This window comes from Marmota monax, unplaced genomic scaffold, assembly GCF_021218885.2.
Source record: "Marmota monax isolate L192 unplaced genomic scaffold, Marmota_monax_Labrador192_F-V1.1 WCK01_AAM20220418_F8-fsc00056, whole genome shotgun sequence".
Lineage (NCBI taxonomy): Eukaryota > Metazoa > Chordata > Mammalia > Rodentia > Sciuridae > Marmota > Marmota monax.
The window spans coordinates 2,452,679-2,741,036 of NW_026695212.1; the positions used below are offsets into that span (position 1 = coordinate 2,452,679).

At 36.7% G+C, this 288,358-nt stretch overlaps 1 protein-coding gene, 1 non-coding gene and 1 pseudogene across 5 annotated transcripts; 1 reads left to right on the forward strand and 2 right to left on the reverse strand.

Annotated features, from left to right (window-relative positions):
* Nucleotides 1-1,835: 1,835 nt before the first annotated feature.
* LOC124083991 (U6 spliceosomal RNA) lies at nucleotides 1,836-1,943 on the reverse strand. The gene has a single exon (XR_006848973.1). It is a non-coding gene; the product is annotated as a U6 spliceosomal RNA (small nuclear RNA).
* A 22,676-nt stretch (nucleotides 1,944-24,619) lies between these two features.
* Msrb3 (methionine sulfoxide reductase B3) lies at nucleotides 24,620-189,633 on the forward strand. Of its 4 annotated transcripts, XM_046430724.2 has the most exons (8): nucleotides 24,670-24,809; nucleotides 32,603-32,680; nucleotides 53,671-53,797; nucleotides 72,036-72,144; nucleotides 73,723-73,800; nucleotides 105,445-105,473; nucleotides 178,366-178,463; nucleotides 186,436-189,633. In XM_046430724.2, exons 3-8 carry the CDS (start codon nucleotides 53,722-53,724, stop codon nucleotides 186,598-186,600), a joined length of 555 nt encoding a protein of 184 aa, XP_046286680.1. In that variant the 5' UTR covers nucleotides 24,670-24,809; nucleotides 32,603-32,680; nucleotides 53,671-53,721; the 3' UTR covers nucleotides 186,601-189,633. The 4 variants fall into 4 exon arrangements, with proteins under 4 accessions (XP_046286678.1, XP_046286680.1, XP_046286679.1 ...); XM_046430723.2 differs by lacking the exon at nucleotides 32,603-32,680; XM_046430725.2 differs by lacking the exons at nucleotides 24,670-24,809; nucleotides 32,603-32,680 and adding an exon at nucleotides 25,468-25,486.
* Nucleotides 189,634-285,934: 96,301 nt separating this feature from the next.
* On the reverse strand, nucleotides 285,935-286,772 carry LOC124083954 (small ribosomal subunit protein eS4-like; annotated as a pseudogene).
* Between the last annotated feature and the right edge of the window lie 1,586 nt (nucleotides 286,773-288,358).

The following is a 288,358-nucleotide window of genomic DNA, read 5'->3' on the forward strand; positions in this document are numbered from 1 at the left end:
TGGGAAAGATGATTATTAGTGGATATTCAGGGGTAAATTCATAACAGGTTTTCTAAAGTGGGAAATCTAAATTCCCAACATTTAAAGAATAGATGAGAAAGAATATATTGGATAGGAAAGATGATAAACTGGGTTTTTGGATATTTTGAGTTTGAGATACCTATAGAACATTCAGACATATTGCAGTTTTTTAGATCTACCTAACATCTCATTTGTCTACAACTCAGGAAAAATTGCTAATAAGTATTAAAGAGTCAGATAATGACAGAATATTAACAACAATTATGTTTTTTTTTGTACTGAAAAGATTCTCAAAAGATTAGCTTGCTATTCCTCTTATAATGTTCTATAATAGAAAACCAAATTAGAAATATTTGATCTATATTTAGATTTTATAAAACCCATAGTTGAAACAGTTCCCAATGTACTTGAAATAGTTCTAAAAATTTAAAGTAAGTCAAATTAGATTAAAACTGGTTATTCAGGTGTACTGGCCCAAATTTAAGTACTCAAGAGTCACATGCAGTTGGTGGCTGCCATGTTGACAGTATAGGTCTTGACCCACCTGTACCTTTCTAGCCAAATCTCAGTCCTTACCCAGCTACCTATACTCCAGCTTGAGTGCTTATCTTTTTCATGCATATCTTTACTAATATTTCTCCTATATTACCTCCTTCACTTAACTTTCTCCAGACATCTAGAGCATATGCCTTCCACATTAGGACCTTCATACTTTATCTCTCTATGATACTGTTCCTTTGGGTTTACATCTGCATGATCTGCTGTCCTTATTCGGGTTTCAGCTCATATCTATTTACAGAGTACTTCTCTGACTACTTCTCTTTTAAATTACTGTTTTATTTTCTTAATGTAGTTTGTTATTATCTGCAAGTTTCTTAGTGTTTGTATTTATTATCTGTACCCTTTGATGCAATATAAGAGTAGAGGGTCTTATTTGTATTATTTATTTTATTTTTAGGGCACAGAATAGAGCCTCCCTTAAGTTGTCACCATATATTTATTGAATTAACCCATAAAACACACATTTTTAAAATGTTTTTCTGGATCTAAAATAAGTTTGTGTTTTGGTTTTAGGGAGTTTAGTATAACTTCCAAAAATCTGATTTCTTATGTATTGCAGCAGCAGAATCCCACAATTTTTGGTATGTTGTATTTTCATTTGCATTCAGTTCAAAATATTTTATAGTTTCCCTTCTGGTTTCTTCTTTGTCCCATGGGTTATTGAGGAGTGTATTATTTAGTTTCCAAATTCTTTGAAGATTTCTAGATGAAGTTTTTGGTTTGGGCTTTTAATTTTATTCCATTATGTGCCCGTGTATTATTTGAATCTTTTTAAAGTTGAGACTTATATTATGGTCTATAACATGATCTTTCTTGGTAAAAATTCTGTGAGTACTTAGGAAAAAAGGAGATGAGGGTGGGTATTATCTGCTGTTAATTGGTGGACTGTTCGTGACTTGAATTAGACATAATTATTTGATAATGTTGTTCAAGTTTTCTTTATCATTACCAATTTTCTGTGTACTTGTTAATTATTGAGAAGAGTATTGAAATCTCTAATTGAGGATTTATCTATTTTTTGCTTCATGTATTTTGAAGCTGTGTTATTTGGTGGACATTTTGGGTTGTTACATTACCTTAATGTTTTGACCCCTTTATCATTATATAAATGGTCTTTATCTCTGATAATATGTTTTGGTCCAAAATCTACTTTATCTGATATTGATAAAACTCCAGCTTTTTCTTTGTGTGCATGTGTTTTCCCCAAATTTCTGTTTTTATTGTTTGTTATTATTTATTTAAATTTGGGGTTTAAGAATGTGGAAACGCTTCATGAATTTGCATGTCATTGTTGCGCAGGGGCCATGCTAATCTTCTCTGTATCATTCCAATTTTAACATATGTGCTGCTGAAATGAGCATTCCGGCTTTCTTTTGATTAGTGGTAGGATGATATGTCTTTTTTGCCCATCCCTTTATTTTTAACCTGTTGTGTCTTTATACTTAAAGTATGCTTTTAATAAGAGTATTTAGCTAGATTTTTGTTTGTTTATTTTTGCAATCTGAATCTCTCAATCTTTGCTTTTAATTGGGTATGTATTCCATTCACATATGATTATTGATTTGGTTAGGTTTCAGTCTACCATCTTGTTATTTGTTTTCTCTTTATTCTATCTGTTCTTTGTTCTTCTTTTCCTGTCTTTTTTGGATTGAGTATCTGTGGTTCCATTTTATCTCCTTTCTGCTTCTTTGTTATTTTTATACCTTTTTTATGTTATTTTTATGAGGTATATCATAAACCTTAATGGTATCATTATCATTATACTTAGCACCATCAGCCTTCAAGTCATATTTTACAACTTTATGTATAACAACTTTTTGGGTTTTTTTTTTTTTGGTACTGGGGATTGAACCCAGGGGAGCTTAACCACTAAGCCACATCCCTAGCCCTTTTTGAATATTTTATTTAGAGATAGGGTCTCGCTGCTAAATTGCTTAGGACCTCATGAAGTTGCTGAGACTGGCTTTAAACTTGCAATCCTCCTGCCTCCACCTCAGCCTCCCGATTTGCTGGGATTACAGGCATTCATCACCGTGCCCGGCTATGACCCATTTTTTTTGTTTGAACAATTTTAAAGATATTTAATAAGAAAAAATCTTATATTTACTCATACAGTGAACGGTTTCAGTACTTTTCATTCCCGTGTAGATTTATATTTTACCTTGTAAGAATTTTCCTTATGCCTACGGGGTTTAACTTTTTTTTGTAGAAAGGATCTGATAAGAGATGAATTCTTTCATCTGCTGCTAACAGGCACTACTCTTAAATATTCACTCCCTTTTTTAATAGAGCATATTAATTCTATAGAATAGTGGATTTTGTTGTGGCATATTCATATGTGCACTTAACATATTTTTATCATTTTTATTTCTCTGTAATCTCCTCAGATCCTCTTCCCACTCCCTTTGCTATTCACTAATAGTCTCTCACATACATTTATGTCTGTCTTTTTTTCCTAGATTCCACATACGAGAAAAAATATGTGAACCTTTGCTGACACCTTCTAGTGCAATTTTAACTTCATTGTATTTCTAGGCTTCAGAATTTTTTTTTTTAGAAATATGTATAAATTTGTTCTCCTTGTTGTTTTCCTGATTTCATTGAATTATTTCTGTATATTTTCTTGAAGCTCACAGAGCTGCCTTAAAATGATTATTTCAAGTCCTTTGTCAGTCAGTTTCTTTAGGGTCAGTTACTGCTTTATTTCTCTGGTGGTGTCATGTTTCCCTAATTGTTTGTGACCTTAATTGCTATGCATTGGTATCTGTTCACTTGAGAGAGCTGGGTCTTACTTCAGTCTTTTGATTAGTTCTGTCTCGGAAAGCCCTTCAGCAGGCAGCCCATCCATAGATTTTGGGCAGACCACATGGCATATTCTGAGGGTGGCTTGCTGCTGGAATTATCAGGATAGTTGGCTTTTTTCATGGGTCCTTGGACAGTGAATTGAATTCTGGGTTTAAAAGAGCATACCTGGTATTTGGATGGGCCTTGACGCTGAGTTTGAAAGGCCAGCCAGATACTTGGATAGGCTTGGTCCACTGGTGTGAGTCTGGAAAATGAAACTGACATGGCACTGGAGCAGGCATGGAGTCTGGGTCCACAGGGGGTCATACTTGAGCTTGAAACTATGGATGATACCTTGATTCTCGAGCTAGAGGGATTGGTCTGGAGCCTGGCCTGGAGGCTGGATATCAAAGTGCTGTTCTGGAGTCTTTCTTCAAGGACGGCTTATGTCTTGGAGCCAGGACAGGCTTGGAATCTGGGTTCACATGGATTGTCCTGGAGGCTTGGTCTCTGGAGACTCTTCTAGCACTCGATTTACTGATATGAACCTGGACCATGTTTCTGCTGAAGCATGCGGATAGGATCAGCCTGATTACTAAGACTGCATCGGCTACCCTGGTCTGAGGTATATTTTGAGCCTCAGTCTATGGGGACTGAATTTCGGCTGGGACAGGTGAAGGTCCCTCCTCATACTCAGCAGTGTATTCAGCATCATACTGAATTGTGAAAAGTTGGAAGCTTTTCCCCCAAGATCAGTAACAAGGATGTTCACTCTCACCACTTCTATTCAACATTATCTAAGAGGTCCTAGCAGAATAATTGGGCAAGAAAATGGTAGGTATTTAAATTTGAAAGAAAGAAATTAAATTGTTTGCAGATGACATGATCTTCTATATAGAGAAAATAAAATAAAAAAATATTTAAACTAATGAACAAATTCAATTAAGTTTCAGAATACAAAAATAAACATGAAAAATTAGTGGCATTTTTATGCACTAAACCATTTTAAAAAATTAAAACACTTTCATTTACAAGAACTACGAATACACACACACACACACAAAATACTTAGGAATTGGTTAATGGGGATGGTACTATGAAGCAGAGAATATACAAGGAAGCTCTGTGAAGAGCATTTTCTTAAGAATATTTTTATATTCTAATGATTCAACATCATAACTGAGATTATATGGTTAGTAAATACTTGAATTATGTGGACATTCTTGTAAGAATTCAGTATGTGATAAAAGTAGCTTATAAAATTGGTGGGAGGGCCTGGAGATATAGCCCATTGTTAGATCTCCTTCCTCTCATATGTGAGGCACTAGGTTCCATTAAATTAAAATAAATTGATTGATTATTTAAATTGGATAAGTGAATCTTTCAATGAAAGTCGAGACATTTTCAGAGAGATTAGAGCCCTAACGTTACTAGGACCTATAATCCTTGTAACTGTGTCTCCTTAGAAGAGGCCCAACTACAAATTGGCTTGTAGTAATTTCAAAGATGTTAATGACTTGAGTCTTCCACAGTATATGGGAGTCACTCAGCCGACAAAGGGTTTCATGCACGAAGATTTCATATATTTTGATAACACAACAAACAGTTACAGTCCTTATGTTCAGTATCCTCTCCTTAGGACAAAAGGGCAGAAGGATGTTTTCTTCATTCTTATTTTCTCCAGGGCTCTCTTTTTTTTCGTCACAGTCATAGGCTCTTCTACATTGCTACTAGTATCTGAGTTATATACTCCCAGGAACATCAAAAGAGCAGGGGTTCTGTCAGAGGAACACGTTAAGTAGCAGAGCTATTATGGAATAGAATCTTGCAGCTGATATATCATGATGTATCAGATGTGCCCAAATATTAGTTTTTAGAATAGTAGCAGTACTTGGGGTGGTGAAGTTCAAGGCCTACACACCTCCTGCCATCTGTAAACAGCTTCCTTCATTTAACCATGCATTTTACAATTATTATCCGTTCCTTTGAATGCCAGTTTTTTTTAAAGGTTGTTCTAAGTAATTAAATGGGAACAATGAAAATGTGAATAAAATCATGGAACACAAAGTCATTTGAGTTAGGAAGAAGAATAACAGAGTCTAGCAGGTAATGGGTGAGTGGGCAGATCAGATTTTTTTCTGACTTTGAATTTTCTCCAATTCTATTTTTTTTTTTGTTCTTTTTAGTTATACATGACTGTAGAATCCATTCTGACATAATTATAAAAGCATGGAATATATCTTGTTTTAATTCAGTTTCATATTAGACTTTATATGATTAATATGTCTATTTGTTTCAAATCTTATACAGCTTTTAGTTCTTAATCCTCTTATGCCCAGATAAGTTCCATGAGGAAAGAATAGTTGAAATGATCATAAAATAACTGAAAGAAAAATATGAGGAAAATGTTTAATATAAGGTTAAACACAGAAACAAACCATAAATAAAAAATATTACATTTTGAGTTGTATTAAAATAGTGATAACCAGTGTATCAAAAAATTCTGAGAACAAAGTTAAAAGACAAGGAAATGGGAAAATATTAGCATATGATTTGCAATGGTGTTCTAAAAACATGAAAACAGACATCCTAATAGAAAAATAATCAAGTGACATTAGGACTTGATTCACAAATGAAGAGCTGCAAATGGTCAATAAGCATATAAAGCATTCCGCCACAGAAGTAAATGCAAATCAGTGAACAGTTGGGAAATTTTTTTTTTGCATATGAAAATTATCAATTTGACTCAAATGCAGGGAAACAGAGCCCCTTACATACAGAGCCCCTTGTTGTGTCATATGATGAGCATCTCTGAATGCCAGTTTGCCAATTCATGATAAAAAATGTTTTAGTATTCAGACCATTCTGATGATTCTATTTTTAGGAATTTATTGTGAAGAAATTATCAGAGATGTTCATCCCAGCTATATTTATATTGTGATAAAAGTTAGAAGCAACCTAACTCTTATGAATATGGGAATACATAGTGAATTATATGAAATCTTGGGAAATAATTAAAATAATGTGAAGAATATTTAAGATGTGAAAAGCAGTGTGTGTGTGTAGTGCATAAATTGCATATACATCATCTCAACTCTGTTTCATGTTGAACACTTTACACTGGGAGATGCATCATATTTCCTCTGGCACCTAAGGGAAAAAAAAAAAATGACACTGAAGGTGTAGGTGTAGTAGATGTAGATTCTTTTTCTTTTCTTTCTTTATTTATATGTGACAGTGGAATGCATTACAATTCTTATTACACATATAGAGTACAATTTTTCATCTCTCTGGTTGTACACAAAGTATATTCACACCAATTCATGTCTTCATACATGTATTTTGGATAATGTCCATCACATTCCACCATCATTATAAATCCCCATTCCTTACCCTCCCACCCGTCTGTCCTATCTAGAGTTTGTCTATTCCTCCCATGCTCCCTTCCCTACCCTACTATTAATCAGCCTCCTTATATCAGATAAAACATTTGGCATTCAGGTTTTGGGACTGGCTAACTTCACTTAGCATTATCTTCTCTAATTCCATCCATTTACCTGCAAATGCCATGATTTTATTCTCTTTTATTACTGACATCAGGACATTGTATATATATGCCACATTTTTATATCCATTTATCTATTGAAGGGCATCTAGGTTGGTTCCACAGTTTAGCTATTGTGAATTGTGCTGCTATAAACATTGATGTGACTGTGTCCCTGTAGTATGCTGTTTAAGTCCTTTGGGTATGGACCAAGGAGAGGGATAGCTAGGTCAAATGTTGTTCCATTCCCAATTTTCCAAGAAATCTCCATACTGCTTTCCATATTGGCTGTACCCCTCATCCTTGCCAACACTTTATTGTTGTCTTCATAATAGCTACTATTCTGACTGGAGTGAGATGAAAGCTTAGAGTGGTTTTAATTTGCATTTCTCTAATTGCTAGTGATATGAACATTTTTTCATATATTTGTTGATTGATTATGTATTATATTCTGAGAAGTGTCTGTTCAGGTCCTTGGCCCTTTTATTGATTGGGTTATTTGTTGTTTTTGTGTTTAGCTTTTTGAGCTCTTTATATACCCTTGAGATTAGTGCTCTGATGTGTGAGGGGTAAAGATTTGCTCCCAAGATGTAGGCTCTCTATTCACCTCACAGATTGTTTCTATTGCTGAGGAGAAACTTTTTAGTTTGAGTCCATCCCATTTATTGATTCTTGACTTTAATTCTTCTCCATAGGAGTCTTATGAAGGAAGTTGGGGCCTAATCCCACATGATAGAGATTAGGGCCTACTTTTTCTTCTGTTAGACACAGGGTCTCTGGTTTTATTCCTAAGTCCTTAATCCATTTCGAGTTGAGTTTTGTGCATGGTGAAAGATAGGGGTTTAATTTCATTTTATTGCATATGGATTTCCAGTGTTGCCAGCATCATTTGTTGAAGAGGCTATCTTTTCTCCAATGCATGTTTTTTTTTTTTTTTGCACCTTTGTCTAATAAAAGATAATTGTAATTTTGTGGGTTAGTCTCTGTGTCCTCTATTCTGTACCATTGGTCTACCCATCTGTTTTGGTGCCAATATCATGCTGTTTTTATTACCATTGCTCTGTTGTATAGTTTAAGGTCTAGTATAGTTTAAGGTCTATGGCACCTGCTTCACCTTTCCTGCTGAGGATTGTTTTAGCTATTCTGGGTCTCTTATTTTTCCAGATGAATTTCATGACTGCTTTTTCTATTTCTATGATGAATGCCATTGGGATTTTGATTGGAATTGCATTAAATCTGTATAGTGCTTTTGGTGGTGTGGTCATTTTGATAATATTAATTATGACTATCCAAGAGCAAGGTAGATATTTCCATCTTCTAACGTCTTCTTTGACTTCTTTCTTTAGGGTTCTATAATTTTATTATATAGATTTTTCACCTCTTTTGTTTAGTTGATTCCCAAGTATTTTATTTTTTTAAGGCTATTATAAATGGGGTAGTTTTCCTCATTTCCCTTTCTGAGGATTTGTCACTGATATACAGAAATGCCTTTGATTTATGGGTGCTGATTTTATGTCCTGCTACTTTGCTGAATTCATTTACTAGTTCTAGGAGTTTTCTGGTGGAACTTTTAGGGTCTTCTAGATATAGAGTAATATCCAGCAAATAGTGCCAATTTGAGTTGTTCTTTTCCTATGTGTATCCCTTTAATTTCTTTCATCTAATTGCTCTGGCCAGTGTTTCAAGAACTGTGTTAAATAGAAGTGGTGAAAGAGGGCATCCCTGTCTTGTTCCAGTTTTTAGAGGGAATACCTTCAATTTTTCTCCATTTAGAATGATGTTGGCCTGGGGCTTAGCATAGATAGCCTTTATGATGTTGAGATATGTTCCTGTTATCCCTAGTTTTTCTAGTGTTCTGAGCATAAAGGGGTGCAGTATTTTGTCAAATGCTTTTTCTGCATCTTTTGAGATGATCATATGATTCTTATCTTTAAGTCTATTGATGTGGTGAATTACATTTATTGATTTCCGTATGTTGAACCAACCTTACATATCTGGGATGAATTCCACTTCATCGTGGTGCATGATCTTTTTGATATGTTTTGTATTCAATTTGCCAGAATTTTATTGAGAATTTTTGCATCTATGTTCATAAGAGATATTGGTCAGAAGTTTTTTTTTTTTTTAATATTTGTCTTTGCCTGGTTTTGGAATGATGGTGATATTGGCCTCATAGAATAAGTTTGGAAGTGCTCCCTCTTTTTCTATTTCCTGAAATAAATTGAAGAGTATTGGTACTAGTTCTTCTTTAAAGGTCTTGTAGAACTCGGCTGTGTATGCATCCAGTCTTGGGCTTTTGTTGGTTGGTAGACTTTTGATGGCATCTTCTATTTTGTCACTTGAAATTGATCTGTTTAAATTGTGTATATCATCCTGATTCAATTTGGGCAAATTATATGACTCTAGAAGTTTGTCAATGCCTTTGATATTTTCTATTTTATTGGAATAAAAGTTTTCAAAATAATTTCTAATTATCTTCTGTATTTCTGTAGTGTCTGTTGTGATATTTCCTTTTTCATCACGTGTGTTAGTGATTTGAGTTTTCTCTCTCCTTTTCTTCGTTAGCATGGCTAAGGATCTGTCAATTTAATTTATTTTTTCAAAGAACCAACTTTTTGTTCTGTCAATGTTTTCAATTGTTTGTTTCAATTTCATTGATTTCAGCTCTGATTTTAATTATTTCCTGTCTTCTACTACCTTTGGTGTTGATTTGTTCTTCTTTTTCTAGGGCTTTGAGATGTAGTGTTAAGTCATTTATTTGTTGGCTTTTTCTTCTTTTAAGGAATGAACTCCATGCAATGAACGTTCCTCTTAGAACCGCTTTCATAGTGTCCCAGAGATTTTGATATGTTGTGTCTGTGTTCTCATTCATCTCTAAAAATTTTTTCATCTCCTCCTTGATGTCTTCTGCAACCCATTGTTCACTGAGTAGCATATTATTTAGTCTTCAGGTGTTGGAGTGGCTTTTACTTATTATTTTATCATTGATTTCTAATTGCATTCCATTATGATCTGATAGAATGCAGGGTAGTATCTCTATTTTTTTATATTAAGAGTTGCTTTGTAGCATAGTATATATGGTCTGTTTTAGAGCAGGACCTATGTGCTGCTGAGAAGAAAGTGTTATTCTCTCAGTGAAGGATGGAATATTGTATATATGTCAGTTAAGTCTAAGTTATTGATTGTATTATTGAGTTCTATAGTTTCAGCTTTTGTTTGAAAGATCTATCTAGTGATGAAAGAGGTGTGTTAAAGTCACCCAAAATTATTGTGTTCTGGTCTATTTGACTCTTGAACTTGAGAAGAGTTTGTTTGATGAACATAGCTGCTCTGTTATTTGGGGCATATATATTTATAATTGTTAAGTCTTGTTGGTGTATGGTTCCCTTGAGCAGTATGTAGTGTCCTTCGTTGTCCTTTTTGATTGGTTTTAGCTTGAAGTCTACTTTATTTGATATGAGGATGGAAACCCCTGTTTGCTTCCACAGTTCATGTGAGTGGTATGATTTTTTTCCCAATCCTTCACCTTCAATCTGTGGATGTCTTTTTCTATGAGATGAATCTCTTGGAATCAGCATATTGGTTTTTTTTTTTTTAATCCAGTTTGCTAGTCTGTGTCTTTTAATTGGTGAGTTTAGGTCATTAACATTCAGGGTTATTGTTGAGACAAGATTTGAGTTTCCATCCATTTTTGTTTATTTTTAGCATTTAACATGGCTCAGATTCTCCTCTGATTAGTTTTTCCTTTAGTGTAATACTTCTCTCTGCTGATTTTCAACATTGTTTTTCATTTCATCTTCTTGGAATACTTTGCTGAGAAGGTTCTGTAGTTGTAAATTCTTTCTAGTTGTAAATTCTTTTTACCTTCTTTAATCATGGAAAGTTTTTATTTCATCATCATATCTAAAGCTTAGTTTTGCTGGATATAAGATTCTTGGTTGGTATCCATTTTCTTTCAGAGCTTGGTATATGTTGTTCCATGATCTCCTGGCTTTGAGGGTCTGGGTTGAAAAATCTGCTGCAATGCGAATTGGTCTCCCCCTATATGTGACCTGATTCCTCTCTTTTGCGGCTTTTAAGATTCAATCCTTATTCTGTAAGGCATTTTCATTATAATGTGCCTTGGTGTCGATCTGTTGTAATTTTGTTCATTTGGTGTCCTGTAAGCCTCTGGTATTTGGTTTTCCAATTCATTCTTCATGCTTAGGAAATTTTCTGATATTATCTCATTGAAGAGATTGTGCATTCCTTTGGTTTGAAACTCTGTGCCTTTTTCTATCCCAATAACTCTTGTTTTTGGTCTTTTAATGCTGCCCTATAAGTCTTGGATGTTCTGTTCGTGGTTTCTTACCATCTTCACTGTGTGGTCAACTTTAGTTTCCAGATTGTATACTTTGTCTTCATTATCTGAAGTTCTTTCTTCCAAGTGATCTAGTCTGTTGGTTATACTTTGTATTGAGTTTTTATTTGATTTATTGTATCCTCCATTTCAAGGATTTCTGACTTTTTTTTTCCAGAGTCTCTCTCTCTTGAAGTAATCTTTTGCTACTTGTATTTCCTCTCTTATCTCTTTGTTGGAGTGATCAATTTTTGCTTGTATTTGCTCATTTAGGTCATTCTTTAATTCACAGGTCATTTTAATTATGAACCTTGTGAACTCCTTCCCTGATATTTCATCAACTTTGCTGTCCATGGGTTCTGTTATTATAGTATCCTGGTTTGTTTGGGGCACTTTCCTCCCTTGTTTTTTCATATTGTCTATGTGTCTTCCTTTCTTGCAGTGTGGATCTGAGATATTCCAGTTTCTTCCCTATATTTTTATAGTACCCATGCAGATTTTCTTTACCTTACCTTGATGTTGGGCTTCCAGACCTCGCTGATGTCTCTCAATGTATGCTACTGCATCTAAAGGTGGTGGCGGCAATAGCTTAGGTAACTTGAGATAATAGTGAAGGTGCCCCAAGATGGAAGCAATGTCTTACAGAGATGGGGCTGAAAGGGTGGGCCTCACACTCCCTTTGGGATGCCTGCTCTGAGATGTAGGTGCTTCTAGGCCCTGTCATCAGAAAGTTAGGGGCTGCTGCGTGGGGAAGGCTATGGTTGGTGATGGCTGCAGTGTCCCAAGATGGAAGTGGGTTAGACTTAGGCTGCCAGGTAGGGGGGAGCAAACTTGGATCTACCCTGGACCTGGGTCCTGCGCAAGTAGGTGTGGACGGATTTGGGCCAGGCCTGGCCTCCCTGGGTAGTCTGCTGGTCGGCAGAGGCAGTCCTGTGCCAGAGGCTGGGCTCTGGTAGGTGTCTGCCCCATGGGTCAAGGGGTAGACCCAGGCCTACTGTGAGCCTGGGTCCTGCACAGACTGGTGTAGGTGGATCTATACCAGTAGGAATGCACAATCTCTTCAATGAGATAATCCTAGATGTAGATTCTAACAGAAGATTCTGGTATAAAGCTGGAATAATCTCAGAGCCAGGGTAAATGAGAATAGACCTTTTTCTAGAAGGGGACAGCAAAGAACTAAGCTAGTTCTCATTTAGATAATGGTTTAAATCTCCACTTCCATCATTGACCAAAAAGCTTCAAGCAAAAAGAAAATTTGATAAAACATGTGCATAGTTGCTAGTTCCTAGAGGAAGCAGAAAGCATCAATGCTATGGCAGAAGTGAACCTTAATAAAGATATATAGCAATTTATTTCTGTAATTTCTTGACAATGATTATAAGACACGGTTGATTCTGTTGTGTCACTTTTTTTTTTAAACAAAATTTCTCCCTGTACATTTATTGCATATTTAAATGTTTACCTTACTTAGGATTTAATTTGCCTTCACTCCATGTTTCAAATTTTATCTCCTCTGGTAATTTATTTTGAGTCACTGCCAATCTTTGTTAGTGAAGCTAAGACATTTAGCATTCTTGTAATTTCAGCACTTTGGAAAAGGACCATGTTTATTTTGGTTGCAGATCCATGAGATGTTACTGTTAGCAGGTGTGTAAAAAGGTCTTCCAGAACACCCTAGATTCCTGCTTTCAGAGAAGGGAGACAAAACAGAGACAAGTGGTTTAAGAGCATAGCCTCTGGAGCCAGAACACTGCTGAGTGTATTTCAGCTTTGAGGCATACTAATTCTGCAGCTCTTAGGCAAGTTATTTAAATTGTCTAGGACTATTTCTTCATTTTTAAAACAGTGTTCTATTGACAGAATTAAGTAAAATAATGTAAAATGCCTGTCATAACGTCACTGTTACTATTTCTAAACTGCTCTATGAGAGTACTTGATAATAATATCTATTTTTAACATTCCTTTGTTGCTTTTCATTGTGGTCCTTCTTAACAATGCTCACACATAACAGACATTTTTGAAAATGTATCAGCTGTTGAGTGCTTCCTTTTAAAATAATAAGTTCCCTATTGCAGAAAATAGAAAAAGGGGTGAACTCCTGATAAGCATAACCTTGCTGCAAATAGCAGACAGAAGGAAACATATACAGACCATTCTTACTGAATAGAGAAGCAAAAATCCCAAACAAACCAAATTGATCAACAAATACAGCAATATGTAATAAGAATTACACATAATGACCATTTGGATTGATTCCAGAATTACAGGATTGCTTTGACATTCCAAAATCAATATAACATTATATTAACAAAATAAATGAAATAAATAATATGGCCACCTCAAATAGATGCAGTAAAAGCATCTGATAAATTTTAATATACATAAATCTTTTTGCAAAAAGTAATTTCTTAGCAAACTGGGAGTAGTTGCTATATCTGATTTAAAAATTTTGCCAAAAAGCTACAGTTAACATCCTATTAATGGTTAATTTTCAGGTGTATCCCTATTGGGTATAGTTTTGAATGCCCCGAAGTTTTGAAATCTCCCTTAATTTCTAAATAGTTGTCACTATTAAGTATTTTTGTTCTTTTGGAACCAATGTATTCTCTTTTTATTTGGCTTTGAAACAGTAATACTTCATTAATATTTCTTACTCATTTTATTGTGAGTTTTGCCAAATAATAATTTATCAGGATACGTCTTTAATAATTATTTCAGATAAACAGGAATTTACTGTATGAATCTAATACCAGAGTATGATATACTTTATTATATCAAAATAGTTATAGAATAAAAATAAATGTATTTCTCTAAATATTTTAGTTACATATGAAGTTTTGTCAGAGTGGTGTCAGCCTGATTGGAATGGACCAGTTGTGCATTCCAGTGGAAAGCTAAACTATGAAAATGATTGTCTATAATCACTCTTTTTTAGGGGGCAGGGGAGTTACCAGGGATTGAACTCAGAGGCACTCAGCCACTAAGCCACATCCCCAGCCCTATTTTGTATTTTTTTAAATTTATGGACAGAGTCTAACTGGGTTGCTTAGCACATAGCTTTTTTTTTTTTTTTTTTTCCTTCTGAGACTGGCTTTGAATACATGATCCTCCTGCCTCAGGCTCCTGAGCCACTGGAATTACAGGAGTGTGCCACCACACCTGGCTACAATCATTAAAATTTATTAATTTTTTGCTATTAAAATTTTGTTTGATGTCCCTTTGAACATAGAGGATGGTATAATCTTTTAATTGTAGGAGTCTTAAAAATTAATTTCATGATGTATGCCTTCTATCAATGTGTCTCTGTTGTATGGTGGGCATCCCTAGAAGACAACAGGGAGTAAAGAGGTGCATGAGAAGTGGATAATGGATGAGAGTGACTGTTTTTATACAGTCATGTGAGTTTTGAGTCCTAATCAAATTCAAAGATCTATCCATGGGCCTTGTTGATGGGCTGCTCATTCTGTTATTTATTATTCATTGTGAATTTTATACTGTTTTACATTTAAATAAGCCATGTTTCAATATCACATTAAAAGCAAATTTAAAAATTACATTGTTTCATATCTAATAAAATTTAGTCGGCTTATGTAAAAATCTCCCATTTTCATTTTCTACTATGCTTTAATAATGTGAAAAAGTCAATGTTGCTTTTCTTGGTTTTCTCCAAGGAGAGTTCAGTATATTTAAAATACTACTTAGTTATAAAACAACCTTATTGTATATAGCTTTTGGTGGAAAAATATTACATATATAACTAAAACATTTAGAGAGAGAACACTTATTTTTATTATGTTCTATTTTAATATAATTAAGCATTTCATACTCTGGTACTAAAGAGGTTCATACAGTAAATTCCTGTTTACCTGGGATAATTATTAAAGATGTATCCTGACAAACTTAATATTTCCATTATCTAAGGTTTATCATAACCAGATTAAAACCCCCCTTTTCAAAGAGTACAGTAAAATATTTATAGCACTAAATCTATGAGGAGCTTAATTTAATCATCGATGACTCAAGAAACAACTTGGAATTTTGCAGTGCCTGAATTCATAACTAAATGCTTATTATAGGATAAAACTGAAAATTCTAGTTATTTGAATTACTTATTTGGATTATGAGTAAGCTATATAATTTGTAAAGGTCATGAAATCAGTGTCTTATATGCTCTTATTTTTTTTCCTTCAATCTCTCCCACACCTACTATGAAAATTATAGAAAAGAGAGGCCAAACCTTATCCCTTTCCTACCTCCAACTGGAAAGTAGATATTGAAAATTACTCCAGTTACTCTAGATCAGAGTTTATGAAAAATGATCTGTAAACCACTTGCTTTCAAATTATCAGGGATACTTGTTAGAAATACAGATTACTGAATCCTTCACCAAACTTACTGGATCACTGTATCTGGGAAAAATCCCAGGATTTTAACAAACTTTCCAGGTAATTCTGAATTAGAACCCACTTTCAAACAGCTTCTGGATCTGAGAAATATCAACATAGGGAGGATGATGGAAGCAACACCAAATAATTCTTCCCATGAATGTTGATACAGGAGAAAAGTGACAACAATTGAAATGGGTGTGTTACTTCCCACAGAGTACAAGAATAGGAAATTATATGTTGTTGGACCAAATTAGAGGCAAAATTGGAAATAGTTCAGAGCTATTTCATCCATGTTGATAATATCAACACTTAATATATAGATTTTTCCACTATATTCTTTATAGACATGAAATAACATGAATTTAGCTGAGCCCATTCATTCATTAACTTGTAACACTATCATAAGAGTCTTTTTAGGCTTTCTTTCACCTAAATACCTTGGGTTGCAGAGCTTTAGTTGTGATAGTTATATATTTTTGTTAATGTGCACCAATTTTACTTATAGTTTTTGTTGTAACTGTTAACACTGGGAGCAAAGCATAACATTTTTAGGAGGAACTATATTTTTGTCATTGTGAGAAAATAAGTGGTCAGTGGCTTTGCTTTCTCTGTGAGTTAAACATGTAAAATTTCTATCTTAATCACTCTTCCTCCAGTTAAAGGAGCACTGAGCAGCATTGTTTAGGCACCCTTTATACTTTTAGGAGTCAAAGGAGGAAAACTTTAGATTCATGTTCAGTTTTCTCTGTTGATAATTCAGTTAGTATCCACGTCCTGCCTAGTCTTCCCCAGTGTTTCAGAGCAGAATTATAAAGTAGAAGAGACAAAAGTTAAAAGTTCTGCAGCTCTAGTTTGGATTTTCCCTTGGAGGACCTAAAGGAAGTTCCCAAGGGTCTTAAGATTTTAAATGGCGTGCCACCCTCCTGAACACACCTGCTTGACCTGCCTGCAGGTTGCACTACCACTTCAAATGGATCTCCTCCATTGAAAGGGGCCTCATAGTCTGCCTTTCTCTCTCCACACATTCCATGCACTGTCCAATCAAGTACAGCCACGGGCTTAGGCTGCCTAGACTACTTCGGAGAACAATTTCCCTGCCCTCTCACATTCACGTGTGTGCTTGTGGTTGTGAACTGACTCTCGTTATTTCCTTTGCTGTTTCCTATTCATTATTTCTCCAGTGGGAACCCTGAGCTGGAGTTCTCCTTTGCTGATTAACGCATACACTAAATATGTGCACGCACAAACACATAGACATTCATGCAAATTGCACAGTACAATACCAAAACTGTATTAAGAATAGAATACAGCCACAATTTTAGGAAGGCTTATGCCCCAGATTGAAAACAAGTATGTCTGTAAAGAATATTTTGAAATCTTCACTGATCTCTTCAGGATCCACAAAAGTGTTAGACCAGCAAAGACTTTCTTTCATTTCACTGTGGTCACGTGGCACATTTTTGTTCATTTCAGAATCTGCCTGTGAGAAATATGGAAGTAGGGTAGAAGAGAGCTTACTAGTTTCTCCCTAGGGCTGCTAGATTGGGCAAATTAAAACAATACCCAGTTAAACTTGAATTTCAGATAAACCATGAATACTGTTTTAGTGTAAGTATGTACCATGCAATATTTAGGATATATTTAGGCTAGAAAATTATTTGGTGAGTATCTAAAATTCAAATTTATTTGGGTATCCTGCATTCTATCTGGCATCTGTATTCCTACATATCTCCTTGTTCATCTCTAGTCACACTGCTGTCATTTTAGGATAGGGATCTTCATTACCCGAGTCCAGGTTTTCCAACACTCCTCTTCCTATTTGCCCCACTCTGCTGCATGATCAAACGGTTTAGAATTTATTTTCATTAAGTTTCTCTTTCACCAGAAAGTTTATGATGACTCCTGTTACTTTCCAAAGTGATTTATAACCGTTATGTAGTGAATGTGTGTATGTGTAATCTTATGGGAGGTATTTACTTTTTATCAGAATTTCAATGAAACATCTTCAAGATAAATAATGTGGCTTATTTTTTTAAAAAGTAAGTGAATTTAGAAACATGCCAATTGCCTGAATCATGTCTTACTTTAGATATCAGTTTCAAATTCCCCTGGTTATGTAATTTGACTCTCACCAGCATCTTGCAGAATAGGTGGAACAGGTATTAATTTACTTCCATTTCAAGGATAAGGTAATGAAATCCCAGAGAAGTGAAGTGAATTATAAAGTCATGGATACATGACTGTTACATGGATAGTCAAAGTCTGAATAGAAATCTGCTACCTGTAAGTTTATTTCTCCACTTTTTATGAGTCAGCTTTAAAAAGTAATAGCCAATATTTGTATAATACTTCAAACAACAGGATTAGAACTGCTTTGTGTATATTCGAACCTCAAAAAAGTTGCTTTCCATCTCTGAAGAGACAAAGATCCATTTATTCCCACCTTTCAGGATTGCCACTTAGCTTATTTTTTACACATCACAAATATTAAGTGTTTGACTGTTTGACTTATAGAGACTGTGAGTGTAGTCACGATGGGGGGATATTGCTGTATTCCAGAGCCACTGTACCTCTATATTAGAGGCCATATTTTAGGGTAAAATTTAGAACTGATTTATACTCAAAATCATTCTTAATATTTTATGTTCACTTATTTAAAAAGAATAAAAAGGTTATTCATCTATTCTGGATTGATTTTACACACTTTTTTCCTTTTCCATAAATCAAATGTATTACTAAAAAAATATATATAGCTTTACTTGTCTCCCAGGCCTCCATATTTACCCAATTTTCTTCCTACCTCTTTAGCCACATCTTTGTAGGGCCCTTGCTGGCTCTGTTATTAATCCATGGGCTTCTTATAACTTAAATGCTATCTCTGTGCTATCCCCAACTGAAACATCCTCCCATTCTTGTGAATTTTGAAATAGTCTATTTCAACATTACCTTGGATATCTGAAAAGCCGTTTCAAACTTAAGTGTGTCAGACTTAAGTGTTTAAAACAGATCTGCTAATATAATACACCATCTCCTACTCCTAAATCTTCCCTATCTTAGGAGATGGCTATTTGATGGTAATGCTTAGGAAAAAAAAATACAGAGACATTTTTAACTTACTTTCTTTCACACCACATCTAGTCTGTCAGCAAATCCAGTGGGGCCCCTTTTCATAAATATATCTGCAATTTTATCATCTCCACTGCTTCCTCTCCACCCTACTCCTGATCACTATTCTCTTTCACCTGGATTATGAAGAGACTCCTTCTGTCTCTCCTGTCCACCCCTTATCAAATGAACAGCCAGTTATTGTTAAAATGTAAGCCAGATCATGTCACTGCTCTGCTTAAAACCCAGTGATAGCTTCCCATCTTTTTATAAAAGCCCAAGTTCTTATAAAGGCCCATAAGATCCTACATGTTTGCCTCTCAGGCCATATCTCCTAATCCTTTCCTGCCTCCACCTCTCTTTACCCTCTTCCTCCTACCCTGGCCTCCTAGATGGTCCTAGAGAAGAGGCTTCTTTCTACCTTGGGTGTGACCTTTTCACTTGCGGCTCTTTTCCCCCCTGGTTGGTTGCTTCCTTCTTTCAGGTCTTTAATGTCATTTCCCCAACCAACACTTTCAGCAACATTCCCTGCCTTATTTTTCTTAGTAATTATCACTCTTCATGCCAAACATGTTATTGATTTATCTTGTTTATGGTCTATCTAGCATATAGTAAGTCTTCAGTTAAGTATTTGATTGAATCAACAAATATGTGAATGCAAAGATTATTTTCTTTTGTTGGAAATATTTTTAAGATTACATTATGTATTTTGACAGCACTTTATAAATGGTTTCTGCAAAATAGTTTGAATAATCATTTAAATATGACTGAAGCCTTCTAATAATTACTTTGAGGAAGTTAAAACATTTTAAAAACAATTACTGTTGGTACTTTGAGTATAAATGTAAAAAGTAACTTTTAAAAATGTATTTTGAAAAGATCACTAAATCTGGACATATTTCCTTAAGAAGTGATTATGAATATAAATGTGGGACTATGAGCTGCAAAGAGAAACTGAGTCACGTCAGACAGGAAATCATATCAGATAAGGCTTAAAGGCAAAGAGTGACTTTGTAGTGATTGAAAGTTGGTAAAAAAATGATACTAGAACTATATTAATAGTTGTTTTGTACTTACCATGTGCTAGCATGGGACTAAGTACTAAGCTCCATGTGTACTAGCTACCTTTAGTTACCATTTTATAGATAAGAATATAAAGGCTTAGAGAACCTACTTGCCTGCTGTTCTGAAGATTTGATATTGGAAGCCACACTTTAATCTAGATCTGTCTGATGCCAAAGCCCAAGCCTTTGATGCCTGAGTAGAGCTTCATTTTATGTAGGGACTGGGCTCTGTCCACAGTTCACATGGATGAAAGTTAGGCCAAGGTAAAACTATGAAAATCCCTTTAAGGAGGCATTATTTTGGAAAACAACATACCATTTCCTAGGAAATGGCCAGAATTTCCATCTGTGGTTCAGAGTAGCCACTTTGGACGAATAACAGATGAAAGAGCTGATTTGCAGTAAGGGATTAGTTGTGTGGAAAACACACACTTTTAGACACTGGACACATACCATGTGGTATGATGCTCTTAAGAAGCACTTAAGAACAAGGCTGAGTGAAAAAATAGAATGAATAGCAGAATATTCCTGTACCACTTAAAAAGTTAATTCTTGCCCCCACCATTCCATGTTTGTATCCAGTTGATTTTGCATGTATCACTTTACATTAAAAAATCTTGCCCAAAGCCAAGCAGCTTTGCTGGTTTAGAGAGGATTACTTTATTCTTCACAATATTTAAAATCTTGTTAAATATATATTACTTGCTGTGGTATATCCAAGCCAAAGCTGGTAGAATCAGCAGCATATCAATCATTTCAAATTTCTTCAAAATTAATCAACACAAAGGCTTCAATTGTGTATCTGAAGAGGCCATCTGAGATGCAGACAAACCATTTTACCATTAAAATAAGAGAAATGCTCTCTTTAGTCTTCTTTGTTTAGAAGACCCACCTGATTTCCTGGTAGACAGCTCTTGGGATTTTAGAATATTTGGTGACTGATGGATGAAATTATGTCGTGGTGATGGACATGACATCATTTCAGAATCTGAGAGAAAAATACAAGTGTGTCCCTTGTGTTGTTGAAAATAGTTCTTTTCAGCCCTATTTCCACTGCAGCAAATTGAGGCAGGAGGCACAATTCCATCCATTTACAATAGTGTTCTCAGAAGAGCTGAGAGTGATAGCATTCTACATCCTGGGATAGAAACACAGAATTTTTGCAGTTTGAAATTGTGGTTTGAAAAATTTTCCTATAGAGAGTATATTTCATCCCCCTAAGAGTATTACCCTCACTTTCCAATTGATCATTAATTGTTTTAAAACAATGGCATTCGATATATGTCCAGTGAATTTAAGCACTAACTTAAGAGTTTTCTCTTTGGCTGGAGGCTTTGGAATGGTATTTAGTCCTAATGCATCCATTTTCCATTTGTAGTCATTGGTATCCATCCAGTTCCATGGAGGATGTGGGAAGAGGGCTGTCCCAAAGCTTTGTGCAGTGGCAGAGAGGATTTTATTTAAGAACTAGAAAAGCATATTAGATTACAGCTTGGGTACCTGTCATGCTTACACACTCCTTTTGAACAGGGCTGCCTTAAGCATGGCCCCATCATAGTCTGCTTCTTCAGCAAATAGCTGACCATGTTCTGTACCATGTGACTCTCACATTTTAGCCACAGCTGAAGAACTAGAAGAGGGCACCTGGCTCAAGGGTGGTCAGTCTACAGACTCATAAGAATGGTGAAAGAATAAGATTCTCTCCTGAAGGGCATTTGATTGTGAGAGGACTGTATGGGAGCAGAAGTGGAAAGATAGGTAGAGAGACAAAACTGTGGTTGGATGATTATTGTATTCTCAAGACATTTTATGAAGAGTTGGAGCAGTAGTATTCTAGAGCTGGCTCTAGTACTATGCTGAGTTAGCTTCCCAATTTTGCCTCAGAGACATTAAATTGGTAAGAATATTACCAATACATCCCATAAATTGGTTAATGCTACAAATTCGCACCTCCTCCATACCTCTGGGTCCAGATATGGTTGTTAAATGTTTACCAGCACACCACTGGGGAGGGGGAGGGATAGTATAGGCAGCAGGGGAAGTGATTATGTCTCCTGATCCTTTAAAATCAATGGTCAAAGTATTATGTTAAAATGATTGTTACTAAGGATACAATGAAAAAGACATTAGAGAAAGCATCGTGAAATATATGATTAAAATATTAATGGTTAAACTATAAAACTTGTAAGAGGATGATATAAAGGTGGCACCTTTCCTGTTTTCCCAGTTATTAAAGTCATAGGACCCATTCCCTAGATCCGAAAAGCATGATCTGACAAACCAGTTAAACTTCTGGTCATATTTCTACATTTTCTTTTCTTTTTCAGTCTTAATTTAGCATTTTATTTAATTGCTATTCTTTTCTTTTCTAGTACTTGAGGTAACCTGAGTAAATACTTAAAGTTACTTAAAACCAGAAGAGCCCAAGGAGTATACTTTTTAAATGTCCTCCCTCCTTTTTTTTTGGTAATGTTGGGGAAATAGAACAATTTAGTATAGTAAAAAATATGGCCTGTGATACCAGCAGCTGCGGAGGCTGAGGCAGAAGGATTACAAGCTCAAGGCCAGCCTCAGCAATTTAGCAAGGCCTAAACAACTTAAGGAGACCCTGTCTCAAAATTTAAAAAAAGGTTGGGAGTGCTGGAGATGTGCCACAGTGGTTAAGTACCCTGGGTTGGATCCCTGGTACTTAAAAAATAAACAAACAACTGTATATGCACTTTGGAACAGTTTAAATTTCAATACTACCTCACCCCTTCCTGGTAGCATACTACTTATCTTAGACTCTTTAGCTGTAAATAGGGATGAAGAAAATAAACTCACAGGATTTGTAAGGATTAAAATTAGACATCAGGTATAAAACATCTAACTTAGTGACGGTCATTAACTTATGAACTCATGAACTTTTGTTCTTTTCTCAACTTCATTTACGTACTTAATTTAAGCCTTTAGAATAGCAATTAAAATCTGCAAATTTGATCAATTAACTCTTCACTTATAAACACAATTCAAGGTGTAATGACATTGCATTCTTCATGATTTTACATTTTAGTAATTAAGGTCATCCAACAGAAATATTTTAAATGTAGCCATAATTATTATAATCCTTTGAAACATGCTTTTCTCTATTAGGAATTTCCTAGATTCTAGTCTACAAATGGCTGTGCTCATTTTTGTTTTAAACATTTAAACTATGGGCAAAGAATTGTGCCAGGTATTATGTAATACAAGATTAAATATAGAAAAAAAAAAGAATACTCAAGTTTCCTGGGTATTTCCTTGCAAATACCCGGTTCTAGGTACCTAATTGAATAGTAATGTTATGGGTCATTTGGATTATTTACTATATTACAATTTATTTACCATCAGTTTATCTAAGTCACCTGCCCTTCCTTAGATTCCTTATCACTGTTAGTAAGTTTAAAGGTGAAATCTGCCCATCTGCCAGGCATAATTCATGGGGTGTGGTGCTTTTTAATTCCAGATGTTTTAAGGGAATCACTTGCAAATAGACTGATTTTTGGCTTACAGGCCTAAGTAGTCTGCCAGAATTGAAGCTGTTTTGAAATAAGGTTTCTGATTTTCAAATAAAGCATTTTCAAACAAATAGTGTTATGTACAAATTATCACCACTTTAGTTCATATTAGAATAATCTACCCTCTAAATCTATTTGACATTTACCCCTTAAACGTTTTGCATCAATAAATCTTTTCTGTAGCATCTTAAAATGTTCATAAGTAATTATACTTCATCCTACATCTCCGGGTCCTGTCCCTTTTGTTAAAAAAATATAGTAATTAAGACATAATTACATTGTCTTGGAAGGCTAAAGGTCATTTGGACTTGATTACTTTAGGAATTAGTGCCAAAGAAAAGTCAGGCAACTACAGGCTCGGGCCTGTAATTAACCCTCTGGGACTGACATTCTGGTCATCAGAGGTAGCACTTTTTGAATAAATTTCAACATTACACTTTAGACAAGCTCCAATAAATACAAGATGAGTTGTGTGAAATAACTGTGTGTTTGGAGGGCGAGAGACGAATGGAGGTTGGAGGTGGAGAAAGGCTGGTGTAAACTTCAGCATCTAGCTCTTGTGAAAACCTATTGTTCAGTCAGCTTGTCTGATTCCATATATGGTGTTCAAAATACAAGTTTGGAGAAAGACCTTTCTGCGCACACACCCAACTGTGGCAGGGGCCCCCTCACCTGGGTGGTGTAATCTGTACTATAATGCTTGTTCTGTATGTATAGAATACTTATGAGGATATTTTAAATGGCAACACAGCTTCCTTTTTGTTCCTCCTAACTTTTAAAAATCCAGTTTCTCTTTTGTGGTGCTGGGCATTGAACCCAGGCCTTTACACATGCTAAGCAAGTGCTCTACCAACTAAGTGATATTCCCAACCTGGCCATGCCGCTCCTGCCTTACCTTCCCATACATAGTAATTGCCAGAATTTTTTTATCCCCTCACTACCAAGGTTGTCAAGCCCTGACAGGTCTTCCTCTAGGTCACTGTCTCACGGTCCACTCCCTACATAGTTTTCTCCTTTTCCCAGTCGTATAGGACTCTCAGAACCTTGAAAAGGGTCGGGTGGGGTGCTGGGCTCTGCTCTTGGGCCCCAAAGTTGGAAGAGATGTTCCCGGGCAGGGGGAATCCCACCTTCCGCTCGCGCACGGCGGCTGGATGCCTTGGAGGCGGGAGTTGGCGGCCGCCGAAGCCCGGGCAGCGGGCCCCGTCCGCGGCCGGCGCGCTCCCCGGTCCTCCCTCGCTCATCTCCTATGCTCATATTTGGACTCGGCTGCCCGTGCCCAGGAATTTCCCGTCATGCCTCCCGCCGCCCCGTCCGTCGCCCGGAGCCGGGGAGGGAGGAGCAGGCTCGGACAGCGGCGGCGGCTCCCTGGCCTTTCGATGAGCGCGCGGTGGACCCTCCCGCGCCCCCTCTCGCTCTGCCTCTGCCTTTGCCTGGCAGCGGTCGCGGAGCGGGCAACCGCGCAGTCTGGTAAGTTCAGTCTTCCTTCCCACCTCGCCTCACCCCTCCCACCCGACCCTACCAAGTTAGGGTGTGACCCGAAGGCGGGTCTCCTCCGAGCGCCGGTTGCGCCCCTCAGCCTCTGGCAGGGACACCCCCTTCCCGAGCCTAGGAGGGGCGAGGGAAGGTTGCGCCCCTCCCGGGCTGTGAGGGGCTGACTGGAAGGAGGTCAAGGCTGACCAGCGTTCCCCCGCCGACGGAAGGCGCCTGGCCGCCGAGCTGACACCTTACCCCATGCCCAGAGCGAACCTGAGCCTGCGGGAGGCTCTTTCCCGGCGCGGGCCCGAGGGAGGGGTCTGGCCCCACAGCGGCGAGTGGCGAGGGAGGGGCGCGGAGCCCGCGGCCGGGATAGGGGACTATCCCGGAGCCCCCTACTCTGCGCAAGTTGGCCCCGTGGGCGTCGCCGCCCAGATAACGGGCCCTGGGCGTGGGAACAAGCCGGCCAGGCCCAGGCCACCGCCGCGTATCACGCTGTGGAGTGGGGCGTCGGGCGGGCGGGGGCGGACGGGGAGCGGCGCGGAGGAGCGCCCCCGCGGGCTCCGCGCCGCTGCCCTCCCTCCGTGCCTCCTGCGCCGCTGGGCCAGTCTCCCGCGGGCCCGGCTGGCATCTCATAGGCCAAAAATCGCAGAGATCCCCGAGTTTGCCAGGTACCAGTTTTGTTTTGTTTTTAAACGGAAAAAAGCATTTAAGTCTTTTTTTTTTTTTTTAAGTTTTACACTGAACTGTTTCAAGTCAAACTATGAATGTAAAGTCCTCATTCTACCTTATTAGGTTTAAGGCTAGAAGCCATTAAGTCGTAACTGTAAGGGTTTTAAAAGATAATTTTCTTCAAAGCATGTACAAAATACTGAGGAGGAATTAAGGTAAATGTGAAATTGCGTGAATTCTTTCTTTTGTGATGAGTAAACTAGCCGTCAAAGCTTCTTGGTTCTCTATTTTGTCTGGAATGGGAAGAACAGAAATTTACAGTTCCTGAGAGCTGAGATTATTTAGGAGATTTCAGTTTGCTTTTGTTTTTGTCATCAATAGACTAAGCTGTCAAAATAAGATTTGGCTAAGTAGGACACATTAATTAGTTGAAAGCTGACTCTTCTAAACATAGATTATATTCTCTGGTTTAGTATCCTATTTTCATTTGCAGCATAGGCAGCAAAATAGATTTTATAAGATAATTTTATGTATAACAATCTTCACTGTTCCTAGAACATATAAAACTGTCAATTAGAATTAATGGCAGATATTTACAATATTTAACTATTAAATGTGCAGCTTATAAATACTAATATAAGCAATGATATCAGTTTCATGTTTGTTTTGGGATAGCACTTCTTGGCAAACAACAGGTTCTAATTTCTCATTTTATCAATGGCCTTCTAAAAAATACTGTGCTGGCTGATAAAAAGTGGATTGTGGGCTGGGGATGTGGCTCAAGCAGTAACATGCTCGCCTGGCATGCGCGGGGCGCTGGGTTCAATTCTCAGCACCACATAAAAATGAAATGAAAAGATGTGTCCACAGAAAACTGAAAAATAAATATTAAAAAAAATCTCTCTCTCTCTTAAAAAAAAAAGAGTGGATTGTGTTGTAGGAAATATATGTATGCTGTGTGTGTGCTCACGCGTGCACATGCGCGCACCTCAGTTTGTTGACTTACCTAATAATTTTGGTAAAATAGCCCTTGATGACCCAAATCCACTGCTATGTGCCCCCTTGCCAGTAATTTTTAACAAGTTTATATTTGGATCTTTTAAACATAGATTCTTTTAATTTTGGTCCCAACTGGTGTATCAGTCTAATTTTTGGTGACTTTTACTAGGGCCTTTTGTGAATGTCTGGAATTTTTTCTTATTTTAAAATAAGTAGCTTTTAGCCATCTAGATTTTAACTTTTTTACAGTGTCTATATTGCTCATCCCCAAGGTTGCAACATAAAACTTTTACATTTCAAATCAACTTATTATTTTTACTCTTTCAAGGTGCTTATTTCAATATTATAACTAAAATGTTAACCTCTTAAGTCAGAAATCCTTACTGTTTTACTCAAGTAATGATAATATGCAAAGATTATCTGCAAAGTAGGATTCATTAGTTTTCTAATACATGTTTATTCTAATATGTATTTATTAAGCACAAGGAGAGACTAAATTATTGAGCATAGATTCTAAATCATCCAAAAGCAACCTTAGGAAATAATACTTTTTAGTTCTATCATAAACTGGTCACAATCCCTTTGATTTTATTCTCAACTGTCTAATGTATTACAGTTAGAGATTTGGTTGATGAATTTAGTTCCAGAGTTTAGCTTCCTTCTCTGTAAAATGATGAAGCTGGGTATAGTGTCCGTGTCTCTTCTGACTCCAGGATCCTATAATATTGTTTTTGTTTATTTAACCCTGCAGAGCCACCCACCATATCTGGTTCAAACTTCTGATTGTCAGTTTCTGACTTGTTATACTTGTTAAGCTGGTCTAACTGTAGTTAGATCTGATGGGTGTGCATAGAGCTTTGGGGAGCTCAATTCTGCCTCAAGATTGTCTTCATACACACAGAGTCCTTAGTATTAAACTTCGATTACTTTCTTCTCTTCATCTACTAGTACAAAGTGCTAGTTATGTTATAGGATAAATTCCCGATTGCTCTTTGTGGATAGTAAAGTTCAGGCCCTAACATCATTTTGATATTCAATTTTGGTTTTGGGGTTCAGGTTAGGGACACCATCAGAGAGCTCCCAAACCTTCTGTGGTTGAGAAGGCTGTGGCTAGTTAGCTGGAAGCATTCCAAATGAAATGACCTATGTTGGGGTATCACCTTTTGATCCACAGAAGACTGAAGTGGATCAATCTACCTGTCTGATTTATTCAGAATTAAGTTACCTTTGCAGAGGAGGGTGATCAGCTAATTAATTGGCCATTTATTAGGTAACATTTCTTATTGTTGTACAGATAACTTAAGGTTTTTGTTTTTAATTTAAATGTTCTATTGTTTTCTGTTTCCTGGGAATAATGCATTTTCCTTTCGAAATGCTTAGCAAAGGCTCTGATCCCTGTTCACATATTCATTTGTATAGTATATCAAAGTCTACTTGTGGTTTTTAAGGAAGGAATAGAATTAAAGAAAAAAAGAAACTATAAAAAACATAGACCAGTAAAAATCAGTCAGTTGACTTTATGGAAAATTTTGGTTGTTGCCTCATTTAAGTTTCCCTTGCAAGTAACAGAAATGAACTTGAACAAGTTTTAGCAAAAAGAAGGAAGGAAGAAAGGAATTTGTTGGAAGACTACTGGAAGCCAAGTTCAGACAGACCTTATCAGGTGGGGCCTGGGACCAGGGATTTGAAAACATGGAACATTCCCTGTCTATAGTCTTATCTCTCCTTGCATCTTTATTTTCTCTTAGCTGACCTTTTTTATTTATGTCTTTTATGTTTGTTGTTTTTGATATTTGAATGTGGCTATTCAGCAGCTCCTTGACTCCAAGCACAAGGAGAGATTAAATTATTGAGCACTGATCTTAAATTTCTGAGAGGAAGAGAATGGTAGACACTTTGGGTCATATGGTTGATCTAGATTTTTCCTAACGTTTCTTCTAATTCTGGAGTTATCTACAGTATGTAGTACGTGTAGATGGTTTGCATATACCTTATTACATTTTACATCATGGAGGTATTAGTCCTTAAAATGAATCATTTGTTCTTGACTGAAATGTGTATGGAACTGTGTGACATTGTCAGTGAAATCCTAGGACCTTAGTGCACTTCACATTATTGTAGTAACACTGAAGAGGAAAGAAGCTTCTGGGGAGTAGACTGAGATTAGCACCACATTTAGGAATTATAAACTTGGCATGCAACTGAGGCAGGAAAATCCTGTCTGATAGCAACTAATCCATTCTGCAGATAATCATCTGCATATTTTCAGGAGTTTACTAGATAAAATGCCAAACTCAAATAGCTTTTTAGGATAAATTGATTTAAACTAATGTAATTAGAGATATTCTTAGAAATAGTTCAGGGACCAAGAATTCATCAGTTTAGGCTATTCCTGTGGCCTGCAACTATTCTATCAGATTGAAGTCCTTAAGACTTCTTTCAGATGGTGTTTTGTGAAGCCTTCCTCATCTTGTAGAATTTATAATTTCCTATACATTTTATACATTTTCTATAACAGTTTATACCTTGGTTGGCACAACTTTTACCACTGTGTTATAATTTAGTCTATATGTATTAATCTTCTTCATTAGACTAAATTCCTGTAGTCCAGTGAATCACTGACTTTGGATAAGGCTCAGGATCAGTTGTCTCAGGTTATATATTTTTAAAATATTTACTTTTTTGTTGTAGTTGGATGCAGTACCTTTATTTTATTTATTTTATGTGGTGCCGAGATTGAACTCAGAGCCTCGTACGTGCTAGGTTCTCTACCGCTTAGCCACAACCCCAGCCCTGATTCAGGTTGTATTGATTTTTACTTTTTCAGATATTCTGATACTTTTGTGACATCTTACTTGCTACTACCATTTTCCTTTGACATTGGAACTCAGTCACAGTGCTTTTCTTTTATAGTCTGTTTCTTAGATTTTACAGGCTTTCCCATGAACATTCTGATTTTCATTGTGAAGATCAAATATATAGAATGATGGGATGTTTTCCTGTCAATTAAAATGGTACAGGGAGGGAGCATGTAGCACACTTATATGAAAGGGAGTAAACTTTTGTAGAGCACCTGACATTTATTTACCAGATTAGACAGAGAGCAGGCATAGAAAAAAAATTTGAGCATATTTAAAAAGGAATAGCAAGAAGACAAAGTAAAAGAAACTTTGGTTTGACTTAGAACATGGAAACCTTTTAATGCTAGACCAAGGAATTTGGATTTATTTAGTAAGGAATGAAATTGAAGTTTCTTGATCCTTGAAAAGTCATAATTGGAGTTGAATTATAGGTTGTATTATCTAATAATTCAGAGAATGAATTGAATTGGAAAGAAACCAGGGGATGAATAAAAAAGTGTTGTAAATGTTTTGATCAAAGAACACCTGAACTAGAGCAGTAGGTATGGGGTTGGAGAAGTATTGCTGAAGCACATTAAACAAATAAACAATTAGTTGGATATTGGGAAACAAGGGATGAGTAAAGGATGATGATAAGATGTTAAGACTGGTTGATTGAAAGAGTGTGAACTCAGGTTTGTGGGTAGGGTAGAAATGTTTTGTTTTAGATCTCCTGTTTGAAGTGCTGGTAGGACATTTATATGGAAATGTGTAGTAGAATCAGATGGTGTGGGATTGGAACTTGGAGAGATTTTGGGCTAGAAATAAAACATGTATGAGTAAGGAGGTTTAAAAATAAAGATAGGAAGAGAGCATTAGTTGGCTGAAGTAAGAGGAAGGGTACAGGAAAAACATTACAAAGAAGATAGAATTTGATCTGGCTTTACGTTTTTCTTTTTTTTTTGTTTTGTTTTTTCTTTCTTTCCTTTCTTTCTTTTGGTTCTGGAACTTGAACCTAGGCAAGTGCTCTACCTATTAGCTACATCCTAGGCCCTTTGATCTGCCTTTACAAGATGTTCACTCAACTTCTGGCATTCTGTCCTTGAGCTTTCTTTGTTTAAGGAACATTGTTTTTTAATTCTACAAATAATATGTGGGAAAAATTGAATAAAGGATACTGTACCCAGAATGACCTTACCAAAGTACAAGATTGTTGCTGCTACTTTCTTGACTAACCCTCCTTCCATGGCATCTCAACTTTGTTAAGATAAAGAACGGATTCCTTAGTTGTTTTCATCATCACAAAACCTTGTTTCTTTCTATAATTTGGACTTCCTGCAAGTCATTCAGTTAGTGCTGAATACATATTCTGTCTCACACTCCTCCTCGTTCCTCCCTTTCTCTTCCCCAAGAATAGACAAAATGTGAAGATGTGATTTCCAGCAGATGGAGTACCCTGTGTACTTGAGAAGTCTTTTATGGGCACTTTTTGTTGTCAGGGTCAGGTTCTTAACCATAAGATAATTGTTGACAAGTTCCTAATCTTAAAAAACAAAAAATTATGATAAAAATTATTTCTCTCCCCCCCCCCTTTTTTTTGTTAAAATAAAACAGAACACGTTGCTTGTGTTATCTCTTTAAATGTCTCCTGTACAAGTATCCTGTACACTTGAGTTGGCCACACTGGCCATCATACGATAACCTCTGACACTTGGTAACCTCTGACACTTGGATGTGATAGTTTGGAACAGCATTGTTATCTGCATTTGTATAATTGAGTTACCCAAATATGTGCTGATTTGGAAACTTTAGGACCTGAAGGTAAGCTGGGGAAATTTATCTTATGAGAGCCTTCATTTAGACAGATTATAGATATTTATAAAACATGGAGATGACTACAGGTGAAACAGAATTAAGAATGGCATAAAGTGTTCTCAGAGTTCAGCTTCTAAACCAATCATATATCTTGATCCTCAGTTTCTAAAAATAGTACATTGTTCATAACATTTGTCTAAAGTGACACATTTATGTATGGCATAGAGTATTATGTATGGCATAGAGTAATTTCTGACTTGCTAAATTAAAAAAAATATATAAGAACTCTCTCAAATGCTAGTAGTTGTGCTTTTAGTAGCTCTTCACTGAGAAAGTACATAACAACTACTATAAAACTTTGACTTGCATTTTTAAAAAAATATGAAAGCATTTGTTTGGAAAGTGCACATATATAGAAATTATGACTTAGTCTACAGACAGCCATTGAATTCTTGTTTTATAGATACTCTCAGGGAAGTTCTGGCTTTGACTTCCAGTGGCTCATTATCATTTGCTTTAGAATGTGGGGGAGAGTTTTTGTTTGAAAATGTCAGCCATAACTGAAATTTTGGAATTACTGGAAGCTCCTAAATATACTCTTACAACACCTAATGCTTATTTTATAGCATGCAATATGTTTTATGCTGATTGGCCTACTGAACAGTCTCAGGGATTAGAAGTCAAATACAGTATACAAATACTTTAAAAATTGCATTTTGGGGCTGGAGTTGTAGCTCAGCTGTAGATCGCTTGGCCAGCATGTGTGAGGCACTGGGTTCGTTTCTCAGCACTGCATATAAATAAATAAATAAAATAAAGGTCTATCAACAACTAAAAATATATTTTAAAAAAATTTAAAAAATTGCATTTTCAAGTGTATGAGCATCATTCCTAGGACTGTAGAGAGATTTTTAAGGTGAAATTTAGAAGATTATTTGCATATACATACATACATACCTACAGCTGTTACTGCTATGACCATAACGTAACTGTCTTCTAGTACTATAAATTATATGATGAATCCTTGTAGTTTCTTCTTTTTATTTAAAGCAAAAAAAAAAATCCTTCAGTATACGTGTTAAACTTAAGCCATTATTGAAAATAGGACTATGGTGCATGGTAGAGTCTATTAAAAGAAAATCAGTACAGTCCTTGCATAAATCAAGAGTCCTACATTTTATGTTTATTCTTTCTTTTTTATTTTTATTTTGTTTGGTGGTCAGAGAATTTTGGTTTGGTAGGGCTTAGGGGGAAACTGTATAATGCCTATTATAGATGGATACTTAAATTAGTGGTGTGTAATTGAGAAAAAGTACAGACATATCTCTCTGGACATCATCCAGGGGATTAGACACGACAATGCGTGAGAGGCCATGAGTGGTCTTGGATTGCTAGTTTCACAGTAATTGAAAGCAAAAGATAAAAGTGCACCATAGTCCTTGTTTCTGATTTTTTTGGTAGATGAATATGCCTTCAACTCAGGCTGCCTTCCAGGAAGAGAATGGGTTGAGGACAGAGGATGTTTGTCTATAAATAGAGGTATGTGAGAAATTGCAAGTTCATTTGATTATTTGCATCCTGTGTTCATGATCAGGTTGCAAGGGAATCAGGCATAAGAAGAACACTGGGTGGTGAATTGGGAGATTGGGTTTTCCTAGACCTGTTCTTATCTTAAGTGTCTTGGTTTTAATATCTGCAAAATGAATGAATTAGACTAGGTAATACCTGGTGTTACTTTTTGTTTAAGATTCTGTCAGATCTGAATTGTCTAAAAGTCTCCAATAGCTTCCATAATTTTTAATGAAAATAATATGATTAGTTAATTATAAAATTCTCTTTTTCTTGTTATGTTTTGTTCAAGTTGCACAAGCTATTTTGTTGAACTAACTACAAATGCTCTCTAAGATCTGTTTGTACTTTATAGCCTAGTGTGTCCAGTAATTTGATCTACAGGCAGTTACATAACCCTCTTAAAAATTTAGTATTTATTTAAATGATAGATTATACTATACTACAGGTATCATATTGAATATCCCATCTGAAATAATGGCATTAAGCACCAGAAATCATGTCTGTTATTCTGTATACATAGCCAGTAATTACTTGTCTATGCTTGAAAATATATCTCAGATGAAAAAGTCCTCTTTTAACAAAGGTATACTACCAGTGGAATTTGCCTTTGACCATCTTAGAAATATATTTAACTCTTAGCACTGCTTAATCTTGATTTTAAAGATTTGAAAGTAAAGATTGAAAAAATAAATCTTCACTATGAGCTTTAAAGAAAAAATGTTTTATTGACAGGCAAAAAGTATGTTTTCTTGCCTTTAAAATTTATTGTTAAGTTTTTTGTCTTTTTTAATCATAAAATACTTCATTCAACAGATATAAAATGTACATATAAGGAATAAAAAATGATGTTTTAAAAAATTAGGCTGCTCTCACCAGCTTCAGAATAGAATGCTAAAGCTGCCTCTGTGATTTTTGTCAGTCACATTCTTCCTTCTGCTCAGAGGTACCCGCAGTCCTACATTTTGTGATTTTTATTTAATGATACCTGATAAACTCTTGCTCTATGCTTTTACTATGGATGAATCTCTGCATATTACATTGTTCAGTTTTGCATGCATTAGAACTTTAGAGAGATGGTATTACCTACTGTATATCTTCTGTAGCTTGCTTTTCCCATATAGTATTATTTTTGCCATCTGTATTGCTGTGTAGAATTCATTTTTCATTAAATCAGCATTTCTTTTATTATCCATGTTTTTCTACTTTTAATTTATTTATGCTTCTTGCACATTTGTTGAGTCGGATTCTTGTATTTTCCTATCAAGTCAAATCTTTGCATTTTCTTCTGTTGCTTTTAAGCTTTATCATCTCTATAGTAAGTAACAATAATAATAGTGATGATAATTGTGATAAAATCATAGCAAATACTCACGTTACTGTGTTTCAGATACTGTTTTAAGCATTTATATTTACATGTATCAACTCATTGAATGTTGGTGAAAATTTGCCAAGGAGGTACAGATTTTACTTTTCATCATGATAAAGCATAGGGAAAAAATATTAGGGACTAAAAGCACAGAGATGTTCAGTAATTTGTATGACCATGAGTTAAACTAGGCAGTCTGGCTACGAATGCCATGCTTTTATCATTTCACTATTTGACTCCGATGTAGTCTTTTCTTTTTTTCCCATTTAACTTTTTAAGGTATTAAAAACCTTGCTAGGACATTAAAAAGGAAATGGCTCTCACGCGATGTTCAATTGGGTTCTCCTGCACGAACAACACCTGTTGCTCGAAGTCATGCCACAGTTTAATTTGCTTCATGGTTAGAACATGATTTTCTTTTTTAAATTATAAAATTTTTATTAAATCAATCTTAATTATCAAATAATAATTATATATAATTATGGGGGTATGATGTGATGTCTTAATATATGGTATACATTGTAGAAAGATTTAGGCAAGCTGATTAATATTTCCATCACCTCACCAATTTATTTTTTATGGTGAAGACTTTAAAAATCTATTCTTTTAACATGTTTTAATTATACAATGATTATTATTAACTGTGACATTAACCATAAAACTTATTACTCCAGTCCAACTGAAATTTTGTATTCTTTCATCAACATCTCCCTTTTTCCATTCCTCCTCTTCTCCCCAGGTTTATTTGCAATCTTTCATTTTATACAAATTTGTTTGATTCTACAGGATTTATCATTGTGTTTTTTCCTAATTAAAAAGAAAAATATACCTTTTTCATAATTTGAAATTTTTTCTGTTTTTAATTTTTGGTCTGTGGTTTAGACTTGAGTTCCTTGATTTCTTTTGCTTGTTTGGGCCAGTTTCTTTATATTTTCGCAGCAGCATTCTATTTTTATAAACATTTGTATGGTCTTAGATGAATCAGTAATCATCTTGAACTTTGTAATACTTATTTTATTAATTGCTAATCACTTTCATTGTGAAATTACAAGGGGAGATTACAAAAGGAAAATGGTTAAATAAAAGAAAGTTCTTGATAGCGATTGGAAACTACCAGTTTGACCCAAGACCCTCAAATTTCAGAAGAAGAAACACATTGGCATTCAGAAATAAAATACGTTTGTATCATGACTTTCTTGAAAAGCTTTTATATTTCCTAAAGTAGCTAATTAATTATATTTTTCTCTTACATGCTGTTTTTTGATGTCTTTAAGTTTTTCCAAGCTCTTGCATACTTTCCTAATATCCCTTATTTAAATGTGCTCAAATTTCTCTCATCTTTAAAACAAACAAAAAGCTTGTTCAACCCAACATCCAATATGATCAAGCTATTCTATAAGTTGTTTATGTCCTTGCTATCTCTCTTTATCTGCCCTCCATCTAAAAATATGTATTTAGCCCTCTTCCATGTCAGGTACTGACTTGTCTAATCTCAGGGGACACAACATGAATCAGAGTGACACAGGCCTCATTCTCAGAGGCTTTTCTATCCACTTTAGAGCTGCTATGTCCTGTTGTAGAAAGAGCAAGAAGATCATTTTGTAGTAAGAGAAAGAGTATGATTGGAGTTGAGAGTCAAGAAGTGGGCCAGATCACATGGGACTTTAAGATCATATGAGGTGTATAGATAGTATGTTGTATGATAGAAGAAGCAGTTGGGGGTTTTAAGTAGGCAATGAGGAGATCTGATTTGCATTTTCAAATACACACTCTGCATGCTGTATGGAGAATGTAACATAGGGGTTGAGAATAGAATCAGACAAATGTTTAGGGTTGGGCTGGTGAGTTGATAATGGTTGGGCCAGGATGGTGGTGCCAGAACTGAAACCTTGCTGATTGATTGGGCATAGGATTTAAGGAAGATAGAAGAACCATTCATATTCTACTGAAATTGCTTTGGTTGAAGCCACTTATGGTGCTCATATCATTAAACTCAGTGGATTCAGTAGTTTCTAATAGCATTGGTATTGTTAGATGTGCAATCTTAGGCAAAAATTAATTAGATTGACTGTGACTCAGGTTCTTGTAGAATGGAAATAAGATCATACCTATCACACATAGGCTGTTGTAACCATTAAGTGAAAGAATAAATGTGGATTACTTAGCACATCATCTTCCACAGAGTTAATTCACAGTGTTAATATCATCATCATCATCATCTTTGTCATTCTGGGACAATACTTTCCCATCTCTGACCATTGTTTTTTCTTGGTCTTTTTCGCTAGTTCTTTTCAGCTTACCTCCATGTGTTCCTCAAGGCTCTGGCATTTTTTTTCTAATTTAATACATATTCTTATACAACATTATTTACTTTTGAGCTTCAGTTCTATCTGCATGTAATTACCCACCCGCTATGTCTATCTGTTAGTTCTCTACCCTAAACTATAGCCCATACATCCACATACTTCTCTATCATCTCTACCTGGAGGACTGTCTAAGGTGCCTTAAACATGTCAAAAATGGAACTTCTTTTTCAACCTGAACTTAAGCCTTTCCTCTTTGTTCTCTAGCTTAGTAAATGGTCCACCACTTGCCCAGTTTTCTGTAAGTCTCCTAATTAGAATCACTACCTTTGGTCTTATGCTATTCCTGTCCATTTTTATCATCTTCATTATTTAATTTGCAAATCTGATCATGTCACTGTCCTTTGGTTAGTTCCCTTTCTTCTTAGGGTGAAGTTCTAAATACTTATAATTTTTCAAGATTGTTGAGAGCCACAACCAAGTCAAGATGGCGCCTGGCATTTTGCCAGAAGGAGTGGTTGAGAAGTAACGCCAGCGAGCCATTAAGATGATGATAATTAAGTTAAGCTGTGTATAATTATTAAGATAATGACTGATTGCTGTAACTGGATGATGCTAAATTGAAACAAGCTGTGTATTCAGTTGTGTATATAAACCTCTGCTGTCCGGCAATAAGGCGGCTCCTGCTACCTCGGGTGCCCGCTACTTTTGAGTTCCCGTTGAGTTCTTGCGGAGTTCCTGTTGGTTCTCACAGAGTTTCGGTTGAGTTCCGGTGGTGTTCCCGTGGGGTTCTGGCAATAAAGTAGTTCCTGTTTGAACCTACAAGTGGCTCGTGACCTCCTGGTTATTTTGTGCCCAGCCAGACTGCGGCACAAGATTTGTTTCTGTCAGCACCATCATCTCCCCTTTCACTCCTTCCTTACATTTTTCAGCCACACTGCTCTTGTTGAGAAGAGGAGCTTCAATGAGCTATGATCTTAATTTGGGACCACTGTATATCTTTCTCTTTGTTTGGAATACTTCTCTCCTCCTTCTTAAACTGGGTGTAAGTCTTAACAGTTATTCTTAGTTTCAGTGTTATTTCTTCTAGAACACCTTTCTCATGCCCCCCTCTCTTCCTCTGTTATTTAGGATCTTTATTTATTCTCTACCTCTATGTAATCTTTATTGCATTTCCTAGTAATGTCTTTCATTTTCACTAACCATAACTTCCAGGGACCATGTTATCTTTTTTCACTTTGTCCCCTGCATCTGCTTGTTAAATAGAACAAGGAATGAGTACAACACAGGCTTGTCCAGTTTGGGGAATTGGAGACCTTCTGAGTTGGGTGTGCATTTGTCTTAGTCACTCAGAATTACAAAAGGGTAGAATAGAAAAGTTTAGAATTACCCTAGATTCACTCTCAGAGCTCCAGTGGCCTCTGAGTGGAGAGGAGGAAAGTAGCATGAGGGCTGCAGATGGTTCTGAAGATACTTTCTTGGTGTTGAAGTTTCTTATCTCTGATTGGAATGCCACCCAGAGTTTGCAGGGCAGTGACCCTAGTACTTAAGGATATGCTGTCTTTTTCATGTCCTTCCTACCTATGTGAGGTAGCATCCACTGTCGGAAGTCCTTGCCAGAGTTGAGCATTGCTGAGCTTTACCTTTGTAGCCACACACGTAGACATAGCTTAGCAATCATGTGCTGGTTGCTAAGCTTTCCAAACCTTGTAGATTATCTTGCTGGCTTTTCCTTCTCCTGTTTAGAATCCTGGTGGGAATTTGCTGGACTCTGTTCCTCTAACTTGCAGGGACAACGGTCATGAATTAGATGAGTTAGGGGTTGCCTTTTCTTCAGTATTTCTTTCTGCAGTTCAAAGTTTTTCAAAGTGAGTTTTATTCTTTTTTAGTTTCCAGGATGATATAGGTCTTATATGTTTTTTATAGTCTATTCACCGTTTTGAGAGGAACTGATAAAATCTGATTGAAGGAAAACATAAGTTCTCTTCTGGAAGGTATTTATTTATATTGCCCCTTTTGTCTTCATGGGTGTGCACATGTATGAGCAGTCTTTTTCTCTCTCTTTTTAAAAAATCCCTCTATACCATTCATTTTGTAACGCTTTATAAGAGTCATTATTTTTAATAGGCACATTTAAATTATTTATGTTTTATGGGATGAACATATTTGATGACATTCTTTGACCTGTTATTTTATGCTCTTTTGTGATATTTTTGCCTTGGTTTTCAGTCTTTTGTCATATGGTTTTTGTGTTTTATTTGTTTTTATCTTTTATAGGAATTTAGTTTCTGTGACCTTAAAAACGTTGCTGAGCTTTACTTAATCTGATTATTTCCCTAAAAAAATACAACAGCATTTGACCCTTTTCTACAGAAAAAACTTAAGATCCTTTTGTTTTTCTCTGCTCTCCTTTATTAATGAAAGTGACCTTAGTTCAAAATGATTATTGTTGATTATTGTTATTTTTATATTATACATTCTCCCTTTTTAAGGATTATTTTTGTCCTTTTCATTTTATCATGTAACATCTATGGTATGCAGTTATTACCGCCTACCTTTTTATCTTAATTTTTCCATCTGTAAGGATATTTTTAAAAATATTTTTTAGTTGTAAATGGATCTTTTATTTTATTTATTTATATGTGGTGCTAAGGATCGAACCCAGGGGCTAACATATGTCAGGCAAGTGCTCTACCACTGAGCCACAACTCCAGTCCCTGTAAGAATATTTTGGTACATACCTTGTTTAACAAGGGTACATCCTTGAGTTGATGTCTTTTTTTTTTTTTTTGGTAGGGAAGGATGTATGCATGTTTTATTTCCTGAGCTCCTCTGTTATCTTAGGTAATTTAATAAAGAATATTATATACCATGTTAACTTTCCCTTGCAAAACAACATTGAATTGATAAGAGAATTTTTAAAAGGCATAATTTGATAATTAGGAGGCTGGAAAGTTCTTCGAGAATAACCTGAATGTAAATAATATTGTAATTATGGAATATAAAAAAGTTGCTAGCATTCTATACAGAAGAAGAATCTGTAATGATAGAATGTACTGGCATTCAGTTAACAAATTAGTGCCACTCCCAGGGTTCTTTCTGGGTATTCAAATAGTATATATAATTATCAGGGTTATAATGTAAAATTATAAGTCCTTAAACAGGTTTTGTTTGCTTGTTTCTTTCTTTTCCATACTGGGAATTAAATCCAGGGTACACTCAGGCTAGGTAAGCACTGTACCACTGAGCTGCTCCATGCATCCCTTTCTTAAAAATAAGTTATTTTGAGACAGGATCTTGTTAAGTTGCCCAGGATGGCCTCAAACTTGCCATCCTCCTGCTTTGGCCTCCTGAGTAGTAGGAATTACAGGTATGTGCCTCCATGATGGGCAAGTCCTTGAACAGTTTATCTTTGAATGAAAGTGAGTAATTTTGCCAGTTTTAGTTGAATGGCAATGATAATTTATAACTCCTGTTGGACGGTTCAAATTGAAATTGACCCAAAGTTTATTTTGTCAAATTCCTCTTATTAGTGTACATGCCTCATGTATGTATAAAGTTAGGTCACCCTGATTAAAACAGTTGATGCAAAATTTGAAGTTTTTCCTTCTTCTCAAAGATAATGGTTTTTCTGAAATTCCTAAAACATAATTGCTTAAATGGAAAAAATATATACATATTTTTATTAATGGTACTGGGGATTGAACCCAGGGTTTTACACATGCTTGGTAAAGTGCTCTCCCACCATGTCACATCCTCAGCCCTGGAAAAACGTATCTCAATTGAGTTATCTGTTAGATACTCACCTTATTCTTACTCTGTCCAAAACGAAACTAAATTCTCCAACTCTCTCTTTCTTATACCTCCTCTTTTGTTATTCAGTGGGGGAAATAAAATCCACTGCTAGATAGCTTTTTAAAAAATATCTCATTTAATCTTTCTGAAGCTTAATGAAGTAAGTGTTATGATCTACATTGTGCAGGGAAGGAGACAGATCTTTAGGAAACCGAGGATTTTGTTTATTTATTTATTTATTTGTTGCAGTCCTGAGGATTGAACCCAGGGCTTCATGTTCACTAGGCAAGCACTCTGTCACTGAGCCACATCCTCAGGCCTAAAACTGAGGATTTTAGAGGGTAACTAATTTTTCAAGATTATTCAGCTGATTGAGTCAGAATTTGAATGCAGTTCCTGTATACCATGCTGTATAAACAGAAATATAGGACTAGTTCTATGGGCACTAGGACACTTTGTACAAATATAGGGAAAACATTTGAGTTCAGTTATATTAAAACATTTATTGAGCCTTTATTTTATGGAGATGAAATCCCACCAAATATTCTTTTTTTGGGGGTGGGGGGATACCAAGGATTGAACTCAGAGCACTCAAACACTGAGCCACATTCCCAGCCCGTTTTTGTATTTTATTTAGAGACAATGTCTCACTGAGTTGCTTAATGTCATACTTTTGCTGAGGCTGGCTTTGAACTTGCGAACCTCCTGCCTCAGACTCTTGAGTTGCTGGGATTATAGTCATGTGCCACCACACCCAGCCCACTGAATACTCTTAAGGAGCTTATAAGATAGGCAGATTTGTAAACCTAAAATTCTAGCTGCAGTAATACATTATAGTAATAGAAGTGCTGAAATATAAAGTAGTGCAGAGGAGAAATACATTCTTTTTCTAATAGAAGGAATGGCGAGAAGGAAATGGGAGATCCTTGTGAGGGAAATGATACCTAAATATAAACTTTATATAAATGATATGTACACAATTTCCTGCCTATAGGAATGATGTCTAAATTGGGCTTCAAAGTTAAATATGAATGCATTCTGTATATAATATAGAGGATATAAGTGGTATGGTGAGGTTATAAAAGATGTATGGGAAACTATAAAAAGTAGTTGGTTATTGTCAATATTTATTTGTTCAGTAAATACATATTGAATTTCTACTAGGGGCTAGGCTTTGTGTGAGGTACTAGAGAAAAAGTAAGGATAAGAGAGTGCATGGAACATAAGAGTATACTAGGTTGTATGGAGGATTAAAGTAGACATAGGAAAAGAAAGAAACCAAGTAGGTCTTAAATGGCAGGATAGATTGAATTTTTCCCTGTAGGTGTTAATGAGCCATGAAGTATGTTAGATTGGGTTATAGCACTGTTAGAGCCAGCATGCAGGGCTTTTGGTTACATGTGGAGGAAATCAGATTGTGGGCAGTAAGAGGCACATAATCTGACGAGAGATGAAAAGGTGTATTTGAGTACCCTCTTGGAAATAAAGATAGTACTTAGTGTTGTTTGGATATAATGGTCATTAGAAGAGAATCAAGGTGACTTTCAGCTTTGTGGTTTCATTTGGGTAAATGGGAGTCCTTTTTAAACATAATTAGGAATACAGAAAGAATAATAAATTAGTGAAGAAATAAAGAAATAATTGAATTGAGTTTGGGATAAGAAAAATAGTTTGGAGTATATGTGGAGTATTTAGGTTCATTTAAAAACATGATTTAATTAATAAAGAAAACCATAGTAGGACAAAGTAGAAAGAATATGCAAAATATTTTATTCTTTCACTTTATGAACTTCTTTTGGACTTACCCCTCTCAAGACCAATACTTGTCAAGTAGTTGATAGAGGTCACAAAGATTTACTTTTTGGTGAGGTTCATTTTGTAAAATTTCTCTGTTATATACTATATCAGATCAAATTTCTTATTTTCTGCAATAGAAAGTTAACTTGGAGGGATGGTTGCTAAAATTCTGATATAACAAACATTTATTTGCAATTTCCAGTGCTGAAACTTTCTATTCCTAGAATGGTGACAAAGTTCTGATTGTAATATTTTAAATATGATTTAAGGACATGTCTTAGGGCTTATATTTAACTCATTAAAATTATTTCTTAGTGAAAGAAGACCCAACTTAATAAAATTAGAGATGGAAAAAGAAGATATCACAACAGACATTATGGAAATCTAGAGGATCACTAGGGACTATTTTGAAAACTTATGTCCCAATAAAGTAGAAAATCTAGAAGAAAGGGATGCATACCAAGATATATACACCCTACCAAAATTGAACCAAGTTGAAACCTGATACTAAAACCGGATAAGAGCACATGTAGGAAATAAAACTATAGATCAGTATCCTTGATGAGCATAGATGCAAAAATCCTTAACAAGATACTAGGAAATAGAATTCAATAACACATTACAAAAAGTATACATCATGATCAAGTTGGTTTTGTTCCAGGGATGCAAGGAGGGTTTGATATATACAAATCAGTCAATGTAAATAGAACCAAAGACAGAAATCACCTGATTACCTCAATATATGCAGAAAAAGCTTTTGACAAAATTTAGCAGTCATTCATAATAACAACCCCAATAAAATTAGGGATAGAAGGAACTTAACCTCAACATTATAAAGGCTACACATGACAAACCCAAAGCCTTGAATGGGGAAAAACTGGAAGCATTCTTTCTAAAATCAGGAACAAGACAAAGATGTCTACTTTTATCATTCCTAATCAATATAGTGCTTTAAATTTTACACAGAGCAGTTAAACAAGAGAAGGGAATAAAAAGATACAAATAGGAAAGGAAGAAGTCAAATTATCACTGTAAAGAGGTGATCTTCTCACTGTAATGAGGTGATCCTACACGTAGAAGATCCTAAACATTCCAACAGAAGACTTCTAGAGCTGATAAACAAATCCAGCAAAATAGCCAAATACAAAATCAACATACAAAAATTGATAGCTTTTTTGAACACCAAGAATGAGTCCACTAAGAAAGAAATCAGGAAAACTGTTCCATTTGTAAAATCCTCAAAATAAATAAATAAATAAAGCAGAATAAGGCTAACTGAAGAGATAAAAGACCACTGCAGCAAAAGCTACAGAACAATGAAAAAAGAAATGAAAGAAGTTGCTAGAAAATAGAAAGGTCTCCCATGTTCATGGGTAGGCAGAATTAATACTGTTAAAATGGCCATGTTACCAAAAGTGATCCACAGATTCAATTGCAATCTCCATCAAAATATCAATAATATTCTTCACAGAAACAGTCCTAAAATTCATATGGGAGAGCAAAATATTCAGAATAGCCTAGGCAGTTCTGAGTGAAAAGAGTAATACTGTAGGCATTTCAGTATCTGATTTAAAATTATACTACTGAGATATGTTGACAAATACATCATGATACCGGCATGAAAACAGACACATAGACCAAAGGAACACCATAGAAGACACAAAGACAAACCCACACAGATACAGTCATGTGATCCTTAACAAAGATGCTAAAAACATACATTGAAGAAAAGACAACCTTTTAAACAAATGGTGCTTGGAAGACTGGATATTCATATATACAAGAATGAAACTAGATCCCTATCTCTCACCTTGTGCAAAAGTCAACTCAAAATGTGTCAAAAACCTAGTAATTAGACCAGAAACTTCGCAACTGCTAGTAGAAAACACAGGGGAAACACTCCAGTAGTAGGTACAGGCAATGACTTCTTTTTTTAAGATTTTTTTTTAAAAAGAGAGTGAGAATTTTTAATATTTATTTTTTTAGTTATCGGCAGACACAACATCTTTGTTTTGTATGTGGTGCTGAGGATTGAACCCGGGCCGCACGCATGCCAGGTGAGCGCGCTACCGCTTGAGCCACATCCCCAGCCCAGGCAATGACTTCTTGATAGCACTTCTAAAGCCCAGAAAGTAATAGCAAAAATTAAGAAATTGGATGACATCAAAGTAAAAAGCTTCTGCGTAGCAAAGAAACAATAAAAAAACATGAAGTGAGAGCCTACCAAATAGGAGAAAAATCTTACCTGCTACTCTTCTGACAGAGGATTAATATCCAGAATATATAAAGAACTCAAAAAACTCAACACCAAAAAAAGGGAAAGAAACCAACAAATAATCCATTCAATAAATTTTCAGATGAACTTATCAGACAATTACAATTACAATTACAAATTGAACAAATGCAAAAATGTTCAGTGTCTTTAGCTAATAGGGAAATGCAAATCAAAACTACACTGTGATTTCATTTTACTCCAGGATGGCAATCATCAAGAATTCAAATAACAATAAATTCTGGCGAGGATACAGAGAAATATAAACTCTTATACACTATTGGTGGAAATATAAATTATTATAATCACTATGGAAATCAGTATGGAGGTTCCTAAAAAAAACCCAAAAATCTAGGAATGAAATCCCCATATGACCCAGCTATACCACTCCTAAGTATTCATCCAAAAGAATCAAAGACAGCTTACTGTAGCTATACATGCATACCCATGTTCATAGTAATGAAATTGACAGTTGCCAACTTATGGAACCAGCCTAGGCAGCATATCAATGGATAAAGAATGAGGTATATATACACAATGGAGTTTTATTTGGCCATATAGAAGAACAAAATTATGTTATTTACAGGAAAATGGATGGAACTAGAGAGCATTATTTAGGCAAAATAAGCCAGACTCAGAAAGTTAAGGGCCACATGTTTTTAGAGAGAAGAAAGAAAAAAGGGGCTCTCCTGAAAGTAGAAGGGAGACCAATAGAGTAGAAGTAGGGAACCAAGAGGAGGGAGGAGGAGGGGACAAAAGGAGGTACCGGGAAATGAAAATGATCAAATTTTATTATGTCCAAGTACACATATACTGCAGTGAATCCAACAATTATGTATAATTATGCAACAATAAAAATAAAATTTAAAAATGTTTTGTAAGGTGGATGGGAAAGATAAGTTAAACAGCAAAAAATATCTTTTAAAATAGATTTAGATATCTGGTTTATAGTCCTAGGCATAGGATTACTTAGCCAGGATTAACAAGTTTTTCTTTAGACAAAACAGTCCATCTGATGCCTTGCATCTTTTATTTATTTTATTTCTTTAGTCTATAAGCTTTATTTATTTATTTGGTACTAGGGATGACCACTGAGCCATATCTCCAGCACATTTTTTTTTTTGTTTTGAGACAGGGTCTCACTGTGTTACTTAGAGACTTACTAAGCTGCTGAAACTGGCTTTGAACTCTCAATTCTTCTGCTTCAACCTCCTGAATCACTGGGATTACAAATGTGCACCACCATGCCTGGCTTAAGCTTTATTTTCATCAAAAATCTGCACATGGGGAACCTGAGATGGGAAGCAGCAGCCACCATCTTCACCCCTCCCTGTATATGTTTCACTCTTTGGAAGTTTATGAATCATTCTCCAGTAGTTACTTTTATAATTTTATTTAACAGATAATATCCAGTTATGAAAGAAGAAATTCTGAAAAAAGATGGCCTGTATATGTAATATAAAATATTAAATCATAATATGTTATAATAAATATAAACACTAAATTTATATTTAATAGTAAATGTAAAAGTTAAAATATTTTTTATTAGAAGTTGAGCTTTTGTCTACATTCTATTTTAGTTATACAATTGGTATACCTTTTCAATGGACATAGTGTCACTCTTGCATTGTCAGTATTAGATACACTTCTTTATGTTCATTTCTTACCTTTTTTCCATTTTTTTATTTGTAGATGGACACAATATCTTTAGTTTATTTATTTTTATGTGGTGCTGAGGATAGAACCCAGTGCCTCACATGTGGGAGGCAGGTGCTCTACCACAGAGCTATTTTTTATGTGAACCTAATAATAAAGAAAATGTAGATGCTGCAATATATAGACATTATATTTCTTCAAACTAGCTATCTGACTTTGCCTTTGGTAAGTCTCTTTATCTCTTTTCCTATTTAGAAAATGGAAAATTTGTTTCTCTCACTTTTTTACCCCTGTCATATACATGACAAATGGCAACATAGTCACATAGTCCTATGGAGATTTGATTATAGGTTGTGAAATAGATGGTATAGGCTGCACATGATATTCAGTGCCTAGTACTAGATCTAACTCTACTCTTTTCTCTCCCATTCAAGAAACTATTCCAGAAGATTAGTAAATGAAAGTGACATTAGAGGTAATTCTAAACCCATCTAGTTTTTTATTGTGTTCTCAAACTTTGGCACTTAAATACAATTTTCAGCAAGATACCTCATGACTAATATTTTACTATTGGTAGGTGGTGACTTCTAAGGTAGTAGATGTGTCTAAGACTTTGGCTAGTTATTAAACTTATTTAATGATGCAATTCTGTTATTCTCAAGCATTTCTGATTTTCTGGTTATTATACTAGTAGGTTTTCATTGGTAGGCATTACATGAATTAATAGTACCATATACATGATATGGATTCAGTAAATATTGAGTGGACTTATTAATGAAATAATTATCCCTGTCTGCAGATAACATAAATTCATAATTTTTTTTCTTATCCCTTAGCAGGACATGATTTTGTGGATTTCTTAAAGTGATACCGAGAAGACTGTTTTTCAGTATTCTGTTACTTTCAGAAATCTGCCATAACTAGTCTTCCTGAGCTTGATAAAATACTGCAAAATTTTTAATTTTTTCACTAATATGATGAAATAGGAAATATACTGATCGCTTCAGAAGTGGCAAGGGATCTAAAGTCTACTAGTAGATATTATTTTTCATTTGTTGTTTTCTAACTGTTATGGGAGAAATTGTAAATGTATTCCTCAATTTGTTATTCATTTATTCAACAAATACTTTTAAACATTTGTGCACTTACTATGTGACAGGCCACCTACCAGACCAGCAGTCAAAGCAGTTCTCCAAAGTGTGAACTGGATCTTTGGAGTCTTTGAGACCCTTTCAAGGATTTATGAAGCCAAAACTATTTTGATACTAATACTAACTGCTTTTTTCACTGTTGGATGTTTTCATTAATGTTGCAAAAGCAAGAGTGGGTAACCCTGCTGGTTCTTAGTATGAAACAAAGCAACAAATTTCACTGTCATTCTGTTTTTCAGCAACACTGCATAAGTCGGAAAAAAGGGTAATTTCACTTAAGATGATGCATTACAAACATTTATATTTTATTAAATTTTGTTGACCGAATACATATCTTTTTAATATTCTATGTGCAGAAATGGAAACTATATTTTTGTAAAGTGCTTCTGGGTACTAAAACACACTGGTTGTCTTCAGGAAAAGCACTTGTGCAATTGTTGGAGATACTATTTTACTTAAAAGAATGATAGACAAACCATGGTATTTGGGGGGCATTTTTCTCAAAAATGAGCAAATTGGTTCTTGGAAAACACTGGCACTATTTTTGTCAATTAGAAAAAGTGAGCTTTCAGGTTAAAAATTTTTGGAAAACATATCTACTATTGTAAGCATAATAGTTTCTCATTATTTAGAAACTTTTCCGATGAAATCAGTAGTGATATTAATGAATATGATTTTTTTAAAGAGAGAGAGAGAGAATTTTTTTAATATTTATTTTTTAGTTTTTGGCGGACACAACATCTTTATTTGTATGTGGTGCTGAGGATTGAACCCAGTGCCACGCGCATGCCAGGCGAGTGTGCTACCGCTTGAGCCACATCCCCAGCCTTGAATATCATTTTTTATTACCATGTGTTGAAGTGTGTCAACATATGAAAGATCTGTATAACCCAGTGAACCAGTACTTTCCAAATGAACTTTGTATGATGTCATAAAATTAGGCAAGCGTATGTCTATTCAAAATAGCTTAAATGTGTTACACCATTAGTCATATGATGAGTGTGAGAATTTCTTTGATATGGTTTTAGACTATCACTTGTTGATCTTTGGTGTGATGATAAAGAATGTCTACAATTATCTGAAACTATTATTAAAATACTCTTCCCTTTTCCAGCTACTAGATTTTCTTCACAAATGTATTTCAACCAAAACAATGTATCATCACATCAGATTGATTGTAGAAGTGATTATCCAATTATTTTATTAAGCTGTTAAACAGATTTGCAAATAGATTTTGTTAAGATATTAAAAAGATTTGCAAAATATAAAAATTCCCATTGTATATATATTTGTTGTTTGGGTAATATAGATATTTTTTACCAAATGTCATTTTTGTAAATGTATTTCAGCTTAAAAAATAAAATTTTACAGTTCCTTAAAAGTTATTTTCAAGCTATTTTTATTTACTGTTGTTATTTCTAATCCAACAGCAAATATTTAAAATTTTTCTGTTATAATTACAAATATAGTAAATATTGGTAGGTATAACTATATAAACAAAAGGTATTTGGAGTTCTTGACAATTTTTCTGGAGTCTAAAGGCTCCTGATATCAAAATGTTTGAGAAAGGGTAACCCTAGAAATACAAAAATAAAATAGAGGCTGGGATTGTGGCTCAGCAACATAAAAATAAAGGCATTGTGTTATGTCAATCTACACCTAAAAAATAAATATTAAAAAAAACTTTCATAGTATACATTTAGATTAGTGAGAACAATACTAAAAATGAAACTTCTCTTCCACAAAACTAAATATATTCTAAATAAATAAATTAAAAGAATGTTCTTGGGCTGGAGATATAGCTCATTGGTAGAGCCCTTGCCTATCATGTACCAAGCGCTGGGTTCAATCTGCAGCACAACAACAATTAAAAAATATATTTTTTCTCTCGATTGCTTAGTTCTTGATGGTGTTAATGTAATCTTTCTTATATGATGAATTTAAAGTTTTGCAGGTTTTTTTTTTAATGTCCTTACTTGACAAAATTCAAATTTGCCAACTCTCTGTTTGTTACTGCGGTTTTGGGGGAACATTTTACTAGCTTGTGGAAAACCACTGATATAGACATTCCTTTGGCATTTATTGGAAAGGTATTTGACCTTTAGGTTTGACACTTGAAGCCCACTGTTACAGTCAGCTCATGTATTCTGAAGCTAATTATCAACTTTGTGAGTTCTCTGGATTCCCTGTGTATACCGTTTCTCCTTGGTAGTTTATTATCCAACTACAGGGATAAAAGTAGAAAGAAAAAACAAACTTTAGTGTTACCAAACTAACTTTAGTTGAATTTTGGGGTATTGGAATTCTGGGGGAAGAAGATGGAGAAGTGAAAATTTTTGACCATAACAGAGAATTTGAATTATCTTTGGATTCAAGTCAGGTTGCATTTTTAACTTTCCACCTCTTCATAGAAACTGCTAGTAATTGTATAAATAACAGATTGAGCAGACAGACTCTAGCATTGGAAATGATGATCCCATTCCATAGAAACTGTCATTTACATGATGAGTCTTTCACTCTATAAAACGAATGGCTGTAATGTGCCAGGTCCTGGGGTATAAAGATGAAAAAGATACTGTCCCTGACCTTAAGAGGAAGTGATGAGAGCAAATCAGTGCCCTTAATGTTGCCAGGGAGGTACCTGGCACATTGGGTGTTCTTGGAGAAGCTGGGAGTGGTGGGAGCTGGGAGAGGTGGCAAAAGAGAGTAATGCTATGAAATGAAGATGTGGAGGTGGAATTAGGAAACTGTGAGCCTATTTGGGGAAATAAGGAGCATGTTGGTATGGTAGGAGTGCGGGGCGGGGTGAGATGTGGAGGTGCCATGAGAGATGCTGAAGAGTTAGGCGGCAGCTAGATGTACAACTTTAGATGCTCTGTTTAGGAATTTGAACTTTACCCAAAAGATTTACCAGAACGTGTTCTGTGGGATGGTTATAGGACAGAAAGGGGTTTTGAAGCATCACTCCAGACAGAGTTAATCATATATAGTTAAAAAGCATGACTCTTTTTGTACTAGAATTGTTTCTGGCTAGGATCTTCACTCAGGCGGTTCAAAAAGAATAATAGGAAGAAAGCTGCCAAATTGACACTTGGATTTTTTTTTGGGGGGTGGAGTAGAGGGTTGGGGAACTAGCCGTTGTTTTCCTATATCATGGACATATTTAAGTTTTAGTAGATTAAAGTGCAGTAAGTTTTATAATCCTTAGGATATATCCTGAAGGTATGTCCAAGATATTTAGAGAAAAATTTTGAAGGTGAAATAGAAGTTAAAGTTGTATCTGGTGGAAATGAAAAGAGGAAGTGCAGAAATCTGAGCATCTCAGACTTTTCACTTAATTCCCTACTTTTTCCTCTCAGTGAGAAGATTCTCAAATAATCTTGAATTATGTTTTCTTATTACTTGTTGATTGTCAGCCACACTATCTAGCAGAGAAACATAGAATCAGAGTATGCAGAATGGGTTGGTATTCCTAAAGCTTTTCCTTTTCAGTTGTGTAATGGTCAAGAGCACTGACCCTAGAACTGTATGGCCTAGGTTCAAATGTGCCAATTACATTACCCAGTTACTTAGGGTCTGTTTCCCTTCCTAACTTTAAGACCTTAAGCAAAGTACTGAACCTTCCTAAGCTTCAGTCTCTAAAGCTAAAATGGAAAAAAATGGCATTATCTCTAAGGCTGTGAACATTAAAAAAGCTGATGAATGTGAAGTGCTTAGAATACTACCTGGCACCTGTCAGTGCTTAGTTAACTGTTATTTTTAGGATTTCTTTATCCTGTGGTTTTATTTAGAATACTTTACTATGGAAGAATGAATAGTAACTTTTCTGGCCTAAATAGGATTCTTTGGAGAATGATCTGTTATCTCTCAATGTGGTTAGGTATATAAATGGACTGTTAGAATTTTTGAATTCATGTAATTTAAATTTAGCAAGTATCTAACATATTTAAATAATAATAGTAGCAACTAACATTTCCTGAGCATATACTATGTTCCAGGAGTTGTTCTAGGAATTTTTAACTGAATAATTTACTTAATGGTTATCTTAGAGTTGAAGAAACTGAGGCACTATGAGGGAAAGCTAACTTGTCCAAGGTCAATATTGAAACATTGACAGTCTGGCTCCATAGTTCACACAAACCCATCTTTCACACAATCATATTATGTATTTTAGATGTATTTTGACAAAAATATTTTATTTCTATAAACATAATCAGGTGGAAACATTAACTAAAAAATAATTTTGTTGAAATATTTCAGCATAAAAGTGTTAGTGTTACTTTTTCTATTCTGGAGAACATTTGCTCCTGATGTCACATGCTTGAGCCACATTTACTATGTTTTTTTTTTTTTTTTTTTTGTGTGTGTGTGTGTGTGTTTGTGTGTGCAAGTATAAGATTATGGGTTTGATGTAACCAAGGCATCCAGATGTGTGTACATATTCTTTAGAACTGATTTTCTCTTTACATCTCAGCTACATATTTTCAGGGTAGTGTGTGAGTAATACCACTTTATGTATTTTATAAACTTATCTGCTTCTTCTCCTATCCTGTGAACATTGAAACAATTAGGGTTGTATCAAATCCTAATTTATGAAATGCATTCATTGTAGGATTTAACAATGAAGAACACTGTGACAGATTGTGCTTTTTACATTCTTAAGTATAAAAAAAATCTAAGCTGCTCCGAAAGTAGTCACTTTAGTTGCTCCACTTTGTTGATGCTAATTTAACACTTTCTGCATCTATTAAAAAACTGGGCAAAACTAATTTGCCACTAGATGGAGCTCTGGCTATTTGGGTAGAAAAAAAAAGGCAGTGAAGTCAGAACATTAAATCACCCAGTTATATCATGGTGGAGGGTCCTGGGTATTTGCGGCCCTCAGCTTTTAATTGCAGAATGCATCTTTGTTCTTTGCCTGACCTGCAGAGTGACGTCACTGCCTTTCTTCCTGTGTGCTGGCTTTGACACAAGCCAGATGGCCACAGTGATCGGTAGGCACCCAGGCTGCCTGGTACAGCGAGCGGTTGATGAAACAGAATAGGAAGACGTTTTATGGTCAGCTGTGAGAGCACAATGAGGCTACAGCTTTGCTAAGTAATTACATTTACCGTGAACACTTTATTCCTTGCAGAGAAGGGTCTCATGGAAAAAAATACATTTTTATTTATAGTGTTGGGAGGTATAGACCTTTGATCTTTTATTAGTCAGTAGTCTGCTCCAAAGGCATGCTCTCTTTCCCCTGCTCTGCAGTCACTCGTGAAAATGACATGTTTATTTATGTTTAATGGTTCTTTCAGGCTGTGCATTGTGATACTTACCTTCCCTCTTCCTCTCCTTTGTCTCCAGTTGGTAACACAAAAATGTTTTAGTTTCGTAGTGAGTTTAGTTTTGAGAAGTCAGAGTTCAGGCATGTTAATACAAGCAGATTTCTGCCAGATATACTCCAGAGTGATTTGGTAAAATACATTACTGTTTATTATGTGTTTGTTCTTGAAGTAGGTCAGAAAAGTCCAGGAACAGGTTTTTATTTGCCGGTGGATTGGGGGTGGGTGGGTGGAAGGGGAATGGACATGGTGGTCAGGAAATGAACAAGACATTAATTTTATAACCATTTTTGGACATTTGGTAGTTAAAGCTAATTAAAATACTAATTTTAAATAACAATAAGAAGTTTATATTAATATAGCACTTTTCCATTTTCATTTGAAGTTAATCTTTACCAATTACAATATTGTTTAAAACTTTCACAAAAATCCTAAGAACTGAACTGTTCTTTGAAGCTTAATATTCATATGGTTTTGAGATTCTTCCACATGATTCATTTCCAAAGACTTTAGAAAAATATTTTTAGCCTTTTTAATACTAGGTTCTCAGTGTTTTTTCACAGAAATTTATTTAGAATTTATCATAAAATAGAATGAAAATTCTTGTTCATGTTTTATTCTAACTTAACTCGGTTTCTGCCGTGAATTCTCTTAGTTCCCCTTAGGTTTTTTTGATTCTATTTTTAAAAAATGAAACTCTAACAAAAGAAGTCTCTTAAATTCACAATATTTTTGAAATGCATTCTCCAGGAAGGAAGGCTTGCACAAATAATTGCTGGGAAAAGGCAGCATGGTATAAGGCAAGAATATGGCTTTGCAGTCAGATGTAATAAGGTTTTCTAATCCTTTTTCCCCTGGTTATTTGGTTTGTGCCCTTGGACCTTTGAGCCTAGGTTTCTCACATATGTACTAGGAGGATAAAACCTACTTCCTAGGTTTATTGTAAGAATTATATGATACAATGTGTATATTAGGCTCCAGACAGTTCCTGTCACATGTTATGAACTCACTAAACCTAATTCCTTTCAACTACTTTAAACTTCAACTTCTTGCAAAATGTGTTTGCAGATTACACTGCTATTATATGGTGTGTATTTTATTCATAAGATATAAGTAAGCCTGGGTGGAAAATAAGCTCACTGTCTGAAAAATAGACATTTGAAATTTATTAGCACTGTGTGTGTATGTATGTTCAGTTCCAGATAAAATCATAACTATAAATTGTTCAATGAATGTGTTTAACATTCGTGTTGTGTTAATTTGTTTTTTTTTTTTTTTTCTCTTACTCAGCTCTTGCCCCTGTTCTTTGCCTCTCGTTTTGTTGGTGAAGATATTACAGTGATGTCTGCATTCAACCTGCTGCATTTGGTGACAAAGAGCCAGCCAGTGGCCCTGCGAGCCTGTGGGCTTCCCTCAGGTTGCTGCTTGTTGTACTGTACATAGTGAGGGCACTGGTCTGTGTGGGTGTTTCTGCTGCAGGAAATGATGCACCACCTTGCTTTACTAAATTTCCTTTTCTTTTATTTGAGTCCTAATTTGAACACGGAAATTGGTTATAAATCACCACTGTACTTGAGTGGCATTCATTTCCATAATTCTTCAGCTCTTGGAAACACTGTCCAGTTTCTTTGTCCAGTGTACGATCATCACTAATATTTCACGATATCTTCCTGTTCCTTGCACACTACACATCTGCAAATCATAATGTTCATAAGAGGTGGAAGCTCAGTGAGAAACTGCCCCAAATCATTCAAAATAAGACATTCATCTTGTTAAAGGATAATGAAAACACTTTTCGTGCTACATGTGGGCATCCTTTAGGGAAAAAAAATTAAATGACCAACTTTGGCATAATGTACATTTATTGTAGTTTAAAATAAAATATACTCTACTTAACAATTACCAAATAAACAGAAGTAAAATAGCATGTGTCAGTTGATTCTTAAATTAGAACCACTGTACTTTTTAAAAATGTGATTTTGAGCATGTAAAACAATAAGGTATGAAAGTCCAAAATTTCCTATGTGCCTATAAGTTTAATACTTAAATTTTATTATGAAAACCAAATATTTTATTTTTAATATTATTATAATTTACATTAATGAGCATCTCTATTACTACATTGGATAGAGAATCTGATTCTAACTTGTTAAATATTTATTGAGTTTTAACTATGAGTGTCAGACATTGTGTTAAGCACTGAGGATACAAGGATATACAAGATAAAGCCAGTTTCTTTCAAAGAGTTCGAAGTAGTGATTGAAGTGTGTGAGGACTTTTGAAAGGTTTGATAATAGAAGTATTTATGCCTGGGGTATTGTGGGAATCCAGAGGTGGATGGGCCTAGCTATTTAGGGGAAGAAATTTTGGAAGGGAGGTAAGGTTTCTGAAGTTCAAGAAAGGTTCTAAGGAGGAGCTTGAGCTGAATCTCAGACTGTGAGTTAGCCCTAAGGACAGGGCTAACTGTCCTTAGCCCTATGGCCAGTGAGGGTTCAGGATATCTCTAACATACTGAGTAGCATGGGTAAAACATGAAGGCCTGAAAGAGCAATATGTGTTCAGAAAATATGGGTTATTTACTATAGGAAGTTTAGGAGGGGAAGGGGAAGTACAAAAGATGAGGAAGGACAGGAAGCCAAATCATGAAAAGCTATAGATGATGTTCTAAGGAATTTAAATTTTGGGGAATAGACAGAGAATAATATGACTTCCTTTTGTATTTAAAAAGACTGTTTTAGTGTGGGGAAAGGTCAGTGCTGGTTTTCCAGGTGTTTTTGAGAGGGGCTGAATGGCCGCTTAATTGGAAGGGGAAGATAAGGCATTTGTCTTGAGGTTATATCTGAATAGCAAGTAACTTGTTTAAAATAGTTTTTTTTTTTTTTTTTTTTTTGTCTATTTATGGTGACTAATGCAGCTTAAACCATGGAGGCCCCCACCACTCTTCTCAGTATTTGCATTGGCCCCATATTACCTGCACTCCCACCATACAGTATATTGGAGGATTTTGAGGCTGGATGGTGTCAGGAAGATCTGAGATTCTAAATTTAGTGGTCTTGGTAGTAGGTTTGAAAAGAAAGGTAATGCATTAGCTTTGTCTGTTGCATTGTATATGAGCTGGAAAGAGTACCTTAACCACTGTAGTACTTGTGCCGTATGGAACTTTTCCATTGCTCTATGTTATGTTCACTTTGGGGAAACAAGAAACCCATGGGTAAAAGCACCCAGGAAAGTTCCTGTAACATGGGATGTGCTGTACACAGAGGAGGGCAAATATTAACAGAAACAACTTACTAACAGTATATTCCTTGAGATGTGACAGTCATGGAATTAATGTATTTCATGGTGAAATTGTTTAATTGAAATATAAATATCTTTAAGTTTTGATAACAAAATAATTCAGAGTTAAATTCAACAAAGCTGACAATTTTTAAGAGCTAACCATTACAGTGCAGTGCCTAAGCATACACATTCTAGATTCAGACTGACAGGGCTTGAGATCTGGCTTTGCTCTCACTGGCTGTGTAGTTTAGCTCAGTTGTTTGTAAGACAAGGATAATAATACCCACCTGAAAGGATAGCTGTGGAGAATTAAAAAGTTTGGGTTGTAAAAAGTGCTTAGCACACTGGCTGGCATGAAATAGGCACCATCTATGTCTTTACTAGGTTCATTGTGGAAACCCATGCATCTGTATCCATACAGGTTTTTATTTTTCCAGCACAATATGCTTTTAAAAACATTTAAAATTACACCATATTTTATTTAACTACTTTTACTTAAATAGAAACCACAAATATACTTTGAAGAAATAACCACCTCAGTCTGTTGTTTTGAACTCTTTATTTTACTTATATATCCTGCTGAACCAGAATTCGAGTCCTATAAATATATAATAATACATTCTGTCATTCTTATTACCCAGTACTGATGAAAACCCAAAGAAACTCTGTTATCATTCTTATCTAGGCCTTATACACCCATTTTAAGATGGCAAATGAACTGGATAAAATAGTGTTTCATAATTACTTAATCATTTAAGTGCCACTTAATTTAATGTTTTCAAGTGTTAGGAAAGTTAGTCTTTTAGTGTCTACATATTAGAATCTTTATCGTTTATTTCTGTAATAAGATTTTACTTTTAGGTATATAGAAATGGTAAAGAAATTAAGTTCAACAGTAATAGAAACTATTTCAACCTTGAAATATAAAATGAAATGAGAATTCTAGTTTTTATTATTTTGTACAGGTAAAGAAGGAAGAGGACAACATTAGAGATATAGGAAATTAAGGTGAAAGTTTGAAGCCTTGCTTTAATTTACTGTTCCCTGGTTAAAACTGATTGCAACAGAAATCTCTGTAAATCAAAAAGATTTTTATTCCCTAGCCAGTATCCTACTAATTTTGAGTATTATTCAATATGAAATAATTCCAGAACTAAAAAATAATTGCAACAGGCTCTTAAAGTTGATTATAACTGGATTGACCTGCATGAAGGCCATATCCCAGAAGAGTGATCCATCATTTTTGAGCTTTGACTTCCTTTTCTATTTTTTATTAAAGTATAATTTTAATTTAGAGCTTATTAAATGCATCTGAGTTATGGTTCACTTATGTTTGTCATTAAAGGTAATTTTTTTCTCTCAGAATTTCTTAATTTCCTCTAACAGTTCCTTTAAGTATTAAAAAAGAGCACTGGAAGAGGAGTCAGAAAACTCTAACCATGGCTCTGTCATTAACTTGTGTGACCTTGAACAAATCAGTAAACCTCTAGATCTTTAAAATGAAGAATTAAAATTATATAGTATGCTCAGATCTGAAATTCTGTGGTTTTATTAGCTGCTATTTGTTTCAACTTTTGGTCATAGGTTAATTAAATGTTAAAACTCACTACTAATTAATGTTGCAAACTTATAGAAAAGTATTCTAGTTGGTGGTAGGAGGATAGAAATAGTTTCCATTTGAACATTAGAATTCCTGGCCACTAAATTAAGATTGAACCATTATCTGAGGAGGGATTAGGAAGCACAGTTTTATACATAGTTTTAATGCTAGATAAAAATTAAGAGTAATTGTAGGCTAGATATTATAGAATTTTTCAGCCAAGTGAGGGTGTTTGTCTAAATAGTACTAATTATAGTGATAAATTATACTTTTTCTCTAACATCAAGCACATAATATATGGTTGTGATTCTTCCTTGACTTCAGGGGCGTATTTAACTGTCTCCAGTGAATTGAAGAACCACATGGCTGTTATGTAGTTTATAAAGATATTATATCATGATCTTCTAATGGATAACTTAGACATCTTTAAGAGATATTTTGCAAATGGTGTTTGAAAGTCATATAATACCATCTGTATAAGTATAACTCTATGAATCACAAGCTTATGGCTTCAGAACTTAGCACAATGCCTGGCACTTAATAAATATTTGTTAAATGCATAAGTAAACATTTGGAAAGTTTACATATAGGTGAAGTCATAATTTTAACAGAGAGTACAAATTTATTTGAGATTCCTTTATAAGGAAAGATTAAAAGTAAAGTTCATAGTTTAGCTTGCTGTTAAATTTATTGTCAAAAATAATTTCTCTTTTCTCATTTTATTGTATTAATTCCACATAGGGGATGTTTTAGGTATAAACCACATTGTAGTAAAACATATAACAAAAAGATAGTAACACAAATACAGTGTATATTATCCAAAATTGCTTTTAGTTTTTCTCTCAAACAGTTTGAATTTTGGTGGTGTATCAAATGAGGAGATGAATAAGTGCATCTTATATTTACTCTGAGAATTAAGAACCCTGGTTTTTTTGATTACTTTTTTTGAGAAAATTAGTATTTTTTTTCTTTTAAAGTCTCCATTTTTAAAGAGGAAACACTATAGGTATGCATTAAAGCAGCATCCATGGTTAAAAAGTACTATTTCTTCACTCTGAGCTGGTGAGAGTTCATTCAAAGCAACTGATGTATTTATCCCTAAAAAGAAAAAAATCACCTCAGCAGCATGCTGTTCACTTCCTGGATAGATTAACTTTTTATATTAATTGTTAACAAACTTTTTGGGTCATGAAAATATTAACTACCCCCTTAGTTCTTGGTAAGAGCTAGGGTGAGGGGAGGAATAAACACACACACACACACACACACACACACACACACACACCTCTAAACATCCCTAAACCCAAATTTTCAAACAATTTGAAGTTTTTAAAAATTAGATCTTCTGAAACTCTTCAGAAAGTGTTCTTTGAATTGAGTTTAGAAATTCTATTTTTATTTTTTTAAATTTTTTATTCTAATTTGTTATGTGTGACAGCAGAATGCATTGCAATTCATATTACACATGTAGAGCACAATTTTTCATATCTCTGGTTGTATACAGAGTATATTCACACCATTCGTGTCTTCATACATGTACTTAGGGTACTGATGTCCATTCATTTACAGCCACAAACTGCATGTCATAGAAACCCTATTTTATCAGGTACATAAGAAATCAAAGGAAAATTCTGTTCAGAATGCATTATTTCTGATTTCTGTGTTGGTGTCACCAATAGAATTCACTCCCTGAATGCCCTCCGTTCTCCAATTTCATCAGTCCTCCAAATTCTTCTTACCTAACCTGTTTAACTACATTAAAAATGCTTTGTGGAGGACTTTTTAAAAAAGAGAAACAAATAATTAAAAAAAACATACAAATTCCAACTCATAATTCACAACATAATTTGCAATTAGTTGTTGGAATGATATCCACTCTTTCCAGTAGATGGCACTAGTTTTACATTATTTCCTAGCATAGATACTTAACTGATAGCATTAGGTACATTGTGAAAACTTAGAAAGTATGTAAAGAACATCCAATTAAGAACACATGGATTTACAAACTACAACTTTTTCTGCTTATTATGTTCAAACAATATTTGTGAAGTGAAAAGAAAACCTTTTTCCATTTTCAATAGGATTCTGATGCCCTTTGTTGCTTGGACCTCTCATTGAAATTGTCTTTCATGTGTAGACCTTCTATAAACTAAAACAAGTTTTAATAAATTAACTTATCTTGTATCCAAACAGCTGATTTAACAGTAATTTATAGTTTTTATATGCAGCTAAATTTTCTTCAGCAGACCACCCAAATATTAAAGAATATTTCACATTCTGTTTTGCTGTTTTAAATTTTTATAGAATTTAAAAAATGTTATTAGTTTAACATGTTGACTGTTAAGCATGAGTCATTTTTGCATGAATGAAAATATTTTTGACACTAAGAAAAATTATAAAAATTATATTTAAAATGTTCATTAATGAATATATTCTGATATAGCTATATTTTTTTCTAAAAAAATCTTTTACTAGCTTAATGATGTGGTAAAGTTTTAGTTAACATTGAAGAGTGCTGTGCAGCATCTAATTACCAAAAGAGTTTCAAAAACTATTTGTGGATAATGCATATTAGTCAAGGCTAAATTGTTCTAGAACAATACATCTGTATAAATAAGGTGTTGGGCATATGGTTTCTTAAATGTGAATTTTGTTAAATTTTTCAATATCAAATACATTTTTTGTATTATTCATTAGTAATCATAAAAGACAAACCAATATCTGTTAGCAACAGAGTTAAAATAGAATGAACAAAACAATTAAATCTTAGTTTTGTTTGAGAAATTCAGTAGTTAATTAACAATGACTGTAAAGAATATAACATATTGTTAGCTCTAAAACAATTCTATAGGATTAGAATATCTAGACAATTTGTACTCTGAAGAATTCACATAGGTAATTACATGTTTATCTAAACATATTCATAATAATGTTACCTAATAGATCATAGAAGAATTTATTAAAATGAAGTCTTTTGATCTCAACAAACGCAAGTTTAATGAAAGAATGAGCCATAAAGGACAGTTTACAAAGACTAATATTGATGGTGGATGCTTGATGAATTTTTATTATAAGTCTTTCATAGTTTATAGTTTCAAACTAAACATTTTATTTGGAGATTGAATTACTCATGATTGCTTTTGCTACATACATTTTCATTTAAAATTCTTCTAAATACATTTATTTAAATGCAATGGCAAATTATCTCTAATTACTTTTTGTGCCTTTGTATTTGAAATTAATTATTTATTTGAAAATTTAAAATACCAATTTTATTTAAGTTCCTTAAGTTGTTTTTCCCATTTAGCATGCTTGCACTGGTATTAGTTATTTAAAAATATATGTTATGTTATTAAAAAAACATGATGTGAGGAAAATATCAGTTATTTAGTTGATTAGTAAGAGCTATACATTTATACAGTTTAAATTTACTCAGTAACTTTTATGCCAGGCATTTCCCTCAAAAGTAAACATAATTATCATGTTCAACCACATAATTGCAAACAAAGAATGGGATATTAACTTAAATCATTAGATTATTTTAATTTTAAGCAAACAAAGAAAATCTAGAATAATTATAGTTTTCTAAGGGGTTTTAATTGTAGAAATGTATGTTGATTCAAAATGATAAAGCTATTCATATTACATCTCATTTGATTAATATTATATATGTTTGTTCTGGTGATTGAACCAAGGAGCTACATCTCCAGCCCTTTTTATTTTTTATTTTTGAGATAGGGTCTCACTAAGTTGTTTAGGGCTTTGCTAAATTGCTGAGACTATCCTGGAGCTTGGGATTCCCCTTCCCAAAGCCCCCTAAGTTGCTTGGATTAAAAGATGTGCCACCATGCCTAGCTTGTAATATTTCTTGTGCAATTTTAGATAACATTACAGCAAGTTTCACAGCTTTTACCATCTTATTATTGTATTGAAGAAACAGATTAGAAGTATATTCTGTAAATTTACTAATTTGTTTCTACTACCAACTTGCTTTCTGGCCCCAAGAGTTGTTTGTTTTTTTCACCTTTTTTCCCTATTCTTCATCTGTAAATGAAGAATTATATAACATGGTTAAGTCTTTTACAATTAGATATGATTCTCTGGTTACATTAGCTGGAATTTCCCCAAAATTTGTTATTTGGAATCTTAATTCCTTATTGTAAGGGAGAAGAAAATAGTGTGTGTGGGTGGGGGTGGGTGGGAAGGGACATCAAATAAGCCTGGGAAAGGGGATGGGTTGATTAGGCAAAAGCATTTTCTTTTACAGAAAATTCTTAGTTACTGCAAAATAAACTCAGAATGGCAGAAATTTTCATCTGTTTAGTTCACTGCTACATCTCAACAATTGGAATTATTTGTGTCACATAATAGGTGTTCAGTAAGTATGTGTTGGATTAATGAATTGCTGTGAATAAGTATCATTATCTTGAATAAGTATCAGTATCAAAATATTGCCACATTGCCAAGTAATATAATCTTTTCTTAAGGAATGCACATTCTGGTGAGAAACATGGCCATTTTAGATCCATATTTTATTATCTATTATTGGATAAAAGGAGTTACATACAATAGTTAATGAGTTTTTATAAACACTTTCTCTTTTATTTCACTGTGGAGACACTGTGCTTCTTTCTGCCTCAAATTAATGATACATTTCTTGGAATAGGATTTCACACAATGACAGGATATTGAAGGCATGCATAGATATACTTAGCAGGAAATGGGATGAGTGTAAGATAGGAGGATGAAGTGGGAATGGGCTACAGGCTGATGGGTTAGAAATAGAGGGTATATTAATATACAACAAAACATGGTTCAAGAAAGGAATGTAATGAATGAATAATCAATGGAGGAAAACTCCAGACAAGAGATCCTGGCTCACATTAATCAGGTATATGACCATGTCAGTCAACTTCTTTGGGTCTTAATTTCCTCTTGAGGGGTTTGGATTAGAAGTCTGTTATTTCCCAAATTGTAATCTGAGGAATATTAGTTCCACTAGTTACTCTGTAAAACAAATTTCTTCATCAAATTGAAAAACTGCATACTATCATATTTTATAAATTATAAGTTTTACCTTTTTATAGTCTACCATTTTGATAATCAGCCTAAAAATAATTGTGATAAGGATATATCATAGTTTGGCATTTTTTTTCCCTTTTATAATGGAGCATAAAGTTAATGGTGAGTCAAAATATCATGTATTTAGTGGTAGACATCAACATAATAAAGTCTCTGAGAAGGTCTGCATCAAGAAACCCATGTAATTTCCAGGCATGGTGGCACATGCATGTTATCACAATGACTGAGAGGCTGAGGTAGGAGGATTGCAAGTTTGAGGCCAACCGCAGCAACTTAGTGAAGCCCCAATCAATTTAGCAAGACCCTTGCTAAGGATTGGGGATGTAGCTCAGTGATTAAATATCCCTGGTACCAGGGGGCTGGGGAAAGAAAGAAAGTAAATAAAAGAAACCCATGTAACCTAGATTTTCCCAGTCCCCTTCTCACTCCCCAAGACAAACTGCCAGTTAGCATTGTTTTCAGAGCCAGTGTTTAACAAAATTCTTTTGGGGGAGTGATGGATCAGGTAATCTCATAGTCTTAAATCCAGAGAATTAGTGGATTATTAGGCAAAATTTTAAAAAATGTAAATGTGGAACTCTAGAAAGGCAATAAAGGATCAGAGTAGTAATAAAGGGAAAGTTTTTTTTAACCATATTGTTATTCATTCTTTTAAAAAACTTTACTGATTAATTAAGCAAATGTTATCATTGTAATTTTTTAACTAAGTTCTAAGAAACATAGCCAAACATACCATTTAGGAAATGTCTTTTAGGACGATTTAAATAAAAATAATTAAAATGGAGAGTTGAATAAGCAAATACAATACATATATAGTTTTTGTCCTTTCCCTTGCCCAAGCACATTGCTAAGTGCTGGGAATACAAGATGACTAAAATATATGAGTACTGTCCCTGAAGGAGATATTAAATAATTCAGGGGAAACCTGTACGTTTTCTTAACTTATCTGGGTGAAAAAGAAAAATATAAAATTTTTGAATTTTTTTTTCCTCCAGAATATCTCAGGTTTCTTTGGATTATATAGATTCAAATTTAGCTATTCATTGAGTGGCAATTGCAGACTTGTTTTTTGTTCATTATGCTTCATTTGGATTTGAAATTTGATGTGGGCCAGCATGAGGTTTTGGAAATATGTAAAACTGGGTTTTTAGATAATGCCAATTTTATTTTCTTTTCAATATTTAATGTTGTATTTAAATAAAATTCTGCATTATAATTTAAGAGAGGGCTTCTTTTCTTCCTTTTTGTGAGTGGTTACCTCTCATCTTCCTAGCAATCTATGCTCCCCAAGGGGAAGAAGGAGAATGGGAGAGAGAGCTTTTTTATTTGCAGATCTTTTTGATTGCATGTGAAATGTAGAATGGAAATGAGTCTGTCTGTTTTTAATTTTTTTTCCCTGTATGGGCTATGATGTTCTAGTGAAGACCCAAACTTAAAAAAAAAAAAAAATTAAAAACAGGGAATTCCAACTTTGTCAGACATTTCACATGCAATCAGATGGAATTGAAGTTAAATGACTCTCTCTTCCATTATTGTCACTTGATGATGGCAGTGCCTTTAAAATTTTTCTCTTTACTCATAGCTTTGCAAGTAAGAATATTCTTTTTTGGGTCAAACCCACGTCTAACATTTTTCTCTAAGCTTCATGGTCCACATTAACATGAAAATCATGCCCTCAGTATTTGCATTAAATTTTGAAGAATTGATAAAGTACTCTTTAATTCTTTTTGGTACTTAAACAATGTTGATAAAATGACTACTATACATGAGTTCAACAATTAAAAATTTGTAACATGCAAGGAAAATATAGAAATGTAAAATGTGGCCTCTATCTTACAGTCATTCAGGTGAATTATTAATGACTATTTTATCAGGATGAATGAAGTGGTAAACTGCTCATTGCTTCCTTTCAAGAAAATCATGCAACTTCATACATGAGATTTTACTATATTTAGTCTGGAAATTTAAGTCATACTAATAAGCTTCAGATACTGTGGAAAATATATTTACTCTGCTGACTCACAGAAAATATTTGCATATTTTCCCCCTGAATTTTAAAACTCCCTTATTTCTCAGAATCTCAATTTTTCCTCATTCGAAGATGAATCCACATTTTATTCTGTTTTTTTTTCCTTTAAATTAGCTGATAAAGCTTACATGAAAAAACTATTTGTATACCTTTCACTGGGATAGGATACTTACCACTTTGACTTGTACACATTTGATCACAGCCTATCCATCAGCTTCTCCTGATGAAGTTCTTTCTCTATTTGGATCTTCTCTGGCACTCTGGCACTGTAGATGCTGTTTCTACAAATTTGAATTTCTTTATTCTAGTTATAACTGGACATGGCCAATCTAGGTGGGCAAAGTTTAAGAGTATTAACGTCCTCTTTTTGTTAACTCTTTTTATGCAAAATCTGGCACATACCTTTACTACAGACTTCACATCAAGAGTAATTGTTTTTATCTTTCCTGCTAGTGTGTGTATGAGTTCCTCATCCAGGAACTTTATTTATTTTTAAATTTTACAATGCTCATCACACACTCTATCTCACTGTCAAGATGTTAATAAATAGTTGTAGGAAGTATGAATATTAATATTAAGCTGAACACTTTTTTTGTACCAGGGATTAAACCCAAGGGCACTCAACCACTGAGCCACGTCCTCAGCCCCCACCTTTTTTTTTTTTTTAATTTAGATGCAGGGTTTTGCTAAGTTGCTTAAGGCCTTGCTAAATTGCTGAGGCTGGCTTTGAACTTATGATCCACCTGTCTCAGCCTCCTTAGCTGCTGGGATCACAGGTGTGTGCCATTGTGCCCTGCCTGAACAGTTTTTATCTTCAAGGAATTTACAGTGTGTTTGGCAAAATGAAGTAGAAACAACTGAAGATGTTTCAGGATGATTGCACAGTACTGTATATTCTCATGAAAATAATGCCTTGCCTAGTAAATACACTAATGCTAAAGTTGGTGGTAGGGGCAAAGTTAACAGGGTACGTAGGGTAGGGTATGTAGGTTTGGAAGGAAAACTTTCTTGAAATGTCTTCTGAGTTGATCAATTCATGCCTTCAGTAAGGAAACCGGAAGACCAATTTTATCATTCAGCTATGCACCTTTAAGACATATGGTATTGTTTAATTCAAGAAATTTAAAATGGTATGTTGCCTTGGCATGGTTACCATATCCATTGATGTTAATTAGAACTCTGTGCATGCATAAGTAAAATATAACTAAAACTGATGTGTAGAATTATTTTATGTGAAGTAAAAGAAAAACAGTGAGAAGGTATGAAATGTGATTATTATTATGCAATCTAAGATATAATTTTTTCTCACATTCAGGAAAGGAAAAAGAAATCTTCCTTTAAAAGAAACAACTGTTTGCTATTTGACTCCTAAGATTTGTACTTTTATTTTCAGTATGTTTTATTTAGGGCTTGGAATACAGATGAAATTGATCTGATCCTAAATGTACAAATTAAGAATGTCTTTAAACAAACAGAAACTCAGTTGAGGTACTAATTTTATAGTTTTCTTAGTTATGGATGTTCTCTGCTGTTACCTAGAGGATTACTTGGAAGAGGTGACTTAATGTTTCAGAAGGGGAACAACACTGTTTGGCCAAAGTTTTTTATTTTCTGTGCTCATCCAGATTTCATCACCAAAAAATATCTGTTGAGTATCCTCTTACATGTAACTCCAGATTGGGAATGATGGTCTTTAGTCTAAATAGCATGGCATTAAGTAGACAATACAAATTAGCAGAGTCTGCACGATGATTATAGATTCAGGGTTCAGCCAGATATATACTGAGAGCTCTTTTGAGTATAGCACTTTGCTAAAAAGATGTTACTACGAATTCTCTTGGAACTTAAAAAAGTAATGTTAGATAAGGTCCATATTAAGATATGTATTTGTAAATTTTCTCATTTAAAAATACATTCTTTGCATGTTTGAATTGTTGCTTACCTACTGTGTTTATATTCAGGGTTTTGTACTTGCATTCAAGTGACCTGTCTCTTCCTCTGCCAATGGTGTTTAACATCTTAGTGTTTTCATCTCTTGGGTTGGCTACTTCCTCTGAATGTTTGAAAAGCTCTTTCCAGATATCAGCACAGCCAGCTTTCTCTTCTCCTTCAGGACTTTGTTCAAGTGTCACCTTTTTAGGAAGAACTACCTTTACCACTCTAACATTAGAATGCTTACTCCTAGCACTTTCCATTTTCCTTGCTCTGCTCCAGGTTTCCTTTTTTCCTTGCTGCATACTTACCACTATAGGTATAAGGTTTAAATTATGTAAGTCTACATAATTTACTTACGTATTTTCATTGTGTTTTGTCTGTCTTTCCTTACCACTCTCAGAATGGGAGCTCCATGAAAGCAGGATCTTTATTTTATTCTCTGGTGTATACTGATGCATCAGATTAATGTCAGCGTAGTAGGTACTCAATAAGTAATTAATGAATAAATGAATATGTTTTACTTAACATAGTACCTGGAACTCTATAAATACTCAACATTTTTATAACTTAGATAATAAAAAGTTCTGGATCAATGGGCTTCCAAGTAAGCTCTGCAGCCCTAATTTTGTGGAAACCAGAGGCCTGAAACAGTGTCTTGACATCATAAATGAATGTTTTTCCTATATGTCTATTCCAACAGAAGAATGAGAACAATTGGGTATATTTCTACAAAAAGGGAACCTTTATTCCCCCTAAGGTTTGCAGTAGTTTTCTTAAGGCCTCTATTGAATTACTAGAATGCAAATGTGCGCACGCATGTGCACACACACACACACAGACACACAGAATAATAGTTCGTGGTATATATTTTGTTTAATTTTGAAAGTGGATTAGATTTGTATTTTATAAATTCCTACCTTTTTAGCAATTCTAATACTATCAAGTCTAATACTATCAAGTTTGTTCAGTTTTCCAATATGACAGACTAATAACTAATTAAAAATTAAAATTTATAGTGAAAAGTAAAGTATAATTTTATACTACCTTTAAATACAGCAGTAAGCTGTATTTCAACTAATAGTAAACTATTTAAACTTGAACTTTACTGTTTTAACCTAGTAAATTCAAAGAAAAACAAGATATTTTTATTCTTACTCATTATTTTGGAAAAATATTTAATAATTTGATTCTTCTGATCCTTGTACCAAACTTAAAATTATAGGATCTTTAAGTTTTGTTTTCTTTTCACACTGAAATATAAAATTTATGACTTAAAAGTGCTCTAAGCATTTTTAGGTAGCAGTTCTGATTTACTTCTTAACAGGAAGTTGAAAAGCCTTTTAACATTTTATAGACTCTGTGAGAATCCTCTATGAACCTTGTCACTGACCCTGTGTTAAAGAGTGAATATAGGGAGAGCAGACATTGGCTAATGACAAATATATTTACTCCTCTGGATGTGATGCAGTGATTCTTACTTCCCTAACCCCTCATTATCTTCAGTTGTTAGTGATAGTTTTTTTTTTTTTTTAAACTGAAAGTTATTGTATAACTTGAGAAAAAAGAATGTTGTTACTTAATTTTTCCTGACAGAAAACACAATGACTTTGGGCTTTGCAGTCCAACAGCTCTGAGCTTCAGTTGAGTTGTCTGCTTAGTAAGTTAAGATCTATACTTTATGAGTATCAGTTTCTGTATCTGTAAAATGGGCATGGGAGCTATCTTCTATGTGCTTGGAAATGTGTTTGACACATAGTAGAACTCAAGTTTTAATTTTACTTTATTCCTTCACTTCCTATTTTTAGCATTTTCTTGAGGATACCTTCTGGGGAAAATACCCGTCTGTTGTAATTACATAAAAATTAATTACTCATAAAATATTGAAACACATGGAAATACCTCACTTAGCTACCTTGTAAAATTCAATTTTAACTTCAGAATTTTCTGCATTCAGAATGATAATGTGATATTGCATTTAGTCAGACTGAGTTTTGTGTGTATGGTTTGCTGTGGTCCTTAGAACAGGTATGAGGGTGATAGCATGTAGTCAGAGCAGTTGACTGGTCTAAGGTCTCATTGTTCAGAAGCAGCAGAAGCAGAAGTGAACTACTGCTTTAAGTTTATTTCTACTTATAGCAGGAGCTTAACATTAAAAACAGTTTTGCTTTAAGGCAACAACATTGAACAAAGTAAAAGAGACTTTGGGCATATTTCAGTGAATAAATACCTCTGGTTTGGGTTCCAGATAGATTTGCTCTGTGCCAAGTTTACTCTGTAAGGAAAGGGTTATTATTAGATACCGAAGGGACAATATTAACTCCTCAAATATTCCTATGTTGCTATGTATGCGCACTCACTCACTTGTGCCTTCAAAATATACTATTAAACATTTAAATAAAGGGAAACGTCTTTCCCTAACATACTTCTAAGCCAATTTAGAGGTCATTGAACAGATGTCGTATAATACTAATGTTAAATTACCCTGTGTAATAAGAAAATTACAGTACCTAAGTGAAGATAGTAAAGGGAAACCATCCAATGAATTACTCTAGAATTTCAAAATGAAATGATATCTTTAAAATTAACAGTGGCACCATATGACTTCAGGAACGTGAGTCTGATGGGGGAAGGAAAATCAGAGAGAGACAAAAGGGAAGTTTTTCTGTGTTTATGTATGCCAATTTTGGGTTTTGGGTTATGCTAGAAGAGCTAATGAAATAGTGTAGCTTTCAGTTGTTCAAGTGTTATATTATTATTATTAAACTACATGGCAAGACATTTATAAAATATGATAAACTTCTCAATGAGTTGTTTAATGTAAAATCATAATAATTATTTCTGAAGTATATATACTTCCTTTCACTATTAGGTATTCTTTAAAAGTCTAATTATTTTGAGAACATAGTATGACCAAAGAGTAGAAAAGGTATAAAGTTTGACAATTTTAAATAATCACTAGCATTTCTTAGAGAACAAACCTCACTTACAGTTAGGAAACAATATTTATATTTAAGGTTGAAAAGCCAGGATGTAGGAAAATTTTGCTAATTTGGAAGATGACCTTTAAGTGCACCAAAACCAAATAATTTGTAGGCTATGACATAGGGCACATTCCTACAAAATTTGTGTGAATACTGCTTTAGTGGTTCTTGAAAGACAAACAAAGAAAGCTGGAATGAAATCTTTATTCCCCTCCTAAATAAGACGGAGACTAACAAAGGAGTACAGCAGCACTCTTTCAAAGCTTGCCATTCAAACGAGGTCTCTGTAGCACAGTTAATGAGATGGTTCATAGTAGAAAACAATCTGTTTTTAAGAATGTTTAGATCAAAAGTAATTTCTAATCTATGAAATAAAGTCTCTTCAATACCCTTCATTCACCAGTAAAGCTTTTATGTTTGTATTATTTACTTCAATCAGATGTTTTCAATTTCACCTTTTTTTCCCCGTTATACAAATACTTGACATGGTTCATCAATACTGACCAACAGTTTTATTCTTTTTCTTCAGAAAAGTGAGATTTTTGAGAGAGGGGGGAATGAAAAAGAGAGAAACATCTTTGTCTAAACGATTTGCAAGCATCTGTGCTTTAAGCTACTTTTTATGAACACTCCTTAGTAAATGACTCAAGGTAAAAAAGCAGAAAAGCATCCAATGTTAGGAAATTGCAATCCAATACCATGTAATTTAAACCTGCAGTTGCTTCTCTTGTACTAAATGACATACAGATGGGTAGCTTAGTTCTCTCAACTTTGGGAACACAATTGGCCTTTTTGTATGAATGAACATATATTAACAAAAATATTTTGGACAGAATTGTTTAATTCTAGTGGTTTGGAGTTTAATTATCTATGCCATTGGAAAGTATGATTCGAACCAAGATATTTTGTCATGTTAAGTTTGTAATTAATGTTTTTTTTTTGACAGAATTAACAAAGATACAACCTTTCCAACAAACAAACAAAGTAACTTTTAAGAGATCTATGGTGATTGAGGGGAAACCCAGCTATCCATGGTCAACTGATTATTTAAGAAAGAGCTGTTCTTCATTCAGGCCATTGAGGGGCTTGTTCTGACAGAACAGACATTTCTGTTTACCCCTTAGACAATAGTAAAAATTCAAGTAGTAGGGTTTTGGACAAAGCCTAGTGTAAAATGAGGCCCAGTGAGATGAGACACCCAGCTGCCATTTGTGATGTGCCAGCTGTTCTGTGGCTCTTTCCAGGCTGGGAAGGGCCAGGGTACTTCATGGAAGGTCAGCAGAAGAGCTGTTGATAGCCGAAGGCCTACACTCACGCTTACCTTTCTATTCAGCTATTTGCTCTTTTCCTGCCTCTGCATTTTTTGATAGAGAATTAGCCACTGTGTCTTGGTGGCCTTGATTCTGGAAGCTGATACCCTTCTTCAATCCCACAATCAGGGTAACTGGTTAGTTAATTTTTTCAAGTTTAACTTCAATGCTCTCACATTCTATGACATTACGGACCTTGAGAGTAAAAGAAGTAGAAAGCATTTCCACTACTAACTCATATTTCTTTATATTTCAAAAGAAATTGAATTTAACATTGAGGAAACAAAGCAAACTTTCTTTTAGAACCTTCAAAACATTCTATGACATCTTTACCTTTAGGACAATTGGCAGCTTCTTTCCCACTGTGACGGAAGGCAAAGAAAAACAGCTTTCTTGCAGTGAGTAATGGCTGCTCTGTCCTGGAGCTGTATTTCTTTTCAGTCACTTGTGCAGGTAAAATAAAATACTACATGTAAACAGGTGTTTTCTGAACATTTTACTGCAGTCTATACAGAGTGAAATAAAAGCTGCTATTGTTAATAGGGTCACATTAATAAAAGTATTTCACTATCAAATACATATAGTGAAGTCTTCCTAGAGATACTTTGCAAAAATCGCATTCACTTTACCTTTGTCTTTCTCCGTCTCTGTTTTTCTCACTCTTTCTTTGGAACTTATTGAATCTGCATTAGTATAAACGCCTTCTGTTGTCTGTTGAAAGTTTCTTGTTGCCTGTTTAAATGTCTTTAAAGAAATGTTTATTTCTAAGGACTCTACAGAACCTAGAGAAGAATCTGATGGAATCATAGAGAAAAACAATTCCTGGTTGTATAAAAATAAATCTTCAGGGTTCACAGAAAAATAAGAAGGATGGTAGTTAAATCATACAGAATTGGAATTGAGGATGGTTTTAAGCTATTCTATCAAGCTGCAGAATTATTTAATGGAGGGTTATGGTTAACTTAATATGCCCATCATCTTAAACATACAGTGTGAATAATTGTAAATAGACTGTGTCTTGACTTTTTTTTTTCTTTTTATAGTGCTGAAGATTAAATTCAGGGCCTCCCATATGCTACCACTGAGTTACATCCCTAGCCCAGCTGAAATCCTTTTTTAAAAAGGAGTTTCAGGGTACTGGGAAACAAAGGATGTAGCACCATCTTGTGAATGTTCAATAAGTTTTAGTATCACATGCTAGAAGCTTTTGCTGTAGCACATTGTCACTACTCCAGTGGAATCACTTGGATCTTAAGAAACATTCTTTTTAAACTTAGAGAAATAATCAGCTGCAGTTCAGGTAAGATTTTCTAGTGCACCAGGGACTGGTCTGGTCATTGACAAGTGACTGTAGAAGCTGTGCTATGGCGTCCAGCCAAAGCAATTATTTAGGATTCAAGCTAAAAAGCCTCCTTCTCCCATATCCTCTCTCTTTCCAGGGTCATGTAGGGATAAAAAGAACTGTAAGGTGGTCTTTTCCCAGCAGGAGCTGAGGAAGCGGCTAACACCCCTGCAGTACCATGTCACTCAGGAGAAAGGGACTGAAAGGTAAGGTGAGCTGTAATAAAAAGTCATTAAACAAGAGCTAGTTTTCTTCATCTCCTCCTTTGAATCCTCTTCCTTGCCAATTAATTTAAAGAGTTCTCTACTTATCTGCTAAAGTCTGCATTTGAAAATGTCATTGTTTAGGTTAAGACTAAGTTTTATTTGTTCTTTCCTCTATTTAATGAGTACTGTATCTTATGTAAAGTCATGGGCTTTTGTTAAGGGCCTGTTTTTAGTTTACTACAAAATGTGTGGAAGTAATAGCGATTTAGGTATATTTTTTGGGAAGACATCACAGTAAGCAAAACCATGAGGATATGGAGCCATGCCAGGATGCCGAAATTTTGAAGGTGGCCATTGTAAGTATAGACGTTTTGGCTGCAAAAAGAAGGTAGCATAATTTAGTTCCTTTCTACCCCACTCCAATTTCTTTTTGAAGCACATGTGGAGAAAGTATTTATTGGCTCATTTGTGGTTGGAATGTCAAAAATTTTCAATAACTGCCCTCACATGGCTTTGGTCCTTGGAAGTTCGCCCTAAGTCCTGAAAAAAGAGTTTGTTCACTTCCAAGACTGTTTTTAGTGAATAAAGTCTCTCTCAGCTGATTCCAGCTCAAAAGTAACTTGCCAAGGTCCAATGATTTTGTTGTCTAATTTATACCATGGAGCCTGGCATAAGGCTGTAACTTACCTGTGATCCAGATTTATTAATGATGTAACTTCTTGTTTTCATTCATGAACTGAAAGAGCTCTTTACCACACATGGGATCCTTGTTAATAGGCAACACTCTCTTCCTGTCACAGTATCTACTGTTTACTGAATTTACCAAATGTTGAATCTGACAAAGTCCACCCTCACTGTACAATGATCTAGTGGTGGACTTGGGACTCAACTCTGGAGGACTTCTACCCGTCCTGTTGTGTGCATGACTAGTAAAATGATTTAATGCACACAAACAACCAGAGATTAGGTCATTCTTAAAAATTCTGTTTATAAAAAAAATTGGACCTCATAAAGAGGGTGAAAGGATAATAAAAACAAGCTGCAGAGCACATAGACTTTTTGTTGGGCTAGCACAGCTGATTTGTATTAGCTGAATGACCTCCTAGCCTTTAAGATTGTTAACTTAGAAAAATATTCCCTTAAAGCTGCAATATTCCTTTTCAAACCAAAAAATAAGGCTCCTTCCACTTGAAGTCTCAGACCTTTCTGCATTTTCTGGTATACTCTTGGACACTGTAGAGTAGCAAAAATCTTATGTAATAATTTTTTTTTTTTTTTTGTGAATCAAACTATAGGCCTTTTTTAATTGGAAAAAAATCTTCTAAGCATTACATAACTAGATGACTTGATTTTTTGATTTAACCTACACTAGTTTGGAGTAGTTATATGCACATTTTATTATATGGGTTTGAAATATATTAGTATTGTTCAGATTTCCATATGTTGGGTTTGTTCTCATTTTAGGACAAAAAGCCCTTGAAAGATTTATTAGAGAAATGTATTTTAAGCATACATGTTCTATAAGAAATAATGCTAGCTTTGCTTAATTTTTTTGATGATCTGTTTATTATTTATCAGTGCCTTTGAAGGAGAATACACACATCACAAAGATCCTGGAATATATAAATGTATTGTTTGTGGAACTCCATTATTCAAGTAAGTATATTAACAACCTGTAGGTATGGGCATGTCACAGATGACAACAAACTAGTTATTGCTTGTTCACCTTGGAATCTTTCCATTACTATTTTTTTTTTTTTACTTTTATCTTTTTCTATGTCTGTTTACCTCCCACAAAACAAAATATTGACTTTCATGGTAAATTACTAGTGTGATAGACAGATTTTTCACTATTTAGATTTTTAAAGTATCCAACATTAACTTATTCATCTCAGTAATTATTGTGTATAAGAGAGCTGTGAAAGAGATTTTGGTGAACATAGAAATGTATGTTTATTGATCAATTTTTTTTATATTTTCAAGTGATGTCCCTAAATTTATTTATTGGACTATATTGAAAGGTCTTCATGTACATCTTTCAGATATAATAATAACTACCAAGTAGACTATTTATACTTCTTCGATAAAGAGAATACCTGTACTGAAAGTAACCTGAGAAGTATTAAGGATACTTATACACAGATAAACAAATTATATAAATATGAGGTTAGCCATTTTTGCATTGATTTAAAAATCTTTAAAGATCCCAACAGTTTACCATAAAATGGAGATCACATAGACTCTTTGAACAAAATGGTTAATTCAGACAGTGCATTCTGGAGAGTATAGATCTTATTCAAGAAAAGAAAATCTTTACCAAAAATTTATTTATATAGGTGGAGAAAATCCTAGAAGCCCTAATTTCTCCATGGGGTGGCTAATTTTGGGAAATAAAAAGAAAGCTTACTTGAGAGTAAATGTCATGTATTTAAAACAGAATTGCAAAGTTTCTTAGGGGAAATGAATAAACAAGAATTTGATACTTGTAGCATGTAAAACACACTTTATATCTCTCCCATAAATGTTTCTCTTTTAAAACACTAGCATTTACAGATTTTCCAGAAATAACAGGAAATAGTAGTTTCCTTGAACTTTTCTTAAATTGTGAAAACCTCATTTCACGTTAGTGTTGGTTCAGAATCTGTTCTGAATTCGTACGTATTTATTATTCATGTAAAAAACTGGCCCTTCAAATTGTCACCCATTTCCTTTCAGAAAACACAGGTCCTTATATTTCAACACCTTTAGCTTGTGTTAAAATAACTGATATAACACTTAAGATAGTTGCTGAGCCATGTTAAACTTGTTAATACCTCAAATGGTAATAATTGGCTACGTCCCTTTTGCTTTTTATTTAAGATCCTCCATCTCTTTCACTATCATGTGATTCACTAACGTATTGTATCTAAGGAAAACTTACTTTTTAAAATAAGAAACAGAACCACTATAAGTGAAGGATTTAACCCATGTGAGACTTTTTTTTTTTAAAGAGAGAGAGAATTTTTAATATTTATTTTTTAGTTTTCGGCGGACACAACATCTTTGTTTGTATGTGGTGCTGAGGATTGAACCCCGGCTGCACGCATGCCAGGCGAGCGCGCTACTGCTTGAGCCACATCCCCAGCCCCCCATGTGAGATTTTGAATCACGAATCCTAAAAGCAGGACTCTTATCCATACATAGGTACTGGTAGGAATCAGGTTTCACATTCGGTGTGACAATGCCTTGATTTCCTTTAGCAATCTTGGAATGAAATCTTTTATTTTATAAATTTTTAAGCAATATGGTTTAATTATTTTTATCCTACATCTTTTCTATGAGGTTTGTTTGCTTCTCCCATCTTGGTTTCTTATCTATTTGGGGGAAGATTCCCTGCTGTTTCCTTTTCTGGAGATGGAGTAACTCATTGGTCTGGTGCATTAGTCTTCAGACTAGAGAATGTGTGCCCTAGGTACCCACAAGGCTCTCCAGGAGCCCTAGGGCATGGATAGTTTTGAGGGAATCTATTTTCTGATTCTCAACTTCTGTATGTGTGTTTCCTAAAACTGATGTATCTAAGAGCCTGTGGTCTGCTGCTTCTTCCTTCCTATGTCTTCTATCAAGATCATCTTTTTCCCTTTTCATGAAAGATGTCAGATATTATGTCTCAGATATTATGATGATTTATTGTCCTTGGGTATGATCTCTAATGCATTAAGTAAAATAATGCGTCAGGAAAGCATTACTTCTGAAGGAGAGATCCCAAAAAGCAAGATAAAAAGCATTGGTAAAAATATTGAAATAGTATTTTGTCTTGGCAAGGCTCCTGGCACAACTCAGTCTACCTCCCTGTCTGGTCCTCTATCTGTGACGTGTGGCCTGTCTATCCATTTTCTTTCTCTTTTGGGTACCAGGGATTGAATCCAGGTGTGCTTAACCACTGAGCCACAAATCCAGCCCTTTTATTTATTTTTATTTTATAAATAATTAAAAAAACTTTTTTAAAAATTTTGAGACTAAGATGCTTAGGGCTTTGCTAAATTGATGAGGCTTGCTTTGAACTTGTGATCCTCCTGCTCAGCCTCCTGAGCCACTGGGTTTACAGGTGGGTATCACCATGCCCATGGTACACATATTTTCAGGCTTATTTTCTACCCACTTTTGGACAGAAAACAAGTCTGATTTGATTAATTTGTCTTTGAGGACTGGTTTGCAAATTACTTCATAAATTGGACTTCTCTGTTCATTAAATAATCTATATATGTAGCTCTCAAGTGTTGGCAAAAATGAACATGCATATGATATGCAAAACAACAGAAAATTCATCTTTTGTAGTTATTTAAATTAATGATAAGACATTTAGCTGTTAACTTAAAATATATGAGAAAACATGTATTAGCAGGAATGGTAAACATGACTCCTGGTGCTGTGATAACCCAAGGAAAAACCTCCTTCTCCTTCCTGCCCCATATCCCCACTTTCATTTCCCAAGAACTGAAATCTGGATGAATCTATATTTACTAAATGTCAGAAAAGTCTTTAATGTGCCATGAGGCTGGAAGCCTCTGGAACTTTCTGGAAATCCACCTTCTGGAATTTGCTGGTTATCTGTTCTCTAGGGTTCCTGGGAAAGCTGTTGGCAGCAAGATGTCTCAGTGGAGGCAGTTCCTTACAAAACCTCAGCTGAGAGGAGAGCTAGGGGGAGCTAGGTGCTGCTGATTGCTGTGAATTGAAAAGAGCATCTGGCATGGCAGGATCCTGGCACTGTAGACGCTGCTTGTGCTGCAGCAGCTGGGCTCTTGGGAAGCCATGTATGCTAAAAAGGCCAGATGATGGAGAAGCTGTTTGCTGTGCAGGAATCAGGTGTTGGAGAAACTGGGTACCTTGAAGGAGTTGGATGTAGGAGACACTATAGGAGCCTATCATTGGAGAACCCAGCCACAGTGCAAGAGCTGCCTAGAAGTGGAGAAGCTCTATGTGCTTCAGGATTCAGATGTTCAAGAAGCTGCATGCACTGAAGGAGCCTGTTGAGCAAGCATACTCAAATCTGGAAGGAAAAATGTTTTCCTTCAGCAGCCTCTCTTCTGTGTCCTCTATGGGCGAAGCTTAGCATCATGCTAATTGACAAAGAAAAGATATTTTCAAGGGCCCAGCTCCATTTTAGCAGATCAAAAGGACGATAGATTTTTAGGTGAACAGTAACAAATTGATAACTGGCACAAAGTCTATATTTTTTTTTTCAGTTTTGTTTTAGGGATACATGTTCAGAAGTTTGAAAGCCACCCACTAGTCTAGTCAATTAGTGATCTTACTGTTAAGGTTCCTGTAGGTAGTTGGTTTCTTCATGCTTTGTATACAAGGTAAAGGAGACAGTTGGGATATGGGGTTATGGGTATGCGTGCACATTTGTTTGTCTGTGTGTGTGTGTGTAGTTAGAAAGAGTCGAGAGAAGAAAATTAAGCAAATGACTAAATAGAGGAACAGCATGAGAGATAGCAGTAGGAGGAAAATAGAAAAGAAGGAAGAAATACAAAGTTCGGAATTTGAAAATGTCTTGCTTTTAGCAGTATAACTCATATCTGTTATAGAATTCACACTTATAGTAGTGTGTGCATATATGTGCATAATCTTTTTCCTTTACTTAACTGATGTATATGTATTATATTTCCTTACAAAAAAGGTTATTCAATTATTCTTATTTCATTTTCAAATGTGTATGCTACTCAAAATACATTCCTTCTCTGAACAATATGCTGCTTTTTTACTGCTTACCAAGTACAAGAACCTCATTCACAGTCTTCTTATAAACCAAATATGTAATTTATTCCATGGTTCATGTTTTCTTCACATTCACAAATTTTACCAAGCTAGTTTATTTCTCATATAGTACTACTATTTTCACTCAGTAAATTAACTGACAGAAGCAAGATGTTCTCACCTCTGGTTATTTGAACTTTTAAAATTTCATAAAGTGAATTTATTACTCATCAGATAAACCAGAGAAAGCATTGGTAAAATAATTTAATTCAGAAAGTATTTTTGACCACTTATATCATGCTTTGGCTAACACTTTGCCAGGTGTTGGGAACAAATAAAATAAATTTATGAACTATTTTATTCTCAAGGTACTTATGGTTTTGTTCACATAATATGAAAAATAGCAGTTATAAAATATGGCAATATTAATATTCGCATCTATCTGAACATTCTTTTTCTTTTTGAAATTCTACAGTATGTGACTTATGGCAAATATGTTTGCCATTTCTTTTTTAATTTTATCATGTAAATTTTTTATTTATCTCTGACAGATGCAATACAAATCTTATTACATATATAGAGCACAATTTTTCATATCTCTGGTTTTATATTCATACCAATTCATGTTTTCATACATTTACTTTGGATAATAATGTCCATCACATTCTACCAGCATTAATTACCCCATATCCCTTCCTTTTCCCTCCCACCCCTCTGCCCTATCTAGAGTTCCTCTATTCCTCCCATGCTCCCGCTTCCTATCCCACTATGAATCAGCCTTCTTACATCAAAGAAAACATTTGGCATTTGTTTTTTTGGGATTGGCTAACTTCACTTAGTATTATCTTTTCTAACTCCATCCATTTACCTGCAAATGCCATGATTTTATTCTCTTTTATTGCTGACTAATATTCCATTGTGTATTTATGCCACACTTTTTTATCCGTTCATCTATTGAAGGGCATTTAGGTTGGTTCCACAGGTTAGCTATTATGAATTGTGCTGCTATAAACATTGATGTGGCTGTGTCCCTGTAGTATGCTGTTTTTAAGTCCTTATAGACCAAGGAGAGGGGACAACTGGGTCAAATGGTGATTCCATTCCCAATTTTCCAAGAAATCTCCATACTGCTTTCCATATTGGCTGCACCAATGTGCAGACGCACCAACAGTGTATGAGTGTACCTTTTCCCCCACATCCTCACCAACACTTATTGCTGTTTGTCTTCATAATAGCTGCCATTCTGACTGGAGTGAGATGAAATCTTAGTGGTTTTGATTTGCATTTCTCTAATTGCTAGTGATGATGAACATTTTTAATGTATTTTTTTATTGATTTTACATTATCTTCTGAGAAGTGTCTGTTCAGGTCCTTGGCCCATTTATTGATTGGGTTATTTATTTTTTTGGTGTTTAGCTTTTTGAGTTCTTTATATGCACTAGTGATTAGAGCTCTATCTGATGTGTGAGGGGTAAAGATCTGCTCCCAAGATGTAGGCTCTCTATTCACCTCAAAGATTCTTTCTTTTGCTGAGAACAAGCTTTGTAGTTTGAATCCATCCCATTTATTGATTCTTGATTTTAATTCTTGTGCCACAGGAGTCTTATTAAGGAAGTTGGGACCTAATCCCACATGATGGAGATTAGGGTCTCCTTTTTCTTCTATTAGACACAGGGTCTCTGGTTTTATTCCTAAGTCCTTGATCCATTTTGAGTTGAGTTTTGTGCATGGTAAGGGATAGGGGTTTAATTTCATTTTGTTGCATATGGATTTCTAGTTTTGCCAGCACCATTTGTTGAGGAGGCTATCTTTTCTCCAATGCATGTTCTTGACACCTTTGAATAATATAAGATAATTGTAGTTTTGTGGGTTAGTCTTTGTGTCCTCTGTTCTGTACCATTGGTCTACCCATCTGTTTTGGTGCCAATACCATGCTGTTTTTGTTACTATTGCTCTGAGTATAGTTTAAGTTCTGGTATAGTGATGGTACCTGCTTCACTCTTCCTGCTAAGGATTGCTTTAGCTATTCTGGGTCTCTTATTTTTCCAGATGAATTTCATGACTGCTTTTTCTGTTTCTATGAGGAATGCCATTGGAATTTTGATCAGAACTGCATTAAATCTGCTTTTATATGTAATAGGAAGGTATTTGACTACATTAAGTGGGGCAAGAATTCATGGAGGAAATGCATTTTTTAATTAGTTCTAATCAGTTGTGCATTACAGTAGAAAGCTCTTCGATTCATTGTACATAAATGGAGCAGAAATTTTCACTTATCTGGTTGTACGTGAAGTGGTGTTACACCATTCTTGCAATTATACATGCACCTAGGGTAATGATGTCTGTTTCATTTCACCATTTTTCCTACCTTCTTACCGGATCCTTCCTCCCACCCTGGCCCCATCCAGAGTTCCTCCACTCATCCTATGTCACCACCCCATTATGGATTAGCATCCACTTATCAGAAAAAACAGTCGGCCCCTGTTTTTGGGGGGATTGGCTTATTTCGCTTAGCATGATGTTCTCCAACTATGCATTTACCTGCAAATGCCATAATTTTATTCTCCTTTAATGCTGACTAATATCCCATTGTACCACAGTTTCTTTACCCATTCATCTATTGAAGCATATCTAGGTTGGTTCAAGACCACATTTTACTAGGCATGGAGATTTCAGTTTTTCCCAGGGGGCATATGCATGGTAGGGAATATCATGCGAGAAGAGAAATTAGAGATAAGATCAAAAGTGGAGTTTTCAACGAAATAGAAGACCAGTTGAATAGGAGTGGGGAGGAGGGCTATGCTCGTGTTGTAATGGTAGATATAGCTGGAGTTTATAAAGCAGTATTGGCTGGGCCGGTAAAGGTAAGTCCTTGGATACCAGAGAAGATGTTTAAATTCCTGCTTGAAATCTTTTAAGCTCTGGAATCTTTTCCTCCATGAAGCCCTTTGATCCTTTCAGGATGAACTTTATTGTCCCTACTTTCTGCTCTATAGCATGTTGTATGCACTTCCATAATTGCGGTTTCTAGTTTTTTATGAATTATCTGTTTATGTAATTTCCCAATAGCAAGGCCACTCCCTAGTCATTTTTTTATCTCTATCCCCTGACACATAATAATCCCTAAATATTTATTTGTTGATCACATGCAAGCTAAAATTTGTTAGATAAATTGTGGGACAATTTTGAATAAGGGAATAGCATGATGAAAAAACCACCATAGTAATGAATTGGACATTATTACCTTAGGTACATGTATGATTGCATGAATGGTGTGACTCTCCTTTGTGTACAACCAGAGAAGTGAAAAATTGTGCTCCATTTGTGTATGATGAATTGAAGAGCATTCTGCTGTCATGTATAATTGATTAGAACAACAAAAACAACAATAACAAAAAACCCACCATAGTGCTAAAAGATGGATTTCTGGGAGTAAAAAAGAAGGACATGGGATTGTAACAACTTCATTGGGAACTTTTCTGTTAGCCGATAAATCTCAACATTATCCATGTACAAACAGCTCCTGATAATTTTGTTCTAGACCTGAAGTACCACATAGGATAGTTAATATCCTGCATACATTTACTTTGGAAGACTCTGAATTGAGTAACTCATATTATACAGGTTCATTAATAATAAATAACAATTTTACTAAAATAAAGACTAACACTTAATAGTACTTACCACATTGGCAGGCAAGGTTTTATGTACTTTATGTATATTGACTCATTAAATCTTCACAACAACACATTTTATAGATGAAGAAACTGAGAAAGGATAAGCAACTTGTAAAGATTAGTCAGCCAGTATACAAGCAGATTTAGAATAGTCACATTCAAATTTTTAAAAAGAGCATAAAAAATTATAATAGAATGCTTTAATATTTTATTTTGGTCACTCTAGTCTGGTTATTTGGCTAGCATCAGAGCAAATAGAAAACATACTTCTATCTTGATTCTTTGATAAATCTGTCACAGTACTTAAGTTAAAAATCGAACATTGGGGCGAGGGCTATAGTTCAGTGGTAGAGCACTTGTCTAGTACAGATGAGGCACTGGGTTTGATTCTCAGCACCACATAAAAATAAAGTTATAAAAAAGTATGTATTAAAAAATTGAAAACCATCTCAATTTGGGAAGAATTGAATCAATAGTAACTAGATCCATTATGGCATGTCATCAAGAAGGACTGTTTCAATCTGGTGGTATCCTTAGAATCTTGATGATATCCAAGAAGTCCCTTGGAATCTTGACAGGATGATGCAGCCAAGGTTCAGAAGCCATGAGGCCATTTAGCATCTGGGAGGTCGGGCAGCAGATAGATTTATGGGGAGGACTTTAGTAACTGAAACTGGGAGATCATTTAATTTTCACTTAGTGATTTCCCATTACATTTTTCTCAAGTTACTGTATTACACATTTTCACCACTTTTCCCTCACCCCACCATCTTCTACATTTCTTAGAAGCCTGATGCCAACTGATATCAGTAATCCTAAATGGTTTTCTATCAGTCTGGAAATTCCTTCCCTTTCTTCATCTTCATCAAGTAATCAGAACAGGCACTGGCTAAAAGCAAGTGGTAGAACTTGTTGCATATCAGCCCAGATGATCTGACCTCAAACTCATTATCTATAAACTGGGGAAAATAAAACCAAACAAATATAAAAACTAAATGTAGAAAAATGCCTATTATATTTCAGTATTCAACAAATATTAAATGACCTGACCAAGTTTTGAGAACATATCATACTAATACTATAGCCTAAAAACTTCTTAAAGTGTGAGAAATTAGGGACTCTGATATTAGAGTCTGCTTACAAAAGATACTGGTGTGATGAGTCACTGTTCCAGATGTACTGCTACATTTCAAATGGAACTCTGCTGCAAAACTGTTCACACATGATGCTACATTTCACATGAGCCTCCTCTGCAGTTTTATCCTAGGCTACCAGAAAATTTAAGCCCCCTTTCAGCTCTTTAAGAACATAATCCCTTTTACCGAGAACATTCCAGCTCAATGCCACACACAGTTTACTCAGCTCTGCTACTCCATGTGCTATTCCATTCACCACTAAAACTGACTTTCAAGATGAATTTTTCCCCTCATCCAGTTTTGTGTGTGTGGCAGGGAGAATAGAACAGGGCAAGAAGATAAGAGTTCTTCATTTTTTCCCTCTCTCAGATCCAACCTTCTTAACTCTTTCAAATGCCATCCATAGGATATTTACTAATAAATATTTTCAGTCACTGAATTCTAGGGAAATCAACAAGAACTTCAAGATTTCTACCTAGAAATTGCTTATAATTCCAGCAAATGTTACCTAATTTTTAACAATGTACATTTAACTTCAATTTTAAAAAATTTGAATTGCCTTTCACCATAGTGTAATGAAATTGCTCTGAAATAGATTTCTGAGTGATGTTTTACTCAAGCTTTTGTTATATCTAAATCAGACCTATATGATTTTGAAGAGAATATAAAATTGAATCCTGTCATCTCATTGACCCTTCTCATCTTGTCCCCACATAGTGATTTACAGGAAAGGTATTTTTAATAGAGGGAGTTTCTTTTCTACCTTCATGTCATCTGAAAGTTCAGGATAAGATCACAGCTAGAGTGGAAGAAAAGGATTTTCTTGAGCTACTTAAAAAGATAGGGAACAAAAATCACTGCTAATGCCTGACCTATTAAACTGTGGAGTTGAGGAGAAAACACAAAAAGCATAGTATTGAAAAAAGAAAAGAATAATTGTGTTTTAGAAACTAGAAAAATATAGCAAAGCATGATTCAAAGCGTAAGCAGATACAAAAATAATTATAGCTGCATTTTTCTTTTTAAAAACTATACAAACAGTACAATAAAATTATGAGTGATATAAAAAATAAAACCTATACAAACATACAAAAATGTATTGAAGCAATACCTACACATAAAATTCCTAGATCCTGGAGGTACATGTATGCTTGTGTGTGTGTGTGTACATATGTGTATGTATTTTGGGGAGAGAAAGATGGGGGAAGAGCAGTTTTTCTCTATTACCAAAATCACAATATTAAGTCTTTAGTTAACTTTTAAAACATTGACAGAGATGAGTGTTTTCGTAGTGAATTAGAATGGATGGTTAGGATAAACTGGGAAACATAATGGATAAAAGTTTTAACTATAAGTCACAAAAATTTATCTTGGTTGAGTAAGCAAATTAGAAAATTAATGAGTAGTTTTATTCTAATTCACAGATTTTGAAATTACTTAAAGGCAGTTCAGAAAAATATGAATTTTATAAATACTTCAGAGGTTATCCACAAAGCTGCTGGTCTTTTAAATGAATCCTTTTCTTCAGAAAGTGGTTAGTGAGAATTGCATGAATTTTAATTCAGATAGACATCTTCACTATGTTGTATACATGGATAATTGACCCATCATGAAATATTGTCAAAGACGACATCCAGAGAACCAGTGGGAATATGGTGTTGTGTAGTTCCAGCACAGATTTGCTGCAAAACCATAAACAAGTTTTTTAAACATTCCATTTTGTCTTCCTCATTTGTAAAATGGTAAGAATAACAGTACCTTTTTCTAACTCATATCACTGTTGTATCAAATGAAAGAACAGAAATATGCTATGAAAGCTGTTTTAGCTTTTTTTTTTTTTTTTGTCACTGTGACCAAAAGTTCTGAAGAGAACAATTTTAAGGAGGAAAAGTTTTTTTGGGGACTCCTGGTTTCAGAGGTCTGAGTCCATAAATAGTTGACTCCATTCCTTGTGGCTGGAGATAAGGCAGAACATCATGGCAGAAGAGTGTGACAGAACATGGCCACCAGGAAGCAGAGAGGGAGAGACTCCACTGGCTAGGGACAAATATAAACCCCAAAGGCATGGCCCCTGTGACCTTACCTCCTCTGGTCATACCCTACCTACCTTCAGTTACCACCCAGTTAATTCCTTTTAGGCTCTGATAACCCAATCATTTCACCACTGAACAATTTATTTTTAAAAATTAAGAACATCATCTCTTGGGCTTGGGCTATAACTTAGTGATAGAGTGCTTGCTTAGCATGCACAAGGCTCTAGGTTCAGTCCCCAGCACCACCCCCCCATCACCTCTCTACACCCCAAATTAATTTTTTCACAATGATAATTTAAAGGAATGAAATGGAATGTCATTCCAAATTTATTTTTGTGGGCCCAAATTCATCATGCTCAATTACTCATATTCCAGGTAGACACTTTGCTCACCATCTTCTGAGTTGTTGCTGTTTTCTTTTCTCTGTTATAGGAATAAATGCTAATGGTGATGGCATCTGCTGTAGTTTGGATATGGTTTGAGTGTGTCTTTTAAGTGTTTGTATGATAGAAGCTTGGTTCTCAGTGTGGCAGTGTTCAGAAATGCTTGAACCTTCAGGTGGTGAAACCTAGTGTGGGGGTGATTAGATCATCAGGGGCAGTGCTTTTAAAAGGGATTAATGTCATTCTTGTGGGAATTTGGTTGTTTCCCCTGAGAGTGGATTGTTATAAAAAGAGTGAGACTGGTCTCTCTCTCCTGTCTGGCTTCCTGTCTTGCCATGTGATCTCTTTTATACTTACTTCATACTGTGAAACAGCCAAGGAAGTTATTACCAGATCCAAGTAGAAGCTGGCACCATGCTCTGGACCTGAGAGCTAAACAAACCTCTTATCTTTACAAACTACCCAGCCTCAAGTATTTTGTCATAGCAAAAAACAACCGATTAAGACAATTATACTGGAATGGTGACCACTGGGTGTTTGGACTGCTCAAATCTTCTACTTACTTATCTTCTCATGACCTCCACTTCAATCACCATTTCAAATTTTCTCCCTTTTCATGATTATCCTCCATCTTCCTATAGTATTCACATGATCATAGTCCCAGAAACTTTGAGGTAATTGATGAATGATGCCTCACCAAGGCCAGAAGATTGTATTTATTTCCAAATAGATGTATTTTATGAACTGTTTATCATGTTTGCATTTGGGGATATTTTAAAGCAGCCATTGATTGAGGACTTATCATATACCAGGGACTATGCTAATCAATTTCAAGAAAATTATCTCTTTGTTTTTTTTTAACTTAAATAGAATTATCAAAGCTGCTGTTATTTACTCAAGGGAATACTGGTAGTAAGAGATGGAAAGAGGGTCTGTCTGGCTCTCAGTCATTCCTTCCGTAGCTCTTATATCATAAGGTTTCCCTGTATTCTGGCTGATTAGTCCTTTTACTAAATAATTCACCATCTGGTAGCTATCACACTCTGGTGCTAATTGGTTCTAATATTCTGATGATGGCCGAGTAACTATACTTGGATTTTAAAGTGGAGAAAGCTATGATTAAGGTCTAATACAAGCAAGGTTAAAGTCACAACTTTCCCTACGTTACTGTGTGTGACTTTGAATAAGCTATTTAACCTCTAGGAGCCTTAATTTCCTCATTTGTTAAGATGAGTCTAATACCCATATCACAAGAACTTCTGAGAGGATCAAGTTAATAATCTTGACATGTTTTGTAAATGGAAAAAAAATCACTATAAATGTGAAGCATCAATACTAAAATAGTGTAAGGATTGGTATAAATAGCAGCTGTCAGAACTGAAGTTCATCAGTGAAAGGGAAGCACATTGCTTATTCAAAATAGAAACTAGCTAATCCCAAAAAAAAACAAATGCCAAATGTTTTCTCTGATATAAGGGGAGTGATTCAAAGTGGGGTAGGGAGGGAGAGTATGGGTGGAAAATTACCTCTAGATAGGGAATAGGGATGGGGGAGGGAAAGGGAGAGAGAAGGGAATAGCAAGGATGGTGGAAGGAGACGGTCATCATTATACAAAATACTTGTATGAAGATGTGAATTTGGTGTCAACATACCTTATATACAAACACAGATATGATAAAGTGTGGTATAAAGGTGTATTAAGAATTGAAATGCAAAAAAAGGGAGCTCATGTATAATGGCATAATTTGGGATGAACATACTTTATATACAGTTACAAAAAATTGTGCTGTGAATGGATAATTATGAATGTGATGCATTCCACTATTGTCATGTATGTAAGAAATAAACCCCAAAACAAAATAGAAACTAGATATAATTTAGTTAAGTGATGCTTTAGAATTCTGGGAAGTTTCTTCCTGTTTGCTGAGTGGTTGCATTCTGGTGGTAATTGCAAGATTGTTAGTGACAACTAGTAGTAATTTGCTACAAGGGATGGATCAGGGAGGAGAGTGATTGTGCTTGTCTAGCATAAAGAGAAATCTAGAAAAACGGAGGATACGATAGGTAATTGACAGTCTAGATCTCTCACAAATTGATTAGCCTATATCTACTCGATGGTTCAATATGAAGCCTTCAATTTAAAAGGTTAATGGACACAGTGAAGTACAGAGATAGAACAACTGACAGTTAGGAGACTCAGTACCATGTCACTTTGAACAGATGATAGAAGAGAACTGAAAATACTAGCTGAAATGGAAAAGTCTGGACTTGTCATGGTATGCTTCAGTAGTTCACAAATCTAGCTGTTCATTAGAACCACATATTCCAAGGTTTTGCGTAAAGTTCTGATTTAGCAAGATTGTAGTGGAGCCTAGAATCTATTTTTATTTGTCTGGTTTTTTGTTTTAAAGATCCTCTCCTACATTTCTTATGCTTGATTACCATTGGTCTAGATGAAGTTTAAGAAAGATTTGTCTTAGGATAATGTCAATATCAATATTAAACATACTACAAAAAACAGGCTGTGAGAGCTGAGAAGATGTATCAGTTGCCTGAATGTCAGATTGATGAGAAAACTGTTATTAAAAAGATTGATTTGAGGGGCTGGGGTTGTGGCTCAGCAGAGAGCCCTCACCTAGCACATTCGAGGACCCGAGTTTGATCCTCAGCACCACATAAAAATAAATAAAGGTATTGTGTCTAACTGCAACTAAAAAATACACATTTTTAAAAAAAATATTAACTTGATGTTTAAAATCTAAATTAGGAGAAAAGATGATGAATTTAATTTTGGAAGCCCGATCAATTTGGGGTTTTAACCTAAAATTTCAGGTATGTCAGTATTCCCTTAAGTGTGTGCTACTAAATATTTAACAGTTTCATTAGAATATTTACTCCTACATAAAGCTAGTTTCATAACATGTTAATATGTTTTATGTACAAAGAAAGAATACCATTGCTTGGAAAGAAAAAAAGGATTTCTTATTGGTAAATATTGAATTAAAATGAGTCAAAGGATTGCCATATCATAGAACTTAAAGCCTACAACACACTAAGGTTCATTGTAGAGTTCCAGGAGTGGAATAGAATAAGTAGCATTTTCAAAATTTTTTGACCACATAATTTTTCTTAATTGAAGAACATATTGTGAGACTAATATTCCTGACAATACACACTGGAAAATGCTAATGTAGACCAGGAGAGTATTTAAGTTGAGTACATATGGAAGGAATGCACAGGGCTATGAGATGCTGTATAGACTCAAAGAACCAGGCATTTGGTTTGGCAATATTAGAAAACAATTTCAGTAGAAGTAGTGAGAGATTGTGGAGATGTTGGGATATGATATATTTTCAAACCACAAACCTAAATGAAGAATTGGTAGTAAAATACACTTACTGTGATTAGGTAGATACAGTTAAACAAGGGAGAGGTGGGGCCAATCCCTCATAGTTGGAGGGAAGGCAGACTTTAGAAATAGAGTTTAATTTTTTTTATTAAACTGAAAAAAGTGTAATGAGAGATACATTTACAATGCTAGAAATGAGCAAAAGATTTAAAGAACAGGTAGAACAAACTTTAGTAAAAATGATTGATTTTTCTTCTTTTGGGAGATAGGCAATGGAACTTTTGTTTTGGGAAAATTTTTTGTTATTGTATATTTTTATTCCTTTGTTTATTTTTTTGTGTTGCTGAGGTTTGAACCCAGTGCCTCATACATGCTAGGCAAGTGCTCTACCACTAAACTACAACCACAGCCCCAATGGAACATTTTTTAAGATTAACAACTGTCCATCTCTGAGATGAGTTTTTGATTTTCAGTTTGGGAAATTAGCCAGTTTGTTTGCTTGTGTATGTGTGTCAAGGACTCTTGCCATAGTTGGCAGCTCTTATTAGTGTTGCTATTGTTTCAACAATTTGAACCTTTTACTGCTTGGTACCACAACCAGAGAGTAGACAAAGGAAAGAAAATTCCATTATCATCAAACTAGATAACTATGGTTTTTAGTCCTATATTTCATGATCATGAATTAGCTGGCTGTAGTCTGTGCTCCTTTCTGCTGTTTACATTTTATGTTTATTACCTTACATTGTACTTGGAACAAAATATGCTTTTGTGAATTCATGTCTTGATTTGTTTTTCAGTGGTCATTTCAGTTGCAGTTTTTCTACTGTAAGGAAAGTTGGCTTTATACTGCTGGAGATTTGCACATTTTACTTCTATGTACTCACTTAAGTATGTAGTGTTAATGGCAGTCGTATGACTCATAGTCTACACAAGCATAAATTAACTCTGGTACCTCTGTGGTGTGCCTTCTTTGAGATTGCTCTGGAAGACCACCCAGAAGGTGGAGTTTACACAGACTGCAAAGACTCATTCAGCTTCAGAAACGGAGCAGCACTGACTGACCAATCACACCTGCATCCTTCAGTATGAATCAGCTACCATTTGCTCTTGATCAAGATTCAAACTGTTGATCTTAAACTTAAAGGGCTTTATGGGCTGAATTATGGCTGTTTTAAAGACCCCCTTCCTTAAAGTAAAGTGCTTTGCACGTAGTGAGCACTCCATAAATGCTCTCCACTGACCCTGACAACATGTGTTTAGACCCTTTGGTGAACTTCTCTTCATGGTTTTCAGATTGAGGCAAGGCTTTTTGACCTTATGTTTTTGTCTTTCCAATGAGTTTTGCTGGAGAAATGGGGATGGGGACTAATGGAGTGTAATTTCGCTGAAAAAAAGATGAAATTTATCTTTTATTGATGAATCTTTTTAGGTTGTTTGCTGGCCCATCTCAGTAAGTCTTGCAAACTAAGTTTTATTGTTTATTTCAATACAGCTGTAAAATGAAACAATAGTTTTAATGAGTTCATCAAGAATGTGGTAAATCCATTATTTTTTACCCTGGGGCTGGGTCTTTTCTGATGGATTTTCACTTATTTGGTGTTTAGTTAAGGGCTTCCCACAAAAAATAATTTTATAACAGTGATTTGTAAAAACTTTTCAATGTGAAATTTTATTCAACATGAGGGAAAACTTTTTACTACTTCATTGGGTAAAAAATGACTTTGGAAATGACTAATATAAAGACGTTGGGATAATTAGAAAGATGGGATGCTTTCTTATTTTAAATGGAGAGGTTATCTTTGCTTTAAAGGAATGCCATCAAGGTTTGTGATTCTTAGGATTATCTGAAGAACTTAAAAGTATTACAAACCAAACTTTGAGTATCTTCATGAATAAAAAACAAAATAGAAGAAAAAAAAATTTTAAATCTGAGATCCTATGTGGGGCCAGTGTTAGGATTTGGACTGAGAGAGAAGGTAAGATTAGTATTAGGGTTAGGGTTAGAACATATGTATCCATAAATATGAATATATATAATATGAATGTTTATATGAATATACCTGTGAAAATATACATGAGACATTTGTAACATGTATCTGTATATAGAAATATTAGAGACAAATGCATAGATATTGCTTGGATAAAATATAGGGCATACATATGTAAAAGAGTATATATGAACATATATGTAAATTTTTGTGTGAATATATAAATATTATATGCCAATGCATGTATAAATATGCATTGAAATATGTGCATTTTGTACAAAAAGACTTTCATGGTAGAAGCTGTTTCAGGCCTAGGACTAAGTTTAGGGTTGGCATGAGGGTCAGGGTTAGAGTTAGAATATACATATCCACATATATGATTTTTTTTGTGTGTGAAAATATATGGTTTTTGTCCCAGGGTAGTATATTCTCCACATAGCAAGGTGAAGATTTAAATAATGTAAAATATCAGGGGCCTGGGGATACAGCTCAGTTGGTAGAGTGCTTGCCTTGTAAGCACAAGGCCCTAGGTACAATCCCCAGCACCACAAAAAAAGAAAAAAAGACCTGAAATTAGATTACAATAACAATATGTTCTTTTTTTTTCCGTCAGTGAAATGGGGTTCAAACCCAGTGCCACATGCATGCTAGGCAGGTGCTTCACCACTGAGCCACATCCCAGCCCAATTTGTTCTTTTTTATCTCTGATGATTTATCCTTATATCTGTAAAAACCACAATTTCTTACGGTGGCTTTTAGAGTTGTGTTCTGGCCCTTGTCTACTTCTGTGATTTCATCTCTTATCATTCTCTCTCATTCATTCCTTTCTAAACACCTTGACCTTTGTTTTCTCTTTCCTTCCCCACCCCTTTCCCTTTTTTCTTAATTTTTAATTTGTAATATGCCAAGCTTCAGCTTGTGCATTTTCCCTTTCATTTGAAATCTCTACCAAAGGTTCTGTTTTGCTCTACATTATTGCTCCTATGCTTCATGTGTCAGCAGACATGTCATCTCTGAAAGCATATCCATGAACATTTATTTAACAAAGCCTCCCTCACTTACCCACCCTAGGAACTTTCTGTCCCATTACCCCTATAGATTTTATTCACATCAGGCACTTTATTTCAGTCTCTGTCTGCGAGAATTTGACTTATGTGGTTGTTTACTATCTGACTCTCCTGAACAGAGTGTGAGATGCATGGGAGCAGGAACCTTGTCTGTCAGTCTCTACTGTATCCTAGAGTTAGAACAGTGTCTGTACAAGGTCCATATGCAAAATATGTTGAATAGAAGAAGAATGACTTTCTCATACATTTTGCTTTTAAAACTTTGCCATAGGCCACATTTTAATTGTTCCAACTAGAAATGCTAGATTTTAAAGTAATGAATGAAATCTCATGAAAATTAGTTCCTGTATTCAGTTTAATTATTGAATTATACAATGTGAAAAATTTCAGTGAAAATTCATTCCTATAATCTTTTCCTGTGCTTCAATTATGATTCATTTTGTTCTCAATATAGCTATATGGAATAACAGATATTGTTAATTTACTTTACAAATAAAAAGCACAACTGACTTTCAAGGCCTAAATACTTTTAGAATTTCATAAAAACAGAGCAAGCTTAAGACTGTAAATCAGATCTTTTCTCCATGTCTCTTTACTCTTCATTTATATCTTTCTCTTCTTAATTTTGTGTTACTACTTCTGTTTGTATATAGTGATATCCAGAAAACAAAGGGCTCTGAATAAATACATTCTCTAGGCAAACAAAAATTTCTATTTTAACCCTAAAATTATTAATGATTTTTGTATAATCTTATCTAAAAAATATACTTACCTGTCTTACTAAAAGGCATAATTTCCCTTAATTTACTGATTACTTTCATGACATAGTTGGTATTATGAATATTAATTTTTTAACTGTGTTATAAAACAATAGTGCAACTAAGCCCTAATAATTTATGTTAAGACTCTCCTTGGCCTCTAATTCCTACAGAGTTCTATACAGTGTAGCGCATGAGTTCCTTTGCTTTTCTCATATGCATTGACCTCCCTAGAAGCTGTCACCGAAAAATGCTCCAGCTCTGTGTTGCTTTTGAGTTTCTTTTGCTGTCTTTATAAATGTTGGAATTTGCCAGTAGTTGGCCCTAACCTTCTAGCTGTAACTTCTCTTGTTCTATTTCTGACTAAAATATAGGGTAGAGATATGTGTTAAAACTGATTTTTGGCTTTTATTAGAGGTGTGAGGTTGTGAAATATGTAACTATAGAAAAAATAAAATAATTGCGTTTGCTAGGACTACTATAACAAAGTGTCACAGACTGGGAAGTCTTAACAGAATTTTGCTGTCTTACAGTTTTTGAAGCTAGAAGTCCAAGATCAAAATGTCAACAGGTCTGATGTCTTCTGAGCTCTTCTCCTTGACTTAGATTCTCTGTTTTCCCTGTGTCTTCACATTGTGTGTCTTCTCTCTATATATACATCCTAATTTCCTCTTATAAGGGCAGCACCCATGTTGGATTAGGGTCAAATAAAAAAAATCTCACTTTAATTTAATTACCTTTTAAAAGCCCTGTTTCCAAATTCAGTCACATTTTGTGGTACTAGAGCTTAGAACGTCAACGTAGGAATTTGTGTGTGGTGGTGATGGTGGTGGGCAGAAATTCAACCTACAACATGAAGGTATGTTGTATTCTCTTTAAAGCTGTTTCTTTAGCATCTTTGAATTTATTCTCAATAGATAAAGAGTCTGGACTCTAAAAGCTTTATTCTCTCTGGAGTTGCACAAGGAAGCATTAAATTATTTTGAAGGAAACATAATTATGTAGGCAGGAAATGATACTGGAATTCAGAAAAGGTAGTATTAACTTGGTGTAGAGGAGAATTGTAGAAACTGGAAGGCAAAACTGGCTTAAGAATTATTTATTTTTTTCATCACAATACATCTATAGTTTCAAGTTTTATGCATCCAAATTTTTATCACCTCAACTCAACTTTTTTTTCCTTTTCACATCTGCATTTCTCCTGTTCTTCATTCCTGGGAACTGCAGAAAAGAAACCTACGTAGCTTATCTATCCTGAGTTAGTTTGAGGCAATATTGATTTACTTTAAATAACTGAGGAAAATGAAGCTCACACATTAAAAAATTTGGAGAATCAAGGTCTCCTGATTCTTATTCCCTTGTGCTTTCAAGTGCATTGTGCTACTGTTTTAGTTGAGAATGTTAATTTATGCTTTAAGAACAAATAAGAATTCTTTTCAATATTGTGTAATGGGGTTATTCTTATTATTTTCTATTTGCTTTTCCTTTTAAACATTTCCATTTTCTTTGTTTTTTAATTTTTATTGTTGGTTGTTCAAAACATTACATAGTTCTTGACATATCATATTTCATACTTTGATTCAAGTGGGTTATGAACTCCCATTTTTACCCTGTATACAGATTGCAGAATCACATCAGTTACACATCCACTGATTTTCATATTGCCGTACTAGTGTCTGTTGTATTCTGCTGCCTTTCCTATCCTCTGCTATCCCCCCTCCCCTCCCCTCCCCTCCCCTCCTTTTCTCTCTCTACCCCATCTACTGTAATTCATTTCTCCCCCATGTTTTTTTTCCTTACCCCTCACTTCCTCTTGTATGTAATTTTGTATAACCCTGAGGGTCTCCTTCCATTTCCATGCAATTTCCCTTCTCTCTCCCTTTCCCTCCCACCTCTCATCCCTGTTTAATGTTAATCTTCTTCTCCTGCTCTTCGTCCCTACTCTGTTCTTAGTTACTCTCCTTATATCAAAGAAGACATTTGGCATTTGTTTTTTAGGGATTGGCTAGCTTCACTTAGCATAATCTGCTCTAATGCCATCCATTTCCCTGCAAATTCTATGATTTTGTCATTTTTTAATGCAGAGTAATACTCCATTGTGTATGAATGCCACATTTTTTTTATCCATTCGTCTATTGAAGGGCATCTAGGTTGGTTCCACAGTCTTGCTATTGTGAATTGTGCTGCTATGAACATCGATGTAGCAGTATCCCTGTAGCATGCTCTTTTTAGGTCTTTAGGGAATAGACCGAGAAGGGGAATAGCTGGGTCAAATGGTGGCTCCATTCCCAGCTTTCCAAGAAATCTCCATACTGCTTTCCAAATTGGCTGCACCAATTTGCAGTCCCACCAGCAATGTACAAGCGTACCCTTTTCCCCACATCCTCGCCAGCACTTGTTGTTGTTTGACTTCATAATGGCTGCCAATCTTACTGGAGTGAGATGGTATCTTAGGGTGGTTTTGATTTGCATTTCTCTGACTGCTAGAGATGGTGAGCATTTTTTCATGTACTTGTTGATTGACTGTATGTCCTCCTCTGAGAAGTGTCTGTTCAGGTCCTTGGCCCATTTGTTGATTGGGTTATTTGTTCTCTTATTGTCTAATTTTTTGAGTTCTTTGTATACTCTGGATATTAGGGCTCTATCTGAAGTGTGAGGAGTAAAGATTTGTTCCCAGGATGTAGGCTCCCTATTTACCTCTCTTATTGTTTCTTTTGCTGAGAAAAAACTTTTTAGTTTGAGTAAGTCCCATTTGTTGATTCTAGTTATTAACTTTTGTGCTATGGGTGTCCTATTGAGGAATTTGGAGCCTGACCCCACAGTATGTAGATCGTAGCCAACTTTTTCTTCTATCAGACGCCGTGTCTCTGATTTGATATTAAGCTCCTTGATCCATTTTGAGTTAACTTTGGTACATGGCAAGAGAAAGGGATTTCATTTTGTTGCATATGGATTTCCAGTTTTCCCAGCACCATTTGTTGAAGATGCTATCCTTCCTCCATTGCATGCTTTTAGCCCCTTTATCAAATATAAGATAGTTGTAGTTTTGTGGATTGGTTTCTGTGTCCTCTATTCTGTACCATTGGTCCACCTGCCTGTTTTGGTACCAGTACCATGCTGTTTTTGTTACTATTGCTCTGTAGTATAGTTTGAAGTCTGGTAACACTATACCGCCTGATTCACACTTCCTGCTTAGAGTTGTTTTTGCTATTCTGGGTCTTTTATTTTTCCATATGAATTTCATGATTGCTTTATCTATTTCTACAAGAAATGCCTTTGGGATTTTGATTGGCATTGCATTAAACCTATAGAGAACTTTTGGTAATATCGCCATTTTGATGATGTTAGTTCTGCCTATCCATGAACAGGGTATATTTTCCCATCTTGTAAGATCTTCTTCTATTTCTCTCTTTAGCGTTCTGTAGTTTTCATTGTATAAGTCTTTCACCTCTTTTGTTAGGTTGATTCCCAAGTATTTTACTTTTTTTGAAGATATTGTGAATGGAGTGGTTGTCCTCATTTCCATTTCAGAGGATTTGTCGCTGATATACAGGAATGCCTTTGATTTATGCGTGTTGCTTTTATATCCTTCCACTTTGCTAAATTCATTTATTAGCTCTAATAGTTTTTTTGTAGACCCTTTTGGGTCTGCTAGGTATAGAATCATGTCACCTGCAAATAGTGATAATTTAAGTTCTTCTTTTCCTATTTTGATGCCTTTAATTTCTTTCGTCTGTCTAATTGCTCTGGCCAGTGTTTCGAGAACTATGTTGAACAGAAGTGGTGAGAGAGGTCATCCCTGTCTTGTTCCAGATTTTAGAGGGAATGCCTTCAATTTTTCTCCGTTTAGAATGATGCTAGCCTGAGGCTTAGCATAGATAGCTTTTACAATATTGAGGTATGTTCCTGTTATCCCTAGTTTTTCTAGAGTTTTGAACATAAAGGGATGCTGTACTTTGTCGAATGCTTTTTCTGCATCTATCGAGATGATCATATGGTTCTTATCTTTAAGTCTATTGATGTGGTGAATAACATTTATTGATTTCCATATATTGAACCAGCCTTGCATCCCAGGGATGAATCCTACCTGATCATGGTGCACAATTTTTTTGATATGTTTTTGTATCCGATTCGCCAGAATTTTATTGAGGATTTTTTGCATCTAGATTCATTAGAGATATTGGTCTGTAGTTTTCTTTCTTTGAATTGTCTTTGTCTGGTTTAGGAATCAGGGTGATGTTGGCCTCATAGAATGAATTTGGAAGTTCTCCCTCTTTTTCTATTTCCTGGAATAGCTTGAAAAGTATTGGTATTAGTTCTTCTTTAAAGGTTTTGTAAAACTCTGCTGTATACCCATCCGGTCCTGGGCTTTTCTTAGTTGGTAGTGTTTTGATGGCTTCTTCTATTTCCTCAATTGATATTGGTCTGTTTAGGTTGTCTATATCCTCCTGACTCAATCTGGTTAGATCATATGACTTAAGAAATTTATCGATGCCTTCACTATCTTCTATTTTATTGGAGTATAAGGATTCAAAATAATTTGTAATTATCTTCTGTATTTCTGAAGTGTCTGTTGTGATATTGACTTTTTCATCCCGTATGCTAGTAATTTGAGTTCTGTCTCTTATTCAATTCGTTAGCATGGCTAAGGGTCTGTCAGTCTTATTTATTTTTTCAAAGAACCAACTTTTAGTTTTGTCAATTTTTTTAATTGTTTCTTTTCTTTCGATTTCATTAATTTCAACTCTGATTTTAATTATTTCTTGCCTTCTACTTCTTTTGCTGTTGTTTTGCTCTTCTTTTTCTAGGATTTTGCGATGAAGTGTGAGATCATTTATTTGTTGGTTTTTTCTTTTTTTAAGGAATGAACTCCAAGCAATGAATTTTCCTCTTAGAACTGCTTTCATTGTGTCCCATAGATTCCAATATGTTGTGTCTGTGTTTTCATTTGTCTCTAAGAATTTTTTTATTTCCTCCTTGATGTCTTCTATAACCCATCGATCATTCAGTAACCTATTGTTCATTCTGCAAGTGATGCATGATTTTTCCTTCCTTCTTTTATCGTTGATTTCCAGTTTCATTCCATTATGATCAGATAAGATGCATGGTATTATCTCTACTCCTTTATAATGTCTAAGAGTTTCCCTGTGACATAATATATGATCTATTTTGGAGAAGGATCCATGTGCTGCTGAGAAAAAAGTATAGCTGCTTGATGTTGGGGTGGTATATTCTATGTATGTCAATTAAGTCTTGGTTATTAATTTTATTATTGAGTTCTATAGTTTCTTTACTCAACTTTTGTTTGGAAGATCTGTCCAGTGGTGAGAGAGGTGTGTTGAAGTCTCCCATGATTATTGAATGGTGGTCTATTAGACTCTTGAACTTGAGAAGAGTTTGTTTGATGAACATAGCTGCACCATTGTTTGGAGCATATATATTTATGATTGTTATGTCTTGTTGGTGTGTGGTTCCCTTGAGCAGTATGTAGTGTCCCTCTTTATCCCTTTTTATTAACTTTGGCTTGAAATCTATTTTATTTGATATGAGTATGGACACTCCTGCTTGTTTCCGAAGTCCACATGAGTGATATGATTTTTCCCAACCTTTCACCTTCAGTCTGTGTATGTCTTTTCCTATCAAATGCGTCTCCTGTAGGCAGCATATTGTTGGATCTTTTTTTTGATCCATTCTACTAGCCTGTGTCTCTTAATTGGTGAGTTTAAGCCATTAATATTTAGGGTTATTATTGAGATATAGATTGTTCTTCCAGCCATATTTGTTTATTTATGTTACTTACCATGGTTTGTTTTTCCTCTTTGATTATTTTTTCCCTTTACTGTACTACCTCCCACTGTTGGTTTTCATTGTTATTTTCCATTTCCTCTTCCTGTAATGTTTTGCCAAGGATGTTTTGAAGAGATGGTTTTCTAGCTGCAAATTCTTTTAACTTTTGCTTATCGTGGAAGGTTTTAATTTCATCTTCCATCCTGAAGCTTAAATTCACTGGATACACAATTCTTGGTTGGAACCCATTTTTTTTCAGTGTTTGAAATATGTTGTTCCAGGATCTTCTAGCTTTCAGAGTCTGTGTTGAAAGTTCAGCTGTTATCCTGATTGGTTTACCCCTAAATGTAATCTGCTTCCTTTCTCTTGAAGCTTTTAAAATTCTCTCCTTATTCTGTATGTTGGGCATCTTCATTATAATGTGTCTAGGTGTGGATCTCTTATGATTTTGCACATTTGGCATCCTGTAGGCTTCTAGGATTTGGGATTCTGTCTCACTCTTCAAGTCTGGGAAGTTTTCTCGTATTATTTCGTTGAACAGATTGCTCATTCCTTTGGTTTGGACCTCTATACCTTCCTGTATCCCAATGACTCTTAAGTTTGGTCTCTTTATGTTATCCCATATTTCTTGGATGTTCTGCTCATGGTTTCTTAAGAGTCTCGCTGAGCTGTCTATGCTCTTTTCAAGTTGAAATACTTTGTCTTCATTGTCTGATGTTCTATCTTCTAAGTGTTCTACTCTGCTGGTAGTATTCTCCATTGAGTTTTTAAGTTGGTTTATTGCTTCCTGCATTTCTAGGATTTCTGTTTGTTTGTTTTTATAACCTCTATCTCCCTGTATAGTTGATCTTTTGCTTCTTGGATTTGTTTATGTAATTCATTGTCGAAGTGATCTTTCATTGTCTGATTTTGCTGTCTAATGTCTTCCTTGAGACTCCAGATCATCTGAAGCATGTAAATCCTGAATTCTTTATCTGACATTCCATCTGCTGCAGCTGATACCTATTCTAATGTTGAGTTGACCTGCATTGCTTGTGGTCCTTTCTTTCCTTGTCTTTTCATATTGCTTGCGTTTCTTTCTGTTTGGTGAAACTGTTGTTATTGAATTTTCCCCCTATATATTTATATTGCTCTTGTATAGTTGCAAAGTCTCCCTTGCAAGGGCGGGCGGCGGCTGTGTTCCTCCTACAATTGGGGTGATCTGTCTATCATGCTGGGGGCCGCTGGGCCCCTTCTCCAGGTCGCGTGGTCTGCCTACCTTGCGGGCAACGGCTGGGCCCCTCCTCCAATAGGGGTGATCTGTCTACCACGCTGGCGGGCCGCTGGGCCTGTTCTCCAGGTTGCAGGTCTGCCTACCTTGCAGGCGCGGGCGGCGGCTGTGCCCCTCCTCCAATTGGGGTGATCTTTCAACTAGGCCGGCAGGCCGCTGGACCCCTTTTCCGGGACGTGCGGTCTGCCTACCTTGCGGGCGGCAGCTGGGCCCTTCCTCCAATTGGGGTGATGTGTCTACCACGCCGGCGGGCCACTGGGTCTGTTCTCCCTGTCGGTCGCAAGTCTGCCTACCTTGCAGGCGCGGGCGGCGGCTCTGCCCCTCCTCCAATTGGGGTGATGTGTCTACCACGCCGGCAGGCTGCTGGGCCTGTTCTGCCGGTCGTTCGCAGGTCTGCTTACCTTTCAGGCGGGGGCAGCGGCTCTGCCCCTCCTCCAATTGGGGTGATATGTCTACCACACCAGCGGGCCGCTGGGCCTGTTCTGCCGGTCGGTCACAGGTCTGCCTACCTTGCAGTCGCGGGCGGCGGCTCTGCTCTAACATTTCCATTTTCTTCAGTTATTTTTATCACTATCCTCTTATTTTTCTGTATCATTTATGTTGCACCTATGTGAGATATCAAACAGAGTAATAATTCTTTCTATAATATAATGCTATTTTTTAATTTGACAAAATATTAGTAATTTTACTTGCAGCCATAGGTCAACTTTATTAATTAATTTATTTTGCTTAGACAAAACCTATGTTTTACTCAATTTCTAATATGTATCAGGAGCTGTCCTATGCATTTTGTTTATTCTCATTTATTCTACCCCAAAGTTTTAAAAGGCAAATATATTACTCTATTCTATAGGCAGTAAAACAGAGATGTAGAATGATAATCATACTTCTCTAAAGTCATATAAGGTAAAAAGTAGAAGAGCTGGGAAGTAGCTCGGGTCTGTTTATTCCTATCTATTCCTTCTATCTTTTCCATGATCATTACCTCATTGTGAACAAAGAGTATGCCTGTTTGTTTACTATTTAGATCTCCAGTGTCTAGCATAGAGTCTTGTTCCTAAAAGCTTAAATAAACATTTGTTGAAAAAAAAAGATACTAAACACAGCTTCTAAATAAATATATTTTATACAGTGTCATTTTTTAGTATCTTTTGATAATTTTTATGTCTTAATTTGTTCTTTCAGATATTAGTTTCTTATAATGAATTTAGACTTTTCCTTTGAATATGATTTATTTCTTTTTAATATTGGCAGACTTTAAGACTTTGGCATGCTTTATTTTAGTAATATTTCTTAACCAAGCAATCATAAATTTGATTTTCACATGAAAGTTAAAAGACATATAAAGCAATATTTTGTTAAACCACGATTCATCATAGAAGTTGTAATTGTATCATGTTTTCAAAGTGGCTTGGCTGAGTTCTGGCTTCTCTTTTGCTCATGATTATCTTAATTTCTAAATTTTTGGGGTTTTCTCATTTATGCTTTTGGGTTTTAAAAAATTATCTAGTTGATGGACATCTTTGATTTATTTTTTTTAGTTTTTAGTTGTAGTTAATGTGTCTATAATGTGTGTCTATAATGTGTGTTTTAAGCACAGTAAATAGATAGCACATAATTTAGGCTATGATATGAATATCTATTAGAGAACTTTTGATTAAAAGGACAAAAATGTCTGAGTAACAGTGGCTGGACAATGCTAGAGCTCACTGTTAGTAAGAGCTCCAGAAAACGACTGATCTGGAATTGTAATGATGTCCTGGTTCTAGGGCAACATTACTCAGGGCTGCAAGATTGTTTATGTATTCTTACATGGTAACCTCAATGGCTGAGAAGAGGGAGAGTAGAAGAAGGGCCTTCTCCCTAAGTCACCCTTCTCTTTTCCATAAAGAATGACTTTTCTAAGAACTACCAACAGAGGCCTTCTCAGTACTGCTCACCGCTCAGAATTGGGGTAAGTGCTTATCCTGGATCCAGTCACTGACAAAAAAGGATTACAATGATTGGCTTAGCCCAATTATGATTCATCTCTGGGATGGTTATATTTTTAGTGCCCTTCAAAAATTGGTATTATGTTATTGAGGAAACGAGAATGGATATTAGGTAGGTAACTAATGGTATCTAAATATTATTATTAAACTCTTTTAGTACGATCAGATAATCATATGAACAAATATAGAATCACAAGGAAGGAGTGACTGGTGCTTTGAAAGAAGATATTTAACCTAGACTGGCCACTCTTTCAAAGATGATTAAGCTAATCTGTAGAAAAATTTTTCAGAAGTGAGGTTGCAAAGGGGTTAAGGTATGCTAGGCAGGGAGGATGGGAGCATTCCAGGCAGGGGAAGAGTATTGTGTTTATGTAACTTTAAAAAGGCACATAAATATTCACTGCTGTTATTACTAGTCTCTGGCCCTGTGAAGGTCTTTGAATTACTTCTAGGGGTAGGAAGAAATTCTTAGACTTACAAGTAGGATCCTGACATATTGGAATTTTCAAAAAATTTCTATGTTTGAAGGGGACAATTGAATAGATTATTTGACTGGGATTGTCCTAGAAAAATTTGCCATTGAGTTGCTGTGTATAATGAATTTATAGGCAAAGTCAATCTGTCACTCCTGCTTCTTGTCTCTAATAATTTTCTGCAGCTAGAATTGTTAATTGAAATCAATTAAAAAAAGAACAGCAAATTCACTTTTTTACATGTTGTCTGAAACTTTTGAAACATTAATTCTATTAATTTATAGTTCATACTTATGCTATTCCCATTTTAAATTTTTTGAAACAATTGAACATTAAGCAAATAACAATGTTCTCTGAGACTTTGTTCCCTAAGAGTGACAATAAAATAAGTAAGTAAAAATAAACATTTTTACTTCAATACACATAGAACTTTCATAGATAATGGGCTGTTCTCTGAAGTAGAAAACAGTAGTTTTATAAATTTACCCAGGAATATACAACTCTAAAATGACTAAATGACTAAAACTTCCTTCTTTTGAGAATCTGTAATTATTATCAAATGAATATTTTATTAAATATTTTTATTATTTAAAAAGTATGATAAGAATGATACTTGAATTCTGGTTTAAAATTCATGAAACCTTCTTTTCTAAGTTTAAATATTTGGAAACTTCAGTTTAAGTCTTGCTATGGTTTGGGTATGGTTTGAGGGTATCCCCCAAAGGTTCATATGCCGGAACCTTGGTCTCTAGTGTGTCAGTGTTCATGTGCTGGAACCTTTAAGGTGGGTAGGCTGGTGCAATGTAATTAGGTCACATGGTCAAAACTAGCCACAAGAGAGGTGGGAAGTTGTGTGGAAAAACTCCTACCTAGGCAGCCATGTGACCATTTAAAACTCAGATATTCTATTTCTAAATTTAAAAAGGGGATAATGGATGATAGAAAGCAATAAGGGTCTGTCCTATTATCACCATCTTTTGGTGATTATCAAAACCAAAACAATAAAACAGTTGTATAGTTTTAAGCTTAGATGTGAATATGTAGTCAAGGAGTAAAGTGGATGCCTTTTGGAGAGACAGCTATATTTATGCATCTTATTCAATATTTTTTTGCCTTTTTTTATCTCTACCATCTAGCATAGTATGTCACTGAAAATAAGCACACAAGAAATGGATTTCAAATAAATGAATGAACATCTCTCTTTGCCTTTCTTGTACATTCCATGTGATTGTGTATTCTTTTTTGCCCTTGCTGTTTATTTGTTCCTGTCTGTATTACTTGATCATATTGACTTCCTCATATTATGTTGACTACCAATTCCTGAAGAAGATAAGATGGCTTGAAAAATAAAAGTTTTCTGACATGAGTTTTCATATCTCAAAATAGCTATTTTGTCATTATATTTGCTTTTGGCTTTTTGTTAATGTATAGATTCATTTGTTCATGGATTAATTCTTACTACAAATTTTCATGAACTCTCGTGCTGTGCTAAGTGTTGGGAATATGAAAATACATGAGACCCATTCTGCACCTCACGGAATGCAGTGTCAGTGCCACACAGTCTGGGGAATGCCATGCCAAGCCCCATGCTATGGAATAAACTGAGGGAGGAGCACAGTGGTTGAGAGGTTCAGGGAGAAGGCAAGATGCTACCAAACGCACACTGGAAAGAAGTACCTGCATGTCCAAGGAGCGAGAGATTCCTAGAATAGGGACTATAAAAAGGCTTCTGCATTTTAAGTAAGGAAGCCATGGATAAGCCTTAGCAAGGGACAATTGTAGTTGCTGGAGGAGTGGCTATGTTGGGAAGTCAGAGAAGGAAGACAGATGACATAGGATATAGCTGTGAAGCTGGTAAACTTGGCTTTACAGTAAACTTGATTGTAAAGCCAGAGGACACGAGGGATAACAAAACAAAAAGATTTAAAGGAAGACTTTAAAAAAATATTCTGGAGTACTTATATGCTGAAGGAAAGAGGAAGCTGTAGAGGGCCAGATATTGGAGAATGACAGAGAGAAGGAATAATAATTCATACAGCTTGGCTTCAAGGCAGATAGAAGAGTGCATTTTAGCACATAGATGAAGAGAACCTCAGAAGAAAGGAATCCTCTGGTTTTATATAGGAAAGGAGGACAAGGGATGTATATTATACTTGCAAAAGTTTTCTTAACAGACATCTAAACACATGAATCAGGCACTGTTTAGGTGTCCTGCCTACAGAGGTTAATAAGGCAAGGTTGTAGTCTAGTGGGGGACCTAGATAAGGAAGCCAGCTAGATAATGTGTGGTAAGAGCATTTAGAGTTGCCATCAGCCTTAGTGAAATCATGGTGGTAGGCTTGAGGTAAAGCTTTCCAGAATCAGAGAGGACAAAATGGGGTTGCATCTGCAAAGAGAAAGGGACCTGGAAGAGAGAGGAACTGAGATGAGGATTGGGCTTAGAAGAAGTGGACCTGGATTACAGTGGTTGAAAACCATGGGTGCAGGTGTGTGTGTGTGCGCACTACACACAGTCTGTCTATCTATCTATCATCTATTTATTTATATATACACATACTGAATATGTTTAAGCATCAGGTGAAACTATTTGGGAGTACTTGAGAAAATGAATTTTTATGATGAAAGAAGCCTCTTGCTTATCTTCTCTCCCCCTCTTTGATGACTTCTTGAAACTAATTTAGGTGAAGAAAGCCACTGCTTCCAAAAGTGCTTTGGTACTCTGGCATAAATTCAAAGAAATCTCCTTTCCCAGTTAGTTAACTACATTTCCCTAGGAAAAAAAATCTTCTCTGTCAATGTAACATCCTTTAACAGGACTCCTGCTGCTTGCTTCTTGTATCTTGCTATGGCAGCTGTGAACATATATACTATTGATTGTTAATGTGTGATATAAATCCGACTGGAGCATGCCCACTAATTGGTTTGAGAGCTAGATATAGACAATGCTGTCTTATAGTAGCCTGTGTAGATAGGCCTAGTCATAGGGTTAATTCTGCTTGACAGCACATCAGCAGCATCTTGAGAGTAATTACCCAACAGAAGTTTTCCCACAGCCGATCTGAGAGCTTCAAAGGCTTCTGAATTTACAACCAGTATTAACCTATATCTGAAACATAATATTCCCACAAGGGCTCAGTTTTTTTTTCTCCTTATTAAATGTATGGGGTTACTAGGTTCATTTGCTATGTGCTAAGAACTGAGTGAAATTATTTGGTATTAATAGTTGGAAATCTTGAATAATGAAGTAAAAAGAATAATTATAAATCTGGGTTTTTATTACTTTATTATATTACTGAAGCAAGTTAATCTGAAAGGTTGGGTACTTTTTAAAAAACACAATTTATCCTGTTTCTTAAAAAAAAAAAACACTAAAATGTTGGTGTCATTTTCCATACTGTGCTATCTGTATTGATTTGTGCATTTTTAGGGGACCTAGGTTAATGCATGCACTGAAAATGGTTAAAATAAATATATGTTTACATTTTAGAAATGTAAATTGTGTATTTACATTTTAAAAATATAAATTTTATATTTACATTTTACTTCTTGGTCAACATACAGAAATCTATAACTATTACACCCCCTTCCCATGAAATAACTGTTGTTATTTTACAAACTATTTTTATATTCTAAACTTTTTTTCACTTTTCAGGTCAGAAACCAAATTTGACTCCGGTTCAGGTATGTTTACATTAATAACGTTATTCTGGCTATATTTTATTTACATTATTCTCTGAGGAGTAATTCATCAGATCAAGAACCATTTTGATTTTAAACAGACTGGGCAGTCTCTTTTCAAAACATGAGCCCCACCTCAAAGCAGAGCTATTGGCTGCTTCAAATCATAATTTGAGATGTTCACTTTGGGATTCTTCATAGTTCTGCAATAAGCATTAAGTATTCTATATCTGCAGAGTTTCAGTTTAAAAGCAGAGGAGGGGGGTCGTACATACTTTTTGCTCAAAATAGAATATTATTTTCTCCATGGAAAAAGCATCTTGAATAATTTGAAGATTCTCTAAAGTTATTTGTCAGCAAATGTGGGTGATAGATGCATTTAATCCAGCAAAGTATGACGAGTTTCAGCCAATAAAAATGGAATTTGTCTATGAATTTGTTTTTAAAAAAATGTTTTATTGGGGGTTATGGAAAATGAAAATCACCTTAAACAGTTGTTTTATATCTATTAAGACAAAATTTATATTCTCACAAACTGGCATATCAGCTTCATTCTATGGTTTCTTTTTGTAAAGCATGATGTAGCCATGTAATCCTCAGGTTTGACTATGTCTTTATTGTTGCTTCTGAGATTTATTGCTTCAGAGTTCTTGATGATATTTACTTTAATTATAAATAAAAAAAATTGTTTCATGTTCAGTTTTACAGGAATTAATGTCTTTTAATAAACTATTAATAGATAAACATTAGTTTTTGATTCCAGGAGAAAATAATTTGCAGAAAAATATATAGCGTGTTGAGTTTAAAAGTAACATTCTTACTCTGGTGTGAGTTCCACTATGTTTTAACTTAAAAATATTTTTGCCTATTAATATCACAAAGGAACCAAGTGCTACAAATACTTTTTGATAGTGGTATTAAGGAGCTAACATGCTTTTCTTCTTTATAAGCATCATCTTTTATCGTATTGCTTTATGACTTTCCTCAATTAGGTGAGACTCTTTTTTTTTTATGAAGTTTATACATTAAAGTAACAAATTCACCTAAGTTGAGAATCTTGATTCCAGGAATCCTCTTATTCTGTGTGTCCCAGGTCTTCTGAATTACAGATGACAGTGATAGTGTAACATGAACAGTTTTGGTAAACAGTATTAACTATCTGGAGACTAAAGATGTGGTGCCATTGTACCAGCTACTTGACTTTTATTGAACTGAAGGTGACTCAGAATATGGTGAAAAGTCTTTTTCATTTTGTTAATACTTACAATTTATAAATACAATTGAAAAGTAAGTAAAATGTTTTTACATAACAGTCAGTTACAAAATATTTAAGAACTTACTTTCTTATGATCTGATTTAATTTTCCTAAACAGCAAACCAGAAACTGGTTTTAAGGCACAGAATCTGGAATATAGCTTTTAAAAAGGAAAAAGTCCACAAGGTTCATTTCAAAGGTAAACCTGGAAATGGTGTACAAAACTGAAATATTAGGCAGCTATTGTCAAAATCAGATAATTTATGTTAAATTTTCAAATCCAAATTAAAGTGTGCTGCTAACTTCTTGTACTGAAGGTTAGTATTTATCATGGAAATAGTTATAACATCTGTACGTGCACATATCTTTCACTCACAGTAACCAAAGATTTTGTCCATGAATCTTGTTTTTTTCAAGTCCTAATTTTTTTGTTTTACTGTCTACATGGACAACATCTGCATGTCTTTGAGAACTACAAAGTTCTGCACTCTTAAAGTCTTATGGGTAATACTGATTAAAAGTTTATTTATTCTTTTAATTTTGAGTTTAAATATAGAGGAAATTCAGATGGTTTCAAATTAAGAAATAGGTAATTATTTTTCTTAAAGCTCTTTTAGCTGGATATTGAATGAGAAATCATGACAAAGGAAGCGAGAAGTTTGTTCTTTGGCATTTTGTCTCATGCAAATTTTGGTTAGAAATAAGGTAGCATATTGGAACAATTAAATGTATGACTTTAATAGGTTCAGATTTTCTATTGTTCATTGAATACAGAAGAAAGTAAACTGGCTCTGTTTAATGTTGTATACAGCTGTGACAAAGCAAGATTTCTAAATGAAGAATGATGTCAATCTTACTAAGAAAAGAAACCTTAAAAAATAAATACTCTGGTCAGTGACTAGCCATAAAAGAAAGGATTTCAAAGTCAAATTTCATGTATTTATATATACACATATAAAATATGTGTATACATATATGTGTGCATACACACACACACAGAAAAAAATATATTTTAAAGGAAAGTATCCAATTTATGCAGAGCCTACTGCACAACATTTGTAGTTTGTACAAAGGAGTTTCAGGGTATGGAAAGAGATTCAGGAGGAAAAAAAGTTTTCATTGCCTGCACAGGTAAAAACAATTTTTCAGTTTAATATGTATCAAATAATCAACATAGAAAATGATATAAAATTTCTATCCGAATTGTAACGATTTGTTTTATAAAAGCAAGTTCACAAACAACCTCCTGGTATTTTTTAATTTAAAAATTTTTATAGTGAAAAATTTCAACCACATTTGAAAATAGAGGAATAACATTATGAGCATCCAAATAACCAGCATCTAAATTTTACTTATTAATAATTGATTACATTTGTTTCCCCTAGTTTTGTTCAGAATATTTTAAAGTAAAATACATATATTTCACATGATTTTTTAAAAAACTGAAAATTATAGATTGTCTTGACTTATTGAAAAGTGTCAATTAATTTCAGAGGTTATCATCTATCTTAGAAATATGGATCACATACAAATTATTATGAAAAGAATCATAGCATTTAGTTACGGAAACTTTGGAAATTCTTTTTATGGGGCATTGTGTTGTTAAGAAAACCTTTCACCACAAGGCAGAGGCACTGATTTAATTCTGATCTGAGAATCTCAGGAATGTTCTATCCTCACAATTAGTTTGGCTAAAACTTTAGTTGCTATATAGCTGTGATCTCTGTATATTGAGTTACGTGCTGATTAAAAACCTTTTCTGTTGATTTATAACTGGATCATCTAAGGTTTTGGCTTTGCCAGTTGAGAACAGCAAACCCACAATTTTTTTTTTTAAGGTTTCCATTTTAACACCAGTTCCTAGTTGATGTAATAATAATGTTGCTTGCCTAGATCATGTGGAACTGGTGATTTTACTAATAGAGTAAAACAGACTTCCTTTTATGTTCAAAAGTAGCAAGAAGCTGTGCTCTTCTCCCCACCTCCCAAGAAGGGAAGTTAGTTGATGCTGGAGGAAACAGAGCATTGAGTTTAATGTAGTGATTAAACATGAAAGCCATATATCAAATCTCAGGAGAAACATGCTTTGGAAAGAAGCAGAGAACTGTGGAGCATATTGCATGATAGGCTATATAAACAGAGCCCTGGAGGTCAGCGTGTGGATGCAAACCAATTAAATAAAGAACTTACTGGCTTTTGCTTTCTATCATCTGGATGGGGAGGATCACAAGTTAACATGCACAGGGTTGAAGTGTAAACTTTGCTGGAGTAAGCTAGGCACCTTTGGAAACTTCATTAACTCTTTCAGTCCACTACCAAGATTATTTTTTAAACCAAGGTTGCTAGGAAGTTAAAAATAAAAAGTGAAAATATGTGCTGTCTTGGCTCTTTTTAACATACCCTATTAACCAAGGTGTTAGTAAAGAGTAGAATGGAAGAGAAAACAGGATGAGCTGCTGAAAAAGACCAGAGTTAGCTAGCTCTATGGTCAAGAACATGCACACGTCTTTTGAAAACAACCCATTTGAGTGCTGGACATGGTGGCACACGCCTGTAATCCCAGCAATTTGGGAAGCCGAGGCAGGAAGATCCCAAGTTCAAAGCCACCTTCACAACTTAATGAGGCCCTAAACAACTTAGCAAGACCCTGTCTCAAAAATAAAAAATATAAAAAGGGCCGAGGATGTAGTTCAGTGGTTAAGCACCTCTGGGTTCAATCACTAGTAACTCCTCCCCCCAAAACAAACCGCCACCACTTGAAAAAACAGAACTTTGTAGAATAAGAGGAAAAATACTTTTTTCTCTTCTTCTGAATTCTGAGAAGGCAAAGCTATAGCTAGAATTTACTGATCACTAATATAGCATTATGATATTGTTATTTCTGTTCTAAGAAGAACCTGATGCTCCTAAGTTAATAACAATGTTAAGGACTGTCTGTGGGCTAATTTTGTAGTCTTCACCATCTCAGGCAATGTTTGGGTGAGAAAATGAAATACCAAGTTAAATGGTATCGTTTCATGGTCCATAAACATTCAAAACAAAGATTTTTTTTTTTTTTCCTTTCGAGTCATGTTGGCCGAGAAAGTGAATAAGCTTATGTTTAGTGCTTGTTGATTCTGGGCTTCTTGGAATAGCTGTACTAAGGAAATGGGCTCATAGAGCATAGCAACTCAAAGGTATAAGATTTCATGAAAGCAAATTATGGAGGATTAAGAAACCTAATGAGCATGGTTTAGTGTGGAGGGTTGAGGCGGGAGCTCACTATTAAATAAAGCCCTAGAGTGTAGAAGGTTAGGAGATCCTTAAAGACACGATAATAAAAGGCACAACAGAATATAATTATCCTGAAGAGAGGGGGGGAAAGCTTCCAAAGAACAAAAAGCAGCTAGTGTCGCTTTTAGGATCTGTAGTTTAAAAGGAATCTACACACCAGAATAAGGAAATCAAAGAACACAATCAGTTAAAGCATAAGGGCAGTGAAGAATTGAGTGAGCTGTTATGGTAGCCACAAGCTGAAAGGAAATGAGGAATTTAAATGTTATGCAACTTGAATTTTCAAAGCTTATTAACAGATAAGACAATTTGTCTAACATGGTAAGCCTTCTTCAAGAAATATTAGTTAGAAAAAGATTTTCAGTTCTTGTGTGAGAATATGTTGACAATACTTTTTTGTTGCACAGTTCAGTTTTGCCATTTTACATTTCTTTTATTTTCAAAGGTCTTGTAACAATGAAGAACAAGGAAAGCAAATATAAATCATTTGATATGAATATTGAATCTGTATTTGGGCATAATTCAGTATCACGAATAAGAACTACTGATTTTTCCTCTATTTATTCATTCTACATATATTTATTGAGCATACTATATGCAACATGTTGAGGTTATAGTTATGAAAAAGGGGGTACAATTCTTCCTCTCATGGAATTTTACATTACTTGATCCTTTGTACAAATTCACATTGATTTCTCTCCATATTTAACTGAGGTGGCCTAACAAGGCTAAACTTAGATCCAGATGGTGAGTTAAAGAACTCTTGATATTTAAGCATGAGGTGATTATCTTTTAGGTTTAGACAAAAATCACCTGTCTTTATTCAAACCATGTCACTTTGTTTTCCACTTTGAGTTTTTAAGAGACTAGCTCAATAATGCTAACAGTTAGCATTGTAGTTTTTTATATAGCTTTCAATAAAGAGTGACATTTAATTATCATCACAAGATTGAGATGAGAACAATGACAAATATTTGTGAATACTTTATTCTTTACAGATATCTATCTATTGATCCATCTATCTATCTATACCTATCTGGATCATATTCAAGGTTGACCTAAAAAGTCAGGCAACCTTCTCTACAATAGCTTACTATATTATAAAAAAGCAAGTAAAGGGGACAAAAACATTCAGCTTCTTTTATAAACTAGTAGTTAGCAAGGCATAGTGGCTAACTACTGAGGTTTGGATGAAATAGATTTAAGTGAGGTCTCTTCTTATTTCTAAAAATTTTAGTGGTTATATTGGATTTCTTGTGTACCACTATGCTACATATTTAAATCTTATATTTTTTTCTTTTGCTAATTCAGAATTAAAACATTTAAAGCCATAAATTTTTTTCATCAAAGATTTAGCTGGATTCTAGAGGTTTTTATACTGTATTTTAAATAGTTGCAGTTTTGATTTTCTTTTGAATACAATAATTTTTAGGAAAGTAGTTTTAAATTTCCAAATTTTCCATTTCTGCTTTTGATAATATTTTTTGCTTCATTGCTAAGTGTTCAAAGAATATGGCCTTACTAATTGTTAGTAAATCTAAAAGTAGTACATAAATATTTTGGGCTTAATATGGATTTAATTTTTATGACTCTTTGTTGATGATTCAAAACACTATGTTTGATGCACATTCAATAGATAAATTTGATTCAAGATAATATAACTTTTATATCATTATTTATTTGTTTTTTATTTTATTTGATGAGGACTTTGAAAGGAGATAATCTGTTATTCAATGCGTTTCACCTGAATTCCTCGTCTTTCGATATTACCATCTGTTGTAGTTGTTTTTTTTGGTCACTGTGACAAAATAACTGAGAAAAATAACTTAGTGGAAGAAAGATTTATTTTGGCTCATGGTTTCAGTCTATGGTCAGAAAAAGATCATGTTAGAAGGGATGGTAAAGGAAAACTGCTCATCTCATAGCTGGAAGGCTGGAGGGAGAGGGGAGAGAATGAATGAAGAAGAAGAAGGAGAGGGAGAATAAGAAAGAAGAAGAAGAAAGAGTGGGGAGGAAAGGGAGAAGAAGGAGGAGGAGAAGAAGTAGGAGGAGAAGTAGAAGGAAAAAGAAGAAAGAGGGGGAAGGGTCCAGGGGAAAATGTACCCTTCAAAGGCATGCCTCCAGTGACCTACTTCCTCCAACTAGGCCTTGCCTCTTAGTGTTTCCACCACCTCTTAGTTATGCCACCAATTATGAACCAGCCCATGGGTGGATAAGCCCATTGATGAGATCAGAGCCCTCATTGTCCAATCATTTCCCAAAAGCCCCACCTCTGAACACTGCTGCATTGGGGACGAAGCCATCAACACATGAGCCTTTGGGAGATATTTCAGATCTAAATCATAACACCATCCCTATATTGTCAGCTTCACATGCTCCATGTGATCTAGTGCTAGCCAACTTGCTTGGATCATGCATTGAGCTTGTCTTCTTATAAAGACATTATTCCAAATCAGTGCTCATGCAAATAGAGGTTGCTCTAAATAGGAAACTTATGTTATTCCAAATTCATATGTGAAACTGAAAGATATTTTATTACTGGTAAATACCAGTGCTGTCCCCTTCTCTTACCACTGCTAACCCCCCAACTCCATAGAAAGACTCTGAGATTTTTCTGTATGCAAACCTTTGTTTTTTTTTTTTTTTTTTTTTTGTAGCAAACATTTTTTAAATGCATTTATTGAAATAGTCCTACAAGTTTTGTTCATTTTTCATTTATGTTGATTGACTTTAAATAATTTCTGAATATTTTATCAGCCTTGCAATCCTGGGAAAACCCAACTTGGTCATGATACACTGTATGTTCTTTTGCATTATTGTCATTGCACTGCTAGTATTTTACTTAGAGTTGGTACATTTGCCTGTTTTACTCCTTTGCAGTGTTTTTTTTTTTTCCCCATCAGCTTTGGGTATCCAGGTAGGCATGGTGGTGTTCTTAAAAGGCAATTGGTGAGTATTCTCTGTTCTTGAAAGAGTTTTGCATATAGGATACTTCCCAGCTCCACCATTTGTCTGGCAAGATTTTATTTTTCTTTTGATGCTCACCTCAAGTATTGCTGCCTCAATTAAATATGGTGTGCTTTGACTCCTTCCCAGTAGTCAGCCATCCCTTTCTCCGTTCAAAAACTGTATCTTGCACATGCATTTTTGGTAGCATTTCTTATCTGCTATAATTATGTGTATAGATATTTTCTTTTTCTCCAAATCTGTGAGTTTCTTAAAGTCAACAACCATGCCTCTTTCAACTTTATTGCTTTGGTATCTGCTAAGAAATAATTACTCAATAAATAAAAATTCCACAAAATTTTTTAATTGATTTTATTTTTTAAATACATGACAGCAGAATGCATTACAATTTTTATTACACATATAGAGCACAATTTTTCATATCTCTGGTTGTATATAAAGTGTGTTCACACCAATTCATGTCTTCATACATGTACTTTGGATAGTGATGTCCATCACATTCCACCATCATTGCTAACCCTCTGCCCCATCTCTTCCCCTTCCACCCCTTTGCCCTATCTAGAGTTTGTCTATTCCTCCCAAGCTCCGCCTCCCTACCCTACTATGCATCAGTCACCTTATTATCAGAGAAAATATTTGGCATTTGTCTTTTTGAAAGATTCCATAAGATTTGAGATCTTTGTTCTATTCTCTAATTGTGGTAGATATGCTTAAATAATGATAAAAGATTTATTTTCCCCATTTGCAGTGTTGAATTCTTGATGGGAAATGGCTAATTAGCCAGAGATTATGATTTCCAGGCCTTTTCTATCTATGGGGACATATGACTAACTCTTGCAGTGGAAGGTATGCCATTTCTGGGTATAGAGTGTTAAATTTGCAATATGTTCTCCTACATTTCTCTTCTTTAGTTATTATATAGAATGCATGAAGAGCTCTTATTATATGTAGGACATGGTAGAGGATACATGACTATGACACAATTCTTATTTTATGGTGCTTATAATCCAATTGAAGAGATGAGATCTGTAAGTTCAGGGCAATATGAGTGCAACCCCTAGGAGACTATAGTGGAATCCTAGGAGAATATTAGAAAGGAGAATTCTTTAAGATAGGGATTGATTAGCACAGTTTCTTGGTGGAGGTATCTTTAAGGATGGCATTGGGAGAATGCTTTAAACAGAGAGCCACTTAGGGTCAGGCATAGTGCCACAGGAACCAAATGCATTTGAGGAACAGTAGGTAACACAACTTGCCAGAACCGAAGGATTTTTGTTGCAGGGTCCTGGTATAGTTGGGAGTTTGTTAGAGACTACCTGCTAAAAAGTTTGGACTTAACTCTGTAGGTAATGATAATAAAAACAATTGCTAACATTGGTTTTATTCTTACTTTCTATTTATTAATTCACTTAATTCATGCAGACTATATATTATTATTCATTAATTTCCCAGGATGAAAAATAAATATGAACAAAAGATATAAAAAAACTCTACATTTTATTTTTAATTTTTTAGTTGTTGGTGGATCTCTTTACTTTATTTATATGCAGTGCTGAGAATTGAACTCAGTGCATCACACAGGCTAGGCAAGTGCTCTACCACTGAACCACAACCCCAGCACCCTCTCCCCCTCCAAATTTAATTATTATATATTAAAAGCATTGACATTATGTTTTCATACAATATCATGTGATAATGTTTGTTGAATAAATAGTGGGTGATTGAATGACATGGAATGATGTTGATTTTGCAAAGAAGTATACTTTGCCCCCTTTGAAACAATATGGAATATTTGACACTAACAAAAAAATTTTTGTTGAAAAACAATGTCTACAAATTATGTTGTTTCCAAATCATTCACATTATGGATGGAAGAAAGGCCATTTGTAGAAGGTAAGAGGTGTAAAGGATCAAAAAATTCAACAATGGAGAAAATATTTTATGACAAAACAGCAACACAAACTCAACAATGCGCTTTCAAGTTGTACACTTATCTGTAGTTTTTCTACCCAAAATAATAAGTCTTATGTTCCCCAGGCATTCAAAATTAAGAGTTTGGGGTTTATTTTCACATTTTAGATTTAAATTTATTTTTGTTATGAGATTTTAATAAAATGCATTAAACTTTTTCCATGTAATTGTATTCTGAGAGTTTGAAAAATATGCTTTTATTATGAATGAAAGCATTAAAATTTCATTCAAATGAAATATATTTGAACTGAGTTGTAGGAATCTGTTTAATTGTTTATATATTGTAACTTGCTTTATATCTACATACTTGCTTTTTCAATTATATAGGAATTTACTCAATTTATTTTCATCATAATCTACATTTTATTTAGCATTTTTCCTTGAGATATTGTCAGATATGTGGCTTTCACTGACTTGTGTATTAGGAAATCTTTTGTTCTAAGCAATGTGATAATGTATTTATTTTTCTAGCTGTATGATTTCATATGTTTTTTTTTCAGGATTGTAGAATACTGCATATCTAGAACTTAGAACTGCTTATTGTTCCCATTATGTATATTATATATATGAGAATAAAAATTTCTCTCCTAAAAGTTTTGCAATCATATTAAACTTATTCATGATGAAATATAATTATTTTTTCCAAAAGTTTTCTTTGTAAAGCTATTATGCAATTTTGTAACTTAATAATTTTATAAACTATCAAATATAGTCATAACAGATCTGTCAGATCTGGAAGTAACTTCATATAACTACACACTGATATTTTTGTTAAAAGAAATTTTCACAAATGAATGTATGAACTTAAAAAAGAAATTTTAATGTCAGAATAAATGCCTTTTCATCAATTTGGAAGTTTAATTTGCCCCTGTTTAGTTTCACAGAGTTTTTTGTAACATTTCTGATATAAACTTTGCACATTGCCTTGAGCAATTATTATTCTAAATTATTTTAGAATAATTTAATATCTAGCAGAAGCAATTCTTGGCATAGAAATGTACTACTGGTAGCATATTCTTACATAATTGTGATAACCATGAAGGAAGGTCACCTCTCTCTGCTATTTATTTTTTAATGAACAGGGCCAATGGAGATTTCTTACTGTTTTGTCCTCATGTGTCTGTTATATACCTATGGAAAAAATGATTATATCTCAGTGCCAGTGTAGTTGTGCAGTTGATTTAAAAGTTGATTCAATAGCTAGTTGCTATTATTTTAGTATTTGTAAACTTCTTGGTAATATGAGTAATAATTTTAAGTAATGATAAATGAATATTTATTCCTGAAGTAGGAAATCATATAAACACAGATGCATTATTAGTTCAGTTATTTTAAAAGTAAAGCTATGCATCTTGATAACAACTAGTTTTATTTTGAAGTATATATGATTCCATAAATTTGGGAGAATTTATGGATTCTGCCCCATCCACTTTCCCTCTCCTCCTCCCTCCCCCTATTCACCTTCCTCTACTCTGTAATCAGTTTTTAAGAAAATAAACTTTTATGGTTTTTCAAAATACATATTTGTTTTATTGGAACCCAATGGAATCATTTCTTTTCTCTATTCTTTTTGGTTGTGGGATTGTGTGTGTGTGTATATATATGTGTGTGTGTGTGTGTGTGTGTGTGTTATGTGTATATATTTCTCTCCTGCAATATTTTATTTGTTATAAATTTTAGGATAGAACATTAAAATTGTGGTCATTAAAAAGAATGTGAAAATATTTTAATCTTCTTCAGTCATTAATTATGTCATCTTTTATATATATGTATATATACTTATTTATTTATATATATACATATATATGTGTGTATATATGTGTATATATATATATATCTTTATGTATATATATATTTATTTATAGACAGGATCTCACTAAGTTGCTTAGGGCCTAGCTAAGTTGCTAAGGCTGGCTTTGAACTCGTGATCCTCCTGCCTCAGCCTTCAGAGCCATTGGGATTACAGGCATGCACCACTAAGTCTGACTGGAATCATTTTTTTCTTTTATAACCTTATTGGTAGAGACTCACTTTCCTATTTTGTTGTTCTTACTGCTGGAGTTAACAGTTTTCTTTTTTGGCATGATTTTCCCCAAACATATTTTCCCAATTCATACAACTTTTATATATGTATGTATGTATGTGTATACACACACACACACACACACACACACAATACAAGTCATAGATTCATATAACAAAAAACTGAAAGCTCCTATACTTATCTGCTATCCACACTTGTCACTGTATCAATAGCATAGTTTTATATAGATGATCAGAAAGAGTAAAGTTATGGCTTAAAAAACATTTTAATCTGTTTCAAATAACTTAGTGGGGGGATCTAGTAAAGATGACATGATTAATGTCTGAAGAAGATTAAAATATTTTCACATTCTGTTTTTAATGACCACAATCGTAAGTTTCTACCTTAAAATTTATAACGAGTAAAATACTTCAGGAAAAATATATCAGTCATAATCCACTTGAAGTTGTTTTACCTTATCAAATTGTGCTTTCTTTTTAGCTCAAACAGCATAAATTAAGAACAAATTTTTAACAAAAATATAGCTTTTGGGCTATCCTTAAATATATTCATTAAAGTGTTAAGATTTATTAGGTTTAGCATGAAAGATCTAAGATTGTTATTTTCAATTAGGGAGGGTAGCACTTCAGTCAGTATGTAATTTTTAAAAATTTATCTTTACAACTAGACAGCTCTTCATCATTTGGAAATAGGCCATTTTTAGAATGTTTAACTATAAATGTTTTCTATGTTCATAAATAGGTGACAAGTATAACTATTAATGTTGGAACTTTGCCCATTGGTTCTAATTGCTCTTTTTTATCCAGAGATAATGATGTGTATTCATTCTCTGTCATATTTACCTAGTGGAAGTCTTTTTAATCCCCCATTTTTCTCCTTCACTGAGGTTATGTGTAAATACTACGTACAATGGCAAATGGAAGAAGTCTGCTTTGTCTAAAGATACCATTCATCTTAAACAAACACATCATCCTGTCTTTGAAAGAATAGTGATATGGGTTTTGTTTGGTGGGAGGAAGAGAATGGATAAGACCAAAGCAAAAATATGTTGCAAATTATATGAACTGGTATTAAATCCCTTTAAAACTTTATACATTTTTTCTGATTGTGTCTGCTTAGGGGAATCAATTCAGTCCCACTCCAACTTTGCTTTATCACTTCTTAATTTCCAGTTACTACTGGTATACCATTTGTATCAACACTTGCATTGATTTATGAAAGAAATCTGAAGCTAATCTTCAATCAGTTATAGTATAATTTTTCTAGCAAGCCATATTTATGAATTTATAAGATCAATGTAAGAAAAAAAATACATTGCCTTTTAAAACTTATTTCTATTTTAAAACTCCACAAAATAAAATAAAGTGGACTTTAATTAACTTCCTATACTCTGAACTTTCTTGGGGACAGAGGCCTGTTTAATTCTCTATTATATTAATTACCACATTAAGTGCAATTGGGTGACAAGTGGTAACCAGATGATTTGAGAAGTAAATACCAAATGAATTAATCTTTATTTACATTTGCTTACTTAAATGTACTGTGAAAACAAATGTTTTTGAATTGTACCTGCCATTCTTCTTCTTCTTTTTTTTTAAATTTATTGTGTTCCCTTTGGTCCTGTTTTTTGGGTTTTTCTGTTTGTTTCTTTGTTTGCTTCAGATGGATGGGTTACATTTTTGCCCTTTAAAAAGAACTTCAAGGGGGCTGGGGTTGTGGCTCAGTGGTGGAATGCTTACCTCACATATAGGAGGCACTGGGTTCAATCCTCAGTACCACATAAAAATAAATAAAATAAAGGTATTGTATTCATATACAACTAAAAATAGTTTTAAAAAAAGAACTTCAAGTTGTTAGTTATACATATTATTCCTTTTATTCTGTCTGACATTTAATATAACAAAAATATTTGACCTTGTATTTTTCTGTTAGTGTTGAGAACCCATTATCTGTAACCTCCTTCCCATTCTCCCACTTTACTTTAGTACTCTTTTAACTTGTCTCTGATCCACAATATTTTGTACCATTCCTTTCCTTTCCCCACAAACCATGGTGTTCCAATGGATATTATTTCAAAAATGGTCTATATAGCCAACTATCTGAATTATTTATATATACTATAGATTGTTATTCACATCTCTGATGATGTCAAGGCAGAGGTCACATCATTGTGTATTAATTCCTTAAAAATGGAAATTGGTAAAGTGGGCTTACATGATTCTAGGATCTTTGTATGTGCTTCCATTAAGGGTGGACATTTTTTTCCCCCTGTCTTTTGGTATCAGGGATTGAACTCAGGGGTGCTTGAACACTGATCTACAATCCAAGTTCTTTTTATTTTTTATTTTATGACTGGGTCTCACTAAGTAAGTTAGGACCTCACTAAGTTGCTGAGGCTGTCCTCAAACTCAAGATCCTCCAGCCTCAGCCTCCTAAACCGCACCATCATACCAGGTGACTCTTTTTTTCTTTTTTAATGATCAAATCATAGGTAAGATTTGAATTTAGTTTAAACTCATTTGCTAAAATTTTCAGGTATCAAACACTTAAAAATATGTACTTCAATAAATAATTAATAAGTCCAGTACTGAGGGAGACCATATTAAATATAATATCTTGCTCAATGTGCTAAAATTTTTCATGTTATAGTTTAAACTTGGTCTTGATAATTCCTGAATTTTGTTTGAAGAGGTTTTTTAAATTAAATACCTGAAATTATAAATTTTAAAGGAATATTATCATCTTTGATTAAATTGGAGTATAAGTCATATTGATTTTTAAATGTCATCATCCATTTTTGGATATTTAGTAAAATTTGCAGCGTATTATAGCAGAACAAGAGATGACAGGATTTCACTTTGTTTTTCTAGTTCACAAAGATTAATGAAGCAAAGACCTTTGGTGTCAGTTTTGTTATAAATGTTTTACAGCTATATACCTTTAATATAGACTATATTTCCTTATATTTCTTGCTCTTATCTCATTATTTAAACTTTTGAGTTTATTTATGTAAGACTATTGTAGAGCTAATGGATGACAGGGTTAGAGTACAATGACACTATCTCATTTTAAAGGCATTCAGGGAGTTTGTTTGACACAATAAGGTTTGAGAACCTTCGAAGGGCAATGAACAAAGAGAAATAAGAGAAAATTCAGCAGCATGAATAAATTAAAATAAAATTAATGAAATAAGAATTAAAAGGTCTGTATTTTTTTAAGACTTTTGAATTTTATTTTAATATTTCAGACTTCCAGAAAAAATTATTTCAACTTATATTCTCACAATCTGTGTTTAGCAGTTTTGTTTTGTTTTGTTTTGTTTTTCTGAAAACACTAACCAACTCTGAATATTACCCTTTTTTTACCCATTTGGTCTGAGTATTTCTATTTTTGTTTCCTTTGTCTATCTCTGGTAGATAAAAGGTAGAATCTCATTATTTTGATTTTCATTTTTAATGACTGGCAAGTTTTCTTCTTTTTCATTTTGATCATTTCTAACCCTTCCTTTGTGAATTAATTGCTTACTAACACTTTGTGTATGTTGGGAGGTGAGGGTAGGCATAAGAGCAGGGCTTGGATCAGATTATTTGGATCCTGACTTGATCTTTTAAGCCCTATAAAATAAGACTTGAGGAAGGCAATCTCTCTGAGCCTCAGTTTCCTTATTTGTAAAACAAAATAATTATAATGTCTACCTCAATGTTGTGAGGATTAAATAAAATAATACTTGAAATACTTAGCAAAGTGCATGGTACACATTAGTGATGCTTCTCCTGCATCTAAAGATAAACCTTGAAATATTTTTCTTAGTTGATCGCTTTTGCTTTTTTCTCTATAGAAAGTCAAAATTTTTTGTTAGTAGCATATGTTAGTCTTTTCTGTCTTTTATGATATTTACTTTGGAGTTACATTAAGAAAATTATTCTTCACACCCAAGAATATGAAAATAAGATGGAAATATTTTTTCAGTATGACTGAGTTGTAAATGGAATCATAAATTTTTCATGATGCAAACTATAGAAAACAACTAATAATTCTATTACCTTTTATTTCTTTTAGAAAATATTAGCATTTACTCCTGTCAAAAAAAAGTTCAGAAACATTAGTTCACCTGTTTAGTAAGTTTGAAATGCTTTTTTTAAAGACTTGAACACTGTGTTCCTGGCTGATTTATGTGTTTAGGAAGGGTCTCTACATATGAAGTGTCTTTGTGTCCACTAGAAAATGGTGATGTCCTTGGGCCAACAAAGTTGAAAAATGGTCCCCACCTCCCGTCATCACCACCATTCACCCTGTACTAAATGACTCCTGTATTCAGGGGGGTATACTTGTCTGGGAGTGACAAGTGGGACACGTGGGAACTGATCTCCTGCTCATGTGGGAGCAGGAGATCAGTTCCCATGTGTCTCTTCCAGAAGGCTCCCTGGGGCCGCCCAGATTGCACCTCTCTGTGAGAGGGTCCCACATTTCAGTGTTTCACAAAATAGCTCTTGAAAAAGTTTGAGAAAATAATGATTTGTTTATATAAATCCACTTGCATAGTTCAACTGAATTGAGCGGACTTATTTATATAAGCACTTCATAAACAAAAAGCTTTTTATTTGAATATTATGAACACAAAATGAGGAAAAGAGTACTGGCACTAATCAGACAGCCCTCTATTTTACTTTCTTGGGTATTAATGTAAATGTTCTCAAAGGTTGGTTTCTTCCTTGTAGTAAATAATGATGTTTGTGGAAAATCTGGGGCCCCATTTTTAAATGCTTTTCTTGTTACGGGAGAATTGATCAGTATTATTTAGAGTCTCTAGCAAAATGTGCTATGCAGAAGTTTCCCCCTGCAGTTGTACTTGCCCATCCTATAGCTCATGCCCTTATATTTATTCTATTTTCTTATCCATGGTTCTTTCTTCCTAGGCTTGCAGCCTTTTCTACTGTGTTTCTTGGAGCTCTGATACCTTTGTAGATACACATTTTTAAAAATTCTCAGATCTCTTCACAAAATGTTTCTTTTATTTCTTTATCTCTCCCTCTCTCCCTCCTTCTCACTCTTCTCTCCTTCTCCCACCTTCCTGCAACTGCAGTTTTTCTCCATACCCACAGGCAGTGTTGTCAGAAACTCTTTATTATTTCTGTCAGAACTTTACCTTTCCCTTCTCATGTGAGAACTCTTCTTTTGAGGTTTACCATCTTATGCCTTTTTTCATTACTGTGATTTATCTGCTTCCTGGTAAATGTTCTTCATTTATTGAGGATTTTAGTCTTCTCTAATTATTTCTACATTTATGCATGATTTCAGTGATAATATGGAAAGGTCATCCATTGACTAAGTTTGTTCATCTTCCATGTCATGACCCTTTTCCTTGACCCTCTCCCACCTACTCTGTTTCATACCCCATCATTTTACTTTCTTCCACATCCATCCCAGACTCCATGGTGACCATTTTTCTTTTGCCAGTGCCCCCTAGGCCCTGAGTTTGTTTTCCTTATGTTAAATTCCCCAGAAAAATCCCCAACCATGTGCTTTCAGTCGTATCTCCTTCAGCCCTGATGAAAGAAAGAATAAAACGATGGGATAGTTGCCATTGGAGATTTATGGCCTTCGATTTCAGATTGCCTATTGGTACTGTTCTATAGCCCACCTATGCCTCTATCACTTTTCTCAGATCTCCTTGTCTACCACTCTTTTCTTTCAGAGCAATAATCTTGACCCTGTTTTTTTAGAAACTTGAGGCTATGAGGCTTGAAATTTTCTTCTGTAACTACTACAAATATCTACACTCATACTTATCCCATTCCCTATACTTCTGGAGGAAAAGATGTACTTTTTTTGTCCACAGGAATACCATCAATTCTTTCCTGTACATTATCCTATCACTTATAATTTCTGAATTTTGAAGCTATTTGATTCTGCTTGCTTCTTTCTCACAGAGATGAACTCAAATAATCATGTCTTTAAAAAAAAGAATTAAAAAAAAAACAGAACACAGTTTCTTCAATTTTGTTTGCTTCTAACATTCATCTGTTCTTTCCATTGGACTTAAGGTTTTCAGTGTACTAAACTGTTTCTACTTTGTCTTATCCATAGGAACAGCCTAATAAAAAAAAAGGAAAAAGGAGAAACTGAAGAAATACTAATGGTCAATAAGCATTTGCAAGAGTTCAACCAAACTATTAATTATAGAAAGGCAAATCATATTAACTATAAAAATGTTTGCCAAAGAAATTAGGACCTCAAGAATGTGGTTAAATGTCTACCCTCAAATATTAGTAGTAATATAAATTGGTGCACTCTTTCTGAAAAGCAATTAGGTAATTCCTTAATTCAATAATTCTGCTTTGGGAGACTTTATAAAGAAAATATTCAGGGCTAAATGTGAAAGAATTTCAGGAAGCATTATCATAGTGAAAATTGTTTTAGATTTTAAAAAAGAAAGAAAGCCAGCCTAAATAGCTTAAATGTCAAATAATAGAGGCAGATTATCACACTCTCTGTATACAGGAAGAAAAGTTCAAAAGGAAATATACCAGAATGTGAAGGGTAGTTACATCAGTGTGGTAAGATTGCAGATGGTTTTATTATCTTTTTAATAGTCTTCTATAATTTTCTAATTTAATTTATAAGAAGATTTATTGCATTTATAAACCAAGAAAAGGACAAGTTATATATATTAATTCCTATCTCCATTCCACCCTGGCAAAATAATAGAATAGAGGATTATTGTGAAAAGGTGTTTTAACATCCTTAAGTTTTCTGTATGCTCCATTTGTTCCTTAGAGTACTTTCAGGAAACATTTGAGTAAATGATGAAAAGGAGGGGGAAATGATTTGTGTAATTTTTCCCATCAAGCTTCTGAACAATGCTGGAATGTGTTGACCTATATAGAATGTTGGGGAGGAGGGGACTCACCAATGTATGGGAACATTAAAGAGAAGAAAGGAAACCAACTGGGCATAAAGGAACCAAGATCTCTCAAGTTAAGAGAGGGTAAGTTCATATCAACATTGGGTGCACCTTCTCATAATAACTTCACTGAATATTAAGACTAACAGTCAAAATGTTATTTGGTTGAAAGTAAGAACAGATTGGCTCCTTCCCAAGAAAATGAGAAAAGTGATTTATGATAGTAGTGTATTCCTCTTCAGAAACCACTGTTGTTTAAATGAAGATATCCACGATATATGTTTCTAGCTGTACTTTTAATTTGTGACTTTACAAATGTAGACTAAAATTTATTGTGTGGGTCTCTGGCTCTGTCTTTTCCTCATAATTCATATTCATATAAGTGGTACTGTCATATCAAACACTAGCCAGTAATATAATATACAGAATGCTCTCAAGGAGGGGATTAGGTTTTTTTAAGTCCATTTCTAGGTTGTTTTGAGCTTAGATTGCATTTTGTTATAGAAACAACATATTAGAAAATTAGATTTCAAGGTCAGTTTATCAAACATTTTAACCTATAATGTACTTGGCAGTACGTAACAGTTTCAGTGGAGGATTTATTTAGAATTTTAGGTTGTGGTGCTAAGAATCAAATTCCCATTGGGAAGGAAAAAAATGAAAGAAAGAAAAAAAAGCTCTCAATTCTCTTGAGAGTGTGGAGCAATTTTCAAAGATGATAAGTTATAGGTTTGTGTAGGTTGGTTGATAACACCAGGGGAATGATAAAAAATGTTTTTGGAGTTGTGAAGATCGAGGAACCATGAAGCCAGGGTCCTGGAAGAGTTATCAACAGAATTGTTAGAGTTATAGAAGACCATGGAAAGCTGGATTAGAAAGAGAAAATTTGAACCAAGTGCTAAAAGAAAATGGGAGAGTATTCCGGGAATCTACAGATGGAGGAAGGGAGAGGGTGAATGAGGACTTCAAATGCACAGTGTCTCAAGTGGCAAAGCCTTAGAGTCTGCTTGGATTTCTAGCCACAGTAGTCCTGCTGCTTGCACCTGGAGTCATTTATACTCACTTTAGCCAGCCCCAACTCTGGTTATTAGGTCTAGTGTCATTTAGAACAGTTTTTCTTTTTCTGTATTTGTTCTTTTTAGCTATACATGACAATAGAGTGTATTTTGACATACAAATACATGGAGTATCACTTCCCATTCTTGTGATTGTACATGATATGAAGTTTTCCTGGTAAAGTGTTCACATTTGAACATAGGAAAGTTATGTTTGATTCATTTTACTGTCTTTACTATATCCATCCCCCCTCCCTTCATTCCCCTTTGTCTAGTCCAATGAACTTCTATTTTTCCCTCTCTCCTTATTATGTGTTAGCATCCACATATCAGAGAGAAAATTTGACCTTTGTTTTTTGGGATTGGCTTATTTCACTTAGCATGATAGTCTCCAGCTTTATCCATTTAACAGCAAATGTCATAATTTCATTCTTCTTTATGGCTGAGTAATATTCCATTGTGGATATATACTACATTTTCTTATCTATTGAAGGGCACCCAGGTTGGTTCCATACCTTAACTATTGTGAATTGAGCTGCTGTAAACATTGATGTGGCTGCATCCCTACAGTATGCTGATTGTAAGTCCTTTGGGAGAGGGCTAACTGGGTCAAATGGCAGTTCCATTCCGAGTTGTCTGAGGAATCTCCATACTGTATTCCAGAGTGGTTGCATCAGTTTGCAGTCCTACCAGCAATGTATGAGTGTATCCTTTTCCCTACATTCTTGACAGCATTTACTGTTACTTGTATTTTTAATATTGCCATTCTTCCTGGAGTGAGATGAAATCTCAGTAGAGTTTTAATTTGCATTTCTATAATTGCTAGAGGTTTTGAACATTTTTTCATATATTTGTTAACCATTCCTATTTCTTATTCTGCAAAGTGCATAGAACAGTTTTTCATGACACTAGCCCACACTGAAGAATGGCCTAAGGAACTTTTTAAAAATAGAGGTGCCAAGCCCATCACTGATGAATTTACTCAAGGTTGCTGCAATTGGAACTGAGACATTGCATTGTTTTAAAAGCTCCCTAGATAATTCCTGTGTGTATCTACAGAGGTAAGTTGCTAGATACAGCCAGAAGTAGGTATACAAGGATAAAAATAGTGGATGTTGATTTTATTCGCTATTTACCTCTGTATCCAGCATAGTGCTTGATTGTTAATAGAAATTCAGTGAAAATTTGATTAGATATACAGAATGAATCAAGGAGGAGGAATGAGTGGATTTAATTAGCTCAGCATTAGATCCATTGTGTCTTTCTGACCTTCTCAACTCAGACAGCTGGTCTTCTATCTGATTCCTGAGAACCCCCATTGGCACTCCACTTCATGTCTTCTCTTCTGGTCACTGTTTCTCAGTCCTTGTGTTAGGAACCTATCAACAATTGTGATCCCAAATCAGACTCATTTCTTAAAACCCAGAATGTTGCCTCTGAATCTCAGCCAAATAATAGAGGACCTGTAATAGTAGAGGACTTGAAAGACATTTTTACTTTTTTAGTACCACTCCAATTCCCTGTCAGTGAGCTCCATTTCTTCCATTTCAAATTACTTCTTGTTGTCCTATTGCTCTAGAACTAATTGTAGTTTATAAATGAATATAAAGAGGTGATTTTTTTTAATATTCAGCAAGGCTTATTCATCATATAAAATTCATGTCATTTTCTTCTTCCCTATTTTCACTAAGCTTTATTTATTTATTTATTTATTTATTTTTGTTTGGAAAGATGTGCATTAACAGCTCCTACAATAATTGAGGATTACCAAGTTTTTTTGTATTTTAAATAGTTTTTGTTTTATATAGTTTCCTGCTCTGGGGCACATAAAAATTCATCAGTGTTATATGAACTTTGTGAATTATCACTGTTGATTACTTTATTTGCTGTGCAGAAATTTTTAGTTTGCCATATCCGTTTTGTTTTTGCTTTCGTTGCTTGTGCTTTTGGGGTCATATCCAAAAAACATTGTCCAGACCAGTGTTGCAGAGATTTTCCCCTGTTTTTTGTTATAGTAGTTTTACAATTTAAGGTCTTACCTTTAATTCTTTAATTGACTTTGAGTTCATTTTGGGGAAGGTGTGAAATAAGAATTCCATTTCATTCTTTCTTATGCACGTTTATACACTAGCAACATGCTACTCAAAAAAGAAATTCAAGAAAGCCATACCATGTAGTACTGAAAAGAAAAAAAACACTTAGGAATAAATTTAATGAAGGAAGTAAAAAAATCTGTAAACTGAAAACTATAATTAATGAAAGAAATTAAGGAAAACATAAATAGAAAGATATCTTCTTGGATTGGAAGAAGCAGTATTGTTAATGTGTTCATACTACCCATAACAATCTACAGATTCAACGCAATCTCTGTCAAAATTCCAAGTCAGGAATGGTGGTACTTGCCTGTAATGCCAGCAGCTCTAGAGGCTGAGGTAAGAGGATCATGAGTTCAAAGCTAGCCTCAGCAATTTAGTGAGGCCCTAAGCAACTCAGCTAGACCCTGTCTCTAAATAAAATATTAAAAGGTTTGGGAATGTGACTCAGTAGTTAAGTGGCTCTTGATTTAATACCTGGTACAAAACAAAACAAAACAAAAATTCAAAAATTTTTTTCACAGAAATAGAAAAAAAATCTTACAAGCATATAGAACCACATAATATTTCAGATAACTAAAACAATCTTGAGCAAAAAGAACCAAAGCTGGAGGTATTGTGCTACCTGATTTCAAAATCTATTACAAAACTGTGTGCCCTAATTTGAATGTTTGTGTCTTCTCCACAATTCATGTTGAAACTTAACAATTAGGAGATGATGTGATTTTGATGGCTCTTCCCTCATTGATGGGATTAGTGATTTTTAAAAGATCTGTAGGGAACTAGCTAGGCCCATTGTACCCTTTTGCCTTATGAAGACCTGGTAACAAGTCACCGTCTGGGAAGCAGAGAGATCCAGCACTCATCAGACACCAAATTTGCAAATGCTTTGATCTTGGACTTTATTGCCTGCAGAACTGGAGAATTAAATTTCTGTTTTTATAAGTTATTCAGTCTAAAATATTTTGTTATACAGCAGGAATGGCTAAGATACTGTGGTAATCAAAACAGTGTGGTACTTTCAAAAGTAGATGAGCAAAACAGACACATGAAGAGAATAGAGAACCCAGAAATCAATCTATTTATTTATAGTCAATTGGTTGTTCATAAAGATATCAAGAATACAGTAGGGAAAGAACAGTCTCTTCAGTAAATGGTTTTGGTAAAACCTCAATTTTGTTTTATATGAGAAATATTTTTATTCCTCTTTCAATTTTTTCTTCTTAATTTAAATTGTACAGAATATATAATTAGGGTGGTGAGTTTTTTTTTTTTTTCCTTCAGTGCTCTACCTCACTCCACTCTCTTCTTGCTTGTGTGGTTCCTGAGAAATCCAATCTAATTCTTATATTTGTTATTTTTCAACTGATGTGTTTTTCCCATTCTCTGCCTTCTTTGAAAAGTTACTCATTGTCTTTGATTTTCTGCAATTTGAATGTTATGGCTAGGTATAGATTTTTGATATTTATTCAGCTCAGTGTTTTCTGAGCTTCTAGGACAAATGGTTTGTATTTGTCATTAATTCTGAAAATTTCTTAGCCATTTTTAAACATCTCTGTGTTCCTTTCTTTCTTCACTTTCTGATATTCCTATTAAGCAAATCTTATACCCTTTAAAATATTCTACAGCTATTGGATATTCTGTTCTTTTTCATTCTTTTTTCTCTTTGAATTTGTTTTGGAAACTTCTCTTGACATTTCTTGAAGCTCACTGATTCTTTCCTCAGTTGTGTCCAGTCTGTTGATAAGCCCATCAAAGGAACTTTTCATCTGTGTTATAGTGTTTTTGATTTATAGCACTTCTCTTTGATTCATTCTTATAGTTTTTATGGTTCCTGCCTACATTTTCATCTGATTTTACATGTTGCCCATTTTTCCATTGCAGTTGTTTTAAATTCCCAATCTAATAATCATAAATTTTTGCCATATCTGAGTCTGGTTTTAATGCTTGTTCTATCTCTTCAAAATATGTTTCTGACTTTTAGTATGCCTTCTATATTCTGTTGAAGACTGAACATGATACATTGAATAAAAAGAGCTGAGGTAGGTAGGACTTTAATGTGATATTTTATGTTCATCTGGTTAGGAGTTAGACTTCTTTTACTATTTTCTGTGGCTAGAGATATTAACTTGTTCTGAGAGATGTTGTTTTTTCATTTGTAATATATTGTTATTAAACAGAAGCCCTGTTGTTGTGCTGGTAAAATGTGGGAAGAGAGGGTCAATTATATGAACCTATGATCAGGTCTCAGCTGTCTCAATGAACCTGTGGCCTTCTGGGTGTGACTTTCACAAGTGCTTCTTCTTCCTTCCCTTTCCTCTTTGGTGAGACAACCAATGGTGGCTAGAAGAGGCAGGATTTGGGTATTTCCCTTCCCCATTGTGGAGGGCTTAATGTAGACAAGGATTGGGTATTTTCTTTCTCTCAGTGGAAGAAATGTGGCAGAGCTTTCCCCATCCTTCTTGGGTCCAAGGGTCAGAATTATTAGAATCTGATAAAAGCCCAGTTGATTAGGCTCTGGGAAAAGTTTCCCTTGAGGGAAGACCTTGTTAAATAGAACAGAATGCTCTGTATGTATTTAAAAATTGACTCTTTTCACTTTTCCACTGCTTGAAGCACAGAGTATTTTTCTCTGCTTCTCACTGTGTCAATCTGGTAGGGCTTCTAGGGGTAAAATATATGAAAATGTTTTTGTTTAATTTTTTAATTTGTTCTAATCAGTTATACATGACAGCAGAATGCTCTTTGGTTCATTATACACCAATAGAGCACATTTTTTACTTCTCTGCTTGTACCTAAAGTAGGGTCAAACCATTTGTGCAATCATACATGTACCTAGGTTAATGATGTATGTCTCATTTCACCATCTTTCCTACTCCCATTTCCCATCCCTCCTCTCTTTCCCCCATCCAAAGTTCCTCTACTCATCCCATGACACTGCCTCCCCTCATTTTAGATTAGCATCCACTTGTCAGAGAAAACATTCAGTCTTTGTTTTGGGGGATTGGCTTACTTTGCTTAGCATCCATTTACCTGAAAATGCCATCATTTTATTCTCTTTTATTGCTGAGTAATACTCCATTGTATATATATGTGGGAGACCAACCTTACACGTGACTGAGTCACACTCCCCAGCTGGGTTCTGAGGCGCTCAGTGGAAGAAATGTGGCAGAGCTTTCCCCATCCTTCTTGGGTCCAAGGGTCAGTGTCTTGTGCATGGGTGTGTCTTGCTACAGCCCCATGGGTGAAGCTATGCTCACTTATTCCTTTGTAATATAACCCCTTGCCCTGTTTAGGATAGAATCTTCCATGGAAGTGCCTTGTGTGTGTCCCCTTCTCTTACTGTGCTCTTGCGTGTGGCCTACCCAAGTGTCAGTCAATCTGCTGACAGTGGACATTATAAAGATAGACTCAGCCCCCTGAAACCTGACCCCTTGCCTCATTTGAATAGCTTCTCCTCAATAAAAGGGGTCAGCGAGTGCTCTCGCTCTCTCTTCCTGCGAACCCTTAAGGTCAGAGGAGCCGTCACAGTGACCACAAAGAAAAAGGTACTTGTGTCTCTTGTGTGGTATTTTGTGCAGCCCAGTTAGCCCAGTTCAACTGGAGTGACCCCTGAGCCTTTTAGTCACGAGAACAGAAACCCGGCATACACACACACACACACACACGTTTTTTTAATCCATTCATCTATTGAAGGGCATCTAGGTTGGTTCCAAAGTTTGGCTATTGTGAATTGTGCTTCTATGAACATTGATGTGGCTGTGTTACTGTAGTTATGCTGTTTTTATTTTTAAGTCCTTTGGGTATGGACCAAGGAGTGGGATAGCTGGGTCAAATGGTGGTTCCATTCCAAGTTTTCTAAGGAATCTCCACACTGCTTTCCAGATTGGCTGCACCAATTTGTAGTCCCACCAGCAATGTCTGAGTGTGCCTTTCCCCCCATATCCTCGCCAACATTTACTGTTGTTTGTATTCTTGATAACTGCCATTCTGACTGGAATGAGATGAACTCTTACAGTAGTTTCAATTTGCATTTCTCTAATTGCTAGAGATGTTGAACATTTTTTGTTGATCGATTGTATCTTTTTCTGAGAAGTGACTATTCAGCTCTTAGCCTATTTATTGATGTATCTCCTACCCCCAAGACTAGACCTCCATAGAGTTTTTAACTCTTAAACTTATTCACACTGAACCTCCAGTGGCTTATCAGTTACAGTTTAAGTTTTCCTGTCTTGGTACTGGTTTCTGATCTTGAGTTTCTGCTCTTATAAACCAGGATTTTCTGTATTCACCTGTATGTTTTTCCAATTTGGGGGGGCAGCTGGTTGCCCTGTACCTCATTTCTCTGAAGGATCTAAGAACTGTTGATTTTATATTTTTCAGTTATTTTCTTATTATGAAGATGGGAGTAACAAGTCCTTACATGCTGGACCAGAATTGTGTCCCTCAATTGTATTTCTACACGCTTGCTGCTATGATCTGAATGTTTGCGTGGGTTCTTTAGGAGGTGATTAGATCATAAGGGTAAAACCTTCATGAGTGGTATTATAAGAGAGCCCCCAAAATCTTTGCTTTCCACCTATTAAGGTACAGTAAGATTGTGACATCCATGAACCAACAAGTGGACCTTGCCATCCACTGAATGTGCTAGTACCTTTATCTTGGACATCCCAAGCTATAGAACTGTGAAAACCAAATTTCCCTTGTTTATATGCTACCTAGTTTATGTTATTTTGTTGTAGCGTTCCAAATGGTGAACACTTGAAAATGAAATTAAGAGAATAATTAAATGTACAATAGCTTCAAAAGGAATAAAATATTCTGGAATTAATTTAACAAAAGAAATTTAAAACTTCTACTTTGAAAACTACAAAATACTGTTGAAAGAAACTAAAGAAGACCTAAATATGTAGAAAGATCTCCATATTCATGGATTGGAAAACTTAATGTTTTTAATATGACGCTATTTTCCACATATATCTACTGATTCAACAAAAGATTCTATCAAAATGTCAGCCGGAACAGAAAAAAAAAAAATAAGAATAAAATGTCAGCCGGCTTTTTCTTGCGTAAATTGACAAGCTGATCCTACCACTCATGTAGAAATAAAAATGAACCAATAATAGACAAAAAAAAAGAAAGAATGAAAAAGTTTGGAAACAAGAACAAAGGATTCACATGCCCTGATTTCAAAACTTAAAACAGATACAGTAATAAAGATAATGTAGTACTTCCCAAAGTATAAGCATATAGATCACTGGAATGAAGTTGAGAATTAAAAAATATACCTTCACATTATGGTAAATTAATTTTCAGGAAGGGCACCAAGCCAAATCAACAGGAAAAGTCTTGAAATGAGTGGCATATCCCTCTCATGAGGGCTTTACTTTCATGATCTAATTTCCTTCCAAGAACCCCTACATAATACCATCATCTTGGAGATTAGAACTTCAGAATATGGATGGGGGATAGGCAAACATTTATTTTATAGCAGCTAGGGTATAGAATACAACTAAGGGCATTGAGGGCCATTAAGTTTCTGGTCTAGCAAGGAACTTGGAGATTGTCATTTCCAAATGGGGTACCCCAAATAGATATTCACATGCAAAAGAACAGAGTTGGATCCTGACGTCATATAATATACTAAATAACTTAAAATGTATCACATAAATATACCAATAAATATCAAGCCCTTAGAAGAAATTATAGAGTTAAACGTTTATTTGTGGTTTTGATTTAACAAAATCTTCTTACTTATGACTCTAAAAGCACAAGTAGTAAGAGGAAAAAAAATAGAGATACTCAGGAAAAATTAAAAGCTTTTATGTCTTGGGGCTGTGGCTGTGGCTCAGTGGTAGAGTGCTTGCCTAGCATGTGTGGGGCCCTTGCTTCGATCCTCACCACCACATAAAAATAAATAAATAAATAAAGGTATTGTGTCCAACTACAACTGAAAAATAAATATTAAAAAAAGCTTTTATGTCTCAATGAATACCACCACAAAAATGAAAAGGCAATTTACAGAATGGAAGGAAATATTTACAAATCATATATCTAAAAAGGGACTAATGTCTAGACTATATAAAAATCTCCTATGAATAAATATTAAAAATAAAAACTCCTAGGGAAAAAAATAAAAACAAAAATTGCAAAGCATTTGGGTAGAAATTTCCCTGAGTAAGATAATATATTAATGTTCAGTATGCACTTTTGAACAGCTTCAGAGCAATATTAGCCATTTGGAAAATTCAAATAAAAAATGAGATACTACTTCCCATTAAATGGGTTGTCTGTAAAAGGAAATTGAAACCCTTATATATTGCTGATGGAAACATAAAGTTGTCCAGCCTTTTTATTTTATTTTATTTTATTTTTTTATTTTTGGTACCGGGAATTGAACTGAGGATCACTTAACCATTGAGCCACATTCCCAGAGGTCCTGCATTTTTAATTCTTCAAACGATAAACATGTATAATTTCCACTTTGAACTATATAATCTTGATACTTGATATTATATGTCCATATTAAAACTTGTCCTTGAGTAGTTACAGCAGTGTTGTTCATAATAATCAAAAGATGGAAACAATCCAAATGTGGATAGATAAAACCATTGTATATCCATTCAATGGAATATTACTTAGCCATATAAACAAATGAAACAGATTCATTCTACAAAGTGGATGAACCTTGGTAACATTGTTATATGAAAACAAGTCAGTAATAAAAGAGGACCTATTACATTATTCCACTGATATGAAATGTCTAGAATAAGTAAATCAATAGAGATAGAAAAATAGATAAGTAGTTTCCCAGGGTGGGGAGTTTGGGGAAAATAAATAGGGAGTGAATGAGCGACTGCTAATGGGTACAGATAGGGGTGTGTGTGTGTGTAATATTTTTCTCTTTTTTCTTTCTTTTCATGTTCTTTAAAGTAATTGGGAATTTGGTTCTAGATTCTTAGCAATTTCTTTCTTTACAAAATGCCGTATCTATTTATAAAATCTTTCTTATGTGCTACCTTATCTTTCAAAATCATGATATCAAGAATTAGGTAGATTCAGCATTAAAATAACTTACAGTTTTCATTTGTTGTAGATATTTCTTATATAGTGTATCTTCCCTTACCTTGGGCTTTGTATTCTGATTTTTAAGAAAAAAATGCTTAGAAAAAGAATAGGATTAGTATGACTTCTGAGTGTTTCCATTATGCTTTTGGTAGTTATTGCAGACTGCTTTCCTGAAAACTTAGCTTTTGTATCAATTTTATGGATATTTCTATTCTTTGTACCCTCTTTCTTTAATTATAAATATTTTTAACTCATTTTAATGCATGGCATGCCATATTTGAAATCTAGGATGTCATTAATGTTTTAGTTGTATTGTTTAATTATTAAGTTTAATTTTTAGTATAGTTATTGAACATTTTTTCTTTTATGTATTGCCAATTTATATCATTTGCTTGTTTTCTGATTGATTTGTAACATCTCTTTATATATTAAGGATATTAGATATCTTATTTTATCCAGTTAATTTATCTTCACCATATTTTGTTTGGCACAAGATCAGTGCTTATTGAGGTTTCATTAGGGGGATGGTTAAGAGCACAGGCTCTGTATTCAAATCCTAGCTCAACCACTTGCTCATTGTGTAATTTTGTGAAACTGCTTAATTTCTTTTAGATCTTGCCAAAACTAATACAAAACAAGAGTGCCAATTTCTTAGGATTGTTTAAAGGACTTAAAGGGCTTTAGCAAAATATCTGTCATAATCAAGTAAACATTTAGTAATTTCTGGCTGCTCCTGTTTATGTACTTTTTGAGAGTTGAGCTAAGGAGAAATAAAAGGAAATTATATTAAATTAATGAGTGTATGAATTCTTCCATTAGCCTTTCCCACAGGCAAAACATGCTGGGGGACCTTTTTATATAATGGCATGGATGCTCTTTATCAGAAATATTGCCAGTAACCAACCCCCTGTTACTCCTACCTTTTCATGAGCAGTGTATTTGATACATAATCTTATTTTTATTTTGTTTCAAGCATTTGGGAATTTTCTAGGTACTCTTTGTGTAGGTTTTCCAATTAAGTGTACTTAAGTAAATAAAGCTCAGTAAGAGAACTATTTTCAGATATAATGAATATTAACTATTTTTCCTACTTATGTAATAGTGGCAATTGTACAAGTAGAAGATGTAACAAAAGGATGTTTCTAGCTCTGAATATGCCACAGAGACTACTTCTTTTTTTGATTAGTGACATTTTTTCCCTCCCAAAAGTTTGGAGGAATGGGAATGTGGGCTTTCCATAGGGAAGTCTTACTTGTGTTGTTTCTTTTTATGTAATTTTTACGTATCTGTCTATTCTGTGGTTGAATAAAATATGTCCTTTCTACGGCCACCAATGCAACTTTTGTACATGTGCTACCCATTATTCTTGGATCTCCTTTGTAAAACCCATATGTACAAATGAATGTAAAATTTGTTCTCTTCTACTTTTGAAAAATTTGTAATGATCACAATATCTTTTTGATCATCAGATTAATAAATGCTTAAATTATTATTCCTTTTATAAGCTGTTTTTAGTTTTCAGATATTTAATCATGCATACTTTATAGAAAGGCTAAAAGGGAATTAGGTTATTGATGAAAGGGAAGAAAGATGAAGTCATTCTTAGTTTAACTACTTTACAATTTATTAATGCAGAAATAAGCTAGATTTTAAAATAATGTTTATATATGTTTGTATACTTATATACTAAGCATGCAATGTTATATACTTATTTTAATATTTTATATTTCACATATGGATTTACTTTATTATATTATAGATATATAAAAAAGATGTGATGTCTCCTGATTTGCTTTTATAGAAACAGGATGTTAATGCCTAAAAAGGGAACATTCAAGATCATGCATTTTAATACACCTATTTTAAAATAATAAGCTTAGAAAGGTAGCACATAGATTACCCAATGTCTCGTATGGGATAACCTAGTAAAGAATTCAGGATTGAGTTAATGCCATGCTACCTATGGTGGCAACCACAATTTTTAAATTTTGTTTAACTTGTTTTTAATGTCACAGTTATTTTTTGACTAAATCTTTTCAATTTTTCCTATTAAATCACTTAGCAGATTTTTAAAAGCAGGAGTCATCATATTAGGGCAGCAGGCTATGAGACCATTAAGTCTACCACTAAGTTTGCTTTTACTGAAAATTTTCAAAAACTGCCGTCCAAGTACTTGCAATATGTTATATATTCCCTCTTTTCTTTCTCCCTCTCCTCCTTCTTCCTCACTTCCTCCTATTCCTTCTTTTTCTTCTTCATACTGGGGATTTAACCCAGGGGCGCTCAACCACTGAGCTACATCTCCAGTCCTTAATTTTTTATTTTGAGACACGGTCTTGCCAATTTGCTATGGCCTCACTAAATTGTTGAGGCTGGCTTTGAACTTGCAATCCTTCTGCCTCAGCCTCCCAAGCTGCCCAGCATGTGTTCCCATCTGGAGACCCTAATAAGAACAAGTCATAACTTCATGTTGCCTTCCCTCAAAAGGTGTCATGATACATTGTACCTGTTGTGGACCTTGAAATTGTGTGCTGTGTTCTGAGGCTTCTAAGTAGCTCAATACCATTATGATTAAGTGAATGGACTTAATAGGACTAAAGACAGTGCTTCAATAGCTGTGCTTTTTCATTAAACAACACATTAAAATTGTAGCTTGCTCTATCTAATTGTATTGGCCATGGTACCCCAGGATACTACTAATTTTCTTTTCCTTGTCCTTGAAAAGTATTGGATTTGGTAGTCTTTATGGAAAATAATAATTTACTCTATTTTAACTGTGTCTCTTCAAATTACTAAAATATCAAATGGATATAGGGCATTAGGATGATTTTTTTCCTTGATTGAGATAAAAGACTTAAATATTACCCATGCTGAGTGGCATATGTCTCTTAAGTAAGAAGGACAGTATATTTGCTTTCTTCATCTTTATACCAACTCCAGGAATATCTAGCAGATAGTAGGTGTTTCATTATAAATACCATTGCAGTCAGCATACTTCTTTGCTTTGTTGCCTGACATTTTATGGTAAAAGCCAGTGCCTGAGAAGTTGACTTATAGCCCTCGGTAAAGAAAAAATAGCAAACTTCGAATAATTTTTTAACTTTGAGATGCCCTGTTTCCTATTTTAGCTTATTTCTCTGCTGAGTTTTTTTGTTCTCTGAACAGCATCTCTCTTCATAGATTAATTCCCTGCTTCATTCAGGAATCATCAATTTAGTTGTCCCACAGTACCTGGTGGGGAACTTGGTTTCAGGGACCCTGTGAATACCAAACCCTTTGGATGCTCAAGTCCTCCGTATCAATAGCATAGTTTTGCATATAACCTACACACATCCTCTCCTACATGTTAAATCAGGTCTAGATTACTTACAATATTTAATATAATGTAAATTTTATGTGAAGAGTTGTTATATTGTTTAGGGAATAATAACAGGAAAAAAGGCTGCATATGTCAGCATATATACAGTTTATTCCTTTCAAATATTCTCAACCTGAGGTTGACATTATGGATGCAGAACCCATGGAGAAAGAGGGCCATCTGGATTTATTCAGTGCTTACTATCTGTACTTACTGTATGCCGGTCATTGTTACTGGTACTTGGGATGCATTTGTAAACAAAACAGACAAAAGTAAAAAAAATTCTGTCATCTGGACCTTACATTCTGGTGTGTGTGAGGAGACAGACAAAACAGACATAATAAGTATCTATATATTCTAACATTAGATGGTAAAACCCCCAGCAGAATAAGGGGATTGGAAATGTTGCAAGGAGGAGTGACATAGCACACAGTCAATAGGTCAGGGCAGTGTTTTAGGACTTTTAATGTCTTCAGGATAAAAATAATAATAATAATAACTTTTTAAAAAGTCCTTTCATGTTCTATGAACCCCACTATTATATGTGATTATAGTGCACTAATGAAAGCATAAAAACAAAAAATAGGTCAGGGCATCCTCAAGAACAGGAAGATATCTAAACAAACATTTTCTGAAGAAAAGGGAGCTGACAATGCAGATATCCTGGGGAAAACAGAACAAAGGCCTTCAGGTAACCATGTCTCTGAATTTTAAGAACAGAAAACAAACAAAAAGGGGATCATGGCTCTAGTGGAGTCAATGAGAGGGAAGGTGGCTGGAGATCAGAGAGGAAATGGGGTCAAACCAGGTAGGACATTTTAGGCCACTATAAACACATTGGATTTTATTCTAAATAAAATGGAAAATCACTGGAAGATTTTGAGCAGAAGAGTGGCATGCTATGAGATGGCTATTACATAATTCCTGGGTAGCTTACATTAATTTATAACAGTGGTAGGGATGAGGTACGGTAGATTTGGGGATATAATTGAAACATGGAATCAAAAGTATTTCCAGATATGGTATAAATTATGTGAAAAAGATTTCCTACCTGTTCAACCATGTATATGAAGTTTCTTCCATTAAAATGAGGGAGATTATAGGTAGAAGAGGTTTGGGCACGAGGTTGTAGAATGGGCATGGGAAATCAGTAATTCGGTTTTGGAAATGCTAATATTGAGGCATCCAGGTGGAAATGTTGTATAGGTTATTTTAAGTTTAGAAGAGAAAGCTAGATTACAGATAAAAAATTAAGTCATAAGATATAGATGATATATAAGCATGAGTATGACTATGATTACCACAGGGGAGCATATTTAGTTAGAGATCAGAATCAAGATCTGAGTCTGGGAGCATTGCAACATTTAGAAGTTAGCAAAAGTGGAGGAACCAACAAAGGAACCAGGGAGGACAGATCTGGCTAAGAAAGAAACTGTCTGCCTACTCTTTTGTGTAGAATGCTTTATAATTAGACCAAACCTCTGTCTTCAGATATGGTCACCACACTTTTGCTGAAAGGATGCTTATTTCTCAAGAGAGAATTTCCTTTCATAAACCATGTGAGAGATTGGTTGGGACCTCTTCTGTTTCATCTGATAGCAGGTTCATCTGGCTCTGTGAAGTTTTGAGAGAGACTTGAGAGAGGATTATGGAACTCTTAAGTTAATTCTCCATCTCAGTAAGCCATCCTGCATGGCCTTAGGAGACTATCTCGGAGGTTTAACTCACCTTTGTCTCTGGAGGACAGATTATAGTGCCATGATATGGTTTGCAAACTCTTTGCTAGATACTTATGAACTCTGATCACAAATAAAAAGAGAGCAAAGCCAAGTCAACATATCTATATATGTTTGGGGAAGATATGGCTTCCAGAAAGATGGGTGGGTGCAGATGAAATTCACCTTGTACACAAAATGGACCAATAAGTACAGTGAATAAATAAGGCTTCAAGAAGGTCAGGAGCATCTTACAAATGGTTTGCTTGTTGTTTCAATCAAACTTGGGTGCATGTAAAGGAATTCAGTCCCTTGGTACAACTTTGCATTTGTTGCTTGCCAGTTTCTGAATCAGCACTGGGAGACCTCCCTGGTTAATTGCTAGGTCCAAAACATTCTTGACTGTACATGATTCCATCTCACATCCTAAATATAATTTAAAAAGACCTCATGTGAGGTATGGTAGAACTTTTTGTGGCTCCAAGTATAACATTCCATTATCCCTTGTGACATGTGTAAGAGGGATATGGAAAGCCTGAAGGTATACAGTTGTCTTTATTTTGCCAACTTGATAGTATGTACTAGGATTTCCTTTCTTTCCTGACTCTGCTTGGGTTTTAATAATGTAGTTTATATTGATAAACTCACAAATATTCTCCATTTCATCACCTGCTCAGACAAGACAATCTACTAAAGATACAATGCACTTCTTTCTCTAGTGAAATAGAGTAGTATATCTTTTTAGATTTTATTCATTTTCTCTTTCTAGAAGACCCTTTTTATGGACTGGGGCTGTAGCTCAGTGGCAGAGCATTTGCTTAGCATGTGTGAGGCACTGGGTTCCAGTGCCTCACACAAAACTTGGCATGGCATAAAAATAAAAAATATAGGCATTCTGTCCATCTACAACTATGAAAAACTTTTAAAAAGGAGATACTCTTTACTGCCTTCTGAATCTAGTTAAATTTATTCAAACATCAGAATATTGCTCAGGTTGCCCTCAAATTTGTGATCCTCCTACCTCATGAGTAGCTGGGATTATAGGCATAGTTACTGGGCCCAACATAAATTGTAGCTCTACTTTAAATTTATTGAGGAACCTCCATAGTGACTGTCCTAATTGATGTACCAATCAACAGTATACAAGGGTTTTTTTCCCCTCCACATCCTTATTAACACTTCCTACCTTTCATTTTTTAAATAATACCAGTCCAATAGGTATCGTACCTCACTGTGATTTAAATTTGCATTTCCCAAATTATTAGTGAGCATAAGCATTTTTTCATATGCCTCTTGGCAATTTGTATGACTTCTTTTGAGAAGTATCAGTTCAGGTCATTTGCCTTTTCTGAAATTGAGTTTACTATTTTTTCTTGTTACTGAGTTGTTTATTATATATTTTGGGCATTAACCCCTTAGTAGATATAATTTGAAAATATTTCCTACCATTATATAAGTTTTATCTCTACTCTCTTAATTGCTTCCTTTGCTGTGTAGAAGCTTTTTTGTTTGATGTGATTTTATTTGTCTATTCTTGCTTTTATTTCCTGTGCTTTGAATCATATCCAAAAAATCATTGCCCAGACTAGTGTCATCAGGCTTTCCCCCTATATTTTGTTGTTGTAGTTTTATAGTTTCAGGTCTTATCTTTAAGTCTTTAATCTATTTTGAGATTATTTTTGTATGTGCTGTGAGATGAAGATCTAATTCCATTCTTTGGCATATGGATATCCAGTTTTTCCAGAACCATTTATTAAATTCCTGTTTCCATTTTGGGTTCTTGGCATCTTTGTCAAAATTCAGTTGATAATAAATATGTGGATTTGTGTCTGGGTTTTTAATTCTGTTCCATTGGTCTGTGTCTGTTTTTATGCCAGTACAAGGCTATTTTAATTTCTAGTTCTATAGTATATTTTGAAATCAGTATGGTATTTATGGCTTAGTTTTTGTTTCCTGTTGTTACTTTTTCTATTTCCCCTCAAGATTGCTCTGCCTATTTGGATTTTTTTGTGATTATATATGAACATTAAGATTTTTTTCTAACATGTCATTGGAATTTTGAAAAAAATTACATTGAATCTGTGGATGGCTTTTGGTAGTATAGACATTTTGACCATATTGTTTTCCCAGATATTTGCTTAGCATGTGTGAGGCATTGGGTTCAAACCTTGGCATGGCATAAAAATAAAAAATATAGGCATTCTGTCCAGATATCCACGAGTATGGGATATCTATTTATATGTGTCTTCATCTTCTTTAATCAGTATTTTATAGTCTTCAGTGTATAGAGTTTTCAACTTCTTGGTTAAATTTACTCATATCTATTTTATTTTATATTTTTGGTGCTATTTATAGATGGGATAGTATTCTTGACTTCTTATTTAGTTTGTTGTTAGTGCATAGAAATGCTACTGATTTTGGTATATTGATTTTTTGTCCTGCCACTTTTCTGAATTTGTTTATTCTATCAGTTTTTTTGGTGAACTCTTTTGAGTTTCTATATATAAGATCATGTGGTGTACAAATAGAGATAATTTAACTTCTTTTTCTATTTGGACATCTTCTTTTTTTTTTCCTGCTAGTTGCCCTGACTAGGGCTTATAGGATTATGTTGAATAGTAAGATTAGGCATCCTTGTTTTGTCTTAATTTTAGAGAAAAAGCTTTCTTTTTTTTTTTTTTTTTTTGCATTTGAGAATGATACTAGCAATAGGGCTGTCATATATGGCCTTTATTGTGTTGAGGTACATTCCTTGTCTACCTAATTTGTGTGAGTTTTTCTCATGAAAGGATGTGGAATTTTGTTGAACGTCTTTTCTGAATCTATTGAGATAATCATGTGGGTTTTGTTCTTTGTTCTGCTAACATGGTGCACTTTATTTGCATACCCTTGCTTTCTGGGGATAAATCTTACATGACCATGATGAATGATCATTTTATGATGTTGCTGAATCAGTTTGTTAGTATTTAGTTGAGAATTTTTGCATTTATGTTCATTGGGGATCTTGTCCTGTAATTTACTTTTCTTGTAGTGCCCGTGTCTGACTTTGTTATCAAGCTAATACTGTTTTTGTTAGTGAGTTTGGAAGTAAAAAATATAAAGAAATATATATATATTTTAGTTGTTGATAGACCTTTATTTTATTTGCTTATTTATATGTGGTACTAGGAATCAAACCCAGTGCCTCACATATACAGGGCAAGTGCTCCACCACTGAGCTACAATTCCAGCCCTAAATGCTCTTACTTGTCATTAACTTGTTCATAATTTCTATTTCTTTATGATTAAATTTTGGTAAGTTGGATGTGTCTAGGAATTTATCCATTTTCCTAGATTATCCAAACTTTGCTGTATAATTCTTCATAATAAAATATTATAATCTGTATTTTTATGACATCATGTATAATGTCTTCTCTTACGTTTCTGATTTTAAGTCTTTTTTCCCCCTTACTCTTGCTAAAGGTTTGTCAATCTTATCTTTTCAAACAACCAACTTGGGTCTTGTTGATCTTTTCCATTGTTTTCCAGTCTCTATTTCATTTATTTCTACTCTGATCTTTATCGGTTCTTTCATCTTGCTAACTTTAAGCTTAGTTTGTTCTTTTTCTAGTTCCTTGAGGTGTAATGTAAGGTTATTTATTTGGCAAACTTCCTCTCTTTTGATATAGCATTTATTGCTATAAACCCTCTTAGAACTGCTTTTGCTGTATCCCATAAGTTTTGGCACATTGTGTTTAATTTTTAGTTGTTCCAGGATTTTAAATTTTTTCCTCTAAATTTGTTTTTTGACCCCTTGATTGTTTAAGGGCATATTGTTTAATTTCCACATATTGGTGAATTTTCTGAAATTCCTTTATTTCTGGTTTCATACCATAGTGGTTGGAAAAGATACTCAACATTATTTCCATTTCTCAAATTTGTTTTATTTTTTTTATTTTTATTTATTTATTTATTTATTTTTAAAGAGAGAGTGAGAGAGATAGAGGTAGAGAGAGAGAGAATTTTTTAATATTTATTTTTTAGTATTTGGCGGACACAACATCTTTGTTTGTATGTGGTGCTGAGGATCGAACCCGGGCCACACGCATGCCAGGCGAGCGCGCTACCGCTTGAGCCACATCCCAGCCCCTCAAATTTGTTAGACTTGTTTTGTGACACTAACATATGATCGATCCTGGAAAATGTTCCATGTATTCTTGAAAATAATATGTATTCTACTGTTATTGGATGGAACGGTCTGTTTGTGTTTTTAGGTCCATTGGCTCTAATGTGCAGTTCAGGTCTAATGTCTCCATATTAATTTTGTGTCTAGATGATCTATCCATTGTCAAAAGTTGCATTTTGAAGTTCCCTACTGTTATTTTATTATAGTCTCTCTCTTTAGTTCTATTAATATTTGCTTTATATATTTATGTGCGATTGTCAAACGCCCTTGATGTACTGACCTCTATATAATGACCTCCTTTGTCTTATTTCATAGTTTTTTGGAGGGGGAGGGAGTAAGTTTTATTTATTTTTATTGTTGTGTATTAATTATACAGAATGGCATATCTGTACATATTATGATGTAAACATAATTTGATCAATTTCACTTCCCATTTCCTCACCTACCCTCTTCTCCTCCTTCCCTCTGATCCCCTTTCTACACATATCCATTTTTCCCATGTTTTTCACCTATAGTTCTTGCATATGAAAGAAAACAGGATAATTTTTTTCTCGGAGTCTGATCTATTTCACTCAAAATTACAGTCTCCATTTCCATCCTGTAAGTATAGCTGCCTCTGTGCTCTCTTTTGGTTTCTATTTGAATTTACATGGAATATCTTTTTCCATCCTTTCACTTTTAGTCTATGTGTGTTCTTAAGGTGCAGTGTGCCTCTTGCAGGTAGCTAATATTTGGGACCTGTCCCCCCCTCCCTACTGCCCCATTTCATCTATGTCTTTTGATTGGAGAATTTAATCCATTTATATTCAAGATAATTATTGATAGGTAAGGACTTACTACTTCAATTTTATTATTTTCTGTTGTTTCATAGAGTCTTTTTTCCTTTCTTTTTCTCTTGCTGACCGCTTTTGTGAATAGGTGTTTTTCACCAGTGGCATTCTTTTATTCTTTACTTTTTATCTCATATATCTATAGTAGAGTTTTACTTTCTAGTTACTCTAAGGCTGTTCCAGTTTGCATCTTTTTATATCATATTCCCCCTAAATTATTTTAGGCAATATTTTAAATAAAGAATACTGCATGGTAGTATGTAAATCACTTTAATATAAAGAGTAAAAAGAGCACTGTATTCTTCATATTAAAGTGATTTGCACACTGCCATTCAATATTAGAGTATTCTGAATTTTATTGTGTGTGTACTATAACCAACAAATTTTAAACTTCTTCATTTTCATGCTTTTAATTGCATCTTTTTCTTTTAACTTGAAGAATTCCCTTTAGCATTACTTATAAGATAGGTTTGAGTTTGGTGGTGATTAACTCACTCAGCTTTTGTTTGTCTGGGAGTCTTTATGATGGCTTTTCTGGGTCAAGTATTCCTGGTTATAAGTTTTTTACTCTCAGTACATTGGCCTGTAAGGTCTCTACTGAGGAGTCCATTCCTAGCCTTATTAGAACTCCCTATATATAATTTTTTTCTTTTCTTTTCCTGCTTTCAAGTTCCTCTCTTTCATTATTGGCAGTTTGAGTATAGTTGGTCCTGCTGTAGTCTTGTTTGGATTAAATCTGATTAGAAATCTTTGATCTTCCTGAGACTGAATACTTACATCTTCTATTAGATTGGGGAAGTTTTCTGCTATTATTTCTTTTAGTTAGCTTTTTTGACCCTTTTTCTCTGTATTGTCCTTTCCTAGATCTTATAATTCAAATATTTGTTCTTGTGATGCTCTCCCACAAGTCCTATATACTTTCTTTATTCTTTTTTTCTGATAGTATTCTTAAATAACCTCTTTGAATTCATATATTCTTCTTCTGCTTAATCACTTTTATTGTTGATGCTCTCTGTTGCATTTTTCAGCTTTTTTTTTTGTATTTTTCTGCTTCAGAACTTTCAGTTACTGTTAAATTTCTCATTTATTGATTTCCCGATATCATTGTTTCTCTATATTTTTCTTGAGGTTCACTGAGCTTCCTTAAAACAATTATTTTGAATTATTTTTCATCCAGTTTGTATATCTCCATTTTTGGAGGTCAAATTAATGCATGATTTGGCAGTGTTATGTTTCTTGGGTTTCTCAGGTTTCTTGTTACATTATAATAATGTTTGTACATTTGGCTGATCAGTCACCTCTTCTACATTTTATAGGCTCGTTTTGCTGGGGAAGGATCTGGACTTTGAGGGAGCTTGCTGGCGAGGTGATGTAGCACCTATGAGAGTGCAGTTATGTAGTGTCTGTACAACTTTGTCAGCTAAGGTCAGTGCGGATGAACATGCAGGAATCTTCAGTGACCAGTACTATAGACATCCACAGTAGCCACCAGAGTTGTTAGGGTCTTCAGTGTCAATAGCTACTAACATCCTCCTGATTTATATATTTCCAACTAGGAAAGTTGTGTCTGAGGAAATACCTCTTAGTACTGGATTTGGCCATTCACAGTAGTGGTAGCACTGATGTCTGATGAATGGTGTCTATCAAGTGGCCATGGAGCTGAGACTTAATACATGAGCATGTGTGGGAAGACTATGGCTCTGAGATCTATCGCAATAATGGCACTGGTGCCCAGTATGTAGTTACTCCCGCTGTCACACTGAGGTATAAAGTAATGCTTGTTAAGTAATGGAGGAGCTGAGAACTGAGGACTGATGTATAGAGTTACAGTGGCTGGGGTTTTATGGCAGGGTCTGGCTCTCTATGGTGGCTGAGCCAATGCCTAGATTACAGGCACACACTGAAAATTTGGCTCTAGGATCTGTAATGTAAACTGTAGGCCCAGTGTAATCACAGTGCCAAGGTGTAGAGTGTGGGCACTCAAGGGATGGCCATAACTCCTGGGGAGTAGAATTGGGAGAGGTGGCAACTCCTTCCCCAGAGCAACCCAACAGTGGCCACTTTTTGGATGGTGGAGGAATGTGATCTGTGTCTCCCCTCCAGGATTTTTTGGTGGAAACAGCTGCTGGTTACCTCAGTGGCAAAAGATGTTAGTGTCCTCTTTAGAGTAGTATAAGTTCCTGTTGTGTATCTGATAGCAATAGTATCTGCCTTTCTTCTTTGTCCCTGATCATCTTCTGTTATCTCAGGTGTGGTGGTTTTACTATGGATGTATGGATATCCTTTTTGTTTTGTTTTGTTTACTGTACTGGTAGACATAATTCTTTTTTTAAAAAAAGTATTGTTAATTGTAGATGGACACAATATCTTTATTTTGTTTATTTTCGTGTGGTGCTGAGGCTCAAACCTAGTGCCTAACACATGCCAGGGAAGTGCTCTACCACTGAACCACAACCCCAGCCCTGGTAGACAAAATTCTTTAATGGGCTTTCAGGACTTATCTAGTATATTTGTTTGTGGATAGCTGTTTATACTTATTTTGGGCAGGGAGAGGGAGAAGACTGATTTCTTGTTCTCTGCCATCTTGGTAGTGACTTTATTATTTATTTATTCTTTCTTTTAAACACCAATTCAATACCTGCTCTAATAGGTGAGCACTGAGTATATGGGACAATATAGGCTCAAGTTAGGATCTTCCCTAACTTAATGAGTCTTAAAAGTAATATTACAAAGAGAAAGTATGAGGTTTTAGAACTATAGATCTAATGAGGTAACCCTTCTGTACAGAGTTTTTCCAAGGACTTCCATTGACTACAGGATGGAATATCACTCCCTTTGCATGCCCTGGAAGGGTTTTCAATGACCTGGACTTCTTTCTGTTCAGCTTCAATTCTTCCTCTATCAATCCTCATTCTTAGAAACTTATACTTTAGAAAAACTGAAATAATTCACCAGAATGCATTATGCACTTACAGCTAGTTCTGTGCTTTTACACAGATCCTCCCTTGGAATATACTTGTGCCCCATAAGATAGGTATGAGCTTGTTTTTACTAGGCTCATTTGACCCTTGTAAGGCAATTATTTTACTGTATTATGATCACTTACCAGTTTCCATTCTCCTTATAAGTTTTTTGAGGATGAAACTGTATATTTTCATGTTGTTTTACCCTCAGCCTCTAGTAGTTTTAAACTCATCATATTCAGTAAACATTTACTGCTTTAGAACAGAAGGTACAGTGGTAATAGACAGGAATCCTGCTTTTGAAGAGTTTACATTTGAATGTGTGTTTGTGTCTGGCAATAAACAAACAAACACGATGACATCTGATAGGAGCTATAGAAGACCCAAAAAGGATCACATGAGAGGGAATGGTAGTGTTGTGTGGAAGGAAGCACTAATTTAGATAGGCATTAAAGGGAATGCCTCACTGATATTATACTTAAATTCTAAAGTATGAGAATCCAACCATACAGAGTTTGGGGGAGTGATTCAAGCAGAAGAGAAAGCAAATACTTGATATGTTGGAAAGACTGGAAGAAGAGCAGTGTGGTTGGAGCATGACAGGGAGTGTTGTTTAAGGTGTGTTTATGTGCCCACCTATATTCCCTGAAACTCAGGAGGCTAAGTTAGGACATTCACAAGTTTGAGGCTGGTATCAGTAACTTAGCAAGACTCTTGTCTCAAAATAAAAAGTAAAAGGGTTGGGAATGTAGTTAAGTGGTAGAGCACCTCTGGGTTCAATCCCTAGTATAAGGAGGGAGATGTGTTTGGAGAGGCATGCAGGAATTGGGTAACAAAAATTTTTTCATGCACCTTCAAATATTTCTTGAATTGAATACGTCAAACTTCAAATCTAATTATGGATGTATTTGTATTTATCCTCCAACATTTCCATCCACTTATGTTTCCTCTGGGCTTGAAGTCATTGCAATATGTGCTATACATTCCTCTCTTTACTTTTATTAATGGAACAATAAGATCTGGAAACCTTAAAGGAAGCAACTTGTTTTTAGAGTTTGGTCTTCCAAGTGCCTGACCAACAGCCATATCATAACAAAATCAGGATGATATGAACTATGATCTTGAAAGAATTGGACTAAGAACAGTTAATATAGATTTCTATCCTGAATTTTGTCTTTATATGATTCAGCAACCTTAAAAATTCAAGAAAAGCTTCATGTCCACCACCAGTTCATTCCTTGCATTAACAGGTTAGTGTAGAATCTAATGCAAAGACCACACATGAACAAGAAAAATTTTATAACTTTATTTTTCAGAAATAGCAATAATTGAGTTCTCTCTATGTGTGTTTTAATATGGGCATTGAAGGATGTAACTGCTGATTTGAGGAATCTAAAAGGCTTCAGAATAACAGTAAAGTGGACTAGACATTCTTCTTCCAGCTGCCGCTGTTCACAACACTTTTGACAGTTAAATGCATCATGCATTCTCTTGTCCTTTTAATGTAAACATTTACTGTTTTAAGTGGACTATGGAATCAAATCAAAATAGAAGGATTCAGACTGATATTACAGAGGTGAAGCCAAACACTAGACTAAATTAAATAAAAGTAATTTTCAAGCTAACTCAAATATTGTACATTACACTGTGTTTGTCCCTGGAAAAGAGTAAACAGAGGGCTTTCTTTGTTTGCTCTCTTTTTAGAACCTGGCACCAAAAGGAAATTTCATGGAGAACAAACACAGTTTTGAATTAGAATTAAGTTAGGGGAAAAAATGGAAATAGTTTTAAGGTCAGGGTATCCTGCTTGGGGTTGATTTTTCTAAGATTAATCCTTGTCTAAATGTCAAGTAAACATTCCTCTCTCTCTTTGTCTTGTTGTCATTGATTTCCCTAGGAAAACTTGTCCTTCTGCTTACATCAGTCCTGTTTCAAGTCTTTATCGTCAACAACTCAACTGTATTTTTTTTCCCCAAATAATATTAAATATTAAAGACCAGGGACCTTTGAAATGGGCCAAATTTGAATCCTGGGCCTACTCCTGTACTAACTTGTACAATTCTTTAAGTGAATATGAAATTTTGCCTAAAATCCTAGAAGTCAAAAATGTGGCATTCTATAAAATGTCATACTACTAGGAAAGTCTGATATTTTTGAAATTAGTTTTACCCTGAAGGAAAAATTATAAATGAATACAGGTTCAAGTTTGTTCCATTTCCTGTTTTGCTTAAAATTTTCCTGAATAACATAAATTCATCAAACTTTTTTCCTGGTGACAGTACTTCATTAGATTACTTTTATGAGTATTCAGGAGATGAAAATCTTATGAGTCATAAAATTCTTTTATTCCCCAAAGAATTTCCTGTGTCTGACTGGAATTTCATGTCTTTGTAGTTTTAGCTAGACTCCTTGAAGCAGTTACTTCCTAAATGACTGTATTCTCGAGGCCTGCATGAAATACCTGGGGAGCTGGGTCACAGATTGACTCCTGTTTTTCAATAAAATTGAAAAGTTAATTCCTTTCACTGCCTTAATAATTTTATTCAGCTATTTCCTTAAACTTTTTAAGCTTTTCTCTTGATGAAAATGTTGTCAGTTGCCACTAATGCTGTTCCTAGCATTAATCTTTAGGCCTGTTTTTATCTGTGAATACACTTAAGTGATTTGAAGTTTGTGTGTTGCCCGCCTGTCCCATCAGGTTTTCATCACTCACTTGGGGTAAAGGAAAAGGAGATAGACTTACAAATATATTGAACCATTTAACAATTGATGAGAAAGGCTTTTGGATATACATTTTCCCTCTTTTTCTCATTCTTTTTTCTGTCTTTCTTTCTTTTTTGAAGAAGGTGAAAGTCAGGTTATTGGAAAGCCAGAACCCTTGTGTGTTCTCATTTAAAAGGTCCAGAGAGGTGAAGATGATACTTTTTGACATGTGAGTTTTAATGATTATTATAGTACACACTTCGCTTATGTGAGGAACTGCATGAGCAAGTACATGTCTTTGTGAGTTTTAAAAGACAGTGCCTGTGTCCTGATAATAAATGGCAGCTGAGCATGTGCTAAGGAGACAGAAGCATAAGTCTGCACATGCTCTTTAGCAAGATTCATCTAGCACGGGACAAACAAAATATGTAAGACTAGTAGAATATTGACATAAATTATTCAGAAATTGACTACTAGGAAATCTTTCACTAGACTTCATTATGTTCAGTATGCTATCTTTAAAAAAAATATAAACTTTTATCCATAAAGCTCACATAATGTGTATAGCTACCTTCTCATTGTTTAGCACAGAACTTTTAAAAAATGTTAAATCCATAAAAATAAGGGATTCTAATATAAATCACAAAAGAATATATGTACTGTTTTAGTTGGTCAATTAGGATATTATTTATTTTGAGAGTGGAGGAAAATCAATGTAATGATTAGTTGCTATTCACATATATACAGAAAACATAGGCTTTTGGAATGTAGTACACCATATCATTGCATTGTCTATATCCATATGTTGTTTATGACAAGATGAAATGTTAGACCCTTGAGAAAAGAGCCAGATTCTGGCACAAGACAGCTTTGTGGAAAAAAGAAAAGATGGATTCCCAAAGGAAAAATAGTGCTTGATGTTTCTATAAGAATTGAAATGGTGATTTATATATGTCAGCACAAGCTGACATTTAAAACACTTCATTTTCTTCTTTATCAGTATCCGTCTCTAGCTCTTTTGATAATATAGTAAATGAATTGACTCCCCATCTTTGCAGGTGAAGATAGGAACAAAGATGTCTGGCATTGCATCCTCTCCCCTGCCTTTCCTTATCCCCCATGTCCACTTGTGTGACCCCTCTTTAACAGCTAAGTTTTTAAAACAGTTGGATCAGTAAATTCTTAAAGCAGTTAGAGGCAAATTTGTATATCAGTGATGCAGTGGTTCTAGTCTGTTGGCTTACCTGGTGTGACCATGTTGTTAATGATGCTTAGGCCACATGCTTGAGTACCATTGTATGTTCATACAATCGGAAAGGTCTTTGTATAGGCAGATAGTACGCCCCTTACTCTTTCTTGTGTAAATTTGAGATAAAGAATGAATATGAGAATAACATATTAAATGATATTCTTAGTTCATTAGGATGACTTTTAGAAAGAAAGAAAGAAAATATACATATTGGAGAGGGTGTGGAGAAATTGGATTCCTTGTTTCAGATGGCCTCATAATTACAATTGTTTGTATTATGATATTTCAACTTTACAGTGGCGCAAGTGTGATACACATTCAGTAGAAACTATACCAAATTTTGAGTTTTGATCTTTTCATGGGCTGTGCCATTGAGCTGTAGCTTCCAGTTAGCCACATGATCATGATGGTAAATAATAAATAATTTACAGTATACTGTGTTGCTAAGCTGTGTTATGTAGTAATTTAGGTATATTAAATGCATTTTCTACTTAGAATTTTTCAACTTGTTATGGGTTTATCAGGTTATGTGTTAGTTAGCCTCCTGTTACTATAAAAATGCTTAAGATAATCAGCATTAAAAGAGAAAATGTGTATTTTCTTTTTAAAATTTGTTCTTATTAGTTATATATGGTAGTATAATGTATTTTGACCTGTTAGAAATATTATACATGGGTATAACTTCCCATTCTTCTGGTTGTACCTGATGTGGAATTACACTGGTTATGTATTCATATATGCACATAGGGTAATAATGTCTTATTCATTGTACAATCTTTCCTATTCCCATTCCTCTCCCTTCCTTTTATTTCCCTTTGTCTAGTCCAAAGTTCTTCTATTCTTCTCTACCTGCCTTCTCCTTACTATGAGTTAGCATCTGCATATGTGAGAGAACATTCAGCCTTTGGTTTTGGGGGGAATTGGCTTATTTCACTTAGCATGATATTCTCCAGTTCCATTCATTTACTGGCAAATGCCATAATTTTATTATTTCTCTTTATGGCTGAGTAGTATTCCTTTACACACACACACACACACACACACACGTATATATAAATATATAAATAAATAAATATACATATATACACACATATATGTCTATATACACACACACACGAACTATATATATTTTTTTCACATTTTCTTTATCCAGTCATTTGTTGAAAGGCACCTAATCTGGTTCTATAATATAACTGTTATAAATAGAGCTTCTGTAACATTGATGTGGCCATGTCACTGTAGTATGCTGATTTTGAGTCCTTTGGATATAAAACAAGGAGTGGGATAAGTGGTCAAATGGTGGGTCCATTCAAAGTTTTATGAGGACTCTCCATAATGCTTTCCAGGGTGGTTGTATCAATTTGCAATCACCAGCAATGTATGAATGTACCATTTTCCTGACATCCTCACCAACATTTATTGTTATTTATATTCTTGATGATTGCCATTCTAACTGGAGTGAGATGAAATCTCCGTGTAGTTTTAAATTGCATTTCTCTAACTGCTAGAGATGTTGAACTTTTTTTTCACATATTTGTTAACCAATTGTATTTCTTTTTTTATGAAGCACCTGTTCAGTTCCTTTGTCCATTTATTAATTGGGTTATTTGGGGGTTTTTGGTATTAAGGTTTTTGAGTTCTTTTTATATTCTGGAGATTAATGCTCTGTCTCAGTTTTGGGTGTCAAAGATTTTCTCCCATTCTGTAGGTTCTTCTTCGAATTCTTATTGTTTCCTTTGTTATAAAGAAGCTTTTTAGTTTGATTCCATCCCATTTGTTGGTTCTTGATTTTACTTCTTGCACTTTAAGAGTCTTGTTAAGGCATTTGGTTCCTAATCTGACATGATGTAGATTTGGACCTATTTTTTTTTTCTATTAGGCACAAGGTCTGTGGCCTATTGCTTAAGTCTTCAGTCTACTTTGAGTTGAGTTTTATACAGGGTGAGAGATAGGGATTTAATTTCATTTTGTTATATATGTATTTTCAGTTTGCCTAGCACCAGTTGTTGAAAAGGCTATCATTTCTCCGTTGTATGTTATTGGCACTTCTGTCTAGTATGAGATAGCTGTATTTATATGGGTTTGTTTCTGTGTCTTCTATTCTGTACCGTTGGTACTATGTGTCTGTTTTGGCACCAATACTATGCTATTTTTATCTCTATAACTCTGTAGTATAATTTAAGGTCTGGTATTGTGATGCCTCATGATTCACTTTTCTTGCTAAGGCTTGCTTTGGCTATTCTGGGCCTCTTATTTTTTCTGAATGAATTTCATGACTACTTTTTCTATTTCTATGAAGAATGTCATCAGTATTTTAATAGGAATTGCATTAAATCTGTATAATGTTTTTGGCAGTATGGCCATTTTGACAATGTTAATTCTGCCAAACCAAGAACATGGATGATCTTTCCATCTTCTAAAGTCTTCTTCAATTTCTTTCTTAAGTGTTCTGTAGTTTTCATTGTAAAGTTCTGTAGTTTCATTTCACCTATTTTGTTAGATGGATTCCCAAGTATTTTATTTTCATTTTTTGAGGCTATTGTGAATGGGATAGCTTTCCTACTATCACTGATGTATAGAATGCAATTGATTTATGGGTGTTAATTTTATATCCTGCTACTTTGTTGAATTCATTTATGAGTTATAGAAGTTTTCTGGTGGAGTTCTTTGGGTCTTCTGAATATAGAATCATGTTGTCAGCAAATAGGGATAGTTTGAGTGTTTCTTTTCCTATTTGTATCCCTTTAATTTCTTTCTTCTAATTGCTCTGGCTAGAGTTTCAAGGACAATGTTAAATAGAAATTGTGAAAGAGGGTATCCTTGTCTTATTCCAGTTTTTAGAGGAAATGCTTTCAATTTTTCTCCATTTAGAATTATGTTGGCCTTGGGTTTAGCATATAGCTTTTACAATGTTGAGGTATGTTCCTACTATCCCTAGTTTTTCGAGTGTCTTGAATATTATTGGATGCTGCATTTTGTCAAATGCTTTTTCTGCATCTGTTGGATAATCATTGGATTCTTGACTTTATGTCTGTTGATATGATGCATTATGTTTATTGATTTCCAAATGTTGAACCAACCTTGCATCCCTGGGATGAACCCCACTTGATTATGATGCACTATCTTTTTAATATATTTTTACATGCAATTTGCCAGAATTTTATTAAGAATATTTGCATCTATGTTCATTAGGGATATTGGTCTGAAGTTTTTTTCCTTGATATGTCTTTGTCTGGTTTTGGTATCAGGGTGATTCTAGCTTCATAGAATGAGTTTGGAAGTGTCCCCTCCTTTTCTATTTCATGGAATAATTTGTGGAATATTAGTATTAATTCTTCTTTGAAGGTCTGATAGAACTCAGCTAAGAATCTGGCTGATCCTGGGCTTTTCTTAGTTGGTAAGCTTTTGATTGTGTCTTCTATTTCATTGCTTGAAATTGATCTGTTTAAATTGTGTATGTCCATCTGATTCAGTTTGGTAGGTCATATGTCTCTAGAAATTTGTCAATGTCTTCAAGATTTTCTATCTTATTAGAATATAAATTTTCAAAATATTTCTGATTATCATCTGTCTTTCAGTAGTGTCTTAGCATGTCTATGGTTTATCAATTTTATCCATTTTCTCAAAGAACCAACTTTTTGTTTTGTCAATTTTTTGGATTGTTTCTTTTGTTCAATTTTATTGATTTTTAGCTCTGATTTTAATTATTTTATGTCTTCTACTGCTTTTGGTGTTGATATGTTCTTTTTTTTAGGACTTTGAGATGTAATGTTAGGTTATTTCTTTGGCAATTTTCTATTATTTTAATGAATGAGCTCAATGCAATGAACTTTTCTCTTAGCATTGCCTTCATAGTGTCCCAGAGATTTTAATATGTTGTGCTATTTTCATTTACCTCTAAGTATTTTTTTATCTCATTCCTGATTTCTTCTGCTATCCATTCATCATTCAGTAGCATATTATTTAGTCTCCAGGTGTTAGAGAAGCTTCCATTTTTTATTTAATCATTGATTTTTAATTTCATTCCATTATGATCTGACAGAATGCCAGGTACTATCTCTAACTTTTTGAATTTGCTAAGAGTTGCTTTGTGGCCTGAGATATGGTCCATTTTAGAGAAGGATCCAAGTGCTTCTGAGAAGAAAATGAATTCAATCATTGATGGATGAAATACTCTATGAAGTCTAAATTATTGAGTGTATTATTTAGTTCTACAGTTTCTTTTTTAGTTTTTGTTTGGAGGATCTGTCCAGTGGTGAGAGGGGTGTGTTAAAGTCACCCAATATTATTGTGTTGTGTTCTGTTTGATTCTTGAAATTGAGAAGGGTTTGTTTGATGTATGTAGATGATCCATTGTTTGGGGCATAAATATTTATTATTATTATGTCTTGTTGATGTAAAATTTCTTTAAGCAGTATGAAATGTCCTTCTTTGTCACTTCTGATTAACTTGGGCTTGAAGTCCACTTTATCTGACATGAGGATAAAACCCCTGCTTGTTTACACAGTCCATGTGAGTTATATGTTTTTTCCCATTCTTTTGCCTTCAGTCTGTGGATGTCTTTGCCTCTGAGGTAAGTCTCTTGGAGAAAGAATATTGTTGGTTATTGTTTTTTAATCTACTTTGACAGTCTATGTCTTTTGATTGATGAGTTTAGGCCATTTATTTTCCAAGTTATTATTAAGATATTATTTGTATTCCCAGTCATTTTGGTTTATTCCTTTGATTGACTATTCCGTTAATGTAGTTCCTCCCTTTGCTGGTTTTCACTTTTCTTTCTTTCTTTCTTCTTTTTTTTTTTTTTGGTTCTGGGGATTAAACCCAGGGTCTTGTGCATGCAAAGCAAGCACTCTACTATCAGAGCTATATCCCCAGGACTTACTTTTTTTTTTTTCATTTCTTCTTCATGAAATATTTTGCTGAGAATATTCTGTAGTGTAGGCTTTCTAGTTGTGAATTCTTTCAACTTTATGTATCATGGATTGTTTTTATTTCATCAAATCTGAAGCTTAATTTTCCTGGGTATAATATTTTTAGTTGGCATCCATTTTCTTTCAGCACTTGTTATATATTATTCCAAGACCTCCTAGCTTTAAGTGTCTGGGTTGAGAGCTCACCTGAGATATGGATTGATTTCCCTCTGTATGTTAGGCATTTTCATAATAATGTGTCTTGGTGTGGGTCTGTTGTAATTTTGTATATTTGGGGTCCTGGAGGTCTCCTGTATTTGATTTTCTATTTCATTCTTTAGGTTTGGGAATTTTTCTGATATTATTTCATTAAAGATTGTGCATTCCTTTCGTTTGTATATCTGCACCTTCATCTATCCCAATACATCTTAAATTTGGTCTTTTCATGTTATCCCATATTTCTTTGAAGTACTTTTTGTGGTCTCTTAACATCTTTTCTCCATGGTCAACTTTATTTTCAAGATTATGTATTTTATCTTCATTGTCTGAAACACTATCTTCTAAGTGGTCTAGTCTATTGGTTCTGATATCTTTGAATTTTTAATTTGGTTTATTAATTACTTTATTTGGAGGGTTTCTTCTTGATTCCTTTTTAAAAGAATCTCTATTTCTTTATTGAAGTGATCTTTCATTTCTTGTATTTTCTCTCTGATTTCACTCCTTACATTGTCCTTTACCTCATGGTTTAGTTTAACTATGTACTCTCTAAACTCCTTCTCTGACATTTCTTCCACTGTGGTATCAATTGATTCAGTAAACTCCATGCTTGATTTTCTCCTGGTCACTTAGGCACTCTCTGTTGCACAACATGAGTCTGCCAGGCTTGTTTTTTGGGCCACACTCAGATCTGCCAGAAATTGGCTCCCTTGGCTGTCAGCCCCTGTATTAGGGTTGTAAAATGGTTCCTTCCTTTGTCCTCCCCAGGCTGCCAGAAGATTTGCAGTTTCTTTCCTGTAGGAGGATATTGTGTAGCACACCTTACAGTTTCATCAAGCAGTGTCTTTGCTCTCGAAACTCTCTGTACCCAGATATGCCTCAGTCTTCCCCCAAATGCAGATTCCTTTAATTTCTTTATCACTTTACTGTATTCACAGAGGGACCATTCTGACTTTTGTCTTCGGACACTGCCAATGGCAGTGGCATTGAGAAATTCTTTCTTATTTTATTAAATTCGATCTCCTGAATCCCCAATCTGTTTTGGGTGTCTAGTATTAAATTTCAGTAATGTCTCTCCTAATTTTTGTTCATTTATCCACCTTGTTGAGAACCTGCCTGTCTGCTTTTCTTGGTTTCACACCATGAAGCATCCAGGGAATCGACCTCTCTATTCCTCCATCTTCTTCCTCCTCTGGAAATGTATGATTTGGCTCCCAATCAGTCCATGATCAGTTGGCCTTGTTGCTATGGGCAAGGCAGCACAGCATGGTGGGAGTGTGTGGCAGAGCAGAACACCTCAAGTCCAGGAAGCAAAAGAGGAAACCAGGGTCTCACAGTCCCCTTTGAGGGCATGTATCCAGTGACCTAAAAATTTTCTAATAGTCTCCACCTCTTAAAAGTTTCACTACCTCCTAATAACACCTCCCTGGGAATCAAGCCTTTAATATAAAGACAATGGGAGACATTCCAGATCCAAGCTATATCAAGACAACTTCATTGTAAGTAAGAAATTCCTGTATATTGCTGGTAAATGTAAATGATGTAAAATGGTGCACTAGTGTGGAAAACAGTGTGACATTTCATCAAAAAATTAATCACAGAATTGTTATTGATCCAGCAATTCTACTTGTAGGCATATACTCAAAAGAATTAAAAGCAGGGACCTGAATAGATATTTGTATAACAGTGTTTAAAGCAGCATTATTTTTAGTTGCCAAAAGGTCAGCTCAATGTTCTTCTATAGATGTATGAATAAATTAGCAGGATTAGCCCTCCCTAGTATCCTCTCTTTTTCTTCCTGGCCTTGAGATGTTTTGCTCTGCCACATGCTCCCATCATGATGTGCTGTCTTGCCCATAGCGATAGCAGTAACTGATCATGGACTTAAACTTCCAAAACTGTGAACCAAAGTAACTTTTTTTTTCTTATAAATTGGTTATCTTAGGTATTTGTTGTAGTAACAGTTCACAGTATAAAATGGACTGTATATAAAGGGTCATATGGCATGTATCAGAGTTTTATTCCTATTAAAGACTGAAAAATATTCCATTGTATATGACTTAGACTATATGACCTCTATGAATGTATTTTATATGTGTTTGTGTAGGTGTATATAATGGAATATTATTCAGTCTTTAATAGGAATGATACTGTGCCATATGGATGAACCTCAAAAACATTATGCCAGGTGAAATAAATCAGACACAAAAGGACAGATAATGTATAATTTCACTTGTATGTAGTACCTAGAATAGTCAAAATCATAGAGAAGAAAGTAGAAAGGTGGTTATCAAGTAGTAGAGACAGGGACCCACAGGGAGTTATTGTTTAATAGGTACCAATTTTCAATTTGAAAAAGTCCTGGAAATAGATGTTGATACTGGTAGCACAACAATATGAGTGGTGTTTAAATTAGTTGAATAACACACCTAAAAATGGCTAAAATCATATATATTTTTATCACAATAATAATATGTAATATATATGACCTAACATCATTCATTTTTATTTTTTCTTCATATTCATTTGTTTTAAAGTCACATGTAAGAATTTCATAAAACCACTAAACCTAGAAATTAAATGGGGGAATTAGAGTTTGAGATGTCTCATGTCTGTGCCACATGGATGTAGCAAGATGAAAAGATGTGTGTCCCTTTCCTACTCTCCCAAATCCCAGCTAAAATAATGAAAGGAATACCAAAATTTATTTTAACTTTGAGAATTTTTACCAGGTGAGGTAAACTAAAATATGATTAATGGAAGATACTGTGGGAAGATGTATCATTATCCTTCATAAGAAAGTGGTATAGTTGAAGGTTAGGATGATACTGTCAGGACCCAAATAAAGCTTCTGAAGCTAGAGTTTATAGCTAAATGGCAATTTGGTTCATGGGAGAGAGGGATTTTCCACTTTGGAAATCCTTTTACCATTGTAGAAGTACACTGAGCTGTAAACTGAGTGCAGACGTCTAAAGGCAGTTAACCTTTGCACAGCATAAGAGGTTAGAATTTTGACCTTTCTCTGTTGGACCAAACAGTAACAAGCAACCAAATGAAGGCCACACACAGTCCCATCATATACCTGGAAAGGAAGCCAGGCCAAAGAATAAACTGGATGTGGAGCAACAATTGATCCTTTGCATAAAATGTTTGCCAAACACAGTGAAAAGTATACAGAGACAAATGTCCCCAGTAAGGAGAACTTTTAGCACCTGGTTTCAAACATTTCCTTCAATGCTAGATTACTGAACTAATAATATAAATTAATCAGTATTCAGCATTCTGTGTAATAGTACACAGGTAGACACAAAACAACACATAAGTGTTAGAACTTCTAACAAAATATAGGTGGGCAGTACTGTGTGGAAGGACAATATGCTCATATTAATGTGGGCCCAATAACAGATATAAATATACTTCCCATTGACATGGGGAGAAAGAAAATGATCAAACATGGGACCTACAAAATATTCTGCAATATAAGCAAATGAAAATAACAAGGCTCTGGGATAAAACATGTATGTTTAAAATATTTTTATTGAAAAATATTTTCACTGAATAAGATAAAAGAAACTCTAAGAAGAGGTGAAAGATGAAATATGATCATAGACTAAGATGTAACATAGCTGGTAGAATGTTTTAAATTCTTGCAGAGAAATTAACTGTCCTATAGCTGAATTGGAAACTTCATTAGAAGAAGTAAGGAACTAAATTGATCATGTATTAATGTGTAATGCTAAATGTGTAGTTAGTAATGCAAAAGACAACTTGAAATATTGCCCTGTAATGAAGAAGAAGATCAAAATGATGGGAAAATTGTCAGCATAAGATGATAGATGTGGAGCATGGAAAACTATGATTTAATTAAGTGGGTAATTGGTGTCCCTCAAAAAGAAAACACACAAAAAAACAAAGTAGAAGGAAACAGTAGTAAGAGATACATGAAGAAAGATTAATTTCAAGTCTCAAAAATTGCATTTACTGTGTGCCTGCTAGAATTAATGAAAAAATACTAGCATCTAGGTAAACATGTTCAGGTGAAGTTTTTAATTTCAAAAAGCAAAACTCACAAAAATATATTAATCCAGTTGTTACAGATATCTCAAAACATTTATGCTTTTGTTAGTCAGCTTTTCATCACTGTGACCAAAGAGTCCAACCATAACAATTTGGAGGATAAGAAGGTTATTTTGGACTCACAGTTTCAGAGATTGACTTCATAGTGGATTGACTCCATTGCTTTGGGCCTAAGGCAAAGCAAAACTTCATGGCGGAAGAGCAAGGCAGGGGACAACTACACAGCTCCTGACAGCCAGGAAAAAGAGAGAGAGAGAGAGAGAGAGAGAGAGAGCGCAGATTGAGGCAGAAACAAAAAATACAGTCCTGAAAGCAAACCTCCAATGACCCCTTTCTTGCAGCCATACACCACCAGCCTACAGTTACCACCCAGTAATCCTTTCAAATTATTAATCCATCAAATGGATTTACTACTGATTAGGTCACAGCTGCCATAATGTAATCATTCCACCTACTGCATTATCTATAACATGAGCTTTTGGGGGAACAGCTCACATTCAAACCACAATAGTATTTCAAAATTATGATCTCTATTAGATCTGCTATTAGAGCTTGTTATTTAATTTCTTAATAAGGAAAACATGTTAGTATATTACAAATTTGGTTTTATTTTTAGTATTTTGATAATACCATATAAAGATTATATTATTTTCTTTTTAATCTCTCATGTATTTTCTCTTGGGCATTTAAAAATATTATACTTAGGGGGAGGGAAAAGAAGGTACTAGGAAAAGAGACCAAGATATCATTTTATGTGCACATATGAATATGGCATAATGAATCCCACTATACTGTGTAATTATAGTGCACCAATAAAAATGAATTTTAAAAATAGTTATAATAAATAAAAACATTATTCTGGGCTGGGGATGTAGTTCATGGTATAGCACTTGCCTAGCATATCAAAAAATGAATTAAAAAATTATCCTGAGGAGTCCAGACTTCAAGCATCCATGGAACAAGAGAAATTCAAGAATCCCTGCTTCAGGGATTACATCATCATTTTCAGTCTTTTTTGTTGTTGTTGTTGTTATTGTTAGTGCATTGAACATGGGACATGCAGCTTAGGATTTCATCATATAATATTATTTACTAAAAAGAAAATTTACACAATGGAATATTACTCAGCCTTAAAGAAGAATGAAATTATGGCATTTGCTGGTAAATGGATGGAGCTGGAGAATATCATGCTATGCAAAATAAACCAATCCCCCAAAATCAAAGGCCAAATGTTTTCTCTTCTCTGTGGATGCCAATTCACAAGGTGGTGAGGGTAGGGAAGAATAGAGGTACTTCGGATTAGATAAAGGGGAGCGAAGGGGGGGACGGATATGGTGGTAGGAAGGACAGTAGAATGAATCAGACATTATTACCCTATGCACATATGATTACATGGTCAGTGCGATTCTACATCATGTACAACTAGAAGAAAGAGAAGTTATACTCCATTTATGTATGATGTGTTAAATGCATTCTACTGTCATGTATAACTAATTAGAAAAAGTAAAAAAAAATAAAAATCATTAATCATCTACAGAGTGTGAAATTTCTAGCTTTTGGGAAATATTCATAGATTCTTACTATTTTATTTCTTTTATTCACTATTTATATTCTACCAGAGATTATCTCACTTTAACAAATCTCTAAGTTGCCACAGAGACCATTTCATATAGTACTTAAGAGCAAAGAGTTTGGAGATAATCTTGGATTTACATGCCAACTTTACAATTTACTAGTATGCAGTAAAGTGACCTTATGAATGATACATAATCTCTAAACCTCAGTCTCTTCACCTATAAAATAAGGACAAGTAGTGTTGGTGTAAAGTTTTTATGTAACAATAAATGTAAAGCACTTAGTGTAACATCTGACAAAAATAACAACAATAACATTCGTTGAAGATGATTCTTCATATGGCTTGCTACACTTAGACTCTCTATTGTGGTCTCTCTGATCCTCCTAAGTTAAATGGAGGTGAAAATTTGGCAGGAACTACTTGGATAAAGTTTTTGCCCTTGTGGACTAAGGCTAAAGTTTTTGCCCTTGTGTCAGAGAGGACAGGGGTGAGATTTTGAAATAGTAGACCATAGGAGAAGGTTGATTTACAGAGATTTATGGACTCCAAGAGTAAAGATCAGCATAACAACTCATATTTGTCCCCATCTTTGCTCCCAAGAGACTAAGAAGCAACTAAACATCTGAGATTAGTCAGATGTTCCTGAAAGGGATCTTGGATACAGGAGATTTTCTCCTGTTTTTATCCTCTTATTCCCTCAGTAAGCTCATCTAGGTCTGGACTTGTTATGTGAAGGAATACTAGCTATTACATTACCTTAATAAACAGTTCAGAGCTTCAGGGAACTCACAAAGAAAAACAACACATCCAAGAGACTAGCAGCCAGACTCAGTCAAAACAGATAGTTGCATATCTATCTGATGAAACAACTTCTAGAGGTGAAACACAACCACTAAACCAAGCAACTAGAAGACAACTGTAATGACACTAGTTGCCTAATCTCTTTAAACTTATCTTGTGTTCAAGGCAAAACAACTGCTGCCCCAGGTGAATAATACTTGATATAAGCCAATCATAAAAGTTCATTGATTGAGTGATTAGTTTAATTGGACAAATGTCCATTACTCTTCTATTGGTCTAAGAGGAAAATCTGGGAGGTTTTTGGCAAAAGTCTTGCTCACTAGAAAAATGAGATATTCTTGTCAAAAAGCTCCATTTTTGTTACTGGATGTTGTCATATCCGCTTATGGTGTCTGGAATTGCTGCTGCTATCATGCGACCATGAGGAGAACATGGTTGCATGATAGCAGCAGCAACACTGTAAGGGAAGTAGAAAGAAAAACACAATGATCCTTAAGAGTTAGGTAGACCACTAGTTTGGCCAAAATAAAACCTCTTAACTATAGACTCATTATTATGTGAGATAGAAAAAATTCCTTTTTTCTTTAAAGCACTTTCATGTCATTATTTGGTTCCTCTGTTTTTTTCATGGCTGAAATTTCCTGATACAATTAATACAATTCATGCTCAGTCCCCAAAAAGTATTTTTCAGATTTGAAAATATTATGATTTTCCAACTGAACAATTTCATAAAGGAAGAAAGCCATTGCTGAGACTCAAATTTATTGCTTGGGGGATCAGTTGAAATATAATTACAGACATCACAAATGAAAATTTATGAGCATGGTATTTCATCTCAGTCAAGGATGGATGATGGTATGGTTTGGATCTTAAATTATCTCTCAAAGACCCATATTCAAAGGCTTGGTCATCAGCCTGTGGCATTGTTGGGAGGTGGTAGAAATTTTAAGAGGTAGGGCCTAGTGGAAGGAAGTTAGGTCATTGGGGGAGTTCCTTTGAAAGGAATATTGGGATGCTTGTCTCACTGCTTCTTGGCCTTTGTGAGGTGAACAGACCTCTTTTGCCATGTATGCCACCACAGGTCCAAACTGATGGTGTGGAACAACTATGAAATCTAAAGTCTCTGAAACATGATCCAGAATAAATCTTTGTCCTTAGTTATTTGTCTGAAGATTTTTTTTTCAAAGCAACAGAAAGCTTACAGAAATGACTTAAAATTTGTTGATGGCCTAATTTCTCTTCCATTTACAAGAAAATAAAAAAATAAAGTTCAGATGATTTAAGATCTAAATGCAAAACAAAACAAAAATCCTGAATGAAAATACTGGATACTATGCATATAATCCAGGGCAGAGAGGGAGTTCTCAACCACGACTGGTAGCCTAAAAACTGCAAAAGAAAGAGAAAGATATTTTATCTAAAAAAAAAAAATACCCTTAAACAAAATCAAATACAGAAATAATGGCTATAGGAGAATAATTATAATGCAGAGGCCATGAATTAGTATCTACAATATGCAAAGAACTATTACCAGTTAAGAAGAAAATAACAATAAAAAAGACAATGTAAAGATTCAAGTCCCAGAAGAGCAAATTCAGATAGCCAACAAACATTAAGAGTTATCTATTTTTTAAGTACTCATTGAAATACAGTTATACTTAAATGAGCTACTGACAATAATTTATTGGACATTTTAAAAAGCTGTAACAGATATTGTTGATGAGGGTTTGAAGGAAAGGGTAAAATTGAATTGTTTTGAAAAGCCATCTAGAAATATCTTTTAAATGCAAAAATATATTTACCCTTTAGTTTAGAAATCCCCTTCCTAAGAATAAATCCCATAGGAGGAAAAATTCCACTAGATGTAAGAGCATATGTGCATAGATGTTATTGCTGTATGTTTCATATAGGAAAAGCAATTGGAAACAAGGCCATCTCTGTCATTGGAAGATGGTTACACAGTGGAATATTATGTAGCTAATAGAACATTTCTGTTTATACGTATATAGATACTTATAATTTTATATGGCTATAAGAACATGGACAGAAATGCAATAGAAAACTTATTAGGTTGTTAACATTGGTTTCCTATGGGATGGGGAAAGGGGCCAAGAAAAAAAGAGGGGGAGTTGTAGTTAAAGTATGCATGATAAATTCACATTATGCATTTATATGTGGTTAATAAATGTGTGTGTGACATTTTTAAAAAGCAACAGGAGCTTAGCAACAAGGCATTTAAAAAGTAATAACATTAAGATATCTCGGAGGACAGAACCAAGAACAATACTAGGAACTAAGCAAGAACTTGAAATTGAGAGGTAAGAATTGTGTGAGAGAGACATTTCAAATAAAAGTACATAAAAATAAAAATTGTTAAAGATCAAAGAGCTATTATATTGGCTGTTGGTTTACCCCTTAAGTCAAAGTAGATTATTTTTTTTAAATATTTTATATGGCACCAGACTTTGGTAAAATTTCCCCTGAGGAAGTTTTCCAATATGGGAAATGTAATTAAAATTCATTTTTACATAGTGTTTAAGACCATGATATTGGCCACTATTTAACAGTGTATGGCTGAGACTTTTGTAATTTTTTAACACTAAAAAGAAACCAAATATTAGAGAGAGAGAGAGAGAGAGAGAGAGAGAGAGAGAGAGAGAGATACACAAATGTAGTAATACTACAGTGCTTCAGGTTTATGGATCCTGTTCAAGTCTTTCAAAGATCAGAGAAATTTCATAGGTGCCTGTAACATACCACCTAGAGGTAGTAATCCTTGGCATGCTAGACTCTGGTCTTGAGATAATATTAATATATCAATAAATAATAAATACTTAAGAATTATCTTTATCAAAAATATCTATGCATTGATTGTAATATCCACAATATTTTTTTGTGGTGGGGGGATGGTACTAGGGATTAAACCCAAAGAATGCTTTGCCACTGAGCTACATTCCCAGGCCTTTTTATTTTTTATTTTGAGACAGAGTCTCACTAAGTTGTTTAGGGCCTTGCTGAATTGCTGAGGTTTTGTAATCCTCTTGCCTCTGTTGGGGTTGCTGCTGGGATTACATACATGTGCCACTGTACCCGGCAATAATTTTTCTTAACATTTTCTTCAACCCCAGTTTGGCTCAGTTATTCAACAAGTATTTATTCAGACTACTCACTACTAAGGCAGCCATGCCTTGCACTAATCATTCATAGTATTTGTGGGATAGAACTTAACTATTACTGCATAACAGAATGATAAGTCAAACCGTAGGTTGTGGAATATATTATGGGCTGGTTGGACCTTTATGGAATTGCATTTTTTTTTGGTCATGGATATCCAATGCCACATTAAAATAGGACTGTGTACCACAGCACATCAGCCAAATTCAATCATGTGAAGTTCTACTCTCTTCATGTGATGATATCTAACACTTAATGAATTCAGCTTGTCAATGGTCAGAATTAAAGAATCTTTTACACTGCAAGGGCCACTTGTCCCCATGGGTCTTGATGTAGTACCTTGACTCCATAGACTTAGTTTCAGCTCTCTGAAGTACTCAAAGACCTGCTGATAGTAAAATGTTTCGTGTGACTTACTCTCACTGAAGTCCCTTAGAATGTAGACAGGAGTTTGGAGCTGAGAAAAGATTGTCATCAGGTTCCAAAATCTTTAATAAATATTAGTAAGGACCAGAGATTCTATAACTAATTCTATAACAATATAAAGTTGTTCATTTGTATATTTTCATACCCAAACAAGTTTTTATCTTTAAATTCCAGATTCTCAGGTAGCAGAGGTGTATATAGGAAATTCATTCAATTAAATTTTTTTGAATGTCAAGTTCCTAAAAGGAAACTTGAACTACATTAGGACCAAAGCAATTATCTTTGCCTTCATGGATTTACATGGGAGTTGAGGAAATGCAAACAGGAGACAAAAAAGCATAATAAACTACCAAGTGTAGTATATTAGTAACAATTTATGTGATAAAAATAGAGTAGAGTAATGGGGAATTGTGTGTTGAGTGTTGGCAAAATTTTTCCTAAAGGTTTAGAAAAGAAAGAGTAAGTAATCAGGATATGGCTTAGTTTGCTTAATGACTTTTTGATGGAATCTATTATATATATACATTTTTGCCTTTGTAGCAGACACATTACAAAATTAATAAAATTTATCAAAACAATGTACATTCCCTAGTATATGTGTGTTTGTGTGTGTGTGTGTGTGTATGGTATATATGATATATATGATATAGAGATATATGGATATATATACATATATGAAGATATATAGATATATATAGATATATATATGGATATATCTCCTAATGTAGTTCAAGTTCCTAAAGGGGAACTTGACATTCAAAAAAATTTAATTGAATGAATTTCCTATGTACATACCTGCTACTTGGAAAATCTGAAATTTAAAGATAAAAACTGGGTTGGGTTTGAAAATACACAGATGCACAACTTTATATTGTAATTATATATATATATATATAATATATTGTAATTATATATATATAATATATATTGTAATTATATATATATATACACATATATATGGGATATACATATTAAGGAATGTACACTGTTTTGATAAATTGTTCTAATTTTGTCATATGTCTGCTACAAAGGCAGAATATCTTTTGTAAACAACTTGAAGCAATTATTTTGTTCTAAGTTTTTTTTTCACAGCTTTTCTGAGCAGTTTATTCTGTTTTAAAATATTGTTTCAAGATAGTTTTTCAGAAATCTAAATTATAGTAGAGGAACTAAGTTTTGATACATCATTAAAAGGTTTTGTGTATCAGTGAAAGATCATAGAAAATTTATGAAAACAAGGAAATCCTTTATTTTGGATTGCAGGACTTAAAAGTATAACATAAAGATCTAAAGTCTATCCATAAATTTAGAGAGACTTCAGTTAGAGAAAAACATGAAGAAAAAATTTAGATAAGTAGAATTTTGAGACTTAACTACCTGTTAGAATAAGTAATCTCATGTTTTCATTAGGTACATGTGTATAAAAGGGGAATTATTTTGAAATTTTTGACAGCACCCAACTAAAGAATGTAAGGAATAGTTTGACACTCCCAAATGATGCTTTTTAGTTAATAGACCTAATTCAAGACTGCATGTGAATGGAAAATTACTTTATTTTTTGTCTGGATTGCATGTTGCTACGAATAAATCTGTATTTCTTTGAATTTCCCCATTCTGTATCTCTCCTGGTATTCCTAAGGTCAGTTAAGCACAGTAAATAATCTTCACTCAGCAAGCAATCCAAATCACCATTTTCCCATCTGATGTAACTAATAAATTCTAAGCAAACTACAAACTCCTTGTGAAGCTTCCTAATGGATGTCTCACTGAACTGAAGATTTTTGGAAGCAAAATAAAATAATCATCTAAAGTTGAATGTTTTGGATCAAGGTTACAAGGTCAACACTAAATTTAAAACCAGTTTGAGAGACATTTTTTTAATGGCACTTAGAAATTATGGCTAAAGGTCAGGCTGTTCCATGTGATGTTGCTCAGATCCTTTGATGCTAAAAGTCTACAACTGACTTATGTGTAACATATATTTTTTAAAACATTAACTGTGATTTAAAGTAGCAAGAGACAGTGTTCAGGCCAGGGAAAATAAAGTCTCCCTCTCCAGTTTTTTGGTTGAAATTTTTTGAGTTCAGTAATTTTATTGAACCTGAAAAAATATTATTAATAGCTGCCTTCACAAAGGGAAATAGGGAAGCTGGCCCCTGTCAATTCCTGCTTAGGAGTTTCTGAGATATTCTGAGATTGTAAGAAAACTGTGGATGAAATCCATACCAATTAGAGATCTTGTGTGTTTGGAACCATTTAAAAATGCTGTGCAGGGCTCAAAGGAATTAGTAAAGGCTGCTGCAGTACAGCTACATTATTAATCTCCAAAGAGAATAGATACCAGATGTTCACACTGCCTAAAGGACATCTCAGTGTTCTTGATGGTCTTTAGTCATATTGTCCTTTAATAGACTCAAATGCCTAGAATGATTGTGGGTAATAAGGCCATGTGATCTCTATGTCTGAAACTATCAATGAACATTTTTGAAGAAATGCACTATTTTTGATAAACAGGAAAAATAAACCTATGTTAAATTGGCATTTGTAAAAAAAAAATGTCTAAAGCAAAGTAGTAAAAATTATTTGCCTTTTTTTAAAAAAAATTTTAGTTGGCCCAGTGATAGACATATCCAAACTAGTAACTGATTATCTTTGTTTGTTTGTTTGTTTCCTTAAACAAAGGAAATTTATTTCTCATAGTTCTGGAGGTTGGAAAATCCAAAATCAAGGACCCATTCAGCTCCTGGTAATGGCCCTGTTCCTGTCTTCAGATGGCCATTGTCTATTTTTCCCCCCTTTAAAATTTTGTTATTGTTGTAAAATGCTAAACATGTAACATAAAATTAACCTATTAACAATTTTGAAGTGCATAGTCCACTAGCATGAAATAAAGTCATGTTATACAGCCATTATCACCATCCAACTCTATAACTCTTTTCATTTTGTAAAATCAGAACTCTATATCCATTTAACAATGACACCTGCTTTCCTCTTACCCCAGCCTCTGGCAACCAGTATTCTACTCTCTGTCTCTATGATTTTGAGTGTCTAAGTAGAAAGTTATTATTGTTTAAGTAAATTTAATTTTGTTGTTAAATAATGAAATGTGTTATATTTTCTTTATTAATTAGTTCATGTAAGAAATATATGAGGTAGGTCTTGAGGATGTGTTAGTAAACAAAATAATCTTGATCTCATTGTGCTTATTGAAAAAAGAAAACATTAATTTTAAAGTATTCTTATAAATAAGTAATCACAAATCATGATATACGGTTTGAAGTGAAAGTACCAAATGCTGTTAACTTGTTTGACATGAGAACCTAACCTAGAATTTAAGCTCTGGATTCATTTCTTCAACTGTATTTATGAGCACCTACTTTTTCCTCAAAAAGCAAAACATATTACAATGGTCATTAAAAGCATCACACCTATCACTCTTTGTTCAATAGACAAAAAATACTAGAACAACAATAAAAATATTTTTAAATACACTAAAAATTTTAAAATATCTTTTAGCCTTTCTTCAACTATCACTTCTGTTCAATGTCCTTAGGAGCATTTGAGTAATGCTTAAAATAATTTAGCATGTTTACATATTTTTATATCAATCACTTTATTGCAAAATTGTAGGAATGTCATATTTAAAATTTTAAAGCACTCTATAAAACATAGAAAGGTGGGACGGATAGGACACCCAGAGTTCAGATATCTTAACACAGACATACTATGTTCTCCCTGTAGCCATCATCCTGTTTTACCTTTCTTCCCTGAGAGCCTTGGTAGTCCTTTGCTCACTCTCCACATCACTTTGCTCTTCAGCCTAACACTAGTTGTTGAATTTAGCAGTGTTCTTTCAGACCTTTTTAAGTTGCCTTTCTGTAGAATGTGGCACTCTATGTGCCCTCCAATCTTTAATCATTTTTCTCTATTGGACTCTGTCCTGTTTCTCTTGTCTTCCCCCTATTTCTTGAAACGCTTTGTTATTTATTTATTTATTTATTTATTTATTTATTTATTTATTTTTATTGACTCTTCCTCTGACCAACTTTTAAGTACTTGCCTGTTCACCTCTTCCCTATATTCCTGCCTACCTGTCCTTATACATTACCGTGCTGTCCTTTATGTTCTGATGACTTTCACACTATATCTCCAAGGATAGTTCTCACCAGCCCTCTGCCTCCTACAGAGTTACCCAAGAAACTGCTTTTATGATTTTACATGCAAAAATGTATGTCCAGCATGATCCAGCTAGTCATAGGGCCTGGAAACCTAAAATTTACCTATTAATAATTTTGAAGTGCATAGTTCACTGGCATGAACTGTCCTCCTGCAGGGTCCCATATATACTGCAGTCACAAAAATCAGTGAATTTGGCTCTTAATCTCTCTGTAGCCTCTCCCGTGTTCTACTGTCCATTGTAAATGTCTTTACTTGAGCACCATCAGTTCTGTTCCAGTGTATAATCTTCCAACTATATTTTTGTTTTCATGCTCCTTCTTATCCCTCACCTTCCAGCATACTTCTAGCATCTTCATAAAACTCAAATATGATCATGAGAGTAGTCTGTTTAAAAGCCTTCCATTGGACTCCCAAATATCCTGTCATCCAAAATGCCACCAGCAGCAATGTCACCTCATTTAGAACTCCTGGGTTACTTAACAACAAAATGAAAACCATGGTAACTGGTAACCAGAATAAATTAAGCCTTCTTCACAGTACATTGCATTTAAATTTTATTAGTATTCTTATCTTCATAAAGTTTTAGAATCTATCTGTAGATTTATGCTAATTTCATTTATGTTTTAACCTCTGTGCTTTCCAAGGTAAGTATTTTAAATATAGTTTTTGTTTATCACTTAATAAAGCTGAATGAAGCATGGAAGAAAGTTTGCCAAAGTCATTGATTTTTTTTTTCATAACTGCTGTCAATCCCTTTGTCCTGACTAGAGTAATATGCCCCTTGAGACTCTTGCTTATTTGCAGTAATAAAATCATGTCATGAACATACAGGGAGATATTTGTCCCTATGTTTGCAATGGCAGGAAGGTATAATGTAGTAAATTCTCAAATAATATTAAACAATAAAATATAAACTTGAAAAACAGTTTAAGATATTTCTTTTACTGAGCTAGTCAGTGGGAAGGCTCTCTGCCCTGCTGGTTCCAAGCTCAGATGGCATTGCCAAGCTCATGAAAGGTTAGTCTCAGACACTTAGCCCACAGTCAGTTTTTAACCACAGGGTTAAACCTGAGCCTGTTAAAGCTTCTAAAGCTTACATTAGTTTTACTATTTTTAATCAATAAGATAAAAAGAATTCAATTGTGTTTACAAAAAAGTTATGATGCCTAAAAATCAGTAGTTTATTTTTTTTTTTAATTTCAGCTTCTTAAGATGATATAGACAGCATGCATGTTTATTCTCCTCTCTCTCAAGAGACTCCTTTAAAATGAGAGTCAGAAGAAGAAGAGGAAGAGAAAGAGTAAAAGAAGAAGAAACACAGTGCAAAAAAAAAAAAAAAAAACTGGAGTGGGTGGGCCATGTTGAGCAGAAAAGAAGTTTAAAAACATTTTCCAGTGGGGTGGGTGGTGGAAATGGATATGACTAATTAAAGAAAGTTGCATCCCCAAGTGTGTAGGAAAGTTGTTATAGAGATGCCTAGCAGGGTTACAAAGCTCAGAGCTTAGAATTAGCAACAGCAAAATGGAGTGCTGACAAGGTGCTTACTCAAAAGTCTGAAGAATAGGTAGACCAGTTTTACATCTTCCTCACCTTCACATTTACAATGATAGCTTATCAGTTTCCATGAGAAAAAAAATCCTGGAAGATAGATACTTTTAAAAAGACTTATTAAACAGTGTATCTGAGAGAATTGGAGCTCTTATTGAGGTGTTGGTACCACCTAGTAAACTATTCGCCTTTCAGGTTGTAAGGGAACCCCAGAATAAATCTTGCTTAGTTAGCAAATAATGACAATGTTCCCAGAGCTCCAGGCAGCTTTTCTGTTTAGAGATAAGACCTGCTAAGGAAACAAACTGATAATTACAACTAATAGCAAAGGAACCTACATCAGACTCTAAGATATCTGACCCAGGCTTCCATCCTATAACAGGAGGTAGAGTTGATCAGGGATCACCAGAGAAGAACACTACACCCTGGGGGAAATAAATTAAAACAAACAAACAACCAAAAAAAAAAAAAGATAAGGAGAACATTGCCCTAGAGGAAGCAGAGATATTTTAGAGAATAGTGGAAAATTAAAAACCAACCCTCTAATTCATATTCTCAGAGGTATTTGAAAAGACATTTCACTTATAAAATAAAATGATGGTGTTTTTTAAAAGCAATCAAAGAACAAGAATAATGTGAAAAAAATCAGTTTTCAAAATATTGCAATGTCATTTATATAATTTTGTTAAACATTTAACATGTTACATATGGATATAGACATATGTTGAAAACAAATCAAATAAATATAAAAATAAAAACAAATGTAGGAATGGTACATAAAACAATTACTTTTGGTTCTTCAAGAGGTAGAGGAGTAGAGAGAAGGCTGGAGTCAGATCTAGCTGTAATCATAACATTTTTCTTTGTAAGAGAAAGAGAAAAAAATCAGAAGCAAATATAGGAAATAATGTTATTCCCTGTTACATCTGGGCAGTTAATAGGTTAAATCATGCTGTGTATTTTTTGCATATACTTGAAATATCTATAATTAAAATTTCAAAAAGTAAAATTGTGAATTACAAAGATTTTACACAACTGAATAATAAAGTCATGATCCAAACAAAAAATGAAAAGAAATGTGATATATCTTTTAACAATAATGTAATGGAAAAAAGGAAAAATCTTTTTGACTTTAGGCAACTTAGGATCATGACATTTGGACCGTGGAGAATGAAAAACAATGCTAATACCCTTTAGCTCTTCAGTTAGCAGCAGATATATAGCATAATAATACAAATGCTGTATATTAGTTTTCATCTCTTAGAATCTATAGAAAAGCAAAGAAGACTTAGTCATGCTTGGTTGCTGGATGGGAGGCCAAGAATCCATTGGAGGGAACATGAAAGCGCTAAGGCTGTTTTACAGAGTGGGGTGTCAGGGAATATTATGTTGTGCTACAGGATATTCATGTGTTCGTGTGTTCATTTGTCAGATAGTTTCTTGAACACCTTTTATGTAGCAGGCACTATTTTAGGTGGTTGGCAATATCGTGATGAACAAGCACATTTCCGGCTTTTGTTGAACTTAAATTCCAGTTTACGAGGTAGATGTTACCAAGTGATGTTTTAAAAAAATTAAAAATCATATAAGTATCAAATATTGGAAAGGGGATGCAGGAGATTAAGTGTAGACATGAATACTAAATCTCCATCTTTCATTAGAAAAATTAATTCAAATGTCTAACAGCATTGTTTAATGGTAGAAGTGCCCTAATCTGGGGAAATCATGGTGGAAATGTTTTGTGACTATCTGTGCAGGTGTTAGCTACAAAGGACTGTTGGGAACTTGAAATGTGGCTCATGTGACTGAGGAACTGTAATTTTATGTAATTTTAATTAATTTAAACTTAAATCATGACATGTGCCTAGTAACTACTGTGTTGGACAGCACAGGATTAAAATGAATGAATTAAGAGGTAGCAGCATTGTTTTAGAACTAAACAGAAAACCTATTAATCAGTTGCCTGTGGGTGGGTGAGGGATTGAAAGGGAAAAATCTCATCATGAGCCATCTTGCACTGTTTGATTTTCTACTACATGCATATATTTGGTTGATTACTACTTAAACTTTTGGAAGACTAGATTGCAACCAAATGGGTCTTTGAAGGGGAGTAGAGAATCATTAAAGTGAGATAAAAGTTATACTTGAAATGTAAGTCCAAATGAATAATTTGGCAAGAATCAGGGGTCTAAGCTTCAAACAATTCTTGTCAGCAGGGGACCTTCATAGGGAGTTTCATCATTTGTCTTGAGATGGCTAATAAGGTAAATTGTGGTCAGTGAGGTAAATACTCTGGCTACAGGAAAACCAAAAGCTGAAAAATTTGAAATATAGCCCTAGAATTATGGAGGTGTGACAATTAGCACACGCTAAAAATGTGGATCTACATCTCCAACTTATCTTCACAAAGCTGTGCTCCAATATAAATCAGCAATATTTATTTATTGCTATACTAGTGGTTGAACCCATGGGTTCTCTACCAGTGAACTATATCCTTTTTATTTATTTTTTAAAATTTTAAGACAGGGTCTCATTAACTTGTCCAGGGTAGCCTCAGAATCTTGTGATCCTACTTCAGCCTTGTTATCACTGGAACTATAGGAATGAACTACTATGCCCGGCCAAGTCATCAATATTAAACCATCACCCAAGCTCAACTGGCATTCATTGTGCTCAAACTTAGTTTACATTTGAAGATAAGAAAATATTTGTAATTACCTTTCAATTCAATAAACTTTTGTTCATGGGTAGTTTTTGCTATGTTCTATTGATTGGATATATAGCCAACTTACTGAAGTTCCTAATTTTTATTTAGGGGGAGGGGAAAGATGTAGGGGATGTAGAAGCTGCATAGCAATCTTTGTTAAGAATAGAGGAGTGAGGGCCACACTTCCTAGACATGGTACAGTGGGTATTGGCTTCAAATTTTTTGTAAACTGTTGCTAATTTTAACAACTTGTTTAAAATATTTTGAATGAAGGAGGAGTAGGTAGCGATAGGAAGCTGAGAGGTTTTTCCTAGGAAGCTGTTGGAGTGAAGCATTTAAGATGTGTCAACAGAACACTACTTGTAAAAAGTCATGTCATTGTTCAACTATGGGTTCAAGTAAACCCAGAGCAGCTACATCAAGCTACATTATGGGGAAGGAGCAGAATGATTTTTTTTTAACTGCAATGTAGAGAAAATCTATTGTGATTTAGGTGATAGCAACACCAAGGAGCCACTACTAATATTCTGTATCACTTATTCTTACAGTAGAGATGTAAATGGGCATGTTCTGGATTTGCTTCACATTATACAAGAAATATTAAGTTATAACTGCAGATGCATGTGGCCCAGTGGCTGAATAAAACTGAAGAACAGGCCTGCTTCAGTTGCAGTAGCTGTATTTATTTGCTATCTGGAGATGGCAATTCCTTGAGGGGAGAATGTATTTATTGAAAAGAAGATATTCTTGATACTAGTAGGCTAATATATAAAAGCACAGTTTATATTCTTTGAAATGAAATGATTATAGGCCCAAATCCAAACTCACCAAATGGAAACAAAGGGATGTATTGGGGGTGGAGGGAGTGCACTCTGTTTTTACAGGTTTTCACATGACTTTCCTTTTAAAAAGTGCATGGAATGCATCCAAAACAAATAATGTTTTGTTAGATGAGAAGACCAAAAGGAAAAGCCTAAAGAAAGGAGGATGGATGATCTTTCTTTAATGTCAAAACTGACATAAACACTCCCCTCCCCCCACCCTTTTGCTCAAGATAATTTTCTCAACAAGAGGCAGATTGCTTCAGTCTTTGCCTATCACCCTTTGAAGCACTTTCCTTATTATTAGCAGTGGGGGCAGGGTTTCCTTTGAGGATTTTTACAGCAGTGAAGAGTTCCTCCTTTAAATACTTTCACATGATGAGGGAATTCCGCTTTCAAAGTGCTGTCATCACTGTGGCTTCTCTGCCATAAGACAATTTATTCTTGGACGAAGGTCCTTCTTAGCTTGATTGTCATTAAGGACTTACCTTTCTGATGGATTCTGTTTCCACAGACTTTGGCTTTTTCTGAGGGACTTAGCAAAGCAACTCGCCAGTCTCCTTTGTTAACCTTACTGGTGAAGTTAGCTCTGATTTTTTCCCCCAAAAATATGTTCCATCACTGGGGATTATAGTCTTCAACATGGTTTCTCCTGTCAGTCTCCAGTGATCAAGATTTGGGTGACAAATCGAATATTGCATATGAGAGCTGCATTTCTTCCACAGTGCAAAAGGACACTGTGAATTGGAGGAGTTTTGAAATGTCTTTATTGATTTTTGTTTTCATTATTTTTAATTCCTCTTTCAATGAAATAATTCCATGTTAAACAACAACAACCAAAAAAAACAAAAAACAAAAAAACATTCAAGTATTAGTAGTTCCCCAGGAACACTGAGGTCTTTTGAGAACTTCTACTCTATTTCACCCCGTTCTATTTTTTAATACAGTTTCCTGGAACAAATTTGTAAATATTTAATTCAGGTAGACAAAATACATAGCTCATTTGAAAGAAGTCTCTTCCCTTCCAAATCTTTAGTGGACAAGTATTCAAAATTATTAGGAGAGAAGTAGAATTAGGAAACTCTAGATACAATTGACGGTTTTCTCAATGCTACTGCTGAATGGTAAGTTTCTAAGTCTTTGTGGTTATTTTAGGTAAATGAATAAAAAATTATGTATGTCTCAAAGTAGATTGCATTATTTACATCAGTACTCTTGGACTTTCCCTTTGAGTAGTTTAGCCATTAGAAAGTGAGAGAATAGGTATTGTTTTGGGGTGCATTCATTATCTGCTTTAGTGTCTCAGAATTGAAACAATCAACTAATCCAGACAGGAGGGTAAAGATTTCTTACAGCCTTCAGCCTCCTAGCTGCTAGAGTGCTTAAACTGAAGACCTCTCAGGCTTTTATTAAGGAAGAAAGTGGAATCTAAAGACAGTATGAAAGCCAAAATGCTCAGATTCTAGTTTTGGCTCTGCTGCTTAATGCCTGTATAGCTTAGATAAGTAACTTATTCTTCTGCTCTCAGAAGAGTAAATTAATAAGGCTACTTTATATGTATATGTATACACATATACATATGTGTGTGTGTGTGTGTGTGTGTGTGTGTCTATTTTGAATGCACCTATTTTGAATTCAAAAATAGGGGAAAATGTATGTGTGTGTACACGCATGCACACACACGTGCACAAAGATAACTTTATGGTAAATTTAAAACAAGTTTCATACTCTTTTCTCTGTTTACTACTGAATCAATTGTGCCCCCCCCCCAAAAATAAAATGATTTAGGCCATGGAAGGTTAAAAAAGAAAGAACACAGTGCAAAAGGACACTGTGAATTGGGAGAGTTAATAGATAAATGGCTTTAATTTCCAGTGTCCCAAATATCACCACTAACACTTCTCTTCATGAGCAATTGACACTTCTGTCATTGAACAAAGATACCCAAATATATCAAAACAACCTTTGTAAACCAAATTCTATAGCTTAGAGTTTATTTAGGAAATAGGCAGAAATAACTTTTTTAAAAATGATACTGACACTTAGCGTAACTAATTTTTGAAATGTTAAAGAGTCTAGAAGGTTTTTCCTGGTTTTTTGTAGCAACTTTGAGCTATAATCAAGGAGTTGGAGAGTGTTTAAATTTGTTTTGTTCTATCTAGCCCCAACTGTGAGGACTATACTCTTGTATAGTGGGGGATGGGGAGCTTGGGCCAGTTTCTTATAAAAACTTGGCATGAGCTAATTTGTTTTTTATTTTTTTGAAACTGGAAATGATATTGTTGAAGTTTGCATTCTGTTGCTCTATGAATTTCTCCTATAAAGTGAGCAAGCCTGTTCCCAAAGAACATAAGTCATGCTCCAGATACACCTTGTCCTGGGAAATTTGATCCGAATGGTTATTCATCTTTTTATACTTTGATCATCCAAAAAAAAGAACTAAAAAAAGCCAGACCGATTAACTGATTATATTTTGCACAGTGTTATAATGGAAGATAAATAGTGCTTCTGGGTCATGCCAGTGACTCTCGAGACAAAAGAAAGAATGGGGACAAAGAACTTTCAAAATTTGGGAAAACTATTGGATGGCCTAATAATGTCTCATGAGACATCAAACCCCAATGCAACTATAAGTTGGATGTGAGAAAAGGGTTAGTCTTAAAAAATAATTGTGTCTTGCAAAATATACTTCAGCTTTTGACTTTTTTTTTCAAGTTGAAAAAGTTAAGCATAAGTCATATTCTAAGTATTGACATTATTTGCTTAGTACTTATTTAAAATTGCATTCTAATCCACAAATGTATCTCTCTCTTCTCTGTTTCTGTTTCTTATGCCTGCTCCACCCAGGTTGGCCTTCCTTCCATGACGTGATCAGTTCTGAGGCCATCACGTTCACAGATGACTTTTCCTACGGCATGCACAGGGTGGAAACAAGCTGCTCTCAGGTTAGTTAACCCCACCTGACAACCCAATAGGCCACTCACTTGACATTGCTAAGACTTTTGCTTGTACTGAATACAGCAACCAATGTCAACCAACTATTCACTAGTGGAACAGACAAGCACAATGAAGTCTTTTTAAATTTTGAATGATACCTCAGTCAGTCTTCAGGTGTTTTGCAAGTCTGATGAAATATTGATCTTTAGCTTCAACACTATTAAACAAAATCATTGGCAAGACAAAAATCCCTTCATTTTACTCAATGTAGGGGGGAATGGGCTATTCTCTAGGTAGGTATATGAAAATTTCATTTTGTGGCCTGGTAGAACTTGGTGTTTTGATAATCTTCTCTCTCAAGTTCATCATTCATTCGTAGTGCCTTTAATGTCTGTGATCCAAACACAGTCAATGAAGACCCCAGAAATGGCTTTTCTTGAATGGGTATTAGGAGGGAAATTGCAGAGAAGCTGTAGAAGTGGAAGTTCAGTGGTAGGCTAGTTGAGGACAGAGTAGCATGCCTCTCCTAGTACGTTGACATCCTCATTTCCAAGGAGGTTCTCATCAATACTGTCCATTCCTTTCTAGCCAAATTAATGCTGGCTCTAAGGGAGAAAATGAGCATGTTTTGAGAAGGAAGCAAGAGTAGTTAATTTGTTCAGAGACCTAAACTTGTTGGTATTTTGTGCCTAAACCCAGAAATATAGCTAGAACTTCCATGTATACAGAATAAGAGTAACTGCATATCCTATGATAGGCAGGCCTTCTCTTCTAATCTGTTTTAAATAATAAAATATACAGTCCGATTGTGGCATGGACATTCATTGATACTACAAAGGGATTTGTTGGGAAATGTCTATAAACAGTTCAGGGGTAAAGGGGGTACAATCAGGAGGCTGCAATAGCAAAGTGATTGTGACAAGGACCTCCCTCAGGATTCGTCTACTTATCCTTTATCCATTTTTTAAACCCCCTTTATCAAGCACAAGATTTTTAGGGAGTAGGTGGCATATTTACCAATTAGGGAGGGAGATTGGTTTGAACCTGACCACATGATGAAATTCTGTTTTCAATTTTGTAAATAAAAAATAATGCTGACAATTTTACTGTCTTATAGATATGGGGTTCACTCTCTCCCTTGAAAGATAGATTATGTATCACATTTTCTTTATACCCTCATATCTCAGAAATGAGTCTCTGAACATGGTAGTGGGACTTTCTGATGCAGGCTTCATCCCCAGCCACTCTGATTTAATTGGGCTAGGTATAGCCTGCACCACTGCATTTAAAAACCTCCCCCATGTAATACTCTCAATAACCTAATGAGTTAGGTCCTGCTATTCTCCCTTATTACATAGTAGATGAAACTGAGTCACAAAGAGGGCAACTGAACTTTTGTAAACTTACGCAGATTTAAGTAGCAGAAGTGAAACTTCTGTGCAAGACAGTCTGAATCCAAAGCTTTATATGAGAGACAATGGAATGAGGGTAATGTTACTGGAAAGAGCCGTATTAGAGTTGAGGATGAAGCTCAGTGGTAGAGTACTTGACTAGTGTTCACAAGGCCCTGGGTTTGATACCCAGCAACACACACATACACACACACACACACATACACAAATAATAATAATAATAATAAATTAAATGAAAAATCCCATTATTTTCCTGTAGTTGTTTTAATGCAATTCAGTTTTGAAATCAATTTAATTATAATTGATGATTTTTATAAATGTCACCAAAAAATTAAGACTACCCAAGAATCTAGAATTTTTGACAAAAGGAAAGTATAGACAGGCTGGTACACAGGAATTTGTAATTTAAATACACAGTACTTAGTAAACCTTTTTTAAAGCTAATAGTTGTTTCTTTTAAGCTGCTCTATGACTGTGTCTTTCCTTTTCACTCACAACCCATTTTCAAACAATGAGTCCTATGAAAACAAGATTAAAAAGCACAGAAAAAGTGAGGTGAGGTATACGTTATTCACTTTCCTTAAGGCTCTACTTTCATATTTCTGAATTCTTAGAATTCAGTTGAAATAAACTTCCTCTTTTCCCTATGACAGCTCCAGATATCAATCAACAGTAATTAAGAAAAGATCATTCTTGAATGTGTCTTACAGTGACCAAAAAGGAATAAAACCCACAGGCAATGCCAAGATTAGGTGACATTCATAAGAGATATTCTGGCCCTCTGCACAAAGACTAAGTCTTTGGGTTCTTTCCTAAGGGTTGTGTGAAGACCTAATATTGACCTGTTCCCTTATGGCTTTTTATCTACCATCTTCACTTTTCATATTTAGAAAGTGTTAAACTCTTTCTTAAATAAAAGTTCTAAATTTAAAAAGAGAGAGAGAAACGTATTCCACTAAGGCATGTATGAAAGTACATGCTTTGCAGTGAGCTCCTGTAGGAGATTATTGGGTTCCAGCACTACAGACCCATAGGCTTGCTGGCTCTTTCTGTGTAAGCAGAGCCCAGGATGTCTGCCCCTAACAATTCAGCACACTAAGTTGAAGCATGCTGGAGATTCTACTTTAATTTCTTTGTCATCTAATTTGTGTGTTTCAAACACATTTATTTTCCTTTTATTGTTTTTTCTTTTCCTTTTTCTCATAAATCCCTTTTACCTTGACTTAAAAAAAACTGATGTAATATTTGTAATATGTAATATGTAATAACTATAACTGATGTAATAGTTCCCATGCTAGAGCAACCATTTGTGTTTTGCTTCCTACTTTCTCATTCTTAACATTATTTTTCATTTACTGGCTAATCTTTTTTTGACCTTTTTTCCCCCAGTTTAAATTGTCTCTTCTTATCACATCTTCCTCCTTTTTTTGTGGAGAAGGGTAGTTTTTGTTTTTGCTGGTGAGATAGTGTGGGAAGTTTCTCCTGGTTTGCTTTTTCCTTTTCCAAAATTCTTGTTTTCTCTTCTCTGGGGTGAATTGCATTAATGTAGTTTGTGTTGTGAAGAGTTTGTTAGATGCTTTTAGTATCTTACAGACATTCTCAGTTGAGCATGTTATGTGGAATACTTCTTCCTTTGGGGTAAAGGTGGAATATCTGAATATAAAGACTCTTTTACTGCCAACACAAATAAGCTATTTCCATTGAATGGAACCAGTAGATTTAACCTGCCTGCCTGCAATATGGTCTGTGGGTTCCTAATTCTTGTTTTAGTACTAATACTCTTATTATTTTTTAAATTGTGGTATAATCATATCATGAATGCAATTAATTAGGCCTCATATTTGGGTAGGACTTATAGACAAGTTGGGAGCCTGTAGCCTACCACATTTATAGTACATTGTAGTTTTTCCATATGTTCAGTGACTTCTTAGGTAATAATATTTTAATGAAGTTCTTACTGAGAGCATTAAGATTGGTTCGGTCCTTATGCCACTTCTCCAAGAAATTTTGCAATTAGGTCCTTTTTACAGAGTGTTGTATAAGAAACCTGGCATGCTGTTTGGGTTAACAGAAAATGGGCAGTGGTAGGATTCCTCCTGCTTTCATGATTGTTACTTATGGAGGAATAGGCTGCCCTGTTGCATTTTGTTGTAGCCCTATTTGTTTCCTGTTTGCTCCTGAATTGAGGAATTGCATCCCAATTCTTTCTTCTAAAGAGGGTCTTTATCTTCAGTTTGCCTACTCTGGTGGGCATGTGTGTCTTCTCCCTGGCCAGTCATTTCCTCATGATTTCAATTATGAATAATCTTCCTTAATTTTATTTATATTTCAGTTTGTGATAAGTTAGGTTGCTTTTATTCCAGTTTCACTGACTATTGTGAATAATCGGTTGACAGCTTCTTCCTAATCTTCCAACTTCAGCCTATTAAGCAACACTTGGTCAGAAGATTAAATTCAGCACAAAGAGGCAAGATTCACATGGTCAAAGTGTATTTGGCAAAGTAAGTCCCTCCTGGAAATACTTGGGGAATTTTTCCTTCTTCATATCAAAATTCTACATCTGGAGCAAATGGGAGAGTAATAAATCACTTAACTTTTTGTAATAATCTTTGAGGAAACCACAGGATCCTTGTGTTTGCCCAAGTTGGAGTCTGTGACAGTTCCTACTACTGCTTGAGTCTATGATTAAGTCTCTTATGTTTGTTTTAGGTCATTTTTAATTTGTCCTAGGTCAGCCAAGTCAATAGAAAGGTAGATATCTACCAATACAAAGTATTTTTCAGAAGTTAAGCAGTTTTTGGTAAAACTCCAAACCTTATTAATCTTCTGCAGATGACAAATCATATATTGCTGATGATTAGAGATACCCATGTATTACCCTTGGGTTTTAGACTCAACAGTCCATCTCTCTTTTTCTGATCTTTCAGTAAAATCATAATGCCAAACTGGTGACTTCACAATCATTTCCTTGGCAAAAGATTAATATCAAGAGCACAGAGGAAAAGGGCCCATACTTACACACAAGTGTCTTCAATAACAGTGGGAGAAAACAGAATACTACTGGCAAAGTAAATTGCTTTTCTTCTTAAAACTGTTTTCTCTTTCCATTTCTGCCCCATGTGCCCAAGTGTAAAAGCCCTGCTTTGAAAATGTTTCATGCTGTAGATCAAACACTTAAGAGAAAATGACAATAATAAAGCCCGAGCATCCTAGGAACAGTTAAGAGAAAGCCCTCTAGGACAGTGGGAAATACATCAGTGCAGAAATATGTAGCTGCTGAATACACTATTTGTGTTTCTCATGCACACAACTGAAAATTACAGTCAGAATTTAGATAATTATGTTAAATTTGATGCTCAATCATTTTTTTTTTTTAGGAGGTCCTTTCCATGGTTCTGTACAGGTTCTTGTCAACTCTTCTGAGTGGGAGGCTTAGATGATAAGGATTTCTCTGGGAATTAAATTTTTTCTTTAAACAGTGAACCTTCTTCAGAGTGAGGTCTAGAATATTCAGGTGTGGTTTATATTTACCTGTAAAATAAAGAACTACATAACCATTAAAAACAACTTTCAAAACACACCAAAGATCCCATCCTGAAGTAAATCTTTAACAGCATGTTTCAGAGATTTCTTCATCGGGGAACCAGTTTGTTTCAGTTACAACCAGGTGTGCTGAGAGATCCCAACACATTGCCAATTGGCTAGAGCTGGGAGGCAGAGCTTGCAGGAGGCTAAAGAAACAATGCATCACTGACAACTTCCATTCATCATCCCAGCCTGCGCCAGGCCTGGGAGCTGGAAAGAATGGGCTCCATGTGCATTGCCCTCAGGGAGGAGCCTGCAGGGCTTGCACATTTTTCTAAGAAACCTGGTCTTTCATGGGAGACATAAAGGGCAATGTGTGGTTAGTCTTCTTTCAAAAGGCCTTGCCACTTTGCAGGCAACAGGTGGGCAGGTATGTGATTGCATAGATATAAATGACACCTGTCTACGCTTTAAAATGTTGCTCCACCCTTGGTAACGTAAGCCTGGTGTGAATCTTTCAGAACATCTTGTGACAAATATCATGAAGCCATTAGCTGTCATCACACCTTTCCTGAGAATTTCCCTACCATATCCCCAACCCATGTACTTGTTTGCAAGTGATTTTTGTTGACTTTTCAAACTATAATTTCTTTTCCCCACTTTTTTTTTTTCCGCCTGTTTTAGGGACAAATCTAAAGGCAGCGTTTTCCTTTCTGTTTAACAGAAGACTGGTTCCAGATTAACAAATGAAGCTACAGATTAAATTACTGTAGTTTGGATTTTTTAAAAACGATTTGGGAAATGAAGACTTATTTCTAAATGGCTTCAAGAATATCCTTGCTATACTTTATTTTTGGAGTAATTTAAATAGAACTGTTTTCTTAATATGCTCAAAGGATGATTAAGAAAGGAAGGCCATATATTTTTCCCAGATAGCTGCAGTCTTTCTTTAAACACATGCACACCCCCACCCTCCCATCTAAGACTTTTATGCAAGAATGTCACCTTTTAGATGCCAGATGATCAAATGCCAAAGCTGTCTGAGAGATCAGTAATTGTATTCATACCCTGGTCACCAAGAGCACCAATTCCTATTGGCCTGCACTCCGGCTCTTTTGGCAGGCAAATGTATGCGTATTCCTGTGACCATTGGGCAAGCAGATATATTCTTACTAGTGCATCTTAGCAGCTGATGCCTGAAAATTTGGCCTCAATTGTTTATAGAAAGGAAAAGCAATCTGAGCTGTCAGCTTTGATATTACCTAAACCTGCATTGAATGTGGTAAAATAATGCAAGATTTGTTTTTTAGGCCTGTTTCATATTTTCCAGGCAATAGATCAAATCAGTTCAGGGTTCATTTTTAGTTCTTTAATAAGCTGACACAGTATATTGGAAGAAAAATAAGAATGCACTTTTAACATGGAAATGCTATATAGTCAAAGTTACTGTTAGTGCTATTTATTAATAACTCAGGATCCCTTGAGATTGAGTTTAGCTCTTTAAGTAGGGAGACTGAGGTTCTAGTTCTTTCCAATGTAATGAGCATCCTGCCTCATTTCTCTCTCATCATCTCCATTTAGTATCTCAGCCCCAGTCCCTTGTCAATTCATATCTTTCCTTGCAATTTATAAGATTTTTATACATTGAATCAGCCCAGTGAGAAGAATTAATAAATCATGTATAGGCCTTTTCTGTCATGTTCTTATCTAAATCATGACTCTACCCTCTCCTCAAAGTGCTCTCCCATAGAATATCTGCTACTTTCAGGTTCTTATTCCCAGGGAGACCTGCTCTGGACTTTGATGCTTCATCGTCTTCATATCACGGTCTGTTTTTATTTTCCTTCCCTCCTTAGCATTGATTTCTACATACTACACATTTAGTTCATAATTTTCTTGAATATTATCTGTCTTTCTCACTGGAATGTAAGCTCTTGAGGCCAGGGATTATTGCCCACACCTCCAGAATCTAGGACAGAGCCTGGCAGGTAGTAGACACCACATAATGTCTGTTAAATGAAGGAATGGAAGTCATTTACCCTAGCTTGGGTGTTTTTGTTCCATGACAGATGATGTGTTTTCGGGACCCATTGAGTGTGGTACACTAATATCTCCATCTTCTCCTGGCCCTGCTGAGAAAGGGTGGGAGAAGTGGCATGCTCTTGTCTCCTGGAGCCATCCTCAATGTTGAGGCGGTCAGTGCTGGGCTTTAGTCAGATAGCCAGCCTTTTTTGAAAAACTTTCTGAGCTGGATTTCTTTTAAACACTATCCTAAGCAACCATCCGTCCTTCTGTCTGTCTGAACTCCAGGCATTTTCTCCTTCCCCAACTTTTTGAATAATCAGTGGTATTGATTTTAGCTAAAGAGTATCTTCCTTTAGCAAAAACTCCACACTGTAGTTCAGGAGGTAAAGAAGCCAGCATGATGCTGCACTAATGGGAGCCAGGAAAAAATAATTGCGTGAGCTCAAGACATTTCCATTTGCTACACTTGCAGCCCTGGTGACCGTGACATAAATCTGTTGAGCCTTGCCATTGCTCCTCTGGGTTCCAAGAACATCCAATGCTTGTCTGATGTTAAGTTTTACTGCCCATGAAAGCAAACATCACCTCCGTCATGGTCAGTTAAACAGTGTCTTTTACAGTGGACTTCTGCATATCTAAAACCACCCACCCAAAGCAAAGAGTAGTGCCAGGGGGGAGAGATTTTATTCTGCCATGTTTCTTACAAAGAGGAGATCAAAGGTCAATACAATTCATAAAATTACTGCAGTCGTTTTTCAGCTGGCTGAGAGACTTAGCAGATCAAAAAAATACAGTGGCTCCTAAATGATTTCTGATATGCACAATTCTAGTGTTTTTTATTCTCAGCATGTGGGGCAAAGCCTGCCAGAAACCATCTTTTTTGTGATTGACAGGCAGACTAGAAATCGTCCAGGATGCTTTCCATCATCTCTGCACGGGCTGGCCATCCATTTAAGCTGCTCGCTGTGAAAGCCTGCTTTGTGCGTACTCTCCCTTACATGTTGTTCTTCTCTTTCAGTGTGGGGCTCATCTTGGGCACATTTTTGATGATGGACCTCGTCCAACCGGCAAAAGATACTGCATAAATTCAGCTTCCTTGTCTTTCACACCTGCGGACAGCAGTGGCGCGGAAGGAGGCAGCGAGGTCAGCAGCTCAGCCCAGGCAGACAAAGCGGAGCTGTAGAGAAATGGAGAGTGATGGAAACAAAGTGTACTTAATGCACAGCTTATTAAAAAATCAAAATTGTTTATCTTAATAGATATATTTTTTCAAAAACTCTAAGGGCAGTTTTGTGCTATTGGTATTTTTCTTCTTTTGCTTAAACAGAGGCCCTTTCCATCCATGTATTTTGCTATTGACTAGATCCAGGACTGTTTATAGCTTTTGAAAATGGAGATAGCTTTGTGAAACTTCTTCACAAGTCACTTAAGTAGCCTTTGGCATTCTTTTCTTTGAGTACCTAACTTCTTTTGAATTTTGTCGTTGTTAACTCTTGATTAAGAGGCAGAGGTTTTTGGTCTTCAGATGTGAAAGCAAAGTTCTAGCAGAGCAGGGACCAGAGCTGGGATGTGCCTGGCATTGAGACACATGGTCTTAAGGCGTTTTACAGATCTACCTACGATAAGGATGAGGGATGTCTAGGAGACTTCCCAGCTTTGTGGAAAGTCTGAGCTAAGGTCGTTTTTTTCTCACTAAAAGGGTGTGAAGGTCTAAAGTCTTTCCTTATGTTAAATTGTTGCCAGATCTGAGGGGGCACTCTGAGTGTTGTGGCAGAGAAGTAAACATTACCTCGCGGTTAGGCCTTTATTTTATTTTCCATTGAGACCATTGGAATGCAAGAAAATGTAAAATGTTGAGTCCCATTTTGTCCAAAGTTCACAAAGAAGAACACCTGCCCATTGCCTTTTTATAAGACTTTTCTCCACACTTAATACCAACTGCAGCTGGAAGTGCATTTTGGTTAATCCCCCTGCATAAAACAAAATTCTGGGACAACACACTTCATCAGATCAGCAAAATGAGAGAGATCCAGAGAAGACCAAGGATGAAGCCTTGAGTCCTCAAAAAAATCAGTACTGGCAGAAAAGCTGGCAGGATACTACAAGTAACAAACAGGAACCTTGTACACAGCTTTAGGTTACCCCTGGAAAGATGCTGGGCATTAAAGTAGAAAGAACCAGGCTCATGCTCCACACTTGACCTAACTAACCTGCTGTGCAACAAGGGACAAGCCATTTAGCCTTTCTGTGCCTATTTCTTCATGTACAAACTGGGACTCACAATATTTGTAAATGTATTGACACTCTCAGGGCAAAATTACTATATTGCTATATAATTAAGATCAGTATTATAAAGTTACACTGATCTGGTTCTAATTGCCTCAAAAACTGAAGCCCAGGCATTTGAAACAGAAAGAAGCCGAGGTTGACTTAGCCGATTAGTATGGAAATGGTTGGGCCAAGAGCCAGACATTTTTCTTTATAGCAGTATGGCTGGTTTTACTTTGAGAAACTTTGTTCAGCTGCTTTGTAACATGTGATCTGGTGTCATTGTGCACAATAAGGTTTTCACAGGTACAAGCTGATGTTGCCATAGCCAGGTGTGAAAGAATCATGTGTGACTGACTGATATATATTGTGTATATAACTTTGGATGCTCATTCTGAAATGTCATTTTTTAAAATATTATTTTTATAACTATTTGATAGCTTATGAAGACTGACATCTTCCTTTCATGCATCAAGAGAAAAAGAAGAAGAGGGTTACTAGACAATTATACAGTGAGAAATGAGAATGAAAAGTTGTGACAAATCAAAATGTGAGCATCATCATGTTGGTGTACCTACCTGACTTTAGGCATATGAGGAAGGCCCTGTCATCCTGGTGACTCTGTGTCATCATGGATGCAATCCCAGAGGAGTCATGCTCTTAACATGCTCAGATAAGAGGCCATTGTTGTCTGACTCTCCAGCTATTCCCTCAGCTTTAGATGTTACACCTCATACTCTGGGGTCATGCTGGAACTTACAGGCTTCACTCCCTTCTAGAAACAAAGAGTAAAATTTAAGACCTGATCAGCCATTGGCATCCAGACCTTCTTAGAATCTTTCGCAACTTCATGGAGGGATGCTGAATATTTCTCAACAACAAGGATCCCATATAGGGGTAGCTGAAGAAATAAATGGGTTTCCCATGGCCTCCCATCCATTCTCACAGGCACACAGAACTTCTCAACCACTCTAGTCGTGTGTGGTGGCCTTACGCACAGGGTTGCCTGGATATGATCCACAGAGTTTGGCCTAGATGAGGAAGAAATTTGAGAGGACTGCCCTCTCCCCAGAGAATTGATTGTCATTGTTTCTTCATTTTTATAGTAGGGCATAGCATTTCCCTCAAAAACAAAATTTAAAAAAATATAAGAATAAAAATATATGTCTCTCCTAATCTTTAGTCCCCACCCCCCCCAAGGAAAACCAGTTATTTTCCAACACTAACTTTGAAGAAAAATGCAACATCCATCAAAGGGGGGCATGGGGGAGCAGGGTGTATGCATGTGGTTTAATTCCAAATTGCTTTTGGGTTTAAGTGGTATCAAATTTCGGTATATTTCTGTCTTATGTTAAGGAAATATATTACCAAAATGTCAGTGAGCAATAATGTCAGCTGTCGAGCCCTAGATTTATTTTTGCAGGATATGGAGTGCAATGAACTGAGTCAATATGGTGAGGTGTATGTGATCTGTGGGAGGAATGCCATTTAGCATTGGAAGTGCATGGGACTTTCCCTCTCTGCCTTCCAGCTCTTGCTGCACCTTTGGAAGATGAAGGGTTTTGTTCGTGTGCAGAAAATACATCTATACAGCCATGCTGAACAAATCTGAAGAAAACAACAGTATCTATTGTAGTAGAAAACATTTCTATGTGGCAAAAGTTTTCACTTCTTAGATGTATTTTATGTTCTTAATAAAATGACATAACAATTTGAAAATCTCTCCATGTTAATTGTGTTTAACATGTCTTGCTTTAAATATGAAAAATGAAAGGGATTATCATTGGTTTTGGAGGTCAAATATTATTATTGACTTAAATACCTTTGTAATAAATTTCCTCTAGACAATTCAAAACTTTTGAAAAATGAGATGAAACTTTCATTAAAAAACCCTTTTCCTATGTTTGTTGTATACAGAAATATGTAATAAAATTTCTTTATAAAAATATTTTTCTCTGTTTCCTAAAGATTCTGCTTATTTCCTGCACAGATGCATGGATTGTCCACTGAGGTATGCAGTAGACTGTTTACCTCCTTACCAGATTGGCAGGTTTGTCATTTGTATTGAGAGAGATTTTTCTCTGATGAAGATTTTGAAATCTGGGACTCTGACAATTGGGTCAAGTTTGCTTGTCCTTATCTGAGGCCATGAGAAAGGCCTCCAAGAATCTGCAAGATTGGGGAAAAGGGAAACATTTGTAGAATTACTCAGATTTCATCTTACTCAGTAAAATATTTAGCAGTTGTATATGTTTTTGTGCTTAAAATATAGACTTTGGGAAGTTCCATCAGGATAACTCTATAGGTGAAATGCAGGAATTATATCATGCTGGTGCCTATGTGTCTTAAAAAATTTGACAGGAAACTTTTACACAATTCTCAAAGGTTGGTCTCTAAGGAAATATGTGCAGAGTTGCCCACTGTTCACAGATTAATTTTCACCTTTAAAAGTCATCTCTACAGATGGATTTTGGTATCATAACATTTGTTGTTGAAATGCTTCATCTTTTGTTTTGTTGATTTACTTGTTTGGAAGAGGAGAAGTCGGGTGATGAAGACCCACATTGTAAGTCATATTCTTGGCATCCTAAAATGCAGGCCATCATCAATTTCACGCAGTGTACCCCACCAAAATGCTTCCTATCATGTGGTCCCCACCTGGGAACTCTAGAAATACAAATGTTCAGACCTCATCCCAGATTTCATTTTAAAACTATGGGTTAACAAGATGTGTTTAGCAAGTCCTCCCTGTTATTGTGATGCTTGTTCAAGACAGAGAAGCACTGTGTTGAAATTTTGAGTGAGAACAATTAGTATCTATTTTAAAAGCATTTAATATGACTCTCAAAAACGGGCCTGTTTTGTCCTTACCTGGTTATCCTTCTGTTGGGTTAGGTTTTTCCCAAAGCTTGATTCCTTTCAGCTGTTTTCACCCTCCACTGCCCACTTACCTTGTTCTGGGGGTCTGTTTGTCCTCATCTGAATGGAACCTGATCTTCCCAGTGGAGCTAAGCAGGGCCTTTCTAGAACTATGGGATGTCCATGACAGGGTTTCCTCCTGTAATTCCAAGAATTAGGAAACAAATCTCAGTGTGTTGATTTGTAAATGATCTTTTTCATCTCTTCTATTTCTTTGCACCTGTAACTTTCATCATCTTCATCATCATCATGGTTTTATTTAACACTTCAAGAGATTTCTATGAAGGTGCCAAGGTGCCACATACCAGAATCTTGACTTCAGTTTTTTTTTTTTTCCTCAGAAAACTGCCATTATCACCCATATCTTAACAATGAAATGACTTCTGGAAGATACTAGTATACAAAATGTTTGAATTAAAAAACTGTTCATGGAACAGGCCCACAAGCACCCCATACCAACTTCCAAGCTAAGTGTTCATTGCGCTCCATAACTGATGGAAACTCCACCACTTTGATGTGGGGCCTGCAAAGTTGCTCTGTGCCATGGAGAATATTCTGGCAGGAATTCATCCCATCTGCTTTCTCCCAGAGGCTATATCAACCCTGAGAGGTATTAGCTGAAAGATAGTTAAACCAAGCAGCTCTACCCACCACCCTGAAAGGCTGTGAGTGAGGAGCACTATGGAACCCTCATGGGATAAGGCCATGGTGATTTGAGATTTGGAGCCAAACCAGATCCTCAGCCCACATGAGTTTTTAGTGTGATTACAGATGTTGCTCTCTTGTCAGATTTTGTAGGCCAGGAAGCCTTGTTTTTATCTTAAGGGTTCAACCCCTGTCCTGCAACCTTAGTATCGTCAGGTTGGGCAGGCACCTGGAATTTTCAGAAATAACCAGAAGGGCAAGTCATTTAGTAATTAGTAAATAATTACTTATTACTAAATTACTAATTTAGTTCAGCACTAAAATGACAAGACAAAGATGTAGAAATCTATTTGAAAGCAAAGTAAGAGAGGTTATGTATATTAGCCCAGGAAGAAGTTGTAAGAGTTAAGATGTAGTTGCCTGAAATTTTATTCCCAAGGCCTTCTATATCACCACGGGGTTTCTTTTCACCTTAATGATATTGTATATTAAATAATCTCTATAAATCAGGCACTTGATCCATTAATGTGAAGTATGTGGTCTTATCACCAGTCTATAGATGGTGGCACTAAAGCTCAAAACAGTGAAGACAAGTTAGAGTACTAGCAATACATGGTGGAGCTCAAATTGAAATCCAAGTTCAGGAGACCTCAAAGGCTGTGCTCCCTATTCCACACTCAACTGCCTCCAGCATAGGTCCCTGGCTCTTTGTAGTTTTCAGTGTCTGTGGGCTTTAATTGGGGGCGTTCACCTGGGGGAAATTTCTAAATCATTTCATTTCAAGTTAATTGGAATTTCTCCTTCTAAAATATATTCTGCAATGTTACTTGTTGTTTTTTTTTTTTTTCCCCAGAGAGGGCTAATTAAGCATGTAGGTACATCTTGGTATTTTTACACTTTGATGATGAAGAGTTTCATTTTTCCCCTAAGGGCTAGCTTTAATGGTCCTCATAAAAGTACCACAAGAGAGGAAATAAGACATATTTTGGACTTAGATGGGAAAAAGAAAAAATAAGGGTGATACTGAAGATGCATTTGACCAAAACATCCAGTTTGGGGCAGAGCTGATCCAGTGACTCTTTCCTCATTTAGGAAACTACAGAGCCCAGGTTGTGGGGTGGAAGCGAGGTGTCTTTACGGATGTCCCTAAGTCAGTCAAGAATGAAGGAGGGGGACAGATCCCTGAGGGCTCTAAACACACCCAGAGCATGTCTGTGGGGCATATGATGGGCCTATCCCAGGATCTGATGGAATAAAGAGGGTTGTTTCTGTTTGATTACAATTCATGACAGATTGATAACTGCAAAGGCATTCAAACTTGGGGTCTTGCCCCCCCTTCTCTTTAACACTACGGCATGTAGGGCCAGTCAGGCATCTGGTGTTTGTTAGATGGCTGTGTTGCATCATCCTTGTGATTGCTGGGGAACATCTCCTAGCATTCAAGCGATTGGAGAGAAGACCACAGGGCCCAAAATGGCCTCATCCGGTTTACATCTTCATTACTGTGCTTCTCACATACCTGCTTACATCTGGAAAAAATCTCCAGGTAAACCTCTTGGGCTCTTTCTCTAAAGAGTAACTGTAATTATTAGGGCTATGCCCAAATTCAGCTTAGAATAGGTATGTGGCTGAACTTCAGCCAAAATCCTGTGCCTGACGAAAAGATTTTCCTTTTTTACATCCAATTATGTAGGCGGGTCCTTTTCCTCACACATGGCCACTGGGGTTCCTCATCTCTTGCCCACGGCTTCTATTTGTGCCCTGAGGAAAAGGCAAGGAGACTGTAGAGAGCAAACTAATTCCCAAGACCGCTTCATATCTTCACCAGTGTGTTTCTCTGGATACCAAGTCCTAGAATTCTAATATGGACTGGAGAACGTGTCAAAATTTTACAAATGCTGAGCGTTTTCTCTACTAGATATTTCCACAGACTTTACCTGGCTAAGTGCATCCAAACAAATCAAAACAAAACCCCAAAATTTTGCAAACAAAACCAACTGCTGTCTTTATTGTTTTCCGCTTATTTGTCTGTCCAAGGTTTATGTACTCAGCACACATTTTTTGAGCACTTACTAGAATGCCAGGTGCTGTGCTAGGCACAGGATGCCTCACGGAGTAAAACTCATCCATGTGGTTGTCCGGGTAAACAGGCATGTGGCTAAGTGCACAAAATACTGGCACATTATACCAGGTTAAATAGCAGTGTCAATTAACGTAATGAGAAATCAGTTGGGAAAAGTGAATGATCCCCCTACGAAATGGAGAGAGTGGCAAAGAAGACTTCACTTACAAAACAGAAGAGGAATCTTGGAAAGTATGTTCCCTTTCATGTAGAAAGGAGCAAAATAAGATGGTTCAAGAAAACAGGGACTGGTAACTATGTGAAAAAGTTATTTGGTTAAGTTTTCCAAGATCACAAGATACTTTTTCATTGCCTCCCCTGTCCTTTCTACATCTATCCTTAGTAAAAATTTATATTTATATATAAAAATAGTTAAACATATAAATAAGTTATAAGGATTTACATATAAATAATTTATATATTTTGTTATCTATATATTTATTAAATTTATAAATTGAGAGGGAGAGAAGGGGGGAGAGAAAGGAAGAAGAGGACCTTCGAGAGAGCCTTTGGCAGTCACTTCTTTCTTTTCTGTGTTCCGCACATCTGAGGAGAGGGCAACCTCTGCAGGATCTTTCATATCTGTGCCCACCTTAGTCCCTCTTCCTGTGCCCCCAGGGCAGCCCATCCTGAGCTTATTGGGGCTACTCCAACAGTTGCCAACCTGGCTTCCCATCTCCAGGCTCTTTCTTCCTCCGGATTCAGAGTGCAGCCAGTGATCTTGTGAAAGCAAGAATCTGGTCATCTGGCTGCATGCACTATGGGAGGTGGTGCGAACACCTGTAGGGAGCCCACAAAGGCCCTTCACAATCTGGCTACAACCTGCCCTTTCCAGTCTCATCTCTCAGCACTTCTGGCCAGGTGTGAGGTGATAGTTCACTGTGGTTTTAATTTGCATTTCCCTAATGATTAGTGATGTTGAGCAGTTCTCTTCATATATCTATCTGTTGGCCATTTGTATGTCTTCTTTTGAGATATGTCTGTTCAGATCCCTTGCCTGTTTTGAATTGTTTTCTTTGCATAGAGTTGTTTGAATTCCTTATATATTTGGGATATTAACCTTCATAATCTGTAGGCTGTCTCTTTATTCGGTAAGTTATTTCCCTTTTATGAAGAAGCTTTTTTTTTTATATTGGTGCAATCCCATTTATCTATTTTTTCTTTTGTTGCCTATGATTTCGGGCCATAACCAGAAAATCATTTCCTAAACCAATGTCTTACAGTTTGTGAGATAAAGAGTCCCATTTCATTCTTCTGCATATGAATATACAGATTTCCCAGCACCATTTACTAAAGAGACTTTACTTTTCCTAATGTGTATATATATGTTTATATACACATATATATGCATATATATACACATACATATACATACTTGGCATCTTTGTTGAAAATCAATTGAGCATACATACTTGGGTTTATTTCTGAGTTCTCAATTTGGTTCCATTGATTCATAAGTCTATTTATATGCCAATATCAAGCTGTTTTAATTGCTACCACTTTGTACTATAGTTTGAAATCAGATCATGATATTTCTAGCTTTGTCTTTTGGCTTATGGTTGGCCAGACTATTTGGTTCCATAGAAATTTTAGGATTGTTTTTTCTTTGTCTGTGAAAAATGACAGGAATGTTGATAAGGATCGCATTGACTCTGTAGACAACTTTGGGTAGTTTGGGCATTTTAGCAATATTAATTCTTGCAGTCTATGAACACAGGTTTATCTTTCCATTTATTTGTGTTCTTTGATTTCTTTCATTAATGTTTTATGGTTTTCATGTGCAAGTCTTTCACCTTCTTGGCTGAATATATTCCTTAGTATTTAATATATATTTTGCAACTTTCATAGATGTATCAGGGTAAGAGTTTGGCAGTATCTCTTCCTCTTTGACTTTTTGGAAGAGTTTGTGAATTTGTTTGGTATTTGTTCTTTAAATGTTCAGTAGAATTCAGCAGTAGACTCATGAGGTCCTAGCCTTTTCTTTGATGGAAAATTTTATTACTGACTCAATCTTTTTACTTGTTGTTTGCTTAGATTTTCTCTGCTTTCATGGTTCAGTCTTGGTAGGTCATACGTGTCTAGGAATTTATTCAGTTTTTCCTAGATTATCCAAGTTTGGGGCATGTAATTATCTCTTATACTTTGTACTTCATTTATATCAGCTGCAACATCTCCTCTTCCATTTCTGATTTTAATTGAATCTTTCTTTTTTCTTGTTTAATCTAGATAAAGTTTTATCTGTATTTTCAAAAAACCAACTCAATTGTATTGATGTTTTATACTTTTGTTTGTTTCTATTTATTTCTGCTCTGACCTTGATTATTTGTTTGCTTCTGCCAACATGGGACCTAGTTTGTTTCTCTTTCTATTTAATTGAGCTGTGATGTTAATTTGTTTATTTGAGCTATCTCTTCCTTTTTTTGCTGTTTATTGCTATGAACTTTCCACTTAGGACTGCTTTAGCCACACTGCATAAGTTTTGATGTGTTTTTGTTTGTTTCAGATGTTTAAAAAATTCTCTTTCATTCTCCCCATATTGGCTGCTCAGGAGCATGTTGTTTAATTCCCATGCATTCACAAATTCTCAAAATTTCTCCTGTCATTGATTTCTAGTTTCATGACCATTGTGGTTAGAAATAATACTTGATATGATTTCAGTTTTCTTATGTTTGCTACGATTGTCTTTTAGCTTCCCATACCTTCTATCCTGAAGAATTTCCATGTGCACTTGAGAAAAATGCCTATTCTGTTGCTGTTAGATGGAATGTTCTGTATATGTATGTTAGGCCCATTCAGTCTAAAGTATTGCTCATTTCCAGTGTTTCCTCATGAATTTTCTGTCAAGATGATCTGTCCATTATTTGAAACTGAGATAAAGAAGCCCCTTACTATTATGAAATTGCAATTTCTCCCTTTAGATCCTTTAATATTTGTTTTACATATTTAGGTGTTCTGATATTGGAGATACATAAGAACACCTAAGCATGTGTGTGTGTGTGTGTGTGTGTGTGTAAAATTTTTAAAAGAACAGTTATATGCTCTTGATGCATTGACCTTTAGCATTGTATAATGTCCTATATGTCTTTTATTACAGTATTTGGCTTAAAGTTTATTTTGTTTGAAATAAGTATAAGTACTTCAGCTCTCTTTTGATTTCCATTTGTTTGGAGCATTGTTTTTCTTCTTTCATACCCCTTAACCTTTAGTCTACGTATGTCCTTAAAAGAGTTTCTTAGAGACAGAAGGGGTCTTTTTTTTTTTAATCTATTTAGTCACTCTATATGTCTTTTGACTGGAGAATTTAATCCATTTAAATTCAAGGTAATTGTTGATAGGTAGGGACTTACTGCTACCATTTTGTTAATTGTTTTCTGGTTGTTTTGCCAATTTTTGTTTGTTTTTTCCTTCTCTTTTTTGATGTTGCCTTTTGTAGTTTGTTTCCTGGAGTGGTAGGCTTTGGATTCTTTCTGGATTTGTTTATTTGGTCTACTGTGGACTTTTACTTTTTGCTTATCACAAGGCTTATACAGAACACCTTCTAATAGTCTGTTTCAAGCTGATAACAGCTTCACTTTGAATACAACAATTCCACACCTTGTTTCCTCACACATCATTTGATGTTTTTGATACCAGAATTTACATCGTTTTGTAGCATGTATTTCTTAACAGTTTATTTTAGTTATAGTCGTTATTAATCATTCTTTTAATTCTGTTCTAGGGATAAAATTGTTTTATATGCTACTATTAAAGCCCTAAAGTATTCTGAATATGGCTCTGTATTACTTATATCATTGAGTTTCATGCTATTGTTATTTTTATGTTATTAACCATGGACTTTTGTTTCAGCTTAAATGTGTCCCTTTAGCAATTTCTGTAAGGCAAGTCTAGTGGTATGAGTTCTCTTAGCATTTTTTTTTTTTGTTGTTGTTGTTGTATTTTTTTTTTTTTTTTTGGTCTGGGAAAATTTTTATTTTTCCTACATTTCAGAAAGACAGTTTTTCTAGGTAAATTATTCTTGATTGTCTGTTTTCTTTTATCCTTCAGCACTCTGCAAATACTATCTTACTCCCTCCTGGTATGCAGAGCTTCTGCTGAGAAATCACCAATAGTCATATCAAGACACCTTTGTATGTGATGTGTGTCTTATCTCTTGCTGCTATTAGATTTTTTTTATCTTTTGTTTTCGACGGTTTATTGTCTTATTGAACTCCTTTTTGTATTGAATTTAATTAGAGACCTCTGTGCATCCTGTACCTAGATGCTGGCACATATTAGGAATGTTTTCAGTCAGTAATTCTTTAAATACCCTTTCAGGCACTTTATCTTTTTTATTTCTTGAATTCCTATTAAAAGTTGGATCTCTTGATACCTTCTTGTAATTCCCATAGACTTTCTTTATTCTTTTTTTTTTCCCCCTTCTCTCTTTGGATAATTTTGAATCTTCTATTTTGGAGCTCACTGCTTATTTCTTCAGCTCAATCAAGTGGACTATTGAAGCTTTCTATTGCATTTTTCATTTTAATCATTGCATTTTTATTTAGAATCCATATTTTTTGTTTCTATTTCTTTGTCAATTTTCTCAATTTGCTCCTACAATGTTTTCCAGATTTCATTTAAATTTTTATCTGTATATGCTTGTAGCTTTCTGAACCTTTTTGTAGAACTTGGAATTCTTTGTCATTTCATAGATCTCTCTTTACCGGTCTATTGTTAGAACTTCATTAGTTTCTTTTGAGGTGTCATGGTTTCCTAAGTCTTTGTAATCCTATGTTCTTACATTGGTGTCTGTGCATTTAAGGAGACAGCCACCTTTTTCTAGTTATTTTTCTTTGAAAGGGATAGATTTTCACTATTTAGTCTAGATTGTGATTTCTGGGTGAGTCAGCTCTTAACAACCCTGAGCAGGCAAAACTTGCTTTTCAGTTCTCTACATGGGTTACTGCTTATGCTTTAAATTTGGTTGGGTCAACTGGCAAGACCACTGACTGAGCTTTGCGATCAGGCTGAGTTACTAGAAGGGTACTGAAACCTCATCTGATCAGGCAGGGCACAGGGTGTATTTTCTGGTCAAGCAGTACCACTATGTGAGTTCACTGGTTGGACAGAGTTGCAGTAAGGGCTTCAAAATTAGTCAAAGTCGCTGATTGGATTGATAGGATAAGTTGCTATTCTTAGAAACGAACAGTTAAGGGAGGTCCTGGAGGCTAGCCATTTAGGATTCAAGCCATGTAGAACTTCCCTCTACTTTTAGAAGGAATCAGTTTGACTTTGCAGTTAGGCTATGTTGTTACCTGGTACCTCCAATTGGGCACCACTATTTGCATACCTAAGAGCTATAAACAAGATCTATGTGTTGTGTTGATATAAGATACATGCTTTTGTTCTACCTGAGCCCAGATGGTTAGCCACATTATTTACCCTTGTGTTTGTTCTCTTTAAGGTAAGATGAAAATAACCTTCCTGGGAAGAGTCTGAGGATGCTGTGGAAGCTGGATGCTCACCTCTTTTCCAATATTCTTTTCCTTCTGTAGAAACCATAGTCTCTAGATAGAGTTCTGCCTGTCTAACCTGTGCTGATTGTGGAGAGAAGGAATGGCAACATTGTCAAAGTGAAATTGTTTCTCTTACACTTACCATGTGGTTGTTATTCTGCTCTATGGACCATGCATTTTGACTCAGAATTATTTCCAATTTTAGAGGTTTTAACCAAGGTGTTCTTTTCTGTGTGGATAGTTGCTGGTTGAAATTCCTGTGAAAGTTAAGGAAGCCTGGAGAACTCTTATTCTGCCATCTTGCTGACATCACTCTGTACTGTGGTTCCTTGAGTTCGTTTTTTCTGTTTGTATTGGCCCTATTTCCTATGAGGGGGTTTTCCTCAAGCTTTGCTGGTCCTCACCTGTTCAAGTCCAGTAAGAATAAAACATTGAACTGCTGACTGGGCTTAAGTGAAGTTTGCAGCCTCTTGGGTTCTAGACTTGTGTGTGTGTGTGGGGGGGGTCCTTCACTTTTTCCTCTGGGACTCCAAATATCTGATTGTTTTTACTTTGATAGAGGTATAAATTGGTCTAAGCACCTTGAAAGAATTTTTTTCCCTTTTAAAAATCCTTTTTGATATCTTTTTCAGAGGAAATGTCCTCCGATTTTTTGTTGTCTCTAAATGTAGAGTCTGTTTGGTAAGATGGCTCTAACATACATTGTCTCTCACCTACACTGGGGGAGTTGGGGGTTGAGAAAGCCACCTGACTGCAGCAGGTAGGGAGGAGGGTTTAAAGTTGTACCTTTCCTTATACAGATATTTATATATTATAACTTACAAAGTAATATCTAATACATCAAATAATGCAATATGTATATAAGTTTCAGAGCACAACATTAAGATGAATATTTACCCATCACTCAACCTAAGAATCAGAGCAACAGTAATACCTTTTCATTTTATCTAAGTGTACATGTCCGAAATGGTCCCCTTGTCTTGCCCCAACTGCTAACTCCAAGTCTGAATTTTGTACTTGTCATAATCTTATTTTATTTTTTAAGGAATAATAAATAGCTATATCACATATATAAGTAGTCATAATTTATTGGGTAGCTTTATTTATTTTGTGCTTTATAAAAACAGCATTATGTCGTGTTGTCATCTGTGACTTGTCTTTTCATGCAGTATTTTATGGTTTCTTCATATTCATTTTACCACTGTGTACTGTTCCTTTGTGTGGAATACACAAACAATATGGAAATATTTTAGGCTTAGTTGTTCTAATAAATTATTCATTGTAACTGCTTCAAAATTTATCAACAAAAGTTATCTCATAATATTCACTTGCTTTAAAAATATCTGCCATGGTTATTAGTAGCCTTTTTCATTCCTGGTACATTTTATTTCTATCTTCTTTTCTTCTTCACTAAAATAACCAGAAGTTTTTCTAAATCTAGGATGTGGTGATTCCTGTATTGTATCTTTGTTTGCTACTTACTACATTTCTTCTCTCATTTTGTATTGTCTCCTTTTTTCTCCTTTGTTTGAATATGTTTTTCTTATAACTTCTTAAATTGGATGCTAAACTTGTTAATTTTCTTTTTTCCCATTTAGTAGCTAAATTTTCCTCTAAATAATTTTATTTGTACACTATAATTTTTTTTTTATTTTTTATAGGTAATGCATTTCTCATTTACTACTATATTTAGAAATAATTTCATGTGATTTCCTCTTTCATTTATAAATTATTTAGGAGTATGATTTCTAGTTTATAATTTATTATTGATTTTTACTTTAATTTCATTGTGATCAGAAAACAAATCCCGTATTAAAGTTATTCTTCAAAATGTGACAAGATGTGATTTGTAGCCAAGAATGTTACCAATTTTTATAAATAATCTCTACATACTTATGAAAACTGTATACTATATTTGCTAATTCTGTTATGTATATTAATTATATCATTTAATTTTCTTTTATATCTTCACTGTATTTTTTTTCTGTTTGACCTAAATAGTTGATAAAGGTAGTTAGAAATCTCCCAGTATAATTTTGGATTTGTCAGCATCTTTTTGTGCTTTTATTTTTTTTTAAATTTTGTATATTTGAGGCTGATTTTAGGCAATGCAAGTTTATAATTATTATGTCCGGTGAATTAAACTTTGTATGCTATGATCCTCTCTGTCTTTAATAATGATTTTGGTTAGTATCTGTTTTGTTTGGTGAAAAATATAGAAATTCCATTTTTCATTTCCCCGATACATATAAACATATATATTTTCCCATGGCATTAAATTATAACTAATAAAAATTGTATACATTTGTGGTGCATACTATTATGCTTTCATGTATGCATACATTATGAGATGATTAAGTCAAAATAATTACCATATCTATCACCTCACATACTGTGTGTGTGTGTTTGTGTGCGCGTGTGTAAAACATTTAGAATCTACTCTCTGAGAAATTTTCAAGTGTATAATATATTATCGAACATAGTCACCATGCTGTACAATAGAGCTCTGGAACCTACCCCTTTTGACTAAAACATCTTCCCATTTCCTCTCACCCCAACCACCAGCTGCTGCCAACCATCATTCTAACCTCTACTTCTATGAGTTAAACTTTTTTAGAGACTACATGTAAGAGAGATCAGTATTTGTCTTTTAATGTCCGACCTATTTTCCTTAGCATAATGTCCTCCAGATTCATCCATGTTGTTGCACATGACAAAATCTTTTTTGAAAGGCAGAATGGCATACTTTTGTGTATATAAGGCACATTTTCTTTATCCATTCATCTGTTGATGGACATTTAGATTCACTCTATATTTTGGCTATTGTGAATAATGCTGTGATAAACATGAGAGTGCAGATATCCCTTTGACATACTGATTTCATTTCCTTCAGATATATATGCCCAGAAATGGGATTGCTGGGTCATATGGAGCCCCTTTACAATTTTTCTCAGAATACTCCATCCTGTTTTCCATAATGGCTGCGATAATTTATATTCCCATCAGTACTGCAAAGGGGTTTCCTTTTTTTCTACATCCTCGCTGACACTTGTTGTCTTTTATCTTTTTGATAATAGCCATTCCAGCAGATGTGAGGTGATATCTCATTGTGGTTTTATTTCATGTTTCCCTGATGATTAGTGATAGAATTTTTTTTCATATATGTGCTATGTAGCTATGTGTATGTCTTCTCTTGAGAAATATTTCTTCAAGTCCTTTGCCCTTGGTCCTTTAAGTGGATTATTTTTTTCCTTTCTAATGAGTTGAGGTCTTTATATTGTTTGATTATTAAGTTCTTATCAAAATTATAACTTGCAAACATTTTCTACCATTGTATAGGTTATTTCTGGAATATGTTGATGGTTGTTTTATTTCTTTGCTTTTTTTTTTTTTTGATGTGCAGAAGTCTTTTAGTTTGATGTAGTATCATTTGTCAATTTTGCATTTGTTACCTATGTTTTTGATTTCATGTCCAAAAATAACAATGATAATAATAATAATTACCCTTGTCCAGATGAATTTCATTCTTCCGCATGTGGATATCCAGTTTTCTCAAAATTATTTGTTAAGGAGATTGTGCCTTCTTGATGCCTTTTTCTAGTATCAATTGCTCATAAATGCATGAATTTATTTCTGGATTCTCAATTATGTTTCATTGAGCTATATGTGTGTTTTTATGCCAGTACCAAGCTCTTTTGAGTTGTAGTATATTATTCTATGGAGTTTATTTTTCTAGTATATTTATAGTAGACTTTGTAGTATATTTTGAAGTCAGGTTGTGTGATGCTTCCAATTTTGTTCTATTTGCTCAAGATTTCTTGAGTCCTTTCAATCTTTTGTGGGTCAATCTAAATTTTAGAATTATTTTTTTCTAGTTCTTTGAAAATTTCCCTTGAAATCTTGATAGGGATTGCACTGTATATGTATGTCTGTCTGGGTAGTTTGGATATAACACTATTATTTTTCCAATGCATGAACACCTATATAGGGCAGCATGTATTTTTCAAATGAAAATTATATATCCAGGCTTGCCATTACATTATATTTTAATGAATATCTTTTAAACAGTACATAGCAGGATTTTTCTTTTTAAAAATCCAGACTTATTCTTTTAACTTAGAGATTAATATATGTACGTATATTAGAACTCTTGCTATCTCTGGATTGGTTTATATCATTTTACTTTATGCTCTTTTTCTTGCTGTTTTTAAAACTGATTTTCATTTCTTATTTACCCTTTACTTTGGAAGTCATAACCTCTCTCTTGGAATTTACCATTTATAATTAATAACACCTAATTTTTCAATATCTGAAAAATCCAGCAACCTAACAGTACTTTAGCATTATCCTTCTCCTCCCAATTAAGATATTCTTGTTATAAAATTTTAGTTTTGTTACTTTTTTCATCTCACAAAATAAATATTGTTACTTATACTGATTGTACATGGAGAGAGTGAGGGCACCTGCATGTTTACTAATTTCAGGGCTTACAATTCTCTCTTACTTCTCTCACCTTTCATTTGAAGCCTCTTTCTATACTCCTGAAGTCAATATCTTTTGAAGAAAAATACTCTATTTTTTTCCTTAACCTGAAAATCTTTTATTTACTCTCATTCATAAAAGTTATTCAAATTTGGCATTCATTTTCTTCTCAGCACTTTGAATATAGTTCTACTTTTTCTGACTACTTAATTCTTTTTCCCTTGTAGACAGCTTCTTTCCTCTCTATAGGTGCTTTTTATAGTGTCTCTTTTTCATTAGAATCATTCAGTTCTGGGCTGGGGTTGTGGCTCAGTGATACAGCACTTGCTTAGCATGTGTGAGGTCGTGGGTCTGGTCTCCAACATACATACATAAATAAATAAGTAAATAAATCGATTCTAGTAATTTTTTTTAAATAAAATATTGCCTGGTATATATACCATGCTCCTTGTGTTTGTGGATTCATCTCCTTTAATCTGATATGGAAAAATTCTCAGCTTTATCTCTTGAAATGTTATAATTCAAAACAAAATGGGTGTGTGTGTGTAAATAAAATAAAGAAAAAACAGAAGCATAAAAAGCAGAATCAGAAAGATTTGTATATGTATAATTGGAACTCAAGAAAGCAGAAATAGAGAAAATGATCTTTGGCATATCAGAGAAAACATTTGACCTTTGACTTTTTGAGACTGTCTTGTTTCACTTAGCTTGGTCTCCAGTTCCATCCATTTACTGGCAAGTGCCATGAGGTCATTTTTCTTTATGACTGAGTGGTACTCCATTGTGTGTGTATATACCACATTTCCTCTATCCATTCATCTTCTCAAGGGCACCTAGGTTGGTTCCACAGCTTGGCTGTTGTGAATTATGCTGCTATAAACATTGATGTGTCTGCATCACTATAGTATGCAGATTTTAAAACTTGGGATATTCACCAAGAAGTGGGATAGCTGAGTTATATTGTGATTCAATTCCTCTTTTATTGAGGAATCTTCATATTGCTTTCCAGAGTGGTCGCACTAATTTTCAAACCCACCAAGAATATATTAGTGTACATTTTTCCTCATATTCTTACCAACATTTATTATTATTTGTATTCTTGATAATTGTCATTTTGACTAGAGTGAAATGAACTTTCAGTGTAGTTTAAATTAGTATTTCCCTAATAGCTAGAGATATTGCACATGTTTTCATATATTTGTTGACCATTTGTATTTCTTCTTTTGAGAAGTGTCTGTTTAGTTCTTTTGACCATTTATTGATGGGGGGTTTTGGCATTAAGTTTTTTTTATATATTCTAGATACTAATGCCATGAGGAACAGATGGCAAAGACTTCTCCCTTTCTGTAGGCTCTCTCTTCATGCTCTTGATTGTTTCCTTTGCTCTGCAGAAGCTTTTTAATTTGGTGAAATCCCACTTATTGATTATTTTATTTTTGTACTTTAGTAATCTTTTTAGGGAAGTTAATTGTTGTGTTGATATGTTGAAGTGTTGGGCCTACATTTTTTCTAGCAGTTACAGGGTTTCTGATCTAATTTCTAGGTCTTTGATCCACTTTGGGTTGACTTTTGTTCAGCGTGAAAGATAGGGGTTAAATTTCATTCTTCTACATATGGATTTCCAGTTTTCTTAGCATCATTTTGTTAAAGAGGCTGTCATTTCTCCAATGTATGTTTTTGGCACCTTTGTCTACTAGATAACTGTATTTATGTGAGTTTGTCTCTGTGTCTTCTATTCTATTCCATTGGTCTTCATGCCTGGTTTGGTACCAGTAACATGCTTTTTTGTTTGGTTGGTTTTTGTTTTTAATTATAGCTCTGTATTATAATTTGAGGTCTGGTATTCCTGCTTTACTTTTCTTGCTAAGGATTGCTTTGGCTATTCTGGGTTTTTTATTTTTTCCAAATGAATTTCAGAACTGCTTTTTCTAGTTCTGTGAAGAATGTCGTTGGAATTTTGATGGAAATTGCATTGAATCTGTATAGTGATTTTGGTGGTTTGGCCATTTTGTCAATATTAATTCTGTCTACCCAAGAGGATGGGAAGTCTTTACAACTTCTAAGGTATTCTTTAATTTCTTTCTTCAGTGTTCATAGTTTTCATTGTAGAGCTTCTTCACCTCTTTTGTTAGATTGATTCCCAAGCATTTTATTTTATTGAGGCTATTGTGAATGGGATAGTTCTCCTAATTTCTTTTTCAGTAGATTCATCCTTGGAGTATTGGAATGCAATTGATTTATGCTTGTTGATCTTGTATCCTGCTACTTTGCTGATTTCATCTATGAACTCTACAAATCTTCTGATGGAGTTGTAAATATAGATTCTAAGTATAGAATCATATTGTCAGCAAACAGATAATTTGAGCTCTTCTTTTCCTGTTTGTATCCCTTTAATTTCCTTCTCTTGCTTAATTGCTCTGGCTAGCATTTCAAGGACTACATTGAATAGGAGAGTTGGGTTTTTTTTTGAAGGGTAAACAAGACTGATAAACCCTTAGCCAAATTAACCAAAAGAAAGGAAAAAAACACTCAGATTAACAAAATTTGAGATGCAAAAGGAAATATCACCACAGACAATATTGAAATCCAAAGGATCATCAGAAACTATTTTGAAAACTTACACTCCAATAAACTAGAAAATATTGATACTGGAAAATTCCTAGAGACCTATGACCTACCCCAATTTAACCATGAAGATTTAGAAAACTTGAACAGATCAATATCAAGTAATTGCTGGGAGCCATTAGCCAAGTAGGTATGACAATTTCCTTGCCAGCGTACCCCATGTTGCTGACATGTTGCAGTGACATTGAATGTAGGTGACCTTGCTCAAGGACCAAGGCAGATTAGGGTGTTCCGGTTTTAAGATAATCGTGTTTAGGGCGTTCCCAGTTTAGGTTCCAGGTTTAAGGTTTAAGATTATTCCTGCTGGGAATAGGGCGTATCCTGCTGCCTGAGTTCCCCTTGAGTTCTCACGGGATTCAGACAGTATATTTTGGAGATAGAAGCCCAGTGGAGGTGGATTTGGGCAGAGAACGTGGATTTCCCCAGAACGTGATTGTAGACGGCTGGTGTGAGTTCGGGAATAAAGAGTTGCTGTTTGAATCTACAAGCTGTGTGGTGGCTCGTGATTGTGTGCCCAGCCAGACTGCGGCATTTGAGCCCAGCCAGACTGTGGCAGTAATGAAATCGAAGCATCTATAAAAAGCCTTCTAACAAAGAAAATTGGATGGATGAATTCTCAGCTGCATTTTACCAGACCTTTAGAGGTAATACCAATCATTCCAAAATAATATCATGAAATATAAAAGGAGGGAACACTGACAAACTCATTCTATAAAGTATCACTCTGATACTAAAACCAGACAAGACATATCAAGGAAAGAAAACTTCAGGCCAATATCCTTGATGAACTAGATATAAAAATTCTTAATAAATTATTGTAAATCACATACAAAAATACATTTAAAAGATAGTGCACCATGATCAAGTGGGTTCCATCCCAGGGATGCAAGGTTGGTTCAACACACAGAAATGAATAAACATAATTTACCACCATAAATAGACTTAAAGACATGATCATCTCAATAGATACAGAAAAAGCATTTGACAAAATACAGCAGCCATTCATGTTTAAAACACTAGAAAAACTGGGATAGAAGGAACTTACCTCAACATTGTAAAGGCTATATGTGACAAATCCAAGGCCAACATTATACTGAAGGTAGAAAAACTGAAAGAACTTCCTCGAAAAATAGAAACAGGATAAGATGTCCACTTTCACCACCCCTATTCAATATAGCCCTTGAAACTGTAGCCAGAGCAATCATGCTTCCTATTTACCCTTTTATATGTTCTAATTCCTTTCCTCTTTATGCTGCATTTTGGGTTATTTCATTAGATCAAACTTCCAGTTCACTGGCTTTTCTTTGTTGAGTCTAATCTGTTGGTTAACTCATTCATTTAGTTTTAAAAGGCCAGTGATAATATTTTTCACTTCTGAAAGTTCCTTTATTCATTCTTCAAACATGCTTAGCAATTTGTGATATTCTCTTGTTCCTGGCTCTTTTTTTAAAAAAAAAAATCAGTTTTTAAAATTTTATATATTTGTTTAGTTGATATTCATTGATAATTCTGAAATCCAAAGCTCTTAGAATTTAAATATGAGTTTGTCTTTTCAGTCTCTTTTATTTATCAGTGACCATTTCATTATGTTTTATAATTTTGGATTACGTGCTCATATTTTGTAGAAATGAATCCCTGGGAATTTTAGGATGCCTTCCTCCAAAGAGAATTTGCTTGTGCTGGGCTGGAGCTATGATTGTACTTACATAGTCCTGAATTAATTAAGAGCTTCATGTTTATCTCTCTTATCTTGCCTTGAGACATTTATGCTTAGTTTCCCAACAGCCACTTAGATATTTACACATTTACTTTCTTAACCCCAGGGCAATCAGCTGAGGAATTTGCTTACTGAAGTTTACTTACTGTCATAGTCCTGTACTTGGGATTCAAGTTAGCTCTAATTTTTCCACTGAAGCTCAAAGTGCAAGAAAGGAAACTGAAGATTTCTTTTACATTCTAGTAAAAGAATCTCAAAGTGCATTAAAATTATCTTTGCTACAGTTAATATAGACTTTAATTGCAATTTAGCAGGAGGACACTTTAACCTAAAGATCTGCCATACTGTTAGGTCTCCTTTTATGGAGCTTTGCTCTACTTGGGTCCACTTGTCTCCTCTGCCCTTCTCCCCAATTCAAGTAAGAAAAATCCAACCTGACATACCTGGAGCTTCTAATTCTTATATCTTTTCTTTCAGGCTAACTTTACCCATATTTTCTTCTGAGGGCCCTTAGGTTTTACCTTCCTCCACCCAACTATGTCATTTGACCTTCCTCCATCTACTTTCAATCTTTCTGTATTGCAGTTTGTGGTTGCATATGAGTTCTAATCAAATGATTTCCTGTTTCTTGTTCTTCTTTTTGTTTTAGAGTAATTTTTGAGAGGAGAAGGAGTGGAAAGTGTATCATTCTGCCATCTTTGAAAACATGATTTAATTTAAAAGCCCCTCAATATTAAAAAGCCCCTCACAGGACTTGAAAGAACTATTGTAGACTCCAAGTAGTTCACATTCCCAAAGTGTAGTCTCTTCAGATTTGGGATCCTTCTCAGTCAGAGGGGGGTAGCTGTTCAAATAAGAGGAGATGTTTGGGTTAGGTGAGATTTTAGACATTTGGATTGGTGATCAACACTAGACACCTCTAACTGGCCCATGGAGACAGGACTTTCAGAAGGGAGGCCAGAACAAACATCTGTCTTTCATGGAAATTATTCTAGAATTACCGTCTCCTTGACCTTTACTTCTGTTGGTTTTATCCCTAAAGAGACTTGTGAGTAAAGACTTTCACATTTACCCTGAATGGATTTTGATGCCTTCTATAAGTTCCTCTCACTCTCTCCAGAAATGTATGTTATTTGATTCTTGTCTCATTCTTGAATTTGGCTTTCCCTCCTCGTGTCAATATTTCTCCTCTAAGCACAGAAGATCAGCTCCTTAGCATTGATTTATTTGGCTGCCCCTAAGTTTATTAACTCTTGCATATTATTTAGGGAATCTTTTGGGTACTTGAGAGAAAAAAAATACTCTTAATTTCCTTTAAACATGAAGTCCCACCGTTAAAAAAATTAAATCTTAAAAAGTATACCTGCTTTCAGCTCCATGGAAAACCAGCCTAAAAAAAATTGAGAAACTGAACAAGCATCATTTGATATTTTTGCAAGTGTGGGAAGCACAGGCTTTCCCACTAATAAAAGTATTTTCATGGATGTGACTTTTCAAGTTCTTAAATTTCTGAGGGAAACTTGCCAGTTTTGTTTGAGGTAGTATAGGAAGAGTTTTATAAGTGAAATATTTCAAACTGGTGGTAAAAAAAAAAAAAAAAAAAAACAAAACCCTAATTCAAAATAACAAAAATGTCAGCCGTAAAGATGTACAACATTTTTCAGGAAGCCTGTCTATCCTGAGCAAATGTTTTCCTACCAAATACCAATCCATTCATAATCTCTGTTAGAGAGGAGACATCCCAAGGTTGCTGGATGGAAATATGTTAAATATGTTCTGAAATCCAATTTAATAGAATCCCAGCATTCAAACTCATTCATAGGAAGGCGTTCAAAGGCAATGCAATTTTCATAAAATATGTCCATCCAGGTAATCATGAATGCTGATTATTGTCACGGTTTCTCAGGAATTTTTAGCCTGGTGGAAAATCCTTCCAACTGGACCTTTAACCACCAAGAAGAAATAACAATAATAACTTGAAATTTAAAATAAACAGTGCTGGAAAAATAGTATAATCCCCACCCCAAAAGGCAAGCGGTAGGAATTTAGTGCTACTTGTAATTTGACACAGGGGTTTGAAAGTGAACATAAATACTAGCCCTGAGACAGACTGCTGGGCTATGGCAGACAAGCATGGTGTAACAGGGGAGGGTTGACTCCAGAAATAATGCATCCAGATGATGCTCACATTCTCCCAGCAATTATCTGTTGATGTGTAAATGGCGGGAATGTAAAATGGTTCAGTCGTGATCTCATTGGTGCATGTGCTGCTGATTATTAGCATGATCTAATATGAGCTCTGGGTGTCTATCTCTAGAGAATTCAAAAAGAAAAGAAATGGGCCAGGAGAAGGTCAGACTGAGTGGCACAGATTATTTGCAAAACTTCTCTGGCTTGGAGATCCCCAAAAGAGTGGACAATAAAGGAGGCAAAGTGATTGGATTCACTCAAGAGTTGGCATTTTACATTTTGCTCCCGAAGTCTCCTCTAAGAGGATCAGGACTATATCCCAACATAACTTTTTTGCCAAATTGAATCTTGAAAATGATAGTGTTAGAGAGTGGGGTTTTCTGGTTTCTCCTCATGCATCTAAATCTTTTTTATTCTGATCTATTAATCATTCCTTTTCTCTGCCCCAGGCAATAAAAACAACAGAGAAAGTCTTGCGCTCTGTCATGTGCAAATGGCCTGCTTTCCCCTTTGCCACACAAAAGCAAGAGATTCACAGGGGGCCATTTAGAGTTTTCTGCTCAGAGACAATTAGGGGTGTCAGCTTTGCTCTTTGGCATCTCCAGTTTCTAGAAGCTGTGGGGAAGGGGTGTCTGGTTTGTCTCAATACCGCACTCAACAAACTGATTTGAGGGTTATGCCTGATTCCAGTGGGGACTCGAGCAATGGCAAAGCCCATATCATTTTATGTTAACAGAGAAATTGTGTTTGGGAGACTTTGGGCCAAAAATGAATTTTTTATTGGTAAATTAAATTGTGTGTGATGCAAAACTGTGATTTAAATGCCTTCATTTATTTAAAAAATATTTCTTGATTTTTGCTTTGTGCAGTCACATCCACCCTGTATATGCATATTTTAATCATAATTGTTTAAAGGATTGAAACCAGAATCCAAAGAGAGATCTTCACTCCCTTGTTCATTGCAACATTGGGCTCAGTAACCAAGACATGGAATCAACCTGAGTGTCCATCAAGCAATGTATGGAAAAAGAAATTGTGGCGCACACATCAATGGAATATTATTCAGCATTACAAAAGAAGGGAATCCAACAATAGTGATGAACCTGAAAGACCTTGTGCTAAATGAAGTAATTCAGTCAAAGAGGGACAGATATTGTATGATTCCACTTAATCTGCGTTGTCAAAAACAATCAAACTCATAGAAGCAGAAAATAGAAAGGTGATTGGCAGGGCTTGGGGAGTGGGGAAATGGAGAGTTGTTCAGTGAGTATCAAGTTTCAGCTATGCCAGATGAATGAGTTCTAGAAATCTGTTGTACCACGCAGCACCTAGAGCTAACAATCCTGGATTGTACCCTTAAAAGATATGTAAAATGGATAGATCTCATGTGAAGTGCTCTTACCCCAGGAAACCAAAACCAACAAGGGGCATGAGGAAACTCTTGGAGGTGATCGATATGCTTATTACCTTCATTGTGGTGGGTTTACAGGTATTTTTGTATATCTACACTCATCAAATTGCTCAACAAATCTGGACACATGCAGTATTTTATATATCACTTATACCTTTTTTTTTTAGTTAAATTTTTTTTAGTTGTAGAGGGACACAATACCTTTATTTTATTTATTTATTTATTTATTTATTTTTATGTGATACTGAGGATCGAACCCAGCACCTCACATGTGCTAGGCAAACACTCTACCACTGAGCCACAACCCCAGCCCTAGAAAGTGTTTTTAAAATTTTTTTTCCAAGAAATTAGATAAAAATTCAGTCTTACTGAAACAAGGATGATTTAAAACTTTTATATTAATTAATTATAATTAATATTTCACTTTTAAATTTTAAGGGTATTTTTGAATATTTTAGGTAGAAAATAACTTGAATCATTAAATAAAAATAATTTAATAATTTTGTTTTTTTCACATTTATCATAATTGACATTTTGAGGAAACTAAAAACTTTGTGTGTGTTGAACATAATTTCATTTTGTATTTTAATCCTTCATACCATCACCATCTATTGAACATAGATTTTACTTAAATGAAGATGAGGACCATTAATTTCATGTGATTAGTATTTAAGTTATGGCTTACATGCGTTGTCATTTTATTTTGCATCTAAACCCTGACCATTGAGAGAACACTCAGCCCTGAAAAATAATAATCCAATTGAGTCTTTTGCTATTTCACTTTCAAGCATAACATGCATATTTCAAAAAAAATTTTGTTATGAAAGAATATTTGCCAAATAGAAATAAATTTGTTGGCTTAAAGATACCTCTATTTGTATTTTTGCTTCAGGCCCTGCAAAAGTGAAAGGCGGTTTCAACCACAGCTTCCTTTCCCTTAGGGTGCATGCAGTTAATGGAGAGCTTGAGGTCTGCCCACAGGGGTCTCTCTTGCCACCGTGGTGCTGAGTGGCGGTTTGGCAGGCATTAACTCCAGGTTGCCTCAATCCTCCTTGCACTCTAAGTCAGGCCTCATCTTTGTCTCTCTAAATCATAGCGCCTTTCTTTGTGAGAGATGACTTTCAAAGCAACAGAGAAAACTTCACAATGCCTTTCATCACATCCTTCCTTTTAAATTAGCTACGAAGAAAATGAATTAAAATAAGGTGCTCTGTCTGGGTATATGACAGACGTAAAGGGGTTGAAATATGTATGTTGACATTATCTGTACTCCAAGAATCATTTCAGCATTATTCACAATAGTCCACATGCAAAAGCAACCGAGGAGGCATCCATTAGCAGATGCATGGATAAAGAAAATGTTGAATGTATAAACAACAGAATACTATCAAGCCTTAAAAAGAGTAAAATCGTGACAACATGGATGAACCCAGAGGATGTTCTATTAGGTAAAATAAGCCAGGCATAGTAGACAAATACTGGTTTTGTCTTATATGTGATTTTACTTATGTGTGGAATCTAAATGAGTTAATATTACATGGCACCACATAAATATATAGTTAATGTAAATTGAAAACATTAATTTAAAAAAAGGTATTATTACTCTATTCAAAGTCCTCCATGTTATTGTCTTCTTTTTATCCTCCTTCTTCTCTGCCCCTCCCCTTCTCCTTTTCTTTTCATTCTCCAGTTCTCTTTCCTCTTCTCCTGGTGGCTGTGTTACTTCTCAACTCTCTCACCTCTTTTCATCAATGACTATTTTTCTCAAACCATGAAGAGTTAAAGTTTTTGAATCTGACCTTCTGCCATAATTCTATTAATAGATCAACCTCTTTTACTCTCTAACATTTTAAAACTTATCTGTGCAAAAGAGAATTGGAGATTGGAGCTGGGTGTGATAGTGCATGCCTGTCATCCAAGAGGCTGGAGAAGTTGAGGGTGGAGGATTGTAAGTTCGAGGTTAGCCTCAGCAACTTAGTGAGACCCTGTCTCCAAAAAAAAAAAAGAAAGAAAGAAAAAAAGAAAAGAAAAAGAGGAGGCTGAGAATGTGGCTCAGTGGTTAAGCACTCCTGTGTTTAACCCTGGTATCAATATTAATAATAACAACAACAACAATAATAATGGTTTCCTCACACTCAGCAAAGAAGGTTATTCCAGTTGATAATATTTTAGGTTTATTTATGGTGAAAGTTCTTTCATCTAAATATCATAGGAATAAATACAAAATCAGTAAGTACTGTTATTGCCATCAGGATTTTTTTTTTTTTTTTTTTTTTAGCTACATCTAAATTTCCTTCATTCACTTTCCATCTGCTTGGCTCATTCAGTAAGTGAAGGCAGGGAGTGGCCAACATGGTACTGGGATGAACTGCCCCTTGTGGACTGCTGTCTCCTAACCCCGCAAATCACTCTCTTAGGTGAGATAGATGGTTGCCAAGATAGACTTTAATCAAGTCTAGACTATGATTAAAACTAGGATTGTTTTTGCTCTATAAATTTAATACCTTCTTTCTTGAAACCATCTTTTTTCTCTTTCTTTTGACTGGAGAAAGATAAACCACAAGTGACAATGTTTTTCATGGTGGTTTTCTTAGACATTGTGGCCATCTTCATTTGGGGGGTTATGGTTCACAGTAGTTCCAAATCCATATTGGGTGTTGGTGGTGTGCATCAGAAAGATTTCATGGCTGTAACTCAATATAAGTAAATGCATAAAATATATTTGACAGAGGAGTATATCTTGATACCTTGTAAATTGCTGGGACTAAATTACTGAAGTTTCGGCTTATCCTTATTCATAATTCACTGGAACAATCTAGAATCTCAAAGCACTGGGTGCCTTCTTGACTTCTTCCGTGAGACAGAAGTAATCTAGAATAGGCTCCACAATGAAAGACTTAAAATGTCCCTAAGCAAGTGTGGAGATACGCAAGCACTACGTTGCAGAATCTTTTGTGGGTATATTTTTGTAGCCCTCAGCACAGAGGTATAGTTAGATATATTGTCTTTCTCATCAGTTGACACACCCCTCTTGATCCCTCTCATTTCATGAAGTTCAGAGTCCTAAGAACATACTTAGGGAATGAAAGGTCTGAGATTGACCTGGTTCTATCTAGATGATGGCTCAGTTATCTTAGGCTGTAATCTTTTCCTTTGGAAAATGATCACATTTTGTTGTATTGTGAGACCTGACAGATTCATTCACAGGCAAATTTAGCAGAACCTGAAGCCCCTGAGTGATTATGCAAGGCACATCTTACAACTTCTTCCTTTATCGGGGGTGGAATGGGGAGCAAGCTGAGGTTGCACTCTTTCTTCTTTGGCATGGTACAGAGAGTAATGACAGCAACCACCGTGAAAACTAGAGAAGCATTTGTGCCACGTGCCAGACATAGGAGTTAGGGCTTCATGAGCATATCTCATTTATTTCTCCCACCAACCCCATGAGAGGTCAGTGTTTGTTTCCGTCTCCCAGCTAAGAAACAGTGCAAGAGAGAACAGCCCACCAGGCCGCCTTTGGAAACCCACTTCTTAGCTGTTTCTCTCTCTCCTGAGGCAAGTAGATTAGATCATCTTTTGCGAAGCGATTGAGGAGATCAAGATATCCTCTAAGACAGATTTGTTGCCTTTTGAGTCCTCCATCGTCCTTTCAAACCTTCCAGTTGGCCTGGCTTTCTGCTCATAAAATGATGCTTCATTCACCGAAGTGTGACTTCGGGAGTCTTTTGAATGCAGCCAGCACATGGTGGGTAGCAAGGAGTTAAAGCACTGACAGTCCTTCCTGTCCGTCCAGCCAGCAGCCGTTCATCACAGATGCGGGCCTTTGATCCTGACAGCTTTCCTTTCACTGGGGGGTGCAGGGAGGATTTGACATGGGGAAGCAGGAAAGACTATAGAGAAAAGGGTCTTGTTTGTTTCCTGGGTGGATCGCCTCCTTCTTGGCACGCCTCCAGAAAGCGAGTCTTTTCCTGCCCTAAAACGGCAGGGAAATAAATCTCTCTCCTATAGAACAGACCTGAGAGAAGCCCCAGGGCAGCCACATGAGATCCATCAGGTCCAGGGACTTGGTTGACAGAGCAGCCAGTGTGTGGCCTGGGAGATTGCAGCCCTCTGGCCAGAGCCAAAGGAGTTGTATGTCAGCATGTCCCAGGGAAGTGTCAGAGAGGACTTTGATCCAGGGGCTGGCAGCTACAGTCGGTGCCCATAAGGAAATGGTGTCCTGAGACTGTCCTCTGAAGAAAGAAGTCTAAAGAAAGAGGAATCTTGAGCACATTTGCGGAGGGCAACCTGAGAGAAAGCTCGAAAGCCAGCCATCCAGAGTTCACCCAAGACCATCGTGAGCAGAGCTGGGGAGAAGAGCAAGCATGATGAATACACACCAGTGAGAAACAGCCCAATAGTAAGAGCAGAGAGAGCTGAGGGGCAGAAGGAGTGAAGACCCTACAGTAGACAGAAGTGGTTTCTGGCAGGCCAGGGTGGTTTGGGATGTCATGCTTGTAATGGTAGCTTAATTTCTGTCTGCAATTTTAACAAGGGGATCCACTTCCCCAGCTCTGATCAGCCACCCCTCAAACCCCAGCCCAGATGACATGAGCTGACCAGAGGATGTGTGGAAAAAGAAAAAAGTACTCATTGTTTAATCCTTCTGATATTTCGTGATTACTGTTAGGCAGCAAGATTGTGACAATAGCTAATTGATAACAGGCTCTTTCAGAGTGAAGTCAAATATGCTCAAAATTCCTCTTTCTTTAAACTTCTTTCTTCAGAGAACAGTCTCAGGACACCCATTTACTTATGGGCATCTACTGTGGCTGCCAGCCTCTGGATCAAAGTCCTCTCTGACACTTCCCTGGGACATGCTGACACACAATCCTTTTGGCTCTGGTGGAGGGCTGCAGTCTCCCAGGCAGACCTGGCTGCTCTGTCAACCAAGTCCCTGGACCTCATGGATCTCATGTGGCTGCCTGGGGTATCAGCAGGACTGAGGAAAAAAATAAAATATACGGATCCTCGTATTAGTCTATTTTTCATTACTGTAACAAAATACCTGAGGCATAATAATACTATAATATTATTAAGAAAAGTTTACTTGGCTCACAGTTTGAGAGGTTAAAAAGTCCAAACAGCATGGCATAGGCTCTGGTAAAAGCCTCTGTTGGCCATGTTGGATGGCAAAGGAGGAGTGCATGAGGGACGAAGAGATCACATCAGCAAACAGGAAGCCAGAGAGAGAACGGGATCCCACAATCCATTCTAAAGGCACACGCCCAGAGTCCTAAGGACTTCCCACTAGGCCTCATCTCTTAAAGGTCTGACCTCTCAACACTGTCACACCGAGGACCAGGCCAACACCAGGACCCTTGGGAGATAGTCTCCAACATATCCAAACCATCACAGTCCTGTAATGTTTGAACCATGATCATGTTCTCGATAGAGCCAGACTACTGAAACTCTCCAGTCCTCGATATGGCTCAAGTCAGATTTTCATCATTGGAAACAGGCCCCATCGGATCCCACTGGAAATCTGGAGGAGGGCAGACTTGTCCTCATAGAAGCAAGAGAGCCATTGACCAGGCATTGGATGTGTGCTGTCTCCAAGAAGACATTGTAACCTTGGGCAATGAAGCTTCTTTCTATCAAGGTTAATTCCTGGAGAGGGGCACAGTTATGAGATGCCAGTAGCCAACACCCCTGAAAGATGGCATACTGAAGGTCTTAGCCCTAAAATTTGGGTAGAGATCTGGCTAGGGTGCCCTAGTATCCGCTATGGGGGTCACCCATTGATTCAGAAATTGGGAAGGTTTCTGGCTGGAATTTTTGACAAGAGCTGGGCATTGCCCCAGCCATTCTTAGACCTTCTATCTCAGCAAGAGAGGAATAATTAGTTGGTCAACAAGTGTTTACTTAATACCAAAAAAGCACAAAAGAGCTCTACATTTATAGAATCCGAGTGACGTAAGCAGTGGCAATAGCAGTTATTTCCAAAAGAGGGTCAGAAGAAATTTGTCATGAGAAGTCATTTCATAATTAAAGTTTTATTTCTCACAGCGGTCATGGTAGACTAAAAGGACGGATGTACAGATTCTTGTAGTGATAGTAGGTAGGAACAAAAGCTTTCCCATGCTACGAGATACCCCGAGGACAGAAACATGGGGATTGAGTTGGTGGCTAAGACAATCAAGGGTCCCCCCTGCAAAATTAAAGGAGCTCTCTTGCTCCCAGAGGTGGCTACACTGACCAGGTAGGAAAATGGAGCCAGTCTCCTCCTTAAAGCATCTTTTCTTTTCATGGGATGTCCTTGTTCCCTCTAACTCATCTTTCTCAATAGCATGCAAGGCCTGCTTGGTGCCAGCTTGAACAGCAAGAGAGAGCCCCTTTACCCACAGCTCCTCTTGCTGAGAAAATCTGCTTCTTGACTTTTCAGCACCCTTATGTGGAAATGTGTTACTTACAATGCCTAAGATATTTGGGGTGGAAGCAGGGAAAGTAATAATATTGGTGACACATCATAAATCCACAGAGACAGGGATGCTGAAAGTGGCAGAATTAAGGACTTTGGAAAGCGCACGGAGTCAGCTGAGAAGAGGGCGCTATTGTGAAACACCCCAGGGCTGTTTTCTTAATCCTGGTGTGCAATATGGGGCAGAGAGCATCTGGGAGTCACACCACTGGAACACGGACTTCACATGAGTTTAGTATTTCCTGCTAATCGTTTTGACATTTCCAGATATCGGCTGGTATTGGTCCCTGTTCTACCATAGCCCGTTTCCCTCTTCTCCCTGTGAAAGATGAAGCTGTTGAGTGTTCCATTCCTGTTGGGTCTGAAGTTTTACCAGTTGTTTGTTTTAAGTGAAGTAGGATTCCTGGGTATGAAGCAGAACTACAATTTTTCTTTCTAGCTGGTCTTTTATCTGAGACTGTGGCTGGGGAGCTAGGAGCATGAGGGAGATGAGGTATACTTTGAAGGGAGGAAGTCTTTTTTAAGAATCAGAATAAGGAATATTGATTAGACGTAAAAAAGTAGGATTTGACATTTTCATTTCTTCATCAGAGCATGAAATGACACCAATAATTTGAGTTTTCGTCCACACAATTTGTTGATGTTTTACGTTATTCTGTTATTATGGGTTTTAGAACAATGATTCACATTGTTTATTGATCATGACTCTAAAATGAGGTCCCACCATGATAAGAATAAGGCCCACATTTAGTTACAGATATTTGGCTATGATATTGATCATTTTGGAAAGTTTGCAAAAGCATAAAGACTGTGGTAAAAATGAGCTTTATTCTGAATTATCAACAGCTGCTATGAAATTCCCGTGTTTCATGAGTGTTATGGTTTAGATCTGGAATGTCCCCCAAAGGCTCATGTGTTGAAAAGTTGGTCCCCAAAGAAGCAATGTTCAGAGGTCAGGCTTTTGGAAATGATTGGATCACTGCAATCTGATCTCATCAGTGGGTTAACCCACTGATAGCTGAATGAATGGGAAGTTTTGAAAACTGTAAGAGGAAGTAGCTCACTGGGGCATCCTCTGGAAGGGTATCATTCCCATCCTCTCTCTCTACTTCCAGAATGCCATGAGCTGAGCAGTTTTCCTCTGCCACACTCTTCTACCTTGATGCTCTGCTCACCTCGGGCCCAAAGCAACACAGCTGACCAATCATGGACCAAAACCTCTGAAACCTTGAGCCAATATGAATCTTTCCTCCTCCAAGTTGTTTCCCTCAGTAACAAAAAGCTGGCTAACAATGAGATTTTTGCCTTTGATAAAATTTGACATCTTACCTGGTATAACATTTTAGCAAACTTAGGAGAGAAAATTTCTCTTTTTTCTAATCCATAAAGAGTAGCTTCCATACACTGATAAAATACAAAGGTAGACGCTAAAAGTTGAAAAAAGACAATGATATTAGCTACCACTGCAATCATGTGACATTGTGGCAAAGTTACCATTTGTTGCAATAAGATAAAGACCAGAAATGTGGCAGAATTAAGGACTTTGGAAAGCACACGGAGTCAGCTGAGAAGAGGGCGCTATTGTGAAATCATGTGACATTGTGGCAAAGTTACCATTTGTTGCAATAAGATAGAGACCAGAAATGCATAATGATTGGAAATAGAACCCCTATCTGTCTAGAAACTCCAAGCAGCTCGGTGAAAAGCAAGCAAGCAAACAAAAACATTAGAACTAGCACAATAGTTCAACAAGGTCATCAGCTACGTGATACCTGGAGTACGTAGTGATGCTCAATTAGAAAATGTAATTGTTTCCAGAAACATCAAAAACTGGAAAGTGCATAAGTCCAAATCTATTAATAAATGGGTAAGATCTATATAAAGAAAATTATAGTACAGACTGAGTGTATTCTTCATCTGAAATACTTGGAACCAGCTGTGTGGGAGATTTCAGATAATTTTTGGATTGTGGAATATTTGCATACACATAATGAAAGGTCTCGGGAATGGAACCCAAGCCCAAACACAAAATTAATTTGTGCATCATGTGCACCTTGTATGTGTAGTCTGAAGGTAATTTTAGGCAACATTTTAAGTGCTTCTCCATTTTGACTGTGACCTGTCATATGAGGTCAGGTATGGAACTTTCCACTTGAAGCATCATGTTGGAGCTTCAGAAGTTTTGGATTTTGAGTTTTTGGATTAGGAATGCCCAACTTTTACTAAAAGATATGGCTAATATTCTGAATTAATTAAAAGTTATTTCATGTTCTTTGATAGGAATACTCAACACTGAAAATATGTCAATTCTCCCTGAATTCATCAGTTAATTCAATGAAATTCCATTATGGAACTAACCTAGGTGTCCTTCAACAGATGAATGGATAAAGAAAATGTGGTATATATACACAACAGAATATTACTCAGCCTTAAAGAAGAATGAAATTATGGCATTTGCTGGTAAATGGATGGAGCTGGAGAATATCATGCTATATAAAATAAACCAATCCCCAAAAGCCAAATGTTTTCTCTGATATGTAGATGCTAATTCACAATAAGAAAAGAGGGGCTGGGGAAGAATAGAGTTCGTTTGGATTATGTAGAGAGGAGTAAAGGGAGGGGAGGGGTGTGGTCGGTAGGAAAGATAGAAAGAATGAATCAGACATTATTACCCTGTGTACATATATGACTACCGAACCCGTGTGATTCTACATAGTGTAAAACCAGAAGAATGAGAAATTATACTCCATTTATGTATTATGTGTCAAAATGCATTCTGCTTCCATGTATAACTAATTAGAATAAATTAAAAAAATAAGAAGTGGTTCTGCAAAAGGAATAGGGTTTTGGCTTTTGGAAGCAAGCAACTAAGCCCCCCAAAATTTGGGGGGAAGTAACAGAGCTACTTCTTTAAAGGAGCACACTCTGGCTCCATTCCATCAGAGAAGACAATGTGTGCCTTAGACGTTCAGTACAGAAAGTTCTGGGGGCTACCAGCAACATTACTAGGCAGTCGGATGCCTTCAATTATGCAAGAGCCACAATCTCTTCTGATTAAACCAAATTTCACTGAGCCAATTAGGAACAGAAGCCACTCTTGGTTCTTATATTTATTGCAATGAGGAAAAGGATCTCAGTGAAGAAAAATGAGGAGTTGCTCTCTTGATAGCAAGACAGGGCATTTTACTTGAGAATTTTAAAAAAAATGTATGATCTTATTTTATTTCCAAAGCTAATGATAAAATGGACAAAACACACTGTGCAATTTTAATCATAAGGATAACTTAATTTACTCTCTTCTTTTCTCCAGAAATGTTCCCTTTCTATTTAGAAACAACATAGAAATTTGAACCTATTCTGTGTCCTTAATTAGATCCATGAGATCTTTGCATGTGTACTTCTTTTGAAGTACTGATAGATTTAAAAAAAATTATAAAATGCAAAGTAGCCAAAGGTGGAAATTCCAAAAGGATGGTCCAAGAGTATTGATGGAATTGGTTATTATATTTATTCATCTACTTTTCAACTGTTTTTGAAAACCCAGGAGAACAGAGTAGATGTCAGGAAATGAGAAAAGTGCAGCCATAGTACAAATCTTCAAAAGGTAAGCTGAGCAGTCCTTTCAAATTGCTCTCCCTCACTGTCAATTTGGAAGATTTGGGAATAATTGTCTAAAGCTGAAATATAAAAAGAAGGAGACACACACACACACACAAAAAAAAAGTCTAACTAAGCAATTTGAACTTGAGTATGTATCTATTAAAAAGGGATAAGAGACTGGTCCACAGATGGCCACTGAACTCTGCCCAAATGTATTGCCTGCCAGGACCCCACACAACTTCATTTATCAAGTTCCTTAAGCTTGAAAGAGCAACTGGAATGATCTCACCTGCCCTGGCCTTGAACACAGTGAAATGATCAAGGGGTAAAAGCTGGGCCGGATAGTAGATCCAGAGGCAGCAAGACCAGACAATCTGGTGAGGTTTGATGTCCTTTTTGAGTGATCAGGAGACATAAAGGCCCAAGGACTCCGCAGTCTAGAAAAAGCTTCTGTAGACTTGGGGGTTTGGGAGGCACCCAGATACCATGGCAAAGATCTGAGAAGTGATGCCAACAGCAAGCAAGGAAGTAAAACTAGTACCAAGGGAAGATGCCTGCAGAGTCACTGGGGAAATGAGATCTGGGTATCTAGGGTATCTAGGTTGAGAGTAATCCCCAAAACCACCCCGTGACATATGTGATGTTGTGAAGTGAAGAGAGTGACAGCCCATGAGATATGTAATCAGTGTGTCTCTTCCTCAAGCTGCCTATCTAACATGTGCCTTGAAGTTCCACAGCCCAGGGGCAGCCTGGGGTCATGTTATTTTGGGGTCAGAAACATATGATTCTTCCCTTTCACGATCCCTGACACTCTTGCAATCTCTGCTGGGAACCAGATCCAGAATCTTCCGTCCAGGCTCAGACTTTTCCCCCTCTCCTTCTGGGGAGAAATCTGACAACACACATTTTCTTGTGGTGCCATTAGACCCTAGTGTCTTCTGAAGCTGGACAGGGATGTTTGCAAGTGACCAGAGAGTTTTCCTCCCTACTTTCCTCCTCCTGACCACCAGGGCAGATTAGAAAAAGCAGGACCATTTGTTTCAATCATCTTCTTTCAGAAATCCCATTCACGGCTGGGTTTGCCATTCATTTTTGCACCAGGAACTTTATGAAGTGGGAACGGCTGAACTCATCTGGCAGGGCTCTCCACTGCAGACGGCCAGTTCCCAAATCCCCGAGGTGTGAGGGCTGGGTTCTCCCCAGCATGTTCTTTTCAATAAACATTCCCACACTTGGCCTTTAACTCCAGCCGCCCCATCCCTGCCCTCCCAGCGCCTGCAGCTTTCCACCTTGGCTCTGGCTCCTCCGAGCCTGGCCGCAGCCTCTCAGTTCCAGGTTGACCTTGGCTAAGCACCCCACATGGTCATTCTTTTTGGAAAAGTAGAAAATCTCCAGTAGTATTTCTGCACTTGGCCTCTCTGCAGAACATTTTAGTACTCGAGGCATATGCAAACCCCAGTGGATGCTGAGTGAGGCAGGAGCCCTTGCTCAGCCGAAGTCTGGGCTAACTGAATTGGGTTTGGCCTTGGGTTGCCCTGCTGCCGAGACCACGCTGAGACAAGCCGGAGAGGGGCCAGCTCTTGCTCTATACTGAGCTTGCAAAGTACCAGGGGCATTCTGAGGGCGCACCTCTCCTCCTACCCTGGATGACAAGACCTCAGAGTGTTTGTTCTCCATTATTGTCATGCACCTGGGCATTCCATCCAGAATATTTGGGAAGAATCCATGAAATCACTATTCTTCTCAGGGCTTGACTATTTGAAAATTATTAACTGGTTATTAATTAATCCAGTCAAATCAGATCACACTGATAAGGAAACAGTGTATGAGAGCAAATTTGAGTCACAGTCAAGCTGGGAGTGTTTGTTTAGATCTCTGGTTTTTTCCTTGGTGTTAATGGGAAGGTGAAATTCCCCCCATAATTTTGGGGAGCAGGAAGTTTTTCTTCACTGTCAGAGAGGCAGGTGGGACTTAGGAAGAACTCCAATCACACAGAGCTGTGACTGAAGAGAGCTGTGCACATTTCTAGCTGTGTGACCCTGGGAGCTTAGGACCACAGTTCCTAAGATATGAAGGAGTTCAGAGAAGTCAATGGTATAATGTGTGGTAGTTCTTGTCTTGATTCCTGTTACCAGCACCCTTCTTAGTCCTGACCAAGATTTTCCCAGACCTTGGCTTTTTCTGACCTCTCAACAAATGGAGTGAGTTATTATCTGTTCTATGCTTTCATTGTCTGTCTCCAGTGTAACCACCTTGGCTCTCCAGTTTTCCTTCCTTATCTAATCCACTATTGCTGTATCTCAGTGTGATCTATTATATATTTATAAGTTCAAAGTCGTAGGCCAATTTCATGAAAAATCTGGAAACTTACTTGGAATTTTTTTTTTTGGATAAATTCACCTTTCTTTGTGATTCCTTAGCCATTCTTATTGTTAGTGTTGAGGATGGCACATATATGTTGTGCACACTGCCAGTTCACATTCCTGAGTCCATGACAGACATTACTAATTGATTGCAGAGTGTTTCCTATGAGCAGAGACAGAATGTGAGTCATTTGAACATATCATGACAGGAAAACGTTCTTATTTGATTAGAGCAACCCATGAGGGGTTAGCCATCTCCCTGTACCAAGATGCAGAGCAGGTACCATCCACACAGCTAGTATGTGGCAAAGCCTAGACTTGAACTCATTCATCTACCTGCTGCCCCGAAACACTTCACTGTGGCTTCAACCACCCTGAGTACAATTGGGTCTTTCTTATGGAATCAGGGCTTAAAGAAAATCTATTTCTGCTGGCATGATTTGAAGACAGTGTTATTCAAAGGCAGAAGGATGGCCCACGTGATGATGTTCAGTCCTCTCATCACAACAAAGCCTTACAAAGGACTCAAGAGTCCGTGGTGCTGAGAAACTGGAAGATGTGCTACAACAGCTTACTTACACACATGATGGGATAAAAGCATCATTAGTGAAAACAGCAACAGTATTTCTCCAAAACAGGCCTATGTATTTTCCAAGAAAACTCATCAGTAGTTTGGGGGGATGGGGCTTAGTCCCATGATAGAAATATAGTGTCCCATAATTATTGCTGAGGAGCACAGGTGAGTAAGAGTTGGTCATTTCTACATTCTCCTGAGAGATAGCCCTAAGGACTTTTACCTTTAATAAAATAGAAATGAAATCAAAGCAGCCCAAAAGTGTCACTACAACACTACTTTAAGCTTACTAAAGTAAAATATGGTTATGGCTGTTTTTCCTTAAATTAGAATAGTGGCCACTAGTGGCTAGGATCCGGAGGAGGAAGAAGATAGACAATAGATAACGGGCACCAAAACAGTTAGACAAGTGGAATCCTCTCCAGTGATCTAGAGCAGAATAGGTAACTATAGTCTAAAACAATTTATTACTCATTTGAAAAAAACTAGAAGATTCTGGAGATTGGAACACATTGAAACAATAAATGTTTGAGGAGACAAGAAGGCTAATTACTCTGATTGGATCATTATACTTTGTATACATACAACATATGATCATATTTGGCTCCATAAATATGTAAAGTAGTATATGTCAATTAGAAATAAATAAAAACAAAAATTAATACAAGTTTCAGCCATCAGAAGGGATCATATTAATTAAAATAATAATAAAAAAAGAAGGAACCATATTAAAACTTGTCTCTCCTAGTTACTCAAGTCTAAATAAAGTTAGAATCCAAGTCAAGGGAGTTCCTAATTAGCAGAGGGATTTTTCCCTCTTTTTGTGTCTAAAGCAATTGGTTGATTTCTGTAAAAGTGTTACTTATTTTTCATAAAAATTAGCAGATTTCTCAAAATTAGGGGATGGCCTGGCGGGGGTGTGTGTGTGGAGGGGGTGGGATTCAGATTCACTGAAAAAAGTATAGAATACCCTGGTTAAACTTGAATTTTAGATAAACAGTAAATAATTTTTTAGTGTAAATATGTCTCATGCAATATTGGACATGCTTATACCCAAAAGGTTACTCCTGTCTTATCTGAAACTCAAATTTAACTAGGAATTGTAATTTACTGGCATCATATTAGAACGAGGTAGATGAGGAATAAATGCTAAGAAAGGCCAGGATAAAGGGGGATTTAAAAAAAAAGAAAGGGATTTAAAAAAATTAATTTGTCTTTCAAATTGAAATAAGAACAATTTTAATATAATGCATGCTATTGATATTTAACGAAGCATAAGAATTTTCTTTCTTTAAAAAAGCTTTCATTTTTAATTATTCACTTAATTCAAATTAAAACATATTTATAACTAGGAAAAAAATTAATGAGTTAATCATGTGAAATTTCTTAATGCAAAAAATATATATAAAGGTAAAAAATTGGCCCTAATTCTATGCCCAAGAGAAAACCGCTGTGAACATTTTCCTGTGTTTCTCTCTAGTCTTTGTTATGTGTATATTTTTTACATAACTGGGATCATACTAAAGATGTAGCTTTTCCTCCTGCTTTTTATTACTACTGTGTGCTGAGCCCTTCTCTGTGTTGTTAAACATGTTTCCACAGTAGTGGCCTAAGTAATAAATGCTCATTGGACATTCCAAGACTTACTTGATCAGATCCCATTAATAAATGTTTAGGGTACTTCCAATTTTCCTTTCCTCAAATAATGCTCTGTTGATCATCTTTTATGTCTATCTCTGTGCATTTCTGGTTATTGACTTAGTCCAGATCCCTAGAAGTGGAGCAGTGGCTGTGTCAGACTCTTTGAGGAATTCCTCCCTGGAGCCTTTGTCATCAACAAACTCTGAGGACTGGTTCTCTTGTCATCTGATAAGTTGCTACACCATACCCCACAGATTGCTGGGTTTTCTCTGTTTTCAAGAGGACATGTGCTTCAAGCATGCTTGCGTTTCCAGGCTGGTGCTTTGGGGATTCTGGAAACAGGGTCTATTTACCAGGATCCCCAATGTCTCCTTGGCAGATATGTTCCTGAGTTCAACCCGGGCAACAGGTGAACCTGCCTCCACTGCCTCCCAACATAGGCATAGGCTGTGAGATGGGCAGCTTCCCTCTCTCCTTCCATGATGCTCCAACTGAGGGCTCTGTCAGCACAGGAGCCACACATGGGTGGTGACTCCCAGGGCTTCCCGTGCGAAGTCAGTGAAACAGACAGTAGTAGGTGGGAGGGGAGAGAATTCTGCTCCATGAACCCTTGACAGCCCTTGTCACCTGCTTTCCTCAGTGACACTCATGCTCCTCTCTATACCACCACCACCACCTATTGCTTCAGACAGGTGTCCTTGACATCCCCCCACCCCTTTCTAAGGTGAGGGGAGCAATCTGGCCTTATTTTTTCTTTGTACTCTTTCCTTCCTGAACAGACAGACATTACTAATGAGGATTTGTAAGGGTTTGTACCTCTAATAAAAACAGGAAGCAGCCCAGGCATAAGATGCCTTCCTTCTCACCCATTTCCTTCCCCTTCTCATGTAGGCCCCTTAGGGCAGGAGAAAGGTTCCTTGAGGGATAATAGTGGGACTATGGAGGTGTGAAGGCTGGAAGTCTCCTCTCTTCCTGGTGTTTCCTTATAGGAATAGAGGGACATCTGGGAATGAAGGGTGGGGAAAGAAACTGAGGCCTGGGCTGCAGGTACAGGAGGCTCTTCCATGAGGAGGGGAGAAGGACCTCAGGAATCAGGAGCTTTTCCTCTCTTCCTCTCCCTTCTCTGCGGGTCCTAATGGGTATAGGCTTGAGGCTCAGGGTTCCGGCAGCTGCAGTGTGCAACAGAGAAAGAAGGAAAGGCAAGAGCTGTGGGGAGAGATGGAAATTTCAGACATTAGCAATGTGGAGGAGAGGAAGTTCCTTCTAGAACTCAGCAGGGGAGATGGGGGGGACTTAGTCATTACTGCTTTTATGAGACAAGGAAAAGCAAGAAGACATGGTTAGTTTGCCCTGGTGGATGAAAATATCAGCCACTTCCTGGAAAATGTGTTCATGATTGGTCTATGTGAGAACTGGGAGGACAATGATCATGATGTAGATGAAGATGATGAGTCTTGTCTGTGCCAGGCAATGTGCTGGCACTATAAATAAACCTCTGTGACATCATCCTCATCTCAGTCCTCTATCGGGGACATTGTCTCTGTGCTTTGTGTATGAGAAACCTGCATTCAGAGATATGAACAGGTTTGCTAAGACCACAGGCTAGTGAGTGCAAAGGTTATTCCAACTCTAATGGACCTGGTACACTTCCTTTGATTCAGAAGCTCTTCACAGAGCATGAACTGCAAGGCCAACAGGGCCACAGAAAGACGCCAGTAGTTTCCAAAAGCTTGTAATCCAGGGGTGTTTCCAGAAGTCCTCTTCATTTTTGTTACTTCCCTGCACTGAGTTCATTACATTTCACATCAAACCCATTTATTTGGATTGGAGAGATTCATCATGTGCTCTTCTCCGTGGGGTTTACTGTCTCAGCTGGTCTCAGGAGGTGCCAAGTCCTTTGTGTCCTGGCCATTGAGCTCAATGACTTTCCTGAAGGCAGGACAGAGACAAAGGCACAAACACAGAAAATCACCACTTGGCCTTCCTGGGTGGGGCTCTGTTTGGTTTCCTGTGGATTTAGAGCCTTGCATTCAATCCATGGGTATCTGGGCTTCTATAGGAAGTTAGGGTTCCTCCTGATACCTCAAAAAGCTTTGCTCTCCTGCTTCTGTTATTGCTGAGGTCAGGCAGGTAGCCTTCTGTAGCTTGGCCTATGATTTTCATTCTTTGAATATCAACCCAAAGAATTTCACAACTATACGTTTTGTTGTCCAATTGTGTCTCCCTGATAGCACTTCCTTCCTGTAGTAGCTGTGCCCGTCCACCCGGTCTCCCTTTGAGATTGTTTGTGGAGGGAGACAAACCCAGCTCTACCATTTTTCTGTCTAAACACTTATGCGGGTCACCCGCTAGCCCCATCCCCATGAGGGAAAGCTCACTGCTTCTTACTTACCGTCTGTGGTATTTCTTCCAACTACCTTTTTTATCCCTTATGCTTTTGAATGACACCACGGCCTGGCTGAGTTATTGGAATCTGGGCCTAGATTTCATCTCACATGGGGGCCAGGTTGTCCAAGACTGGTGATATACAGATATTTTTTTCTTATTTTGACCTGAGATAGCTTTTGCTTATTGTTGAGGTCAGTTGAATGCTGTAGCTTTAATGTTCAAGCACTTCTCCAGTGGATAGGGAAGACATAAGATGAAGGCACATTCCAGAAGAAAGTACTGGGGGAGCCCCAGGCAGAGATGACCTTTTCATTGGTTTCAACTTAGTTTAAATCTTTGCTTCTGAGCTGGGGAAGACATGTTTTAGAAGACATGTAGAGGAAAGGAGTTTCCTCAAGGTATAATAGATTTTACCCAGATGCAAAGGAAAGTGTCTGGGAATTCCCTAGGATCTATGCTCTGCCTGAGAAGTTTCCAAGAGACAATATCTTAGTAAATTCTATTGTAATAAAAAGGAAGTTTAAGGAACTGGCATATGGGGAGCATGTGCAGCCTACAGAGTTGCTCTAGGTAAAAAGAATTCTTTCTGCTTGTGTTAAATCCCTGATTGCTTGGTCAATGTAGATTTATTGCCACTAAATCTTCCCTGTGCTTTGGTAAGAGGCTCAGGTTGGGGCCTAACAATTCCACCTCTGTAATGGCTCACATGAGGAGAACTGGTGTGTTGTGACTGGCCCAGCCCACTCTGATTACTGCCATGAGTGTTGTATCTACACTGATCTAGCAATAAGCTTCTTCCATGCATGGGGAATGCCACCACTGTGTCAGGGCACCTCAATTTCTCACTATACTCCTTACCACTTTTATCACAGGAGGACATGGCCATCATCAAAAACAAGAACTCTCAGGAAACCTGTGACCTGTCTCCTTTTTCCTCCTATCTGGAGGCAGTACATTATTTACTCTGCTTCCACTTCTTTCTACAGGGATTGTGGACTGTTTCTAGTTATGACCTGGCTAAGTGGTAACTGTCTTCTCAGGTGGATGAAGCACATTGTATCTCAATGGAGAAAAACTCTCCTCCTCCTCCCCCTCCTCCTTTTCCTTCAAAGCAGGAAGCATCCTGGATTGGAAGGTCAGCAATTCAATTATTATTATTACTATTAGTAGTCATAATAGTATTACCACCAAGAAGACTCATATTCTAACCAAGTCTCTTACTTGATTTTTGTTTTTTTCTCATTTTATAATGAGGGTTTGGACCCATTGATCCCTCTAGAGGATCCCCTTTCCATTCTAAATGCCAAGAATGTTTCTCTAAATAGTCTGCAAAGGTACTAGTTGGCAGACTTAGATTTCCTTTCCCTGTGGGAACATACAATTGTTGCCAACAGTGATAAGATTCTAGCACACATATTGTTCCTTCTTTATGATGCTTCCTCCAATAGGCAACCACTGGAGGAACCATACAGTTGAACCTCTGATCCCATGCAGTGTGTGTGTACAGTTTTGTTTTTTTAAATAAACTACAACATCATAGTAACTGACATTGATTGGACATATGCTATGTACTTACTAGGTATTCTTCTAAGACTTTAAAAGTAAAATCACTCATGACTTAATCTTTTTGAATACCCTACAAAATAACTTTTTTTATTTACTCATATTTTGCAGATAAACAAAAACAAGAAGCAGATAAATCACACGGCTGAGCTCATATTAGCACCAGGTTGAACCTAGGATTCCAATGCAAACAAGTCTAACCCCCAAGTGTGTGCTCTTAACTTTCAGGTTCAATATGCATCTTTGAAAATGGTTTTGTTTTGCTTTTCCATAACTTCAATTTATTTTAGGGTCCCTTTGCAGGTGTTCTCAAGTACAATAAATTTCCCAAATGTGAGAGGCCAGAGTCTATAATTTACATAAATGTCTTAGCGATGTGATCTGAGTTGTATGCAAATCTATGTAATGCTGAACTGCAGGTAGGAGCCCAGAATGGATAAGCTTGACATGGTGTTTCCTGGAAAGAAGGACAGAAAAAGATTATTGCCACTCTGGGTGGACATTGATTTGTAAATCTTGTTTAGGTTGTATTCTCTGATAGAGGCCCTGGTCTTTTCCCTGAGCTCCTGGCCACAGTTTTCTCCTTCGGGTCTTAAAATGACGCTGAGCATTGCTTGTCTTCATGAATGAGAAATATTGCCTGGTTACCCAGAGGGAGGTCAACTGGTGCATGTCCTTTAGCACTGCTGTGAGGATGTGGCTCCAGCTGGAGTCTCTCCTGTTCTGTACTCAGCTCATCTTGTTTTAATCCAAACCAAAGACAACTCTTCTAGAGCATTTTTCTCAGGTTCAGGGACACCCTGCTTTAAAGAAATACTCCACTTTGCCTGGTGCATGCTAAACACTCAATAAACGTTTGCTACTTCATGGCAAAACAGATCAATTGAGCAGTGATTTTTCACTTTTCAAAAAGATTCACTGCTGGGTTCCTTGAAATGGCCAGCTCCCCTGGCACATGAGAAAAGCGATTTGATTTATAGGAATTGGAGGTACATGGTTCTGCAGGGCCACATCAATCGTGTAAAGTGAGATGCATGTGCTGCTGGGTTCCCACTGACTGAGCCGTCCTGTTGGCAGCTCTCCTCCCAGCCTGGAATGCACACAAGCCTGGCTGGGCTCTAGCTCCTTTTATCACAAAGGAGCTCATTTTGTGAATGAACAGCCACTGCCAACAGCAGGATGGTATTCCCAGTGACCTTGGCAGGGGATTGGATTCCCGCCCAGCGGGGAGACAAGGCCTTAGGAAAAGGTTAGTTCATTGATGGCCACAGCCTGCTGGGCTGAGGTATGGGGACAGAAAGGCTCAGAGAACTTTTCCTTTTTCCTGAATCACCTTGAGCAGCCAGCCACCCTCCTATCCGTGTAGCTTTCTCTCTTCTTTGTCTGGGCGGATTGGATTCTGTTCAGCAGGGAAGTTTTATTGCTTCTGCTGCTCTTGTTCCTGCAATATTTCCTCCTCCTCCTCCTCCTCTCTTCTTCCCCCCTCCCCCACACCGCCACTTCTTTTTTTTTTAACTGTGAAAAATAATCATTCTGGTTTGCCCTGCTGTTCCCCAACAGTGATTCTGGGGTCCTCATGAGCTTCTGCCCTTCCTCTCCACCCCCCTTCCTCCTCCTCCTCCTCCTCACCATGGCTTTTTTGGTTTGATGTTTTTAGGTATCAAAGGAAGGGCTCCAGGAACCCTGCAACTAAAGACTTTAATGAGGACCATGCCCACAAAAATCCTGGCTGCCAAAGACATGATGATGATTTATGTCTCTCACTCACTCCCTAACAGCAAGAGGACTATTTGTAAAAATAAAAAAGCTGCTCATATGGAATTAAACAAGAGCATAGCTGCTTCCTTCCAGACCCAGGGAGCTTAACAAAGAGCATCCACACTCAGTCTCCAGCAGCACATGGCCCAGGGCCGATATTAGTCTTCCTGTCACATAAAGCTAAATCCTTTTAGCACAGGCAGCAGCACACACTCTCCCTATCGGTGGAACGCAAAAGGCACATGACCGAGAAAGCACAAATGTGTGTTCACACAAAAGAGTAGGCGCACAGCTCTGGCCCAGGCTGAGCCCCTGAAGGGCTCTGGGAGTCCAGAACAGGGCAGAGATTCTAGGCTGCTGTGTGACACAGGCTGAGACTGGCTACAAGGCATTTAGGATCCCCTACTTGTTCCTGGCATCAGAGGGTTCAGTGACTGATGGATGCCAACTGGGTTTTGGCCAGCTCAGTGAAGAGATCTCTGGAGGAAGATATAAACTGGAATGCTTCCCTTGCCTTTCCTCATCACTTAAATAAGGTTACCTTGTAATGGTGTTGTGGGTGATGAAGAGATCATGCATAGAAACTGTGTAGTACGATCTTAATAAATGCTAATTATTATTATTATTCTGTGTTGTGACTGCCTTGAAACTATGCCATTCAGACCTCCTGCTGCAGGGAGAGTAATTGGCTGGTGACCTTGGCTGCTGTCCCTGGCTGCTGTCCTCGAAGTCCATTGCCAAGCTGTTGCCAAGCTTGCCCCAAGACTGCTCTTCCTGAGAGCTGCTCCAAGCCATTGATGAAGCTTGCTGGCTCAGATGCCGATGTGGGCTCATTCCCAAAGGACCCAGGACTCCTCCTACAACAATTTCAGCTCCAGGACTCCCCACCAGCCTGACTGAACCTCTCTAGAAATTGTGCTACTGCCTGAGACTTTCCAACCTGGGCCTTCTTCCTTCCCTCTCTTCCTCTAGGGGTCAGCTTGCATTGAGTCTGAGGGGTCTCCATGCCCTTTCTGCTTACTCCCCACTCCATTCTCTCTCATAGACGCTGCACCAATAAGTCCCTTGTGTGTCTAAATTCCTATCTTGGTGTCTGCTTCTTGGAGAACCTGCTCAAACACACATACCAATTAAGCTTTTGATCATGAGTACACTGTACCGATGATACTAGTGTGCTGGTGACTTCTGTGGCACATGGGCAGTTGTTCCCTCCTTTACTTGGACATTCAACATGGGATCAGTGTGTCCGTGAGAGCTTGATCCTGGGGAAACAGAGATGGTTCCTCTCACTGAGGGTGGACAACTGGTATGTTCCAATAGATATATGCACAATTATGGTAATATGATTGATGTTCAAATACTGGTACATAGAATGGATACAAGAATCCAGAAACAGAAGTGGGTTACTCTGCCAAGGGGGGGGATACTGGTGAGGGATGGACAGGGAAGACTTCATTAGGGAAGGGTATTGAACTAGGCAGAAGACACAACCCCTCTTGCCCCTTGAAAGAGGAAGAGCAGAAGCTCATACTCAATGTAACATCATGTCACACACACACACACACACACACACACACACACACACACACATATATATCGTTATTGATGGACCTTTATTTATTTATTTGTATGTGGTGTGAGAATCGAACCCAGTGCCTCACACAGGCTAAGCAAGTGCTCTACCACTAAGCCACAACCCCAGCCCACATCATGTCCTTTAATGGGCTTCTTCTTTCTTCTCCTCTTTTGCCTTCACCCATAATGTGGCAAAGCTTGGAGACAATTCGCTGTGCTACACTGAAAGAAACACGCCATAAGGTGTCACAGTTGGAAGAGGCTCCTAAACAGGTAAATCAGACTGGGAGCCTGCAATATACAGGGATCGTGTACTGGGGAGGCGACTCTGCTCAGTAGAGCCAGCTTGCCTCTGATTCAACCTGCATGGTCAAAGGTGGATTTGCTACGGGCTGTGTTTTGCCTTTCCCCACCTTCCCGTCAAAAAAAAATTATACGTTGAAATCATAACTTCCAGCACCTCAGAATGTAAGTGTATTTGGAGTTAGTTCAAGAGCTAAGTCAGGATCACTAAGGTGAGCCCATATCCAGTAAAATGGGTATCTTTCTTATAAGAAGATGAAATTTGGATATGAGAGAGGGAAGATAGTGTGAAGAAACACGTAAGATGGCCACTTGCAAGCTAAGGAGAAGGCCTGAAATAAATCCTAGCAGAAGGAAGCAACTCTGATGACACCTTGAACTCAGACGTCCAGTCTCCAAACTGTGGGATAAATGCCTGTTGTTTAAGGCACTCAGATAATCATACTTTGTTATGGTGGTTCTGAGAAAGAAGGATAGGATTCTTCCTTTTCCGTTTTTGGAGATGGAATCAGTCCCCTGTGCTCCCAACCTCAACGTGAAGCGGTGAGGAGGGAAAGATGCCCCCCACCCCCTGCAGAGAATTAAAGATTAACCTTTGACTGTGGAAGAGAGAGAGGGAAGGTGAGGCCTGAGGAAAAGCAGGAAGCCAGGCACTTGGAACAGGCCTAAGCACTTGGTCATGCCGATGAACTGACCAAAGAACTCAGGTCCCAGAAGCCTCCAAGCGAAACGGGGAAAGATACACTTTTGCTCTCTTAATTTCAATGCACAGATGCTATTGGAAAGCAAGACGAGTTATTTTTCAGGACTTAAAAAAAAGGAGATAGGGTGCGTGATAAGGATCACGGTACATTGGTGGCACCGCAATCCAAGAGGAAGAAAAATGAGGCGAGAAGAGGAACGCGCTGAGGGAGCAGAACCAACAGCAACTCATATAAAGCCTTCCTTCTGCCCCTTGAGGAACCCGAGATGGGAATTTGTGAGAAAGGGCTGAGTGATACCTCAAACTCACATCTTGACATTGCTGAAAAGGAAGGCTTCATTGGCCCTGGGTCAGAACCAAGAAACATGAGCAACTTTAACTTGCAGGGTGTGATGTGACGATCCAGTCACTTTCCTGGGGGCAAATCAAGTCATGCTGTGACAGATACTACATTATAGCAAATCATGTCTGTCGGGGAGCTAACCAATGCCTGGGGCAGGGCCTGCAATATCTTAATGCCCAAACCATCTCCCTAAAGTACAACATTTCATGAAATTGCCTTATTCACTCTGGTGTTTTTTGACATAGTGAGGAGTAGTTTCCTGTTAAACCTATTTCTTTCTTTTTTTTTCCATTTTCATCCCGGCCGGCCACATTCCTTCCAACAGAAATCTGTGAGGTTACTGAAGATAAATCTCCCTGCTCAAAATACATGCTTAATGTACGTGCCTCTTTTTAATGTCCCCATGGTGGGACCAAGTGGCCCAATACACCTCACATGACTTTAGGTCCTTCTCTTTCAACTTAATTCATGAAGCCCCCTTTCATATCCCCACAGACTTAGTGCACATGGAACAAGCAGCAAGAGCAAAAGACAGGAAGGAATTAGTGTCTAAATGAAAAGCAGGTTCTTCACCTCCACCCATGTTGAGGAAAGCAGCTCGGGAGGAATCCACACCTGCCTTAATAAGCAGCAAAGGATGACCCTGGAGTCTCCAGGAGGGGCAAGGAAATGCCTAACAACAGGATTGACAACAGTAGAAGTCACAGATGGGGAGAGGGACAATGGTCACCTCTTAGGGGGAATTAATTCATTTATCGAGCATCTACTGGGTGCTAAAAGAAAACAATCATGGGGCCCAAGGACTGGAGAGCCTAGGGGATCACCAGCCTTCGGATGCTATATGAGCAGAAGACCTCCGTGACTCCCCTGCCTACTTGAACTAGCCTGGGGAAGCTCTATTCCTTCTCTTCTCTCCCTTCTCCTAGCCATGTTTTTTCTCCCACCTTCAGAGACATCCTTAGATGCTAAAAGAACTGATTTGTTTTCCCATCCCTCTTTCTGGAGCAGACGTAAGCATTCTGTTTGGGTATTGTTATGGTTTAGATATTAGTTGACCCCCAAAAGCTCATGTGTGAGATAATGCAAGAAGATTTAGAGGTGAAATAATTGGGTTATGAGTCTTAACATAATCAGTGCATTAATCCACTGATAGGGATTAACTTGGTGGAAACTGTAGGCATGTAAGATGTGGCTAGAAGAGGTGGGTCCCCCGGGGGCATGACTTTGGTGTATATTTTATCCATAGTTGGGGGATCTCTCTCTCTTTCTGCTTCCTGGTATGATGTCTTTTTTTTTAAAATTTTTTATTGTTGGTTGTTCAAAACATTACATGTTTCTTGATATATCATATTTCACACTTTGATTCAAGTGGGTTATGAACTCCCATTTTTACCCCATATACAGATTGCAGAATCACATCAGTTACACATCCATTGATTTACATATTGCCATACTAGTGTCTGTTGTGTTCTGCTGCCTTTCCTATCCTCTACTATCCCCCCTCCCCTCCCCTCCCCTCCCCTTTTCTCTCTCTACCCCCTCTACTGTCATTCATTTCTCCCCTTTGTATTATTTTTCCCTTTCCCCTCACTTCCTCTTGTATGTACTTTTGTATAACCCTGAGGGTCTCCTTTCATTTCCATGCAATTTCCCTTCTCTCTCCCTTTCCCTCCCACCTCTCATCCCTGTTTAATGTTAATCTTCTTCTCCTGCTCTTCGTCCCTACTCTGTTCTTAGTTACTCTCCTTATATCAAAGAAGACATTTGGCATTTGTTTTTTAGGGATTGGCTAGCTTCACTTAGCATAATCTGCTCTAATGCCATCCATTTCCCTGCAAATTCTATGATTTTGTCAATTTTTAATGCAGAGTAATACTCCATTGTGTATAAATACCACATTTTTTTTATCCATTCGTCTATTGAAGGGCATCTAGGTTGGTTCCACAGTCTTGCTATTGTGAACTGTGCTGCTATGAACATCGATGTAGCAGTGTCCCTGTAGCATGCTCTTTTTAGGTCTTTAGGGAATAGACCGAGAAGGGGAATAGCTGGGTCAAATGGTGGCTCCATTCCCAGCTTTCCAAGAAATCTCTATACTGCTTTCCAAATTGGCTGCACCAATTTGCAGTCCCACCAGCAATGTACAAGTGTACCCTTTTCCCCACATCCTCGCCAGCACTTGTTGGCTGCCAATCTTACTGGAGTGAGATGGTATTTTAGGGTGGTTTTGATTTGCATTTCTCTGAATGCTAGAGATGGTGAGCATTTTTTCATGTACTTGTTGATTGACTGTATGTCCTCCTCTGAGAAGTGTCTGTTCAGGTCCTTGGCCCATTTGTTGATTGGGTTGTTTGTTCTCTTATTGTCTAATTTTTTGAGTTCTTTGTATACTCTGGATATTAGGGCTCTATCTGAAGTATGAGGAGTAAAGATTTGTTCCCAGGATGTAGGCTCCCTATTTACCTCTCTTATTGTTTCTTTTGCTGAGAAAAAACTTTTTAGTTTGAGTAAGTCCCATTTGTTGATTCTAGTTATTAACTTTTGTGCTATGGGTGTCCTATTGAGGAATTTGGAGCCTGACCCCACAGTATGTAGATCGTAGCCAAATTTTTCTTCTATCAGATGCCGTGTCTCTGATTTGATATCAAGCTCCTTGATCCATTTTGAATTCACTTTTGTGCATGGCGAGAGAAAGGGATTCAGTTTCATTTTGTTGCATATGGATTTCCAGTTTTCCCAGCACCATTTGTTGAAGATGCTATCCTTCCTCCATTGCATGCTTTTAGCCCCTTTATCAAATATAAGATAGTTGTAGTTTTGTGGATTGGTTTCTGTGTCCTCTATTCTGTACCATTGGTCCACCCGCCTGTTTTGGTACCAGTACCATGCTGTTTTTGTTACTATTGCTCTGTAGTATAGTTTGAAGTCTGGTATCGCTATACCGCCTGATTCACACTTCCTGCTTAGCATTGTTTTTGCTATTCTGGGTCTTTTATTTTTCCATATGAATTTCATGATTGCTTTCTCTATTTCTACAAGAAATGCTGTTGGGATTTTGATTGGCATTGCATTAAACCTATAGAGAACTTTTGGTAATATCACCATTTTGATGATAGTTCTGCCTATCCATGAACAGGGTATATTTTCCCATCTTCTAAGATCTTCTTCTATTTCTCTCTTTAGGGTTCTGTAATTTTCATTGTATAAGTCTTTCACCTCTTTTGTTAGGTTGATTCCCAAGTATTTTACTTTTTTTGAAGATATTGTGAATGGAGTGGTTGTCCTCATTTCCATTTCAGAGGATTTGTTGCTGATATACAGGAATGCCTTTGATTTATGCATGTTGATTTTATATCCTGCCACTTTGCTAAATTCATTTATTAGCTCTAATAGTTTCTTTGTAGACCCTTTTGGGTCTGCTAGGTATAGAATCATGTCACCTGAAAATAGTGATAATTTAAGTTCTTCTTTTCCTATTTTTATGCCTTTAATTTCTTTCGTCTGTCTAATTGCTCTGGCCAGTGTTTCGAGAACTATGTTGAAGAGAAGTGGAGAGAGAGGGCATCCCTGTCTTGTTCCAGATTTTAGAGGGAATGCCTTCAATTTTTCTCCATTCAGAATGATGCTAGCCTGAGGCTTAGCATAGATTGCTTTTATAATATTGAGGTATGTTCCTGTTATCCCTAGTTTTTCTTGAGTTTTGAACATAAAGGGATGCTGTACTTTGTCGAATGCTTTTTCCGCATCTATCGAGATGATCATATGGTTCTTATTTTTAAGTCTATTGATGTGGTGAATAACATTTATTGATTTCCGTATATTGAACCAGCCTTGCATCACAGGGATGAATCCTACTTGATCATGGTGCACAATTTTTTTGATATGTTTTTGTATCCGATTTGCCAGAATTTTATTGAGGATTTTTGCATCTAGGTTCATTAGAGATATTGGTCTGTAGTTTTTTTTCTTTGAAGTGTCTTTGTCTGGTTTAGGTATCAGAGTGATGTTTGCCTCGTAGAATGAATTTGGAAGTTCTCCCTCTTTTTCTATTTCCTGAAGTAGTAGCTTGAAAAGTATTGGTATTAGTTCCTCTTTAAAGGTTTTGTAAAACTCTGCTGTATACCCATCCGGTCCTGGGCTTTTCTTAGTTGGTAGTCTTTTGATGGTTTCTTCTATTTCCTCAATTGATATTGGTCTGTTTAGGTTGTCTATATCCTCCTGACTCAATCTGGGCAGATCATATGACTTAAGAAATTTATCTATGCCTTCACTATCTTCTAATTTATTGGAGTATAAGGATTCAAAATAATTTTTGATTATCTTCTGTATTTCTGAAGTGTCTGTGGTGATATTGCCTTTTTCATCCCGTATGCTAGTAATTTGGGTTCTCTCTCTTCTTCTCTTCGCTAGCATGGCTAAGGGTCTGTCGATTTTGTTTATTTTTTCAAAGAACCAACTTTTAGTTTTGTCAATTTTTTCAATTGTTTCTTTTGTTTTGATTTCATTAATTTCAGCTCTGATTTTAATTATTTCTTGCCTTCTACTTCTTTTGCTGTTGTTTTGCTCTTCTTTTTCTAGGATTTTGAGATGAATTATGAGATCATTTATTTGTTGGTTTTTTCTTTTTTTAAGGAATGAACTCCAAGCAATGAATTTTCCTCTTAGAACTGCTTTCAATGTGTCCCATAGATTCCGATATGTTGTGTCTGTGTTTTCATTTATCTCTAAGAATTTTTTAATTTCCTCCTTGATGTCTTCTATAACCCATTGATCATTCAGTAACCTATTGTTCATTCTCCAAGTGATGTATGCTTTTTCCTTCCTTCTTTTATCGTTGATTTTCAGTTTCATTCCATTATGATCAGATAAGATGAATGGTATTATCTCTACTCCTTTATATTGTCTAAGAGTTGCCCTGTGATCTATTTTTGAGAAGGATCCATGTGCTGCTGAGAAAAAAGTGTAACTGCTTGATGTTGGGTGGTATATTCTATATACGTCAATTAAGTCTAGGTTATTAATTGTGTTATTGAGTTCTATAGTTTCCTTATTCAACTTTTGTTTGGAAGATCTGTCCATTGGTGAGAGAGGTGTGTTGAAGTCTCCCATGATTATTGTATGGTGGTCTATTAGACTCTTGAACTTGAGAAGAGTTTGTTTGATGAACATAGCTGCACCATTGTTTGGGGCATATATATTTATGATTGTTATGTCTTGTTGGTGTATGGTTCCCTTGAGCAGTATGTAGTGTCCCTCTTTATCCCTTTTGATTAACTTGGGCTTGAAATCTATTTTATTTGATATGAGTATGGACACTCCTGCTTGTTTCTGAAGTCCATATGAGTGATATGATTTTTCCCAATCTTTCACCTTCAGCCTATGTATGTCTTTTCCTATCAAATGCGTCTCCTGTAGGCAGCATATTGTTCGGTCTTGTTTTGTGATCCATTCTACTAGCCTGTGTCTCTTAATTGGTAAGTTTAAGCCATTAACATTTAGGGTTATTATTGAGATATGGGTTGTTCTTCCAGCCATATTTGTTTATTTATGTTACTAAACATGGTTTGTTTTCCTCTTTGATTATTTTCCCCCCCTTTACTCTCCTACCTCCCACTGTTGGTTTTCATTGTTATTTTCCATTTCCTCTTCCTGTAATGTTTTGCCGAGGATGTTTTGAAGAGATGGTTTTCTAGCTGCAAATTCTTTTAACTTTTGTTTATTGTGGAAGGTTTTAATTTCATCTTCCATCCTGAAGCTTAATTTCGCTGGATACACAATTCTTGGTTGGAACCCATTTTCTTTCAGTGTTTGAAATATGTTATTCCAGGATCTTCTAGCTTTCAGAGTCTGTGTTGAAAGATCAGCTGTTATCCTGATTGGCTTACCCCTAAATGTAATCTGCTTCCTTTCTCTTGTAGCTTTTAAAATTCTCTCCTTATTCTGTATGTTAGGCATCTTCATTATAATGTGTCTAGGTGTGGATCTCTTATGATTTTGCACATTCGGCATCCTATAGGCTTCTAGGATTTGGGATTCTGTCTCATTCTTCAAGTCTGGGAAGTTTTCTCATATTATTTCATCGAATAGATTGCTCATTCCTTTGGTTTGGAGTTCTATACCTTCCTGTATCCCAATGACTCTTAAGTTTGGTCTCTTAATGTTATCCCGTATTTCTTGGATGTTCTGCTCATGGTTTCTTAACAGTCTTGCTGAGCTGTCTATGTTCTTTTCAAGTTGAAATACTTTGTCTTCATTGTCTGATGTTCTATCTTCTAAGTGTTCTACTCTGCTGGTAGTATTCTCAATTGAGTTTTTAAGTTGGTTTATTGCTTCCTGCATTTCTAGGATTTCTGTTTGTTTGTTTTTTATAACCTCTATCTCCCTGTATAGTTGATCCTTTGCTTCCTGGATTTGTTTGTGTAATTCATTGTCGAAGTGATCTTTCATTGTCTGATTTTGCTGTCTAATGTCTTCCTTGATACTCCAGATCATCTGAAGCATGTATATCCTGAATTCTTTATCTGACATTCCATCTGCTGCAGCTGTTACCTCTTCTAAAGTTGAGTTGACCTGCATTGCTTGTGGTCCTTTCTTTCCTTGTCTTTTCATACTGCTTGCGTTTCTTTCTGCTTGGTGAAACTGTTGTGTTTTTGAAATGTTTTTTTCCCCTATATATTTATATTGCTCTTGTATAGTTGAAAAGTCTCCCTTGCAGGGTCGGGCGGCGGTCTGCCTACCTTGCAGGCACGGGCGGCGGCTCTGTTCTGCCCTTACTCCAATTGGGGTGACGTGTCTACCACTCTGGCCGGCCGCTGGGCCTGTTCCACCGGTTGGTCGCAGGTCTGCCTACCTTGCGGGCACGGGCGGCGGCTCTGCTCTGCCCCTACTCCAAATGGGGTGACGTGTCTGTCGCACTGGAAGGCCCCTGGGCATGTCCCGTTGGTCGGTCGCAGGTCTGCCCACCTGTCGGGCACGAGTGGCGGCTCTGCTCTGCCCCTACTCCAATTGGGGTGTCGTGACTACCACGCCGGCATGTCGCTGGGCCTGATCCGCTGGTCTGTCCCAGGTCTGCCTACCTTGCAGGCGCGGGCGGCGGCTCTGCCCTGCCCCTCCTACCACGCCCGCGGACCGCTGGGCCTGATCTGCAGATTGGTCGCAGGTCTGCCCACCCTGCGGGCACGGGTGGCGGTTCCGCTCCGCCCCCACTCCAATTGGGGTCACATGACCACCACACTGGCGGGGCCTGATCCGGGCGCGGGCGAAGGCTCTGCTCTGCCCCTACTCCAGTTGGGGTGACGTGTGTACCACGCTGGCAGGCCGCTGGGCCTGACCTGCCAGTCTGTAGCAGGTCTGCTTACCTTGCAGGCGCGGGCGGCGGTTCTGCCCTGCCCCTCCTACCACGCCCGCATACCACTGGGTCGCAGGTCTGCCCACCTTGCGGGCGCGGGTGGCGGCTCCGCTCCGCCCCCTCTCCAATTGGGGTCACGCGACCACCACGCCGGCGAGCCGCTGGGCCTGCACCGGGCGGGGGCGGCGGCCCGGCTCCTCCCCTCTGGCTGGAAGACAAAGCGAGATAGACTCTGGTGTCTGTGACTCACCCTCCCTACCAGGAGACCAACTGTTTCTGTCGCTGCTGGTATTGATGAAGTTCTCTCCTCTGCCGCTTTCTGATGACATCAGACCTCTGCCATGTTGGTATCCTATGCGAATGGCAGCATTTCGTTCCCTTTGCCGGGTGACCAAACAACGGATGAGTCCTGACCGGCCCTCACAGGCCCCGTCTCAGTCCTGTTGCCACTGCCCACGAAGGCTCGGTTGGTATTTACCTCCACAGTACTCAGCAGGACCCGAACCAAGAAGCCATTTCCGCGGGCTCCTTAGCCCTGGGCCAGAGCAGTTCTGGGAGCCAGAGCTCGGCCGCTCTATGCTCGGTGTATGCTCTGATAAGAGCAGGCTCCAAGAATCAGTTTCCGCGGGTTATTTAGCACTGAGCCTGAGTAATCTGTCTGCAAGCCGCAGGCGAATGGCAGCCTGAAATTACCTGTTCTATGGCTGAATGAGCTGCAGTCAGTCGAAAACAGGGATGGTGACGTCAGCTCTCCAAGATGGTGGCCTCTGGCCTCCTCTGTGGTCTGACCGGTGTGGAGAACCGAATTGGACCGCTTCCTTCCCCCGTCTCGAACCCAGAATTCAGCATTGAGTACGGTGCTTGCACGGCTGGCAGAAACTGCAGCGCTGTATCCCTGCGTCGCTATCTCCTCGTTTCCCAGCGCGCGCTGCAGACTCTAGCCGCGGGGCGATTTGCTGAATAAGCAGTGTTACCCTCCGTGCGACAAACCTCTTGCGTTTGAGTCCCTGTAGCCGATCCTCGTGCGATGGAAATCCTTCCATCCTCCAGGTTCCGGAGCACCCCACTATTGCTGGAAATTCCTAATAAGATAGCCTTTAGCCTTCCTGACTCGTCATTCTCCCACACAGTGCCGCGGCACACGGGGGCAATGCACTCCCCTCGCCGCCATCTTCCCCCCCTCCCTGGTATGATGTCTTGAGCTGCTTTCCTCCACCACACTCCTCCACCATGATGTTCTGCCTTACCCTGAGCCCTGAGGAATGAAGCCGGCTATCTGTGGACTGAGACTTCTGAAACCCTGAGCCCCCAAATAAACTTTTCCTTTTCTAAAATTATTCTTGCCAGGTTGTTTGGTCACAGCAGCAAAATATGCTGGCCAAAGTAGGTATCTTGCTAGCATTTTGCTTGACCTATCTTCTTCCCAACTACCTCTTCTCCCCTCCCCATCCTTCCACAAACACAAAAGCCTCAATCAGCTCCTTAGCACACCATTCTCCTTACCTGCTCAAAGCTTTTGACTCCTCCTTCTTCTCCCTAGTTTGATCAAGTTCCATGTTAGTTCATTAATTCGTCATTGATGAATTAATTCCATATCTTGGGTATTTTGAATAATACTGCAATGAACAGCATAGTGCATAATTGTAGAATTTTTTTTTCACTTTTCAATTGGTATATTTTTGAATCTGTAAAAATATCTTGGGGCTTGGTAACTTAGAAGTGGAACACATCCTAATAATTTCCTTTAATATTAATAAAAATGTTTTTACATTTAACAGGTTTTTTTAACTTAGTGACACAGTTTTCAAGAAATAAAGTTCTTAAGTGAGAAGTAAGTATATATGGCTTACAGAAGGTTGTCAATGAATAAGTTTTTGAGTAAATTTCACTGTGCATATTTGAGGTTTACAACATGATATTATGAAATATATAGAGATAGTAAAGTAACTGTGGTAAAGTAGATTAACATATCTGTCATCTCACATGACTACTTTTTTTGTGAAAACAGATAAAAAATAGTTATTTAACAAAAAAATCACTAATACAATACAACTTTACTGATTTTTGCCCTAATGTACATTAGAGCTCCAGATTTGAAAGGACAAACAAGGGTCTTTACACCCTAAGCTTGGCTTGGAATCCAAATCTTAAAATCCATATGATTTCTCTACACCATATTCCATCCTGCTCAGGATTATTGTTATCGTCTCACACCTGAACACCACCTCCTAAAAGTCATGTCTCTTTTATTCTGGCTATAATTACACTAACTTTGCTTGTTCTTCAGTGAATCCTATTGGAAATTTATTGGAAGAGCCACCTCCCATATTTATCCTTTCAGCAAACACAACTGAGTACTTTCTGAGATGTCCCTGAGATTTCAGGGACATCTCATGTGCTAGGTCCTGGGGATCCACACATGAAGGCAATATGATCCCTTATCCTCAAGATGTTCAAAATTCAGTAAGAAAGAAAAGAGGAGGGAAAGGGGAAAAAAAAAAGAAATATGGAGGAAGTAAAGAGTGAAATGCTTTAATGGAAGCGTGAAGGCAGCATGGTGGTGGGATTGGCTTCACTCTAGTGGAGGGAAGGAAGCATTCAGTGGAAGCGATATTCGAGTTAGAGCCTGAAGAACAAGTGTTAATAATCAGTGAACATCGGTTGACACTGCTTCCAAGACACTGTGCTTTGGGCTTGGGAATTGCTCTTGAGGTTGGATTATCCTTTTCCCTGATGAAATGTACAAATTAAAGAGAAAGGAATGCAAACTTGAGCCCTCACCCCAAATCTAGGAAGAATTCATTCTTCATGGTCTTAGATGACTTCAAAGGAAAAGAATAGAGAGGATTACAAAGACTTATACTTCCTTGTTGAGTTTTCTTTTTCCTTTTTCTGACTTTGCTGTAGCAACATTCTCTTAAAGCCTCCCAAAGGTATAGGAGACTGTCAGTTGGTTGCTAGGACTGAAATGGAAGGGCTGGAAGCATTTTCCGAGGTATCCAAGAGCACAAGGTGCAACTGTTAGGTAATGAGTTGGAATGCTAACAGTCCTGAGCACACCATAATGAGCAGAGTCCCCCAGGGAGGGGGTCGGCTGCTCACTCCAGTGATTTTGCCATTACTGGAAACACTCAGAGATGCATGTCTCTCTGGAAATTGTCTTCAAACCTACAGCACATTCTTTTGAATTGTCTTGATGATGCTAAATCTTAGTCCTTTGAGTCTGAATGTTTACTTATATGTAACAGGTAATTTTCCAGGTCATACCAGCCTGAGGGAATAGTTAAAGTTAAAGGATAAAACCATGACATAAACCCATTTATTCCACAACCCAATCCCATCAGCTTATTTGCTTGAATTCTAATCCACCTCATTCTGTGTTTCCAGGTGTAGGTTTTTTTTTTTAAACAATGGGCTTATTTTATTTATGTATTTTCCTCCATAAGTCTTTTTGTTTGATTTGTTTTCATAAGTCAACATTCTATTCCATTCCATTCATTGGGAGCTCTACTGAATCTAGAAGATTCTGTCTGGGAACATCATGTGGGAGCTTGTCCTTAAAGAAGGCTGCCATGCTTCCCTTCCTTCCCTCTGTGCTCTTCCTTTTCCCCGATTCAGATGTAAGTCTGGGTAGTTCACAACAATTTATTATATATTTTATAGAGAACTAGAAGAGACAAGTGCAAAGAATGCAAAGAAGTGATACATGTTTATGGAGAAGGAAATGACAGACCCCAAGTGAGAATCCCTGAGCTGACTCTAGTAAGTCCAAAAAACCATGAAGAATAATATATTATTATCTTAAGCTACTAAGTTTTGGGGTAGTTTGCTGTGCAGTGATAGAGACCCCCCAGATATCCTATGCCTTGTTACATCAGCCCTGGGCCTGCAGTGTTCATTCACAGGTGCTGCTGCCATTGACATTCTTCCAAAAAGTTCCTTTGGTGAGTAAGCTGTTCTAGGCACTGATGCTAAGCCTTTGGAACAGCCTATTCATTTCAACTACTGGCCAGAAGTGATAATTCTAGATTCTTTCTTTCCTTACTCTTGCTCTGCAGCCAAACCCCATCTAATGGGAGGGAGTCATTTGTTCTTAGCACCAAGTAAAACTATATTTGTCAGAGACCCAAGAGGATGGGGAGTTTAAGTCCTCTTCCTTTTATCCTACCTGCATTGCATTTCTTACTAGCCATATCTTTCCTCCCTTCTAGACAGCCAAAGATGCCAGAATTTGTTCAGATGATTCACCACAGGGTTACACATGCATGAGGTGCTTTACTAAAGTCCCTTTTTTGCTCATTTCATTTATTCACCAAGCATTTATTTAGATGACTATTTTATGCCAAGCACTAGAAAAATTTAAATACAAAAAAACACAAGGGTGTGTTGAAATAGGAAACAAGCAAGGGAGAATGCTTTTGCAAGAGATAGAAACACTAAAGAGCCAAAATGAGCGAAGGCAGATATACACATCCTTTAGCCTCTGTGCTTAAACATCATTCTTCTAATGACAACAACTTTACCTCTTATTTGCACTTTTACTCCCTCATTTTGCTCTAATTTTCTCCATCACACTCAAAAACATACCCTTATTTGATTTTTTTTTTTTGGTTCACTGTCTCTTCCAATTAGAATATTGCTCCAAAAGACAGGTATCTTTTGTTTGCTCACTACTATATCTTTAGCACTTACAATGGTGCCTGGTATAAAATAGGCACTCAAATACTTATTAAGTGAATAAACTAATTAGTTAATCCTAATTGCTGAGGAGAGAGAATCATAACCATAGGAGTGACTTCCGAACCTCAATGGCTAACCTAAGGTGTAATTTTTTGGAAGTCTCATGTTTCATTGCAAAACATTTAAGTGTTTTCATAATCTATTCCATAGTAAAATCTTTAAAATAAAAAACATAAAATTGATGTTCTAAAAGGGTGTATAATGTCTATCATTAATTCATGAAAGATTGATATTAATTTTTCATTATTAATCATATTTATTCATTCATGAAAGAAATATTTTTTTGTGCTCCTATGATGGAGGAACTGCTCAGGGCACTGGAAACTATCTCTTCTGTCATTAAAATAAAAATCCTCCTGACCCCATATGCCCTCAAGAAGTAAATGTCTTGCAGTGAGTGAAGCTCAGAATTTAATGGAACAATTGTGAAACCCTTCCTCCAAATACTAATAAAAATGTTTTCATTAAGTAATGTTCACCATGGTTCTAGCTTCCTATTGTTGCCTAACAAGCCAACCCAAAACTTAGTGGTATGAATCAACACGACTTTTTGTGTTAAGAATTTGGGCAAGGCCCTGCAGGAACCATTTTCCTATCGACTGTGCCTCAGCTGTGTGCTCAATAGGCTGGAGATGGGAAGGATGGCTTGCTTAGATCTATGTGTCTGGGGCCTTGTTTCTAGAAGTTACCTGTGTTCCTTGCTCCTTATTCAAGTTACATCCCCTAGAACTGAAATGAATGCTCTTCACTCCCATGTCTGGTTACTGGGTTGCAATAGCTGGACAATCATTCTGCTCTTGGCCACTTTGGGCTTCCTCTAGCACAGAGGACCCAGGAAGTCACAGCTGGGCTCCCCAGAGTGAGTGCACCATTGATAAGACAAAAGGTGGAAATTTTCTTGTGTCTTAATCTTGGAGACTGCAGAATAGCAATCCCACTACTTCTATATATCTGTCAAATCTCTCAGACCAGTTCACAGGGAGAAGAACCAGATTTCACCCCTCATCTAAAGATATAGAAAGAAATTTACAGCCATCTTTAATCTATCATACTATGTGCAGGCAGTATGCCGAGCATGTTACCTTCAGCATCTTTCAGAGTTTATGACAGCCTATGAAGTAGATACAATGATTGTTTCTTTAACAAAGAAATTATAAACTTGAAGATGAAAGTAATGTGTCTGTAAGACCATAGCTAGTAATTGATGAAATAAGAAATAAATTAAAATGCTATTCAGATAGCATTCTGCCCATTCAGATGAAACTTCAGGGTAGACAGGGAGAAGTGAATGGAGGTGAGAGGTCAGTTCTTAAGTTCTTATAACTGCTCATAAGAAATGACCTCATCATAGCATTGGCTACACAGTAAGCCCATCTTTGAGCTTGGGCCAGAGAGAAGGTTTGAGGCTCTGGAGAAGAATGTCTGTCGGCAGCTATAAAATAAAGTAGCTATGCCTTAGCGTGCATATGAACCACATCTGGTAACTCCAGACTGGGATATTGATTTCTTCAAGGCAAATGAAAAGAGAACATGTATGCCAAATTATTTTTTTTCTTACTTTAACATAAGAAAAATAGTGGTGAGTCTCTGGAATGACCCTAACAATCCCACATTCATGAAGTGGCTCAAACCACCAGGACTCAGGTTTGGAATGGAAAGACTGGGATGGAGGAAAAGTGAAATTTCTCTTTGGAGTTTTGAACTTCCTCTGTAGCTTATGGCTTTGAGTTGCTTGAGAAGTTTGAAGGTAATTTTCACACTTAGCACACTTCCCACAACTGCTGGCTACCTGGATCCAAAACATATTCTGTGGGGTTTAAGTGTGTTCCCATTCCTCAGCAGTATAATCAATGCTGTCAGTGAGGCTGGGTCCTGCCTTGTAAGGCGGCTTACCGATAGGTTTACCAGGTCTTGCTTCCTGGCTGAGTGCTTGCTGAATGGTATCTTGTCTGATTCGTATCCTTTTGGAAACAGTGTGAAACAGGGCCCTGGAGGGGATCTGGTTTTAGTCAATCTAGCTAAAGCAGCCATGTTTGACAGGCAATGGGGGCTAGGAGGCTGGTTTCAAAGAGAAATCCTAGTTTTCAGGAAGATTTTTTTTCCTTCAAAAGACTGAGAGATTTACCAATTGCTGTGGCCAGCACATGCTGCCTACACATGGCATGCTTTTAAAAAGAATCCCTCTTTGCTGGTTTTCTGTATGCATTCGCTTACTGAATTACACCACTACACTTGGCCTTAGAGAGACAATCAGGGACAATGTAGACTTAATTCCTGCCTTCATGAAGATGGAAGTCTAAGAAGGGAAGGCAGAAATTGAACAAACCCCAAGACTGAAATAAATAAGCACTTTTAAGTGAAAGATTTAGGGTGCTAAGATTGAATCAAACATAGACTTGACTTAGACTAAGGGGCTCATGTGCTAAGAAAGAGATATTGAAACATGGTGAGTAGATAGGAGGCATCCAAATGAAAAGCTGGGGAACCGAGTTCCAATTTCCAGAGGGAACAGCAGGGGAGAGGAAGTAATCTCAGATGGGGCTTGAAGCAGGGAGAGCCCATGTCCTTCTGGGTCTGAAAGCCAAGAGCAGGATTTTGTGTTTTGAATTCTCCCTCCATTAGTTTGGTTTAAGTCATCTCCCACCATTGACAACTTGGTTGAAAGCAAAGACCTACCAGTCATTGAGCTAATTTCATCCTGAAGCAGCTAATTCAGTCAGGGCTGAGGATCTCAAGGATGCTGGCATTCTCCACTGAAGTGGGGGTGGGGTAGGGATGGGGTTGAGGGTTAATATTAAGGTACTATCATGAAAAAAGATGGGATTCAAATATGTACTTTGTCTTACTCCTGTTGACCATCATCCATTTATACGTCTGTTATGATTTTAATGTGAGGTGTCCCCCAAAAGCTCATGCGTGAGACAGTGTAAGAGGATTTAGAGGAGAAATGATCAGATCAAAAAAGCCTTAATCCAATCATTGAATGACTCCCCTGTGGAGATTAACTGAGTGATAATTGAAGGCAGGTAAGGTGTGGCTATAGGAGGTGGGCTCCTAGGGGTAGGGCCTTGGGGTATATATTTTTTTATCTGGCGAGTGGAGTCTTTCTCTCTCTCTCTGCTTCTGATCATCGTGTGAGCTGCTTCCCTCTGCTACACTCCGCCATGATGTTTAGCCTCAACTGGAGCCCTGAGGAATGGAGGCTGTCATCTATGGACTGAGACCTCTGAAGCCGTGAGCCCCAAATAAATTGTTCCTCCTCTACAATTGTTCTGTTCAGGTCTTTTAGTTACAACAGTGAAAAAGCTGACTAAAACAAACTTCCTTTCAATCAGAAGTCACCAACCAAGTACATCCTATATACAAAATACCTTCAAAAATTCAAAGGTGTCTAAGACACATCCTTTCTCTCCGGGGGCTTATGCAGAGAAAGCCAGCTTGGTGAATCACCTATCAAAACCATTTATGCAGTGAAATGGACAGCATCCTACCACCTGGCCAGATATGCAGATGTATTCTTCAGGGTTGCAGAGTTCTTCAGTCATTTTCTTTTAATTTTGTGATTTTTCACTCTGATCATAGCATCAAACAAATTTTACTAGCTTTTAAAAAGAAAACTTCTTCAAAAGTTATTGCATGAAATGAGATGTGAATTCCTGAAGTCAATGTGTGTCAAACTGGAATCCATGGAGTCTTGAAGGACCACAGATATACTTTCATAAATTTATGAGATTTTCTTTCCTTTATATTTGGTCCTTAGGTCACCAAATTTCAGAAATGAATTTGCTCCAATGCATCACAGATAAGAAAACCAAGGCCTAGGAAGAATAAGAATAAAATTTCACCAGTATTTAGGATTCCTTTTCTAATTAGAGACTATAGTTTTCATGGTTCTTTTCCATTCTTCATCTCATTGCTTTCTTATAAATATCCATGAACCACCCAGGGTAGAAAGTAGATAGTATTATTATCCTTTCTTCATCCATGTAGATGAAGAAATTAAGGTTTATAGCTGTTAAGTAACTTGCCCATGTTCAAATGTAAATAGTGGCATTGGAATGAAAATATTCTCATTTTTAGTCCAGAGTTCATCCCACTGTTCCAATGTAATTTTTGGCAACAGATGGAACCCATTGAAATCCACAATTCTTTTTGCAAGAGTGTGTTTGGGTTTGTTTCCCCAATTACAGTGCACAAAAGTTACTCATTTGGTCAGAATCATCATACATCTTAATGGTTTTCTCTGCTTAACTGTGGTCACTTTTAAATGTCTTTAAATTCCACTCCCGCCCCGCTTCAGTGAAGAATCCCAGCAGCCTTCACAGTCTCAGCCCTGACTGAATTAGCTGCTTCAGGATGAAATTAGCTCAATGACTGACAGGTCTTTTTTTCCAATCAATTTGGCTACAGTGGAAAATGAAGTCTATCTAAGAGGCTTTTGTTCCCCCTGAGTATGGCTGACCAATAGCATGTGGTAGAAGTGACTCTGTGGATTCAGAGGCTAGCTCATAAAGGTGATACAGCTTCCACCTGGTCCTTGTAGGATGCCCTCTCTTGGAACCCAGCCCCCATGCTGTGAGGAAGCCCTGGCCACAAGGAGAGGCTATGAGTACATGCTCAGCTGACACTCCCAGCTGAGGTCCCAGCCAATAGCCAGCATCAATTTTCACCTTGTGAATGAGAAAGCTTTTGCTGTGACTCCAGCCCTATCAGCCAACAAATTGTAAGCACATGAGAGACCTGCATGGAAGAAAAAATAAAACACAATCTCTCACTTCAAAGTTGGAGAGTGCAGGGGAACAAAATCATTTTGAATTGGGATAAATCAGTGAGTAAACAGAAGTCTCTAAAATGAAATTTAACAGGTAAAGAGAAGAAATCTAATTTGGTTGAGTTTATTTGGCCTATAGTGACTAAATAGTTTATCATTTTGAAAGTGAGAATCAGAATACCATTATACACAGGTTGTATATTATCTGAAAATAAAATGTTACTTACAGAAAGCAGAGATGTCCCCTATGTGACACACAGGGAAAGACCCCACCCCATGAACTTTTGCAAATGACCACACATGCTGGCTTCCATACAACTTTAATTGGCACCATTCAGAGAGACCAGGAACTTATCAACAATAAAAAAGTGAATTAAAGAGATTATTCCCTGACAAGTAATAATATGTACTTATTAGGTATGGCAGAGACTTAAACAGCATCAAGAAGTGGTGTGGTCGGGAAGACAGACACAGTGCTGAGTACTGTGGGAGCTAAGCAAAGGTCTAGTTTTACCCAGGGATGCCTAGGGAAGTGCATCAGGAGATATGACTTTTCAGAAGAGGATTTTGGGAAGAGCATTGTGGGGCACAAGAAGCACCATGTGCAAAGTCCATGAGTGTGTAGAGTCATGTCTTATCTAGCAGGAGGATAGTGAGGAATAGGTCAGAATGTTTAATCAGAGACCGGACTATAAGGGATCTTGGGGTGCTAAAGAGTTTGGCCCTAACTCTCCAGGTGCATTCTGTGTTAGCAGAGGAGAACATGGCAGGCACCCAGGACGGCAGCCATAAACACATAGCATGGAGCCAAAGAGCCAAGAGGTTGGCTCATCCCTCCCATCTGTCTCGTTGAGGTTAAATGTGGGAGATGTTTGTACAGGCAGAAACCTCTGGCCAGACTAATGTGAATTGTCTCAAAAATCAGTTCTCTAATTCATGGTCTCCAAAAGTTGGTCTGATTGGGAATGAGAAGAAAACAAAGGCCTCAGTCTGGGTCAATAAGTTCATGTGTAGTAATCGTTGCTGGTTGTGTGTGTTCTGTGGGGAGTTTGAGAGTCCGGTCAAGAGTCTCTGATGGTCAACTGAACTTTGCCGAAGGAAGGGGACATGGAGAGCCCTTTACCTACTTCACAGTTTTATACTGGTCTCACCCAGTGCAAGGTTTTTAAATTTGGAGACAGACTGACTGACTGACTTACCTCCCTCCCTACTTTCCTTTCTTCCTTTTGCTAGGGATTGAATCCAGGGCCTTGTGCATGCAACGCAAGCACTCTACCAACAGAGCTATGTCTGCAGCCTTGGGGACATCTTTGAAGATAAGCAAAGTATACTCTTTTAAGAATAATCTTAATAGCAAAAATACTAGTGTTATTGACTAAATATCTGTGTCTTTTCAAAATTCATATGTTGGAACTCTAGTTTCTAGTTCACTTGTATTTAGAGATGAAGATTTTAAGGAAGTAAGATTAAATGAAGTAATTAGCATGGGAACCTGATCCAATAAGATTAATATCCTTATGAAAAGAGACACCAGAGAGTTCTCTCTCTCTCTCTCTCTCTCTCTCTCTCTCTCTCTCTCTCTCTTCACATATACAAAGGAATGATCATAAGAAAATATAGCTGAGAAGGTGATTGTCCTCTAGTCAGAAAGTCTTCATCAAGAACTGAATGGCCACCATTTTGATCTGAAACTTCTAATCTCCACAACTGAAAGAAAAGAAATCTTTACTGTTTAAACCACTCATTCAATGGTATTTTTGTTATGGCAACCCAAGCAAATGCAAACAGGAGTGATAGTTAATATTTATGAAGCACTTAATTTCGGTGAGTCACTGTGATAAGTGCTTTATATTTATCAAGTCTCTTGATTGATTCAAGGCACTAGTACCTTGATTTTACAGATGAGAAAACTGAGGCCCACCAAATTGCCAGAAGTCATGCAGCTGATGTGTGGAGGGAGGCAGAATTCTAAACTAGTAAAGGATCCCTGTGTCCCTCCCCTTAACTTACACTGCTGGTCACTGAGATATTAGCACAGCTTCTCACCGATCAGGGACCCAAGGCCTTGACCAATTCCCTGTCAGGCAACTTGTTCAGGCCAGTATCAAGAAGCCTCTCTTTCCCCGCTTGTCCCCCAGGTGGGTGGCTTATCTTTCCTTCAGAGGGGTTGGAACGCATGATGCTCAGATCTGCCACAAATGTTGCTAGAGTCCCAGAGTTTTCCCACAGAGGGCACACTTTATTCAGACACTCCACCCTGCCTGCACATTCAGAGATGGAGAGCTAGAGTCCTAAGGACACTTTGAAGAATGACAGAAATGATTTTTGTCTAATCATTTTGGATCCATTTGCCCATTACCCAGTTGAATAGAAACTTGCAGTAAAGCAATTTCCTAATATGGCATTTTGGATATAAAATATAAACATTTCCATTCATGGGACAGAGTTGAGATGTTGTTAAACTCTCTAGAGACACATTTTCCTTTCCATTTTCTTTTCTGTGATGTGATATGACATTATAGAGTGCTGGAGATGGGAGGGGGTCTTGTGTACTTATTCATTTTCCCATTGATTCTCTCGTGTCATTTTTATTGTACATTATTTTCCCAGAAAAAAAAAAAGATCATCATAAACCATTTGGCATGGTCATGCTTTCACTGGGAGCTGAAGATTTTTCTCTCAGGCTTTGTCATCTGAAATAGGGGCTCTAAAAGGTTCACTTTCCCATGATGACTCAGTAGTGGAACTAAGAACAGCACCCCACGCTCCTATTCCCTCCCCCCATTGGGCTATCCCTACCCAACAGGAACTCTTTATTTCTCATTCTTGCTCAAATCTGAGCTTCAAAATGGAAAGGCCTAGGAAAAGCCTGACACTAAATAGCTTTGTCCCATCATTTTGCATTAATTATTTCTCTACCTGATGAAGTATAATTTGTCTCATCACTAAGCTTCCATGAATTCCAGAGGTCACCAACCTCAGCTCTGCATTACACCTCGGAGCAAGTTCTGAAGGCAGAGTCCATCCATTCCAGGCTCTTCATTCCTGGGCATGGAGCATATACCAATGGTTCTCAGGGCCCATCATGCAGATGGTTTCTAAGACCCAAGTTCCCTGAAAGCCACTCTCCATTGAAGGTCTATGTTAATCAGCTTTTCATTGATTGAAAAGAACAACTTAGAGGAGGAAAGATTTATTTTAGTTTATGCTTTCAGAGGAGTCAGTCCATTTTCGGATGACTCCAAGGCAGAAACATCAAGGCAGAAGAGTGTAGCAAAGGACAGTGTCTCAGCACATGACAGTCTGGAAGCAAAGAAAGAGTTAGGAAGGGACCAGAGACAGATAGAGTCCCCAAAGTCATGCCCACTTCTTTCAGCTATAACCCTCCTCCATTTAGTTTTCACCTATGGTAAATTCATTCAAACTATTAATCCATCGAATGAATTAATCCACTGATCAGGTCAGAGGTCTGAACACTGCTTGTTGTCTAACACATGAGCTTCTGTGATACATTCCAGATCTGAAACATAAAGTACCTTTTTGCCCTATATGTTTTCCTAAGTTTCTCCTGGTTTTCTTCTATTACTTCTATCTCTTTCTTTTTCTTCCTAACACTTAGTGAGGAACTGTCAGAAATATTCTCCCCTCTGCTGGTTCTGTGCCATTTAAATGAGGAGTCTCTTGTGGTGCATTCATAAAGTCTTTGCTGTACTTATTGCAGAGTGAATGCCGTCAGTCAAACAGAAATTTAAAAGAATGGCTCAGACTCCAATTCCTGGAGGTAGTGCTTGACATAAATCAAAGCAAACCTGTTAAATAACTTATAAGTACAAGGATGATAAACATATTTCTCTTGAAGTGAATGACTCCCAGTTCCTGCTGGGCCTCTGGTTTCTTTCTTCTGAGCTCTTGGGCCAGTCCGGACTTTCAGTAGCATTGATGAACAGTCCCCATGTGGTGACAAAGGTTTCCACAAACTGCCTCCCCACTAAAGCATCTGGTGGCCATGCTGACTTGGCCTTCAACTCAGTCCAGAAATTGGGTTAGAAAAGTTTTGCCAGCTCGCTGCAGCATTCTGAGCAGCTCCACACTCTTTCACATTCTCAAGAAGGTCAGGTGGGCTGTGCGGGTGGGGGTTGGAGAGAGTGGAGAGTTTCCTGTGGAGATTTAGTAAAGAAGGCAACCTGGAGCAGGAAAAGGGCCCCGGCCTAGAAGTAAAAGACAGTAATAAAGCCTACCCTGCCTGCTTCTTGGTTCCCTAAGTAGCCAGAGAACTGGAGGGAGGGCTTAGGTCTCCCACCCTCTCTAGGAACATTTCTCCTGTTAGCCTCATCTTGTGAAAAGATCCTCTCACTTTGTATGCATTGCCAGCACAGGGAAACAGCAACTGCATTTTGAAAGAGCAATGGAAAGCAATTTTTAAATTGCAGAAATGTATTTCTACCAATAAAATTAACCTTCTGTCTGCGTTCTGCTAATGCATTGTGAGGCAATAGCTGGACGGACAGTCCCTGTAGCAGAGGCTCTATTTAGACTGGTCTGAATACAGTTAGATGCATGTGAAAGCATGCACCGAGTTCTTCATTTAGAGGTGGAAAGTCATCCTCAGGAGAATTTATAGCCCTTGACTGGCAGTCAGGCCTCTTCTCATAGCAACAATTGCATGTAGCTGAGGTCCATGGTAAATAGTCACAGATTCATTTATTTAACTGCATTCATAAATCCTAAGTAATCCTTAGAGAAGCCAGCTCCTCACGGATGGTAAAATGTCAGCCACTGAGTGGGGAGGCGGGTTCCGAGAAGGGCTTCCTAGTAGCCCCCAAACCACAGAATATGACCAACTTCCTGGCCTCATCTCGTGCTCCAGATTTCTCTCTACTTCCCTATAGCCATAGGGCTTCAGTGGGCAAACCAAACAGAATTAGGATGTTTGCTAGACCCCATCACATGCCACTGTGGGGTGGGAGGAAGGGAGTCTGGGGTAGGAATGCAGGAAGGAGAGGTCAGATCCAATTATGGCTGCTCTAAGGCGGACTCACTACTCAAGGGCTCACAGGAAGCCCAGGACACAGGGCACCCTCTGCCAATGCCTTTCCCTCCTAGCCTCATGGACTCTGCTAGTGCAGCCTGGGATTAACTGACTGGTCAGGAGTTGAGTAGTCAGGGAAGCACCATGCTCTCCCTCTCTGACCCCTGCTCCAGGTAAATATGTATATTTAACTAAAATCACAACCACAAAGACCCTAGAAGTTTTCCTGGAAGCCAATTAAAACAAGGAGAGTCACAGTAGTAGATAAAATAAAACTATGCACCAATTCTCTTAGGCTTTCAAGTCCCTGAATTGTTTTTTTACACATTAAGAGAAAAAAAAATACGGGGGTGGTGGTGGTATGCTGCAGTCTTTCCTCTTAATTGCTGTAATTATACTTGTGCCACCCACAAGAGAGGAGATTGATCTTGTTCCTAAAGGGCAATTGCTGCAGGCTCGCTCGCTCTTCTTAGCACTTTACAAGGGTTTTGTCATTTTCTGATTACCACTGGCCTATTGAGCTGCCAGTAGAATTTATTTTCTCCCTGGTGTATTTCCCACCTTCCCCCGCCCCCCATCCCGCCTCTGCTGCTGGGGTCCTTACCAGGAAGAGCTGACTTCCTCAGGATCAAAAGGGGTTGCAATTTCTGTGATCAATTGTATGTGGTCAGGCATTCTCAGAATCTCCTGAATGTGGAAGTATTCAAAAGCCCATAATCTGGATAATAGTGGTCTATGCTGACCACATCCCTTAGGAAAGGCTCGGGGAACCAGGGTCAAAAAACTTCCAAACTGTTGTCTGGCTCACAGGCATTCAATGCTGAATTGGGTCCGGCGTTTCCTTTGGGTTACCTGATACATAGCAATTTGAAGTATCACTGGAGCCTTCTATGCTTATCCCTGAAAGTCTTGCCTGAATCCTTTCCCCATTTAATCGTGCAGGAATGCCGTTCCAGAGACTTGGGGTCAGAAGGGCACAATAAATCAATCCAGATACACCCCTAATGAATGGCAAATTAAACAGCATTTGTTTTAAGTTCATAGGTCCTTTCGGAAGACCTGCCTTTCTAGTGCAAGCAAAATTCCTGGGTTGCAGGTATGGGGTGGGGGGTGGAAGGCTTGCAGTCTCTGGGTCTTTAAAGCCACAGTTTAAAAAAATAGCAAAAAAATGTCCCTAAAGTGAGTTTGCCCTACTAACTTGGTGTAGTATTTTCTGTAGCCCTTGCTCTGGTACACAATTTTCTGATTACTGTAGACTCTGAGGTGACCCAGACCTTGGCCCACTTTGCCCCTTAGCTAAATCAGCTCATGCTGGGGGGCTGGATAGGTGTTTCTTAGAACCTGCCATTTTTGAGGCTGAAAAGATTGAGCTAAAACAAATCTTCCAGTCACATACAATTCTAGCATAATCGTGGAGACACAGCCTGTGGCATTGAGGCGATTAAATCACCAAGCCCAGCTGTGCCCACTCCTCCTGGCCCAGGGGCTGGGATAAACTTGTTAGAGCTGCATCCGAAAGAACAGAATAGCCTTTAGTCTTCCATGGCCCCTAAGCATTTTGGTAATAAATAATAAAAGGTATTTATTACATGTTACAGTGACATTGTGGAATTCGAATGCTGTTAACCATAACACTTTCTTCCTCGAATGTTAAAAAGAAAGAAAAAAGTATCAAGACTGGGGAGGACAGCAGGAGCAGTGGCTTTAAAACCTGAGGAATGTGGTAAAGAGAGCCTTGTGTGTTTTTTATAGTCATAGAATGGGGGGAAAGCAGGGAGAAAACATGGGCAGGAAGTCAGGGGATTAGGGCTCCAGGTCTGGCGTTACCACTGTCTGGCTCTGTTGCCTTGGACAGTGATACTGCTCTTGCTTGATTTTGGCTTCTCATTTATCTCATAAAGGAGCAGAACACTTTCCTATTTTACAAACTATTCATTTGGTCCCCTGGCCCAGGTTTCCCTGAAATTCAGAGACACGCTCCTCTGCACCATGTTCCCTTTCACTCCATTGGAACCCGGCTCAGTATGGGTGATGGGGAAGGGACTGAGAAACAGGCCCTATGGATACCTTGCCTCAGCACTTCAGACTTGGCAGCAAACTTCTGGATGCACTGAGACCCCACAGCACTGCAGCAAGCTCCTGGCAGGAGAGGGTAGTGGTTAAAAGTATAGGGCAAGTTATTGAACTTCTCTGCACAACCAAGTCCTCATCTAGAAAATGGGGGCATTAGGAATATTTTGAGTATTGAATCTGACAGGACCTAGTAGCATTTGACATATATATTCTCTGTTAATAGTAGCCAAAAAAGGCAATGATAACAAAAATGTTTCCTAGGTCCTAGTTTCTTTAAACCAGTAACTAAGAGTAAATGGTGGCTGGGAGCACAAAAGAAGAGAGCATGCTTTGGATGCAGGAACCTCTATCAGGCACAGATTAGCTACTCTGGGTGCTGGCTGGAGAAGTATCACAGCAAATCTCAGGATCCATGCCTGGATTCAAGAAGGACCAGGGAGGCTGCAGGAAACAGAATAAGAGACCCTTTGGGAACAGCTGTTGATTTGACACTCATTCATTCGTTCATTTGGTGCTGAGAACTTATTGCAATTATAATTTTTAGATATTTGCCATGTTCCAGGTCTGTGCTAGGTACATGGAAAGATTAAAAGATGAATGGTCCCATCCCTGCCTTCAATATAGTGTGACAAGTAAGCTGGCAACAGAAGACCCAAAAGTTAGGAGAAGGTAAGCACAGGGATCACGAGAGGTAGGGTGACTGATGTGATTTGCCTGCTACTGTCCTGAACTTATCACTAAAAGTCCCACATTCCAGGAAGCTTCTCCTTCTCAGGCAAACTGGGATGGTTGGCCTCTGTATTGGGAGAAAGCTGATGGGCCTCTAACCTAATCTTTCTGAGTCAGGAAGGGCTTCCTGACAGATGGGAGTTTAAGTAGGAGTTCGCCAGACAAGGGCAATAAGGACTAGGGAATAGATAAGGCCCCAAGCAGAAAGTAGCATTTGTGCAAAAACCTAGAAGCAGTTGAGACTATAAGGAAGTGGGGGATCCTGGAAAGAAATGGTGGAAGGCCTTTCAGAGTTTTCCCCCATACCTCCTGGGTCTCTCCTCTGACTCATATTGCTTGAGAGTGTAGACCCAGAAAACTGGGAGATGCTATCTAGATGATTCTCATATTGAGCAGTCAGCAAAGAGGACTAATTCATCCCACTCCACTATTCTAACATCCACCAGGGATGTTCAAGATAGGTGACCTACATCTTCCCTGTCTATTTTGGTTGCCTTAATGAGTAACACAGATCATCACACAAGAGATTAGCTAGCAGTGATATATCCATATTAAAGTTGGTCACAATGGATGTGTTGGCAGGGCCACTACCACTTGGCTGAGCCACCATGGAGATCCAAGTTTATTTTATTTTCCTAAATGAGAAAACACCTTTTCTTATAAGGAGTCAGAATTTTTCCAATGCTCATGAGGGCCTATGGAAGCAGCTGGGATTTTCCCCACCCCCATTAAACATTAGCTCTATGGGAATGCTCTTTGTCTTAACTTGTTTCTATCCTTTACAATCTATTCTGTAAATATGAACAGCATTAAATCAAGAGGGTGCTTGTTTAGCTTTTCAGCAATTCTTTCTCAAAGTGATTCATTTTGGGAAAGGTGATTTCTGCATTGCTAATGCTTTAGGTATGTGTTTCATCTTTTAATATTGGGCTGGTATACACACATTGGGAAAAACAACTTAGTGTCTTTTCTAAAGCTTCTCCCCAAAAGAAAAGAACATGGGGGAAAAAAAGTCTTGACATCACTTAATAAAGCTTTATGAGTAACTCCTTTACTACCATAGATAACGTTGCTAATGCATGTTGCTCAAAGAAAGAAAATGTCCCAGGCTACGCTTTACAACAGGCAGAAAACTTTGAACTGTCTTGCCAATGCTTTATACTAAGTGCCAAATCCTTATTACTTTCTTAGGCATTTATTGTAATAACATGAATCATGATGCATCACTCTGGTATTCGTGTGGCTGCTCAGTGTTAAGTCCCCAGGACCTCCGTGGAGTTGACTTTATTTGGTTTTCCACTTCCGTTTCAGAGTGAGAGCCACATGAACTCAGACATGAAGGCTTACAGAAGCCCGAGTGGGCGGCCCTTTCTGTTGCTGTTTTGGTTTGCCTCCGCTCCATGGTTGTGGGATGTGCAGACCTGAACACTTCTTCAGCCCTGAATTACAGTTTTCACTGCTGCAACAAGAGGCCCCGAGGTGGTGTATGAAATTGCCCCGACAGTTGCAAACCTCTGGGGTTCTTGGGAGAAATGTGGCTTTAGTACTGGAACACAGATGCATGTTTTCTAACTTTCTATATGTAATTCTGAGAGTTGGGCCAGATGTTAAACCCTGGGGTTTGGGACTTTCCCAGAGATAGAAAGCCAAACAGGGTGCTAGGGTCTAGTGTCAGGTTTTTGGCTTGATGGAAAGTTTGGCTGTGTGGCCTCCACCTATGAAGGTTCACAGTACCTTCTCCAAAGACTAGATGAAATGCTGTGTTCTTCTCCTACTTTGTGGATTTCAGTTGGCCTAGTTGATCTATTCACCTTAAAAGGTTTAAATATTCTGGCAAATCACCAAGGGAAAAAGAAAGGGTAATGAACATAGATAGCAATTGAAGGGACAATGGCTGCAATCAAAAGATGTGGCCTCACCTGTGCATCTCAGCCAAGTATCAGCTCAGCAGAGCATCAAACACTTGAAAGGATTAGGGAAAGATGCTGAATTGCTGCTTCACTCATTATTTGCTTAATAAATACCACGTGAATACCACAAATCACTCCGTTTGCTCTGGGGGTATAATGCTGGACAAAACTAAACATGTTCCCTATTTTCCTGGAGCGCATCGTTCGGTCTGAGAAACAGAAATCAATCAATAAATTACATAAATATACTGATGCATCAACCTTGACAAGGAATTACCCAGTTTTACCTATATAAGGACATTTTGAATGGGCCTATAACTGAAAGATGAGAAGTAATTTACTAGGCTACTAGAGGAGGGAAGAGTGCTTCAGCCTAGGGAAATAGCCCCAACATGTGAGGTTCAGTAATTTTCCTAGTCACACAGTTAATAATAACCAGAGGAGTCAAAGATGGGTGTGGCTCTCCAGAGAGCTCAGCAAAGATTCTGTACTAGACTAGTCCTGTCTAATAGAACCTTCTGCAATGATAGAAATGTTCTATAGATATATTATTGAATACAGTAATCACGGGTCACATGTGACTTTTAAGATCTTAAACTGTGGCTAGTTTGACGGAGGAACAGATATTTCACTTAATTTTAATGAATTTAAATGTAAATAGCCAAATGCAGCTTTATGTTAAAAGGTACAGATCCGTATGAACCAAGCCCTAAATTAGCTCAGGTTACATGAGGCAGAGGGCTATTAAGGAAGGGAAGAAATGATGTTTTTCTGAGATGATGATAAGTACATTGACCTCAGGGATTTCATTCATTCACTCTCTTCCTCACTTAAAAAAAAAAAATCTATCGAGTAGCCACTATGTGTCAGGCCCTGGGCTAGATCAGGAGGTTCCCTGATGAACAAGACTAAGCTCGGCTTTTGAGATATTCATAGTCTAATAGAGAGAACAGGCTCACAGTCCTGGCAGCAATACAATTTGACAGAGCTGGCAGGATCACATTCTTTTAGGTTTGCTTCCAATGGAAGAACTGAGTAATCATTCTTCTCTATCTCACTCGAGAGTATGTTCAACCATCTAGACAAGTGTCATGATTTCTAAATTCTACCTCCTCCATATCCCAAGGCCTTCAAATACAGGGAGAGGGCACTAACATAATAGACTATGCAATTTTTTAAAAAAAATCCTTTAAATTCAGGGCATCAGAAAAAGAGGTGGATTTGCATTTCCATAAACTTTGGCCCTGCACCTATTGATGAATTTGCAGAGTTGGGCCCCCATTGAATAGCATTGTTCATAAACAGATCATGGGACTTTTATTTAAGGATCTGGTAAGTGACATCAAATTTTAGTTAAAACCAAGCTGTATTGTTATGGGACTTTTAGGCATTCACTTTTGCTTCTCATCTGGGCTAAAGAGGGAGTTAATAACTTTTACATAAATTTAAAAAGTTCTTTCTCACAAGCAGTACTGCTCGAACACTTCAACATTTAAACCTCCCAGATATTACATACAGAATGCCAACAGTTATTACATCATTGTAGAAAACACTTCCTGATACTCAATTAAACTCATTATGCCTAAATATTCAATTCCTGCCAATACCCAATTTAAATCGTCACTTCAAAATAATTTGTTTCCGATTATCAGGATCTACTAAATTACCTCCTCAAACCAATCACCTGGAAAAACATTGCATGCCAAGGAGAATAAAGAGACTTTTTCATTATAATCCCAGGACACTTGCCAGGGAGCTTCTCTTTATGGCACACTGATTTTCCAACAGGTTCTGGCTCACAGCTTGTCTCTCTATCTTGGAGACTTTAAAAAGCAAGAATCTGAAGGATGTGCCCCATGGAGCCAGTCAGTGACATTACAACTACTTGGCAAAATTTTCTGAAAGTGGGAAATACTGTATAAAAATGTACAGAATAAACAGAGACCCCCTTCAGATACACTGATACACAGATACCATCAAGGAGGTCTGAAAACCTGCATTTAAAAAATAAAATCTCAAGGGATTCAGAAACGACTGGTTAATGAAGAAGAAATAGTATTTTTCTCAATTAGCATAGTTTATACTTTTACATTTATGACATAATTTTCAATTTCTTAAGTTTATCAATATCTCTTGTTCTTATGAATTAGACAAGTATCCCTGAACTCCTTAATTCCAAAGTGACCGGCCCTCTTCTGTATTGTTGCTGGGAGGGCTTTGTATCTCCGTTATAAATGCTTCTCTAAATTTCCTGATGTGTTTTACTTATTTCTTTGTTTGACAGTGCTTCTTGTACCCCTCGCTCTTCCTTCCTGGGTTAAAGTATTTCCATAAAGGTCTTAGTAGTAAACATTTTTAGCTTTGGGAAGTCTAAAAATATCTATACTTGCTGACATTTAAGAGTGAAGCCTTCACAGGTTATAAAAAACTAAAATAACCATGCTGTTCCATTGGCAGAGAGAAGATATTCCGTTGTCTTCCAGAACCCATTGTCATTAATGAGAGATCAGTTGTGACTGATAATCTCATTATCCTCCTTTTAAAAAAACAACCTGTCTTTTTCTCTCTGGCAATTTTATCTTATTTACATATAAGGCAGTTACAGTGATATTTAGGTACAGTGAGATTTTGTATTTAATGATCATATTCAAAGTCCATGTTCTTTTTTGATCTGAGTCTTCAACTTTTTTTTTAATTTGACAGCGTTTCTACCACTTTTTAAAAACTCCTACCTGTCTTTCATATGTTGAGCTTCTTATTGGCAAAATTTGCTGAAAGTGGGCAATACTGTATAAAAATGTACAGAATTACAGTGGGCAATACTGTATAAAAATGTGCAGTGTTCCATGTGTTCCAGTTCCACCCTTTTTTCCCCACCCTTTCATCTTCTATCTTAATGCCCTTGTCCTTTACCTTTGAATGGTGTTCTCAGTGATTTCCTCACACCGACCTCTAATTTAATAATTTTTTCCTCAATTCAACTTTGGAGTTGTATTTATCTGCTAACGCTTAAAAATTGTCAATGACTATATTTCTCATAACTGGAATCTGTATTTGCCTCTTTAAAAAAAATCTCCACTCCCACTCCCACAAATATTTCTCTTTGCCCATTTTACACTTTTTCTCTTGGATACTTACCCAAAACACCTTCAAGAACCTCTTTCAGATTGTTCAGGGTCTCACACAATTGTTCACTGTCATTCATGGGAGTTTGTTTCCTTCTGTGCTTCTGAGCTCATTCCAGGAAGTTATTTTCTGTGAGAAGCATCTCTATGAAGAGGTCCAAAGTTTGCTTGTGGAGAAGTTTTTGTGTGAACTTCTCCTTCCCTTATCATACAGGTGGTGTGAATCTGGAATCCATTCCCAGGTACAGTGATCTTGGGGTTTCTATTTCTTGCAAGTGATTTCTTTCCTCTTTTTGAGTGCCACATCCCTGACGTGGTAGGCAGATTTTCTGAGTGCTCCATCAAGACAGAACTTTCCAGCATGTGACTTTAGGCAAGAGTTCAGGTTCTGCAGCATACATAGGGTAAGTGATTTCAACACCTTAATCCTGCAGTGCTGATGCTGCCCTAAGCCCCAGGTGTGTTCCAGTTCCACCCTGTCCATAAGGAATTTGATTTTCAACTTCTGCTTTGAGTTCTTTCTTAAAGTAGTGACTAAAAGCATGGAGTCTAGATTCTGACTAGTTGGAATCAAAATGCCAGCTTTGTAATAACTAATTCTATAACGTTGGGACAGTTTCTTAACCTCTCTGTGCCTCAGTTTCCTCAATCATAAGACGGAGGGTAATAATTTCATACTCATGGAGTTATAAGGATCAAATAAGTTAACATATATGAACTACCAAGAATGGTACCTGAACCATGATGAACATTAGATACATGTGTGCTATCATCATTTCTTGCTACCAAGCTTGTCTAAGTACTATACTTTTTGTTAATATTTTGTGTATGTGCACATATTTTAATATAGCATTTTAGATGTATGTTATGGTTATATATGTACATATTAGTTTTCTAAATTTTCTTTCAGAATTAAAAATATGTATTATATGTGGATTGTATAAGATTTCCATTCTGCTGGAGAAATTTGACCTTTCTGAAGTGGAGAGACGGTGGTAGTGAGCAGGATATGGGAAGCTTACATTATATTCAGTTGCTATATACAGCATTTGGGGCCCCTGACTTCTCAAGGTTGAATTCTTTTTTCCTCATTAAAAGGACTGGGCTCTGCTATCCTTCTCTACTTCCCATGGCTGTCACTGCTAATCTTCACAAATTCATCTTTATTTTGAAGGTCGTGGAACTCCCGAGATGTTTAGATGTATTTGAGCTGGCAGGAGAATTATTTTACTTCATTCATTCCTACGTACAAAAGGTTTTTTATTTTGAGTTTTACCATTTTATTTGACCACACCAGCAAGTCTGTTTAACTGAATGTGGTATTTTCACAAGGAATAATGATCTGAGGGAAGGGGGCCTGTTCCCGAAAGCGGGATTGTGGATGCTAGTCTTGGCTCAATTTCTGGGGTTTATTAAAAGAGTGTTTATAAAACCACTCTATTTGTATTTACCAAGAATATTAGTGGGAGAAAGGGGTAAAAAGAAATGGTCTGGGTCTCAAAACTCTCTGAGGATAAATCAATCATTAAGTAGATCGTATTTATAGGAATAACCAAGACTTGATGCAATATGTCAGCCTATTGAGCTCCTAGCCACAGGTCAGCAAGGATTTAAATGTACAATCGACCTTCTCTCATTCCTCAGAAATAAATGGAAAGCTACTCAGCTAACCAGCAGGCTGCTCTGAGGTTTCTCGAGTAGGAGGGTCTGAAAATTATTTCACCAGCTTTGTGCTGTCCTTTAGCCAAGTAGGCTAGAACTTCTAGGGAGCGGATTTGCCTGTTCCCCAAGATGCAAAAAGGTACCACATTTTGTGAACTTCTATCTTTCTTCCTTCCTCTTGAAGTCCAGCAGTAGCTGTGCGCATGTCAGACACACAGTTTGTCAGAGACCCTTGCTGTGTGTTAACACCAAACCTGGCAGAAAATCTCCCAAAGACATACTTGCACTTGGGTACCAGTAAAGTTCTGTTGAGAACCACAGCCGAAGGGGCCCCAGCAAACTTCCAGCTGCCAGCAAACTTCCAGTGCCGGTGAAACTTCCAAACTTCCAAACTTCCAGTGCCGGTGAAGACATGGAACTGATGAATTCCATGCCCCCCACCCCCTTTTGTTCACCTATCTTACAGAGAAGCTGCCTGTCTGCTTTCATGCCACCAAGCAGCCAGGAACGCAATCTCTCTATTCTGCCATCTTGGATCTGTATGTTGGACATTCTTGCACTTGGGTAGGGAGTCTGTGTACTCCATGAAATGGTGTATAAAACTGTGTGTGAGCACATGTGCACAATGTGGGGGTAGGGACCCAAGAAGGGGTGTACAGCATACAAAGTGTTGTGGAGCCAAATCAGTGAACAACGCTGACTCTGAGAATCCAGCTCTGCGTGGCCTCCTTCAGTCTACAAAATGCTAAAGGTAGAGTCACTAACAGGAGGCGTGACTTTGATGCGCTTTACACAAAAATGTTTCTAACCTCTGTGACCAGGTTGGGAGGGTACCTCAGCTCATGCTGATTTCTGTAGCTAGACCCACCATTTTATCAGAGGGAAACAAAACATGATGGATAGAAAGCTTAGACTTTAGAATTTTAATTCCAGCTGAGTCAAGGCATCATGAATTCACTTATCAATGAATTCAACAAATACTTATCAAATATCTAGTATGTGTCAGGCAGGGTGGTAGGTTCTGGAGATTTAATGAAGAAAAATGCAGATACAGATTCCACATTCTTGGAATTTATAAGTTTTGTGCTCATAATCGAAGAACTTTGCCCCTCTGAGACTCATTTTTTCCACCTGTAAAATGGAATCGAGGACTAAATGAGAAAATATATGGAAAGGTGGTTTGTAAACTCTAAGGTTTTGTATATATTGGAGACATTACACACACACACACACACACACACAAATACCAATTGTCTTCCAGTTATTAAAGGATTTGTGAAGTTGGACAAAAGAGAGTATGACCCGAATCTTCATATTTCTCAAAAAGGGAGGTTTTGCAGAGACTTACTCAGAAAGACTGAGGACCTTGAGAATGTGAGGCTTTCCTCAGAATTTTTGGGGAGATGTAGTTGTAATTATAAACAAACCTAAACATTTTTACCCCTTTTTCTGGGCATGTTCTTGGGCTTCCAGCCCTGCAAAGATAAGAAAGACTTCAAGGTCAAGTATGGAGTCAAGACAACATGACAGCCCAGGATACACAAGGAGTGTCCACCTGCAGCAATAGCTGGAGCAGGCTGGTCCTGTGAACATCCTTTCTAACTGAAGGAGGGAGATTAGCTGCAACTTCTCTTCTCCTTGTCTGTATTTCTAAAATCATCTGGAGGTGGCATTCTAGACAGGGTTGGACAGAGAGACATAGATCAAGAAGATCAGAAAAGTTCCAGGAGTCTCAGGATGAGAGGCCACCAATCTGGAGCCTCACCTCAACTGTCTGTGGCTCCCTCTTTCCTAGACCAAGGACATGTATTAAGTATTTGCTGTACTGGAAGAAAAAAGACAAAGTGTATTGCTCTCTCAGTATTTAAATTTTGATACTCCCCCCCCATTACAGTGGGCCAGAATGGCAAATTTAACATCATAAATCCATCAATTTCTGTCATGTCCACTATTACTGACATTGACAGCGCCACCATCAGCTCTTACCTACGCTATAGGTAAAGTCCTTCTTATTGATTACCTTCCCCTTTTGGTGGTATGTATGAGTTACACCCTAAACCCTTTCTATTTTATTTTGAGATAGGGTCTCACTAAGTTGCCCACACTGGCTTCGAACTTATGATCCTCCTGCTTCAGACTCCTGAATAGCTCCTGAATAGGCATGTCTTCAGTTCTTACAGAGAGCAGAAGCAACCCTCATGGGCCACAGGTTCCCTATACCTCCACACCTTCCGTATGAGGTTGCTTCTGTCTGGACTGCTTTTGCTTTAGCTGATCTTATTCAAGAACCAACACCACCATTTCTTTTTTTTTTCTTTTCTTCTCTTTTTTGGTGAAGATTTCTCTTGTGTTCTTATCTCTCTCTCTCCTATCTTCACATAATCACATCGACCTCAATTAGCATTTACAACACCATACTGTGATTACATGTTTTTATTTTTGTACCTTTCCCCTCCATCGGGGAACACTCTAGGGACAGGAAGTGTATTGGACTCCTCTGTGCATCTTCAGCACCCCTGTGGTGTCTGGAACACAATGTTCACAGTTACATTTGCAGCGGTGTGTGTGGGGGGGCGGGCGGGTGGTGCCACGGGTATTTATTTGTGCCACAGAAGGGAACAAGGCCAAGGGAAAGCCAGCCAGTCTTGGAAGATTCTGACAAGTGACAGGGTTGGTGGTAGTGCCTGTCCTGGGTTCCTCCTCCTGCTGAACAAAGAGCCATCTATGAACAGGAGAAGGGATGCTCCCTCCCCACCACCAGCCCACTCAGAGGTGAAAGCAGCCTGTGTCCATGCCTAGATAGGGTTTTCCCTTCCTCTGAGAGGAGAACATTCTTCAGGCAGATTTTCAAGCTGAAGTCATCCAGAACAAAAGCTGCTTGCCAGCTGTGGCCCAGCGGCCCAGAGCCCCTCCCCAGGCAGCCCCAGGCTCTTACTGCCTGATGGGAGAGGGGTGTGAAGGCTTCCGGGCGAAACATCTGGTCAGGGCCACTGTCAGCTGGTGAGTCGTGGAGACCAGTGAGTTCCTCCATCTGATTGCTTGGCACTGCTGGGGGTGCCTGAGCAGCAGAGAAAGTGAGCAGGAAGAGGAGCCCCCACAGCTCACAGGCCTGCCAGGCACATTCCTTCCATCCCCACTTTCCCCAGTGGCCACCATTAAGCTTCTGCTTGGCCCATGATTGGGAACTTAGGTCCTTGAAAATGAGGTGCCATTCCCAGGCTAAGTACACCAGGGTCTGAGCGGGGGCCTATAGGCAATGTGAATGGCCACACAGTGTATGTTCATGAACCGAGGCCCCTGTTTCTGCTGGATGTCCCCACTCCTGTTCACATTGTCTCTGTTGACCACCTCCCCAAGGACCCTCAGGTTCACCCATCAGCGTCATCCCTGCCCCCACCCACCGGGCGAGGACACCTGGACAATATTCCAGAGCTTTCTGTCTCCTGACAAAGACTTCTGAGGTACTGTGGAAATGGATGATAATACCTAAGTTATGTTCATGGATGATTTTTATGTTGTTTTATTAACTGCAACTTCTCCTGAAGACCACAAAAGAATTCAAAGGAAAAAATAGGAATTTCGGATTCTGTGGGTTGCCTTTAGGGTAGCTTTACCTTTCAAAAATTCCTTAAACTGTGGCCACCCAGACACCAAGACACCGCCTGGTTTGCTTTTCCCCCTTGAGGCCTTGAAGCATGTGTGTGGGGAACCTGCATTCGGGTTGTTTGAGTGTCCAGACTGGCTAGTGGATTGTCCATAAACTAGCTGCCCCTCAACGGAGTGGATGTTATCTTAATGGTACTGATAGATCAGACGTGTCACACATCATTAAAATAGCTGATTGATTAAAAGAAAATAATTAGCTTGCCCTGCCTTGCTGGGAAGACTTTTGACATACCGAGAGGAGATATGGAAAGGACAGGGGTCATCCATCTTTTGATCATTTGTTTTCCCTCCAAGGTGATGAAAAAGCCCCTGATAACCCTTGGGGAAGGGAAGGAATATAAACAAGTCTTAGTTCTTCTCTGCCATTTACTCAGAGGGAAGCTATCTGCAGACTTTCCGGAGTGCGGTGTGTTTATTCCAGTTACATAGATACACTCCTTTAAATCAAACACTCTGTTAGTGCCTTGGAGTTGTAAATCAGTGGTTCTTTTCAAGTGACTTGATAGAATGTGATATTCTGCTTTCCCTTGACAGGATATAAACATAGAAACCTAAATATTATAATCAAGGCCAGCCATTGGCAGGACTATGAAGAAGGGGCATGAACATTCTGGTGGCTTCTCTGTGCCCTTGGTGCCTCCTGTGGCATCTCACTCTGGATGTCCAATAGTCACCCCCTTTGTCTGCTTGGGAGAGAAGCTGACACACTTTCTTATATTCAGAAATGATGTGGCTCTAGGTAATTCGTGCTCAGAAACATTTACATTTTACCCAAAGGCACAAAGAACCTTGAGCCCAAGGATGTCTCAAGAGAGGTATTTTGTCAGGGTGATGGGCCTTGTCAGTGTCCTGGAACTGGGAATTCTGCTCTTGATCAGCCAAACGACCCTGGGCACATTACATAAGGGGCCCACAACCATTGAACAAGATTTCTACAAAACTTGCAGAAGGTAGGAGAAAATGTTTGATCATTAAATATTAGTTTTCTTTTTAAAAAAAAATCAGAAAGTTTGAATTTCTCCTGAATATAATTTACTGACTACTACCTCCTAATTACTTGTAAAACTTTTAAAAAAATGTTATTAACTTTTATCTGAGTATATACATAATACATGTTCATGGTGGAAATTTCAGGAACAAATAAAAAAAAAGGAGATTCTATAAGTTTTGTTTAGATGGAATCACTTGTTTAAAGAAAAACAAAACAAAACAAAACAAAACAAAAAAACCCTTTATTTCTCCAAATTTTTTCCCAGGTTGTATGCCCCTTTTACTTTTTCTTCCTCCTCCCCCTCCTCCTCCACCCCCCCCTCCTCCTTCTTCTTCTTTACAATGTTTACCAACAAACTGCATGCACATTGTTTTGTGGTTTTCTTCTTTCATACGCCATGAACCCTTTCCAATAGTATTAGACATGCATTGTGTGTGTGTGTGTGTGTGTGTGTGTGTGTGAGAGAGAGAGAGAGAGAGAGAGAGAGTGTTGTTGTCACTGGGAAAGCCTATTAGAAAATGACACTTGAGAAGTGACACCCAGGGTTCTTTCTGGGACACATGTCTGTCATTGGAATGACTGCTCTTAGATCAGAAGTGGCAGCCGTCTTTTTGTTGTTATTTTTAATACTCCCACTTCCAAAGCTGGTTCTTGGTAAGATCTTGAGTTCTTATTTGGACTTTGTCTCTGGCATGACAGGATTTGAGTGTAGGGATGGATGTAGGATAGTTTTGATTTTTTTCCTACTTCTCCTTCCACTGGCCAGAAGATCTCCTTGCAAAATTCAGTGACAAAAGACAGATTTTCAAATGTGGTTATTGAAAAGTGTCCTTTCATCCCACTGAATGAGGGCAGCATACAGCTAAGGCATAAATGGGTTTGGAATGAATGGTTACACATGTGAAGAAAGAGGCCTTCCCCTCATTCAGAAGTAAGGACTCTCTGGGAGCTTCAGCATAATATGAGTGATTTTTTGATTTTGTTATTTAACTTTTCCATAACTCACTCTTACCAGCAAAATAGGGATAATAATAGTACCTTCTTCTTGGGATTGTTGGGTGTTAACTGAATAAAAAAATTTGAAGTGTTTTCAACATTGCCTGGCAAAGAGAGATTACTCGATTACTCGGTAACAGTGAGCCACCAACCCACTACCATCATCGCCTGAGGCACCACCGCCACCACCACCACCATCAGGGGCTTTAAAATACTTTCCAAAATTTTAGTAGCAAGATGAGCCACCCATACATACAATACTTTTAAACACTTTTTTTTTTCTTTTCATTTTTATGTCACTGGGAATCAAACCCAGGGCCTTAAGTGAGCCAGTCAAATGCCCTGCCACTGAGCTACATCAAAACAGCACGTAGCCATGAGAAAAGGGCCTCTTAGGTCACCAAAGGGGGATAGGACTGGAAGATTGGTTAGATGTCAGGAGAAGAAGCTTCTGGTGAAGAGAAAAAGGGACAGAAAATAAAACAAAGCACAGGAGGAGCAGGAAAGCAAATGGTGAGAAAGGAGAGAACAAATACCAGGATTCAGGCCTGGGATGGGCCTGGCAGGGGAATCCAAAGATGCTTGGCAGGACTTGATGTGCAGCGAGGACTGAGACCTGCTACTCTATCAGCATGAGGAGGGAGCACAGAGTCTTCTGCCTCCATGCCCTTAGCCAGCAGCAGGGGTAGGAGGCTGGGGAGTAGAGATCAAAGGTAGGAATGGGAAGAGGAGGAAACAGACGCTTCACAAGATAAATCAACTCGTGCATCTGCTAATTGCTGGCAACACTGGTCTGGACCATAACTTTCAGCATATCCAGCCTAGTCCTCAATACTTCACCACCTCTGCTAATTTCTTTCTTTACTCAGAAACCTATATGTAAACACTAGCTTGAGAACTTGGAATCTGCACCTTGGCCATTAGGGTGGCCACATCCTGAGGGTGGAACAAAGACACTGGTCAGAGATTCCATAAATGACCTTGGAAGATTGGAAAATACCCACATGCATCCCCCCATATGTCACCTCCCCCTACCCCAAAGCCTTTTCAGTTTCCCTGTCCTTGCAAGGAATGGTTAGGGCAGGTTCCAAACCAATTGCTCAATAAATTAATAACTATTGGTATTTCCTTGTAAAAATATATATTTCTGTGCTTTTATGTGTCTTTATAATATGTTAGGTACTACAATTTACAAATGGTGGCCAGACTTAAGAACATTTTTTTAATATGCAAGGATATATGCATTATTTTCCTGCTACTCATTGAACTGGGTGATTAAATCAAATATGAATGTGCCCTGGAGGGAAGCCTTTGCTTATTTATTTATTTATTTATTTATTGTTGTTGTTTTGTTTTGATTTGTTTTTGGTTTTAAATGACTGAGAGCAAACCTTGAGAGTAAATCTGCTATTCTGGGCATTCCAAACACTACATAGTGTCTTTCTAGGAGTCTGGCACCATGGAGACCAGGTCATATCTGCTTTGCTCAAATAATTGTGATAGAAGAAAATGTAATATTTGCAGCAAGGAAAAAACCAGAATTGACAGTCATTGTAATCAAAGACTGTTAGCCAGGGGTGGTGGTGCATGCCTGTAATCCATTAGCTGGGGAGGCTGAGGTAGAGGATCATGAGTTCAAAGCCAGCCTCAGCAACTTAGCTAGGCACTAAGCAACTCAGAGAGACCCTGTTTCTAAACTAAAAATGTGTGTGTGTGTGTGCGTGTGTGTGTGTGTGTGTGTGTGTATGAAATGAAGGGCTGGGGATACAGCTCAATGGTTAAGTGCTCCTGGGCTCAATCCCCAGTACAAAAAAAAAAAAAAAAAAGAAAAGAAAAAAAAACCAGACTGTTTAGTTGCACCTATCAGCTATCAGACAGCCATTGCAACCTTGGAAATGAACACTCTAGAAGTGAACAAAGATTGGAAGCTAGGGAACACCGTCTTCAACGCTGGCTAGTGTAGAGTCTGACATGAGTCCTTAAGAAGATGCTATGCTCTCTTAGAGAAGGGTTGGTGTAAAAAAACCAGATCACTTTGAATATGTCTAATTTTTTATGTTTCTGGAAGTGATATTTTCTTCCCATGTCAAAATTCAAAACACTTGCGCATATAAGTTGGAATGTCTTTGTGGTTGTGAATTTGAAGTGAATGGTGACAATTTTGAGATATTTGTCCAAGTAGATATTCATTTTTCTCATACCTCCTAAGGTAGAGGTCTGGACCCGTTCACGTCTATAACCTATAACCTGCCTAAGCTTCAGCAGGAGAGAGCTCTCTTTGTCTCCTGCCCCCGCCTCAACCTCTGGAGTCACTCCGGAGCTATACAGCTCTCCACCAGTAGGTGGCGCGTGGTGTCAAGCTGTAGAACACAGCGCACATCGGACACTGGGAGCCCGGGAAAGCCAACTTTTCTCCGCCAAATACTGAACTTCTATTAGGAATAAAAGTGTGTGTGATCATTTTAACTATTAGATGTTGTGCTTGACACTCTCACTATTTATTTCTATGTTATCTAGCTCACCTGTGCTCTAATTCAGATGATACTGAGAAATAGAGCGTAGGACCGGCAAGAAGCGGACTCTGGAGAAAACAATGGGAGCATCATTCCCGATTGTGATCAGAGAGTGTGAGCAGATAGATGGATGATCCTTGCAAGCTACTTCATCTTCGACCCCCAGGCAACGACCACAGAGTGGAGTTTTTCAGCATGCCTGCTTCTGGATAGAGTGAGAGATGGCTGAAGACATCTCTTGGGGTTTTGAAAGTAGGTTATTTTTACATTTAACGAACAAAATTAAATTTAATCTCTTTGTTTTCAATCCAGCATCTTGGCCCAGCCCTCTGCTAAACCTGGCATTCCTGAGCCCAGAACTTCCCTAGAGAATAAACTTCTACTCTTCTTAGGGGCAAGGGGGAGGCAAACGAGAGAGTGGAAGGATAATTGGCTGCATGGGGTAAGTGAAAGAACTTAACCATTTGACTGTCTACCTTCTGCAGATCTTGAACCAGACTTTGTTTCATCCTAATTTTCTACAGTTTTTGGTGCCTCTGAGGCCCTCCACTATTCTGGGGATATAAAGAAAAAATTGTTCATTAAAAAAAAAGCAGTATCCTCTTTAGCAGACACTTATCATTCTGTTAAATCCCTACTCTATATTTTCATTGTTTCCTACATTGTGAGTTTTGCCTTCCAAAGGCAGAATTTCCCAGCACCCCTTGCAGCTAGGGTGTAAACTAAGTCCTTTCACTCAAGCATATCCACATGAAGATTTGATTTGGAAGTCAGCAGCAACAGGAAACAGACTGGGCTCTCAGCAATCATTTTTCAGGTGAAGGTGGCAGCAAAGAGTAGTGGCAGTAGCACCTCATCAGGCCACTTCTGCGAGGTCCTGTGCTGTGTTCCCATCACCCTAGCCTTGAGTTTCTTTTTCTCTAGAGCTCCCAATACTGAGCCACAAATAACTCTTGATAAATGCCTTTTCTGCTTAGACCAGATGACATGAATTCTGTAGTTTTCAACAATGGCAACAAAAGAAAACAAAGAAAAGAAACTAACAAATTTGGTCTGCAACAATAGGAAAATAGGGTGAATCTAAACACCCGTCAGAATCTAAAATGCAGAATTTGACTTTGGAATGCCTTTGTTATGCACCAAATGCTAGATACCAATAGTACCATAGATACCGGTGGTGCCAATATTGCTTTCCTAAGGGATGTTCTCTCTGACTGTGGCCTCAGCTATGATGGAGAGAAGCCCCATGACCTGACAGGCTGACCAAGCCTACTTCTTGCTTGCTCCCCACATCCCCCTGAAAATCTGCGAGAGACAATGATTTAAAAGTAGAAACTTTAGGGCTGGGGCTGTAGCTCAGTGGCAGAGCGCTTGCCTAGCATATGTGAAGCACTGGGTTCAATCCTCAGCATGACATTAAGTAAATAAATAAAAATAAAGGATATTATGTCCAATTATAACTATTTTTTTTTTAAAGTAGAAACTTTATCTAGAAAAATCCTGAGGCTTTCTCCCATGAGTTAAAGGTTCTCCACAAGACACCTTGGTCAGGCCCATTGGAAAAGTTCATAAGTGGTGTCTCCCCATGAGAAGCTATGAAGTCTCAAAGAAGTGGATGTTGAAGGACCAGCAAGGGATAGATCACTGATGCTGGAAGAAAATGGAGGGAATCTTTACTTGTATTCTGTGCACATAGGAACTTTGACTGTTTCTCCATGAACATGCAGTTGATAGGAAGTAAATAGAACAAAAACCAACCAAGAATGTTAGGAAACCACATTGTCAAAGGTACCTCAAACATGTCTGGCCACAGCCTGTGATTTTTAGTTTTAAAATAAATTCCATGTCTCTAGATCTGCACTAGCATCAAAAGGTCTGCGAAAGCTGTGCTTTCCTTAGGAAAACTACATTCTTTGCTACCCATTAAGGATGCATCCATAGAGGATAATTAACAAGGCGATGACCCCAGAGGGTAGCTTCTAGAATCATCCACCAGGTAGCATCTGCCCTAGAGTCATTGCTAGTCTACTCAGCAGAGTTTCCTATTTGCTACTGATTAGTGACTGCTGAGGGTTTCTCTTTCTTCCATCTTTTAAATTGGAAGTTCAAAAAAATCTTAGTTACCTTGCTTCTTCTCTACCATTGTTTAACAAGTATGTTAGGATGTGAATTGTTTTTGAGCTTTGGGTTTTCAGTAAGCAATACTTTTTAAAAAATTAGTTGCTATAGTTGAGATATGAAATGTCACATAAAGACCCACATGTTAAAAGCTTGTTCCCAGCCTGCGGCACTATTAGGAGATGGTGGAACCTTTAAGAGGTGAGGCCTAGTGGGAGGAAGTTAGGTCATTGGAGGTATGCTCTTGAAGGGAATATTGGGATCCTTCCTCTCTCTCTGTTTCCTGGATGCCATGAAGGGAGCAGCTTTGCTTCAGCACACACTTCCTGCCATGATGTTCTCCCTCCCTACAGGCCCAAAAGCTATAGGGCTGAGCAAGCACATACCAAAACCTCTGAAACAGCAAGTAAAAATAAACCTTCGCTCCTTATAAGCTTATTTTCTCAAGTATTTTGTCATAGCAATGGAAAGCTGATTAACACATCAGTATTACCCTATTTAAAATAGAAGATTCTTCTTCAGAAGAAAGACTCCAGAATGAGAAGGAATGTGCTGCAGACTCAAAACATTGCTCAGATATCCTGTTAAGAACTAAGACCTGGAAGTGGCCTCAAATGTCAGGAAGAATTATTGTGTTATCCCTTTTCTCATCTGCTGGTTAGTGTGTGTGTGTGTGTGTGTGTGTTTCCATTTTTTTTTTTTTCTTGTTGATGATCTGGGAGAGAGGAAGTGGTCCAGAACAGATTAGGGTAGATGGGTAGATAGGACACAGGTGGCCATTTGAGATAGAGTTGTCACCTCTGAACAGAAGCCATGTGGATCTCCCTGTTCTGTTTGTCCCATCTTCACTGCTCCTTTCAATGACTTCCTGCCTGGACTCCGTCAAAAGGGCCCAATTCTCCCTCCTAACTGAAAGCATGCAACATAAATTAATCTAGAGATTTGCTGAGGAACCAGTAAAAGTGGCTCCCACCCCTTCGCAGGGAGCAAGGAGGCCAGTGGGACATGGCTGTGCTGGATGGGGCGGGAGCAGCTTTTGACTTTCCTGATCAGCTCTAGGTCAGAGCTCATACTTCTGTCGGATTTTTTCATCCCCACTAGTGCTGCCCCATTCCTTTGGCTTCCTTCATTCCTACTCAGTCTCATGAGATACATAAATAATAATGTAAACAAACAAGTCAATAAAACCAAAACTTTTGTGGGTGGAAAACTTAGAGAAGCCAGGAAGGTTTTTGTATCCAGGTAATCCAAACAACTTTAAAACCTCAAAATTCTCAAATTTAAGAGATTTTTTGGCCATTTCTGCCAACTTCCACCTCCCCACTGTGACCCCCATCATTTCTTGGTTCCCTTTTCTGCTTGTCTCTCTGCTCAACTCAGGGGAGTAACAGTCTCAGCCAAATCCTCCCAGTTGTGCCCACATTGAAATACAGAACAATTTGGCCTTCACTCTCTCCCCTCTTCTTCCAGATTCCGGTTTTGATTTATCTCTTTACATTCAATAGACTAGTAAAGTATTACCCCAAAGGCTGTCCCTTCTAGGAAGCATTCCGCTATAGTTGTTCACGATCCTTTCTAGCCTTTCTACGACAGAGCTAATTTAAGCCAGTTGCTTTGCTTGGTTTTGTTCAGTTTTTACTTATTGCTAGAATAACTATTGTTTTGGCAAAAATGTACTCATGAAATATTCAAAAAAACTTAGAAAAGTACAAAGGAGAAAGTGAAAATCTGTAGCATCCAAAACTTGGTGTCTCTAAGGACCGTTCGCATATTATAGCCTTCAAGCTCCTCTCTCTAATCAAAGGACTTTGGGTTTGACTTTTGAGGCTGTCTCTCTTAATTTGAGAGAAATATAGATGCTGCTTGAGATCCAAAGAGGTATTTGTCAGCATTGAGGGCCTCCCTCGTCTCCATCTATGCCTACAATATTTGGCAGGTGCTCTTCATAGTTTGTGGTTTGGGATTATAAGCTGTTTCCTTGTTTCATTCATGATGGGGAGATTATCCCTTCTATTTTTGTTCATTTATTGTTTTCATTGGATATTTTTTGGGGGGAGGAAGGGGTCTGTCAGCTTACATGGTTTTACTCTGCTGTCTTTAACAAGAAGACTCATTTTTCAAAATAATTAGGGCTGCTTTTTAATTTTCGACTTCAAGAGAACGGGCAAGGAAGAACGTATCCCATTCTAGCTAATTTTCAGTTGTGGAGGCTCCTGATCAAGAGGAGCTTCCCTGACAGCAGTGGCGTCTGTTCTAAGGACGATCTTTCCATGGCACAGGGAACCCTGCTTGGTTGGAGTTTTCACAGGGAGAGGTGGCCCAGCTCCCTGGGAGCTATCACCATAGATTGTCCATGCTGAGCGAATAGACCGCGAATTACACCAGCTGTAGACACTTACACAGCACACGCAGGGAGAGCAGAGGCCTATGCCCAAAGATGGAGAAAAGGTCTATTCCTGCAGAATCGCAGAAGCCTGCAGGAAAAGACAAAATGCAAGCTTCACAGTCCTCCTCCTGTCTACCTCTGGGACGATCCACAGTCTTCTCCATCATTCAGATACCACCTGGGGAAGAAGAGGGAGGATGATCCCCAGGGGGTAGAGATTAGACTCCGCTTGGGAAGGTCCACTTTTTCACCCTGGAAAAGACCCTTACTTCCCAAGTTTCAGTTTCTTCCCACTATCTGTAGGAAGGAGAACATCAGAGCAAGATTAAATCAGTTATAGAAAATAATTAGCTACTGTCTTCTTACAACGAAGGCTTAAGGTGTGAATCTTGACGCCCCCACAGCATCTGCTATTTTAGTTCCACCTTTGAACAAGAGATAAAACGGTACTGGACAGGGAGGGGTTTTAGTTTATTCCTGGTTCGGCCACTAACTTGCTGTGTGATGATGGCTACAGCACTTACATAGTCTTCAAGTTTTAAATTTCATCAGCTCTAAAAATTAAGGGCTGGACCAGATCAGTGATTTTCAAATGTTCTTTTTATTTTGCTTTTGTTGTTTTTGGCTAGAGAGCCCTTTTGTTAAACAAAATCTTACTTAGATGGCCAATATATTAAAACAGATACAGTTGGAGTTTCCTCTGGCAAAATGCAGAGGAAGTGTCTGGGACCACTTGCATTAGCAGGACCCGGGACTCCCCCAGGAGTAAGTCACCTCCACAGAGCCCTTCCTGGGCGTTTGTGTTAAGAAGACTGTGATCAATCTGGCTCTTTTTTATTCTAATCTTCAACAACTCATTATCCCAAGGCCAGAGGAGCTGCGTAGTAGCATGAAATAATTTGTTACAGTGTCCTGGGATATTTGAGGAGACTGGTGCTAAGGCCATGATCTTAATGTTAAAACTCTCTCTCTCTCTCTCTCTCTCTCTCTATATATATATATATATATATATATATATATATATATATATATATTTCTAGAGCTTCATGGTGATTGAAGCTTTTCTCATTTACAACAGCAACAACGAACTTGAAAACAACAACCATCAGTTTGAAAACATCACTTGGAAACCAAAACCATTTAGGTAACTATCAACTAGAAGTTGGGTCACCATCATGCTATGACTAACAGAATCATATGCTGGGCTCAGCCACAATGGAGTATGCCCGGTGTTCTGTATGTCACCTCGGTAGTCCCCAAACACCCCCCAAGATGTGTGTGTGCTCCATGTTTGACAGAAAAGGATACTATAACTGGTTGAGGAGCTTGCTGCAATATCATGAACTATTACAGAGAATCATGAATTATTTTTAAACATTTACTGTCATAAAGAAGATGTTCAAATTTACAATCAATTAACCAAAGCCATGGAAACTTATCCCACAGAACTTACCACACACTCGGGACGTTTTTGTACATAAAATGGACAAGGAAAATGCTAAGGGTAAACAATCTGAATTTTAAAAGCAGATCAAAAGTCTTGCAGCAGTGAGAAAAGTCTGAGGGTGCTTCAGTGGGGTTTACCAAAAAAGCAGACATCTTCCCCACCACTTCATGGACTCATATTTTAAGAAGTGCAGCCATTCCAGTCCATGCAGAAAAATACTCTCAAAGGAATATTTACAATGTGGATCTTATATTAAACATTTGGTTTTATATGCTTAAATATTTATAAAAGCATATGTGGAATAAGTTTTAGTCCTCAAACTGAAGTGTGTAAAACATATCAATTTCCTTATTTTTTAAAATCCACTTAATTTTCTGACTCTCAACTCCACTCCTCCTCTAAGATGGCAAAAATGCCTACCTCTTCCTTGGTAGGGTTCCCCTCTCCTTCCCAGACCCCAATGGTGCACTGAGAAAGAGGACAAAGAGGAAGAACTCTAATTTCTAATCTTTCAAGGTACTGCCTGCTTCCTGCTGGGATGTCCTGGATTTTGGTGGCCTGTTCGGCATCAGAGGACTTTGCAAGCATGCCTTCTGGGCAAACAAACTGCCCTTTCTACTGAGCAGTAGCTTCATGGACATGACACCTACCTGCATAGCCTCCTAGGGTCCCATGCTTAGAAGAACCCTGAGCTTGTTTTAATAATCTTCTGTGAGTGTCTCAAAATTTGAACAAGAGGTTTCACAGTTTCATTTTGCACCAGGCCTTGCAAATTGATCCTGCAGGGTCTGCAATTTTCCTCCTCTACCCCATTAGACAGAAGAGCTTCTATGCCCTACTCTTTGCCCTTCAGTGCCTTTGTTCCTCTTCCCTGGAGTTTAGAGCACTTAAGCATTTTTTCTTGATAATGACTTTAGGCTTTTACAAAAGGCAGGAAGTGCCGCAAACCAGTTCGGGGGCTTCTGCCTTCCATCTTTCAAATATCTGAGTCAAGGAAGCATAAAAGGGACTGCTTTCTCCTTGAAATGGAAAAAGTAGAACCCAAAATGGGGAGAATACCTACACCTCAATATTCCACTAAATTATTATGCCACATAGATAGTTTTGTTTTAATTAACTTTTAAATCTTTATAATCAGTTCTGATGATTTTGTCATTTGAAATGGGACTTTGAGAGCAGAACTTTGACACATATTGCTACAGCTATACAAAGCAAGGGCACAAGAGACCTCAAATGGGTGTTGCTATGGTAGAGCAGCATAAACATCATTGGGACACTTAAAAGAGTAATTACCCCCGGAGCAGGAAGCACGAACTGGGACCATTCCAAGCAAACCCAGATATATAGTTACTCCAGCTATAAATTATGGAGTCAGGATTTGAACCTAGGTCCATGTGACATCCACTGCGTTGATATTAATTAGCATAATCTGTGACCAGCTCCACCAATTCACCTTGAATGCTTCATCCCCATCTATTCTGTTATGGTCCTGTTGACATGGCCTGAGAAAGGCTGGGTTCACAAATGGAGAACTGTATTCATGAGAAGCCCAAGAACTGCATTCCTTAGTTGCAATTGGCCAGTGCTCCAGGCATGAATGAGGGAAGTTTCATCTTCAATATTTACTGAAAACAGACACTGAAGTTTGAGAAGCAAATGTAAAGTGCTCATTCCAAAAGCCTTTTTATATACATGTTAAATCAGTTTGTGGGAAAGAGACCACAGAGATTGTTTAAACATTCATACTGATGACACAACTGTTCTCAAATATGCAGTTCCTTGTAGTTATATGTGGAATTAATTGCATATGGAGGAAGTCATCTTTTGAAACTGGATTTAAAGGAAATAGTTCATAACTCAGTGATATCAACACGCGCACCACTGTGCCTGGGACTTGGTTCGCTGCATTTTCCTTATCTGAGCTGCTGCCTGAAGACGTTGTTTTCTCTCTTGAGGCGTCACGACCCAGCTATGTAGTTCTGCATAAAGAATCCTGGGGGCAGAATGGAAAGGATGTCCCTTAAACACCCCTGGAGCTGCTGGAGTCTCTTCCGTCATGATCCTGGATTCTGGAGTTCAGCTTCCTTCTCTGGGTCCACTCTCGGTGGAGAACTCCAGAAGGCTGGTCCTACTCTATCCTTGAATTCCATCAGAGTAATGCAGCAAGTCATCTGGAAGCAGGATTTCCTCCCTCACCGCACAGCACATTCCAATATTCATCCTTAACTAAATTACCCAAAATGCTTTGCAGAATCTCTTGTCAACCACAAAGCAGTTAGATAGCTAAGTTTAGAGAGAAACAACCCCTTATCTATCGCATGCTAAGAGACATCAGCAGCATTTCCTAGAGATGGTCTTAGCCCTGCTCTGAGGCTCCAGTTCCTCTAAGATACCATCAGCCCTTAACCAAAGCTACATAAACTGGTGGGCCTCCCCCATATGTCTTACTCATGGCGGTAATCACACTTTCAGTACATCTGTTGTTTTTAAATTTCCAGTCCCATTAATTCTGCACCCCCCCTTTTTTAAAGATATGAAGAGTTGAGACTACCCATATTCACTTTGAAGTACCCTCACTTAAATGAGAGATTTTGGGGAAAAAAATTGAGACATGAGGTAATCCTGAAAATATGAATAAAAGAATATAAATATTTCCCCAGCCTCTCTCGTCTTCATTAAAATACACAAGAGGAAGAAACGGGTTTGCCCTTCTATATTTAATTTGGACTCTAACCTCTTTGAAAACTTCAGCAGTATGATTAATTTTAGCTTATCTTATGGAATGTCTCTCCACCTATAAATAAGTCTATTCATCTTCAGGAGAGCATAAATATGCCTCCTGTTTTACAGCTATTTTTTAATATCTCTTACATATAATTGTAATGGGATCTATTTCCAGGACAATAGCTCGGTATCAGTTACATTTCCTTGTGCTCTATTAGTTCCATGGTTGGAAAAGTTAAGCATCCTTGGATGGATATAAATACAATGTTAAGACAGAGTACCATGAATAATTCAAAGAGAAAAGATAACCTGATATTGTATCTAACAAGTCTCAAAAGAACAAGTAGGGAGAAGGGGCAAGGAAGGAGGAGGAAGAGACAGAAAATGGGGGAAGAAGAGGAAGAGGAGGAGGGGGAGAAGGAGGAGAAGGTAAAAGCAAGAGTTGAGAAATTTTAATTTCAGGTAAAGATGTAGAAATTTTTATTTTTAAATTTTTTTCTATGTTGTCCCATGTAATGTTGGAAATTTGTGGAACAGCAGAAAGGGGACAGGATGGGCCACAGAAAATCATGTTCTATACCTTCCTTAGCAAATTATTTGATTCTCCATTTTTCAGAGTCCCCAAGCTCATGTGACATCCATGTGTCCACACGGGCAATTGCATGTCTTGTCTGTGCAGAAACACAACAGAGCATTGCATTGTTAGGTGCTTTGAGGCTGATCATGTTCAAAATTACTTTCAAATAATTAATCATACTTATATGATAATATATGCTTCAAATTGGTAATAAAAGCAACCAGTTAGATGGGAGATGATGTACTCACCTCTTGAAAATCATATTGCTATAGAAAAAAAAGTATATGGTATTTCTAGAGCTGTAGTTCATTTCTTACACTTGAACTTAAATCTTCAAATGAAAACTTACACATGAGGAATTACACGTGGGACTTACACATGGGACATGAATTATCGACTTTCCCCTCCTAGGTTGGCCCCATTGAAAGAATGGACTTTCCGCTGGAAGACAAAGAGCTTGCTTTTCTTGGGAGAAATATCTCTCCATTGATAAATAATGAGCAAATGCAGAACACTTAAGTACTGTTCTGCCAGTAGTATGAACAGTGTCAGCAACAAACAGCTGGTCCTCGTCTGTTTTGCAGGCAAAGAAAATAGGAACCCGGCATGCATCTGAGTTCCCAGATGATAGGGGGCTTCCATTTGCCAGGTGTATACCCAGCAGAAAGCCCTATACTAGGTTGTTTCACAAAAAAAAAAAAAAAAAAAAATCCCTACCCAGAAATGGTTAACAAAGCTGTGGAAGTACTAGGAAAGCCAGCAAAGGGCTTTTTGTTCATTTTTATGTCCATTTCTGTAATATGATTACTTTCTGCAAGGCAACCTCATATTTTCTCCAATTGGTAAACAAATACCCAGGGAGCAAAATATAGTCACAAAAGTCCCTAGAATGGTGGGCAGTTCAACTGTGATTTCTACCGTTAATTGAATCAAACTAATTATTTCAACAATCATAAGTGCATTCTGAGGAACCAAGGATGTAGAAGGCAGGAGTGATGAGTGTACAATTCACAAATAGCTGTCACCTTTCACTCACTTGCTTCTACTTGCTGAATCCAGGAATCAGGATCATATATACTAACACACTTTGCAGGCAAAGCTTTCAGGTAGTCCCATATAATTGTTGTGTATCAAACTCTAAGCAACACATGTTGCTTTTGTCTAACCCAGGAAGGTGAACTGAAATGACAGTAATTTTCTGGATAATTCAATCCAAGGGAATAATGCCCTGGAGTCACTTGGTGACATTAAGGTTCTTGCAGTGTGTGCCTTAGAACAAAGTTACATGGGAGACCATGTTTGAACAATGTCCTTTAAGGAATTCAGTAACTAAACCCCACTGGATGGGAGCCAAGACAAGCCTGTTTAATGCCAAATTCCACTATAGTGGGTCATGTTATTGGATGGCTCAAATGAATTTGGGCCAGGAAAAAGGGCCTCCTTTCCCTCCAAAGTTGATTTTTTTTGTCTGAATTATCCAGATAATTTCTTCACTTTTTGACTTCTTTTGCCTGCATGGAGTAGAGAAGCAATTCTACTTACTTATTTCAGAAAGAACCACCTAATTCTATATGGTTATTTACTCTTTTATTAACATACTCATCTGTTCATTGTGATTCACGCAGCAAACATTTACTGAACCAACAAAAGAAAAATTATCCCTATGTATCATGCTATTTGTTTGAGAAACTAATCAACTGAAAACTCTTTCAAGTATCATGAAGCACCAGAAAAAAAGTGAAAAAATATTTGGAAAAGTTCCCCTGAAATGTCATATTTCTTTAAAGACAAAAGTTGAACTTGCAAAACAAGTGAGGCCTACACAGCACCTTTTACTTGAAAAGATTCTAGGGATTAACATTTAGTCTTGGCAACATTGGTTCTAGGAAAAAAAAAAGAAAGCTTTAAAAAAAAAAAGACTGGAGAAGTGGAAACCTGTATTTTGTAAGTTTTCCTCTATTGGATGAACATTTTGGTCCAGGCCACCATTTCAAACCTAACTCAATTCATTAGATCCATGTGTTGAGTCCTAAAATTCCATTAAATGAAGCTGCATGGAAAGTGGGGTCTTCATTCACCCAAAACTCATTTCTCTTCTCCCCAACTCTCTCCAAATCTTAGCAGCTCATTTGAAAGCAATTCTTATGTGGAAATGTGTTATATATACCTTTTCCTGCTAGGATATTGATCACTGATGTCCGGTCTCTTGCAATTAAAACCAATAACAAATGGATATTACCCAGGGTTAAATATGGTCTTCAGCAGCCTGGTAATGGAGGGTGGAAGGAAAGTGATAGACAGTCATAGTCATAGGACAATACAGCTTGGAGGGTCACCTGTTGTTTGCCTGGTTGTTACTGCTCTCAGGAGTGACCCCAACTCTTCAGAAGATGTCCAACAGAAGACAGATAATTATACGAATCTGTCCAAAAGTAGGTGGTTAGGAGATTCAAGCATCAGGTAAAGAGATGGATGGAGGAGAATCATGAATTCTTTCTTTTTTTTTTCAATTCATCCTGCTACATTTTCTTTAATTAAGTACAAAGACCTCTACTCTCTAGGCATATCAACTAGAGACCATTTATTTCACCCACTGCTCTGTTTGGCAGCCAGTCTCTTGTCTCTCTCTTCAGCAATGGTGAGTCGGATTCCTTTTACTTGGGGAAGAGAAATCCATGGTTTGTTGCCTTTGCCAATAACAAAAATGTTGGAGAGCCAGGTGGCAAAGCTGTTGCCGTTAAAAGCTGTTGCCATTGGCATTTTTCACACAAACCATGTCAAAAGAGCCAGGATGTCTCTCTCTGTTGGTAATCACACCAATTCTTCCCACGTTAGCACCTCTGGTCATCATACACAGGTTACCAGTGTCAAACTTGATGAAATCAGTAATCTTGCCAGTCTCCAAATCAATCTGAATGGTACCATTCAGGATTAGGGAATCAGGATATCGAATGGTTCCTGCATCATGAGTCACCAGATGAGGGATTCCTTTTGTGCCCACGAATATCTTTCTCACTTTGCACAACTTGTACTTGGCCTCCTCAAGTGTAATGCGATGAACAGCAAAACGACCCTTGGTGTCATAGATCAGACAGAAATTCTCTCCAGTCTTATCAATGCTGATGACATCCATAAAACCGGCGGGGTATGTTATATCGGTTCGGACTTTGCCATCAATCTTGATAAAGCGCTGCATGCAAGTCTTTTTTACTTCATCTTCTGTCAGGGCATACTTAAGTCTGTTCCTTAGAAAAATGATGAGAGGAAGACACTGTTTCAGCTTGTGGGGACCAGTGGATGGACAAGGAGCAAGCACACCAGTCAATTTATCCAGCATCCAATGCTTTGGAGCTGCTACCCGCTTCAGATGCTTCTTGGGACCACGAGCCATGGCTGCTCTAGGCACGGAAAGAGTGAATTCTTTCTTAATCTGATCATTATAGCTTTTCACTTTTTGTGCATGAGAGTGAATATAATATACAATACTCATATAGAAAAGTCCATAAATCGAACACCTGTGAAATCAACATGTGGGTCAAGAACAGAACAGGGTACTACAGAAGTCTCTCCACAACCCTTACCTATCACATGTCCAGATCCTGATTTTTTGTTTTTTTGCGGTAAATGCTTATTTTCTTGATAGATCTGTGCCCCAAGCATGGATATCAATCAGGTATGATTGCTTGTTTGTTTATAATAATTCTTTAGTTGTAGACGGACACGATATCTTTATTTATTTTAATGTGGTGCCGAGGATCAAACCCTGTGCCTCACATGTGTGAGGCAAGTGCTCTACTACTGAGCCACAACCTCAGCCCTAATTTGTTTGTTTTTAACTTTTTTCATTTATACAGAATCATACACTTTAGTGCTTTGCTATATTTGCTCAACCTTACTTTTTTATTTTGGTACTGAGGATTGAACCCCAGGGCACTTAACCACTGAGCCACACTCCCAGCCCTTTTTATGTATTTTATTTGGAGACAAGGTCTCCCTGAATTTCTTAGGGCCTTACCAAGTGGCTGAGGCTGCCTTTGAATTTGTGATCTTCCTGCCTTAGCCTCCTGAGTCACTGGGATTACAAACATGCACCACACCCAGCTCAACTTTACATTTCTAAGACTGACCTTTCATTCATTTTTTTGCATCTGAAGGAGATGGGGTTTGATGAGTGAAGACAGGTAAGTCCTGAGACCCCTCAACTTTGTACTTCATTGGTAGTTCAGCAAGACTAATTACTATATGTCTAGGGTTCTGTTGCAAAAAATAGAATCCTCCTTAGCTAATTTTGGCACATAGGGATTGAACAGATTTTTACCACAGAATTATTGAATGGACACATGAAATAGTATTTAGGCTGAGCTTTGGGTTATCTTCCTGTGCTCTCCCCAGCCACACACGTACTGGGCACCAAGGGAGCTCCTGCCACTCAGCATTAGACTCCCTCCAGTCCCATCACCACCTTGCTGCTGCCTTGATCATGAAGCCACTGTAATCAAATTCTCCTAATGAAGAAAGTACCATGATTACAAAGCCATTGCCACAGATTCCAGAACCATTCTATGCCTGGTGCAAATGGCCTCAGAAAGAATGAATATCCTGTTGGGCTGCTCTGCGGAATATGCCTGTAATCATGGTGACTTGGGAGGTGGAAATGGGAGGATTGCAAGTTCAAGGCAAGTCTCAGCAACTTAGCAACACCCTGGCTCAAAATAAAAAAAAAGGACTAGTAATGAAGTGCTCCTGGGTTCAATCCCCAGACCAAAAAAATAAAAAATAAAATAATAATAATAATAATAATAATAATAATAATAATAATAATAATTCTGTGCCTTTCTTCTAGATACTCAGGAAAGGTACTGTGCTAGTGACTGACTGTGCTGCATTGCCAAGTAAAACCAAACAGTTCCTGACATTCCTGCCAGCAGAAAAGGCAAAAGAAAATAAGGGCGTTTGGCTTACATAACCTAGAACCCCCAGAATTTTAGATAAAG

Excerpts from the sequence above, each read along its gene's own strand:
- Msrb3 (XM_046430722.1), top strand. The coding sequence starts at position 24,635 with ATGCCTCCCGCCGCCCCGTCCGTCGCCCGGAGCCGGGGAGGGAGGAGC. Across the intron at positions 72,145-73,722 it reads CAGGAGAAAGGGACTGAAAG|TGCCTTTGAAGGAGAATACA; the intron begins GTAAGGTGAGCT and ends ATTATTTATCAG. Across the intron at positions 73,801-105,444 it reads TGTGGAACTCCATTATTCAA|GTCAGAAACCAAATTTGACT; the intron begins GTAAGTATATTA and ends TTCACTTTTCAG.